The sequence below is a fragment of the Myxocyprinus asiaticus genome, chromosome 6 (assembly GCF_019703515.2).
Source record: "Myxocyprinus asiaticus isolate MX2 ecotype Aquarium Trade chromosome 6, UBuf_Myxa_2, whole genome shotgun sequence".
Classification (NCBI taxonomy): domain Eukaryota; kingdom Metazoa; phylum Chordata; class Actinopteri; order Cypriniformes; family Catostomidae; genus Myxocyprinus; species Myxocyprinus asiaticus.
This window is the reverse complement of record NC_059349.1, coordinates 1,852,501-2,064,112: the sequence shown is the minus strand read 5'-3', so window position 1 is coordinate 2,064,112 and position 211,612 is coordinate 1,852,501. Positions and strand designations below refer to the sequence as shown.

General features: G+C 40.3%; 3 protein-coding genes across 6 annotated transcripts; all 3 read right to left on the bottom strand.

Annotated features, from left to right (window-relative positions):
* Positions 1–48,973: 48,973 nt before the first annotated feature.
* Positions 48,974–112,662, bottom strand: LOC127442867 (ATP-binding cassette sub-family F member 3-like). 3 transcript variants are annotated; one of them, XM_051701148.1, is made up of 21 exons: positions 112,575–112,662; positions 111,559–111,700; positions 103,257–103,333; positions 102,189–102,244; positions 101,976–102,073; positions 101,760–101,882; positions 90,815–91,081; positions 89,657–89,737; positions 89,490–89,549; positions 79,633–79,689; positions 78,184–78,206; positions 78,030–78,085; positions 77,689–77,889; positions 58,890–58,966; positions 58,714–58,758; positions 58,489–58,621; positions 57,371–57,459; positions 57,202–57,293; positions 53,820–53,952; positions 49,928–50,015; positions 48,974–49,666 (listed from the first exon to the last, which is right to left on the bottom strand). In XM_051701148.1, exons 1-21 carry the CDS (start codon positions 112,648–112,650, stop codon positions 49,508–49,510), a joined length of 2,133 nt encoding a protein of 710 aa, XP_051557108.1. In that variant the 5' UTR covers positions 112,651–112,662; the 3' UTR covers positions 48,974–49,507. The 3 variants fall into 3 exon arrangements, with proteins under 3 accessions (XP_051557108.1, XP_051557107.1, XP_051557109.1); XM_051701147.1 differs by having other exon boundaries at positions 48,975–49,666; positions 102,189–102,247; XM_051701149.1 differs by lacking the exons at positions 48,974–49,666; positions 49,928–50,015 and adding an exon at positions 55,529–55,677 and having other exon boundaries at positions 102,189–102,247.
* A 16,569-nt stretch (positions 112,663–129,231) lies between these two features.
* Positions 129,232–160,274, bottom strand: LOC127442983 (DNA-directed RNA polymerase II subunit RPB4). Of its 2 annotated transcripts, XM_051701456.1 has the most exons (5): positions 160,055–160,274; positions 140,085–140,265; positions 139,433–139,528; positions 131,854–131,991; positions 129,232–130,365 (listed from the first exon to the last, which is right to left on the bottom strand). In XM_051701456.1, the coding sequence occupies exons 1-5, from the start codon at positions 160,122–160,124 to the stop codon at positions 130,287–130,289; spliced, it is 564 nt and encodes a 187-aa protein (XP_051557416.1). In that variant the 5' UTR covers positions 160,125–160,274; the 3' UTR covers positions 129,232–130,286. The 2 variants fall into 2 exon arrangements, with proteins under 2 accessions (XP_051557416.1, XP_051557417.1); XM_051701457.1 differs by lacking the exon at positions 131,854–131,991 and having other exon boundaries at positions 129,243–130,365.
* Positions 160,275–161,076: 802 nt separating this feature from the next.
* Positions 161,077–203,680, bottom strand: LOC127442861 (uncharacterized). The gene is made up of 4 exons (XM_051701136.1): positions 203,581–203,680; positions 202,248–202,316; positions 165,539–165,651; positions 161,077–164,318 (listed from the first exon to the last, which is right to left on the bottom strand). The coding sequence occupies exon 4, from the start codon at positions 164,311–164,313 to the stop codon at positions 161,782–161,784; it is 2,532 nt and encodes an 843-aa protein (XP_051557096.1). The 5' UTR covers positions 164,314–164,318; positions 165,539–165,651; positions 202,248–202,316; positions 203,581–203,680; the 3' UTR covers positions 161,077–161,781.
* Between the last annotated feature and the right edge of the window lie 7,932 nt (positions 203,681–211,612).

The following is a 211,612-nucleotide window of genomic DNA, read 5'->3' as shown; positions in this document are numbered from 1 at the left end:
GCTCTTTTATGAAGTTTGCACAGTTCTGTGTTGTATTTTAGATACTTTCATTAAAATGACGCTTTAGCTCTTATAATGCATGCAAACATGCAGCACTGATGCATTTTGACTTTCTTTTGCAATGAATGGCTGCCTTCTAGTGACATTGGGGAAATGTCATGTTTCAGTGAAAAAGAAGTGTATTGTGATGAAAGAAGACTTCAGAAAGCTTTCTTGACTTAAAAAGTTGTTCTTGGGCCTTTGAGAGCTGTGTGATGATGTTTGCGCTGACATTCAGATTCCTGCATGAAAATGACTTTTTCGTCTTCATGATGCACGCAAACATGCATTTTGACTTTCTTTTGCAATGAATAGCTGCCGTCTAGTGACATTTGTGAAATGTCATGTTTCAGTGAAAAGGAAGTGAATTCTGATGAATAATAACTCCAAACCGCTTTCTGAGCTTAAAAATTTGGTTTTCCTTCTTAGAGAGCTGTTTTATGATGTTTGCACAGTTCTGTGTTGTAATTCAGATTCTTCCATTAAAATGACGCTTTAGCGCTTCCATTAAAATTTCTTTTGTACTGTTCATTGAAAAAGAAGTGTATTTTGATGAAAAATGACTATAAACAGCTTTCTGGACATAAAAAGTTGTTTCTGGACCGTCATTTGTTTCATGAAGTTTGCACAGTTTTGTGCTGACATTCAGATTCCTCCATGAAAATGACTGTTTAGCCCACATAATGCTAAACATGCTGCAATGATGCATTTTGACATTCTTTTGCAACGCATAGCTGCATTCTAGTGACATTGGTGAAATGTCATGTTTCAGTGAAAAGGAAGTGAATTCTGATTAATAATAAATCCAAACCGCTTTCTGAGCTTAAAAATTTGGTTTTCGTTCATAGAAAGCTCTTTTATGAAGTTTGCACAGTTCTGTGTTGTATTTTAGATTCTTCCATTAAAATGACGCTTTAGCTCTTATAATGCATGCAGACATGTTGTATTTGGACTGTTAATAATTTCTTATGTAATGTTCATTGAAAAAGAAGTGTATTCTGATGAAAAATGACTATAAACAGCTTTCTGGACTTAAAAAGTTGTTTCTGGACCTTCATTTGTTTCATGAAATTTGCACAGTTTTGTGCTGACATTCAGATTCCTCAATGAAAATGACTCATAATGCTAAACATCCTGCAATGATGCATTTTGAATTTCTTTTGCAATGAATAGCTGCCTTCTAGTGACATTGGTGAAAAGTCATGTTTCATTGAAAAACGACTTCAGAAAGGTTTCTTGACTTAAAAAGTTGTTCTTGGGCCTTTGAGAGCTGTGTGATTATGTTTGCACTGACATTCAGATTCCTGCATGAAAATGACTGTTTTGTCTTCATGATGCACGCAAACATGCATTTTGACATTCTTTTGCAATGCATAATTGCAAAAGAATGTCAGAGCTGTTTTATGAAGTTTGCACAGTTTTGTGTTGTATTTCAGATTCTTCCATTTTCTTCCAACTCTTTAGCTCTTATAATGCATGCACACATGTTGTAATGTTGTATTTGGACTTTTAATGATTTCTTATGTAATGTTCATTGAAAAATAGTGTATACTGATGAAAAACGACTTTAAACAGCTTTCTGGACTTAAAAAGTTGTTTTTGGGCCTTCATTTTTTTCATGAAGTTTGCAGAGTTTTGTGCTGACATTCAGATTCCTCCATGAAAATGACTGTTTAGCCCTCATAATGCATACAGACATGCTGCAATGATGCATTTTGACATTCTTTTGCAACACATAGCTGCATTCTAGTGACATTGGTGAAATGTCATGTTTCATTGAAAAGGAATAAATTCTGAGGAATAATAACTCCAAACCGCTTTCTGAGCTTAAAAATTTGGTTTTCGTTCTTAGACAGCTGTTTTATGAAGTTTGCACAGTTCTGAATTGACATTCAGATTACTCCATGAAAATGTCTGTTTAGCCCTCATAATACATGCCAGACATGCTGCAATGAAGCTTTTTGACTTTCTTTTGCAATGAATATCTGCCTTCTAGTGACATTGGGGAAATGGCATGTTTCATTGAAAAATAAGTGTATTGTGATGAAAAAAGACTTCAGAAAGCTTTCTTGACTTAAAAAGTTGTTCTTGGGCCTTTGAGAGCTGTGTGATGATGTTTGTGCTGACATTCAGATTCCTGCATGAAAATGACTGTTTCGTCTTCATGATGCACGCAAACATGTATTTTGACTTTCTTTTGCAATGAATAGCTGCCATCTAGTGACATTTGTGAAATGTCATATTTCAGTGAAAAGGAAGTGAATTCTGATTAATAATAAATCCAAACCGCTTTCTGAGCTTACAAATTTGGTTTTCGTTCATAGAGAGCTCTTTTATGAAGTTTGCACAGTTCTGTGTTGTATTTTAGATACTTCCATTAAAATGACGCTTTAGCTCTTATAATGCATGCAAACATGTTGTAATGTTGTATTTGGACTGTTAATAATTTCTTATGTAATGTTCATTGAAAAAGAAGTGTATTCTGATGAAAAACTACTTTAATAAACAGCTTTCTGGACTTAAAAAGTTGTTTTTGGGCCTTCATTTGTTTCATGAACTTTGCACAGTTTTGTGCTGACATTCAGATTCCTCCATGAAAATGACTGTTTAGCCCTCATAATGCATACAAACATGCTGCAATGATGCATTTTGACTTTCTAGTGATCAACATTTTTATTAATTTTCAAAACAAAGAAAAACAAAAATATGTATGTGTATGTATGTACATGTTTACATATATATATATATATATATACACACATATATACATACACATACATACATATATATACACACACACACACACACACACACACACATACATATATACTGTATATACATACATACACATACACCTATAATAAACATACAACTCTAAACTATACCTCTCTCTCCACGGACCCACTGCGAGAGCCCCCCAAAAACGTCAAATATATACCCCATTTCCCAATAAAAGAATCCCATATCCCCAGCCTTCTACATGTTACCTCCTCGAAGGCTGCCATCTCCTCGCACCACTCCCGAATTGAGGGTGCTCCACCGACTTCCAACCCCTTAAAGCAATCTGCTTGCCTGTCATCGCACTGGTGAGGACCCAATTTTTTATGTATTTATCACCTACGTCGTTGACCGCCCCATCACCCAAAACACAGAGTCTGGGGCAAAATGAAATCCGAATGCCCAACACGTCACACAGAACACTCTGTACCTTCAACCAAAATTCCTGAATCTCAGTGCACCACCAAAAAACATGGGCCATGTCTCCTTCCTCTGATTGGCATCACCAGCAGGTGGGTGTGTCTTTAAGACCAAGCGTATACAATTTAGAGGGTGTCCAATAGAACCGATGTAAAATCTTGAATTGTATAAGGCGCACCCTTGCATATCTCGATGCAGTTTTTATGTTTTTTAAAATCCTAGCCCATTCGCTCTCCTCCAATTCCAGGTTTAAATCTTTCTCCCATAATCTCTTGAGAGTGGTTGAGACTCCGTCCCCCAGACTCTGAATTAATAAGGAGTAATACACTGATGCCTCATGGCCCTTTCCAAAAGCAGAAATCACCTATCCTAGAGTATCTGCTGCTTTAGGGGGGTGTATGCTACTCCCAAAAATAGTACAGAGCAAATGGCTTAACTGAAGATACCTAAAAAACTGAGATCTGGGGATCCCAAAATATTGAACCAGACTTTCAAAGGATCTCATCACACCGCTCTCATAAAGATCACCGAGTGTATTAACCCCCCTCACAATCCACTCAGACCAACAAAAAGGGGACTTATTAATGCATAGTTTGGGGTTTAGCCATAGGCTCGAGGCAACATTTAGATAAATATCTGAATTAAACACTCTGGACACTTTTGTCCATACGGAGTGTAAATGTGAAATAATGGGGAGTGATTTAACTTCTCTATTCAGTTTGATGGAAAGGCTGTGCAATGGCAAAATAGTGGCAAGAAGTTCCTGTTCAATGCAGAACCAGGGAGGGGCTCTTTCAGGTGGAAGTGACCAATGAGCCTAATGTCTGAGACCGAATGCATAATAATAAAACAGAATCTTGGGTAGGCCTAGCCCACCTTTGTCAATCGGCCTGTGAAATTTATTGAAATGTAGTCTGAGGCGCTTACCACTCCAAATGAAAGACTTCGCTATGCTATCAAATTGCTTGAAATAAGAGAGGGGGACATCTTCCAGGAGAGACTGTAGCAAGTAGTTAAATTTTGGAATACAGTTCATTTGAATAACATTAACCTTCCCAATCATCGATAAATGTAATGAAGCCCACCTGACTACATCGCTCGAAAACCGTTTTATTAAAGGGTCAAAATTAACTCTGACTAAATCAGACAAATTTGTTGGAAATAAAATGCCCAAATACTTAGTGCCCTGTTTGGGCCACTGGAAGGCGCCTAGCTGGAAGGCCGTTACTGGACAGTACGCTGTCAAAGCCAAAGCTTCGGATTTAGAAAGGGAAAGGGAACTTGCCAATACACAATCTTGGGTTCTGCCATATGCTCGAGGCAACATTTAAATAAGTGTCAATTTAAACAATCTGGACACTTTAGTCCATACCGAGTGTAAATGTGAAATAACGGGGTGTAACAACTTTTCCAATTAGTTTGATAGAGATGCTATGTAACGGCGAAATAGGGGCAAGAACTGCCTGTTCAATAACAAACCAGGGAGGGGCTCTCTCAGGTGGAAGTGACCAATGAGCCAAATGTCTGAGACTGAATGCATAGTAATAAAACAAAATCTTGGGTATTCCTAGCCCACCTTTGTCAATCGGCCTATGTAACTTATTAAAATGCAATCTGGGACGTTCACCATTCCAAATGAAGGACTTCACTATGCTATCGAATTGCTTGAAATAAGAGAGGGGGACATCTACAGGTAGGGACTGTAGCAGGTAATTAAATTTTGGAATACAATTCATTTTAATAACATTAACCTTCCCAATCATCGATAAATGTAATGAAGCCCACCTGCCCACATCGCTCAAAAAACTTTTTATTAAAGGGTCAAAATTAACACTAACTAAATTAGACATATTTGCTGGAAATAAAATCCCCAAATACTTAATGCCCTGTTTGGGCCACTGGAAGGCACCCGGCTGGAAAGCCGGTACTGGACAGTACGCTGTCAGAGCCAAAGCTTCGGATTTAGACCAATTAACTTTGTATCCTGAGAACTTAGAAAAGGAATTAATAATACTGTGGAGGCAAGGCATAGATCTAGTAGGCTCAGAGACAAATAATAAAATATCATCTGCATAAAGCAGAAGTTTATGCGCCACACCTCCCGCCACCACCCCTGGAAAATCATCCTCCTTTCTTATCGTGGCTGCTAATGGTTCCAGGGCAAGACAGAACAATAATGGGGAAAGAGGGCAGCCCTGCCAAGTTCCCCTATCCAAAGCAAAATAATCTGAAATTAATCCATTTGTTTGTACCGCTGCTACAGGGTGTCTATAAAGTAACTTAATCCATCCAATAAAAGTATTTCTGAACCCATACATTTCCAAAACCTTAAAAAGATAATCCCATTCTACCATATCAAACGCCTTTTCGGCGTCAAGTGAGATGGCAGCGACCGGAGACTGATCATTCGCCACTGACCACATAATATTGATGAGACGCCTGATGTTATCAGAAGAGCTACGGCCCTGAATAAACCCCACCTGATCTAAATGTATAAGAGATGTCATAACTTAATCGATTAGCCAGAATTTTTGACAATATTTTTACATCTAGTTGGATCAGGGAGATTGGACGGTAACTTTTACACTCACTTGGATCTTTGTCCTTTTTAAGAATCAGACTGATCCGGGCTTGTGTCATGGTTGGTGGAAGCTTTCCATTCTTTAATGATTCAGTATAAACTTCTAACAAAAGTGGAGCCAGTTCTGTAGCATAAGATCTGAAAAATTCAGCGGCAAAACCATCTGGTCCCGGAGCCTTGCCAGTAGGTAGGGACTTAATTACCTCGTCAAGCTCCTCCAAGGTTATCTCAGAGTCAAGAGAGTTTTTTTGTTCAATTGTCAGTTTAGGGAGTTCTAATGGTTCCACAAAGTTTCTAATATCTTCATCAGTAGACGAAGACGTGGAACTATAACAATCAATATAGAACTCTTTAAAGGCATTATTAATATCAATGGCTGAAATAAAAATTTCACAACCAGCAGATTTCACTGAGGGAATGATAGAAAGAGACTCTCTCTTCTTTATATATCTAGCCAAAAGCTTCCCTGCTTTGTCACCCGACTCAAAGTATAACTGTCTTGCCCTGAAGAACCAAAACTCCACTTTCCGTGACAAAATAGTATTATATCTATATTTCAATTGGGTCAATTCTCTGAGGCCATCAGCTGACATACGGCGCTTCAGCTCTGCCTCAGCACTTTTAATATTCTCTTCCAACTCCACAAATTCTCGTGCATTGGATTTTTTGATGAATGAGGCATACTGTATGATACGACCCCTAAGAACCGCCTTAAGTGCCTCCCAAGCCACGCCCACAGAGGATACCGAGGACCAGTTGGTCTCCATATAAACATTGATTTCAGTCTTTAACATTTGTTGGAAATCAGGATTTTGCAAAAGGGATACATTAAGGCGCCAACTATATGATTTCTTTTTCTCTATATGTGGCATCACCTCTAAACTCACCAGGGCGTGATCTGAGACTAAAATGTTTCCAATTGAGCAATCCACAACAGATGAAATGAGGGATCTGGATATAAAAAAAATATATATATCCTAGAATAAATCTTATGGACTGATGAAAAAATGTATAGTCTCTACCAGATAGGTTCAAAAGTCTCCAAATATCCGTAAGACCAAGATTTTTACACATCCTGTGAAGCGTCATTGTTGCTTTAGGGGGTTTACACACTTTTGCTTCACTATGATCAAGGACTGAGTCCATCAAAAGATTAAAGTCTCCTCCCAATATTATATCATGAGGGGTGCCAGCAGCTTGCAACATCCCTTCAAGATCTATAAAAAAGCCTTGATCATCAGCGTTAGGTGCGTAAATATTAGCCAAAATCAGATTTTACCCTTGAATTTCAGCTAAAACAATAATGACTCTCCCTAATTTATCTTTAGTCTGTTTGAGACATTTGAATTGTAGATGTTTATTTACCAATATAATGACTCCCTTGCTTGAGCCAGCACTAAAAAAAACATTGTGAGATTGAGAGATGTGTTTCTTGAAGAAACACTATATCATATTTCTTACGTTTAAGAAAAGTAATAACTTTCCTTCTTTTTATGGGGTGCCCCAACCCATTTACATTCCATGTGGAGAGAGATAGTACACTCATATTAACATTTGACATATTGATATAATAAAAAAAAAAATTGTGTGTGAAAAACAAAATTATACAGACCACATTCCCCATTAGGAAACAATCAACCCCCGAACAAAACAAACAGAAAAAAGAAAAAAGTGCACATTAACCCCACGCACGAAAGCGCCAACAGTCAGACAGTCCCTTTAAACTCAAAAGGTCCATGAACGCTCACGAGCCTCCACGACAACTTTGCCATCGGATTGCTCAATTTTGCCTCACAAATTACATAACAGAAAATACTTTGTAAAATAAACCCAGCAAATAAGAAGAATGAACACAAAGAATGTGTAGATTCATTCTCAATGGTGTGATCATCCACAAAACAAATTCCAGCTGATATAAAACTGTTCATATTCCTCGGACAGACAAACGAATGTTCAGTGAGCCAGCTGTTATGAGTTCAGCGGATGACGTAATCATTCCAATGTTTCGTAAAAAAAAACTCAACAAAACAAACTAAAGCCAGCAGGAGGAATAAGCACGAAGAACGAACAGATTAATCCACAGCTGTTCCAAAGGAGTGTTATTCAATAGAACAAGCTCCAGCAGCTAGGCGGAGCCAATACAAAAAGAAACAAAACCGGCATCCCGGTTCCCCGGATGGTCAAGTCAATTCACTCGGAGGCTGCATAAACGTATATACCATGACTTACACAATCCATCAACTTTATAAAAGACATCCTTTGTGTGAGCATGTAGATCATTCGTAATGTCCACTCTCAAACTGTCCGGGAACTTCAATGCAAAATTAATCTTTCATCAATGCAAAAGTTTCAAGGAAAAGTGTTAATCACAAAACAAGCTCCAGCCGCTAGGCGGAGCCAACGCAGAAAATGTCGCCCAGCTTCCTCAAGAGTAAGTACAGCAAGTCATGAGAAACATCCAATAGTTTACTCAAACATTGATTCTATAAAAGATATTGCCTGTTTTGGACATGTAAATACTTTGCGACCGACCTTTGTTTCTATTCTCAGTTTGGCAGGAAACATCAGAGCAAACGAGATCTTTTTCTGATGTAAGAGTTTCTTACATTCCTTGAACCGATCGCGTTTCTCTCGTCAAACTCGCAAAGTCCGGGAACAAGAAAATATTATGGTTCTTCCAAGAAAGCTTTCCTTTGCTCCTCGCCTGGCGCAACACAAAATCTTTATTGGATGATCTCAGAAATCTGGCCAGAATCGATCGGGGCCTGTCTCCCTCAGCAGACACGAGCTCTGCGAACTTTGCTAGTTTTTTAATTATTTTCATGTTGTGATCCGGTGAGATTCGATACACCCAGTTACATACTTGCTCTTTGAGGTAAATATGGCAAAGAAGTCAAAATTCTCAGACTCTGGAGACATTAAAAGACACTTATGTGTTCAGGATGAAAGCCCCGACAGGCCTACAGACCGGGGACTCAATTTGGATGGCACGTCAGGAGAAGATATTCAGCATCAGTTGTCCAACATATCGGTGATGTTGACGAAGGTTCTTGCTGACTTGGAGGATCTCGCTGTAATACGTCGATCGATTACGGCGATGGAAACAAAATTCTCTGAGTTGTTTACAAGAGTGACAGGAGTTGAAAAAAGAAGCGATTATCTTGAGTCATCGGAAAGGGAATTATCCGCTAATCCGCCCGCGTCCAAAACAGATTTGGAATTAATTTAGGAAAAACTGGAATATTTCGAAAATATGAGCCGAAGGAATAACATACGAATTGTTGGAATTCCTGAGCATGAGGAGGGCAGAGATATGGTGAAATTTCTAGACGAGTTTTTCCCGAGTCTGCTCGACATAACAGGCCACAAGCTGGAAATCGAGCGAGCTCACAGAGTCTCAGCTCACAGATCTGCTGAGGGAGAAAGGCCCCGACCAATTCTGGCCAGATTTCTGAGATCATCCGATAAAGATCTTGTGTTGCACCAGGCGAGGAGCAAAGGGAAGCTTTCTTGGAAGAACCATAACGTTTTCTTGTTCACGGACTTTGCGAGTTCGACAAGAGAGAAACGCGATCGGTTCAAGGAATGAAAGAAACCCTTACATCAGAAAAAGATCTCATTCGCTCTGATGTCTCCGGCCAAACTGAGAATAGAAACGAAGGTCGGTCGCAAAGTATTTACATGTCCAAATCTGGCAATGTCTTTTATAGAATCAATGACTGAGTAAACTGTTGGATGTTTCTCATGTGAGTGGGTCTGACTCGCTGTATTTACTCTTGAGGAAGCTGGGCGACATTTTAGGTTTTTTGCGTTGGCTCCACTGAGCGGCTGGAGCTTGTTTTGTGAATAACACTGTTCCTTAAAGAAACTTTTGCATTGAAGTTCCCAGACAGATTGAGAGTGGACACTACGGATGTCCGCAAAATATCTACATGCTCACACAAAGGATGTCTTTTATGAAGTTGACGGATTGTGTAAGTCATGGTATATACTTTTATGCAGCCTCCTAGTGAATTGACTCGATCATCCGGGGAACCGGGATGCCATTTTGTTTCTTTTTGTATTGGTTCCACCTAGCGGCTGGAGCTTGTTCTGTTGAATAACACTCCTTTGGAACAGGTGTGGATTAATCTGTTCCTTCTTCGTGCTTATTCCTCCTGCTGGCTGTAGTTTGTTTTGTCGAGTTTTTTTTACGGGACATTGGAATGATTACGTCATCCGCTGAACTCATAACAGCCGCCTCATTGAACATTCGTTTGTCTGTCTGAAGAATCTGAACTGTTTTATATTGGCTGGAATTTGTTTTGTGGAAAATCACATCCTTGAGACAGTTCTGTGAATGAATCTACACATTCTTTGTGTTCATTCTTCCTATTGACTGGGTTTATTTCACAAAGTATTTTCTGTTATGTAATTTTGCCTCATAAATTTGTGAGGCAAAATTGAGCATTCCGATGGCAAAGTTGTCGTGAGGGCTCGTGGGCGTTCATGGACCTTTTGAGTTTAGAGGGATTGACGCCAGTTGGCACTTTCGTGCATGGGTTAATGCGCACGTTTTTCTTTTTTCTGTTTGTTTTGTTCCGGGGGATGTTTGGGGGTTGATTGTTTCACTAATGGGGAATGTGGTCTGTATAATTTTGTTTTTCACACACAATTTATTTTTTTTATTATATCAATATGTCAGTTGTTAATATGAGTGTACTATCTATCTCCACATGGAATGTGAATGGGTTGGGGCACCCCATAAAAAGAAGGAAGGTTATTTCTTTTCTTAAATGTAAGAAATATGATATAGTGTTTCTTCAAGAAACGCATCTCTCCCCGCAGGAAGCTGAAAAATTTGGGAAGATATGGGGTGGACATGTTTTCTTTAGTGCTGGCTCAAGTAAGAGCAAGGGAGTCATTATATTGGTAAATAAACTTCTACAATTCAAATGTCTCAAACAGACTAAAGATAAATTAGGGAGAGTCATTATTGTTTTAGCTGAAATTCAAGGGTAAAATCTGATTTTGGCTAATATTTACGCACCTAACGCTGATGATCAGGGCTTTTTTATCGATCTTGAAGGGATGTTGCAAGTCGCTGGCACCCCTCATGATATAATATTGGGAGAAGACTTTAATATTTTGATGGATTGTCCTTGATCATAGTGAAGCAAAAGTGTGTAAACCCCCTAGAGCAACACTGACACTTCACAGGATGTGTAAAAATCTTGGTCTTACAGATATTTGGAGACTTTTGAACCCATCTGGTAGAGACTATACACACTTCACTATGACATCACTTATACATATAGATCAGGTGGGGTTTATTCGAGGCCATAGCTCTTCTGATAATATTATGTGTCTCATCAATATCATGTGGTCAGTAGCGAATGATCAGTCTCCGGTTGCTGCCATCTCTCTTGACGCCGAAAAGGCGTTTGATATGGTAGAATGGGATTATCTTTTTAAGATTTTGGAAAGGTATGGGTTCGGGAGTACATTTATTGGTTGGATTATGTTACTTTATAGACACCCTGTAGCAGCGGTACAAACAAATGGGTTAATTTCAGATTATTTTACTCTGGATAGGGGCACCCGGCAGGGTTCCCCTCTTTCCCCTTTATTGTTCTGTCTTGCCCTGCAACCATTAGCAGCCGCGATAAGGAAGGAGGATGATTTTCAAGGGGTGACGGCGGGAGGTGTGGCGCATAAGCTTCTGCTTTATGCAGATTATATTTTATTATTCGTCTCCGACCCTACTAGATCTATGCCTTGCCTCCACAGAATTATTAACTCCTTTTCCAAAATCTCAGGATACAAAGTCAATTTGTCTAAATCCGAAGCTTTGGCTTTGACAGCATACTGTCCAGTAACGGCCTTCCAGCCGGGTGCCTTCCAGTGGCCCAAACAGGGCATTAAGTATTTGGGGATTTTATTCCCAGCAAATTTGTCTGATTTAGTCAGAGTTAATTTTGATCCCTTAATAAAAAGGTTTTCAAATGATGTGGACAGGTGGGCTTCATTACACTTATCGATGATTGGAAAGGTTAATGTTATTAAAATGAATTGTATTCCAAAATTACTCCCTGTAGATGTCCCCCTCTCTTATTTCAAGCAATTTGATAGCAGAGCAAAGTCCTTCATTTGGAATGGTAAACGTCCCAGATTGCATTTTAATAAGTTACATAGGCCGATTGACAAAGGTGGGCTAGGCCTACCCAAGATTTTGTTTTATTACTATGCATTCAGTCTCAGACATTTGGCTCATTGGTTACTTCCACCCGAGAGAGCCCCACCCTGGTTTGTTATTGAACAGGCAGTTCTTGCCCCTATTTCACCATTACAAAGCCTCTCTATCAAACTAATCAGAAAAGTTAAGTTACACCCCATTATTTCGCATTTACACTCGGTATGGACTAAAGTGTCCAGATTGTTTAAATCGGACACTTATTTAAATGTTGCCTCGAGCATATGGCAGAACCCAAGATTGTGTATTGGCAAGTCCCCTTTCTGAGGGAAGTCCCCTTTCTGAGGGGTGGTTGCTACGCTCGGTGACTTATATGAAACTGGAGTGTTGAGATCGTTTGAAAACTTGGTCCAACATTTTGGGATCCCCAGACCTCAGATTTATAGGTATTTACAACTGCGCCACCTGCTTTGTACTATTTTTGGGAGAAGCACACCCCCCCCCAAGGAGGCAGATGCTTTGGGAGAGGTGATTGTGGCTTTTGGAAAAGGTCATGAGGCATCAGTGTACTACTCCCTGTTAATTCAGGGTCTGGGGGACAGAGCCTTAACTCCTCTCAAGAGAGTATGGGAGAAAGATTTCAACTTGGCATTGGAGGAAGAAGTGTGGGCTAAGATTCTTAAAAACGTTAAGTCTGCATCTAGAGATGCAGAGATGCAGTCTTATACAATTAAACATTTTGCATGGATTTTATTGGACCCCTCTAGACTGTACAAACTTGGTCTTAAAGACACACCCACCTGCTGGAGATGCCAATCGGAGGATAGACACATGGCCCGTATTTTTGGTGGTGTGTCGATATCCAGAAAGTCTGGTCAAAGGTTCAGAATTTTGTGTTTGACGTGGTGGGCACTCGGGTTTCGTTTTGCCCCAGACTTTGTGTTCTGGGTGATGGGGCGGTCATCGATGCGGGGGATGGCCATATAGAGAACCGGGTTCTGACCTGTGTGATGATCTCCAGGCAGGTTATTTTGAGGGGTTGGAGGTCAGCTGGTGCACCCCCATATCCGGAGTGGTGCACGGAGGTGGGGAGGGTGGCAGCTTATGAGGAGGTGTCATCGGGAAGACGGGGTGGCTTGGATATGTTTATATGGAAATGGGGCAGGTATTTGGAGTTTTTGGAGGGCTCTCGGGTGGGGTGTGGAGAGAGTAGTGTAATATAGTTAGAATGATTATTATGTGTGTGTATGTATGTATGTATATATGTATATGTATGTTTATGTGTGTGTGTTGGGCCTCATGTATTCAGATAGAAGACAAAGGCAGGCTTAACACAGTCGTAAAAACCTATCTCAAGCCCCCACATTCCAAGTCATAAATTATACTGATAAAAATCGCGCCAAAATCAAACAATGGGAGTCCAAAAAAGACTACAAATCCCATGAAGCCTTGCTCACTAAAGGATCTAACTCTCAACTCCTATTGGATGAGGCACACAACAGAACGCACCTCAAACCATGACATCATCGGGAGTTGAAATACCTCTGAAATGCTTTTGGGATTTGCTTCCAGCAACTTTGTTCACAGAGTATAGACGTAGTTTATCGCTGCTCTCAGGTGCAACCTCGTGGCACAAGGAAGTAACGTCCGACTTGAAACTGTGGCCATACAATCTCCATCTCGCTGGACGAGTTGAGATTACTCTGTGCTCAACTGAACACTCTAACGGATCCGAAGGAGATCGCCGAGCAATTCGCATCTTCATCCATTTGCCTACAGAAGTGAAGAGATTAAAGATTTCTCTTCCATCTTCAATCAAGTCGACATTTCTGAGTTCTCCGCCAGCCCGCCGAGAATCAACAGCCATACCGCCCGCCGACAGAGCGAGGAAACGTCCTCCCGTCATCACCCGAGCCTCAAGGAACCGGGTCAGAGTTAAAGGACGAAGGAAAACACATTCTACCTGTGTCCTCCTGCGATTCAAGTAAGAGGTTTATGTCTGGGCAGAGATAGAATATTATAGTGTGTAATTCTTGTGTTTCAAGGTTTTTGCTTGTACAGTTTATGGACCGCCATGTCCGCTCATTATTAATACTCAGGGTATTAATTATCACGAATTTGTTTTGCTGTATTGTGGTCCAACCAAATTGGATTGTTGTGCAATTTCGCCATCGCGGGTGAGACAGCAACTGAGTTCATCCATTAAAGAGTCAAATAACACCAGACTTTTATGAGCCGTCCACTGCGTCTCTGAGTGATAAACTAACAGCTGCTTTCTCTCCCACTATCGCGAAGTCGGCTTTAGGGCTGTCCTTTAATTCTCTCTCTCTCTCTCTCGTACTAACCACACACACACACCTTATGTGTTATAGGATTATTTTTATTTCCATATCTAATCATATCACTGTTTAGTTTGTAGTTGTAAGTCGGAAGTTTATTGACTGCATTGTATTAATTATTAATTGATATTACTGCATAAATAAACTTTGTTTATATTACAAAGAGAAGTGTTTTGGTTTGTTTTGCATAAGCCTGTGTCATGCTGACGGGATGTCAGTGCTCGGATTCAAACCTTCATTCATTGTTTTTTTTCCCGAAAATCGATATTCTTCGGATGTCGATTTTCCTAAGAAAACAATCTAATATTGAGACTGTTTTACTATTTGGTTATTAGTCCCTGATTTCAGGGTGGTGCCCCGTCAATGTTAATCCTTATTAATATTCTATTGATTTTTGAAAATTGATAATTATCTTTGATGATTGTTGAATTTGAATGATCAATAAGCTAGTGTTAATTTTAATTAATGTTTCATCGATGTTAACAATTAATGATTATCTTTGATAATTGTTGATTTAAAGGATTAAAAAAAAGCTAACATTGATTCTCATCAATGTTCTATTGATTTTAATAATTAATAATGATCAATTATTGCTACTAACCAAACTTGCTCCTAAACGTAGCACACTACATTTATTGGTGCCCCATATGAGGTTATAATGAGTTAGATTCAATTGATTAATTTAAATATTAATTAATAACTACAGAAATAATTATTAATTATTTCTGATAGTAACACTGATCTAAACAACCAGTAAAGCCCTACATGTGTATATGGGGGAGGGGGGGGGGTTGTGGGGTTTAAATGTTGATTTATATATATATATATGTTTTGCATTTCATTGTTATTGTATGATTTAATAAAAAATGTTAATTACAAAAAAAAAAAAAAAAGAGGTGGGGGATCACGTGACGCCATGCGAGAAGCAGACGTGTGAATCACGAGCTCAGTGCACTTTGCTGTTTTTTTTATTATTTCCATGTTATAATCTGGTGAGATTCAATACACCCAGTTACATATTTGTTCTTTGAGGTAAACATGGCAAAGAAGTCAATATCCTTGGGCTCTGGAGACATTAAAAGACTTACGTGTTCAAGATGAAAACTCTGGCGGCCCTGCAGACCGGGGACTCGATTTGGAAGGCACGATGGGAGAAGAGGTTCAGCGTCAACTGTCCAACATCTCGGTGATGCTGACGAAGGTTGTTGCTGACTTGGAGGATCTCGCTGTAATACATTGATCGATTGTGGTGATGGAAGCAAAGTTCTCTGAGTTGGTTACAAGAGTGTCGGATGTTGAGAAACGGATCGATTATCTGGAGTCATCGGAAAGGGAATTATCCGTTAATCTGCCTGCGACCAAAATAGTCGTGGAAAAAATCTTGGAAAAACTGGAAGATTTGGAAAATAGGAGCCGAAGGAATAACATACGGATTGTTGGAATTCCTGAGCATGAAGAAGGCAGAGATATGGTGAAATTCCTAGATGAGCTATTCCCGAGTCTGCTCGACATAACAGGCCATAAACTGGAAATTGAGCGAACTCACAGAGTCCCGGCTCGCAGATCTGCTGAGGGAGACAGGCCGATCAATTCTGGCCAAATTTCTGAGATCATCCGATAGAGATCTGGTGTTGCACGAGGCAAGGAGCAAAGGAAAGCTTTCTTGGAAGAATCACAATATTTTCTTGTTCCCGGACTTTGCGAATTCGACAAGAGGGAAACGCGATCAATTCAAGGAATGTAAGAAACACTTACATCAACGGAAGATCGCTTTTGCACTGATGTTTCCGGCCAGACTGAGAATAGAAACGAAGGATGGTCACAGGGTATATCCCAAGCAAGCACTGTCTTTTATAAAAACAAAGGGTGAGTAAGCCATTTGGGGTTTTTCATGTAGCTCCAGAGTGGATTAACTTGCTGTAGTTACTCTGGCTGTCCGAGGAAGCTGTGCGCCATTTTTGTTTCTTTTTGCATTGGTTCTGCCTAGCAGCTGGAGTTTGTTTGTGCATGACACCTTCAAGAAACTTTTGCATGGACGGATGATCGCTTTTACACTGAAGTTCCCAGCCAGATTGAGAATGGATACTAAGAATGACTGCAAAATATCTTCATGCCTACACAAAGGATGTCTTTTATAAAGTTGATGGACTAAGTCATGGTGTATTTTTTTTATGCAGCCTCCGAGTGAATAATATACACTTGACCATTCGAGAAACCAGGACACCTGTTTTTTTGTTTTGTTTTTGTGGAATAACACTGCTTTGGGACAGTTATGGATGAATCTGTTCATTCTTTGTGCTTATGCCTTCTGTTGGCTGGAGTTTTGTGGAGTATTTTTAAGGGACAGTAGAATGATTACAGCCAGCACACTGAACAATTTTTTTGTCTGTCCGAGGAAACTGAATGGCTTTATATCGGCTGGAATTTGTTTTGTGGAGGAACACACCTTCAAGACAGTTCTGTGAATGAATCTACATGGTCTTTGTGTTTATTCTGCCTATTGGCTGGGGTTTGTTTTACAAAGTATTTTCTGTTATGTAATTTTGCCTCACAAAATTTGCGCAGACGCACCGGACTTGAATAATCAGATGGCAATAATGCGATTGTCGCAGGGGCTCTCGTAGGCTTACATGGACTCTTTGAGTTTAAAGGGATGGACGCCGGTTGGCGCAGTCGTGCGTGGGGTTAATGCGCACATTTTTCTTTTTTCTGTTTGTTTTGTTTGGGGGGAATTTGGGGTTTGATTGTTGCAATAATGTTGGAATGTGGTCTGTATAATCTTGTTTTTGACACACGATTTATTTTTTCTATTATATCAAATGTCAAATGTTAATATGAGTGAGTTATCTCTCTCCACATGGAATGTGAATGGGTTGGGGCACCCCATAAAAAGAAGGAAAGTTATTTCTTTTCTTAAGCATAAAAAATATGATATAGTGTTTCTTCAAGAAACGCATCTTTCCCCGCAGGAAGCTGAAAAATTGGGAAGATATGGGGTGGACATATTTTCTTTAGTGCTGGCTCAAGTAAGAGCAGGGGAGTCATTACATTAATAAGTAAACATCTACAATTCAAATTTCTCAAACAGATTAAAGATAAATTAGGAAGAGTCATTATTGTCTTAGCAGAAATTCATTGGCAAAGGTTGATTTTGGACTGGACACAGCAACGACAAGGCCGGGTCTTCCTCCTCTGAAGGGAGCGCTTGCAGTTTCACCACCTAGTCTCGAAAAGGAGTGGTGGGACCTTTGGGCATGTAACCGGGCCGGGGTCTCAAGATCATGTGAGAGTGTGCCGGCCTGAACTCCAGGCATTCGCTGGTAACAGAGAGCGCCTGCAGGTCCCCCACCCTCTTGATGGAAGTGAGCGCCAGCAGGAAGGTCGTCTTCAGGGACAGAGTGCTGAGTTCGGCCTGCTCCAGGGGCTCAAAAGGGACTCTCTGTAGGGCAGATAGGACCACAGAGAGATCCCAAGAGGGGATCAGGCGCGGTCAAGAGGATTCAACCTCCTCGCACTTTTGAGGAACCTGTTGATCAGGTCGTGCTGTCGTGAGGGTCTCCCGTTCAGTGTATCATGGTGAGCTGCTATGGCAGCCATGTACACTTTCAGGGTAGAGGGAGACAGCCATCTCTCCAGCCCTTCCTGAAGGAAAGACAGCCCAGACCCAACAGCGCATCTCTGTGGGTCTTCCCCATGGGAAGAACACCAGTTAGCGAAAAGACGCCACTTCAAGGCATACAGCCGCCTCATAGAGGGGGCTCTGGCCTGAGTGATCATGTCTACCACCGCTAGTGGATGACCTGCTAGGTCTTCCGCACCCCGTCCAGGAGCCAAACGTGGAGATTCCAGAGGTCCGGCCCCGGGTGCTGGAGCGTACCTTGCCCCTGAGTGAGAAGGTCCTGCCTCAGGGGAATGCGCCAGGGAGGTGCTACTGTCAGGAGCATCAGATCTGAGAACCAAGTCCGGTTGGGCCAGTATGGTGCAACGAACAGGATTTGCTGCTCGTCCTCCCTGACTTTGCACAGTGTCTGTGCAATGAGGCTCACAGGAGGAAATGCATACTTGCGTAGCCCCCAAGGCCAGCTGTGCGCCAACGCATCCATGCCAAGGGGGGCCTCGGACAGGGAGTACCACAGGGGGCAGTGAGAGGAGTCTTGGGAGTCGAATCTCTCCCAAATCAGCTGTACTACGTGGGGGTGGAGTCTCCACTCCCTGTGGAGTGTTACCTGCCGTGAGAGCGCATCTGCTGCATGGTCGAGGATGCCCAGAAGGTGAGTGGCTCGCAGAGACTTTAAGGTCTGCTGACTCCAAAGGAGGAGGTGGCGGGAAAGTTGTGACATGCGACGTGAGCGTACCCCTCCTTGGTGGTTTATGTATGCTATGGTCGCTCTGTTGTCAGTTCGGACCAAAACATGCTTGCCCTGAATCAACGGCCGGAGCCTCCTCAGGGCCAGCAATACCGACAGCATCTCTAAGCAGTTGATGTGCCACTGGAGTCGGGGCCCCGTCCAGGGCCCCTGAGCATCTGTCGTGACCACAACACACCTTGAGACCTGCTCTAGGGGAACACCTGCCAGTAGAAACGCCAGGTCCGACCAAGGGCTGAAAGTCTGATGGCACTGTGGTAACTGATGGTCACACGCTGGGTGCCATGGCACCATGCCCACCTTGGGACTCGAGTCTGTAGCCAGTGCTGAAGCGGTCTCATATGCATCAACCCGAGGGGGAGAATTGCTGCCGAGGATGCCATATGCCCCAGGAACCTATGAAATTGTTTCACTGGTGCCACTACCTTCTGCCTGAAGGTCTTCAGGCAGGTCGGCACTGACCGAGCACGTTCAGTTGTAAGACATGCTTTGAGAGTGACCGAGTCCAACTCCATACCGAGAAAAGAGATGCTCTGCACAGGGGAGAGCTTGCTCTTCTCCCAGTTGACCTGAAGCCTGAGTCGATCGAGGTGCTGAAGCACAAGGTCCCTGTGCACACACAATAGATCTTGCGAGTGAGCTAGGATTAGTCAGTCGTCAAGATAATTGAGAATGCGTATGCCCTGCTCCCTCAGCGGGCCAAGGCAGCCTCTCTGACCTTGGTAAAGATGCGAGGAGACAGGGACAGACCGAAGGGGAGGACCTTGTACTGGTATGCTCGTCCCTCGAAAGCAAACCGAAGAAAGGGTCTGTGTCGAGAAAGGATCGATACGTGAAAGTACGCATCTTTCAGGTCTTTTAGAGAAAATATACTCTTTTGAATATACTCTTTTTGCACCCGCAGACTCAGGCTGCCGAAGTGCCCAGGGGAAAAACCACACTCGACCGTGCGAGGGTGACCGCTGATATGCGGCATAAAAAATCCAGCAGCGTAGCAATAGGTGAGAGGACGAACACACAAGCATTCGGCTCCGAAGAACAAATCTGAATGAGTGAAGCACGCCATCTCCATTTATACCCGTATGTTCAGGGTGGAGAGTGGCATGCAAATTCCACTCGCCAATTTTCATTGGCCTTTTCTATTTTAAGCAAAGGTGATTGGGGCTCTCAAGATCGAACCCCTAGTGTCACTACATTGACACAACGTTGAGTGATTGACAGACAGGAAAAGGAAGTGGACACTACGGTTGACCGCAAAATATCTACGTTCACACAAAGGATGTCTTTTATAAAGTTGACGGATTGTGTAAGTCATGGTATATACTTTTATGCGGCCTCCGAGTGAATTGACTCGACCATCAGGGGAACCAGGATGCCGGTTTTGTTTCTTTTTGTATTGGTTCCGCCTAGCAGCTGGAGCTTGTTCTATTGAATAACACTCCTTTGGAATAGCTGTGGATTAATCTGTTCATTCTTCGTGCTTATTCCTCCTGCTGGCTGGAGTTTGTTTTGTTGAGTATTTTTACGGGACATTGGAATGATTACGTCATCCGCTGAACTCATAACAGCTGGCTCACTGAACATTTGTCTGTCTGTCCGAAGAATCTGAACGATTTTATATCGGCTGGAATTTGTTTTGTGGAAGATCACGTCTTTGAGACAGTTCTGTGAATGAATCTACACGTTCTTTGTGTTCATTCTTCCTATTGGGGTTTATTTTACAAAGTATTTTCTTTTATGTAATTAAATTTACATATCTGATGGCAAAGTTGTTGTGAGGGCTCGTGGGCGTTCATGAACCTTTTGAATTTAGTGGGATTGAGGCGGGTTGGTGCTGTTGTGCGCGGGGTTAATGTGCACATTTATCTTAACGTTTGTTTTGTTCGGGGGGAAGTTCGGGGTTTGATTGCTTCACTAATGGGGAATGTGGTCTGTATAATTTTGTTTTTGACATACAATTTATTTTTTCTACTATATCAAAATGTCAAATGTTAATATGAGTGTACTATCTCTCTCCACATGGAATGTGAATGGGTTAGGGCACCCCATAAAAAGAAGGAAGGTTATTTATTTTCTTAAACGTAAGAAACATAATATAGTGTTTCTTCAAGAAACACATCTCTCCCCGCAGGAAGCTGAAAAATTTGGGAAGATATAGGGTGGACATGTTTTTTTTAGTGCTGGCTCGAGTAAGAGCAAGGGAGTCATTATATTGGTAAATAAACATTTACAATTCAAATGTCTCAAACAGACTAAAGATAAATTAGGGAGAGTCATTATTGTTTTAGCTGAAATTCAAGGGCAAAGGTTGATTTTGGTTAATATTTACGCACCTAACGCTGATGATCAGGGCTTTTTTATAGATCTTGAAGGGATGCTGCAAACCGCTGGCACCCCTCATGATATAATATTGGGAGGAGACTTTAATCTTTTGATGGACTCAGTTCTTGATCACAGTGAAGCAAAAGTGTGTAAACCCCCTAGAGCAATATTGACGCTTCACAGGATGTATAAAAATCTTGGTCTTATGGATATTTGGAGACTTTTGAACCCATCTGGTAGGGACTATACATTTTTTTCATCAGTCTATAAGATTTATTCTAGAATAGATTTTTATTTTTATATCCAAATCCCTCATTTCATCTGTTGTTGATTGCTCAATTGGAAATATTTTAGTCTCAGATTATGCCCTGGTGAGTTTAGAGGTGTTGCCATATACAGAGAAAAAGAAATCATATAGTTGGCCCTTTTGCAAAATCCTGATTTCCAACAAATGTTAAAGACTGAAATCAATGTTTATATGGAGACCAATTGGTCCTCAGTATCCTCTGTGGGCGTGGCTTGGGAGGCAATTAAGGCGGTTCTTAGGGGTCAGATCATACAGTATGCCTCATTCACCAAAAAATCCAAAGCACAAGAACTTGTGGAGTTGGAAGGAAATATTAAAAGTGCCGAGGCAGAGCTGAAGCACTGTATGTCATCTGATGGCCTCAGAGAATTGACCCGATTGAAATATAGATATAATACTATTTTGTCATGGAAAGTGGAGTTTTGGTTATTCAGGGCAAGACGGGTGACAAAGCAGGAAAACTTTTGGCTAGATATATAAAGTAGAGAGAGTCTTTTTCTACCATTCCCTCAGTGAAATCTGCTGGTGGTGAAATATTTACCTCGACCATTGATATTAATAATGCTTTTAAAGAATCCTACTTTGATCTCTATAGTTCCACGTCTTCGTCTACTGATGAAGATATTAGGAACTTTGTGGAACCATTAGATCTCCCTAAACTGACGATTGAGCAAAAAAATTATCTTGATTCTGAGATAACCTTGGAGGAGCTTGATGAGGTAATTAAGACCTTGCCTACAGGCAAGGCTCTGGGGCCTGACGGCTTTTCCTCTGAGTTTTTAAAATCTTATGCTACAGAACTGGCTCCACTTTTGTTAGAAATGTATACGGAATCATTAAAGAATGGAAAGCTTCCTCCAACCATGATGCAAGCCCGGATCAGTCTGATTCTTAAAAAGGACAAAGATCCAAGCGAGTGTAAAAGTTACCACCCAATTTCCCTGATCCAAGTTAGATGTAAAAAGTTTGTCCAAAATTCTGGCTAATCGATTAAGTAAAGTTATGACATCACTTATACATATAGATCAGGTGGGGTTTATTCGAGGCTGTAGCTCTTCTGATAATATTAGGCATCTCATCAATATCATGTGGTCAGTAGCGAATGATCAATCTCCGGTCGCTGCCATCTCACTTGATGCCGAAAAGGTGTTTGATATGGTAGAATGGGATTATCTTTTTAAGATTTTGGAAATGTATGGGTTTGGGAGTACATTTATTGGTTGGATTAAGTTACTTTATAGACACCCTGTAGCAGCAGTACAAGCAAACGGGTTAATTTCAGATTATTTTACTCTGGATATGGGCACCCGGCAGGGTTGCCCTCTTTCCCCATTATTGTTCTGTCTTGCCCTGGAAACAAGGATGACTTTCCAGGGCTGATTGCGGGAGGTGTGCCGCATAAGCTCCTGCTTTACGCAGATGATATTTTATTATTCGTCTCTGACCCTACTAGATCTATGCCTTGCCTCCACTGAATTATTCTTTTCCAAATTCTCAGGATACAAAGTCAACTGGTCTAAATCCGAAGCTTTGGTTTTGACAGCGTACTGTCCAGTAATGGCTTTCCAGCCAGGTACCTTCCAGTGGCCCAAACAGGGCATTAAGTATTTGGGGATTTTATTCCCAGCAAATTTGTCTGATTTATTTAGTTAATTTTGACCCTTTAATAAAAAGTTTTTCGAGCGATGTGGACAGGTGGGCTTCATTACATTTATCGATGATTGGGAAGGTTAATGTTATTAAAATGAATTGTATTCCAAAATTCAACTACCTGCTACAGTCTCTCCCTGTAGATGTCCCCTTCTCTTATTTCAAGCAATTTAATAGCATAGCGAAGTCCTTAATTTGGAATGGTAAGCGTCCCAGGTTAAATTTCAATAAATTACATAGGCCGAATGACAAAGGTGGGTTAGGCCTACCCAAGATTTTGTTTTATTATTATGCATTCGGTCTTAGACATTTGGCTCATTGGTCGCTTCCACCTGAGACAGCCCCCTCCCTGGTTTTGTATTGAAAAGGAAGTTCTTGCCCCTATCTCGCCACTGCAAAGCCTTTCGATTCAAATCAAATCAAATCAAATCACTTTACTGTCACACAGCCATATACACAAGTGCAATGGTGTGTGAAATTCTTGGGTGCAGTTCCGATCAACATAGCAGTCGTGACAGTGATGAGACATATACCAATTTACAATAACATCAAATTAACACAACACAATTTAAACATCTGTTATACACATAATTACACTCAACAATATACAAATAATAACATACACTGTACAGTATACAATACGCTGTTTTTTTTTTTTTTACTATATAGATACACATTATTCAATAAAAATTAAAAATAAAAATATATATAAAAAAGTATATATATAATATATTTAATATATATATATATATATATATATATATATATATATATATAGAATGTACAGTATTGTACTGTATTGACATTCAGGCTGTCAGTTGATAGTCAGTTGTTAAGAGAGAACATAATATAATAATAATAATATAATTTATTATTATATTATAAAGTCCAGTGTGAGATATAAGAGTAAGGGTAATAAAGTGCAGTGCTGATGTATTTTGATCGTGGGAGATCAAGAGTTCAGAAGTCTGATTGCTTGGGGGAAGAAGCTATCATGGAGTCGGCTGGTGCGGGTCCTGATGCTGCGATACCGCCTACCTGATGGTAGCAGTGAGAACAGCCCATGGCTCGGGTGGCTGGAGTCTCTGATGATCCTCCGAGCTTTTTTCACACACCGCCTTGTGTATATTTCCTGGAGGGAGGGAAGCTCACCTCCGATGATGTGTTTGGCAGTTCGCACCACCCTTTGCAGTGCTTTGCGGTTGTGGGCGGTGCTATTGCCGTACCAGGCGGAGATACAGCCAGTCAGGATGCTCTCCACAGTGCAGGTGTAGAACCGTGTGAGGATGTGGCGGTTCATTCCAAACTTCCTCAGCCGTCTCAGGAAGAAGAGGCGCTGATGAGCCTTCTTCACAACGACTTCAGTGTGGACGGACCATGTGAGTTCCTCAGTGATGTGGACACCCAGGAACTTGAAGCTGCTGACTCTCTCCACTGGTGCTCCATTGATGGTGATGGGACTGTGTTCTCTGTCTTTTCTTCTGAAGTCCACCACAAGCTCCTTTGTCTTACTGACGTTGAGGGAGAGGTTGTGCTCCTGACACCAGTGTGTCAGAGTGTGCACCTCCTCTCTGTAGGCTGTTTCATCATTGTCAGTGATCAGACCTACCACCATCGTGTCATCAGCAAACTTAATGATGGCATTGGAGCTATGTGTTGCCACACAGTCATGTGTGTACAAGGAATACAGTAGTGGGAACACAGCCCTGCGGGGCTCCAGTGTTGAGGGTTAGTGATGAGGAGATGTTGCTGCCTATTCTAACCACCTGGCGTCTGCTTGACAGGAAGTCCAGGATCCAGCTGCACAGCGAGCTGTTTAAGCCCAGAGCCCGGAGTTTCTCATCTATATATTAAACTTATCTACAGATTAAACTAGCCGGAGAGGTTAAGTCGCACCCCGTTATTTTGCATTTGCACTCGATATGGACAAAAGTGTCCAGAAAATTTAATTCTGATATTTATTTAAACGTAGCATCGAGCATATGGCTGTACACAGTTCTGTGTCAATGAGGGACATTAGTGAAAAGTCATATTTCAGTGAAAAGGAATTTAATTCTGATGAATAATGACTCCAAACAGCTTTCTGAGTTTAAAAAGTTGCTTTTAGGCCTTTGAATGCTGTTTCTTGATGTTTGTACAGTTCTGAATTAACATTCAGATTCCTCCATGAAAATGACTATTTATAGTACATGCAAACATGCTGCAATGATGCATTTTGACTTTCTTTTGCAATGCATAGTTGCCTTCTATTGACATTGGTGAAATGTCATGTTTCAGTGAAAAGTGATGCTGATTAAAAAAATAACTCCAAACAGCTTTCTTGAGCCTAAAAAGTTGCTTCTGAGCCTTTGAGAGCTGTTTCATTAATTTTGCACAGTTCTGAGTTGACATTAAGATTCTTTCATTAAAATGATGGTTTAGCTCTCATAATGGCTGCAATGTTGTATTTTGACTTCTTTTGCAAAGCATGTAAAAAAAAAGCTGCCTTCTAGTGACTGTGAAATGTCATATTTCATTGAAAAAGAAGTAAGTTTTGATGAAAAAGCACTCCAAACACCTTTCTGAGCTTAAAAGGTTGCTTTTGCAGGGTGACTCCAGCCAGGTCTCCTAAGCATCCAAACTGGCCCAGTTGCTAGGGAGAGTAGAGTCACATGGGGTTACCTCCTCGTGGTCACTATAATGTGTGGTTCTCGCTCTTGGTAGGGCACGTAGTGAGTTGTGCGCGGATGCTGCGGAGAATAGAAGCATCCACACGTGCTACGTCTCTGCGGTATCGCGCTCACCAAGCCACATGATAAGATGCGCAGATTGACAGTCTCAGATGCTGAGGCAACTGAGATTTGTCCTCTGCCACCCGGACTGAAGCGAGTCACTATGTCACCAAGAGGACTTAGAGAGCATTGGGAATTGGGCATTCTAAATTGTGGAGAAAAGGGGAGAAAAAAAAGTTGCTTTTCGGCCTCTGAGAGCTGTTTCATAACATTTGCACTGTTCTGTGCTGACATTCAGATTCCTCCATGAAAATGACTGTTAGGGCTGGTGGTGGGGGGCAGAGGTATTAAAGCCTTCAGAAAGTTGCATTTTTAAACTTTGAAGGGTTGGTATAAATGTAACTCTTCATGTGCTCCCTAGACATTTACGTTTAGAGAGCACATTGACGTATTGTGTTCCCTTCAGTTGATTCCTTGCATTTTCTTTAGTTGGTCTTAAAAAAAGTTTTTGAAACGTGAAACCTAACGGAAAATGATGTTTCACTTTCTGGCTGCATTCTTAGTGACCCAAGTTCTTCTGCTATTTTTTTATTCACTTTATTTTTAGAACAATATCTTTAATATTAACTGGACTCAAGTCTGGTCTCCACAACAAAAAAATTCCTCACAAACATGGTAAAATAAATTTCATGAAATGATAATAATAACTGATTGAGTTTATAAAAAAATGTATTCTAGTGAAATGCATTCATTAACACGTGTCTTTACAGTTGTCTTAATGCAAACATTAAAGGCTTGCATGCGATTTTTCCACCACTTAAAAGCAACATTCAAATGACTGTTTTTCTACATTTAAATCTACAAGTGCTACATTTGTATTCCTCTCTTTTTCTGTTCATATCTCCTCGTCAAACGAAAGCAGACAGAATTCTGAATTTAGAATGTGAATGCGTGTATGTGAGTGTGTGTAAATGTGTGTGTGTGTGTGTGTGTGTGTGCGCGCGTGTGAGTGTGTGAATGCGTGTATGTGAGTGTGTGTGTAAGTGTGGGTGTGTAACTGTGTGTAAGTTTGTGAGTGTGTGTGTGTGAGTAAATGTGTTTGTGTGAGTGTAAGTGTGTGAGTGTGAGTGTGTGTAAGTGCGTGTGAGTATGAGTGTACATGTGTGTGTAAGTGCGATTGTGTAAGTGTGTGAGTTTGAGTGTGTGTGTAAATGTGTGTGAGTGTGTGTGTGAGTGTGTGTAATTCTGTGGGTATGAGTGCGTGTGTGTGTGTGTGTGTGTGTAAGTGTGAGTGTGTGTAATTGTGTGAGTATGTGTGTACAGGTTTTGCTATACTTGTGAGGACCAAGTATTGAGAATCAGCCTGTTCTGTAAGGACATTTCTGGTTGTGAGGACCTTTTGGGTGGTCCTCACAAGGGAAATGGCATATTAAATGTTTTTTTGAAAATGTAAAAAGTTTTCTGTGAGGATTAGGTTTAGGGGTAGGTTTAGGGTTAGGGGATAGAATCTATAGTTTGTACAGTATAAAATTATTATGTCTATGGAAGGTCCTCACAAGTATAGCAAAACCAACATGTGTGTGAGTGTTTGTAAGTGTGTGAGTGTGTGTGTACGCATGTGTGTCTACGTGTGTATGTGTGTGAGTGTGATTGTGTAAGTGTTTGTGTGTACGTGTGTGTTTATGAGTGTAAGTGTTTGAGTGTGAGTATGTGATCAGAGATTACATCTGCTCTGTCTTGCCACTCAATCTTGACCCGCTGCAGTTTGCTTACTGCAACAACCGCTCCACTGATGATGCCATTGCATCTACAATACACACTGCTCTCTCCCACCTGGAAAAAAAGAACACTTATGTGAGAATGTTGTTTGTAGACTACAGCTCAGCATTCAACACCATAGTGCCCTCCAAGCTAGATGAGAAACTCCGGGCTCTGGGCTTAAACAGCTCGCTGTGCAGCTGGATCCTGGACTTCCTGTCAAGCAGACGCCAGGTGGTTAGAATAGGCAGCAACATCTCCTCATCACTGATCCTCAACACTGGAGCCCCAGAGGGCTGTGTTCTCTCTGTGTTACTGTATTCCTTGTACACACATGACTGTGTGGCAACACATAGCTCCAATGCCATCATTAAGTTTGCTGATGACACGACGGTGGTAGGTCTGATCACTGACAATGATGAAACAGCCTACAGAGAGGAGGTGCACACTCTGACACACTGGTGTCAGGAGCACAACCTCTCCCTCAACGTCAGTAAGACAAAGGAGCTTGTGGTGGACTTCAGAAGAAAAGACAGAGAACACAGTCCCATCACCATCAATGGAGCACCAGTGGAGAGAGTCAGCAGCTTCAAGTTCCTGGGTGTCCACATCACTGAGGAACTCGCATGGTCCGTCCACACTGAAGTCGTTGTGAAGAAGGCTCATCAGCGCCTCTTCTTCCTGAGACGGCTGAGGAAGTTTGGAATGAACCGCCACATCCTCACACGGTTCTACACCTGCACTGTGGAGAGCATCCTGACTGGCTGTATCTCCGCCTGGTACGGCAATAGCACCGCCCACAACCGCAAAGCACTGCAAAGGGTGGTGCGAACTGCCAAACACATCATCGGAGGTGAGCTTCCCTCCCTCCAGGAAATATACACAAGGCGGTGTGTGAAAAAAGCTCGGAGGATCATCAGAGACTCCAGCCACCCGAGCCATGGGCTGTTCTCACTGCTACCATCAGGTAGGCGGTATCGCAGCATCAGGACCCGCACCAGCCGACTCCATGATAGCTTCTTCCCCCAAGCAATCAGACTTCTGAACTCTTGATCTCTCATGATCAAAACATCAGCACTGCACTTTATTACCCTTACTCTTATATCTCACACCGGACTGTCATAAATTATATTATTATTATTATATTATGTCTCTCTTAACAACTGACTATCAACCGACAGCCTGAATGTCAATACAGTACAATACTGTACATTCTATATATATATATATATATATATATATATACACACTTTTTATTTATTTTTTATATATTTTAATTTTTAATGAATAATGTGTATCTATATAGTAAAAAACAAAAAAACAAAAACAAAAACAGCGTATTGTATACTGTACAGTGTATGTTATTATTTGTATATTGTTGAGTGTAATTATGTGTATAACAGATGTTTAAATTGTGTTGTGTTAATTTGATGTTATTGTAAATTGGTATATGTCTCATCACTGTCACGACTGCTATGTTGATTGGAACTGCACCCAAGAATTTCACACACCATTGCACTTGTGTATATGGCTGTGTGACAATAAAGTGATTTGATTTGATTTGATTTGATTTGTGTAAGTGTGAGTCTGGTGTGTGTGTAACTGTGTGTGTGTGTGTAAGTGTGAGTGTGTGTAAGCGTTTGAGTGTTTTTTTGTAAATGTGTTTGTGTGAGTGTGAGTTAGTGTGTGTGGGTGTGTGTAAGTGTGTGAGTATGAGTGTGAGTGTGTACTGTAGGGCTTTACTGGTTGTTTAGATCAGTGTTACTATCAGAAATAATTATTTCTTTAGTTATTAATTAATATTTAAATTAATTGAATCTAACTCATTAAAACCTCATATGGGGCTCCAGTAAATGTAGTGTGCTACGTTTAGGAGCAAGTTTGGTTATTAGCAATAATTAATAATTATCAAAGATAATTATTAATGAATAAAATAAATAGAACATTGATGAGAATCAATATTGGCTTTTTTAATCCTTTAAAATCAACAATTATCAAAGATAATCGTTAATTGTTAACATCGATGAAACATTAATTAAAATTAACACTAGCTTATTGATCATTCAAATTCAACAACCATCAAAGATAATTATCAATTATCAAAAATCAATAGAATATTAATAAGGATTAACATTGACGGGGCACCACCCTGGAATCAGGGACTAATAACCAAATAGTAAAACAGTCTCAATATTAGATTGTTTTCTTAGGAAAATCGACATCTGAAGAATATCGATTTTTGGGGAAAAAAAACAATGAATGAAGGTTTGAATCCGAGCACTGACATCCTGTCAGCATGACACAGGCGTATGCAAAACAAACCAAAACACTTCTCTTTGTAATATAAACAAAGTTTATTTATGCAGTAATATCAATTAATAATTAATATAATGCAGTCAATAAACTTCCGACTTACAACTACAAACTAAACAGTGATATGATTAGATATGGAAATAAATATAATCCTATAACACATAAGGTGTGTGTGTGTGGGTGTGTGGTTAGTACGAGAGAGAGAGAGAGAGAGAGAGAGATGATTAAATGACAGCCCTAAAGCCGATTTTGCAATAGTGGGAGAGAAAACATCTGTCAGTTTATCACTCAGAGACGCGGTGGACGGCTCGTAAAAGTCCCGCGTTATTTGACTCTTTAATGGATGAACTCAGTTGCTGTCTCACCCGCGATGGCGAAATTGCACAACAATCCAATTTGGTTGGACCACAATATAGCAAAACAAATTTGTGATAATACCCTGAGTATTAATAATGAGCGGACATGGCGGTCCGTAAACTGTACAAGCAAAAACCTTGAAACACAAGAATAACACACTATAATATTCTATCTCTGCCCAGACGTAAACCTCTTACTTGAATCGCATGAGGACACAGGTAGAATGTGTTTTCCTCCGTCCTTTAACTCTGACCCGGTTCCTTGAGGCTCGGGTGATGACGGGAGGCCGTTTCCTCGCTCTGTCGGTGGGCGGTACGGCTGTTGATTCTCGGCGGGCTGGCGGAGAACTCAGAAATGTCGACTTGATTGAAGATGGAAGAGAAATCTTTAATCACTTCTGTAGGCAAACGGATGAAGATGCGAATTGCTCGGCGGTCTCCTTCGGATCCATTAGAGTGTTCGGTTGAACACAGAGTAATCTCAACTCGTCCAGCGAGATGGAGATTGTATGGCCACAGTTTCAAGTCGGATGTTACTTCCTTGTGCCACGAGGTTGCAAAAGAGAGCAGCGAAGAGCTGCGTCCACACGCTGCAAACAAAGTCGCTGGAAGCAACTCACGAAAGCATTTCAGAGGTATTTCAACTCCTGATGATGTCATGGTTTGAGGTGATGTTCTGTTGTGTGCCTCATCCATTAGGAGTTGAGAGTTCGATCCTTTAGTGAGCAAGGCTTCATGGATTTGTAGTCTGTTTTGGACTCCCTTTGTTTGATTTTGGCGTGATTTTTGGAATGTGGGGGCTTGAGTTAGGTTTTTACGACTGTGTTAGGCCTGCCTTTGTCTTCTATCTGAATGCATGAGGCCCAACAGTACATGTGTAAGTGTGTGTGTGTGTGCGGGTATTTATCACTTTGTGGGGACCAAATGTCCCCATAAGGATAGTAAAACCTGAAATTTTTGACGTTGTGGGGACATTTTGTCAGTCCCCATGAGGAAAACAGAAAGTTTTCTGTGAGGGTTAGGTTTAGGGGTAGGGTTAGGGGATAGAATCTATAGTTTGTACAGTATAAAAACCATTATGTCTATGGAAAGTCCCCATAAAACATGGAAACCAGTGTGTGTAAGTGTGTGAGTGTGAGTGTAAGTGTGTGATTGTGAGTGAGTGTAAGTGTGTGATTGTGAGCGTGTGTAAGTGTGTGAGTGTGTGTATGCAGGTATTATCACTTTGTGGGGACCAAATGTCCCCATAAGGATAGTAAAATGTCCTGGTTACTTTTGTAACCTCCGTTCCCTGATGGAGGGAATGAGACATCGTGTCGATGTAGTGACACTAGGGGTCGCCCTTGGGAGCCCCAAACACCTCTGACCTTTGAGAAAAGGCCAATGGGAATTGGTGAGTGGAATTTACATGCCACTCCCCTGGACATACGGGTATAAAAGGAGCTGGCTCCCAACAACTCATTAAGGTTTTGTGCTGTGGAGCCGAGACAAGGTCCCGGCAATTTCAGCGGGTAGGTCAGTGTTGTGGCAGGAGGGACACAACGTCTTGTTCCCTCCATCAGGGAACAGAGGTTACAAAAGTAACCAGGACGTTCCCTATCTGTCACTCACTCGACATTGTGTCGATGTAGTGACACTAGGGGTATCTATACAAAATGCCACAACTAGCTGAACTGTGTTACGTGAACTGGCGGTGTGAGACGGGCAGACCATTGTGTGCCTCGTAGCCAGCGCACCCGACCGTCACGTAACCTCCCTCAATGCTCTTACGAGCATCGTATGGTCCCCTGCACCTCGGGGACAAGTCGACTGCCCAAAAAATGGGGACCGGCTGCCCCAGCCGCGGCCTCTTCTCTTTCTTCTCCCTAAAAGGAAAAATCGCTCAGCTGGGGGCCATATAGCGTCTGCGTCGGGGGGGCGGGTGTCACTCCCAAGGGGAAGACACCGCGGAGACCAATTGTGTGGGGAGGAAATTGTGTGGAAATATGTCACATGGTCTTACCGAATCTTGTCGGCAGTGTCTCATGTGGAGAAGTCCCCGTGGTAGGTCCTACCCGGGGCGGGGGAGCTCTACAAACACGGCGACCGGGTGCAGATGGGCCTCTGCCCAAGGAAGATGCAGGTTCACCAATGGGGGAAACGTCTCATGGAAGATAAATCACACAGGGCTACATAAGGGCAACCAGCACATGTGGAGCACCTACCCCAGTACAGGGCTAAATTAGCACACGTACTGGGCCGGCAATGAGTTTCTCCACAAACTCGCCTGCCACAGGACTAAGGAGGAAGGACATCCACAACTTCGTGAACATGACTGGGGGTAAAAAGCACACGTCTTCACCTCCGGGAGGGGAAAGGTTCTATACGCAAGCGGTACACCTGGCCAGCTGTCCTGCAACTTACCTGCTCGTACCTGACAACACACGGGATGAGACCGGCTCAACCCGGAGATTGTAGAACCTCGAGAAGGTATTGGGTGTTGCCCAGCCCGCTGCTCTGCAGATGTCTGCTAAAAAGGCACCACTGGTCAGAGCCCAGGAGGCCACCACACTCCTAGTAGAGTGTGCTCGTAGCCCCAAGGGGGGCGGCACGTCCTGGGTGTGATATGCCAAAGCTATGGCATCAATGACCCAGTGCTGATCCTCTGTTTGGAGGCAGCGCTCCCTTTTCGCTGTCCTCCAAAGCGGACAAAGAGCTGCTCAGAACGTCTAAAGCTTCCTCGCCTGCAGGAAGGAAAGCACTGACCCGACTGCGCATCTCTGTGGGATTTTGCGTAAGAGAAACTAGGTGGTTCGTGGAAATGTTCCCATTCGATTAAGCTGCCATTGATCGAATAGTAGGTGCGATGGATTGTAGGTTGAATTTGGATCCCCCATACATGCTATATAAGTTATGAATTGGCATCTTCCCCCTTACACTTGGAAGGCAGGGCCAAGAGGTCAAAGACACCACTAGAGGTGCTCTGGGGTTAGAATGGGCATATGGGGGGATGTCCACCAGTCTCCTAGTGTCCACTCCCCATAAGCTCCATTATAAGTGTCCACAGAGTGTCATTTTGTCCCCTTTCCCAATGGTCTTCATCACATCCATGAAGTGTCTATGGTGCCACCTAAACTTCACCATATTCTTCCTCATGTCCACATAATGCATATTTGTCCCCTTACCTACTAAATAACACTTTTGCATGCCAGAGCCCCTGGGATGCCCACCAATGCCCATTGTCACCACAGTTCATGACGGGCGGTGCCTGGGCATCCCCCAGAGCCGTTATAAGTGCGTTTTTGGTCATTTATGGCACTTACATTTTTTGGCTGATTTTCACTCGATTTTTCCCCAGACCACACGGTGGGTGCCCGCTGTACCTGCCCAGTGCCTTTTTAACCCATTTAATTGACTTTAGATATTTTTTTATGCTCAATACTCTAACCCTAGCCCTGTCTGACAAAGGCTCTGTCTGGCTATGTGAGCAAGAGGGCTGTGGGGGATAAAATGCTAAGAAAAATTTCTCTTTGTTATAGAGACCTGTCCTCTAATATGATATTTGGGGGCTTCCAGACAACCAGCATGTGAAGTCTGGGGTCCGTTGGACCACAGGGTGCGAGACGGGAAGGAGTTACACGTGCAACTTCTTCCATTCATTTCCATAGGCTTTTCGTATACAGCACATAGCAAGGTCCGATCGTCCCAAAATTGACATATATGTCTGTGTCAGTGTCCGAAGTTCTACAGCCCTACAACCTTTTTTAATACTTAACTGGCCCAAAAAGGGACAGCGTCCACGGTCTGCTTATGGATTTTGCATTGTTTAAGTTGCAAGTGGGATGTCTAGAAAAGGGGATTCCAAAGGTCACAGGACCTTGACATTTGAGATCCTTGACTGTCAGGGGCCCCCGAATTTGGCCCCAAAATATGGGGTCTCTAGAACCTTCCTGAGTGTAAATCCCAACCCTAACTTAAGCTGTGAGTGCAAGAGGCCTGTGTGAGGAATCTTGCATAAACTCTAAAAAAGACTTTTCCTCTTTTCTAGAGCCTCATGCTCTCGATATGTCAAGAAGGGGCACTTGATGTGTCAGCATGTGAAATTTGGGGTCCGTGGGACCTCTGGGCACTCTGCCAGGGCGCATCCCACGAGCAAGTTATTCCATTCATTTCCATAGGCTTTTCGTGTACACCCCTCAGAAAGCTCCAAATAACTCCAATTTGAAATCTATAGCTTCTCAGGGGCCCCTTAGACAGTGCAAATTTTGAAGTCTGAATGAGTTCGTTAAGTGCTTAATTGGCTGACTTGTGCACCTAAAAATTTTATTTTTCCAGAATATTTTCCTTGATTTTTTTTTAGTACTTCCCAATTGGTGAGAGACACGCATTTGTAATACTTTGTTTATGAGGGCCCAGAGATGAAGTATTCGAAGCCCCTAGGTCTTAGCATCAAATTTAAGGTTATTTTCACCAGTTCATACAGGAAGTGCCCACATGCAACCTATTTCAAGGCTGCCAAATAGGTGGTCCATGGACAGTCATTTTTCATGCAAAATCAAAATTTTCAAGACTTGTGGGTTATGTAAACGAGTTCAATGGGAAGCCCTGAGAGCCTTGCATGCATCCCAAAATGCATCCTAATAACTATAAATTATCTGATGAATGTACTGGTGCATTTATGCCTCTCAGGCAGTCTGTCTCATTTGCTTCTATGACAGGCAGAGAGATCTATTGAAAACAATGAAAAATACTTTTTTTTGGGCACATCCCACGAGCAAATTATTCCATTCATTTCCATAGGCTTTTCGTGTACACCCCTCAGAAAGCTCCAAATGACTCCAGTTTGAAGTCTATAGCTTCTCACTGGCCCCTTAGATAGTGTGCAAAGTTTGAAGTCTGAATGAGTTCGTTAAGTGCTTAATTGGCTGACTTGTGCACCTAAAATGCTAAAATATATTTCTTGATTTTTTTTTAAGTACTTCCCAATAGGTGAGAGACACGCATTTTTAATACTTTGTTTATTAATACTTGTTAATGCATTGTCCACGTAATACCTAACTGGGGCCCACTGAATAAGTTACATGTGGGCACTTCCTGTGTTATTGCTTAGTCAAACAGGTTCTCAGCTCAGCTTCTGGATAACATAGGAGGCTGAAACTTGAAACTATGATTGTCTCAGTGTCCACTATTCATGGTGAAAATATGAAGAAGATTAGAGAAAGTCAAAAATTTCAACCAAAAAAACTCAAAGGGGAGATCTGGACATCCCATGTACAACCTATCACATTCAAAAATGTAGGCTTTTCATGGACAGAGGAATTTTAAAGTTTTCATGGATGAACATGCAGCAGGATGAAGTGCAGAGCCACCTAAATAGGTTTTTTATTAGATTAAATGATTATAGAGCTTAAAAAACATCTGTCCAAGGGCAGCCTACGTGGAGCCTGTCAAATAAGTTGCAGGTTGGATGCTGTTTTGGACAGAGTTTTTTAGCTATGGTCTCCCAAGTACAACTTATTTGATGGGCCTCGGATAGGTGGTCTCTAAACAATCCATTTTCAAGACATGTTTATTATTTAGGTGCATATTTTTAAATAAAGCCATTTGTATAACACTCTGGACACACCATAGAACATTTTGCAATAACTTTAATGTCAAAAACACCTACAACTTGCATAAAAACATCTGTCCACAGACAACCTATGTAGAGCCTGTCAAATAAGTTGCAGGTGGGATGCTAATTGGACAGAGTTTTTTTTAGCTATGGTCTCCCAAGTACAACTTATTTGATGGGCCTCAGATAGGTGATCTCTGGACAATCCATTTTCAAGACATGTTTATTATTTAGGTGCATATTTTTTTAAATAAAACCATTTGTATAACACTCTAGCATTAAAAAATTATTGTCCAGACACCACCTATTCAGAGCTTATGAAATGAGTTACAGGTGGGATCATCCCAATTCCAACCGATTTAATGTATCTAATTTAGGTAGTTTATGGACATCAGTTTACTACAGTCAATGATCAAGTTATGTATAAAATAACATATTTACATGACTCTACGAGTCCCACTGAACTATATGCAACCTTCAGAACTTCAAAATTCCTCTGTCCAAACAGCCTAAATTTTTGAATGTGATAGGTTGTACATGGGATGTCCAAATCTCAGCTTCTGGATAACATAGGAGGCTGAAACTTGTATTTCTATGCGTGTCTCAGCGTCCACTATTCATGGCACAAATATGAAGAAGGTTAGAGAAAGTCAAAAATTGACCAAAATTTGGGTGAGTTTTTTTTAGCTGAATTTTCAAGTTTCTCCAATCTTTTTTGAAATTCACACCATAGAATGGGGACACCAAGACAAGCAGAGGACTGTGAGTTTCAGCTTCCAATGTCATCCAGAAACATAGATCTGGACATCCCATGTACTATCCTATCACATTCAAAAATTTAGGCTGTTCATGGACAGAGGAATTTTGAGGTTACAAAGGTTGCATATTGTTCAGGGGGACTCGTAGAGTCATATAGATGTGTTATTTTATTAAAAATATGTTATTATAAAAATAGGCTGTAAGGGGGCATCTTAGGGTGTCAGTGGATGCGGGGGGGGGGGTCGGGGGTGGTCCTCCGACCTCGGGGGGCATTGGTCTCACTTAGGTGGTAAGGGGGTAGAATAGGCTGTTCATGGACAGCCCCGCCCCCTCCCGGACACTCCCCCGAGGTCATCCAATCGAAATCCCGGATTGGGTGGCCAATCCCAAAAATAGGCAGTAAGGGGGCATCGTAGGCTATCCATGGATGCGGGGGGGTTGGTGGTGGTCCTCTGACCTCGGGGGGCATTGGTGTCACTTAGGTGGTAAGGGGGCAGAATAGGCTGTTCATGGACCGAAATGCAAGGTCTGTCCAAGGGCTGAACAGGCGGCGGCAGATCGGCGTGATGACCACGCGATGTGCCCTGCGGTGCCACACCCATCTCGGGACACGAGTCTGAAGCAGTGCTGAAGCGGTCTCATATGCATCAACCCGCCACTGAGGATGCCATATGCCCCAGGAGCCTCTGAAGTTGTTTCAGTAGGACCGCCGTTCTCCACCTGAACGCCTTCAGACAGTTCAGCACCGACTGTGCGTGCTCGCTAGTGAGGCGTGCCATCATAGAGACCGAGTCTAACTCCATGCTGAGAAAAGAGATGCTCTGAACCGGGGAGAGCTTGCTCTTTTCCCAGCTGACCCGAAACCCCAGCCGGCTGAGGTGGCTGAGCACTCACAGTCCCTGTGCGCACACAACAAATCCCGAGAGTGAGCTAGAATCAGCCAGTCGTTGAGATAGCTGAGGATGCGGATGACCACTTTCTTTAGCGGGGCAAGGGCTGCCTCTGTGACTTTCGTGAAGGCGCGAGGTGACAGGGACAGACCGAAGGGGAGGACCTTGTACTGGTATGCCCAGCCCTTGAAAGCAAACCGCAGGAAGGGCCTGTGTCGAGGTAAAACTGAGACGTGGAAGTACGTGCCCTTCAGGTCTACAAACGCGAACCAATCTTGATGCCGGACACTCGCTAAAATGCATTTTTGCATCAGCATCTTGAACGGGAGTCTGTGCAAGGCCCGGTTCAGTACTCGCAGGTCCAAGATTGGCCACAACCCACCGCATTTCTTCGGGACGATGAAGTAGGGGCTGTAAAACCCCTTCTTCATCTCGGCCAGAGGGACAGGGTCTAACGCGTGCTTCCGTAGAAGGGACGTGATCTCCGCATGCAAGGCAGCGGCGTTCTTGCCCATCACCGAGGTGAAACGAACACTGTTGAACCTGGGTGGATGCCTGGCGAACTGAATCGTGTAGCCGAGTCGGACGGTCCTGGTCAGGCACCACGACGGGTTGGGGTGCGCAAGCCACGCCCCCAAGCTCCAAGCGAGGGGGACCAAGGGAACAATCATGTCGGACATACCGGCAGGTGGGGCCTCGCAGTGGGGCGGAGCCTGAGGCGCCACATTGGGGGGCTCAAGCCCCGAACTCGTGGCCGTGCTGAGTCTGGGGACATCAAAGCACTTACCTGGCTCCATATACCCACCGTAGGACTGGTCCGGGATGGGAGAGAAGGAAAATCTTCCTCGCGTCCTGTCACAACCGTCCTGGCGTGGGTGCAATTGTGCCACAGCTGGGCGTGCGGGGGCAGGGGGCATGCTTCCGGAGTGCCATGCCTGCCATAAAGGTGCGGTGCCCAGCAGTTGTGATAATGATGGCCGTGAACACCGAATGTGTGACCCAGGAAGTGAGGAAACCGCTCTTTTCTTGAAAATGAGGGTACCGCAGCCCTTTGGGCATGTGGTGAAATCATAAGAAAAGAAAAACAAGGAATCTCCTCCCAGCCCTCCACCGGGGGATGGAGTGGTCTGCTTACCAGCTACAGGTCTGTAGCGGGTCTCCGTCTCCCTGGGTCGCCCATCTCAGGGGTGCTTCGAAGCCTTCCTCGGGTTCTTAGCAGCAGGCCGTGAGACGGGTGGCATCTATTTCCTGCAGGTGGCTCCACACCGGGGCCGGCCTCCTGGGGCGGGCTGCGGCAGAGCTGGTGTTGCTGCCACAGGGGGATTCCCTTGGCGACGAGCAGACGGGGTGCGGGATCTTGATGCGTGCCATGGCAGGATGTGCTGGATAGCCTCCGTCTGCTTCTTAACCGTCGAGAACTGCTGAGCAAAGTCCTCGATGGTGTCGCCGAATAGGCCAACCTGGGAGAAGGGGGCATCGAGGAATTGTACCTTGTCAGCCTCCATCTTGACCAGATTGAGCCAAAGGTGGTGCTCCTGGACCACCAGGGTGGACATCGCCTGCCTGAGAGACCGCGCCGTGACCTTCGTAGCCTGGAGGGGTGTGTAACTGTGTGTAAGTGTGTGAGTGTGTATATGTGTAAGTGTGTGATTATGAGTGTGTGAGTGTAAGTGTGTTTATGAGAGTGTTTGTGAGTATGTCTAAGTGTGTGAGTGTGAGCGTAATTGTGTTAGTGTGTGTTTAAGTGTGTGTGTGTTTGAGTGTGTGTAAGTGTGTGAAAGTTTGTGTGTGAGTGTGAGAAAGTGTTTGTGTGTGTACAGGGGTGTGTAACTGTGTGTAAGTGTGTGAGTGTGTATATGTGTAAGTGTGTGATTATGAGTGTGTGAGTGTAAGTGTGTTTATGAGTGTGTTTGTATGTCTAAGTGTGTGAGTGTAAGCGTAATTGTGTTAGTGTGTGTTTAAGTGTGTGTGTTTGAGTGTGTGTAAGTGTGTGAGTGTGTGTGAAAGTTTGTGTGTGAGTGTGAGAAAGTGTTTGTGTGTGTACAAGTGTGTGTGTGTGTGTATATGTGTAAGAGTGTGACTGTGAGTGTGTGAGTGTGTGTAATTTTGTGTGTGAAAGTGTTTGAGTGTTTGTGTATAAATGTGTGTTGAGTATGTGTGAGAGAGTGTGAGTGTGTGTACTTTTGTGTGTGTGTTTGTGTGTGTAAGTTTTTGTGTGTAAATGTGTAAGTGTGTGAGGTTGAGTGTTTAAGTGTGTGTGTGTGTGTCAGTGTGAGTATGTGTAAGTGTGTCAGTGTATGTGTGTGTGAGTGTCAGTGTAATTGTGTAAGTGTGAGTATGTGTAAGTGTGTGAGTGTGTCAGTGTATGTGTAAGTGTGTGAGTGTCAGTGTAATTGTGTAAGTGTGAGTGTGTGTAAGTGTGTGTGTGTGTAAGTGTGCAGGTTTAAGTGGTTTACGAGAACTTTTATTTAGGTTACAAACTGATAATTACAAGGGTATTACGCTATAAATGTGGTTTATGAGGCCATTTCTAGTGACCCCATAATTTAAATAGATTAAAAAAACATACTAAACTATGTTTTATTAAAAATGTAAAAATACAGAAAGTTTTTTGTGAGGTTTAGCTTTAGGGGTAGGGTTCTATAGTTTGTACAGTATAAAAATCATTATCATGATGGCGCCGCGGATGGCCGCCATGGTGTGGAGTGCTCCTATTGTTTTGTTGTTTTTGTTTGTTTGTACAGTGTTTAGTAATCTTTTTCCAGTCAGTTTTACCAGAGACGAACTGGCACGCTGGTCAAGCTCCGTTGGCGTGGCTTTCGAACAGCGCTGCCGAGCATTCATCTTGCAAATCTCCTCTCTCTCCCTAATAAAATGGACGAACTACATATCACCCACACAAACAAGGACTTTTCAACCTCTGCTGCCTTGTGCTTCACAGAAACCTGGCTGAGTGAAGCCATTCCGGACAAGGCGTTACATCTGCCGGGCTTTCAGCTGTTCAGAGCAGATCGCATCGTGGAGTTAACGGGGAAAATGATAGGCGGTGGAACATGCTTTTACATCAATGAAAGTTGGTGTACAGATGTAACAACTTTAAAGAAGGTGTGCTGTCCTAATTTGGAAGCGCTCTTTTATTAACTGTAAGCCTTTCTACTGGCCGTGGGAGTTTTCCTCGTTTATTCTGGTGTGTGTGTACATCGCGCCAAACGCGTGTTTGAATGCCGCACTGCAACAGCTGGCTGATCAAATCACAGACATGGAACAACAATACCTGGACTCAGTTATAATTATTCCTGGGGATTTTAACAAAGCAAACCTCACACGTGAACTGCCCAAATACAAACAGCACATTACATGCCCAACCAGAGACAGAAATATACTGGATCATTGCTACACAACAATAAAGGATGCATATCGCTCTGTTCCTAGAGCAGCTTTGGGACTATCTGATCACTGTCTGGTTCATCTTCTTCCAACCTACAGACATAAATTAAAATCTGCTAAGCATGTAGTAAGGACTGTAAAGGATGGACCAACGAAGCAGAGCTGGAACTACTAGCCTGTTTTGACTGCACTGATTGGAGTGTTTTTGAAGCTGCAGATACCAATCTGGATGAGCTCACAGATACTGTAACATCATATCAGTTTCTGTGAGGTTATGTGCATTCCTACTAGGACTTATTTAACATTTAACAATGACAAACCATGGTTTACAGCAGAACACAGGCAGCTTCATCAGGCCAAAGAGGATGCTTACAGAGTTGGGGATAAAGTCTTGTACAATCAGGCCAGGAACACACTGAATAAGGGAATCAGAGTGGCTAAAAGAAGATACTCTGAGAAGCTGGTAAACAAGTTTTCATCTAATGACCCTGCGTCACTGTGGAGTGGCATGAAACAACTTACTAATTGCAGGACTCCTACCCCCAACCCTGTGGTAGACCAACAACTGGCTGACGACCTGAATGTGTTCTACTGTAGATTTGAAAGGCCCAATCTCACACCCCACTCCCACTCTGACCTTCACTTCACACAAACACCAACACCTCCTGCAACCCCCCTCCTTCCCCCTCCTGCTACTCAACCTGCACTTAAGATCTGTGAAGATGATGTGTGCCGTGTCTTTTGAAAACAAAGGATAAGGAAAGCACAGGGCCCAGATGGCGTTTTACCTGCATGTCTTAGATCCTGTGCTAACCAGCTGGCCCCCATCTTCACACAGATCTTCAATAGATCACTGGAGCAGTATGAAGTCCCATGCTGCTTCAAACATTCCACTATCATCCCCATCCCAAAGAAACCAAAAATCACAGGACTTAATGACTACAGACCTGTCGCCCTGATGTCTGTGGTCATTAAGTCATTTGAGAGACTGGTGTTGGCCCAGCTGAAGGACATCACTGGACCCTTTCTAGATCCCCTTCAATTTGCTTATCGAACAAACAGGTCTGTACAATCAGCACTGGTGCCCCCCAGGGATGTGTGCTCTCCCCACTACTTTTCTCCCTCTACACCAATGACTGCATCGCCAAGGACCCCTCTGTCAAGCTCCTGAAGTTTGCAGACGACAAGCGGATATGTGTCTGTATTGTTTCCACGCATGGTGAGGAGGATGGTTTGAGTGGCCAAAAATTGTCCAAGGATCACAGCTGGAGAATTGCAGGAATTAGTTGGGTCTTGGGGTCAGAAAGTCTCCAAAACTACAATCAGACATCTCATACTTCACAACAATGTGTTTGGGAGGGCTCTCATCCAACTTCCTTAAGACACTACTGGAACTTCAAATGGGACCGGGTTCTATGGTAAGACGAATCAAAAATATAGCTTTTTGGCAGTAAACACCAGAGATGAGTTTGGCGCACACAGAGAGGTAGCCATATGGAAAAGTACCTCATGCCCACGGTTAAATATGGTGGTGGATCTTTAATGCTGTGGGGCTGTTTTTATGCCAGAGGTCTTGGACATCTTGTTCATATACATGGCATCATGGACTCTATCAAACAACAACAGATAAAAAAAAATAAAAACCTGATTGCCTCTGCCAGAAAGCTTAAATGGCCTGTGGTTGGACATTCCAGCAGGACAATGATCCAAGACACACATAAAAATCAACACAAAAATAGTTCACGGACCACAAAATCAAGGTTCTGCCATGGCCATCCCAGTCCCCTGACCTGAACCTGAAGAGGAGAGTCCACCAGCATGGACCTCTGAATTTGAAGGATCTGGAGAGATTCTGTATAGAGGAATGGTCTCAGATCACTTGCCATGTGTTCTTCAACCTCATTAAGCATTATAGGAGAAGACTCAGAGCAGTTATCTTGGCAAAGGGAGGTTGCACAAAGTATTGAATAAAAGGGTGCCAATAATTGTGCCACACATATATTTGACAAAAATATTTGTTTTGTGATAAAACTTGTGTTGTGTTTGGAATTGTTTGCTATCTATTTGAGGATAGATTTTTATGAATATTTTGAATGAAAGGACAAAAGGATAAACTATAAGGATATATTTTTCACAGCCTTCTTTTCTCAAATTTACCAAGGGTGCCAATATTTTTGGCCACCACTGTACAGTCCAGCGGCATGATTAACTGCATTATTATTTGTAATGCATTTTTTCCCCCATATAATTAAATCGCACTGAATTAACGTGTTAAATCGACATATATTAGGGCTTTCAATCACTTATCAGTTGATTATTTTAATCAAATTTATTCCATGATGTCATCACTTTGGTTGCATTGTGTATCAAGAGTTTTCAGCATCTCTAATAATAAGCCCTGTGTTTTTAGCATGCTCTGTCAAGATAAACATCTGTCAAGCACAGGGATGAAAACGAGGCTGTGAGAAAAAGATCTACCATCTTTTCAATAGGGTTGTACTATTGTTTAAACTGTTTTTGATCATTCATCAAACAAAACATTGAAAAAAAGGCATCTTTCCCAAAAAGTTGCAAAAACAAAGACAAAAAACTCAAAAAGTTATCAAAATTATACATGATCTAGGAGCTTTACACAAATATCCCTCACATTTTATTTCCATCAAAAATCAATTATGGCACTACTGTGACTCTTAAAATGGAATACATACTGTAGATCATAAATTAATTACCAACTTAAGCCTTCATCAGCCAAATATCAAAAGAAAATGCATCGGTGTTCACTTCCGCAGTTAATTCAGGATGGACTTCAAAGATATTAGTCATTAAACTTAGTTCATACATAATCTTTTTGTTTAAACATTGGCCCCTAACACTTTCTTAGTTTAATAATTTTAAACCATGACTTGCACTGCACATAAATAACTAATATTGGCATTATATTCCTGCTGTTTAACCAGAGGGGAACTGGCCCCCACAGTGAGCCTGGTTTCCCCCAAGGTTATTTTTCTCCATTAAACAACATCTTATGAAATTTTGTGTTCCTTGCCACAGTCGCCTTCAGCTTGCTCACAAGGTGTCTAAATACAAATATAATTTACTCATTTATTATTATATTATTTATTTCAAGGCAAAATTTACATTTTTTATTTTTATTAAACTGTGCTATTATAACTCAAAGACATTACTATATTACAGCTTCTTTTCTGTTAAAGCATAATTTTCTGTAAAGCTGCTTTGAAATTGTGTTTTTTTATTTTCCTCCCCTTTTCTTCCCAATTTGGAATGCCCAATTCCCAATGCACTCTAGGTCCTCGTGGTGGCGTAGTGACTCGCCTCAATCCGGGTGGTGGAGGACGAATCTCAGTTGCCTCCGCATCCGAGACCATAAATCCATGCATCTTATCACGTGGCTTGTTGAGCGCATTACCGCGGAGACCTTGCACGTGTGGAGGCTTCACGCTATTCTCCGCAGCATCCATGCACAACTCACCATGCGCCCCACCGAGAGCGAGAACCACATTATTGCGACCACAAGGAGGTTAACCCAACGTAACTCTACCCACCCTAGCAACCAGGCCAATTGGTTGCTAAGGAAGCCTGACTCAGCACGCCCTGGATTCGAACTTGAGACTCTAGGTGTGGTAGTTAGCGTCTTTACTTGCTGAGCTACCCAGGCCCTGAAATGATGTGTGTTGTGAAAAGCGCTATACAAAAAAATTTCTTGACTTGTGAATAAGACCCTGGGCCAACAGAATCATTTTTAGTGTTAACAATCAAGTAAAAACTGTAGTACACATAAAATGTCAATAAACTCACTAATGCAGAAGATTACAATAATAAATTAAATCCCAAAATCACTACCTGAGTGAGAGCATGTGTTTGCCGTGTCTTCATCTTCTCTTCCAGAAATCATCTCAAGACTCTTAATTGAGGTCAGTCTCAGACTGGTTCCTGATGGACACTTTTGACAAAGAACATTCATTGCCTATAAATTTGCCACTTCTTGATCTTCCACAGAAACCTCATCATATTCAGATGGAATTTTCAGATGGTTTTCAGTAAACTAATTTCCTTGAGACATATCCACATCAATATTATTCTACTTGGTGGAAGATGGCTCCAAAACACTGAAAGACACGTTGATAATTTCATCATCATCACTCTCCTGCTTAGATGTTGATGTGATGGATAAATGTGTATATTCAGTGCTCTCCACATCTGTCTTGAATGCAGACATTCCTTGTACAATGAGAGAGTCCATATGAACAGGGGATCCATAATGCTCAATCTTTGCTGAAGGTACAGCAGGCAACATCTGACTCCTCTTCAAATGTTAAACCAGAAGTTTGAGGGGTTTTTGAGAAGGTCATTTCTGTCTCAGAGATTTTCTCAAAAACAGCATTTGACACCTCATCCAAAGCATGTCTGCCTGGTCCATCTCCTGTTGTAGAAACTTTAGGAAACATATCTACATCATCAAGTGCTTCTGATGGAACATGTTCGCTGGGTCTCTCAACATCTGTGGTAGATGGTATCTTTATTAAATTTGCACCTGCAGAGGTAGAACTGCTGTTACAGTCAAAAACCGGTGTAGCTGGAAGACATTCTCCATGCTCGACAATGATATCCTCATAAAAGATACTTTTTACCACAACCAACACATCTAAATGATCAGCATCTTGTCCTGATGGCGCTCTATAGGACACTGTAGAGTTCAGAGAACAGCTGGCGGCTGTATTTTCATTTAGGTCTTTTGGGGTGCAACCTTCTATAGCAGGATGGTCAATCAAGCTTAACAGTTGTTCTGGATCAAGCTTAACAGTTGTAGAATTGCTTCTCTGGGTAACAGTCAGGGCTTCCTCCATGATATAACTCAGAAGTCAAATCTTGGAGGGCCATGGAATCAAACGAATCAACATCAGGAGGTGCTCTCAGCAGCTGTGGAAGATGATGTCTTTCCCATATTAGCACTTGAATCGAATGCAGATGTTGTAGATGGAAGGTTCTCCCTGTTCTTCAGGATATCATGGTCGAGAAAGGCATTTGGTACCCTGGCCAACACATCTAACTGATCAGTATCTTGTCATAATGGAAGTCTAGTGTCACTAATGCTGGCTGCTGTATTGTCAATCAGTCTTCTATAGCAGAATGGTCAATGTTTGGATCAAGCTCAACAGTTGTAGGATTGCTTGTCTTGGTAACATATAGGGCTCCCTCCATGAGATAAAACACAGAAGTCAAATCTCGAAGGGCCATAGGAGGAAACATATTAACATCACTAGGTACTTTAAATGGAGCATGTTGAACTGGTCTCTCTACACCTTTGGTCGCAGTTGGAAGGTTTTCCTCATTCTTTACCATGGTGCATTCAAGAGGGACACTTTGGACCCTGACTAACATAGCTTCTTCTACCTCATAAATATTTTGTCCTAATAAAGCTCTGGTGTCACTACTGCTGGCTGCTGTATTTTGAGTCAGATCCTCTAAACAGTCTTGTGTGCAGCCTTCTGTAGCAGGTTGGTTAGTGTTCAAATCAAGCTCAACAGTCACAGGTTTGGTCCTCTGGGTAATATATATAGCTGCATCCATCAAATGAGCACTTACGGAAGTCAAACCTCTGAGAGTCGTGGAGTTAAAGATCACTTGTTTTTCTGCTCCAACAGGTAACATCTGTTCACAATGTTGGAGCAACTCTGTTTGTAGTAGGAAACAGATCAGTGACAATTTGAGATTTCTTCTAGAATTACCTCGGAGATGATTACAAATTACTCAATGAAGTAGCTCAAATACAAACCAAACAATACAAAAATAAAAGCAGACCTATAAATTACACCAAAAAAAAAAAAAAAAAAAAAAAAAAAAAAAAAAAAGCCAATAGAATTTAAAATATTTTATACAATTTAAATGATTTTATATAATCTTTATTCTAAACCTTGGTCTGCCCATTAGAAATTAGCAAGTATTTATGTAGAAGACAAGAGCCGCTTTTCCACCACTGGGGCGATTTATTCTCGTTTCGGAACTGTGCTAGTCCTTATCGACCTAGGTTCATTGGCACAGTTGCGGTATCTCATACCGTATTGAACCATGCTCAAGTGGAAATGCTACTGGAACCGTTACTCACCATGCTCAGAACCGTTTGGCCCGATGGTGGAAAAGTGGCTAAATATATTGTTGATTTACCTCGATTCTTTTGAAATAGACACACCACTTTTCACACCACTTTAGTGTCCATCTGAGGGAACTCTGGTGGAAAAGTTCAAGAAACCATGTGTTAAAATTTACTGCACTCATATAGAAGTGTAAATAAAAGCCACAAATTTATTAAAGTTACTTAAGAGTTACTCACAATTTACTAAGTTAACAAGTTACTCAAAGTGTGTCATTTCAGAAACCCACCAAACGGAATTGCAAAAATAAACATTGTTTTTAAAACAGCTTTCTTTCTCTGCAAAGTATTTTAACACCGAAAAATGTACACACTTCAGCTTTAAAGGCACACTCAGTAACTTTTGTCTTTGTGTCATCTTGGACTTACACTGACACCTAGCGGGTTGGATGCAGCATAATTTAAAATCAATAGTTTTCAGTTTCAGATGCCATTGTAATAATTTAGTATTCACAGTCAGCCATGATTTTTTTATTCAATGAGTGAAAGTGTCAAATAACAGGACTGTTACTGAGATTAAGAGAGTAGTATTCAGCTGGTCATGTGATTCTAACATGGCAGCCCCCATGTGTGGACCCTCTCCATGTAGAATAAAACAGCTATTACAAGGTTATTGATATGGAGTCTTCATTTTAATGTGAGCGGTCATGATTTCCTACATACTGTATACTACAAAATTAAAATTCATGTCTTTAGAAGTTAATTTTTTTTAATGAGGAAAACAATTACTGAGTGCACCTTTAAACTTGGATTTACCAACAAAGAAATCCTTGGTCTTTTGGCACATCAGCGCCGAGTATTATTATCTGGACACTGCAATGGTTATGTAGGAAATGGAATTTCTTTAGAAGAAAGAACCAGACAGATATTCAAAAATGGTTTCTTGTGCAATCTCAAAATGCAACCGGTCATCAACTTAAGGGTATCCGTCGTTACATCTGCATCTCCTCAATCACATCAATTTGATGTTACTTATTACTATATTCTCATATGTAATATTACATTTAAAAACTTTAGTCTCATAATGCTATGACTTTATTCTCATATATTACTATTTTAATACCATAATGCTGACTTTATTCTTGTAATTTGTTATTCTCAAAATATTACAACTTTATTCTTGAAACTGACTTAACATGTATTCATATTAAAATGTACATGAACTTTGATCTGATCAACTTGAATGTGATCATTTATGCATTCTAAAATATTTGCTAATGACATCTTTCAATATTTAATCAATTTTCTTATAAATTGTGTTTAAATATTTCAGAAGGTGTCATGGATCGAACTGTCTCTGTATTTAATCAGATCACAGTAGTATTGATTATTAAAGTTAGTGGTGTGTCTGTGTGTAATCTTACTGTCTCTGTATTTGATCAGCTCGCAGCAGTATTGATCAATAAAGTGAGGTAAATGGCTTGAGTTCTCCGATTGTAGCTTGACACACAGACTCCAGCAGTGTTTTTAATCCACAGGGAATGATTACTGTCTCTGAACAACTACTGGACGACATCTAAAGCAATACATGAGAACAACAGGAAACAAAAACATTGCAACAGTGATTCTTCTGAGATTTTTTGCTCTTTGGCAACAGTTATAAAAGTTCATTTTGATTGGTCTTTTGTATTTTCTTACCTGAAATACTTGCAGTCAACAGAAAAATGTGCTGTGTTTTACATATTACTGGTGAAAAAAAAATAAATAATTAAGTCAAGTTGTCATAGATTATATGTTTAACTAGGCTATTTAGTTTCCCTCCACAAAAAAGTTAATGCAATTTAACATGCAGCAATTAACATTTTTATAACAGCGTTTGTAAAGTTTCCATCTAAGGGAGGATGTTAAAATTAATCGTAGTTCTCATGGAAATGAATGAAAAATTACTCACCTTAAAAGATCAGTTTTTATCTTCACAAATCTGACAATAAACTGGATTTATTTTTTATCTAATGGTGTGTCTGTCCATGGATATGTTGCCGTATTCAGGTGCGGCAATCTAAACAATCACACAAATCAGTACATCAACGGCCTCAAGCAGGATGGAGCGAGTTAAATGATTTAAATGAACGATTTGTTGATGAAAGGCTTATTTATATTTATGCAGACATAAAACCCTGCAGGGGCAACACACACACGGTTTAATAGCTACTGCTCACACTGTACATAAACTTTATAACAGATGAACATTTTAAAACACTGTACATGGGATAGCTTTCATTACACATACACTTACAATATGTCAGTAGTCATTTACTATTCCGTTAATTAAATATTAATAGTGAAATCAAATAAATCTTGTACAGTCAAGTCATGTTTTAGTTGTCAAACTGCAATTAAAGACAGCACAATAAAAAATCTTGGACAGTTATCCTTTTATTACTGTATTTTTAGTGATCTGTTAAAAGCATTGTGAAGTATAACATCTGTTAGTGCATATATCCGCTATGCCTTTATTTAATCTTCAAACTGTTGATTTACACAAAAGTTCAGTGAGCGTCCAGTTTGAAATTGAATGTGTTTAAGAACAGCTCATGTTAGATGGCAGTTTTGGTGTTTGTAATGCAGAGAGAGTGAGCAGCACACTCCAGGAACATCACAAGTATCCCTCCCGCCGAAACTGTTCCTGTAAAATATCCTTGTACTCATCGAAACCTCCGTCCACACGCTGGACCTGCCCGCTCTCACATACCCAGAGCTCCTTACACACCAGCCGGATCAGACGCTCATCGTGGGACACCAGAACCACACCACCCTGATACCGAGAGAGACACCGGACAAGCAGAACAGAACAGTTTTCACGCTTTTCTACAACTTTCTGTTTGCAAGAAAATTACTGTGGTTGATATTTTCATTCTCATTGCTTCTTAAGTTTTCTGTTTTGAATTAAATTACATTTAATTGTGAATTTAACTAATAACATGTTAAGCTTGGAAACCTTGACAGATCAGCAGTGAAATGTTAGAGTACATCAAGCCACTGGTAAACATGATATTTGAAAACGTATTTATCTTACTTTGAATAGGGTGAGGGCTTTTGCGAGGGCCTCAATTGTCTCCATATCCAGATGATTCGTTGGTTCATCCAGAATGTAGAAGTTTGGGCTGTAAATGAGAGTCAAACCATGTGAGGTTCAGATGGTGTAAATAAGAGCAAGAGGACATACAGTTGTTCTCAAAAGTTTGCATACCCTTGGAAAATTGGTAATATATGTACCATTTTTAAAGAAAACATGAGTGAGCAGGCAAAACACATTTCTTTTATTTCTTATGGGATTCATATTCAACTGTAGGTTATAACAGAATGGAAAAATCATAACACAAAACTGTGTGTCACCCCCTTTAGCATCAATGACAGCATGCAGTCTTCTGTAATAGTTGTCTATGAGGCCCCAAATTCTTGCAGGTGGTATAGCTGCCCATTCATCTTGGCAAAATGTCTCCAGTTCATGCAAAGTCTTTGGTCGTCTTGCATGAACCGCACGTTTGAGATCTCCCCAGAGTGGCTTGATGATATTAAGGTCAGGAGACTGTGATGGCCACTCCAGAACCTTCACCTTTTTCTGCTGTAATCACTGGAGGGTCAACTTGGCCTTGTGCTTAGGGTCATTGTCGTGCTGGAAAGTCCAAGAGCGTCCCATGCGCAGCTTTCGTGCAGAAGAATGCAAACTGTCTGCCAGTATTTTCTGATAACATGCTGCATTCATTTTGCCATCAATTTTCACAAAATTCCCCATGCCTTTAGAGCTCACACCCCCCCAAAACATCAGTGAGCCACCACCATTCTTCACAGTGGGGATGGTATTCTTTTCACTATAGGCCTTGTTGACCCCTCTCCAAACATAGCGCTTATGGTTGTGACCATAAAGCTCTATTTTGGTCTTGTCACTCCAAATTACAGTGTGCCAGAAGCTGTGAGACGTGTCAAGGTGTTGTCGGGCATATTGTAACTGGGCTTTTTTGTGTCATTAGCGCAGTAAAGGCTTCTTTCTGGCAACTCGACCATGCAGCTCATTTTTGTTCAAGTATCATTGTATTGTGCTCCTTGAAACAACCACACCGTCCTTCTCCTGAGGTTACCTGTGGGTTTTTCTTTGTATCCCGAACAATTCTTCTGGCAGTTGTGGCTGAAATCTTTCTCGGTCTACCTGACCTTGGCTTGGTATCAAGAAATCCATGAATTTTCCACTTCTTAAGTGATTGAACAGTACTGACTGGCATTTTCAAGGCTTTGGGTATCTTTTTATATCCTTTTCCATCTTTATAAAGTTCCATTACCTTGTTACGCAGGTCTTTTGACAGTTCTTTTCTGCTCCCCGTGGCTCAGTATCTAGCCTGCTCAGTGCATCCACGTGAGAGCTAACAAACTCATTGACTATTTATACACAGGCACTAATTGCAATTTAAAAAGCCACAGGTGTGGGAAATTATCCTTTAATTGCCATTTAAAACTGTGTGTGTCACCTTGTGTGTCACAACATTCAAGGCCAAACATTTAAGGGTATGTAAACTTTTTAATCAGGGCCATTTGGGCGATTTCTGTTATCATTATGATTTAAAAAGGAGCCAAACAACTATGTGATGATAAATGGCTTCATATGATCACTATCCTTAAATAAAAGACATAATATAATTATAAAAGATCAGTCATATTTTCAAAATCAATGCCAAAATTTCACAATTTCTGCCAGGGTATGCAAACTTTTGAGCACAACTGTACATGAGAATCAGACAGTGTAAATGAGGGCTAGAAGGCTGAAAGGAATGTCAGAGAGGATCAGACAACATAAATTAGAGGCATAGGGCATACATGATGTTCAGACGAAATAAATGAGGATCAGCTGGTATGAATGAGTAAGTTGGTATACACCGATGAGCCAAAACATTATGACCACATGCCTAATAAGCTGTTGGTCTGGCACCAAGACATTAGCAGCAGATCTTTCAAGTCCTGTAAGTTGCGAGGTAGAGAAGCCATGGATCGGACTGGTTGGTCCAACACGGATTGAGATCCAGGGAATTCATCATGTTCCTCAAACTATTCCTGAACAATGTGTGCAGTGTGGCAGGGTGCATTATCCTGCTGAAAGAGGCCACTACCATCAGGGAATACCACTGCCATGAAGGGGTGTACCTGGTCTACAACGATGTTTATGTAGGTGGCACGTGTCAAATTTACGTCCACATGAATGGCCGGACCCAAGGTTTCCAAGCAGAACATTGCACAGAGCATCACACTCCCTCCACCTGCTTGTCGTATTCCCACAATGCATCCTGGTGCCATCACTTCCCCAGCTAAATGGTGCACACGTACACGGCCGTCCACGTGATGTAAAAGAAAACGCGACTCATCGGACCAGGCAATCTTATTCCACTGCTCCAAGGTCCAGTTCGATGCTCACGTGCCCATTGTATGCACTTTTGATGGTGGACAAGAATCATCATGGGCACTCTGACCAGTCTGCTGCTACACAGCCCCATTTGCAGCAGTGTTATGACACATTCCTCCCGTAACATCATTAAAATTTTCTGTGACTTGTGCCACAGTAGACCTTCTGTCGGTTCAGATCAGATGAGATAGTCTATGTTGCCCTCGCGCATTGATGAGCCTTTGGCACCCAACACCCTGTCATCGGTTTGTCCCTCCTCGGACCACTGTCGGTAGGCAATCACCACTGCTGACCAGTAGCACCCAACATACCTTGCCGATTCAGAGATGCTCTGACACAGTCGTCTGGCCATAGCAATTTGGCCCTAGTCAAAGTCGCTTGGTCTTTACTCCTGCCCATTTCTTCTGGATTCCACACGTTGTCTACGAGAACAGATTACCATCTAATCTACCCAGACATTGACATGTGGCCTTGTTGTGAGATGATCAACGTTATTCACTTCACCTGTGAGTGATCATAATGTTTTGGCTCATGAATGAATGAATGAACATTACATTTATATAGCGCTTTTCTGACACTACACTCAAAGTGCTTTACACAGTGAACAGGGGAATCTCCTCAACCACCACCAGTGTGCACCATCCACCTGGATGATGCGACGGCAGACGTAGTGCGCCAGTAAACTCATCTCACACCAGCTATTGGTGCAGAGGAAAGAGTGGAGTGATAGAGCCAATTAATGGATGGGGATTATTAGGAAGCCAATGATTGATAAGTGCCAATGGGGGGAATTTGGCCAGGACAACAGGGTTACACCCCTGCTCTTTTCGAGAAGTGTCCTGGGATTTTTAATGACCACAGAGAGTCAGGACCTCGGTTTAACGTCTCATCCGAAGGACGGAATCAGTGTAAATGAGATTCACATGGCATAAATAAGGGTCAGTTGGATCAAATTAGGGTCAGATGGATGAAAATTAGATTTAGGGAGTCTAAATGGGGTTCACAGGACGTATATGAGGGTCAGTTGGTGTAAAAGAGGTTTAAAGGGCTTGAAGTCGGTCAGTTGGTGTACTTGAGCAGGGTTTTTTTTTTTTAACCTTTCAGGACATGCTCCCCCCTGCCTTTACCTAATTTACCTTAATGCGATCATTTAAGTCTACTGTAGCTATAGCCAAAGAGAATACACAAAGGTTGCTTGATTAGCTAGCAATGCCTGAAGAGAAAGGTTCACAGCAGTTTTAAGGCCCTAGTTTAAGTCCCCCATGTCCTCAGTGCAGTGCAATACGAAACACTGTATGTGCAAAGTCAGTGGAGATGGCTATGAAGTGTTTGTATTTTTGTTTTTTTATGCACGCCAAGTCTAGGCTTAATGCTTTGGCGAAATCGTAAGCGCAAAGTGGTGCAAAAAATATAAATTACGACGTATGCCTAAACACTGTAATTTGCGGCCACCTTGACAGGTGCAGGTGCTCGAGGGTCAAATGGTGTTAGATCAAGCAGTGAGAGTCGAGTGTGTTACCTGGGCATGGTCATCTGAGCGAAAGCCACGCGGCTCTTCTGTCCCCCTGAAAGACTTGCCACCGGTCGTGTGGAGAGCTCGCCCGTGATGCCGTATCGCCCCAGCTGATGACGATACTCTTCCTCTGTGTGACCTGATGACAAAATACATAAACACAGTAAATGTGCATAAGCTTCAGCTAAATTTACTTTCAATTAGATTGCTAGTTAAAACAAAAAGACGTATAAATAAAATCATTTTAATGTCTAGATAATGTTAATTTACTCCTGTAACATGATGTATATGAGAGAACCAGTATATTCAGCATGAAAATAATGTAGATCAGGACTTGATTTTATCAATCAGGATTTACTTAAATGGATGATTTAGGTTTAATACAAGCTCAGCTAAAAATAAAATAAAATAAAAATAATAATTTTGACGCCCCTCATTTATTTAAAAAATACACAGTTACAGTAATTAGGACTGTCAACAGGGCTGAGAAACTAAATGTGACTTTTTTACTGAAATATTACCAAAAGTTTAATTATATTCAAATTATACTCAAATTTAAAGACATTATTTCAGGTATGGGGACAAATCTACAAGATATCTGTAATCTCCAACGTCCACAAGAGGGAACAACAAATCAATATAAACCAATCAGCACCGTTTTGTAGCGATTGTTTATTGCAAAGAACATATCTGGCTGTTAACAAATGTGCGTTAAATGATAAAAAGTCAAAAGATTTTGCCAGCTAGTATTCTTAAATCTTAAAAAAGTAAAATGTCACAGTAGTGTTGCACAGTAGCCTATACAGGTGCCATAGTATTACCACCGACTCCAGCTTCATAACACCGGCAGAACAACAGTTTTTTTGTTTTTTGTTTTTTTGTTGTATGTATGTTCCTAATGCTTACTGTATGCAGTGAAGCCAAGGCATAGTCAAGACACAACCACCAAAGACCTCCACCCATTGGGGCCGTTTACTCAGAACGCGTATGTCTTTTTCTATTCAAGCATGCGCTAGACGGACGTCTTTGGCTGTTTCAACGTGTTTCACTGTTTTTCTCACTGTTTAACAGGAATGATGCATTTTTTAAGATGCCGTTTCAGTTTAAAAGGAAATTCAGTCTTTAAAACACTTTTAGGCCTTTTCCACTGAAACGGTGCAATGGTTATCGTGCTGAGCCTGTGCTCCACTGGTTCACGGCCGGGGCAATCTGGAGCCTATCGTAAACCGGCCACGCTTTTCTACTGACATGAAAGCCGAACAATGACGTAACGGGTTACTGTCTATGTGGTAGTTTCACGTGACTACCTCAAACATGAACATGGCACATCACAATGTGTTTGTAGACAGCATTTACTCTTGTTTTTGAGGACATTTTTAAACACACAGATTAATGCAATCTATGGTTATTATATTGCTCAACAAGATCTACGATAAAGACGATAAGTAATGCAATTGCATTATATTGTATGAACTATGGCTTAACTTGCTAAGTTCTGTAAACCGTTACAGTGGAATAATTATTAACATTGGTGTAGCAGATGTTTGTATTAGAATTTTTGCCATAGCATATAATATTATTGATTGATTGAGCCGCGCTCTTCCAAACTTAGTGAGTAGCTGGTCAAAAATCCTCTTACAGAACAAAACAATGCACAAAATAAGATGACAACAGTGTAAGAAAAGCTAACAAAGTTGGCAAATATAACAACTTACTGAGATCAGCTGCAGAGGACACCGGCGATTCACTGTTTATCACAAGCGTTACCGGTGCGGAACCAGGTTTTCGGCCCCGGAACCTTCTCGGCCTTTTCTGCAGTGGAAATGCGCGGAACAGTTCCGAGAATTCGCACTGGCCCAGGAACCTGCACCCGAACCATGTCGGTGGAAAAGGGCTAATTAAGACACTTGTGCTCAGTTTTATTCGTTGCGCTGCGTCTGTTTTAGCTCAAGAATGCAATCAGGTCTGAACGCCATTGTCAGTGTTTGTCACATTTTCAAAATTTGAATGCTCATTTTAGCATTTTGAATATGCATTTTTACGAATATTTTAATTTAATATTTGTATTTGACAGCCTAAACAGTAAGGCACTTACAAATAAAGTGAATGAGGCCAGTCTAAAAACAAACTATCACACTATAACCACTATTACACTGAAATCATGTTAACACGCATTTGGTTAAGTCTCGTGGCTATACATTTGAAACTGAGTATTTTAATGTTTATGGACTTCCATTAAAAGTGCCTCACTGTCATTGAAATAACTGTAACTTTTTTTAAATAAACGAGGGATGAGTCTAAATAATATTTTTCTGGGAATCAACATTATGCCACAAATTCTGTTTAATTTAGCCTAACTTGTTTAAAACCCAGGACATTTCTATGAAGTGGTAAAATGTTAGACTATGATATAATTGGCAGAAAAAAAATCCAAAAGGAATTTCCATTGGAAGATAATAAAGACCAACATTGTTTTCTTCTTTGGAATAACATAATGTGCACAATAAGGCCAAAGACATTTATGAAAAGTATATGTGGTCAATTTTGTTTTCATATTGATTTTAAATGTGTTGGCCGCATTGACGCTGTTACATGATCCCGCACACACAGAATCTGGGAATACAGAACTCCACAGAAAGAAAATCATGCATTAACAAAAAATGAAAAAAGTCTTAGAGTGATCAAAGTCATAGAGTGGCTTAATTCTTTTGATTCCATTTACCAAAAATATTTGTTCAGATTCGTTCATTGATTCGTTCACTGCCCATATCTTGAAGTTACGCCTTTGCTCACCCTGTCTCTCCTTGTTGAACGCGAATGACTTGCATGCCGAACTTAACAAACAACACGCCTCCTCTCATTCAGTCGTTCAGCAGATCTTCGACAAGTTAACCTGTATATTCAGTTCATTCACAAATCACATGCTGAACTTAACATCTCGTTCAGACTCAAATGGCCGACTAGTTCAGTGAAGGGGTGTTTTCATTTAGCGGGTCAAACCAATGATATGCTCCTTCACAGTGTGCACTCAAATGCTATTGGCTCATGTTATAGTCAGTCTTTACAGGCATAAAAAGCAGCAGAGCTCATAGGCTCCAAAAGGGAGAGACTTCAGTAAACAGTCAGTGTATGGAGGTGAACGAGAACGATTCGTTTACTTAAAAGATTCGTTCAAAACACAGATTCGTTCATGAATGAAACATCACTACTGTGTGGGACTGATCATGAGTAAAAAGAACTGGAACAACTGTTCAACACTTTAAAATTACAAATGCATCATGAAGTGATTTAATATAATGAGCACAAGTTTAACTGAACTAACATAAGGGTCAGTAATGTAACAGTGATGTTTTGTGATGAGAATGTAAGTGGTCATTTGAGTCAGTACCAGGAAATCTCTTCAGCAGCAGCTCTATTGAACACACATTTAGGTCCAGTTGATCCACATGATGTTGACTGAAATAACCGATCTTCAAGTTTCTGTTTGAAAAGACAAAAATATCAAAGACAAACACAGCAGGGAGACAGACAGACAGAAAGGTTGGGTATTTTGTCACCTGTGAGCATGTCTGGTACCATTGATGGGTGTCAGTTCTCCCATTAGCAGCTTCAGTACAGTAGATTTACCAGCTCCATTCTCACCAACCTAAATAATATTTTGAAAACAAACTGGATTTTTATATTTTCTAAAGAACGATGCAGCTGTTAGGGTTTTCTGTGTGGTTGCCTTATAGAAAAGTAATAGCACAGCTCTCCTCAACAAGCTGCGTGATTTGAAGTATCGTTTATATCTGTAGAAAACATTTAACAGGGCAAGTTACGTGCCGAAGTGTACTTTGGTTAGAGTTAGGGTTAAATACTCAAATCAAATTTACATGTACATTTACATGTATGCAATAACAGTCATAGTAATTTTTCACACCCAAATTTAAAACCTCACCATACACACATACAGTTGACATTTATAAAAATAAAATAAAAAATTGGTTTCATTTTACAGAATAAATAAATTAATATTGTATGTTTACAATCTTATGATGAACATAAATTTTCTTTATAACTATTTATTTATTTTTTTTATTCCTGCCATGAAAGCCTGTGATTCAGGTTCTGTTTGCTCTGCAGGGACAGAAAGTGTTAGTTCATTCCACTAACACTAGATGGCAGCAAGAAATTTTCCTCTATTACCTTCCTTAATTTTATTTATTTTTGCTTCATATTTCATACATCATATTATATTAATATTGTATATAGTATTATTATATTTATAAACGTTCCCCATTGTAACCCGTGTTATTACGATGATGACTGTCCCGGCAGAAACTGATAAGCAGCTGCGGCAGACAATAATAAAGACCATTTCTCAGCACACACTTCGCTGTTTCACATGTGAAACGCCATATACACAAGATTTTCATATCCGCCAAACTTCTCACACTGCATCGTTTTTAACTGCTAAATCATTTCAGAGATGCTGCAGTCTTAAAGGAGTGACACATCTTTTGTGAAATGGGTGATCGGTTTATGCGCTCGGCCAAATTATGAAACCACCGATCGAGTAATAGGATGTGACTACCGGCCAATACTGATGGTGGCCGATCAATCGGAGCAAGCAAATAGTATGAATAGTATGCGCAGCTGAGCTAACAGCAGATGTTGTACTGCAGACACATACAATGCAGATGCGAGACTCCAGATCAGCAGAAACACAAAGTCCAGTGAAGAGCCGTTGGTCAGGTATGTAGCCAAACTCCACCTCATCCAACTGCAGGATGGGAGGAGACAACTTCTCAAAGTTATCTGGAAAACTGCGGATAGAAAAACCAAAACACACAATAACTTTAACAATTCTGTTTTTAGATTAGATAAAAATCACAGAAATAAAGTGTTCTAAACTGACCGTAAGATGACCTCAGACTCCTTCTCTATGGGCTTCAGTTCAGGCCTGTCACACACACAAACACATACACACATTGAGTATGCAATGCATGTTTATCATTGTGACACATAGAGTGCAAGTATGAAGTATGGGGATGTGTAGTCATTGAATAAATGTATGATGGTGGTCACACTTACAGTTTCTCCAGTAGTTTTAGTTTGCTCTGCACCTGTGCAGCTCTGTTGGCGTTATATCTGAACCGGTCAATAAACACCTGCAACAAACAACCACTTTAACAACTTGATTTTTTGCAAGAACCTATAAAATGTCAAAATATCATTTATATATGCCTACAAATATGGCCCTGTTTACAGCTGGAATTAATACGTCTCAGGTAAGGATGTGTCGATATTATCATATTTTGATCCATTACACATAAGATGATCCATTCTTTTCATACAATATTTCGATGCTACCTCAGATCCATATGTTGTCATATTTCAACCTGGTGCATAGCAATCGATCAAGAGACACATGACAACCAACAACATTTGACTGTTTGACTGATGTCGAATCTGCTATGTTGTGCGGTGCCAAGTTTGAATATGCACGTCCAAATGAGACAACTATGATGGAGGGGAGGATATTCATAAGTGTATTTAATAGCTGTAAATTATATATCTGTATGTGTTCTCTGTACTGTAACCGATATATCTGTATGTGTTCTCTGTGCAGTTACCGATATATCTGTATGTGTTCTCTGTACTGTAACTGATATATCTGTATGTGTTCTCTGTACTGTAACGGATATCTGTACGTGTTCTCTGTGCTGTAACCGATATATCTGTATGTGTTCTCTGTACTGTAACCAATATATCTGTGTTCTCTCTATACTGTAACAGATATATCAGTATGTATTCTCTGTACTGTAACCGATATATCTGTATGCAGTGTTGGGGGTAATGTGATAAAAGTAATGCGCGTTACGTAATCAGATAATTTTTTTTTGAGTAAAAAGTAACAATATTTTTATTTTAGACAATAATATCTGAGTTACTTTTTAAATAAAGTAACACATTGCTTTTGTACACTTCTACTGTCCCTGTATTGTGAGAAATCAGGAGTAAAAGAGTGCAAACTTCAGGGAGGAGACAATAGTGCATGATGGGCATTGTAGTTCTATAGAGTGTGAGGCCAGAGACTATTTGGCAGAGACAAGTCACTTCTATTTAAATGAATGGGAGAAACTGGAACGCCCAAACAAGAAGCTCTAGAACCCAACAGTCAATAGATGTAGTAAGGATGTTCCGCCTTGCAGGTAAAAGAGTCAATCACCTTTTAGATACAGACATCGCCTGTCAATCAACTCGCTAACGCGCATGCACATTTTGTGTTTTAGTGTAAAATCAGGTCAACATTCGGTTGAGTGAAATGCAATTGATTCATGTGTTAATACACACTGCATTAAAAAAAAAAAAAAAATCAGTAAACGCGTTTAGGCAGAGGGATTATAAGACTAGTCTTCCACTGGCCATGATATGATACACAGGGTGAAATACTCGCTCAATTCACTGACTTATGCAGCCGAACTGCTCCATGTTACAGCTCCCCTGTAACTGGGAGAATGGGATGAGAAAAGACTCTGGATCAGTGACTCCAAGCAACATTCTACATCGATTGTGTATGCAGAGAAAATGTCTTAGTTTCTAAAAATATTCTACATTTTAGTTTTATAATAAACAAGTAGTTTGATTCATGAAACAAACTGTTTTTATGGCATTTTGGTAGCAATAAAAATAATTCCATTTACGTTGTATCAACATGCACCTTTGATGTTGTGGTGTCTGTACGCACCGTGGATCAACTCAAAACAAGCGTGCACTGAGATGACTTAAGTGAAAAATATTCATTTATTCCTTGAACATGTTAGGCTGGCATTCACTACTGAATTTTATCCTGGAAAGTTAATATAAAATGACCCCGTCATTTTCCCTTTTCAATATAACGTTAACCTTGTCCCTGACAACCATGTCACTCATGTCTGTTTGCTGTTAGCCAGCTATAGTTTGCCAGTGCAGTAAGTAATGTAGCAGATTGAAAGGTAAACATCAGAACATCTTTTTGCAGCTCAGCAGACAACAGTGCAGTGGTGGATTGTATCTGAGTGTTGATTTCACACTTCGCTGTTACCTAGTTGGTGAGACACAATGCTGGAAAGTAAATAAAGTCCATCTTTTGCTCTCCGTGGCAACGAGCTTATAGCTAACTGCCTAATCATGTAGCTACTTTCATACCTTATCAGCTTGTAAACATGTACTAACCAAACTGTTTTGTTCAGGATTCACAGTTTGGTACCCCCTTCAACCGAACAATTCCAGTCATTGCATTTATAAAATGTAATATTTAAAAGTCTGGTTTTCCAGACATTAAAATAGGATACGTAATAAAAGTAGATTTAATAAATAGTATATTTGCCCTGTGTAAATAATAATATATAGAAACTGTATCTAAAATAAATGAGGGGTGATAAATACTAATACAACAGGTTGAAAAAATAGACATTTATTCATTTTAATATCCTATATATTTTGAATGTGTTGAAACTTGACACCGGGTGACGCACCCTAAAAACGGCACCATCTTTCATACTGAAGAGCCACGTACATTTTTTTCTCTCTCTCTTGTAAATGTAAATAAGTGTAAATGCCAACACCATCATATATGTCAAAAGGACTGATGCCTGTCAACCAAGGCATGAGCTCATTGATGTCATAAAATATCAGTCTGCTTTTTTATTCCATCCGTTACTCCTGGTCGGAGGCTTCCGTAAAAATATTTAGTTTATACGTAGAGTTACATAAATTTAATGGTGCAATGCTCAAATATTTAGTAGAGCTTAAATTGTGATTTAGTGCCCATTTACTAGGCTAAGTTGTAACGTACGTATAGCTGGTGCAACCGGCCCCTGATGTTTATTTAGCTATTTATTTATTCTTTATTTAAATGGTCAGCCACTGACTGATACTAAACAGTACTGATGTTTATTTAGCTATTTATTTTATTTGAATTTATTCTTTATTTTAATGGTCAGCATTTGACTGATACTAAACAGTACTACTGATGTTTATTTAGCTATTTATTGTATTTTTATTTATTCTTTATTTTTTCAGTGTTCATTTCTAGAAATTGTTGATAATGTACAATAATAATAATGTCAAATGTTCTTTGATAAAAATATTTGTTTAAGAAAGCAGCCTTCGGAGTACCTTTGCATAGTCATGTCGGTGCAAAATCGGTGCACAATCCACATAGAAAAGGTCCATTTTCATTCCAGCTCAAAAATTAACTATATCGGTCACCATATCGGTAATCGGTGAATTTCCCCCCTCTAAAATCGGTATCAGTCTCAAAAATCCCATATCGGTCGGGCTCTAATTTGTATGGAATGTATAGAATAGCAGAAGAGAAAGTGGCTGTGAGGAAAAAGTAATGCAAAATTAACGTAACTCTTTATTAAAAATTTTCATTTTAAGTTACTTTTTTAAGGAGTAACGCAATATTCTAGCAAGTTACTTAGTAATGTTACCTGACACTGTCTGTATGTATACTCTATACTGTAACCGATATATCTGTGTGTGTTCTCTGTGCAGTAACGGATATCTGTATGTGTACTGTAACTGATATATCTGTATGTATACTCTGTACTGTAACCGATATATCTGTATGTGTTCTCTGTGCTGTAACCAATATATATATATATATATATATATATATATATCACACAAACACACACACACAGTACTGTGCAAAAGTCTTAGACACATAAGATGTTCCACAAAAGCATTTGTCTTAAGATGGTTATTTATAGAAGACACCCTGGACGCCATGCAAGGAGCAGACGTGTGAGCGACGAGCTCTGCGCACTTTGCTGAATTTTCGATTATTTTCATATTATAATCTGGTGAAATTTGTTACACCCAGTTACACATTTGCCCTTTGTTGCAAAACATGGCAAAGAAGTCAAAATCCTCGGGCTCGGGAGACATTAAAAGACACTTACGTGTTCAGGATGAAAGCCCCGACAGGCCTACAGAACGGGGACTCGATTTGGATGGCGCAGCGAGAGAGGAGATCCAGCGTCAGTTGTCCAACATGTCGGTGATGTTGACGAAGATTCTTGCTGACTTGGAGGATCTCGCTGTAATACGTCGATCGATCACGGCGATGGAAATAAAATTCTCTGTTAGTTAGGTACAAGAGTGACTGATGTTGAAAAACGAATCGATTTTCTGGAATCTTCAGAGAGGGAATTAACCGCTAATCCACCCGCGACCAAAGTTGATCTGGAACATCTCCTTGAAAAGCTTGAAGATCTTGAAAATAGAAGCTGCAGGAATAACGTTCGAATTGTTGGAATTCCTGAGCTTGAGGAGGGCAGAGATATGGTGAAATTCCTAGACGAGTTTTTCCCGAGTCTGCTCGACATAACAGGCCACAAGCTGAAAATTGAGCGAGCTCACAGAGTCCCGTCTCACAGATCTGCTGAGGGAGACAGGCCTAGATCGATTCTGGCCAGATTTCTGAGATCATCCGATAAAGATCTTGTGTTGCGCCAGGCGAGGAGCAAAGGGAAGCTTTCTTGGAAGAACCATAATATTTTCTTGTTCCTGGACTTTGCGAGTTCGACAAGAAAGAAATGCGATCGGTTCAAGGAATGTAAGAAACTCTTACATCAGAAAAAGATCTCGTTTGCTCTGATGTTTCCTGCCAAACTGAGAATAGAAACGAAGGTCGGTCGCAAAGTATTCACATGTCCAAATCTGGCAATGTCTTTTATAGAATCAATGACTGAGTAAACCATTGGATGTTTCTCATGTGAGTGGGCCTGACTCGCTGTACTAACTCTTGAGGATGCTGGGCGACATTTTGGATTTTTTGCATTGGCTCCGCCGAGTGGCTGGAGCTTGTTTTGTGAATAACACTTTTCCTTAAAGAAACTTTTGCATTGATAAAAGATTACTTTTGCATTGAAGTTCCCGGACAGATTGAGAGTGGACACTACGGATGACCTCAAAATATCTACATGCTGCTCACACAAAGGATGTTTTTTATGAAGCCGACGGATTATGTAAGTCATGGTATATACTTTTATGCAGCCTCCGAGTGAATTGACTCAACCATCCGGGGAACCGGGATGCCGGTGTTGTTTCTTTTTGTATTGGTTCCGCCTAGCGGCTGGAGCTTGTTCTATTGAATAACACTCCTTGGAACAGCTGTGGTTTAATCTGTTCGTTCTTCGTGCTTATTCCTCCTGCTGGCTGTAGTTTGTTTTGTTGAGTTTTTTTTAATTTTTTTTTATGGGACATTGGAATGATTACGTCATCCGCTGAACTCATAACAGCTGGCTCAATGAACATTCGTTTGTCTGTCCGAGGAATATGAAAGGTTTTATATCAGCTGGAATTTGTCTTGTGGAAGATCACACCTTTAAAACAGTTCTGTGAATGAATCTACACGTTCTTAGTGTTCATTCTTCCTATTGACTGGGTTTATTTTACAAAATATTTTCTGTTATGTAATTTTGCCTCACAGATTTGTGAGGCAAAATTGAGCAATCCGATGGCAAAGTTGTCGTGGGGACTCGTGGGAGTTCATGGACCTTTTGAGTTTAGAGGGATTGTCGCCGGTTGGCGCTGTCGTGCGCGGGGTTAATGCGCACGTTTTTCTTTTTTCTGTTTGTTTTGTTCGGGGGTTGATTGTTTCACTATTGGGGAAGGTGGTCTATATAATTTTGTTTTTGACACACAATTTATTTTTTCTTCTATATCAATATGTCAAATGTTAATAAGAGTGTACTATCTCTCTCCACATGGAATGTGAATGGGTTGGGGCACCCCATAAAAAGAAGGAAGGTTATTACTTTTCTTAAACGTAAGAAATATGATATAGTGTTTCTTCAAGAAACACATCTCTCCCGCAGGAAGCGGAAAAATTTGGGAAGATATGGGGTGGACATGTTTTCTTTAGTGTTGTCTCAAGTAAGAGCAAGGGAGTCATTATATTGGTAAATAAACATCTACAATTCAAATGTCTCAAACAGAGCAAAGATAAATTAGGAAGAGTAATTATTGTTTTAGCTGAAATTCAAGGGCAAAGGTTGATTTTGGCTAATATTTACGCACCTAATGCTGATGATCATGGCTTTTTTATAGATCTTGAAGGGATGTTGCAAACCGTTGGCACCCCTCATTATATAATATTGGGAGGAGACTTTAATCTTTTGATGGACTCAGTGCTTGATCATAGTGAAGCAAAAGTGTGCAAATCCCCTTGAGCAACATTGATGCTTCACAGGATGTGTAAAAATCTTGGTCTTACAGACATTTGGAGACTTCTGAACCCATCTGGTAGGGACTATACATTTTTTTTCCATCGGTCCACAAGATTTATTCTAGAATAGATTTTTTTTTAATATCCAAATCCCTTATTTCATCTGTTGTTGATTGCTCAATTGGAAATATCTTAGTCTCAGATCACGTCCTGGTAAGTTTAGAGGTGATGCCACATATAGAGAAAAATAAATCTTATAGTTGGCGCCTTAATGTGTCCCTTTTGCAAAATCCTGATTTCCAACAAATGTTAAAGACTGAAATCAGTGTTTATATGGAGACCAACTGGTCCTCGGTATCCTCTGTGGGCGTGGCTTGGGAGGCACTTAAGGCGGTTCTTAGGGGTCGGATCATACAGTATGCCTCATTCATCAAAAAATCCAAAGCACAAGAACTCGTGGAGTTGGAAGGAAATATTAAAAGTGCAGAGGCAGAGCTGAAGCGCCGTATGTCATCTGATGGCCTCAGAGAATTGACTCGTTTGAAATACAGATATAATACTATTCTGTCACAGAAAGTGGAGTTTTGGTTATTCAGGGACAAGACAGTCATACTTTGAGTCAGGTGATAAAGTAGGAAAACTTTTGGCTAGATATATAAAGCAGAGAGAGTCTTTTTCTATCATTCCCTCAGTGAAATCTGCTTGTGGTGAAATATTTACCTCGGCTGTTGATATTAATAATGCTTTTAAAGAGTTCTATCTTGATCTCTATAGGTCCATGTCTTCGTCTACTGATGAAGATATTAGGAACTTTGTGGAACCATTAGAGCTCCCTAAACTGACGAATGAGCAAAAAAACTCTCTTGATTCTGAGATCACCTTGGAGGAGTTCGATGAGGTAATTAAGTCCCTGCCTACAGGCAAGGCTCCAGGGCCTGACGGCTTTGCCGCTGAGTTTTTCAAATCTTATGCTACAGAACTGGCGCCACTTTTGTTAGAAGTTTATACTGATTCATTAAAGAATGGAAAGCTTCCGCCAACCATGACACAAGCCCGGATCAGTCTGATTCTAAAAAAGGATAAAGATCCAAGCGAGTGTAAAAGTTACCGCCCAATTTCGCTGATCCAGTTAGATGTAAAAATTTTGTTCAAAATTCTGGCTAATCGATTAAGTTATGACATCTCTTATACATATAGATCAGATGGGGTTTATTCGAGGCCGTAGTTCTTCTGATAATATTAGGTGTTTCATCAATATCATGTGGTCAGTAGCAAATGAACAATCTCCGGTTGCTGCCATCTCTCTTGACGCCGAAAAGGTGTTTGATATGGTAGAATGGGATTATCTTTTCAAGATTTTGGAAAGGTATGGGTTCGGGAATACATTTATTGGTTGGATTAAGTTACTTTATAGACACCCTGTAGCAGCGGTACAAACAAATGGGTTAATTTCAGATTATTTTACTCTGGATAGGGGCACCCGGCAGGGTTGCCCTCTTTCCCCATTATTGTTCTGTCTTGCCCTGGAACCATTAGCAGCTGCGATAAGAAAGGAGGATGATTTTCCAGGGGTGACGGCGGGAGGTGTAGCGCATAAGCTTCTGCTTTACGCAGATGATATTTTATTATACGTCTCCGACCCCACTAGATCCATGCCTTGCCTCCACAAAATTATTAACTCCTTTTCCAAATTCTCAGGATACAGAGTCAATTGGTCTAAATCTGAAGCTTTGGCTTTGACAGCGTACTGTCCAGTAACGGCTTTCCAGCCGGGCGCCTTCATGTGGCCCAAACAGGGAATTAAGTATTTGGGAATTTTATTCCCAGCAAATTTGTCTGATTTAGTCAGAGTTAATTTTGATCCCTTAATAAAAAGGTTTTCGAATGATGTGGACAGGTGGGCTTCATTACACTTATCGATGATTGGGAAGGTTAATGTTAATTATAATAAATTGCATTCCAAAATTTAACTATCTGCTACAATCTCTCCCTGTAGATGTCCCTCTCTCTTATTTTAAGCAATTTGATAGCATAGTGAAGTCCTTCATTTGGAATGGTAAGCATCCCAGGTTAAATTTCAGTAAATTGCATAGGCCGATTGACAAAGGTGGGTTAGGCCTACCCAAGATTTTATTTTATTATTATGCATTCAGTCTCAGACATTTGGTTCATTGGTCGCTTCCACCTGAGAGAGCTCCTCCCTGGTTTTGTATTGAAAAGGAAGTTCTTGCCCCTATCTCGCCACTGCAAAGCCTTTCGATTAAACTAGCTGGAGAGGTTAAGTCGCACCCCGTTATTTTGCATTTACACTCGATATGGACAAAAGTGTCCAGAGTGTTTAATTCTGATATTTATTTAAATGTTGCCTCGAGCATATGGCAGAACCCTAAACTATGCATTAATAAGTCCCCTTTTTGTTGGTCAGATTGGATTGTGAGGGGGGTTAATGCACTTGGTGACCTATATGAGGGTGGAGTATTGAGATCTTTTGAAAATTTGGTTCAACATTTTGGGATTCCCAGATTTCAGTTTTATAAGTATTTACAGCTGCGCCACCTGCTCTGCTCTGTTTTGGAAGTACCATACACCCCCCTAGAGCGGCAGATACTCTGGAAGTGGTGATTGCTGCTTTTGGGAAGGGTCATGAGGCATCAGTGTATTACTCCTTGTTAATTCAGAGTCTGGGGGACCGAGCTTTAAATTCTCTTAAAAGATTATGGGAGAAAGATTTAAACTTGGTATTGGAGGAGGGAGTGTGGGCAAGGATTCTAAAAAACATAAAGTCTGCATCTAGAGATGCAAGGGTTCACCTTATGCAATTTAAGATTTCACATAGATTTTATTGGACCCCCTCTAGATTGTATAGGCTTGGTCTTAAGGACACACACATCTGCTGGCAATGCCATACTGAAGATGGAGACACTATCCATGTTTTTTGGGGGTGCCTTAAGATCCAAGAATTTTGGCTGAAGGTGCAAAGTTTTGTGTGTGATGTGTTGGGCACTCAGGTCTTGTTCTGCCCCAGACTCTGTATTTTGGGTGATAGGGAGGTCATGGATTTGGTAGATAAGCACATGAAGGACTGGGTTTTGACCGGTGTGATGATTGGTAGACAGGTTATTTTGAGGAGTTGGAAGTCGGATGGAGCACCCTCGTTCCCGGAGTGGTGCGCGGAGATGGGGAGGGTGGCTGCCTTCGAGGAGGGGTCGAGTATTAGGATGAAACATTGGGTTAGGGAAACTTACAATAAGAAATGGGGCAATTATTTAGCATTTTTGAGGGAATCTTGAGGTGGGGCGGTGGAGGGAGTAATTTAAAGTTTTTATTTTTTTTATTTTTTATTATTATTATACTTGATTATTGTATGTTATTTTATGTTGTTGTTTTAGTTTTATGTGTGTGTGTGTCTATATTCTATTGACCACAGGGGTGTTCGTGGGGGGGTCAGGGTGGTTTGAGAGTTTGGTAGGGGGAGGGGATATAGTGGGGGTTTAATGTTAAAAGTTTTTGATTCATTATATAGATGTTGTTGTATTTCTTGTGTTAATTTATGATTCAATAAAAATTTTAATAACAAAAAAAAAAAAAAGAAAAAAAAAGATGGTTATTTATATTACAGCTTTAGTGTGTCAATATGAAATATAAATGTTAAACTCCCAAACATTACTTCTGCAAATAGAAATGATTAGAATAGAAGAACAGGGAGCCCTGCAACAGATGTCATGGCCCCCACTGAACATTGTGTCAGTCTGAGATTACATAAAGAGACAGAAGCAATTGAGACAGCCTAAACAGATAGAAGAACTGCGGCAAATTCTCCAAGAAGCTTGGAACATCCTATCTGCCAACAACCAAGAAAAACTGTGTCCAGGTGTACCTAGGAGAATTGGTGCTGTATTAAAGGCAAAGGTTGTCACACCGAATATTGATTTAGCTTTTTTTTTTTTGTTTACTGAACTTTGTATGACATTAAGTGATAAATGAAAACTATTTGTCATTATTTTTGAAGACATCCTCACTATGCAACATTTTTCACAAGTGCCTAAAACTTTTGCACAGTACTGTATATATATATATCTATCTATCTACCTGTCTATATATGTGTGTGTGTGTGTGTGTGTGTGTGTATGTTCTCTGTGCAGTAACGGATATCTATATGTGTTCTCTGAACCCATATATATATATATATATATATATATATATATATACACACACTGATCAGCCACAACATTAAAACCACTGAGAGGTGAAGTGAATAACATTTATTATCTTGTTACAATGGCACCTGTCAAGGGGTGGGATATACAGGTGCATCTCAATAAATTAGAATGTCGTGGAAAAGTTCATTTATTTCAGTAATTCAACTCAAATTGTGAAACTCGTGTATTAAATAAATTCAATGCACACAGACTGAAGTAGTTTAAGTCTTTGGTTCTTTTAATTGTGATGATTTTGGCTCACATTTAACAAAAACCCACCAATTCACTATCTCAAAAAATTAGAATACATCATAAGACCAATAAAAAAACAAAACATTTTTAGTGAATTGTTGGCCTTCTGGAAAGTATGTTCATTTACTGTATATGTACTCAATACTTGGTAGGGGCTCCTTTTGCTTTAATTACTGCCTCAATTCGGCGTGGCATGGAGGTGATCAGTTTGTGGCACTGCTGAGGTGGTATGGAAGCCCAGGTTTCTTTGACAGTGGTCTTCAGCTCATCTGCATTTTTTGGTCTCTTGTTTCTCATTTTCCTCTTGACAATACCCCATAGATTCTCTATGGGGTTCAGGTCTGGTGAGTTTGCTGGCCAGTCAAGCACACCAACACCATGGTCATTTAACCAACTTTTGGTGCTTTTGGCAGTGTGGGCAAGTGCCAAATCCTGCTGGAAAATGAAATCAGCATCTTTAAAAAGCTGGTCAGCAGAAGGAAGCATGAAGTGCTCCAAAATTTCTTGGTAAACGGGTGCAGTGACTTTAGGTTTCAAAAAACACAATGGACCAACACCAGCAGATGACATTGCACCCTAAATCATCACAGACTGTGGAAACTTAACACTGGACTTCAAGCAACTTGGGCTATGAGCTTCTCCACCCTTCCTCCAGACTCTAGGACCTTGGTTTCCAAATGGAATACAAAACTTGCTCTCATCTGAAAAGAGGACTTTGGACCACTGGGCAACAGTCCAGTTCTTCTCCTTAGCCCAGGTAAGACGCCTCTGACGTTGTCTGTGGTTCAGGAGTGGCTTAACAAGAGGAATACGACAACTGTAGCCAAATTCTTTGACACGTCTGTGTGTGGTGGCTCTTGATGCCTTGACCCCAGCCTCAGTCCATTCCTTGTGAAGTTCACCCAAATTCTTGAATCGATTTTGCTTGACAATCCTCATAAGGCTGCGGTTCTCTCGGTTGGTTGTGCATCTTTTTCTTCCACACTTTTTCCTTCCACTCAACTTTCTGTTAACATGCTTGGATACAGCACTCTGTGAACAGCCAGCTTCTTTGGCAATGAATGTTTGTGGCTTACCCTCCTTGTGAAGGGTGTCAATGATTGTCTTCTGGACAACTGTCAGATCAGCAGTCTTCCCCATGATAGTGTAGCCTAGTGAACCAAACTGAGAGACCATTTTGAAGGCTCAGGAAACCTTTTGCAGGTGTTTTGAGTTGATTAGCTGATTGGCATGTCACCATATTCTAATTTGTTGAGATAGTGAATTGGTGGGTTTTTGTTAAATGTGAGCCAAAATCATCACAATTAAAAGAACCAAAGACTTAAACTACTTCAGTCTGTGTGCATTGAATTTATTTAATACACGAGTTTCACAATTTGAGTTGAATTACTGAAATGAACTTTTCCATGACATTCTAATTTATTGAGATGCACCTGTATACACCGATCAGCCACAACATTAAAACCAAAACAGCTCTGACCCATCGAGGCATGGACTCAGCAAGACCTCTGAAGGTGTCCTGTGGTATCTGGCACCAAGACATTAGCAGCAGATCTTTCAAGTCCTGTAAGTTGCGAGGTGGGGCCTCCATGGATCGGACTTGCTGGTCCAGCACATCCCATAGATGCTCAATCGGATTGAGATCTGGGGAATTTGGAGGCCAAGTCAACACCTTGAACTGTTTGTCAATCCGTTCCTGAACAATTTTTGCAATGTGGCAGGGCACATTATCCCACTGAAAGAGGCCACTAAAATCAGGGAATACCGTTGCCATGAAGGGGTGTACGTGGTTTGCAGCAATCTTTGGGTAGGTGGTACGTTTCAAAGTAACATTCACATGAATGCCAGGACCCAAGATTTCCTAGCAGAACATTGCCCAGAGCGTCACACTGCCTCCACCGGCCTGCCTCCTTCCCATAGTGCATCCTGCTGCCATCTCTTCCCCAGGTAAATGACGCACACGCACCCACCATCCACATGATCTAAAAGAAAACGTGATTCACCAGACCAGGCCACCTTCGTCCATGGTCCAGTTCTGATGCTTACGTACCCATTGTAGGCGCTTTCTGAGGTGGACAGGGGTCAGCATGGGTACTCTGACCGGACTGCGGCTATGCAGCCCCATACGCAGCAAGCTGTGATGTACTGTGTGTTCTGACACCTTTCTATCATGGCCAGCTTTAAGTTTTTCAGCGATTTGTGCTACAGTAGCTGTTCTGTGGGATTGGACCAGATGGGCTAGCCTTCGCTACCCACACGCATCAATGAGCCTTGGGTGCCCATGACCCTGTGGCCGGTTCACCGGTTGTCCTACCTTGGACCACTTTTGGTAAGTACTAACCAGTGATGGGCAGTAGCTTCGCTACAAATAGCGAAGCTATTAGCTTAACTACATTTCTGAGTAGCGAGACTGTAACTTTGCTAGTTTTTAAATCAAGTAGCTTTTCAGAAGTGAAGCTATATTTTTGACAAGGTAGCGGTGTAGCATTGACAACCTACACCGCTACATCATGCCTTGTACCCAGTGTTTACTAATGCCAGTTTTGAATCTGAACTAAAGATGTCCGATCACAAATAAATCGCTCATTTGAGTCGACTCTTTACGATGAATTGGTCACACGTGTTCGAAAAGCAGTCTGAATCGGTTTGCGATTCAATCTGAATGACTCGATGTTTGTGCTCGCTCTGCTGAATCATTTGGCATGCACTCTCACTTGTCAACAAGCTCATTGAATATTTTATAACATGGCAAATAAAGATAACGCTGGTTGCAGTGGATCTACAATCATTCAATGGAAACCAAACCTGCAAATACATCCTATCGTTTGCCAGTGATGAAGAAAGTCTTTATTAAGTTCATTACATGTGCAGCTTGTGAATGACTTCTGCAGGTAAAGAAATTTTCCAACCAAAAGTTTATCAAAACACTTATTAGCCTACATGAAAAAAAAAAAAAAAAAAAAAAAAGTACCATGACATTACCATGTTTTTTGGACATGTACCATTACTTGGGAGCACCATGTTAATACAATGGTATATGAATGTGGTAATATAGCGAAGTACCATGGTATTTTTTTTTTATGACCTCGAAGCACCATGTAAATACAATAGTATATGAATATGGTAATCATATCAAATTACCATGGTAGTAACATGGTATACTGTGAAGTACTTTGAAGCATCATGCAACTACAGAATGGTGCATTAATAGTTGTATATCAAAGTACTATGGTATAACCATCTGATACCATCAGAAATCACATTGTTGTGCTCTCTCTCACTCACACTCTCTCTCTCACACACACACACACACACACACACACACACACACGGAATTTGACCTCTTATCAAAAGCTTCCAGTACATACAGTAATACAACAGCTAGACACAGAATTACAGTATAAGATGAATAGTATACTGTATGTACACATAGGTTTTATACAGAAATGTGCAATTAAATTGGCATGGGTTTGTAGAGGCAGTAGTATAAATATAAAAAATAAAACGTAAAAATAGTGATTTTTCATATTGAACACATGGGTTTGTATAGGTAGCATGCCTAAATACGAATTAATGTGTTTGTTTTATTTATGTGCACATACATATTGCACCTACTGCATACTGTATTGCACTAACCTGTAATATACTGTACCATGGCTTTGATAAACGTCTTTGTCTATGACAGTATGCTCTGTGCATCTGCAGTTGAAAAAAGTGAAGTAGCTTAAATGTAGCAAGCTACTTTTGGCGTGTAGCTTGTAGTTAACTTAATACTTTTTCTGAAGTTTAGCTTTTAGCTAAGCTTAACTAATTTTTCTGTTGAGTAGTTGGTAGCTTAGCTAGCTACATTTTTTGAGTAGTTTGCCCAACACTGGCACTAACCACTGCATACTGGGAACACCCCACAAGACCTGCCGTATTGGAGATGCTCTGACCCAGTCATCTATCCATCACAATTTGGCCCTTGTCAAAGTCATTCAGATCCTTACGCTTGCCCATTTTTCCTGCTTCCAACACATGAAATTTAAGAACTGACTGTTCACTTGCTGCCTAATATATATACAGGTGCATCTCAATAAATTAGAATGTCGTGGGAAAGTTCATTTATTTCAGTAATTCAACTCAAATTGTGAAACTCGTGTATTAAATAAATTCAGTGCACACAGACAAGTAGTTTAAGTCTTTGGTTCTTTCAATTGTGATGATTTTGGCTCACATTTAACAAAAACCCACCAATTCACTATCTCAACAAATTAGAATATGGTGACATGCCAATCAGCTAATCAACTCAAAACACCTGCAAAGGTTTCCTGAGCCTTCAAAATGGTCTCTCAATTTGGTTCACTAGGCTACACAATCATGGGGAAGACTGCTGATCTGACAGTTGTCCAGAAGACAATCATTGACACCCTTCACAAGGAGGGTAAGCCACAAACATTCATTGCCAAAGAAGCTGGCTGTTCACAGAGTGCTGTATCCAAGCATGTTAACAGAAAGTTGAGTGGAAGGAAAAAGTGTGGAAGAAAAAGATGCACAACCAACCAAGAGAACCGCACCCTTATGAGGATTGTCCAGCAAAATTGATTCAAGAATTTGGGTGAACTTCAAAGGAATGGACTGAGGCTGGGGTCAAGGCATCAAGAGCCACCACACACAGACGTGTCAAGGAATTTGGCTACAGTTGTTGTATTCCTCTTGTTAAGCCACTCCTGAACCACAGACAACGTCAGAGGCGTCTTACCTGGGCTAAGGAGAAGAAGAACTGGACTGTTGCCCAGTGTTCCAAAGTCCTCTTTTCAGATGGGAGCAAGTTTTGTATTTCATTTGGAAACCAAGGAGGAAGGGTGGAGAAGCTCATAGCCCAAGTTGCTTGAAGTCCAGTGTTAAGTTTCCACAGTCTGTGATTTAGGGTGCAATGTCATCTGCTGGTGTTGGTCCATTGTGTTTTTTGAAAACTAAAGTCACTGCACCCGTTTACCAAGAAATTTTGGAGCACTTCATGCTTCCTTCTGCTGACCAGCTTTTTAAAGATGCTGATTTCATTTTCCAGCAGGATTTGGCACTTGCCCACACTGCCAAAAGCACCAAAAGTTGGTTAAATGACCATGGTGTTGGTGTGCTTGACTGGCCAGCAAACTCACCAGACCTGAACCCCATAGAGAATCTATGGGGTATTGTCAAGAGGAAAATGAGAAACAAGAGACCAAAAAATGCAGATGAGCTGAAGACCACTGTCAAAGAAACCTGGGCTTCCATACCACCTCAGCAGTGCCACAAACTGATCACCTCCATGCCACGCCGAATTGAGGCAGTAATTAAAGCAAAAGGAGCCCCTACCAAGTATTGAGTACATATACAGTAAATGAACATACTTTCCAGAAGGCCAACAATTCACTAAAAATGTTTTGTTTTTTTATTGGTCTTATGATGTATTCTAATTTTTTGAGATAGTGAATTGGTGGGTTTTTGTTAAATGTGAGCCAAAATCATCACAATTAAAAGAACCAAAGACTTAAACTACTTCAGTCTGTGTGCATTGAATTTATTTAATACACGAGTTTCACAATTTGAGTTGAATTACTGAAATAAATGAACTTTTCCACGACATTCTAATTTATTGAGATGCACCTGTATGTATGTGTTCTCTGTGCTGTAACCAATATGTATATTCCCTGTGCTGCGATCAATATACCTGTATGTGTTCTATGTACTGTGACCAATATATCTGTATGTGTGCTTTATGCTGTAACTGATATATACAGTTAAAGTCAGAAGTTTACATTCACCTTAGCCAAATACATTTAAGTTTTTCACAATTCCTGACATTTAATCGTAGAAAATTTTCCCTGTCTTAGGTCAGTTAGGATCACTATTTTAAGAATGTGAAATGTCAGAATAATAGTAGAGAGAATGATTTATTTCAGCTTTTATTTCTTTCATCACATTCCCAGTGGGTCAGAAGTTTACATACACTTTATTAGTATTTGGTAGCATTGCCTTTAAATTGTTTAACTTGGGTCAAACGTTTTGGTTAGACTTCCACAAGCTTCTCTCAATAAGTTGCTGGAATTTTGGCTCATTCCTCCAGACAGAACTGGTGTAACTGAGTCAGGTTTGTAGGCCTCCTTGCTCGCACATGCTTTTTCAGTTGTGCCCACACATTTTCTATCGGACTGGGCTTTGTGATGGCCACACCAATACCTTGACTTTGTTGTCCTTAAGCCATTTTGCCACAACTTTGGAGGTATGCTTGGGGTCATTGTCCATTTGGAAGACCCATTTGTGACAGATCTTTAACTTCCTGGCTGATGTCTTGAGATGTTTATCAATTTATCCACATAAATTTCCTTCCTCATGATGCCATCTATTTTGTGAAGTGCACCAGTCACTCCTGCAGCAAAGCACCCCCACAACATGATGCTGCCATCCCCATACTTCACAGTTGGGATAGTATTCTTCAGCTTGTAAGCCTCACCCTTTTTCCTCCAAACATGACTGTTTGGTCATTATGGCCAAACAGTTCAAATTTTGTTGTTTCATCAAACCAGAGAACATTTCTCCAAAAAGTAAGATCTTTGTCCCCATGTGCACTTGCAAACTGTAGTCTGTCTTTTTTATGGCAGTTTTGGAGCAGTGGCTTCTTCCTTGCTGAGCAGTCTTTCAGGTTATGTAGATATAGGACTAGTTTTACTGTGGATATAGATACTTGTCTACCTGTTTCCTCCAGCATCTTCACACTACTTTACTGTTGTTCTGGGATTGATTTGCACTTTTTGCACCAAACTAGGTTCATCTCTAGGAGACAGAATGCTTCTCCTTCCTGAACGATACGATGGCTACGTGGTCCCATGGTGTCTATACTTGCATACTATTGTTTGTACAGATGAACATGGTACCTTCAGGCATTTGAAATTGCTCCCAAGAATGAACCAGACTTGTAGAGATCCACAATTTTTTTTTTCAGAGGTCTTGGCTGATTTCTTTTGATTTTCCCATGATGTCAGGCAAAGAGACACCGAGTTTGAAGGTAGACCTTAAAATACATCCACAGGCAGACCTCCAATTGACTCCAATTATTCAATTAGCCTATTAGAAGCTAATTGGCAAGTTGCCTAAAGGCTTGACATAATTTTCTGGAATTTTTCAAGCTGCTTAAAGGCACAGTTAACTTAGTGTATGTAAACATCTGACCCACTGGAATTGTGATATAGTCAATTAAAAATGAAACAATCTGTCTGTAAACAAAGTACACGTCCTAAACAACTTGCCAAAACTATAGTTTGCTAATATAAAATCTGTCGGCCATGATCCCCAGATCATCAATGATCCTTCACCTGTCGTCTAATGGTTAGACAGAGACCTGGAGATGCCTTCAAGCCACAGTGTCTCGCACCCACTGTGAAATTTGGTGGAGGATCGGTGATGATCTGGGGGTGCTTCAAAAAGGCTGGAATCAGGCAGATTCATCTTTGTATAGGACGCATGACTCAAGCCACGTACAAGGTTATCCTGAAAGAAAACGTGCTTCCTTCTGCTCTGACAATGTTCCCCAACTCTAAGGATTGTCTTTTCCAGCAGGACAATGCTCCATGCCGCACAGCCAGGTCAATCAAGGTGTGGATGGAGGAGCACCGGATCAAGACCCTGTCATGGCCAGCCCAACCCCATTGAAAACCTCTGGAATGTGATCAAGAGAAAGATGGATGGTCACAAGCCATCAAACAAAGCCGAGCTGCTTGAATCTTTGCACCAGGAGTTGCATAATGTCGCCCAACAGCAATGTGAAAGACTGGTAGAGAGCATGCCAAGACGCATGAAAGCTGTGATTGAAAATCAGAGTTATTCCACCAAATATTGATTTTTGAACTCTTCCCAAGTTAAAACATTAGTATTGTTTTGTTTAAAAATTAATATGAATGTTTTCTTTGCATTATTCGAGGTCTGAAAACACTGCATCTTTTTTGTTATTTTGACCAGTTGTCATTTTCAGCAAATAAATGCTCTAAATGACAATATTGTTATTTGGAATTTGGGAGAAATGTTGTCAGTACTTTATAGAATAAAACAAAAATGTTCGTTTTACTCAAACACATACCTATAAATAGTAAATTCAGAGAAACTGATAATTTTGCAGAGGCCTCTTAAATTTTTCCAGAGTTATATGTTCTCTGTGGTGTAACCGATATATGTGTTTTCTGTGCTATTACAGATATACCTGTATGTGTTCTCTGTACTGTAACTGAGCTTCATATTCTCTTTGCTGGTTCTTCAGACGGTCTTCTTTAGTTTTGATGAAGTTCTCATAATCACCGCGGTAACTCTCCAGACGCTGTGAGTGCAGGTGTATGATGTCCGTTACAACAGCGTTCAGAAAGTTACGATCGTGAGACACCACGAGGATGGTGGACTGCCATGTCTAAAGCAAAGAAAGGTAAAAAAAAAAAAAGATCATAAAGTGGTGCTGTAACCACAAACTCATGAAATTTACAGTAAAGTTAACATTTACATGTCAATCTTAGACACACTTTTAATATGTAATACATGGCATGGACTCACTTGTAAATAGTTCTCCAGCCACAGAATGGCTCTGACGTCCAACATGTTTGTGGGCTCTGAATAAATGAATAATCAACAATTAATTCACACTGTATTAACCTATTGTGTTTTAATAATATAAAAACATCTGTATGAATGTAAACGTTTTACTTACCATCTAGTAACAACAGATCAGGCCTGTAATATATCATCAGAAAAATAACATCAGTTAAACAGAACTCAAACTAAGAGTTACTTTTCCATTTTAAATAATCTATTAATAAATTACAAATTTTTACAAATTCTGATGAATTAATTAACTTACAATGGCAAGAAAAAATATGTGAACCCTTTGGAATTAACTTGTTTTCTGCATTAATTGGTCATAAAATGTGATCTCATCTTCATCAAAGTCTGTGTTGTGGAAAAAGTATGTCAACCCTTGGATTTAGTAACTGGTCGATCCTTCTTTGGCAGCAATAACTTCAATCGATCGTTTACGGTAGCTGCGGATTAGACACCCAACTTCTACTGAGCTTCAGCTGGTGCACAGCCACCCTGACATTATCCTGTAGGATATCTTTTTCCCTTGATGATGGCAAACAGTCCAGGAGCAGCAAAGCAGCCCCAAATCATGATGCTCCATCCACCGTGCTTCACCGATGGGATGATGTTTTCATGTTGGTATGTCACCCTTTTTATGCCATATGTAGTGCTGCGTGTTCTTCCCAAACAATTCAACCTTAGTTTTATCAGTACACAAAACTTTTTCCCAGTAGCGTTTTATAGTGTCAAGGTGGTCTTTGGCAAACTTCTGGCATGCAGCAATGTTCTTGTTGGAAAGCAGCAGCTTCCTTCTTGGTGTACTGCCATGGACATCATGCCTGTTTAGTGTTTTCGTATAGGACTCATGAACAGAAATGTTAACCAGTTCCAATGATTCTTTCAAGTCTTTAGCTGTCACTCTAGGGTTCTTTTTTTTACCTCATTAAGCATTCTGCGGTGTGTCCTTTGAGTCATCTTGGCTGGATGGCCACTTCTAAGGAGAGTAACCACAGTACTAAATCGTCTCCATTTATAGACAATTTGTCTCCTTTCCAGCTTTATGCAAAGCAACAATTCTTGATCGTAGGTCTTCTGAGATCTCTTTTTTGCAAGGCATGGTCCATGTCAGCAGATGCTTCTTGTTAATAGCAAACTCAAAATGTTGGAGTGCTTTTTATAAGTCAAGGTAGCTCTAACCCACGCCTCCAATCTCATTTCATTAATTGGATGCCAGGTTTGCCAACTCCTGACTAAACAGGTTTTGTTGACATCATTAGCCTGTGGGGTTCACATACTTTTTCCAACCTACACTGTGAATGTTTGATTGATGTATTCAGTATGTACAAGAACAATACAATAATTTGTGTGTTTAGTTAAAACAGATTGTTTGTTCATTATTGTAACTTAGATGAAGATTAAACCAAATTTTCAAACCAAATTTACACATAAATGCAGGTCATTCCAAAGGGTTCACATACTTTTTCTTGCCACTGTATCTTTTAAACTATAAACATTTATAAGTTTAGTTAAAAAGACTACAACAATTCTAAAAGTTTTGTTTATGAATATAATAACTTACCGTGCAAACAGGGCTCGTGCTAAAGCTAACCTCATCCTCCAACCTCCAGAAAACTCCCTAACACAGAGTATACATCAATAACTACTACAGCAATCATAATGTATCAGAATACTACTTCATATTAAGATATATTCATGACATATAAAAGATGCCCATATTTGTTTTAGCACTGAATGTATCACACCAAAGTAATGTCTAAATTTATCATTGAGACACTGTGGTGTAATCATTATACAGTTGTGCTCAAAAGTTTGCATACCCTTGGAGAATTGGTAATATATGTACCATTTTTAAAGAAAACATGAGTGAGCAGGCAAAACACGTTTCTTTTATTTCTTATGGGATTTATACTCAACTGTAGGTTATAACAGAATGGCACAATCATAAAACAAAACATGGCAACAAAGAAAAAAATTAAATGACCCCTGTTCAAAAGTCTGCATACCCTTAGTTCTTAATACTGTGTATTGCCCCCTTTAGCATCAATGACAGCGTGCAGTCTTTTGTAATAGTTGTCTATGAGGCCCCAAATTCTTGCAGGTGGTATAACTGCCCATTCGTCTTGACAAAATGCTTCCAGGTCATGCAAAGTCTTTGGTTGTCTTGCATGAACTGCACGTTTGAGATCTCCCCAGAGTGGCTGGATGATATTAAGGTCAGGAGACTGTGATGACCACTCCAGAACCTTCATCTTTTTCTGCTGTAACCACTGGAGGGTCAACTTGGCCTTGTGCTTAGGGTCATTGTCATGCTGGAAAGTCCAAGAGCGTCCCAAGCGCAGCTTTCATGCAGAAGAATGCAAATTGTCTGCCAGTATTTTCTGATAACATGCTGCATTCATCTTGCCATCAATTTTCACAAGATTCCCCGTGCCTTTAGAGCTCACACACCCCCAAAACATCAGTGAGCCACCACCATTCTTCACAGTGGGGATGGTATTCTTCTCACTATAGGCCTTGCTGACCCCTCTCCAAACATAGCGCTTATGGTTGTGACCATAAAGCTCTATTTTGGTCTCGTCACTCCAAATTACAGTGTGCCAGAAGCTGAGGCGTGTCAAGGTGTTGTCGGGCATATTGTAACCGGGCTTTTTTGAGTCATTGGCACGGTAAAGGCTTCTTTCTGGCAACTCGACAATGCAGCTCATTTTTGTTCAAGTATTGTCGTATTGTGCTCCTTGAAACAACCACACCGTCTTTTTCCAGAGCAGCCTGTATTTCTCCTGAGGTTACCTGTGGGTTTTTCTTTGTATCCCGAACAATTCTTCTGGCAGTTGTGGCTGAAATCTTTCTTGGTCTACCTGACCTGACCTGGGCTTGGTATCAAGAGATCCCTGAATTTTCCACTTCTTAATAAGTGATTGAACAGTACTGACTGGCATTTTCAAGGCACTGGATATCTTTTTATATCCTTTTCCATCTTTATAAAGTTCCATTACCTTGTTACGCAGGTCTTCTGTGTGTGTCACCTTGTGTGTCTGTAACAAGGCCAAACATTCAAGGGTATGTAAACTTTTGATCAGGGCCATTTGGGTGATTTCTGTTATCATTATGATTTAAAAAGGAGCCAAACAACTATGTGATAATAAATGGCTTCATATGATCACTACCCTTAAATAAAAGACAGTTTTTTTGTATGATCAGTCATATTTTCAAAATCAATGCCAAAATTTCACAATTTCTGCCAGGGAATGCAAACTTTTGAGCACAACTGTATAGACATTGCACTCACAGGGAGCAATTTTTAGCTGATGAGCATAACTAGAAACAATTTTTATCAAAATAGTTTTTATTATCATAAAATTCCATGACTTAACATTAACATTTCAGGAACAGAAAAATCAAAATTTTCAAATTCCCTAATCTTGCCAGGTTTTCCATGAACAAGGGAACTCTGACTCTACATATCTTCCAGGAAGTCTCTTGACTGTGCTGTTAATGTGGTCTGCCTACTAAAAAAAAATCTAAAAAAAAGGTTCACATGCTGTACTGACTAAAAATAGCGTGTGCATCATGACTGAAAAAGAAACTGCCCATTTTTACTAGTTCTTGGTGAACGTCTATACTTATCTTAGTGTCTAGTACACAATCAACACACTGCAATACTGAGCTATACTGCATGCTGACTAAATTGTTTTATATAACAAAAGTACTGATTTAGCCACATTCATTTTCAACTATTTTCTGAATTGATGTGTACTATCATCAGAGGTGGGTAGTAATGTGCTACATTTACTTTTTGGGGAAAAAATAGTTTTAGAGTAGGTTTAAAAGTGGGTACTTGTTACTCTCAAGTACATTTCTAATGAAATTTCTTTACTTTTACTTCTTTACAATGGGCGGTGTTCCTGTCGTTACATTACTGGGTTTAATTTTAATTAATGCGTAATTTATTGAGAGATTATTGAATGGGACTTTTACCAGAGCTGAAGTTCACACAGAGGCGTGCACTGCTGTCATAGACTGTCACTCAATCACTGCTGCAGCATCAAACTCTTCAAAGTGAAACACGTTCTTCGCTCCGCACAGTGAAAAAAAGAATAGTTTCGTCATGCAGTGCCTTCATTTAACACCAAGACAAGTGGATATTTCAAGATTAAAATCACAGCTTCAATTTAAGACAGCACGCTGAGGTAAATTTTGGCTCTAATCCTAACGCGGGCTTTTCTGTGTAATGTGATGGTCATTTTCAGGGTGATTCTGTAACTGGGCTCTTATGACGTCAGTTTTTAAGTGTACATATTTAAATAAGTGCAGCAATATATCAGTGCGCTTTGTCCCTTGTCCCGCATGTCATGAGCAGTATTTACGCATTTACCATGCACTCTCACGGGGTACTGGAAACTATCACAGCTACTTCAGGCAGATTAACTGTATAAATCCATTTAAACATCCAAATTAAGTGTAAATAAATGCTTTGGCTCTGCCGTTCACATGATTGACAACTGGAGCGCGAACAGACAGCATTTCTGCGTGTGCACAGCAAGGTGCGCGGGGCGCGCGAGAGGTGTGTGGGCGTGAGGATTGTATGGCAAAGAGAGTGGCTGTATCAGAAATCGTTCACTCGTTCAGTATTTCCTATATAGTGAATGGCAGTTAGTGCACTATACAGTTGTGCTCAAAAGTTTGCATACCCTGGCAGAAATTGTGAAATTTTGGCATTGATTTTGAAAATATGACTGATCATGCAAAAAAACTGTCTTTTATTTAAGGGTAGTGATCATATGAAGCCATTTATTATCACATAGTTGTTTGGCTCCTTTTTAAATCATAATGATAACAGAAATCACCCAAAAGGCCCTGATCAAAAGTTTACATACCATTGAATGTTTGGCCTTGTTACAGACACACAAGGTGACACACACAGGTTTAAATGGCAATTAAAGTTAATTTCCCACACCTGTGGCTTTTTAAATTGCAATTAGTGTCTGTGTATAAATAGTCAATGAGTTTGTTAGCTCTCACGTGGATGCGCTGAGCATGCTAGATACTGAGCCATGGGGAGCAGAAAAGAACTGTCAAAAGACCTGTGTAACAAGGTAATGGAACTTTATAAAGATGGAAAAGGATATAAAAAGACATCCAAAGCCTTGAAAATGCCAGTCAGTACTGTTCAATCACTTATTAAGAAGTGGAAAATTCAGGGATCTCTTGATACCATGCCAAGGTCAGGTAGACCAAGAAAGATTTCAGCCACAACTGCCAGAAGAATTGTTCGGGATACAAAGAAAAACCCACAGGTAACCTCAGGAGAAATACAGGCTGCTCTGGAAAAAGACAGTGTGGTTGTTTCAAGGAGCACAATACGACGATACTTGAACAGAAATTAGCTGCATGGTTGAGTTGCCAGAAAGAAGCCTTTACTGCACCAATGCCACAAAAAAGCCCGGTTACAATATGCCCGACAACACCTTGACATGCCTCACAGCTTCTGGCACACTGTAATTTGGAGTGACGAGACCAAAATAGAGCTTTATGGTCACAATCATAAGCGCTATGTTTGGAGAGGGGTCAGCAAGGCCTATAGTGAGAAGAATACCATCCCCACTGTGAAGCATGGTGGTAGCTCACTGATGTTTTGGGGGTGTGTGAGCTCTAAAGGCACGGGGAATCTTGTGAAAATTGATGGCAAGATGAATGCAGCATGTTATCAGAAAATACTGGCAGACAATTTGCATTCTTCTGCACGAAAGCTGCGCATGGGACATTCTTGGACTTTCCAGCATGACAATGACCCTAAGTACAAGGCCAAGTTGACCCTCCAGTGGTTACAGCAGAAAAAGGTGAAGGTTCTGGAGTGGCCATCACAGTCTCCTGACCTTAATATCATCCAGCCACTCTGGGGAGATCTCAAACGTGCAGTTCATGCAAGACAACCAAAGACTTTGCATGACCTGGAGGCATTTTGCCAAGACGAATGGGCAGCTATACCACCTGCAAGAATTTGGGGCCTCATAGACAACTATTACAAAAGACTGCACGCTGTCATTGATGCTAAAGGGGGCAATACACAGTATTAAGAACTAAGGGTATGCAGACTTTTGAACAGGGGTAATTAAATTTTTTCTTTGTAGCCATGTTTTGTTTTATGATTGTGCCATTCTGTTATAACCTACAGTTGAATATGAATCCCATAAGAAATAAAAGAAATGTGTTTTGCCTGCTCACTCATGTTTTCTTTAAAAATGGTACATATATTACCAATTCTCCAAGGGTATGCAAACTTTTGAGCACAACTGTATCTCAGCAGTGAGTGAATGAAATGAGTGAATTCAGACGCTGACGTATACAAAAAGCATCGGATCTCGGGGGCTGTCACAGAAACAACATCACATATGAGCTTTTAAAATACTTGGGCCTCTGGACTCTCTTTGGACTCTGCTGCCTTGTGCTTCACAGAAACCTGGCTGAGTGAAGCCATTCCAGACAGTGCGTTACATCTGCCGGGCTTTCAGCTGTTCAGAGCAGATCGCATCGTGGAGTTAACGGGGAAAACGATAGGTGGTGGAACATGCTTTTACATCAATTAATGTTGGTGTACAGATGTAACAGCGGTAAAGAGGATGTGCTGTCCTAATTTGGAAGCGCTCTTTATTAACTGTCAGCCGTTCTACTTGCCGCGGGAGTTTTCCTCATTCATTCTGGTGAGTGTGTATTTCACGCCAAACACGTGTGTAAACACAGCGCTGCAACAGCTGACTGATCACATCACAGACACAGAACAACAATACCCGGACTCAGTTATTATTATTCTTGGGGATTTTAACAAAGCAAATCTCACACATGAACTGCCCAAATACAAACAGCACATTACATGCCCCAACAGAGACAGGAACATACTGGATCATTGCTACACAACAATAAAGGATGCATATCGCTCTGTCCCTAGAGCAGTTTTGAGACTCTCTGATCAATGTCTTGTTCATCTTCTTCCAACCTACAGGCAGAAATTAAAATCAACCAAGCCAGTAATAAGGACTGTAAAGAGATGGACCAATGAAGCAGAGCGGGAACTACAAGCCTGCTTCGATTGCACGGACTGGAATGTTTTTGAGGCTGCAGACACCAATCCGGACGAGCTCACAGATACTGTTACATCATATATCAGTTTCTGTGAGGATATGTGCATTCCTACTAGGACTTATTTAAAGTTCAACAATTACAAACCGTGGTTTACAGCAGAGCCCAGGCAGCTTCGTCAGGCCAAAGAGGATGTTTACAGGGGTGGGGATAAAATCTTGTACAATCAGGCCAGGAACGCACTGAACAAGGAAATCAGAGTGGCTAAAAGAAGATACTCTGAGAAGCTGAAAAACAAGTTTTCAGCTAACGACCCAGCATCAGTGTGGAGTGGCATGAAACAACTCACAAATTACAGGACTCCTACCCCCAACTCTGTGGTGGACCAACAACTGGCTGACGACCTAAATGTGTTCTACTGCAGATTTGAAAGGCCCAATCTCATGCCCCACACCCACTCTGACCTTCACTTCACACAAACACCAACACCTCCTGCAACCCCCCTCCTGCTACTCAACCTGCACTTAAGATCTGTGAAGATGATGTGAGCCGGGTCTTTCGGAAACAAATGACAAGGAAAGCTTCAGGCCCAGATGGGGTCTCACCAGCGTGTCTTTGATCCTGTGCTAACCAGCTGGCCCCCATCTTCACACAGATCTTCAATAGATCACTGGAGCAGTGTGAAGTCCCATGCTGCTTCAAACGCTCAAGCATTATTCCTGTCCCAAAGAAACCAAAAATCACAGGACTTAATGACTACAGACCTGTCGCCCTGACGTCTGTGGTCATGAAATCATTTGAGAGACTGGTGTTAGCCCACCTGAAGAACATCACTGGACCCTTTCTAGATCCCCTTCAATTTGCTTATCGAGCAAACAGGTCTGTGGATGCTGCAGTCAACATAGGATTGCATCATATCCTGCAACATCTGGACAGACCAGGGACATATGCAAGGTTCCTTTTTGTGGACTTCAGTTCGGCTTTCAACACCATCATCCCAGCTATACTCCAGAATAAATTACACCAACTCTCTGTTCCCATGTCTATCTGTCAGTGGATTACCAGCTATCTGACAGGCAGCAGCTTGTGAGACAGGGGAAACTCACTTCCAGCACCTGTACAATCAGCACTGGTGCCCCCCAGGGATGTGTACTCTCCCCACTACTCTTCTCCCTCAACACCAATGACTGCATCGCCAAGGACCCCTCTGTCAAGCTCCTGAAGTTTGCAGACGACACCACTGTCATCGGCCTCATCCGAGATGACAATGAGTCTGCATACAAAAGTGAGGTTGAACAGCTGGCTGTCTGGTGCAGTCAAAACAACCTTGAGCTGAACACGCTCAAAACGGTGGAGATGATTGTGGACTTTAGGAGGAACACCCCAACACTGACCCCCCTCACCATTCTAAACAGCACTGTGGCAGCAGTGGAGTCATTCAGGATCCTGGGCTCTACCATCTCACAGGACCTGAAGTGGGAGACCCACATTGACTCAATTGTGAAAAAGGCCCAGCAGAGGTTGTACTTCCTTCACCAGCTGAGGAAGTTCAACCTGCCACAGGTGCTGCTGATACAGTTCTACTCAGCAGTCAATGAGTCTGTCCTCTGCACTTCAATAACTGTCTGGTTTGGTTCAGCTACGAAATCAGACATCAGAAGAGTACAAAAGACAGTTCGGACTGCTGAGAGGTTGGTTGACCCCTGCCCCCCCTTCAAGAACTATACACTTCCAGAATGAGGAAAAAGGCTGGAAAAATCACTCTGGACCCCAATCACCCTGCCAATTCCTTTCTGAACTGTTGCCTTCTGGCCGACGCTTCAGAGCTATGAGCACCAGAACTGTCAGGCACAGGAACAGTTTTTTCCCTCAGGCTATCCATCTTATGAACAGATAAATTGACCCATTGAACAATAACTATGTGCATCACACAGTTTAGTCTTTTTTTATATTTATCCAACACATCCAACCTCTTCTGCCATTTCATTCCTCTGAGATAAAAAAAAAGAAAAAAAGAAAAAGAAAACATTTGCAAATGTACAGAACAGATTGTATTTGCACTGTACGTAACATAACAGATTTGTATTAGATTTGCACTACGTATGTGTGTGTCTGTGTGTGTATGTACGTATGTGTATAATTATTTTTCATTTTTTATTATTATACATGTCTTGCTTGCTGTTTTTGTATTGTTGTACACTGGAAGCTCCTGTCACCAAGACAAATTCCTTGTATGTGTAAGAATACTTGGCAATAAAGCCGATTCTGATTCTGTATGTTATTATGTTATTTTAATCAAGTAATGATTTGTCAAAAAGTAATTTAATACATTCAGCATGAAAGAAAACATTGCAGGAGTGGAGGAAGCAGTAAACTCCCAGCTCGTACGTCTTCCACGTGGTGGATTGTGGGCAATTAACTGTCGTTGAGTGTACATCAAATGTGTGGGGAGTGGGGTCCAGAAACGGGCAGACGCCATTAACCGGCTTCTCTCCGCCCAAATTCTCGGCCATATTCTCTGGCCGGAAATCTCACATGAAATACTCTCCACAAGAGTCACATCCGCCATTTTGTGCGCGTCACTCCTTACACACACATTCCTTCCTCTCATGTGTTATAGGCTTATTTTGGTTACCATATCTAATCATGTCACTGTTTAGATTGTAGTTGTAAGTCGGAAGTTTACTGACTGCATTGTATTGATTATTAATTGATATTACTGCATCAATAAACTTTGTTATTTCAAAGAGAAGTGTTTTGGTTTGTTTTGCATACACCTGTGTCAAAGGCTGGCAGGGGATGTCAGTGCTCGGATTCAAGCCTTCATTGTTTCCTCTTGAATGTTAATGTTCTCCGGACGTCGATTTTCCTAAGAGAACAATCTAATATTGAGACTGTTATACTGTCTGGTTATTAGTCCCTGATTCCAGGGTGGTGCCTCGGCGATATTAATCCTTATTAATATTCTATTGATTTTGATAATTATCTTTGATGATTATTGAATTTGAAGGATCAATAAGCTAGTGTTAATTCTAATCAATGTTCTGTTGATTTTAATAATTTATAATTATCTTTGATGCCTCCTGAACGTAGCGCACAACACTCACCCTCATGCCACCCCAGATGTGTGTGACTTTCTTTCATCTGCTGAACTCAAATGAAGATTTTTAGAAGAATGTCTCAGTTCTGTAGGTCCATACAATGCAAGTGAATGGATGGCAACATTTTAAAGCTAAACAAAATCATAAAAGTAATCCATAAGACTCCAGTGGTTAAATCAACATCTTCAGAAGCAATGTGACAGGTGTGAATGAAAAACAGAAAACAGATCACCTTCACATTCTTCTTCTTGTGTTTTGGGTGATTCACATTCTCTGCATATCGCCCCTGCTGTCTAGCAATAAATGACAAATATTGATCTGTTTCTCAACCACACCTATCATATCACTTCAGAAGATATGGATTTAACCCCTGGAGTCTTATGGATTACTTTTATGCTGCCTTTATGTGCTTTTTGGAGCATCAAAATTTTGGCCTACAGAGCTAAAATATTGTTCTAAAAATCTTAATTTGTGTTCTGCAGAAGAAAGGAAGTCATACACATCTGGGATGGCATGAGGGTGAGTAAACGATGAAAGAATTCTCATTTTTGGGTAAACTACCCCTTTAAAGTGATAGATCAGCCATAATTTAATATTCTGTCATCATTTCCCTACCCTCATGTTGTTCCAAACCAGTGTAACGCTTTGCATTATGTGGAACACAAAATATGTTAGACAGAATATTAGGGACTGACAGTCTCGCTCACCATTCACTTTCAACATATAGAGGGAAAAAAAAATTGAAGGTAAATAGTGACTCAGGCAAACATTCTGTCTAATATTTACTTCGTGTTGCATGGAAGAAAGAAAGTCATATGGGTTTGGAACAACATGATTGTGAATGATGACAGAATTGCCATTAATAATAATAATAATTCTGTAATACATGTTAAATGTGTATTATGTAATGGAATATAGAGGAGTTAATGTTTATTATATCATTTGTGAAAGTAACAAGTTACTCACTACTTGAGTACTCTTAATTGGATACTTTCTTACTCAAGTAATTATTTATGTTAGTACTTTTACTTCTACTTGAGTCAAAGTAATTATACTTTTACTTGAGTACAGTTTTTGGCTACTCTACCCACCTCTGACTATCATAAATATCATGTAGCACTTTTTTTCCACTTTGACAAGTTTTTCATTTAAGTAACACCATTATAAAAGAGATGATTTATCACAGTGAAACAGAAGTTTACCAGGTAATTCAACTCGGAAACTCTTTCATACTCACTTGGTTGCTTGCTGTTGCATTTTGGGTGAAAAACCTAAACCAGCCAGAATGATTGATGCTCTGAAAGAATGAACAGACAATTTATCAGACTGCACTTAAAATGTCTGAACTTCAAATCCTAAATAACAAAATAACAATACAGATTCAATATGTGTTGTAAAACTCACCGCGCTGGTGCTTTATCTGCTTCGATTTCTTCCAGTTTTGCATAGATTTCTGAAAGCCGAACACTTTCTAACCCTTCTGCACTGAATGAGAGATGCACACAAAGAGAAGATTTCACAACTTCAAGTGATTTAGCACAATCTAGAAATAAACCAAACAAATGTAAAACAAAATAAAAGTTATTTGCATTTACATGATCAGTTTCATTTGTCCAAAAAACAAATACCTGAAAAAGTTTAATGTCAAGCCGTGTTGTTGATTCTTGGAATTCTTGATTCTTATTGGTTGACAAAATTTCCAAGGTATAGATTTATTTTCTATAATTAAAAGGAATGTGCAGGGATGGTCAACTAATCCAACAACTGACTAGTTGATTAGTTAGGTTGACTATTGATCATTTTATAGCAGTGGCTGTCAATCACTGTCAAATATCAGGTTTCCTGAGAATACCCACATGGGCTAATCGCTGTAAATGTAGAATAACTGACTCTGAATCAGAAGGCAGAATTAGCAGCAGATACCTGAAAGGATATTACGTTTCTTAGTTCCATTTTTTAAATCCTGAAACTTTGCCATTTTCCAGGTTTAATTTAGATTTTGAATCAGACTCAGACTTTTGAACCCCACTTTATGTGTGTGTTTCTTAATTATGTAGTTTGGAGAGTCACCATCATTGTGATTTAAGGAGCATGTATCCTGGCATTAAAATCTCAAAAACTGATAGTGGTTTCTTCTTTCTTTATTTTCTTATAACGCAACCACTTAGCACGATTGATGCAAGGCGGATGCATTTACTTGTGTGATTCAACGACTGTGAAGCTCTGTCTGAACTGATCTGCACCTCTGGCTCGTGATGCGCAAATGGTTTGTACGTGCTGCACTCATCTGTTGACTCTCGCAGTTTCGTCACACTTATTTAGTGTTTAGCCTTCAATTAAACTTAACTACACAAAACATGCTGCGTGATTATGAAGAAGGATTACATCAAGAGGCAAATTGGCATGCAGTTGCAAGGGACTTCATATATCTAAAATACATACTCCTCTCTCTCGCTGTTGTTTGCATGCTAATGATTACCCCTCACTGCCAGTGATTACCCCTATTGGCACACGTGCCATAGGTTGCTGACCACTGGTGTATAATGTCAGATGGTGACATACGTTCCATTGGCGATGTGTGCGTTGAGTAAGCACTCTTCCTTCATCAGCTCTTCTCTAACGTTGTCACTCTCTAGAACACTCTGTAATGCCATAGTATCATCTCCGGCCACTTCCTGTTCCACATGCAGGATAGAAATGTGTGAGGGGACACGCAGACTCCGACTCGCCAGCATCTTCAGCAGAGTAGTCTTCCCGAGTCCGTTACGCCCGATGAGTCCATAACGCCTGCCGCTCGCCAGACTCAGCTCAGCACCCTGCAGCAGACACCTGTGTACATGAACAACATCATCTGAATTAAACACAGGTCACATCTGCATCTTGTGAACGCCCACATGAACTCAGACCATCTCACTGAGCTGCACCGCTGACCACACTCAGAGCAGCTCCTGAAGAGCATGAGAAAATAAAGTGCTTTGATGCAAACGCCATCTGCAGATTTATATAAGCAAGGAATTTGATAGTGAACACAAAGCGCTCTGGTTTCACTTCAATTTAATGTTCAAGTTATGGCAAATGTTCTGAGTCACTGCGGGTTAATACACACAATGACACAGAAGAGGATGTACCTGCTAAATAATATAATATAATACAATATATTCAGTTGAAGTCAGAAGTTTACATACTTAGACAAATACATTTAAACTCAGTTTATCACAATTCCTGACATTTAATCGTAGAAAACATTCCCTGTCTTAGGTCAGTTAGGATCACTACTTTAAGAATGTGAAATGTCAGAATAATAGTAGAGAGAATTATTTATTTCAGCTTTATTTTTTCATCACATTCCCAGTGGTTCAGAAGTTTACATACACTTTGTTAGTATTTGGTAGCATTGCCTTTAAATTGTTTAACTTGGGTCAAACGTTTTGGATAGCCTTCCACAAGCTTCTCACAATAAGTTGCTGGAATTTTGGCCCATTCCTCCAGACAGAACTGGTGTAACTGAGTCAGGTTTGTAGGCCTCCTTGCTCGCACATACTTTTTCAGTTCTGCCCATACATTTTCTATCGGACTGAGGTCAGGGCTTTGTGATGGCCACTCCAATACCTTGACTTTGTTGTCCTTAAAAGAATAGGTCACCCAAAAATGAAAATTTGCTGATAATTTACTCATCCTCAGGCCATCCAAGATGTATCTGAGTTTCTTTCTTCATCAAAACAGAATTTAAGACTTTTAGGATTTCATTTCAGGCCTCCTCCTCTAAACAATTCAAGTGAATGTCCTCCATTTTTTGACGGTCCAAAATGCATATTTAGGGTGCATCAAAATAATCCACACGACTCCAGTCGACAAATAAAGGTCTTCTGAACCCAAACGATTGATTACTTTTAGAAACAAAACAATACTTATATACTTTTTAACTACAAATGTTCGCTTCTGTACATCTCTGTGACGTGCGCTCATGAGAGGGATGACATAAGCTCGTTGGTAAGGTCACATGGAGGGAAGCGCGTCATTGTTTACATTGTTTTTGTTATTATTTGGAAATGATTTTTTATTTTATATTGTTTTGAAATTACCAACAAGCTTACGTCATCCCTCTCATGAGCGCACGTCACAGAGATGTACGGAAGCGAACATTTGTAGTTTAAAAGTATATAAATAGTGATTTTTGTTTCTAAAAATAATCAATCGTTTGCATTCAGAAGAACTTTATTTGTCGACTGGAGTCATGTGGATTATTTTGATGCACCCTAAATATGCATTTTGGACCGTCAAAAAATGGAGGACATTCACTTGCATTGTTTAGAGGAGGAGGCCTGAAATGAAATCCTAAAAGTCTTAAATTCTGTTTTGATGAAGAAAGAAACTCAACAGCAAATTTTCATTTTTGGGTGAACTATTCCTTTAAGCCATTTTGCCACAACTTTTGAGGTATGCTTGGGGTCATTGTCCATTTGGAAGACCCATTTGCGACCAAGCTTTAACTTCATGGCTGATGTCTTGAGATGTTGCTTCAATATATCCATATAACTTCCTCATGATGCCATCTATTTTGTGAAGTGCTCCAGTCCCTCCAGCAGCAAAGCATCCCCACAACATGATGCCATCACCCCCATGCTTCACGGTTGGGATGGTGTTCTTCGGCTTGCAAGCCTCACCCTTTTTCCTACAAACATAATGATGGTCATTATGGCCAAACAGTTTAATTTTTGTTTCATCAGACCAATGGACATTTCTCCAAAAAGTTATATATTTGTCCCCATGTGGGCTTGCAAACTGTAGTCTGGCTTTTTTATGGTGGTTTTGGAGCAGTGGCTTCTTCCTTGCAGCACAGCCTTTCAGGTTATGTCGATATAGGACTTGTTTTACTGTGGATATAGATACTTGTCTACCTGTTTTCTCCAGCATCTTCAAAAGGTCCTTTGCTGTTGATCTGGGATTGATTTCCACTTTTCGCACCAAATTACGTTCATCTCTAGGAGACAGAATGAGTCTCCTTCCTGAGCAGTATGATGGCTGCGTGGTCCCATGGTGTTTATACTTGCGTACTATTGTTTGTACAGAAGAACGTGGTACCTTCAGGCATTTTGAAATTGCTCCCAAGGATGAACCAGACTTGTTGAGGTCCACAATGTTTTTTCTGAGGTCTTGGCTGATTTCTTTTGATTTTCCCACGATGTCAAGCAAAGAGGCACTGAGTTTGAAGGTAGGCTATCAGAAGCTAATTGGCTAATTTCTTAAAGGCTTGACATAATTTTCTGGAATTTTCCAAGCTGCTTAAAGGCACAGTTAACTTGTAAACTTCTGACCCACTGGAATTGTGATATAGTCAATTAAAAGTGAAACAACCTGTCTGTAAACAATTGTTGGAAAAATTACTGGTGTCATGCACAAAGTAGATGTCCTAAACGACTTGCCAAAACTATAGTTTGCTAATATTAAATCTGTGGAGTGGTTAATTTTTTTTTAATTACCTACGTGTACGTAAACTTCTGACTTCTGTTATATATCTGTATTTTACTGATCAATTATTTCAAAACACAAAAGAGATTTGTTTGAATTTCCATTGTGCCTCTTTACTACTTTATTCTGTTTAAACTTTTACTTTTCTGTTAGTTTAAAAAGGTGTTAAAAGGTGATTTATGTTGTTTCATTAGATAGAATGGAAGTTCTTTCTCCTGAGAAAGAGTAAGGAAAGGGAGAAAGTAATCATAAGAGTGTTATTTGACTTTGAAGGTTCTACAGTTTTTGATGTATGTTGTCTGAATGGACAAAAGAAAGTAGGGGATAGAAGTAGGTTGAAAGTTATGGAAGAGGTTTTCTTGAAGATGGTTTAAGATGGGAAAGTTTGAAAACAAAACAAAAAACCTTTGGAGATGCTTTGTGAGAAAAGCAGTTAATATAATGAATTATTATAATTATAATTATCACTATTTTCACTGTTGAAGAATAACTTAAATATATTATTGTGAGATTCTAAAATGAAAAAGAATGAATAACCGTAACAGGATTAGAAACAGCTTGAGGGAGTGGAATGTCCACCTCTGCATTCCTCCTCCGCCCTACTCTCTCTCACTCTCTGTATCTAAGTTTGAAACACAAGAGCAGTGAAGGTCAAGGAAAAATTTGAAGTGTGCTAAAGGTACATCTCTAAATTGTTTTATTTTCTTTTGATTTGATTTTCTTTATGGAAAATGATGTGACTTGACAATAATGTTAGATACAGTGATATGAAGGAGAGATTCAAACAGCTTTCCTCATCATGATTAAAGATTTTATATATTCAGAGGGCAATTTGAAGTATTTATGCTAAAGATAAGAGATTCAGTTGAATGTTCATCTGAAAGAATAAATGTAGGTTCAAAAACAATCTAGAGACTATTATTGAATTAAGGTGATGTTAAGAAATTAAGCTTCCTAGAAGTTTGACAGAGGCTACCCTTTATTTTGTTTTGTTCTGAAGTTAGTCCCCACCATGATACATGGTCTTTTGTGACATTTGGCATAAAGTAGCAAAAATAGAACCTGAATGGAAATTAATGATCTATAAATGAGTTTTAGCATTCTTACTTTGACTTTTAATTTGGACAATTTTAATAGATTGCTGAATTTTGAATAATGCTTTGTGAATTTAACCATGTTTTGAACTGTCTCCATATTTAAGCAGTTGTAGATGGTTCTATTGGCTGTGACGGTTCTCAGATGATACTCCCTGAAACAAAAGAAAATATCTGTTTGCTGATACCAAATTATTAGGACTGGCTAATAGGACCGAGCGGTATCAAGACCAGTGTCAAGAGGTGATGACCCAATGACGGGTAAGACTCTCCAATGGCAAAAAGGGTGGGGGCATCCTAAGGCAGGGCATCAGTGCCCTGGAAATTTGCCTCAGAAGGAAGGTGTGATATGGGTTTAAGGAAGTGGATGGATGCTCTTAGGCCGGAAGCATCAAAAGGGAGGTCTAGAAGAAACCTGCCCGAAAACTGAGTGAGTGAATTCCACTCAACCCGATTGTATTTTAATAACCGCTTTACTAAAACAACTTATCACAGTGTTAGAAGACCAAACATTATTTATAGATTGGTTTTGGAGGTTGGCTATTGAGAACCGTTGCAGACAAAGGAGTGCCTGACTTATTAAAGAAGCATTAAACAAACCTGGGGATGCTTGTATGATGAATAATTAAGATTGAAAGATGATTTTTTACTTTTACTTATGCTTTTATTGAACTTATGTACATTTTAATAGTAATGAAGAAAAAAGATTAAGATTGCTTGTCTTGTTTGTTCATAACAATTTAAATATAATTGTTTAAGAAATGGGGTGCATGGTTGGCTAAATTTGGTATAATGATTGGAATAACAATCCTTGTGGGAGAAATAATATTCTGTTGTGTGTTACCACTGATCAAATCATTCTTGATCTGAGAAGCAGCAAAGCAAATGACATTGATCTATGTGAATAGTCCAATGCAATACAATGACAACTACCCTGGATGGACAGAAAGACCAAACTGGGAGGAAATTGATTCTTCCAATGAAAATATGTATGAGGAGATGAATAGTGGGCCATGCCCTGGGAAATAAGTGCTAGCCTAACCTCTCCTCAGTGGTGGCCCTCTACGTTACGCAAAGTAACTGGGTCGAAGATCTTTTGTCAACAGGATCTTTGAAAGAAAATAACTTTTAGTGTTGGGTTACTTCTACTATTTTTGATGTCTTTGATATATTTACTAATTTTGATCTTTATGCTGTTATAACCAATGTGCTGTTATGCTACTCTAATCAAAATGTTATGATTTTGAATGGTGTTTTCTGTTATATTTTATATAACCGTGAAACCACGGGCAAGTGGTTTACATGCTCAAGCTTATAACACAATATTGTCTCTCTCTTGAGTGTAGGGTTGAGGGAGGCAGGATCTTTTACTCCTCTCTTGTTAAGCGTGGGGGGAGACGTTTGGTCCAGATGCTCCACAGGAGTGCTATTCCATGATCTGGTCCTTGATAAGAGAGACTGTGTGACTTCAAATTGGTCAATAGAAAGTGATGGGTGAAGGGACTGGATTGTGAAGTAGCACTCTTGAACTAGGCTAAATTAGTAGGACTTTGTAGGAAGTCCCAATGGAGGGATTATATGGAATATTTTTATTTAATCATTCAGTTAATCCATTTTTGATAATTGAATATGTATGCAATATGCAATGATCTAAAAATGCCAATGTGTAATCAATGTACTATGAATAACTGCATTATGAATGTTATTCAATGTGTTATTTAATCATTCATTTATTGATTTAAATATCATTTACAATTAATTGTGCAAATCAATGGAAAAATGCAGCTTGACTTCTCTATGGAGAATTACAGCCTCTCTCTGTATCTTTCTGTGAATGACCCAGAAAAAATGTTTGTGTTGATATTAAAGGGATGATCTAATGTTTTAATTAGAACAGAGCCAGGCACTGTCTGGTACCTGCCTGAAAGAGGCAGAGGATACATATGCGTTAATTAGAGCTAGAAATGAGATGAAACGAATGTATGTGGGTGTGTACACATTTCCCATTTTAAATGTGTACAAAACATGGCAAAAGTCAAAATCTTCGGGCTCTGGAGACATTAAAAGACACTTACGTGTTCAGGATGAAAGCCCCGACAGGCCTACAGACCAGGGACTCGATTTGGATGGCACGGCAGGAGAAGGAATCCAGTGTCAGTTGTCCAATATGTCGGTGATGTTGACGAAGATTCTTGCTGACCTGGAGGATCTCGCTGTAATACGTCGATCGATTACGGAAATAAAATTCTCTGAGTTAGGTACAAGAGTGACTGATGTTGAGAAACAAATCGATTTTCTGGAATCTTCGGAGAGGGAATTAACCGCTAATCCGCCCGCGATCAAAGTTGATTTGGAACATCTCCTTGAAAAGCTTGAAGATCTTGAGAATAGAAGCCGCAGGAATAATGTCAGAATTGTTGGAATTCCTGAGCATGAGGAGGGCAGAGATATGGTGAAATTCCTAGACAAATTTTTCCCCGAGTCTGCTCGACATAACAGGCCACAAGCTGGAAATCGAGCGAGCTCACGGAGTCCCGGCTCACAGATCTGCTGAGGGAGACAGGCCCCGATCAATCCTGGCCAAATTTCTGAGATCATCCGATAAAGATCTTGTGTTGCGCCAGACGAGGAGCAAAGGGAAGCTTTCTTGGAAGAACCATAATATTTTCTTGTTCCCGGACTTTGCGAACTCAACAAGAGAGAAACGTGATCGGTTCAAGGAATGTAAGAAACTCTTACATCAGAAAAAGATCTCGTTTGCTCTGATGTTTCCGGCCAAACTGAGAATAGAAATGAAGGTCGGTCGCAAAGTATTTATTTGTTCTAATCAAGCAATGTCTTTTATAGAATCAATGTCTGAGTAAACCATTGGATGTTTCTCATGTGAGTGGGTCAACTCGCTGTACTTACTCTTGAGAAATGCTGGGCGACATTTTGTTTTTTTTTGCGTTGGCTCCGCCGAGCGGCTGGAGCTTGTTTTGTGAATAACACTTTTCCTTAAAGAAATTTTGCATTGAAGTTCCCTGCCAGTTTGAGAGTGGACACTACGGATGACTGCAAAATATCTACATGCTCACACAAAGGATGTCTTTTATAAAGCTGACGGATTGTGTAAGTCATGGTATATATATGTTTATACGGTCTCCGAGTGAATTGACTCGATCATCCGGGGAACCGGGATGCCGGTTTTGTTTCTTTTTGTATTGATTCCACCTAGTGGCTGGAGCTTGTTCTATTGAATAACACTCCTTTGGAACAGCTGTGGATTAATCTGTTCGATCTTCGTGCTTCATGCAAAATCCTGATTTCCAACAAATGTTAAAGACTGAAATCAATGTTTATATGGAGACCAACTGGTCCTCAGTATCCTCTGTGTGCGCGGCTTGGGAGGCACTTAAGGCGTTTCATAGGGGCCAGATCATACAGTATGCCTCATTCATCAAAAAATCCAAAGCATGAGAACTTGTGGAGTTAGAAGGAAATATTAAAAGTGCTGAGGCAGAGCTGAAGCGCCGTATGTCAGCTGATGGCCTCAGAGAATTGACCCGATTGAAATAGATATAATACTATTTTGTTGCAGAAAGTGGAGTTTTGGTTATTCAGGGCAAGACAGTTATACTTTGAGTCGGGTGACAAAGCAGGGAAGCTTTTGGCTAGATATATAAAGCAGAGAGAGTCTTTTTCTATCATTCCCTCAGTGAAATCTGCTGGTGGTGAAATATTTACCTCAGCCACTGATATTAATAATGCTTTTAAAGAATTCTATATTGATCTTTATAGTTCCACGCCTTCGTCTACTGATGAAGATATTAGAAACTTTGTGGAACCATTAGAACTCCCTAAACTGACAAATGAGCAAAAAAACTCTTGATTCTGAGATAACCTTGGAGGAGCTTGACGAGGTAATTAAGTCCCTACCTACTGGCAAGGCTCCGGGGCCAGATGGTTTTGCCGCAGAATTTTTCAGATCCTATGCTACAGGACTGGCTCCACTTTTGTTAGAATTTATACTGAATCATTAAAGAATGGAAAGCTTCCACCAACCATGACACAAGCCCGGATCAGTCTGTTCTTAAAAAAGGACAAAGATCCAAGCGAGTGTAAAAGTTACCGTCCAATCTCCCTGATCCAACTAGATGTAAAAATATTGTCAAAAATTTTGGCTAACCGATTAAGTAAAGTTATGACACCTCTTATACATATAGATCAGGTGGGATTTATTCGGGGCCGCAGCTCTTCTGATAACATCAGGCGTCTCATCAATATCATGTGGTCAGTGGCGAATGAACAATCTCCGGTCGCTGCCATCTCACTTGACGGCGAAAAGGCGTTTGATATGGTAGAATGGGATTATCTTTTCAAGATTTTGGAAATGTATGGGTTCGGGAGTACATTTATTGGTTGGATTAAGTTACTTTATAAACACCCTGTAGCAGCGTTACAAACAAATGGATTAATTTCAGATTATTTTACTCTGGATAGGGGCACTCGGCAGGGTTGCCCTCTTTCCCCATTATTGTTCTGTCTTGCCCTGGAACCATTAGCAGCCGCGAAAAGAAAGGAGGATGATTTTCCAGGGGTGACAGCGGGAGGTGTGGCGCATAAGCTTCTGCTTTACGCAGATGATATTTTATTATTTGTCTCTGAACCTACTAGATATATGCCTTGCCTCCACAGAATTATTAATACCTTTCCAAGTTTTCAGGATATAAAGTCAATTGGTCTAAATCCAAAGCTTTGGCGCTGACAGCGTACTGCCCAGAAATGGCTTTCCAGCCGGGCGCCTTCAAGTGGCTCAAACAGGGCATTAAGTATTTGGGGATTTTATTCCCAGCAAATTTGTCTGATTTATTTAGTTAATTTTGACCCTTTAATAAAACGGTTTTTGAACGATGTGGGCAGGTGGGCTTCATTACATTTATCGATGATTGGGAAGGTTAATGTTGTTAAAATTAATTGTATTCCAAAATTCAACTACCTGCTTCAGTCTCTCCCTGTAGATGTCCCCCTCTCTTATTTCAAGCAATTTGATAGCATAGTGAAGTCCTTTATTTGGAATGGTAAGCGCCCCAGGTTAAATTTCAATAAGTTATATAGGCCAATTGATAATGGTGGGTTAAGCCTACCCAAGATTTTGTTTTATTATCATGCGTTCGGTCTTAGACATTTGGCTCATTGGTCGCTTCCACCTGAGAGAGCCCCTCCCTGGTTTTGTATAGAAAAGGAAGTTCTTGCCCCTATCTCGCCACTGCAAAGCCTTTCGATCAAACTAGCCGGAGAGGTTAAGTCGCACCCCGTTATTTTGCATTTGCACTCGATATGGACAAAAGTGTCCAGAGTGTTTAATTCGGATATTTATTTAAACGCAGCCTCGAGCATATGGCAGAACCCTAAACTATGTATTAATAAGTCCCCTTTTTGTTGGTCAGATTGGATTGTGAGGGGGGTTAATGCACTTGGTGACTTATGAGGGTGGAGTATTGAGACCTTTTGAAAATTTTGTTAAACATTTTGGCATTCCCAGATCTCAGTTTTATAAGTATTTACAGCTTTGCCACCTACTCTGCACTATTTTTGGGAGTGGCACGCACCCCCCTAAAGCGGCAGGTGCTTTGGGAGAGGTGATTGCTGCTTTTGGAAAAGGCCATGAAGCATCAGTGTATTACTCCCTACTAATTCAGAGTCTGGGGATGGAGCCTTGACATCTCTCAAGAAAGTATGGGAAAAAGATTTGAATTTGGTATTGGAGGATGGAGTGTGGACTAAGATTCTTAAAAATGTCAAGTCTGTATCTAGAGATGCAAGGGTTCGCCTTATGCAATTTAAGATTTTATATAGATTTTATTGGACCACCTCTAGATTATATAGGCTTGGTCTTAAAGACACACCCACTTGCTGGCAATGCCAATCAGAAGTTGGAGACACTACCCATGCCTTTTGGGGGTGTGTTAAGATCCAGGAGTTTTGGTCGAGGGTTCAGAGGTATTTGTGTGATGTTTTGAACACTCAGGTTTTGCTTTGTCCCAGACTCTGTATTTCGGGTGATGGGGCGGTCATGCATTTAGGGGATAATCACATAAAAAACTGGGTTCTGACCAGTCTCATGATCGGCAGGCAAGTCATTTTAAGGGGTTGGAAGTCAAATGGAGCACCCTTTTTTTCGGAGTGGTGCGTGGAAATGGGGAGGGTAGCTGCATTTGAAGAGGCGGTAAGTAGAAGGCTGGGGTTTAGGGACTTATTTGCTAAAAAATGGGGCAAATATTTAGTTTTTTTGGGGGACTCATGGGGAGGGGATGTGGAGAGTGTAGTTTAGTTTAATCATGTATGTTTATAATTATTTTATTTATTTGTATAATATATATATATATATATATTTTTTTTTTTTTTTTTGGGATTGTGTGTGTGTTATGTGGGACCACAGGGGTGTTCGTTAGGGGTCAGTGTGTGATTGTATTAGTAGGGTTTAAATGTAAAATGTTGATTCTATATATATGTGTTGAGTTTTTTCCACTGTCATGTCCATATGAATCAATAAAAATGTTAATTACAAAAGACTGCTCTGCGAGTAAACGCACCTGCTCTGTGCTCGCTCTGCTCTGTCCATTCATATTTTGGTGCGGTTAGTGCAGTTTAGGAGCATTTGTTTCTCAAACACAAAACTAAAAGGGCAGCACATAATCAGAGAGAGAGAGAGAGAGAGAGAGTTGGCCAACTTTATAGTCACACCGGTGACTACTTTGTCACAGATTGGAGCCCTGCTTTGTGCAATTTAGATGCATCTCAGTTGGTGTAAACAGGCCTTTTAATACATTATTAGGTCTCACAGTACAGCATGAAGTATTTTTAAATTAAAGGTAGCAAACTTTGAATATAGAGCTTAACACTATCTAAAGCTATTCCTTATATCCAGTGATGTCTCCTGATGATTGTAATCATTTACTCACCTCTCCCCGAAAGACACATCAAAATTCTCTATGCGAATGTCATAACTTCGATTTTTCCCAGACGAGTCGACGCGACTGTCTTTCTTACTGCTCGCCTGACTGGCAGAAGCTTCTTCCAAAACCCTTCAAATACATCAACCAACACAAAAACATCAGACCAGATGATATCACCCAAAGGTGACGTTTAGGAGCATACAGTTCTAATATGGCACTCACAGTGGAGAAGATGTTTTCTGAGAGTCTTTCTCATTTCTGCGCTCATGTTTGGCTTTCAGTTTGGCTTCAGCTTTCTCCAGTTTCTTGGCATTCACAGTCTAACATGAAAATAAATGATATTATAGGCCATAAACAGTACTAAAGGAGATCATTCAACACGTCCAGGCACTAAGTTGCAGTAGACAGAGCTGGTGAAATGAGAGCTGATCTTACTGAATTCTGGTTCCTCTTTATCATCCAGATACCATGAACATCATTAGCAGATGACGCTGCTGAAACGGAACAAACATCTGAGACATGGAAATTTCTGTTTTAAAATGTAAATATTAAAGGAATGTTCCAGGTTCAATACAAGTTAAGCTCAGTCGACAGCATTTGTGGCATAATATTGATTACCACAAAAATTAATTTTGACTCGTTCCTCCTTTTCTTTAAAAAAAAGCAAAAATCAAGGTTCCAGTGAGGCACTTCCAATGGAAGTGAATGGGGCCAATTTATTTAACGTTAAAATTCTCCCTTTTTCAAAAGTATAACCACAACACATAAAGGATATGCAGGTTAACATGATTTTAGTGTATTAAAATCACTTACAAACCTTTTCCGTGTATAGTTATAGCTAATTTTACAACTTCCTTACCATGATGATGTCAACAAACCCTAAAATGACTATAAAATTACAATTTAAACAACTTTACAGCTCAAATAATACACAAGAAAAATACAAAACAGAAGAATTAATGTAAGTGCTTTTATAAAATTATAAGCTTCACATTTCTGCCTTTAAACCCTCCAAAAATTGGCCCCATTCACTTCCATTGTAAGTCCCTCAGATTTTTCCCTTAGAAACCCAGATTTTTCCTTTTTTTAAAGGAAAGGAGGAACGGGTTGAAATAAATTTTTGTGGTAATCAACATTACACCACAAATGCTGTCGATTGAGCTTAACTTGTATTGAACCTGGAACTTTCCTTTAAATCCTAGAAGTGCTTTTTTGGTATAATACTCTTAATATTATATTTGGTATAAGCTTTTTCATGCTTATGAGGCACCTTTTATAATGAGGCTTTTCAGAATATCTTGATATGGAAGTAGCAATGTTTCAAACACATTCACTCTGAAACTGAATCATGAATCTGTTTCAAAAGTCCAGCAAAATCTTACTAGCATATATTACATTAATAATGAAATGAGAAGAGTGAACACATACTGAGAAACTCTAAAAAACATGACAATATGTTTTTATGAGTTAAAGCAGATCCAACTGATAAATGATTGAGCTCACCTGCATCAGCAGACACTTGTGATAACTGCACTGGAGTGTCCAACAACAACTGCTGCTGACCAGAGTTACATTTAGTCCTGTGAGGAACAAATATAATCATCAACCATACACATATTACTGGGCCTGAGTGTTATGGCTGTTTTAACTGGGTTTTTACTGACTGAACTAATTCTGCATGGAATTTTCATTTTGATGAAGTCTAAATCTGGACAGACATCAATTCATTCATCAGTCCCATTTTTGCAAAGTCAGACTAACAGACCTACATAATGTGAATGTAGCTCTGCTTCGTCCAGCATGCAGCAATGTTCATTTTTACAAAGATTTTTGTTTTAGTCTTTGTTTCTGTTTTAGATCCTTTCAATTTAGTCAATATTTCATCATATTGATTAATTTTAGTCAGTTTTACTCCGACTAAAATTTAATATCATTTTCGTCAACGAAATTTACATATTTTAGTTGATGTGCAAAATGACAAAAAAACCAAAAAGGGTGTCAAATTGTAGACAAAACAAAAATCAAATATTTTCAAAAATGTATAAATATTTTTTCATTTAACCTCGTGCAACCCCATGTCCACATGCGTGGACGTTGTGTTTTGACTTCGCTATACACAACTCATAATTTAAATGAATACAAATTAAAGGGTTAACTTTTGCCGCATCGAGTCACATGACACACCAACATGACGTTGATTTCCTTGAAGCGCTCCTACGGATGCAGCACCAACAAAAGAACCTCTGGTAAAAAAAAATCTCTAAGTTTTTTCATTGAAACCTGTTTGGTTGTAAAGAGGAGTCTCTAGTTTCATTTGATATGCCGCTTTAAAAAACCTGTTCATTTTTCGCGCGTCAGCGCCCTGATAAACATGATGTCCACATATGTGGAAACTTGTACTGCATTTCCTCAAAAGTAGAAAAAACATGTTAGTTATTTTGAATAACTTTCAACATTAAAACATCTGTGGGTCATACTTTACACTATGTATTATCACACTGAGAATAAATGGGTTCATCCAAAAGCTGAACATTTTTTCAGAGGCTTTATATGGAGTTAAGATGAAATTCAGGTGTGTTTCAAAGTGTTCTGAGACCAGTACAGACAGACAGCACACTGGAGGTTAAGTCATTCACTAAATAGGGAGCAAGGGAGCATCCTCTGTCTTTCTATGCAGCTAAGTGCATTCACTCCTAAAATCCGATCAAAAGTTCAGTTTCAGGTTGCAGATGATGTTTGGACCACTCAACATGTTTGGCAGACATGGGACAATGATAATCAGTACATTGATTCAGAATTTTATAAGGCAACATTTTATTTTAACACGGTTGGCAGTGACTGGATGATGCTTGACATTACATTATTTTGAATAAGAATTATATATTCAGCTTTAGAGAAAATAAGCTGTAATGTCTGTAACATCTCAAAAACATAACCAACACTCCTGGAAAAAAACAATTTGATGAAAAACTATTTTTTTTTTACTTTATATAGCTTAGTGCTATTTAAAATTGCACAACGTAGTACCTCTGTCCACATACACCAATCAGCCACAACATTAAAACCACCTGCCTAATATTGTGTAGGTCCCCCTCGTGCCGCCAAAACAATGCCATCACATTTGTAAAGAGCGGGTATCTCAGTTACCATAGACTTTGTCAGTTCGAACCAGTATGGTCATTCTCTGTTGACCTCTCTCATCAACAAGGCATTTCCGTCCACAGAACTGCCGCTCACTGGATGTTTTCTGTTTTTGTCACCATTCGGAGTAAATTCTAGAGACTGTTTTGCGTGAAAATCCCAGGAGATCAGCAGTTACAGAAATACTCAAACCAGCCCATCTGGCACCAACAAACATACCATGGTCCAAATCACTGATTTGTTCACTTTGTTCACTGATGTTCACTTTCCCCATTCTGATGGTTGATGTGAACATTAACTGAAGCTCCTGACCAGTATCTGCATGATTTTATGCACTGCAGCCACACGATTGGCTGACTAGATAATCACATGGATGATTGTTGGTGCCAGATGGGCTGGTTTGAGTATTTCTGTAACTGCTGCCTTGATGATGAGAGTGATCAGAGAATGGCCAGACTGGTTCAAACTGACAAAGTCTACAGTAACTCAGATAACCACTCTGTACAATTGTGGTGAGAACAAATTTCATCTCACAATGCTATTTGGAGGTGTGGATCAGAACAGATTTGGCAGCACAAGGGGGACCTACACAATATTAGGCAGGTGGTTTTAATGTTGTGGCTGATGTATGTGGACATACATTTTTAGGAAAACTATTTGCTCTAGAATTTATTTATTTATTTGCTTGTTTATTATTAGGTGCTACTAGTTACAAATCAAAAATGGAAACAGAAAATGCACACAGCAGTCACGCGGGGGTCTAAGGAGGTTAAAAATGTATCGAACATTTAAAGATATAACTAACTACGTGTGTCTTTGTTGAGCAAACCTGAGCTCCTGAAATAACAGCATATAATGAATTTACTTACAGTGCATCCGGAAAGTATTCACAGCGCTTCACTTTTTCCACATTTTGTTATGTTACAGCCTTATTCCAAAATGGATTAAATTCATTATTTTCCTCAAAATTCTACAAACAATATCCCATAATGACAACCTAAAAAGAAGTTTGTTTGAAATCTTTGCAAATTTATTAAAATTAAAAAACGAAAAGAAAAAAAAAAAAAAAAAAAAAATCACCTGTACATAAGTATTCACAGCCTTTGCTCAATACTTTGTTGAAGCACCTTTGGCACCAATTACAGCCTCAAGTCTTTTTGAGTATGATGCTACAAGCTTGGCACACCTATTTTTGGGCAGTTTCTCCCATTCTTCTTTGCAGGACCTCTCAAGCTCCATCAGGTTGGATGGGGAGCGTCGGTGCACAGCCATTTTCAGATCTCTCCAGAGATGTTCAATCGGGTTCAAGTTTGGGCTCTGGCTGGGCCACTCAAGGACATTCACAGAGTTGTCCCAGAGCCACTCTTTTGTTATCTTGGCTGTGTGCTTAGGGTCGTTGTCCTGTTGGAAGATGAACCTTCACCCCAGTCTGAGGTCCAGAGCGCTCTGGAGCAGGTTTTCATCAAGGATGTCTCTGTACATTGCTGCATTCATCTTTCCCTCGATCCTGACTAGTCTCCCAGTTCCTGCCGCTGAAAAACATCCCCACAGCATGATGCTGCCACCACCATGCTTCACTGTAGGGATGGTATTGGCCAGGTGATGAGCAGTGCCTGGTTTCCTCCAGACATGACGCTTGCCATTCAGGCCAAAGAGTTCAATCTTTGTTTCTCATGGTCTGAGAGTCCTTCAGGTGCCTTTTGGCAAAATCCAGGTGGGCTGTCATGTGCCTTTTACTGAGGAGTGGCTTCCGTCTGGTCACTCTACCATACAGGCCTGATTGGTGGAGTGCTGCAGAGATGGTTGTTCTTCTGGAAGGTTCTCCTCTTTCCACAGAGAAATGCTGGAGCTCTGTCAGAGTGACCATCGGGTTCTTGGTCACCTCCCTGACTAAGGCCCTTCTCCCCCGATCGCTCAGTTTGGCCAGGCGGCCAGCTCTAGGAAGAGTCCTGGTGGTTCCAAACTTTTTCCATTTACGGATGATGGAGGCCACTGTGCTCATTGGGACCTTCAATGATGCAGACATTTTTCTGTACCCTTCCCCAGATCTGTGCCTCGATACAATCCTGTCTCGGAGGTCTACAGACAATTCCTTGGACTTCATAACTTGGTTTGTGCTCTGACATGCACTGTTAACTGTGGGACCTTATATAGACAGGTGTGTGCCTTTCCAAATCATGTCCAATCAACTGAATTTACCACAAGTGGACTCCAATCAAGTTGTAGAAACATCTCAAGGATGATCAGTGGAAACAGGATGCACCTGAGCTCAATTTTGAGTGTCATGGCAAAGGCTGTGAATACTTATGTACATGTGATTTTTTTTCGTTTTTTATTTTTAATAAATTTGCAAAGATTTCAAACAAACTTCTTTCACATTGTCATTATGAGGTATTGTTTGCAGAATTTTGAGGAAAATAATGAATTTAATCAATTTTGGAATAAGGCTGTAACATAACAAAATGTGGAAAAAGTGAAGCGCTGTGAATACTTTCCGGATGCACTGCATATACACTGATCAGCCACAATTTTAAAACCACCTGTCTAATATTGTGTAGGTCCCCCTCGTGCCGCCAAAACAGCACCAACCGCATTTCAGAATAGCATTCTGAGATGATATTCTTCTCACCACAATTGTACAGAGCGGTTATCTGAGTTACCATAGACTTTGTCAGTTTGAGCCAGTCTGGCCAATCTCTGTTGACCTCTCTCATCAACAAGGCATTTCCATCCGCAGAACTGCCCCTCACTTGATGTTTTTTTGTTTTTGGCACCATTCTGAGTAAATTCAAGAGACTGCTGTGTGTGAAAATCCCAGGATATCAGCAGTTACAGAAATACTCAAACCAGCCCATCTAGACATGGTTGACAAAGATACCGCAATCTGATCTAAAAATGAATTAAACAACTAATGAAGATGCAAATACATATCTGAGTATACATGATGTGAGTGGAGCGAGAGACAAGTTTGAACGATTATGCACACTCGGTTTCGTATACTTCCGTTGTCCGCGTTGCTGATCGGAACGCGTACAGTATGCATGACTCAAATTTCGTCATAAGCGCAGTCTGCACTCATCGTCGCCACATACGCCTGTTGTTGACTGTACTAAGAGTTTCACAAAGCAGTCGTTGTGTCGAACGCATTCATATCCGCTCTTGGTCAAGGGTATACTTTGATAGGCCACGCGGTTGACCGGGTGTGATCCAATATGGTACACAGAAAAACAAAGTATATCTGGGCCTTAAGCCCAAAGTATACTTCGGATGGGAACACAAGGCATCTACGTACAGGACACATGACGCAAATGTATTTATCAACAGCATGTGGCCCAATTTTTTTTCTAACCGCGTGTACTCTGAACGCACAGTATGCGCATGCACCTGGAATTATTTGCACTAATTAGTGGGTCCAAAAGGTGGCAACACTCACAGTTGAAAAGTTGCTGTCTCAGAGAAGAGCTAAAAGATGTAATTGCCGCTAAACAACAGGAGACGAATGTGGAAACAACAACAGTGTGTGTGCACGTTAAGAACGCGTGTGTGAGGAGGTCAGCAGATACCTGCAATGTGTATTTCTTGAGTCTGAAAGAATATAAAGACATATTTATGTGTATAAACCACTGATATATCGATATATATAGAACTGGATTGATGACGCAATGGTAAACTGCCAGCAGGAGGTGAAACCACCGGAAAGGTTTGAGCGGCCATCTTTGTGACCCAATTGCCATATATCTTCACTGGCTAACAGCTGATAACGCCATCTTTTACCATCTCCAATCTCCGGATACAACAGTCGCATCTAGTGACAATCATGATTAATGTTTAATTTGCTGTTTATGGATTATATTTGTTATGATGGAGACGATATAAGCTAACGTGATGTCAGAGCATTCATCTGTCCCGGTGTGCAGCTAATCAGTGCAACAAAACGATCATCAAGGGACTTGGCAAAACTCTCCACAAGTTGTACAGTAAGTAGGAAAAGCTGTAATATCAGCTTGTTTTGGGGAAACAACATGTCCTTTCCCCCAGAGGGTTCTTAAAAAAGTCAGACCGGGATTTCTAAATCTACAAAAATGCATGTTTTCCTATTGAAGTGCTCCCTGTAGTAAATACATAGATACATGTCATACATTATGTGTGCGTTTGCCATTACAACCTAGCGTATCAGTATAGTAATCTTTGCTTTGCTTGTCTCCCTCATTCTCTGCATGCCCGCTGTGTATGATTGATAGAAAGAGAGAGAAAATGCACGCTCTCAGGCAAGTGACCGCAAGAAAGATTCACTTTTTAATGAAAACATTTACTGTATGCAAAACAAGTAACTCCGAACGAACACTTTGATGTTTGCAATACAATTTCTGCTTGCCTCTTACCTCGGTTTCAGTGAACTTGTTTACATTCAGCTGATCTGTCTGCCTGTTTGATATAGATATACTACACATAACTAGCTCGGGCTTTCATGAAACAGGAAAAGTTCCCAACTTTAAATAAATAATTACATGTGTAATATGTTTGTGTTGTAGAGGTGTACAGCCAGATTTTAGAAATAAAATCAACGATTGAATGTTTAATGTTTAGTCACTGAAATGAGATGATTTTCTATTAAGTCAATTAGGCACATTGAAATGTTTGGGCATAGCAATATGGTGGCGCAGTGGCTTCACTGTTATAAAGTCATCAGTAATCCAGTTCTATATACTGTAAATATAAGTGGTCTAAACTCTTGAAGATAAATAGTCCACTCTCTCATATCAGTCGAAGAGTGTATGCGTCTAAAGGCTTATGTTCAACTGTAAACTGATGCTAACACCCTGTCTACACCAGCAGCAACAGTAAATGGCAATTTTGCGCTGCACGTGGTGATGCTACTCCTGCCAACAAGACAAATAAATGGTTTAGAACGTTAATTTCATCGTGTCCAATGTAGATAACAGACGCCTCAAGCCATTGTGGCGCAACGTCGCTCGTGTCCAGTGTGGACAGGATGTAAGCGTTCCCGTCAAAACCAAAGTATACTTTGGGCTTCACATGCGAGCTCTCAATCTCTCATCGTTCACTCATCTCAATGCGATTTTTTGAGAACCCTGATTTAAATCAGAGAGATATGCTTTTCACAATACAACTAAGAACAGTTTAAACTTTTCAAGGTGCATTCAGTAGTTTGGAGCCAATTTAAAAAAGTTTTTACACATTAATGAATGAATTGTGTTTTTGTAAAGTTTGATCCGAAAGGTCACATGTACTCACATAAGATGAAGACTGTAATCATAATAGTTTTCTATAAAAAGTGTTTTTATTATGCATGGTGTGGGTCACCCCCTTCAATGTGTTTCGCCATGTTGAAATCACATGACCCGCTGTGTTTCACTAAATTTCAAAAAAAAAAAAAAAAAAAAAAAAAAAAGCCGGCCTGCCACCTATGTAGATACACTTGGCTATGCTTATGTAGCACACAGTTTTGTTGGTTGGTGATGTGAAGAGCGAAAAGAACACATTGGAACATACTTATTTATCGTGCTTTAGCAGCGGAGACAATGGGAGATTCAGTAGCTGTACTGCCAAAGAAGCAAAAAAAGGTCTGAAGCAAGAAGACAGAAAGACTGGCAAAGACAAAAAACTAGAGTAAACATCGGTGTAAGGGGGTTTAGAGGAAAGGAGGAGGCGAGAACCGGCTTGACAACTTAAATAATAATATATTAACCAAAAACACACAACTAAAAACACACAACTAAAAACACAGCACAGCTGTCTGTAATTCTCTCTCTCTCGAACTGTCGTCCCCGGCCGCCTTTATCCCTCGCACGCCCCATCAGGCTGATTGGGGACCGGGTGTGTCTCATTCCAGCCCGGCCCCGCCCTCCTCGGCTCTACAATCGGTAATGGTAAGGCATCTACATCTTCATTAGTTTAGTGCAAAGTAGCTTGGCACAGCGATTGTTGTGGATTTTGTGTAAACCATAACTTTGTTTGCTTGGAAACAAAACTAATTCATCAAAAATAAGGTTCATTTTACACTAAGCAGTTCTCTAATAAAGGTAATAACTGTCTTTAGAAATAACATGAATGTAGACGGTCTCCAAAGATTATTGATATGAGGGACAATTATAATTTGTCCTTAACTGTAGAAGCATGTTCACTTGATTTCTGATGTTTGTTTTTAGGCAAAGCAATTATATTATAGTAATAATAAATAACTTTAGAAATTACCTCAAACTCCGACATTTTCCCGATGCAAATGATATTCCAGAGCTGGAGGGGGCATCAGAGACGATCATGCATATCCACGTCAATAGATGGCAGTACAGCATCTAACACCACTGTCGTATCGGTACTTAAAGTACACGAAGAACAGCAATGCATGTGTAAGCTAGAGAACTACTGAATGCCCCTTTAATAACAGCACCACGTTTTCAAGCAGTCGCTTAATAATCGGTATTGATCAGTATCGGCCTCAAATTTCCTGATCGGTGCACCACTAACTGCTACTGAAATTAAACATAAGGCATAAACTTACTAACAGTTACCAAAAGAAAGAACAACAACTACACAAAACCACTATACTATCGGATTTAGTGACATGAACCTTTGTACTGTCAACTTTAAAAGGAAATGTATTTGTGCAGAACATGTAACACAAGACAGTTTCATCACTTACAGCTGGAGAGAGTTGAACATCTGAAAGCAGATCTCTCGAATGTCATCTTCATTCTTATCACCAACCTCTTGAAGAACTCCACCGATGGCATCAAACACTTCCTCTGCATCCTCAAAATCTGAGCTGCCGCTGCCCAACACACCTGCACAATAATACACGTCACAGTCACACATAATTTTAACTAGAAAAGTCTTTATTACAGGTATAATACATATATTAAATGATATCAATCTCATTTCATAACAACACTATTCATTAATTCTGATGAATGACTTAATGAAACAATGACCAATTTATTTTACCAGAGGAAGTTACTTATAACCTGTGCATCTCTTAGAACCAGTGTGATTCTCTAAAAATCACAGTAAAGAACAAACTGTTTCTTTAAAACCCAAGAATATTCCATCGTAATATATTCCTTTCATTCTGTTCATTTTTATAAATAAAATTATTACTTATCTAATATTGTGGTGTATTTGGTGAATTGTCAGCACTCATGGTTGATTTTAGCTCATGACAGCATGAAGTGAATATTTCAGTAGTTCTGATGTTTTCATTATGTCACATAATTATTCATCATTATATCTTACAATACTCCAGTACACACTCCTCAGCAATCACATGATATACTGTATATTACATTGTAATGTATCACAATGATTACTATAATAATATAATATATAGCATAATATAATATTGAGGACACAATACATGACATGTCTATCTGTTTGCTTGAAAATGAGACCAATGTCGCTGTCAAATTTCACTGCTGTTTACTTCTCATAGATTAACATATATTGCATTCATGAGTTGATTTTATACTGTGATATAATTGATCAGCCACGTGTATATTTAATCATTTAAATAATAATGTCGTAACTGATGCGTTTCAGTCAGAGCATTGTCAACACATCATCAGCACTACTGTATCTAGTAAAGGAACTTCTGTCATGCCCGCCGGACTGCGCAATAACACTGACCATAAGCTGTATAAAAGTATATAAATGTGACAGTACCGGTGATATAATCGAAGAGTTCAGAGTCGATCTGTGGAAACTCGTTCTTCAGTATGACCACATACGCCGCCATCATACACACACCGGGCCGGACACAGTGCTCATGCGCAACGGCGCACCATAAACACGTGCAAGAATGCAGCTGCAGCTCATATTGGTCTCTTCCTGCAGGTGGCGCTCTAATTCGAAGTCTAATTCACCATTGGGTTCCCTCTGGATTTTCCTGTGTTTTTATAATAGGGGTTTTGAACTCATCAGTAAAACAAAGTCTGTGGTAAACATTACTTGACGATATGTGGACGTGTTGTTCAACACATAAATTGCACACAGTCAAACCTCAAACGTGAATTTTGAAGCTGCCGTGTGTGTGTGTTTTAAAGTATGTAATTCAATACTGCTTCAAAATTAACGTTTGATGTTTGACTGTGTGTAATTTATGTTGTAGAACAAACGTCCACGTATCGTTAAGTAATGTTTACCACAGTCCACAGACCTTATTTTACACACATGTTCAAAACCCCTATTATAAAAACCCATAGGAAAATCCAGAGGGAACCCACTAATTCTCTTCCAGGTTTTTGGACTAGCAGCATTCAAATGTCAAGGCGATTTTTGTCTTTTTGGAGACACGTGTATTAGTAAGTGTAAATGTTTGAATCTATCATTTCAAAAGATTTGTATCTTGCATCCGAATTATAAAATACTCAAGAAGTGTCAATAAAATGATTAAATAAAATACCTATTCCAGTAAAGATAATCGTCTGTGATTGGTTCATCCTGACCAGCGTTGAGAAAAGTAACAAATTATCACACTGCATTGCTGTTATATTAATTAATCATTAATTAATTTAAATCAATAACAGGAAACGGAGTCTTTGCAAGGTGGAATACCAGATATAGACACTGCAGGACAGATCTCCAAGATTTCCATCCTAAACTCTTTAACCCAACACCCACATTTCCATCCGAAACTATTTCTCCCACTTAACTTGTATTCCCAGCAGTCCTCCAAGACTTTACGGGTACAATACTTGTTTACTGCTCGTTAAAGAGACCCACCCATAAGTTGCTGCCAGTTTCCTTCCTCTCATCTCCAAAATCATCTCCCGCATTTCTACACCTACTGCATCAGGTGATGACCTGTCACAGCATAATCTCAGAGCTCTGGACTGAATAACATCAAATCTTTTCAGGACTGATTTGGCTGCTGCTCCAAAAACAATACAACCATAGTCCAAATATGATCTTATTAACGCTTGAAACATATTTAATAATGCACAATGACTGGCACCCCAATACGAGCCAGCCACTAATCGCATACAATTAAGGACTGCTTTACATTTCGCTTTTATTTTTATAATATGCTTCTGCCATGTTAACCTTTCATCAAAACACATACCGAGGTACTTAAATACTGACACTCTTTCTAAAGGTTGATCATATAAATTCAAAGCAATTTGTTCTTTAATCCGTCTCCTTGTGAATATCATATAGTTTGTCTTTGTTACTGAAAACTTTAACCCCCAGTCCAAAGACCAATTTTCAACCTCCCTGGTTGCCTCCTGCACATTCTTGACAACAATATCCAGATTTCTGCCTCTTTTCCATAAGGCTCCATCATCTGCATATAAAGCCTTTCCTATATCCGATTTAACCTTATCATATATGTCACTAGTCATCAAGTTAAAGAGGACTGGGCTTATTACACTACCCTGGGGAGTACCATTCAAAATATCATAAGATCCTGATAATTCTTCACCCATTCTTACTTTAAAAGTATGCCCAAATAAAAAGTCTAATACCCAATTATACAACTTACCTCCAATACCAATTTTGTTTAGTTTAATTAACAAGCCCTCCCTCCACAACGTGTCGTAAGCCTATATCAAAGAACACTGCAACTAAAAACTCTTTCATTAGTAATGATTTTTTAATTTAATTCTCAAACAATATCAGAGTATCCATTGTCAATCTAACTCCTTTTTCTCAAGATAATAATTGAGCCATTTAACTATCATGTTTTCCATTACCTTACATAAATTAGAGGTAAGAGCAATACACTGCCGGTCAAAAGTTTTGAAACACTCATTCTTTATTATAATTTTTTTTCTTCACATTTTAGAATAATAATAAAGTCATCAAAACTATGGAATAACATAAATGGAACTATGGGAATTATGTTGTGACTAAACAAAATCCAAAATAAATCAAAACTGTGTTATATTTTAGCATCTTCAAAGTAGTCACCCTTTGCCAAGAATTTGCAGACATGTACTCTTGACATTTTCTCAACCAACTTCTTGAGGTATCACACTGGGTTGCTTTTTAAACAGTATTGATGGAGTTCCCATCTATGTTGGGCACTTATTGGCTGCTATTATTTGGTCCAATTCATCAATTTCAAAAACTTTTTTTAATTTTCTTTATAAAATTTTTGTTTTATAATGAAAGAAATTAATATGGTGGCACAATTATATTTTTGTCTACAAAACTAATTTCAAATATTTAAGCATACGCCTTCAGATCAAAAGATTTTTAAGATCGTGAGAAACATTTCAGTTAAGTGTTTCAAAACTTTTGACCGGTAGTGTAGGTCTGTAGCTGCTAGCTTTTATAGCATCTTTACCTGGTTTAACTACTGGAATCACTATTGCATATTTCCAATCTTTAGGCAGTATACATTCATTCCAAATTTGATTATATACTACCAATAATAATCTCAAAGCTGATACTGATAACTCCTTTAATATTTTATAACTAATCATAGCTTGACCTGGAGATGTATTTTTTGAATTGTTAATAGCAACTGATCATTCAAACAAATTAAATTCATCATCCATTCTATTATCAAACTCGACTTTTGTAGCATACATTATTATGCAAGTTCAGGACTTGCTGTCTTCTTATTAGAAAAGTATCATTTAGATTTCCAAGACTATGAGCTTTAACAAAAGAACTGGCCATAATTTCCACCTTCTCTTTATTTGAAACGGCCACCTCTCCATTTTCTTCGATTACTGGAGTCTTTTTAATACCTCCCACATCATTCATCTTCCTAATCATACGCCATACTACATCCATCCCAGTGTCCCCCCCAATTGAGTTACAAAATTTCTGCCAAGCTTCTCTTTTTGCACCCTTAATTACCTTTTCATTTGATAATCTACAACTGTCTCTTGTGAAAGTGTTTTCTTTAAAATTTTAAAAGCCTTGTTCCTTTCTTTTATTGCCTTTGAACACTCCTCTGTCCACCAAGGAACATTTCTACCTTTAACTTTAACTTTTAACATGGGAATTGACTGATTTGCATCCAAATATATTCCATTTACTACTTTATTAAAATTTTCTTCAATATTACTATCCAAATTCATGTTACAAAATATTTCTTCACAAAGCATATTAAATTTCCCCCAGTTCACTTTCTTATAGTTCCATCTTATACCGTAATTATTAGTATGCTGTTGTACTTGCATCTGTAAATCACATGACACTGGGAAGTGATCACTACCCATATTATTATCTACAACTGACCATGTACATTTGCCAGCTAATGATACTGATACTATTGTTAGGTCCAAGTAGGATGATCCTCCTTTGACTATATCCATTCTAGTTGATTGTCCATCATTCAGACAAACCATTTCACTCATTTTCATAAATTACTTTACTGTCTTCCCATTTTTATCAGTATCCTTACTAAACCATACACTATTATGAGCATTAAAATTACCACATACTATAACTTTATTTGACATATCTCCAATTGCTGCTTTTCTTTTTTTTTTTTTGTCATTAACAATTTTTATTGATTCCACACTCAAGTCAACACAAACAGCACATGAAAACATGGAATCAACTTTCTACAAATATTCCCCCCTCCCTCCCTCCCTCCCTCCCTCCCCTCCCCTCCACCCCACCCAATACACATCCCAGTGGTCAGACACATATACAAGCAGACAGTCCAGAGAAAATACTCAGACATAACAAAAAAAAACAAAACAACAAAAAAAAAATTGCCCAACAAAAGAGAAAAAGGGTTCCACACGTCAGTTAATTACATACACACCATTTATGCTGTGCCTCTCCATTGTTCCTCCAAGAAGGCCAAATAAGTGCCCCACTTCTTCTCAAAGGCACCCAAGCTACCCAGCCGTCTATGCAACATCTTTTCAATGGCTGCCACTCTGCCCAATTCGGTGCCACTCATGAAATGAGGGCACACCAGCCGACTTCCATCCCCCAAGGATCACTTTCCTGCCGATCATCACACTGGTAAGGACCCAGTTTTTAATGTGTGTATTCCCTAAGTTAACCCCCGCCCCATCACCCAAAATACAAAGTCTGGCCAGAATGAAATCTGAGTGCTCAGGATCTCACAGACATAACTCTGAACCCTCGACCAAAACTCTTGAATCTTAATACAATACCAAAAAACATGGGCTATGTCTTTAAGACCAAGCCTATGCAATCCAGAGGGAGTTCAATAAAAACGATGCAGAATCTTAAATTGAATGAGGCACATCCTTGCATCCCTAGACATAGACTTGATATTTTAAAAAATCCTACCCCATTCTTCATCCTCCAGTACTAAATTCAAGTCTTTCTCCCATAATTTCTTGAGAGATGTCAAAACCCCATCCCCTAGACTCTGAATTAGCCGGGAATAGTACGCTGAAGCCTCGTGACCCTTTCCAAAAGCCTCTAGTACCATCTCAAGAGTGTCTGCAGCTTTAGGGGGCTGCATACTACACCCAAAGATGGAACAAAGTAGATGGCGCAGCTGTAAGTACCTGAAGAATTGAGATCTGGGAATCCCAAACCACTGTGTAATATTTTCAAAGGATCTCAATGCTCCATTTTCATACAGGTCACCCAGCGTAGCAGCTCCCTTCTCAATCCATTCTGTCCAGCAAAAAGGGGACTTGTTAATACACAATTTAGGGTTTAACCAGATACTTGCAGCAACATTCATGTAAATGTCCGAATTGAGCACGTGGGAAACTTTTGTCCTCACTAACTGCATGTGTGAGATAACGGGATGTGTCTTTACTTCTCCGGGCAGCTTGGTAGAAAGACATTGCAATGGCAAGATAGGGGCAAGGACCTCCTGTTCAATAAAAAGCCAGGGAGGAGCTCTTTCAGGCGGAAGTAACCAATGCGCCAAATGTCTGAGACCAAAAGCATAATAGTAAAACAATATTTTGGGGAGACCTAACCCACGTTTGTCAATTGGCCTGTGTAACTTGTTAGAATGTATTCGAGGACGTTTACCATTCCAGATAAAAGATTTAGCAATACTATCAAATTGTTTAAAATAAAAGAGGGGTACTTCAATGAGGAGAGACTGTAATACACTATATTGCCAAAAGTATTCACTCATCTGCCTTTAGACGCATATGAACTTAAGTGACATCCCATTCTTAATCCATAGGGTTTAATATGACGTCGGCCCACCCTTTGCAGCTATAACAGCTTCAACTCTTCTGGGAAGGCTTTCCACAAGGTTTAGGAGTGTGTTTATGGGAATTTTTGACCATTCTTCCAGAAGCGCATTTGTGAGGTCAGACAATGATGTTGGACGAGAAAGCCTGGCTCACAGTCTTCGCTCTAATTCATCCCAAAGGTGCTCTATCGGGTTGAGGTCAGGACTCTGTGCAGGCCAGTCAAGTTCTTCCACACCAAACTCACTCATCCATGTCTTTATGGACCTTGCTTTGTGCACTGGTGCACAGTCATGTTGGAACAGGAAGGGGCCATCCCCAAACTGTTCCCACAAAGTTGGGAGCATGGAATTGTCCAAAATCTCTTGTTATGCTGAAGCATTCAGAGTTCCTTTCACTGGAACTAAGGGGCCAAGCCCAACTCCTGAAAAACAACCCCACACCATAATCCCCCCTCCACCAAACTTCACAGTTGGCACAATGCAGTCAGACAAGTGCCGTTCTCCTGGCAACCGCCAAACCCAGACTCGTCCATCAGATTGCCAGATGGAGAAGTGTGATTTGTCACTCCAGAGAACGCGTCTCCACTGCTCTAGAGTCCAGTGGCGGCGTGCTTTACACCACTGCATCCGACGCTTTGCATTGCACTTGGTGATGTATGGCTTGGATGCAGCTGCTCGGCCATGGAAACCCATTCCATGAAGCTCTCTACGCACTGTTCTTGAGCTAATCTGAAGGCCACATGAACTTTGGAGGTCTGTAGCGATTGACTCTGCAGAAAGTTGGCGACCTGTGCACACTATGCGCTTCAGCATCTGCTGACCCCGCTCTGTCATTTTATGTGGCCTACCACTTCGTGGCCGAGTTGCTGTCATTCCCAATCGCTTCCACTTTGTTATAATACCATTGACAGTTGACTGTGGAATATTTAGTAGCGAGGAAATTTCATGACTGGACTTGTTGCACAGGTGGCATCCTATCACAGTACCATGCTGGAATTCACTGAGCTCCTGAGAGCGGCCCATTCTTTCAAAAATGTTTGTAGAAGCAGGCTGCATGCCTAGGTGCTTCATTTTATATACCCGTGGCCATGGAAGTGATTGGAACACCTGAATTCAATTATTTGGATGGGTGAGCGAATACTTTTGGCAATATAGTGTAGGTAGTTAAATTTTGGAATACAATTCATTTTTATAACATTAACCTTTCCAATCATAGATAATTGTAATGAAGCCCACCTTTCCACATCACTTAAACTTTTTTATTAAAGGGTCAAAATTAACTCTGACTAAGTCACATATATTTGCTGGGAATAAAATACCCAAATACTTAATGCCCTGTTTGGGCCACAGAAAGGCGCCCGGCTGAAAAGCTGTTACCAGGCAGTACGCTGTCAGAGCCAAAGCTTCGGATTTAGACCAATTAACTCTGTATCCCGAAAATTTAGAGAAGGAATTAATAATTCTGTGGAGACAAGGCATAGATATCATCTGCGTAAAGCAAAAGCTTATGCGCCACACCTCCCACCACCACCTCTGGAAAATCATCCTCCTTTCTTATCGCGGCTGCTAATGGTTCCAGAGCAAGACAAAACAATAATGGGGAAAGAGGGCAGCCCTGCCGGGTGCCCCTATTCAGTAAAATAATCTGAAATTAATCCATTTGTTTGTACTGCCGTTACAGGGTGTCTATAAAGTAACTTAATCCAACCAATAAATGTACTCCCGAACCCATACATTTCCAAAATCTTAAAAAGATAATCCCATTCTACCATATCAAACGCCTTTTCGGCGTCAAGTGAGATGGCAGCGACCGGAGACTGATCATTCGATACTGACCACATGATATTAATGAAACGCCTAATGCCTAATGTTAACGGCCCCGAATAAACCCTACTTGATCCATTACATCTAGCTGGATCAGGGAAATTGGACAGTAACTTTTACACTCACTTGGATCTTTGTCCTTGTTAAGAATCAGACTGATCCGGGCTTGTGTCATGGTTGGGGGAAGCTTTCCATTCTTTAATGATTCTGTTTATACTTCTAACAAAAGTGGAGCCAATTCTGTAGCATAAGATCTAAAAATTCAGCGGCAAAGCCGTCTGGCCTGGGAGTCTTGCCTGTAGGTAAGGATTTAATTACCTCGTTAAGTTCCTCCAAGGTTATCTCAGAATCAAGAGAATTTTTTTGCTCAGTCGTCAGTTTAGGGAGTTCTAATGGTTCCACAAAATTTTTAATATCTTCATCAGTACACGAAGACGTGGAGCTATAAAGATCAATATAGAATTCTTTAAAAGCATTATTAATATCAATGGCCGAGGTAAAAATTTCACCACCAGCAGATTTCACTGAGGGAATGGTAGAAAAAGACTCTCTCTGCTTTATATATCTAGCCAAAAACGTCCCTGCTTTGTCCCCCGACTCAAAGTATGACTGTCTTGCCCCAAATAACCAAAACTCCACCTTCCGCGACAAAATAGTATTATATTTGTATTTCAATCCGGTCAATTCTCTGAGGCTGTCAGATGACATTTGGCGCTTCAGCTCTGCCTCAGCATTTTTAATATTCCTTTGCAACTCCACGAGTTCTCGAGCTTTGGATTTTTTGGTGAATGAGGCATACTGTATGATCCGACCCCTAAGAACCACCTTAAGTGCCTCCCAAGCCACGCCCACAGAGGATACTGAGGACCAGTTGGTCTCCATATAAACACTGATTTCAGTCTTTAACATTTGTTGGAAATCAGGATTTTGCAAAAGGTATACATTAAAGCACCAACTATATGATTTCTTTTTCTCTGTGTGTGGCAACATCTCTAAACACACCAGGGCATGATCTAAGACTAAGATGTTTCCAATTGAGCAGTCAACAACAGATGAAATGAGAGACTTAGATATTATGGAATAAATCTTATGGACTGATGAAAAAAATTTATAGTCCCTACCAGATGGGTTCAAAAGTCGCCAAATATCTACAAGACCAAGATTTTAACACATCCTGTGAAGCGTCAGTGTTGCTCTAGGGGGCTTACACACTTTTGCTTCACTATGTTCAAGGACTGAGTCCATCAAAAGATTAAAGTCTCCTCCCAATATTATATCATGAGGGGTGCCAGCGGCTTGCAACATCCCTTCAAGATCTATAAAAAAGCCCTGATCATCAGCATTAGGTGCGTAAATATTAGCCAAAATCAACCTTTGCCCCTGAATGTCTGCTAAAACAATAATGACTCTTCCTAATTTATCTTTAATCTGTTTGAGACATTTGAATTGTAGATGTTTATTTATCAGTATAATGACTCCCCTACTCTTACTTGAACCAGCACTAAAGAAAACATGTCCACCCCATATCTTCCCAAATTTTTCAGCTTCCTGCGGGGAAAATGCATTTCTTGAAGAAAGACTATTTCATATTTTTTATGCTTAAGAAAATAAATAACCTTCCTTCTTTTTATGGGGTGCCCCAACCCATTCACATTCCACGTGGAGAGTGATAATCCACTCATATTAACATTTGACATATTGATATAATGAAAAAATAAATTGTGTGTCAAAAATAAGATTATACAGACCACATTCTCCATTAATGCAACAATCAAACCCCGAACAGAACAAACAGAAAGAAAAACATGCGCATTAACCATGCGCACGACAGCGCCAACCGGCGTCAATCCCTCTAAACTCAAAGAGTCCATGTACGCATACGAGAACCCCCGCAACAACTTTGCCATCGGATTGCTCAAGTCCGGTGCTTCTATACAGATTTTGTGAGGCAAAATTACATAACAGAAAATACTTTGTAAAACATATCCCAGCCAACAGGCAAAATAAACACAAAGAACATGTAGATTCATTCACAGAACTGTCTCGAAGGTGTGTTCCTCCACAAAATAAACTCCAGCTGATGTAAAGCCATTCAGTTTCCTCAGGCAGACAAACAAGTGTTTCAAGTCTTCAGTGTCGCCTGTTATGAGTGCAGCAGATGACGTAATCATTCCAATGTCCCGCAAAAATACTCCACATAACAAATTCCAGCCAACAGGAGGCATAAGCACAAAGAGCGAACAGATTCATCCACAAGTGACCCGAAGGAGTGTTATCCAACAAAACAAGCTCCAGCCGATAGGCGGAACCAGCAAAAAAAAAAAAAAAAAAAAACTTACTCAGTCCGTCTACTTTATAAAAGACGTCCTTTATGTGAGCATGTAGAAATTTTGCGGTCATCCATAGTGTCCATTCTCAATCTGGCCTAGAACTTCAGTGTAAAAGCGATCTTCTGTCAATGCAAAAGTTTCTTGGAGTCACTCCACAAAACAAACTCCAGCCGCTAGGCGGAGACAACGCAAAAAGAAACCCCAAAGTAAGTCCACTCACATAAAAAATGCCCAATGGTTTACTCACCCATAGTTTGTATGAAGGCCAGTGCCTTTTTGGGGCATAAAAATACTTTGCTGCCGTCCTTGGTGTCTATTCTCAGTTTGGCCGGAATCATCAGTGCAAAAGCGGTCTTCAGTTGATGTAAGAGTTTCTTACATTCCTTGAACCGATCGCGTTTCTCTCGTCGAATTCGCAAAATCCGGGAACAAGAAAATATTGTGATTCTTCCAAGAAAGCTTTCCTTTCCTCCTCGTCTGGTGCAACATGAGATCTTTATCGGATGATCTCAGAAATTTGGCCAGAAATGATCGGGGCCTGTCTCCCTCAGCAGATCCGCGAGCCAGGACTCTGTGAGCTTGCTCGATTTCCAGTTTATGGCCTGTTATATCGAGCAGACTCGGGAAGAGCTCGTCAAGGAATTTCACCATATCTCTGCCCTCTTCATGCTCAGGAATTCCAACAATCCGTATATGTTATTCCTTCGGCTCATATTTTCAAAATATTCAAGTTTTTCCAAAATAGATTCCAAGTCTGTTTTGGACACGGGTGGATTAGCGGATAATTCCCTTTCCGATGATTCAAAATAATCGATCCGTTTCTCAACATACGACACTCTTGTGACCAACTCAGAGAATTTTGTTTCCATCACCGTAATCGATCGACATATTACAGCGAGATCTTCCAAGTCAGCAACAACCTTTGTCAGCATCACCGAGATGTTGGACAGTTGATGCTGAATTTCATCTCCCAACATGCTTCCCAAATCGAGTCCCCGGCTTGCAGTCCTGTCAGAGGCCTCAGCTTGAACACATAGGTGTATTTTAATGTCTCCAGAGTATGAGGATTTTGACTTCTTTGCCATGTTTACCTCAAAGAGCAAATATGTAACTGGGTGTATCGAATCTCACCAGATTATGATAAGAAAATAATAAAAAAAACTAGCAAAGTGCGCAGAGCTAGTCGCTTACACGTCTGCTCCTCACATGGCGTCACGTGACTCCTCCAATTGCTGCTTTTAACAGATCCATATTCAGATCTTTACAAGGGTTATATAAATTAACAAACTTTAACCTATTTTGTAATTCTATTATTTCTACACTTACACTCTCAAGACTTTTTTCACTAGATACATTTCTATATACCAAATTTTCTTTAATAAATATAGCACATCCACTTCCTCTCCCATTTTGTCAATCTTTCCTTACCTCTTCATATCCAGAGATTTTAAAACTTAAGGACTTGCATAGCCAAGTTTCTTGTACACATATTATATCTGGGGGATTATCCAAATCTTGTATATACTTCTTAAATTCTTGTCCGTTTGCGATTAGACTCCTAGCATTCCACTGAAGTATTGAAAATGACATCATATAATTCTACTCTGAGAGGCTTGAAGATATGAAGACTTACTTCCCTCTACTGCCACCTCTTTAGATGTTAGCATTGCATGAATCTGTTCAGCCGAAATTCCATTTAAATTGAGATATTTAGCTGCACATCCTGCCACTACTTTCAGCTTATCAGATTTCCTTTCCACTTGTGTTGTTCCATTTATTACTGCACAAATGAATGCCACAAAGTCCAATTTCTTCACAATAAGGGAGTCTTCTGAGTTTGTTTCAGATGATTCTACTTCACTCAGTGGTTTGTCTTTATAAGCCAATTTAGGATTATCTTCATATCTATTCTGCCTCTTCACTTCTTCCATTTCAGTACTTCGTTTTGACTCTGCGAGCAGCTTCTGCATATTTTAAGTTTTGTGAGGTCTTTACTTTTTGAATTTCCCAAGCCTGCTGTTGTACTGGACACCCTACATATGCAGCGCTATGTCCACCCCCACAGTTGCAGCACCTAACTTCAGCTCCCTCCTCACATTTTCCATACTCATGTTCATCCCCACACTTTGCACACCTCATTTTCCCTTTGCATACAGTCGCAGAATGACCCATGTGCTGACATTTATAACAACAAAAAGGCGGAGGAATATATTTCCACACCAGAAAGCTAATGAACCCTAATCACTCGTGACATTCACTTTCATCATCACCACCGAAAGTCTCTTACATTTTTATTATCCACCCATCTCATTAATCTTTTGGCTGAAGTAACTTTGCCCCAACTAAATTTTCTCTGATATCATCCATTGTAACACTGTGAGGCACCCCAGAAATGACCCCACTCTTTTTCCCTCCCACTTCCTTGCAAATTACTTTACCACCAGCTAGTGTTTTCATTTTCATCTTAGCTTTCTGCTTGCCATCATTGCATTTAATTAATACCCTTCCATTTGTGAGACATGCTGCTGATTTCACCACACCTATTTCTTTCTCAATCGCCTTTGACAGTCTAACCAGGTGCATGAATTTTTCTGCTTGTTTAATGAATGTTATCATAACTTTAATATCCCTCATCTCAACCTCATTCACTGCACCCATCTTATGCCTAGGCCCACAATGAGGACTTTGTTCTAAATCATATTCATCTCCCATGTTACTTGCTTTTTTCCGCTTGTGGTAGTGTACTTCCTGGAACATAATTTCTGTCTCACTTTCCGATTCCACCATCTCTTCAGGCTAGATTGGCGAACCTCATGGAAAAAGTCTTGCGTCTGATTCGACTGACACTCCCACCTCAACACCTTCTGTCTCTTTAAGGGCATATACAGTACAACCACCTCTTGGGGGTCCCGACCTCGGACATGACACACGCGGGGGTTTAAATAAGAGAAACAAACACGGGGCAGGTGTCGCTCGCAGCTGAAGGTTGTAATGATCAGCGTTCCCATGGAAACAATCAGGGTTCCCATGGAAACGCTGATTCAGCATGTCAGCGACACCTGAAACAAATAAGGACAAAGCGTTAACACACTTTGACAAAGCAGACTAGGGACGATGATGAAAAGTTCCTCCACAGGCAGGTGCTATGACCGTAACATCACCGGAGGACACACAGCGGCAAATCGCGCACAGCGATAACCCACCACCAGACCCGTGCGCCCACACAAAATACGAACAAGAAACACAAGACAGACAGGGGACGATGATGTCATGGTCCTCGTCTGACAAAACCCAACCTGACCGGTTGACAGAACCATGACATCACCGGAGAGCATACGGCGGTGACGGGTGCACAGTGGTCTAAAAACCGGACCACACAACACAAAGGCAGACCGGTATCTATCTAAATTAATTTATAATATTTTTAAGCAAATCGCATTTATGTTCACATTCCAGACTTTTATTATAAATGTTTAAATGTTACTTTCTCCACTTGGTATATTTCTGAAATCTTTTCTCTCTATTTTTGAAATTGTGGGGGTTCAGATTTTTGGTAATTAGTTTCAAAGCTGCTATTCTGATTACCCTAAATATATTTTGTTCAGTTTTATTTATTAAGGACAATGGCATTTTACCCAAAATAAGGTTTTCTGAATGTATTTCTATTAAATATTAAATTAACCTGTCTAATCACTTCATTCCAATAAGTTGTCAATTTAGAGCACTCATATAGAATTTGACTGTAATGAGCTTTTATCTCTCCACAATTTCTCTAGCAATCCCCTTTTACCATACTATTGTATTTACTTTGAATAACAGGTGTTATAGATCTTATTTATATCTTCCAAGCATATTCCCTCCAAACTCTGGCTTGAGTAGTATGGAATGTATTATATGATATTTCTTCCCAGTCTTGCTGACTCATTTTTATTTTTAATTCATCCTTCCATCTACATATAATTTTATTCAGAGTGTCCTGTATATCTTTCAAGTGCACTCTTTAAAATTGTATTCGATTAGTTGTATTGTATGTATCAATTATATAATTTATTAATGAATGCATTTCCTTTTTTTATTTATTTTACTTTAACTACTTAATAAATATCTTTTTGGCTGTAAATAATAATAAAAAAATAAAACAAACATTGAATTTGGAAGCTCATATTTTTTTCATATTGCTAGGTTTGAAAAGGTATCCATTCCTTTATCAGTGAACAGTTGGTGATATCTTTTCAGACCTCTATCTGCCCAAAACCTAAATGTATTATCTAATCTATATGGCATGAAATCAGGATCTTTAGCAGTTTTTTGTAAATGAACTATATCTTTCTTAAATTTACTATTTTCTTTTTCTGACCAAATTTTAAAAGTACTATTAATACAAATATTATCTGTTGATTTAAATGTGTTGCTTTGTTTGGGTAGGAACAGGGATATACTAATAGATTCCCCCATTTGATAAATTTCCATCTTCCTCCATTTCACTTTAGATTCTTCGTTCGTCCAAATCAATATAGGTTGAATTTGGGCAGCTTTATAATAATTTATTACATTTGGGAATTCTAGTCCTCCAAGCATTTTTGAAAACTTTGTAAATATATATGGGATAAGAGGAAACCTAGAATTAGTCTTAAAATTCAAAGTAGTTTATTCCATTGTCTAAAAACACTTATTTTGAAACAGGAAAATTAACTTAGGGAGAATATTTATCTTTATAGTCTATTCGTTTTGTAATCAATAGTAGCCTATATTTATACACTATATACAAGCTTTTATATTTTAAATTAATTTAAGCTTTTAAAATGATTAAGACTGTGTGTTGTTGTTGTGGGCCTATATGAATTCACTTACGATATATCAGCTGTTTTATATATATATATATATATATCACATTAAGAATTTGTTTGCAGCAGTCCTCTTGAGCTCTGGTAGCAGCCGCTGTTTCTTCTTATTGTGTAAACGTCTTTAATTGCTTCATAATTTTACAGTTATCCCTTGTACTGTGTAAATCATGTGTTTTAAGTTTTCATGATTTCATGCTGAAGTCTTGTGCACAGTTTAAATGAATTTAAATTCTTATTTTCATAATCATCAGCTTTCTCTCGCGAGAAATGAATCGCGTTCTCTCACACGATTGGTTGTGCGCTGCAAACGTCACTCATTCATGCACGAGTGCGTAATCTAATTTTACGCTGTGTCCGAAATCGTTCACTCATTCACTATTTCCTATATAGTGAATGGCAGTGAGTGCACTATATCACAGCAGTGAGTGAACGAAATGAGTGAGTGAATTCGGACGTTGACGTATACACTGAGCGTCGGAGCTCTGGGGCTGTCACAGAAACAACGTCACACATGAACTTTTAAAATACGTGGGCCTTATTTGTAATTCATATTAAATAATATATTAATACAATAAATCTTAATTCTGTTTGTCATTTTAATATACATGTTAATATAAAGAGTAAATACATTTTATCAAATGTACATTATTGTATTGTACTCTTTAAAATTGTATTCGATTAGTTGTATTGTATGTATCAATTATATAATTTATTAATGGATGCATTTCCTTTTTTTATTTATTAAATAATATATTAATACAATAAATCTTAATTCTGTTTGTTATTTTAATATACATGTTAATATAAAGAGTAAATACATTTTATCAAATGTACATTATTGTATTTATTTGTTATACTTTAGTATCTTTAAACTCCAATACAAGATGGGTAGCATTTCTGGCCGCATCGTGCCCTCATCCGACCATAAACAGCACCAACGTTATCATAATCTACATGTTTTAACCGAATATTTAAATCATCCAAAGAATTATCATGTCCACTGTGTGCAGTCTCCTGAGTTAAAATATCACCTCAGTGAATTATTTAGTAAATAATGAATTCTTCAGCTTAATGGAAAATTTATTTAAATATAAAGAGTACATTTTAAAATGTATCTGTATGTTTTGCCTCTCTATATGTTATGTTAATCAAGTAATGATTTGTCAAAAAGTAATTTAATACATTCAGCATGAAATAAAACATTGCAGGAGTGAAGATAGCAGTGAACTCCCAGCTCGTAAGTCTTCCCCGCGGTGGATTATGGGCAATTAACCATCGCGTGTATGGACCTGTCCCGCATGGCGCAATTCATGTGGACTTGCGGTCTCGTGGCCTTCAGTTGCGTGTGCTTGTGAAGTCTACGAGTCCGTAGTCTCATGTGTGTCCCATTTGTGATTTTAGCGCTTGCAAGGGTTCTCGTGAGCGCCCCCTTTGCTCCCTCGATGCCCGTAGTGGGCTCACGGCAATCCGCTACCCAACAGTCCTTGCGACAGACCAATCACAGAAGGACTCCAGTTTCTTCTGAGCTGGAGCATATAACATGGCGGACAAGGCGGTGTTCAATTGCGGATTAAAAATGTATTTTAATAATCGCTTTTTCCTGATTGTCAACGGCGCATCACTTGCTTATCATGGGTATATAGAATCACTTTAAGTCTGATGTGTAGAACTTGTTCAAAACTTTGTTTTATTTAATTTTCCAGAGATATGGAATTACTCCTATTCAGTTTATTGTTATTGTTGTTTCAAAGAGGATTTTAGAATTATTGTGAGTCTCTAAAATATCAAGACAGGAAAGAATAATTTAATGCACATAGCTGTAGCTTGTGAGATTGCTTATATTTATTAATATAGCAACATTCGGTCTAACAGTGCTATTTATACCTGCAGAAGTGTGGCTGTGTGTATTTTATAACTATTTTTGCGAATATATGGTGGCATGTTCTTTCTATACATTTTAATGTGTTCTAAGCTGTAACCATCCAGGTGTCTGAATAATGTTTATTTGTTCTCTAAAGATATAAAACAATAGGGTTTTGTTGCTGTAGTCATTCGTGCACTTTGTTTTTCAGAGGTTCTTTATTGTCAGTGTGTTGCTTGAAATGTAATAAAAACAAACATTCAATAGTTAGTTTAAAGTGTGTTCCTTTACCCTATCTATCAATGGCATGACTTTTTAAAATAATAATTTGTAAAACTGCATGTAAATAAGAACAAATGCGTCATCTGATTGAAGTCTGTCCCAAATGCACACTTTTACCAATCATGCCCCCTCATGAACTTGCTGACTAGTGCCCCATGGTCTGCACTCTTACGTCATCAAAGTCTGCACTCAGAGGAAGACCACAAGGGTGGAGGGTGCCATTTGGGACAGGGCCAATGTCAAATGTACACTCGAATTTAGAGTGCATTGTGGGTAAGAATGAGTGAACAAAAGTAGGGAACGAGTGGCTCACTCAGAATTCAGACACAAAATGACGGACACCCAAAATAGTGCACTAAATAGTGGATGGGGGCAGTTTCAAACAGCGTTAAAGTCAGGATCTAAGCTTGAGTTGACCGAGAAAGTTGCTGAGCTGCATCATGGTACCAGTTAAGCCTGCTTGGATTGGTTTGAATTTGTCAACCTGAAACCCTGAGTTCTTTCAGCGACCTTCATGGTACAGGCCTCAGCTACAGGAGCAAGAGGAAGAATGTGTTTCCATGATTGACAACGGCTGTTTTACTAGAAAATGACAACAAAGAACAACTTGTTCTAGAAAACACAAAATACGTGTCCGGGTTTGGCTAATATATCTGTTAGTAAAATACGATTTGGATGCTTTATTCTGCCTTCCTTGCAGTCACTCTTCGATCAGGAGATGAATTCACTGGTGGGAAGAAATACACGGACACAGAATGTCACAAGCAGTTCTTCGATTTCTTAAAGGAAACAATACATTATCTAAAATATAGATACATATACAAATATAATAGTTTACTTTCAGATTCAAAATTCTTATTCTATTCAGTTCATTTTGATCATGTAAATCTATCATACAGTGTTGCAGCTGCAGGTAATTTATGAGACACATCATAAAGATTATTATCCAAAGCACTTTATTTTAAAACACTAGCACATTATAAACAAAAAGTACAACTACCGAAGAACAAAGTTGTCAACATATAAAGAGTTATGAAAATAAGAAAAGTGGAGGCCCTAAACAGCCATCAGAGAAAGCAAAAAGAAAGAAAAGAGAGATTTCAGTACTGAATGAGAGATATCGACGACTCAGTACTGGAAGCTGCGTTTGGTCTGTATGTCATCCAGGATTTGCTGTAACTCCTCATCCTCAAATCGACCTTCCAAACTACACAACAGAAAAATAAAATATTAAATGAATGAATCCAAAAACAGGCTGGCTGCATGTCAGATTGTGGCATCAAGTGACAGCGGAGGTCTCATAAAACATCAGTCGCAGTATGCAGGACTAAACTGATACTCAGGCTGCATTTTATACTCTAAGAAGTAAAACTCAACAACATTAGGATATGTTAGGCCTCATTTCGACCTGGTATTAAGATGCGTTTCTGGTGATTCGATCACATGGTCAGGTAAGACACATGGCTGTTTATACCTGGTCATTTAAATGCTACTTCTGTAAGCACTTGTGTTTGGATATGAAGATGTATGACGACATACATCAATCACTATGTCATTGTGTTACTGCATGATATTAAAGTCATAAAAGCCAAAAAAAATTGAGAGCTTTTTCTCCCAGATGCGGTTGAAATTTAATCGAAGCACAAACTCAACATGTCAAGCAGAATTATCCGTTACTTTAGTGTATTACCTGTATAAGAGGAGCTTCAGGTGTTTGTGCTTGTCATCTGTGAGAATCCGTGAAGCTCTCGTGATTGTGTATGTATCCGCTTTTAAAAATTTTCAGATCGGATGGTTTTTTGAAAAGCTGCTCGTAAATGGCAAAGTTTAAACTCTTGTTTTAGCGCAGCAGTTGATTGACGGGTGAAGGGTGGTGCTTCACTGCTGCCAGGACGCATTCAGGATGGATTAGCATTTACACTTCAAATGCGATGTGGACACATGCGTTTTTGACCACATTCGTACGTGGTTTCTGTGATCCTATCACAAAACGGTTTAGACCCCGTTTAGACCTGTATTTAGGGCTGACCACATGTGATCGGATCACCCGAAACACATCTTAATACCAGGTGGAAACAGGGCCTAGCATAGGGTGCTATTTTTTAGGGATAGTCACGAGTACTCAGAAGGACAGCAATATCATGAAAACAGTGATCGATAATTACCATGCGTGACATGATGACTTTTCACTAAATACTATACACAAATGTGAGATTACGTTGTGATTTTCAGTGGTACCTTGATTGTCAACAGAGACGTCTCATAGCAACCAAACTGATAAACGATGTGCAATGCGAGAGTATAATTCCCCATGTTTTGAACATCTGTCTCTGCAAATGTTTGCTAAATAATTATCATGTGATGTAGGAACTTTGACTCATTAATGGATATTATTTAATAAAAGTGAATGTTTACCATTGACTCTGTAAATCTGCCTGGGTGCTAACATGTTTGCATGGCGTCACACATACATCTCGGCAAAATCTGGGTTTAAGATTTCCGCATGGGAGAAAGGACGCCATGCAAGGAGCGGACGTGTGAGCGACGAGCTCTGCACACTTTGCTTAATTTTCAATTATTCTCATGTTATAATCTGGTGAAATTTGATACACCCAGTTACACATTTGCCCTTTGTTGCAAAACATGGCAAAGAAGTCAAAATCCTCGGGCTCTGGAGACATTAAAAGATACTTACGTGTTCAGGATGAAAGCCCCGACAGGCCTACAGACCGGGGACTCGATTTGGATGGCGCAGCGGGAGAGGAGATCCAGCGTCAGTTGTCCAACATGTCGGTGATGTTGATGAAGATTCTTGCTGACTTGGAGGATCTCACTGTAATACGTTGATCGATTACGGTGATGGAAACAAAATTCTCTGAGTTAGCTACAAGAGTGACTGATGTTGAAAAACGAATCGATTTTCTGGAATCTTCGGAGAGGGAATTAACCGCTAATCTGCCCACGACCAAAGTTGATTTGGAACATCTCCTTGAAAAGCTTGAAGATCTTGAAAATAGAAGCCGCAGGAACAACATTCGAATTGTTGGAATTCCTGAGCATGAGGAGGGCAGAGATATGGTGAAATTCCTAGAGGAGTTTTTCCCGAGTCTGCTCGACATAACAGGCCACAAGGTGGAAATCGAGTGAGCTCACAGAGTGCCGGCTCGGAGATCTGCTGAGGGAGACAGGCCCAGATCGATTCTTGCCAGACTTCTAAGATCATCCGATAAAGATCTTGTGTTGCGCCAGGCGAGGAGCAAAGGGAAGCTTTCTTGGAAGAACAATAATATTTTCTTGTTCCTGGACTTTGCGAGTTCGACGAGAGAAACGCGATCGGTTCAAGGAATGCAAGAAACTCTTACATCAGAAAAAGATCTCGTTTGCTCTGATGTTTCCGGCCAAACTGAGAATAGAAACGAAGGTCGGTCGCAAAGTATTCACATGTCCAAATCTGGCAATGTCTTTTATAGAAACAATGTCTGAGTAAACCATTGGATGTTTCTCATGTGAGTGGGCCTGACTCGCTGTACTAACTCTTGAGGAAGCTGGGCGACATTTTGGATTTTTTGCATTGGCTCCGCCTACCGGCTGGAGCTTGTTTTGTGAATAACACTTTCCTTAAAGAAACTTTTGCATTGAAGTTCCCGGACAAATTGAGAGTGGACACTATGGATGACTGCAAAATATCTACATGCTCACACAAAGGATGTCTTTTATAAAGCTGATGGCTTGTGTAATTCATGGTATATACTTTTATGCAGCCTCCGAGTGAATTGACTCGATCATCCGGAGAACCGGGATGCCGGTTTTGTTTCTTTTTGTATTGGTTCCGCCTAGCGGCTGGAGCTTGTTCTGTTGAATAACACTCCTTTGGAACAGGTGTTGATTCATCTGTTCGTTCTTCGTGCTTATTCCTCCTGCTGGCTGTAGTTTGTTTTGAGTTTTTTTTTATTTTTTATTTTATTTTACGAGACATTGGAATGATTACGTCATCCGTTGAACTCATAACAGCCGGCTCACTCAACATTTGTTTGTCTGTCCGAGGAATCTGAACGGTTTTATATCAGCTGGAATTTGTTTTGTGGAAGAGCACACCTTTGAGACAGTTCTGTAAATGAATCTACACATTCTTTGTGTTCATTCTTCCTATTGACTGGGTTTATTTTACAAAGTATTTTCAGTTATGTAATTAAATTGAGCAATCCGATGGCAAAGTTGTCACGGGGGCTCTCGTGGGCGTTCATGGACCTTTTGAGTTTAGAGGGATTGTCGCCGGTTGGCGCTGTCATGCGCAGGGCTAATGCGCACGTTTTTCTTTCTTCTGTTTGTTTTGTTTGGGGGGGGTGTTCGGGGTTTGATTGCTTCACTAATGGGGAATGTGGTCTTCATAATTTTGTTTTTGGCACACAATTTATTTTTTCTATTATATCAATATGTCAGTTGTTAATATGAGTGTACTCTCTCTCTCCACATGGAATGTGAATGGGTTAGGGCACCCCATAAAAAGAAGGAAGGTTATTTCTTTTCTTAAATGTAAGAAATATGATATAGTGTTTCTTCAAGAAACACATCTCTCCCCGCAGGAAGCTGAAAAATTGGGGACGATATGGGGTGGACATGCTTTCTTTAGTGCTGGCACAAGTAAGAGCAAGGGAGTCATTATATTGATTAATAAACATTTACAATTCAAATGTCTCAAACAGAATAAAGATAAATTAGGAAGAGTAATTATTGTTTTAGCTGAAATTCAAGGGCAAGGGTTGATTTTGGCTAATATTTACGCACCTAACGCTGATGATCAGGGCTTTTTTATAGATCTTGAAGGGATGTTGCAAGCCGCTGGCACCCCTCATGATATAATATTGGGAGGAGACTTCAATCTTTTGATAGATTCAGTCCTTGATCATAGTGAAGCAAAAGTGTGTAAGCCCTCTAGAGCAACACTGACGCTTCACAGGATATGTAAAAATCTTGGTCTTTCGGATATTTGGAGACTTTTGAACCCATCTGGTAGGGACTATACATTTTTGTCATCAGTCCATAAGATTTATTCTAGAATAGATTTTTTTTTTATATCCAAATCCCTCATTTCATCTGTTGTTGATTGCTCAATTGGAAATATCTTAGTCTCAGATCATGCCCTGGTGAGTTTAGAGGTGATGCCACATATAGAGAAAAAGAAATCATATAGCTGGCGCCTTAATGTGTCCCTTTTGAAAAATCCTGATTTCCAACAAATGTTAAAGACAGAAATCAATGTTTATATGGAGACCAACTGGTCCTCAGTATCCTCTGTGGGTGTGGCTTGGGAGGCACTTAAGGTGGTTCTTAGGGGCCGGATCACACAGTATGCCTCATTCATCAAAAAATCCAAAGCACAAGAACTCTTGGAGTTGGAAGGAAATATTAAAAGTGCAGAGGCAGAGCTGAAGTGCCATATGTCAGCTGATGGCCTCAGAGAATTGACCCGATTGAAATATAGATATAATACTATTTTGTCGCGGAAAGTGGAGTTTTGGTTATTCAGGGCAAGACAGTCATACTTTGAGTCAGGTGTTAAAGCAGGAAAACTTTTGGCTAGATATATAAAGCAGATAGAGTCTTTTTCTATCATTCCCTCAGTGAAATCTGCTGGTGGTGAAATATTTACCTCAGCCATTGATATTAATAATGCTTTTAAAGAATTCTATATTGATCTTTATAGTTCCACATCTTCGTCTACTGATGAAGATATTAGAAACTTTGTGGAACCATTAGATCTTCCTAAACTGATGATTGAGCAAAAAAACTCTCTTGATTCTGAGATAACCTTGAAGGAGCTTGACGAGGTAATTAAGTCCCTACCTATTAGCAAGGCTCCGGGGCCAGATGGTTTTGCCGCAGAAGTTTTTTGATCCTATGCTACAGAACTGGCTCCACTTTTGTTAGAAGTTTATACTGAATCATTAAAGAATGGAAGGCTTCCTCCAACCATGACACAAGCCCGGATCAGTCTGATTCTTAAAAAGGACAAAGATCCAAGCGAGTGTAAAAGTTACCGTCCAATTTCCCTGATCCAACTAGATGTAAAAATATTGTCAAAAGTTTTGGCTAATCGATTAAGTAAAGTTATGACATCTCTTATACATATAGATCAGGTGGGGTTTATTCGGGGCCGCAGCTCTTCTGATAACATCAGGCGTCTCATCAATATCATGTGGTCAGTGGCGAATGATCAATCTCCAATCGCTGCCATCTCACTTGATGCCGAAAAGGCATTTGATATGGTAGAATGGGATTATCTTTTTAAGATTTTGGAAATGTATGGGATCGGGAGTACATTTATTGGTTGGATTAAGTTACTTTATAGACACCCTGTAGCAGCGGTACAAACAAATGGATTAATCTCAGATTATTTTACTTTGAATAGGGGCACTCGGCAGGGTTGCCCTCTTTCCCCATTATTGTTCTGTCTTGCCCTGGAACCATTAGCAGCTGCGATAAGAAAGGAGGATGATTTTCCAGGGGTGGCGGCGGGAGGTGTGCCGCATAAGCTTCTGCTTTACGCAGATGATATTTTATTATTTGTCTCTGAACCTACTAGATCTTTGCCTTGCCTCCACCGAAATTATTAATTCCTTTTCCAAGTTCTCAGGATACAAAGTCAATTGGGCTAAATCCGAAGCTTTGGCTTTGACAGCGTACTGCCCAGTTACAGCTTTTCAGCCGGGCGCCTTCCAGTGGCCCAAACAGGGCATTAAATATTTGGGGATTTAATTCCCAGCAAATTTGTCTGATTTAGTTAGTGTTAATTTTGACCCTTTAATAAAAATGTTTTCGAGCGATGTCAGCAGATGGGCTTCATTACATTTATCGATGATTGGGAAGGTTAATTTTATTAAAATGAATTGTATTCCAAAATTTAACTACCTGCTACAATCTCTCCCTATAGATGTCCCCCTCTCTTATTTCAAGGAATTTGATAGCATAGCGAAGTCCTTCATTTGGAATGGTAACCGTCCCAGATTGCCTTTTAATAAGTTACATAGGCCGATAGACAAAGGAGGGCTAGGCCTACCCAAGATTTTGTTTTATTACTATGCGTTCAGTCTTAGACATTAGGCTCATTGGTCACTTCCACCTGAGAGAGCCCCTCCATGGTTTGTTATTGAACAGGCAGTTCTTGCCCCTATTTCGCCGTTACATAGCATCTCTATCAAACTAATTGGAAAAGTTGTTACACCCCGTTATTTCACATTTACACTTGGTATGGACTAAAGTGTCCAGATTGTTTAAATTGGACACTTATTTAAATGTTGCCTCGAGTATATGGCAGAACCCAAGATTACGTATTGGCAAGTCCCCTTTCTGCTGGCCAGAGTGGATTGTGAGGGGGGTTGCTACACTCGGTGACCTATATGAAAGTGGAGTGTTGAGATCATTTGAAAACTTGGTCCAACATTTTGGGATCCCCAGACCTGTTTTATAGATATTTACAATTGAGCCATCTACTTTGTACTATTTTTGGGAGTAGCACACACCCTATGGAGGCAGACGCTTTGCATGAGGTGATTGCGGCTTTTGGAAAAGGTCATGAGGCATCAGTGTACTACTCCCTGTTAATTCAGAGTATGGGGGACAGAGCCTTAACGTCTATTAAGAGATTATGGGAGAAAGATTTGGATTTGGTATTGGAGGATGGAGTGTGGTCTAAGATTCTGAAAAATGTCAAGTCTGTATCTAGAGATGCAAGAGTTCGCCTTATTCAGTTCAAGATTTTACATAGATTCTATTGGACCCCCTTTAGACTGTATAGGCTTGGTCTTAAAGACACACCTACCTGCTGGCGATGCCAATCAGAGGATGGAGATATAACCCATGTTTTTTGGAGGTGCGTTGAGATCCAGGGGTTTTGGTTGAGAGTTCAGAATTTTGTATGTGAGGTCTTGGGCACTCGGGTTTCATTTTTCATCTTAGAGGAGGGGTCTTATAGAAGACTGGGGAATCCGGATCTGTTTGTGGGAAAATGGGGTGGATATTTAGCATTCTTGGAGGGTTCTCGGGTGGAATAGTGGAGAGGGGTAACTGTCAGTGTGTGTGTTTTTTATATTTGTATATATATGTATTTTTATTATTATTATTATCTTTTTTCCTCTTTTAGTTGTTTGGTTTTTGTTTTTGTATTTTTCTATATATGTTCATCTAAGACCACAGAGATGTTTGTTGAGGTTTGGGGTTGGGCTTGGGGAGGAGGAGGGGTGGTAGTGGGTGTTGATATTGTGTATTTATAATTATGTTTTGTTTTCCTGTTTAATAAATAAAAATGTTAATCATAAAAAAAGATTTCCGCACAAGTTTCTAAATTGGAAGTCCGATATAAAGTAGTGACCCACTGCACTTTTTCCAGTATGAAATTCCAATTCTGGGTTAAATGGAACGCAGCATGAATCATCACAGCAACTAGCTCCCAACAGAGCGCACAGTGACTTTCTGTCTGGGGCAGAGACAGCCAAGTAGGTATTGCTGTAGCCTGGAGATCTCCACTCAGGGGCAGAAACTCCAAAAGAGGGCATGGTATCTCCAGAAGGGGGTTGTGCTAACTTTGTATGCGGTTCAGCTAGCCTTCAGTGTGCATTTTTCTATTTTAATAATTTATTTTTCATTACAAATGATATTATCAGCATAACAGTTTGAGTGAAAATTTTGTGCAAAATCTGCATGTGAAAAATCTTGCATGTGAAATTTCAGAGCATCTTGTGAAAGTGCTTTAATGAAAGAAAACCTATCCTTTTGTACAAAATGAGTTAACCCAGTTAATGTCACAAATTTGCTTATTTGATTACTGATCACAAAATTGTGTGGAATCTTAAATATTTCTTATATTGTGTCATTGTAATCATGTAATCACTAGCACACAATCAACAGCAAGAGAGGAGCAGTCTATTTTATTTATATGAAGTTTTTTGCACCTGCATTCCAATCTACATCTTGATGTAATCCTTCCTCGTGATCACGCAGCGTGTTTGCATCAGCTGAATGGGAGGGTGACAAGACTCGCGCTGCGCATGCAAGCCATTCGCACATCACAAGCCGATCAACTATTTAGCCCTTTTCGGTGAATCGCACCTGCAAAATCCTAAAACCTTATTTCCAGGTTTAATTTATATGTGCGAATGGCTTGCACGTGCTGCACGAGTCTGTTGGGCATACTGCAGTCTCGTCACATTTTAACTTTTTGTTTAGCCTCCCACTCAACTCATGAAAACACGCTGCGTGATCAAGAGGAAGGATTACATCAAGATGTAGATTGGAATGCTGGTGTGGAATTTCATATGAATATAATAGTCTACTCCTCTCTCACCGTTGCTGGCGTGCCAGTGATTACTCCTCCATAGGTGCCATAGGTTGCCGACCCCATCACCACTGGGACTGTAACACTTATGGGACTTTCACCTTGCAGCCAACAGAGGTCACTAGTAGGTTTAGAACTATTTAGTTTTCACATGGACTTTTATTTTGAAGTCATGTTTTAGTTTCTTGTCATGTCTCAGTTCCTTGTTCCCCAGCTGTGTCTTGTTAACCTTGTTTTCTCCAGTTCATATACAGTATTGCCCTCATATGCTCTCTGTCTTTGTCGGTTCTTGTCCTTCATGGATGTAGTGTTTGGTTTTCTCGAACTTCCATTGTTTGTTTTGCATTTCTTTATTTAAAAGCTGCATTTAGAGCCTGTATTTTCGAATCATCTCTTCACTGCATTACAGGGACACTGTTTGTATCACTTTGCTTGTGTTCATGGCATTCCAAACAATGTGTGAATTTTCATTCATCCCTGTGACATTAAAGATTTAAGCCTGCAGGTGGCGACAAAAAACATCTTGTGTGTGCTATTAGGCTGAGCTGACGTTGACAAACTGTTGTCAGTCAGTGTGCAAATTTCTTTGAAGTCATCTGGAATCTATCAGTCTATCACTCCATGATCACTCGGATTACTACTATGCTATAGCTGAGAAATAGAGTTAAACTAACAGCTTCAGAATTACTGCCTATCACAGCTGAGAGTTGTGACAGGCCGAGTATTTATACATGCTCAGGGTGCGACCAGATACAAGTTTCAGAGCTGGGAGAAGATATAAACTTTCAACATGGCTTTCTGTGTGTGTTAAAATAAGAGTTCCTTAAGAAATATAAAAGAAGCATCAATACTCGCTGAACTACCCACGCCCCGATCTTCACACACTTGAAACAAGTTCACTAATGATTTGAGCAAATGTGATGGATGATGTTTGAAAACTGACCTGGGGGTGAGGGCTTTAGCCTCCTCTGCAGCTTCAGGACATAGGTTGGCTAAACTTGCCAACTCAAACTTGTGAAGTTTCTTCTGCAGAAGTAAGCTGTCAAACACAGTCGTAGTTATGAACAAGGTCAAGATAATTCTCAGTATTATATTTTGAGTCTAAATTATTCAAAATCTCAGGGGTCAACCACTAATTTTTACATTAACATTTAGAGAATACAGAAAATATTCAACGCATGCCCCATTTTTTCTTACAGACAGAATTAGCTCAGAATGCAGTTGTTCTGATCCAGTATGATTTATAACAACATGCTGAAGTGTATAGTTCAGTGCCTTTAAGAAACTTATTTTTTGTGTAGCTCACTGGTTAAAGATCTGGGCTGGAATTTAGAAGTTGTAGGTTTAAACCCAGCAAGATGAACCACCAATGTGTGCTTGATGATAAAGCTCAGAATACACACAATCAGGTTATCCCAGGTTAGATTAGTTATTTTGGTTGATACATTACTACTCTCTGAAAACGAATCACCTTCGCACCAGCAAATTTATTGCTGAATGGATAACACAAGTGCTGCTGTATGCTGTCCGTGCCTGAAGTTGGTTTACTGTAAATGAATTTGGATGACATGTGAACAGGTTAAGGTGCTAGTTACCTGCGCACGCTGGCGATGGTCTCTCTGTTCTTGAAGCGGCTGAATCTGGCAGTGTAGTTGAGGGTCTTCATGAAGACCTCGGACAGCTCCTGCTCGTCCTCTGCACTCTCATTTTGCTGCTTACGATGCTCCAGCAACATGTGAACCTCCGAGTTCAACAGCGTCTCTGCATTCTCAAACTCTGAGTAAAAAAAGACACAAAATCCATAAAATTTAAACTCTGACCAATAAATACATTCTCAAACTCTAGCAAATAAAAACAATGAAACTGAGAAATAAGCAGATAAAAAAAATAAACTATTAAAAAAAATTCTCAGACTGACATGACTACAGTCTTTGTCATGTGAGTGTACATCATTTTAAACACATTTTTCAAAAATACTAATAATTTATTTTAAAAATATATAACATTTTGACACATGTATGATAAAGTTATGACAAAATATCACACTTTTTTAGGGTGTTGTATATAATACAGTTGTGCCCAAAAGTTTGCATACCCTGGCAGAAATTGTGAAATTTTGGCATTGATTTTGAAAATATGACTGATCATGCAAAAAAACTGTCTTTTATTTAAGGATAGTAATCATATGAAGCCATTTATTATCACATAGTTGTTTGGCTCCTTTTTAAATCATAATGATAACAAAAATCACCCAAATGGCCCTGATCAAAAGTTTACATACCCTTGAATGTTTGGCCTTGTTACAGACACACAAGGTGACACACACAAGTTTAAATGGCAATTAAAGTTAATTTCCCACACCTGTGGCTTTTTAAATTGCAATTAGTGTCAGTGTATAAATAGTCAATGAGTTTGTTAGCTCTCACATGGATGCACTGAGCAGGCTAGATACTGAGCCATGAGGAGCAGAAAAGAACTGTCAAAAGACCTGTGTAACAAGGTAATGGAACTTTATAAAGATGGAAAAGGATATAAAAAGATATCCAAAGCCTTGAAAATGCCAGTCAGTACTGTTCAATCACTTATTAAGAAGTGGAAAATTTGGGGATCTCTTGATACTGTACCAAGCCAAGGTCAGGTAGACCAAGAAAGATTTCAGCCACAACTGCCAGAAGAATTGTTCGGGATACAAAGAAAAACCCACAGGCTGCTCTGGAAAAAGACGGTGTGGTTGTTTCAAGGAGCACAATACAACAATACTTGAACAAAAATGAGCTGCATGGTCGAGTTGCCAGAAATAAGCCAATGCCACAAAAAAAGCCCGGTTACAATACGCCCGGCAACACCTTGACACGCCTCACAGCTTCTGGCAAGCTGTAATTTGGAGTGACGAGACCATAATAGAGCTTTATGGTCACAACCATAAGCGCTATGTTTGGAGAGGGGTCAACAAGTATCATCAAATCTGAGGCAGTGATGGAGGGCCACAAAACTTCAGAAAATAAAGGTAAAAAAAAAAAAAAAAAAAAAAAATTCTAAAATCATGACATTAAAAGTATTGTTTAAGGAGCCTTTTACACGACAAAGTTTTCAACTAAAAATGGAAAACTGTTCATGCGTTTTGGCTGTTCGTTTACACGACAATAGTGTTTTGGCCTGAAAACGCAAACTTTTGAAAACGGGTTTCAAAGTGCACGTTTATGGCAAGCCAAAAGGCTCACAATACGCTATAGACTAATCGCGTTTTCATCCAAAACGCCGTATTTAACGGCTTTTTAAACGACCTTGGCGCCGTAAAATACGCCGTAGTGATTGCAAAGTAAATAGTAAACGCTGTTTGAATTGTCAAACGACGCCGTTTAAAACGCCGTTTGGTTGCACAAATATGCACGTTATTTGCTGCGTTTTCCTTATAGTATAATGAGTCCCGCCCTCTGATTTCCACAGCCAGTAAGTTTGAACTGTTCTCACCCAATCAACAATGAACTGAGTCAGACCAAACAAGTTCATCGCTGCCAAACAAATGTGCCTGTGTGAAGTAACATTGATATAGCCTAATCACTTCTACTAACATGAAAAATATTGTTAGTCTGCTTTCCAAATGAAATGCTTGCACCTCTTATTGAATATTAAAAGTATCTCACTTTTAACATTTAATGTAATATAAACACACAGTTCACCATTTTCAAATAGCAAAACATATATGTATATTTATTCATTGGAGAATTAAGGGCAGAATAATTAACTTAGATTTGAGGAAAAAAAATATCATTATATATATATATATATATATATGAGTTAGAGTTGTACACTTGGGGTAAGATGGCCCCCTCAAAATGGGGCAAAAGGCACCCGGGGGTATCTTGACCCAAAATATTAGGTAAAAATACTATGGGGAGGGAGTAAAAGTGTGTGTGTCTGTGTGTGTATAATTTTGTGGTTGAATTATAATATAACCACCCCCAAATAAAACTAGCAATTATAACCTATTACAACACCCCCCCCCCCCAATATTTCTACTATGATCAATTGAACAAATACAATCCCCCCAAACCGAACCACAAATAAGAACTGGATCACTGACATATGAAATGTAAAATAATTTGTTCTTTCATAATTATTAACTAAATTATAAATTATAAGTGTTAACTGGACGTTCAAAATAAATAAAGCATGTTCAAGAAGCACTTTAAAAATTCAAGCACAATGATTAAAATCAAGCATTTCTCAAACTTTCAAGACTCTGTACATACCCTGTTAAATAAATAAATTAGTTGAATGTATTTATTCATATCACATGAAAAACATGTGAAATGCCACGAGATACAGCTTAAAATGAAATACCTCATGAAATACGACATGAAATACATCTTGAAATAAATGTAGAGGACTAAATAAAACAAACATATGAAATAACTAAATAAATGATAAAATGTTGCAATCAAAAAATATACGCAGGATGAAAAGTGAATAAAAATGTTTTGTCTACCGAAAACAGGTAATACTTTAATAATGAACACTCTATAGTGTCGGCGTGCATGGCATAGGCTACGTGAGAGATAATGATTGCAAATGTATTTCTTTGTTGCAAGATGTTGCTTTTAGGCGACAAATGCATTTAAAGTAAATGAATAAAAAAAACAATTCCTCATGTTTCTCTCTCTCTCTCTGTATGTATGTATGTATGTATGTATGTATGTATGTATATATAGTCTGAGTAGTTTTAAGCAAAAAGAGCAGGATCCACCGAGATATTTTAAAATCAAGAAAATGTCAGGTTCTTACAAGATGCATAGGCTAATTGTCGATATTATCTACAATCGTGGACAAAAGTATTGCCACACACTTGCACTTTTTTTCCATATAATACACAGTTTCTTCCAGAAAACTGTTGAAAATAAACATATTTTGGTATGTGTGTCTTCTGTGTATAGTTGAACAAACCACAACGTCTACATTTACTAAATTGGCACCTTTTAGAAGTAGTTAAAAATAATTGGATTTTAAGCAAGTGATTCTCATTTACTTTGGAAATGAACTCACCTGTGGTGAGTTGACAGTGCCTGCAGTATAATAATGATGTTTTCAGTCAGTTTGAATTGATAAAGTGACTCATTCTCCTGTTTTGTGTCACATGTGTGTACCGCAGTGAGCATAAACAAAAGAAAACCATTTCAGATTATTTTCTGAAGGTTTTTACATTTCTATTTCTTCCTATGGCCTACTCATGTTAAATTAAGAAAAGTTTGTGATAGTTGAGAAAAATGAGTGCCCATTATGCATTTGGTCTAAATACGAAAAAAAGGTAGACAATTATCGACAATTGTTATATTCAATACATTTCTGTAATATGAATTACAATGAAAGTTTGAAAACAATAAGTAGCCTATCTGTAATAATAAATGTTATACAGTGAAAATGTTAAATTACAATAACGAGCATTTTGGCGCCCTCTATTGGCATGTATATCTAATTTCAATAGGGTATCATAGCGCTCATAGGCGTAGCTATACCCTTTTTTTATTGCCGCCCTGTTTTTCATTTTAGCAACCCTAAAAATCTGTGATGGACTCTTCAGTAAGCTCCCTTAAAGATCTGTGATTATATGATCTCTCTCTTCACGTTTGTTGAAAACAGACACTACAGTAAATTAGGCCCTGTATTATATATATATATATAACTTACAGTTCAAAAAACATGTTACAAATTCGTTAGCCTAGATTATTATACTTCACTCTGAGTAAAAGTTCAGAACAGAAACAGTTTGCTTCATTTCTTTATCACTCATTCTAACGCTCTCCTTTATAGTAAAATCACAAAATAAAATGCAACCAAATATGGAATGCTTATCGATATACATCAACTGACAAACACTGTAATTTATTAATAATAATAATTTAAAAAAAAGTCAAGCAAGATTCAAACATGCACTCTCTCACACTGAAGGCATAGGACTTAACCTCTGAGCCACAGTCGTTCTACTCTTAGACTGCATGTCTATAAAGTGAAATCATAAAATCACATCTGCTCACAAATGATTACCCATCTATGCATTTTAGTGGAATACTGCAATGGATATTAAATATTTTCATCATATACCCTCATTGGGGGCTGAACTTTCTACGACTGAAATCCAAGAATCGTCCCTGACAAAGAGGTGCAAGCATTTCATTTGGAAAGCAGACTAACAATATTTTTCATGTTAGTTGAAGTGAATAGGCTATATCAAAAGTTACTTCACACAGGCACGTTTGTTTGGCAGCGATAAACTTGTCTGGTCTGACTCAGTTCATTGTAGATTGGATGAGAACAGTTCAAACTTATGGCAGTGGAAATCAGTGGGCGGGACTCAATATACTATAACGAAAACGCTGCAAATAACGGCCATATTTGTGCAACCAAAACGTCATTTTAAACGGCGTCGTGTGGCAATCCAAACGCCGTTTAAAGCGGCGCTTTTCACACACAGGAAACGCCGTGAAATACGGTGTTTTTAACGCTGTTTGCAATCACTACTGCGTATTTTACGGTGCCAAGGTAGTTTAAAACGCCATTAAATATGGCGTTTTGGATGAAAATGTGATTAGTCTATAGCGTATTGTGAGCCTTTTGGCTTGCCATACACATTTTTGAAAACAATGCCGTTATCGTCTCCGTGTAAACATACAAAAACGTGAATTTGTGATGCGCACGCGTATTACGTGTTCAGTCTATAGGCATGCGCGCGAGTACTTCAAAACATCGCATGAGACAAAAAAAGTAAGTTTACTGACACTTCTCCAGCAAAGTGTAGATTTACTGCATCACTACTACGACCAGCAATCGCCATCTTCATTGTTAGTTTTTTTTTTTATTGCTTAATGCAACAGTGACATAATAAACAAAACAATAGTTATAACCAGACATACACAGGGGATATAGTACAATACATACAACTATACATATTCTTACAAAAAAGAATTATATATATTTTCCTTCTTTTTTTTATACAAATTAGCTTAAATTATATTATATTTTTTATTAGAAGAGATGTTTTTATAGCTTTCTTGCTTGTTAAAGTAGTCATAGACTCATATAACACTTTAAGGTCTATACAGAATAATTTGAAGCATGGTTTTATCTCTGTTACTTTTGCTTTATGTAAATGAAATTTCCCAAGTAGAGTTAATAGTTTTATGGTATGGTCAACTATGGAAGAACCAGTGTTACAGTCCAAGAACAAAATCATGTAATCTATCACAATTATTTTATGAAGTACATCAAATATTAATAAAGAAATCTGTGTCCAAAGATCCTTAGAATATTTACATGCACAAAATAAGTGTAGAGTTTCAGGCTCAATTTTACAAAAAGAACATAGTGGTGAAATATCTTCCTTAAATTTATTAAGAAAAACATTGCAGGGGTTTCCGGGGACGCCATGCGAGAAGCAGACGTGTGAGACACTAGCTCTGCGAACTTTGATAGTTTTTTAATTATTTTCATGTTATAATCTGGTGAGATTCGATACACCCAATTACATACTTGCTCTTTGAGGTAAACATGGCAAAGAAGTCAAAATCCTCAGACTCTGGAGACATTAAAAGACACTTACGTGTTCAAGCTGAGGCCTCTGATGGGACTGCGAGACGGGGACTCGATTTGGACGGCACGTTGGTAGATGAAATTCAGCATCAACTGTCTGAGTTGTTTACAAGAGTGACAGAAGTTGAAAAACGAATCGATTATCTTGAGTCATCGGAAAGGGAATTATCCGCTAATCCGCCCGCGTCCAAAACAGATTTGGAATTAATTTCGGAAAAACTGGAATATTTTGAAAATATGAGCCGAAGGAATAACATATGAATTGTTGGAATTCCTGAGCATGAAGAGGGCAGAGATATGGTGAAATTTCTGGACCAGCTCTTCCCGAGTCTGCTCGACATAACAGGCCACAAGCTGGAAATCGAGCAAGCTCACAGAGTCCCTGCTCGCAGATCTGCTGAGGGAGACAGGCCCCGATCAATTTTGGCCAAATTTCTGAGATCATCTGATAAAGATCTGGCGTTGTGCCAGGCAAGGAGCAAAGGAAAGCTTTCTTGGAAAAACCATAATATTTTCTTGTTCCCGGACTTTGCGAATTCGACAAGAGAGAAACACGATCGGTTCAAGGAATGTAAGAAACTCTTACACCAGCAGAAGATCACTTTTGCAATGATGTTCCCGGCCAAACTGAGAATAGAACGAAGAATGGTCGCAAAGTATTTACATGTCCAAAACAGGCACTCTCTTTCATAAATACACTGAAGTAAGCAAGCCATTTGATGTTTCTTATATTAGTGGACTGACTCACGGATAAGGTACTCTATTATCTGAGGAAGCTGGGTGCCATTTTTGTTTATTTTTGCGCTGGCTCCGCCTAGTGGCTGGAGTTTGTTTTGTGGCATGACTCCAAGAAACTTTTGCATTGACGGAAGATCTTTTTTACACTGAAGTTTCCAGCCAGATCGAGAATGGACACTTTGGATGACCACAAAATATCTACATGCTCACATAAAGGATGTCTTTTATAAAGTTGACGGGCTGAGTAAGTTATGGTGGGTGTATATATATATATATATATATATATATATATATATATATATATATATATATATATAGTTAGTTAGTTTGGATCTTGATCATCCGAGGAACCGGGATGCCAGTTTTGTTTTTCGTGCTGGCTCCGCCTAGCGGCTGGAGCTTTTTCTGTTGAATATCCTTTGTGCTTATTCCTCTTGCTGGCTGGAGTCTGTTTTGTTGAGTATTTTTACGGGACATTGGAATGATTATGTCATCCGCTGTACAGCTGGCTCACTGAACAGTTGCTTGTCTGTCTGAGGAAACTGAACGGCTTTATATCAGTTGGAGTTTATTTTGTGGAGGAACACACCTTCGAGACGGTTCTGTGAATGAGTCTACATGTTTTTTCTGTTATTCTGCCTGTTGGCTGGGGTCTGTTTTACAAAGTATTTTCTGTTATGTAATTTTGCCTAACAAAATTTGTATAGAAGCACCGGACTTGAGCAATCCGATGGCAAAGTTGTCGTGGGGGCTCTCGTAGGCGTACATGGACACTTTGAGTTGAAAGGGATTGACGCCGGTTGCCGCTGTCGTGTGCGGGGTTAATGCGCACGTTTTTCTTTTTTCTGTTTGTTTTGATCGGGGGGAAGTTCAGGGTTTGATTGTTGCATTAATGGGGAATGTGGTCTGTGTAATCTTGTTTTTGACACACAATTTATTTATTTTTATTATATCAATATGTCAAATGTTAATATGAATAAGTTGTCTCTCTCCACATGGAATGTGAACGGGTTGGGGCACCCCATAAAAAGAAGGAAGGTTATTTATTTTCTTAAACGTAAGAAATATGATATTGTGTTTCTTCAAGAAACACATCTTTCCCCGCAGGAAGCTGAAAAATTTGGGAAGATATGGGGTGGACATGTTTTCTTTAGTGCTGGTTCAAGTAAGAGTAGGGGAGTCATTACACTGATTAATAAACATCTACAATTCAAATTTCTCAAACAGATTAAAGATAAATTAGGAAGAGTCATTATTGTTTTAGCTGAAATTCAGGGGCAAAGGTTGATTTTGGCTAATATTTATGCGCCTATCGCTGATGATCAGGGCTTTTTTATATATCTTGAAGGGAAGTTGCAAGCCACTGGCCCCCCTCATGATATAATATTGGGAGGAGACTTTAATCTTTTGATGGACTCAGTCCTTGATCATAGTGAAGCAAAAGTGTGTAAACCCCCTAGCACAACAGTGACACTTCACAAGATGTGTAAAAATCTTGGTCTTGCAGATATTTGGCGACTTTTGAACCCATCTGGTAGGGACTATACATTTTCATCAGTCCATAAGATTTATTCTAGAATAGATTTATTTTTGATATCTAAGTCCCTCATTTCATCTGTTGTTGATTGCTCAATTGGAAACATCTTAGTCTCAGATCACGCCCTTGTGAGTTTGGAGATGTTGCCATATACGGAGAAAAAGAAATCATATAGTTGGTGATTTAATGTATCCCTTTTGCAAAATCCTGATTTCCAACAAATGTTAAAGACCGAAATCAATGTTTATATGGAGACCAACTGATCCTCAGTATCCTCTGTGGGCGTGGCTTGGGAGGCACTTAAGGCAGTTCTTAGGGGTCGGATCATACAGTATGCCTCATTCATCAAAAAATCCAAAGCACGAGAGCTTGTGGATTTGGAAGAGAATATTAAAAGTGCAGAGGTAGAGCTGAAGCGCAGAATGTCGTCTGATGGCCTCAGAGAACTGACTAGATTGAAATACAGATATAAAGCTATTTTGTCACGGAAAGTGGAGTTTTGGTTATTCAGGGCAAGACAGTCATACTTTGAGACAGGGGACAAAGCAGGGAAGCTTTTGGCTAGATATATAAACAGAGAGAGTCTTTTTCTACTATTCCCTCAGTGAAATCTGCTGGTGGTGAAATATTTACCTCAGCCATTGATATTAATAATGCTTTTAAAGAATTCTATATTGATCTTTATAGTTCTATGTCTTCGTCTACTGATGAAGATATTAGAAACTTTGTGGAACCATTAAAACTTCCTAAACTGACAAATGAGCAAAGAAATTGTCTTGATTCTGAGATAACCTTGGAGGAACTTGATGAGGTAATTAAGGCCTTACCAACAGGCAAAGCTCCGGGGCCAGATGGTTTTGCCGCTGAATTTTTTAGATCTTATGCTACAGAACTGGCGCCACAAAAATTTTGGCTAATCGATTAAGTTATGACATCACTTACACATACAGATCAGGTGGGGTTTATTCGGGGCCGTAGCTCTTCTGATAACATTAGGCGTCTCATCAATATCATGTGGTCAGTAACGAATGAACAATCTCCGGTCGCTGCCATCTCACTTGACGCCGAAAAGGCGTTTGATATGGTAGAATGGGATTATCTTTTTAAGGTTTTGGAAATATACGGGTTCGGGAGTACATTTATTGGGTGGATTAAGTTACTTTATAGACACCCAGTAGCGGCGGTACAAACAAATGGACTAATTTCAGATTATTTTACTTTGGATAGGGGCACCCGGCTGGGTTGCCCTCTTTCCCCATTATTGTTCTGTCTTGCCCTGGAACCATTAGCAACCGCGATAAGGAGGATGATTTTCCAGGGGTGGTGGCGGGAGGTATGGCGCATAAACTCTTGCTTTACGCAGATGATATTCTATTATTTGTCTCTGACACCAGTAGATCTATGCCTTGCCTCCACATTTCAGGATATAGAGTCAATTGGTCTAAATCCAAAGCTTTGGCTCTGACAGCGTACTGCCCAGAAATGGCTTTCCAGCCAGGTGCTTTCCAGTGGCCCAAACAGGGCATTAAATATTTGGGTATTTTATTTCCAGCAAATTTGTGTGATTTAGTTAGAGTTAATTTTGACCCTTTAATAAAACGGTTTTCGAGTGATGTGGGCAGGTGGGCTTCATTCCATTTATCTATGATTGGTTATTAAAATGAATTGTATTCCAAAATTCAATTACTTACTGGAATCTCTCCCTGTAGATGTCCCCCTCTCTTATTTCAAGCAATTTGACAGCATAGCAAAGATTTTCATTTGGAAAGGTAAGCGTCCCAAATTACATTTCAATAAGTTACATAGGCCGATTGACATAGGTGGGCTAGGCCTACCCAAGATTTTATTTTATTATTATGCATTCGGTCTCAGACATTTGGCTCATTGGTCGCTTCCACCTGAGAGAGCCCCTCCCTGGTTCTGTATAGAACAGGAAGTTCTTGCCCCTATTTTGCTGGTCAGAGTGGATTGGGAGGGGGGTTACTACACTCGGTGACCTGTATGAGAATGGAGTGTTGAGATCCTTTCAAAATTTGGTTCAACTTTTTGGGATTCCTAGATCTGAGTTCTATAAGTATTTACAGCTGCGCCACCTGCTCTGTACTGTTTTTGGGAGTGGTTTACACCCCCCTAAAGCGGCAGACACTCTGGGAGAGGTGATTACTGCTTTTGGAAAAGGTCATGAGGCATCGGTGTATTACTCCCTACTAATTCAGAGTCTGGAAGACAGAACTTCAACTTCTCTTAAGAGATTATGGGAGAAAGATCTAAATTTGGTATTGGAGGAGGGACAGTGGGCTGGGATTCTAAAAAAAATGTCAAATCTGCATCTAGAGACGCAAGGGTTCGCCTCATGCAATTTAAGATTTTACATAGAGTCTATTGGACCCCCTCTAGATTGCATAGGCTTGGTCTTAAAGACACACCCACCTGCTGGCGATGTCAATTAGAAGATGGAGACACAACCCATGTCTTTTGGGGATGTGTTAAGATGCAGGAATTTTGGATGAGGATTCAGAGTTTTATGTGCGAGGTTTTGGCCTCTCAAATTTTATTTTGCCCCAGACTCTGGGGCAGACATTAATTTGGAGAATAAGCATGTGAAAAACTGGGTCCTATCTAGTGGTATGATCGCCAGACAGATTACTTTGAGGAGTTGGAAGTCGGCTGGAGCACCCCCTTTTCAGGAGTGGTGTTCAGAGATGGCCAGAGTGGCAGCTCTTGAGGAGGGGGTCTCCAGAAGACTGGGGAGTCTGGACTGTTTGCGAAGAAGTGGGGCAGATATCTGTCTTTTTTGGAGGGCTCTCGGGGAGGGACAGTGGAGAGAGAGGTGAAGGGGTTTTATGTGTGTGATTGTTTTATTTATTTTATTTTTTTATTAATTTATTTATTTTTGTTGTGTGTCTATGGTTGTGTGACCACTGGGGTGATGTTGGGGGTCGGGTGGGGGATTGGGGGGGGGGGTTAGTATATTTAATGACTGAATCAATAAAAGAATGTTAATCTGAAAAAAAAGAAAAACATTGCAAGGGTAGTATCTATGCAAATCTTTAAAATGTATTTCCTTAACTTTATTTGGTAATAAAAATGTATTAACTTCAGACCAAATCTTATCAAACGAAATCATGGGAAAATACATCCCTTATGAGACATTTTCTAATGTAAAGATTATTACACCTACTATTCTGCATGTTCACGCCACCAATACACAAATTTGGAATAGGGATTGTACATTAAATTAGTTTTTACATGATGAAGCAATTTAGTAGAAATGGCTTTCACAATAGATTTGAAATCTTTAACTGAACAAGAGAGCCCCGAAACAGAAATAAATTGCTCATAAGAATAAAGTTCACCATTACCAGACAGCAAGTCTGAGACAAATATGACGCCCTTCTCAAGCCAATCTTTCTTAAAAATAGATTTGTTCCTGGACAATATGTGCTGATTGTTCCATAGTATACAAGTGTGTGGGGAGAAATTGTGTTTGAAGGCTATTTTCCAAGCATCCAATGCTTGCTTATGAAAAATGGCTAGCTTAATAGGGAGCTTATTACAATTAAAATCACAAGAAAGCAGAAATTTTAGTCTACCACATTTTTCAAAAAACAAATTGGGGATATAAACCATAAGGAATTACTCTGAGCCAAACAATGCTTTATCCAATTAATTTTAAATATGTTCTTAATAGTACTAAAATCAAGAACATTAAACCCACCCTCAGAATAAATCCTAATTATTGTTTTTCTTTTTGCATACTCTGTTTTGTTCTTCCAGATAAACTTATACAAAACTCTGTCAACTGCTGAACACATCCCAGGACTGACGTAAAGAGAAAGTGCAGGATACACTAGTCTCGAAATGCCCTCTGCCTTTGACAGCAGTACACGTCCATGGAGAGTCAGATTCCTTTGTGACCAACAACTAAAGATATTTTTTGCTTTCTGCAATTTCCTAGTGAAATTAGATTCAATTCTGTCATTTGGAGATTTACTAATTAAAATGCCAAGATATCTAACTGTTTGTTTCACCTTAATTTCACATATATTATCAACATCCAAATTACTAACTGTTATAATCTCACTTTTGTTCTGATTAATGAAGAGACCAGGTGCATCAGAGAACAATTTTAAACTAATATAATTGGGACCTGCCATTTATCTTTTAAAAAACAAGCAGGTATCATCTGCAAGCTTACTAATTAAAATAGAGTTATCTGCTATTTGGATGCCATTAACTTTGGAGCAGTGTACTATATAAAGGTTAAGAAGCTCAGCAACCAGTAAAAATAAAAAAGGAGAAATCGGACATCCCTGTCTGATGCCTCTCCCAATGACAAAACGTGGGGAAGTCCCTTTAGACAAGGAGACACTACTAGTGATATTATTGTATAACATTTGTACAGTGTTTTCAAACCTAGGCCCAAAACCAAACCATCTCAAAGTTTCAAATATAAAAGCATGCTCCACTGTATCAAATGCCTTATAGAAATCTAAGAACAAAATAATTGCATAATTATTAATTAACTCAGAGTAATCTAAAATATCTAAAACAAGATGAATATTATTTGAAATATGTCTACCTTACATGAAGCCAGATTGTGTGATCGAGATAAAACCTGTTTGGAAGAAGTTTAGTCTTTTAGTGTATAAAGCAGCTAATAGTTTGTAATCTGAATTTAACTAAGATATAGAGCGCCAATTGTCTAAAAAAAGTATATCTTTATTAGGTTTTGGTATTAAAGTAATTAGCCCTTGTTTCATAGAATCAGCTAATTCCCCCTTATCTAAACATTCATTAAATACATCCAAAATTAACTCTTTAATGTCATTCCAAAACAGGCGATAAAATTCAAAAGGCAAACCGTCAGGACCTGGACTCTTATTGAGAGGTGTTTTTTTAATTAAAACGTCCAATTCCTCCAGAGTTATCTCATCCTCACAAACCGCACAATTTTCTTCACTAATTTTTGGGATGAATGGTTCTGCTTTACAAAAAAAATTGTTAAAAGACTCTAGATGAAAGGAAGTAGTATACAAACGCTAATAGAATTCAGATACAAACTTTGAAATTTTGTTTTCATCAGAAGTCAAGTTATCATTAAATGTAAAGAGAAGAGATCTTCTTTAAATTGCCTCTTCTCTTTTCTAAGTTAAAGAAATATGCTGAGTTTTTTTTCTCCAAATTCTAGCCACTTAGCCCTTGATCTAATAAATGCACTTTTGGCCTCCTCTTTAAACGAGTACAGCTTCTCTTTTTCCTGATCACTAGGAGAGGCCAGACACAAAATATAGTTAATCTCCCTTATAATTTTAGAGTATCTTGATTCCCTTGCTTTCGCAAGTCGTTTACCAAACTGTATAGAAAATTTCCGACATTCATATTTAAGCAATTCCCATTTTGTGATTGCTGAATCTATTTTTGTTTTATGACTTCTAATACTATTTCTAATACCTGAACAATACATGGAATTTAGTAAGAAAGAGATTAAATAAGAAGAGACAAAAATAAGATATTAACTTCCAATATCCTGGTTGTCTGGGAGCTCTACTTTTTTCCTGAGATATTTCAAGGTCAATGCAAGCATGGTCAGTAAGGGGTGCAGAAGAAATAGAGCAGGAACTAATAAATGAAACTAACATATCAGATACAAATCAGAGATCTATCTGGGATTTTTGTGACATGTCTGATTTAAACCATGTAAATGATGAACTATTTCCATGTACATGTCTATAAGCATCATTCAAAGAGAGGCTGCTACAAAAATCACCTATAACTACGTTAAGGCTGTTAACATTGAGTCTGGGTGGAAATCTGTCTAAATGTAAGTCAGGGGCTTCATTAAAATCCCCTCCTATTATAAAAGCAGCTGAAGGAAATTTTTGTTTTAAAGCTGATAGCTTTGCAGACAAGGTTTGCAGAAGAACACTGTTCATATTAGAGTTATTAAAACCATAAATGTTACACAAAATAACAATAGAGTCCCCTGAATTAACAACTGCTATTATCTATCTATCCTCTGTAGAAAAGTGTGATTCGAGAATAATACCTTTTAAGTTATGATTAAATAAAATCATAACGGCTGCTGCGTTGCGAGCTCCGACACAACATAGCAATGTTTTGTTTGTTTTGTTTACAATTCTTATGTTTTTTGTCTTGGATGTTGTCTGCCTTATTGTCTACGACAGACAAACACTTTTGGACATTGGTTCAGCGATCTCACACCGAAAACCGGACTTCATATTCCTCAATGCCGACCCGCTGTTTACAAACACGCCATCGGAGCCCTTTGTCTGGGCAGCACAGCCGCGGAAACGCAAGAGAAAAAGGGGAAACAGAGCCGGCGTTCTCATCAGAGTAAGACGCCGCGCAAATCGACCCCCGCTACCCACTATTCTACTGGCAAATGTTCAGTCTCTGGATAACAAGCTCTGCGAGCTGAAAGCACGGATCTCTTTCCAACGAAAGACGAGGGACTGCTTCATTAACTGCCTAACAGAAACTTGGATGTATGCGGAGATTCCAGACTCAGCCATTGAACCCGCGGGGTTCTCCATGCACCGAGCGGACAGAGCGAAAGACCTCTCAGGTAAAACTAGAGGAGGTGGTGTATGTTTTATGATCAACAAATCCTGGTGTGATCAGAGGAACGTACATTCCATCAAGTCTTTCTGTTCTCCTGATCTGGAATTTCTTATGCTTCTGTGTCGACCATTCTGGCTACCGAGGGAATTCACAGCGGTCATTATCACAGCTGTGTACATCCCGCCACAAGCCGACACAGACCGGGCACTCAAGGAACTGTACGGGATTATAAGTGAGCAGGAAACCGCGCACCCTGAGGCCACGTTCATTGTGACCAGGGACTTTAATAAAGCCAGTTTAAAATCAGTCGCACCAAAATATCACCAGCACATTCGTTTCAACACACGAGGGGACCGGGTTTTGGATCATTGCTACTCTCCGTTCCGGGATGGCTACAAATCCCTCCCCCGCCCACCAATTGGCAAATCGGACCACTCTTCCAGTCTGCTTCTGCCCGCTTACAGGCAGAAATTGAAACAGGAAGCACCCACCCTCAGAACGATCCAGTGCTGGTCGGACCAATCAGACTCTACGCTACAGGACTGTTTTGATCACACGGACTGGGAGATGTTCCGGTCCGCCTCTGATGACGACATCGAGCTTTACGCTGATAGTGTAATGTGTTTCATCAGAACGTGCGTAGAGGAAGTGATTCCGACCAGAACTGTGCGAATCTATCCGAATCAGAAGCTGTGGATCAATAGCGATGTTCGCGCGGCACTTAATGTGCGGACCTCTGCTTTTAATTCCGGGAACGCGGAGGAGCATAAACAAGCCAGTTATGCCCTCCGAAAAACTATCAAAACAGCAAAACGCCAGTACAAGAGCAAGATTGAAGGACAGTTTAACACCACCAACTCTAGAAGCATGTGGCAGGGAATTAACATCATCACGGACTTTAAAGGGAATAAAAACTCCACCATGAACACCGCTGCCTCTCTACCGGATGAGCTAAATACTTTTTATGCTTGTTTCGAGGGAAATAACACCGCCCTCGTGGAGAGAGCTCTCGCGGCTGAAGCTACAGAGGTTAGTTCACTCTCCGTCTCTGTAGCGGATGTAACCCGATCCTTCCGACAGGTGAATATCCGCAAAGCCGCGGGTCCAGACGGCATTCCGGGCCGCGTCATCAGAGCGTGTGCGAACCAGCTGGCTGGTGTTTTTACGGACATTTTCAACCGTTCCCTCTCTTTGTCTGTGGTCCCCACATGCTTTAAAACATCCACCACTGTGCCTGTTCCAAAACAATAAAAAATAACTTGTTTAAATGACTGGCGTCCTGTTGCTCTGACCCCCATCATCAGCAAATGTTTTGAGAGACTAATCAGAGATTACATCTGCTCTGTCTTGCCACTCAATCTTGACCTGCTGCAGTTTGCTTACCGCAACAACCGCTCCACTGATGATGCCATTGCATCTACAATACACACTGCTCTCTCCCACCTGGAAAAAAAGAACACTTATGTGAGAATGCTGTTTGTAGACTACAGCTCAGCATTCAACACCATAGTGCCCTCCAAACTAGATGAGAAACTCCGGGCTCTGGGCTTAAACAGCTCACTGTGTAGCTGGATCCTGGACTTCCTGTCAAGCAGACGCCAGGTGGTTAGAATAGGTAGCAACATCTCCTCATCATTGATCCTCAACACTGGAGCCCCACAGGGCTGTGTTCTCAGCCCACTACTATATTCCTTGTACACACATGACTGTGTGGCAACACATAGCTCCAATGCCATCATTAAGTTTGCTGATGACACGACGGTGGTAGGTCTGATCACTGACAATGTTGAAACAGCCTACAGAGAGGAGGTGCACACTCTGACACACTGGTGTCAGGAGCACAACCTCTCCCTCAACGTCAGTAAGACAAAGGAGCTTGTGGTGGACTTCAGAAGAAAAGACAGAGAACACAGTCCCATCACCATCAATGGAGCACCAGTGGAGAGAGTCAGCAGCTTCAAGTTCCTGGGTGTCCACATCACTGAGGAACTCACATGGTCCGTCCACACTGAAGTCGTTGTGAAGAAGGCTCATCAGCGCCTCTTCTTCCTGAGACGGCTGAGGAAATTTGGAATGAACCGCCACATCCTCACACGGTTCTACACCTGCACTGTAGAGAGCATCCTGACTGGCTGTATCTCCGCCTGGTACGGCAATAGCACCGCCCACAACCGCAAAGCACTGCAAAGGGTGGTGCGAACTGCCAAACGCATCATCGGAGGTGAGCTTCCCTCCCTCCAGGAAATATATACAAGGCGGTGTGTGAAAAAAGCTCGGAGGATCATCAGAGACTCCAGCCACCCGAGCCATGGGCTGTTCTCACTGCTACCATCAGGTAGGCGGTATCGCAGCATCAGGACCCGCACCAGCCGACTCCATGATAGCTTCTTCCCCCAAGCAATCAGACTTCTGAACTCTTGATCTCTCATGATCAATATACATCAGCACTGCACTTTATTACTCTTACTCTTATATCTCACACCGGACTGTCATAAATTATATTATTATTATATTATGTCTCTCTTAACAACTGACTATCAACCGACAGCCTGAATGTCAATACAGTACAATACTGTACATTCTATATATATATATATATATATACACACACACACTTTTTTATTATATATATATATTTTAATTTTTATTGAATAATGTGTATCTATATAGTAAAAAACAAAAAAACAAAAACAGCGTATTGTATACTGTACAGTGTATGTTATTATTTGTATATTGAGTGTAATTATGTGTATAACAGATGTTTAAATTGTGTTGTGTTAATTTGATGTTATTGTAAATTGGTATATGTCTCATCACTGTCACGACTGCTATGTTGATTGGAACTGCACCCAAGAATTTCACACACCATTGCACTTGTGTATATGGCTGTGTGACAATAAAGTGATTTGATTTGATTTGATTTGAATAAGTAGAGCCATGTGAAAATAAGATTTTACCTCCCCATTGTGAGGACCAGAATGATTCCTCCTTGACACTATAATGAGTCCCTTGTAAAAAACAAACATCTCTTTTTTTAGAACTACAAAATAGATATAGAGCTTTACGCTTAGTCAGATCACGAATCCCACGAACATTAAGAGAATAACATGAAAAATTAAATGACATAAAAGAACAAAAAAGAACAATATCCAACCTACCTAAAAGGCAGGAAAATAAACTGTATCAAATAGAAAATGAAGAGCAAAACTTAACCATTTACCTTCCATTTTTAACAAACATCACAGGGCAATTTAAGGTATAGAAACCCTTGCTTCATCTATGAAGAAAGTCAGACAGCACTGTAACATGTCCTTTCAAACAACAAAGTAAACAAATTAGGCCATCTTGGAGAAAAAAAGGTTAGCAAACTCATTTTAACTAAGTTAACAGTCAGTTAAATGACCAATCTTTCAGTCCAAGATTTGAAAGAGAGCAGATATTGGAATGAATGGATGATCACACGTTGTCCACAGTAAGCTTCTTTCCATCAATAAAGGCAGATGAGCCCTTAAACCCAGCCCGTTTCCCTTTTCTCCTGGCTTGACTTACCAGCGGCCACAGTTTGTTCCATGCATCCCTTGGGCGTTGCGTCAAATCTTCAGATATTTTAATCACTTTCTGTTTAAGGACTTCAGAGGTTTTCGCATCAACCCAGATGTGATCGTGATGAGTGCGTGACAAAAATTGCACAATAATCTGCTGTGGATAAATGCCTCCTCCCCTCGGACCGAGTCGGTGTGCAACATCAATGGACATTTGAAGAAAGTCTCTCAATCCAGGCGATACCCCAGACAAAATGTCAGTGACAACCATTTTTACATTTTCTCCGTCCTCCTCTGGAATGCCTGAGATTTTCAAGTTCCATCTTCTTTTGTAAGTGTCCAGTTCATCCAGCTGTTTATTCTCAGTGGTGATCACTTCGAGCTGAGCGCCCAATTTGTCCGTTTCAAAGACAGCATGCACCGTTTTATCCTCGACAGATTTAACTCTCCCATCAAGTTCAGAAATTTTAAATGAGTTGGATGCCACAGAGCTTTCAATTGCCAGTAACTTTTCCATGACAATGTCCTGTTTTTACACCAGCCTCTCTATCGCCTCCATCAGCATCACGTTTGAAGGCTCAGAGGTATGGCGTGGCATTTTTGGACGAGGGCTCTTAGAAGCAGTATCAGGTAATGGTAAAAGATCATTGACGATGTCCCTTTCAGGAGGTTTAGCATAGTTGTGTACATGTTTCACACTTTCCACCATGCATACATCGTTACATTGATCCATGAAACTGTTGAGAAATGTAGTCAAGTCAACACTTGAAGATGATTACCATTCAGTGCACTAAGCTAAACACTCCATTTTAGTAAGGACAGCAAAAGAGTCGCAGTTTAGACTTTAACTCTTCACAGAAACATACAAAAAGTTAACAAGCTAAAGCCCAAAACAAATAGTGCAACGGAAGGTTAAACAAGATAAAGCTTTGGTTTCCGAGAGCTATAAAAAGCTGAACTACATAGACGCCATCTTGGCCCCTCCTCATCTTCATTGTTTGTATTCACCGCTCTGTGGAAGAATGCTGTGCGCAGGCGCGTAGTGTTTCTTTACAAAGTGACATCGCCAACTACTGGCCTGGCATGCATAATACAGCGTTTTTAGTCGTTTTCGCGGATCCGTGTGAACGGGAATCGCTTTGACAACGTTGTCGTCTGTACGCGAAACTTTTCAAAAACACAAAGAAAAAGCTTGTCCATTTTTAATACATCATTGTCGTGTAAACGTACCCAGACAGCCATCGTTTTTAACAGTAAGAAATAAACCAAATCTAACGAAATTGTTGTCTTAATATAAATTACAAATTTTCACACACATTATAAACGGGTTTATACATGAATGCCTTTATATTTCAGAAAGAATGTCTCTCGCAAGGGGATCATCATATTTGTAGCCCTGGCAAAGAAGTCTGAAACCTCCATATGTGTTAAATATGACACAGAGGTGATGTGATGTATTATTTGGGATGTATAATATAATAGTGACATTGATCATTGTTCCTTAAGACAACACAAGTTGAGATGCGGTAGTTATGATCCAAAGGTGTTGTGATGTACAGATTTTACTATATAATCGCACCTTTCGGAAACATGAGTTGAGACGCGTCCTCCTCCACATCTCCCACCTGCGTTGCTCCTCCTGCCGCCATCACACACACTTAACTGATTACATTTACAGAGAATATGAATCAACTTTCTCTCAAATACAACAGTCACATCACTGCACTACATAACAACGCTGTTTGAATGAAACACACTCAACATCCGGTCAGTCACAGCGAAGTGTGCAAGAACAGACTCTTCTTCATCTTCTTTATTGGCGGCTCGAATTCTAAAATAGAGCATTACCGCCATCTACTGTGAGTTACGGATCAGAGACTATTTTCCTTCTCTCCCCAGACTTTTCAGGACTCGTGCTTCCGATAGCGCTGCTTGTTCAGCTCCTCCATTTTCAACCCTAAGTCCCTCACTGCCCAGAGAGAGGAGGAAGAAGAAAAAAAAAAAAATAATAATAATAAAAATGTCCTTTTATGGCCTAGCTTTATTCTTTCAATTAACCGAGTTCAATTCAGAAATTGTATTAATAGACTATCCCCTCTTACTGGATTTAAAAGCTTCTCTAAGGTTAATTGCCGTTCTCCTTTCTTCTGTAACCCAGAGGAAAAGAAAATTAGAAAAGAGCTCACAAAAATGTCTCATGTATTTCTCCTAGACAACAATGAGGTCTGTGTGAAACCAAAACGAGATTATGGCTTATTTCTCCTGTTTCTCGTTTTTTTCTCCTGAAGAAAAAGCTACACAAAATCTCAAATTAGCCTCCTTTTTAGTTTCAAAATAGATCTCCTCAAGCTCTAATATAATTCTCAGATTTTCTCAAGTTTGGTGCCTCTTTTTGATCTCAGGCAGAGAAACCAGAGAGCTCTCTCTATGAACTCAATCTATTCTCATCCCAGTCTAATTCATGCATCTCATGCTGAGCTCAGATAGAGCAAATAAAGAGCTCTCCACAAGCACTCTCTGAATTGTCATTGTTTTTTTTGTTTTTTTTAAATAAACTCAAATACATGGCCCTCATTGTAATGGTTTTATATGCTTGTCCATGACAAAAACAAAGCTCCAAGACATTTTAGACAGATGTTTTGATATTTACATGGTGAGAATTGGGGTTACATAATGCAGACAAAAACAAATATAACAATATTTTCACAGGATATTTCAACATCAATAATCTAACTTTAATAATTTAAGTAATAATCTATTACTTGCTCTTAAATAGGACATACACATGGAAAACTGCTTATTAGTAACGAGGATAACCAGTTAGAGTATATCATTAATATCACTCAGCTCCAAGTGTCTTTCAAGTTTATAAAATGATCACTTTAATGTAATGCAGCCATTTAGACAAGGACAAGACAGCATTTTAGCTGTATCAAAGCAAAACTGCCAAAATCACAGAACAGACTCATAACTGGTGTAGGTAAGTGTAGTATATTCAGATGTTTTTATCTTAAGCAGGGCCCAAAAGTGACCTTTTAGTGTGACAATAGATATGCCCATATGAAAAGACCACTGTGAGATCACTAGTATTTGTTTCGGTATGGCATCACAATACAAACTATGTAATATCTGTCCATCAACTTAGACTTCTAATTTTCCATAAGAAATGTTAACTAGTTGTAAAAATCATGGGCTCTTCTGTTCAGAATATGACCTCTTCTTTGACTTATGTTCAGTCCCTTTCAAGTCTGTTGGGGAAACGTGCAACAAACACAATACCAGGCATTGAGGACAAATCAATAAACATCAACTTTCCCAAAATATTTGAAGTGCAACTACTGTCCTTTTTACTGGAACTTCTAGTAAGCTCACAATGTGAAAACATGTCCCATCTGTCAGAGAATCCTGTAGAAGATTTATGCCTGCAACTGAGAATTCATTCACAAATGCAAATTTGGTCTCATTTTGACATTCACTGGTTTCTTTGTAAGGGCACAGTAACTCAATCTGGCCATATTTGATCTGCATCCCATCACAAAATAACACTGTATAATTGTTCCTTCGTTTAGCTTTGACATACTGCTTTGAAGTGTAAACAGTTTTCCCTATTTGAGCTCTGTTATATGCCTTCACAACATTATTATGTAATCTCTGACCAAGAAACTGTTCCACAAGAGACTTATCATCAGCTTCAAGACATAGACTCAATGATGACCCAATCATTGCCACAGTGCTGACAACATTACTTGCTTGATAACTACTGTCACTTGTCATTCTGGCCAAGAACTCGGAGGCTGCAGTGTTCAGCTTTATGTTTTGTGTGATGCTAGGGAGACACTGTATAATCTTTACAGCATTCACCATTTGGACAGGTATATTTTGGGTCCCATGTATAAGACGAAGTAAGTGCCCATTTTTGTCTTCAAAGTGAAAGCAAGAGTGTGTCCACAGAGGTCCAAGACTTCTTACACTATCTGCTAGATGAACAAGCAAGTGCATATTGACTGTCATGTATCGTTCACCATAAAGGCCACTCATTTGAGAACAGAAATTCCAGAGAAGTTTTTCAGCATGATCTATTTGTGCAGGCGTTATTGACTCCATCAGAAGAATGAAAATAGCCTCACTAAGGAGCAGGAAGTGGTTATAGTATAGGCCTGCAAGGATGCCCCGGAATACAACTGGCCCAAAAAACAATAAAATGGACCGATACTCAGACGCTTTAAAGAACATTCTGTGAGAAGCCACAGAGCGAGGGAATCTAATAAAAAATGGTGGCTGTATTTCTTTCATCCGTTTGTCTACTTCACTGATTGACCTGACCATACTAAAAGCGCATCGGGAAAACTCTGTGGAAAACCACAAAAACATCAACAGACGCATGACCCCCAGTAGTACAGAGTGCATGTAGTCTATGCCGGTACCCAAGACCAAATCATAGTTTTTTAGTCTGCTGAGACAGGTAGGGCCTTTCACCCCATGTACAATGCTTTTGGAATCATAGGCCAACTTAGCATTATCTACAAACCCCTTGTGGCTACGAGGGGGGCCTTTTGAATCTGCCTCCTGAAAAAGAAAGGCATGGACATGACCTCTCTCTCCTGTCTTTACTGTTTGACCAGGCTGTTCACACTTCAGACACCCAAACTGTCCATTGAACTGAACAGAATTAAGGACTAATGCTTTTGCTGGTAAATCACATGTTCCAGCAATGGTAAAAACTCTGCATATAAAAGGTTCTTGAGCTCCTGCAAACTGAACAGAAATTCCATCTCTTTCAATTTTGTTCAAAGTGTCACACAGTGGTTCAAGGAATGTCAACATTGATGGCTTTGAGTCCCCAAACCAAAGACCTGCAAATATCATGTTTTCACGTTTTGTGCGTTGAACAAAACTTAACTCATTTATGACACAATAAAAAGGCCAAACAGAAAACTTTGAAGACTTGAAAATGGGTATGCCATCTGTGTTCCAAGTTAAAGAAATGTTTCTCGGATCACTGAGAGGCCCATTGCAAGTTGTTAATTTCTGATAAACTTCTCCATCGTATATTTCCTCGATACTGTCATGACACGTTTTCTGTCTATTAAACCTGAACTTTAGTTTTTCCTCAAAACCTTCCTTAGCAAACAATGACTTCAACTGTGCTTCAATAGGAACCTCAATGAAATAGGAAGTTGAGCCCTCGATCAACACATTTGCTTCACAGGATTTACAGTGGGTGTCTGTACGCTCAACAGACATAAGGCATGCACTGCAATATTTGTGCAAAAGTAGAGAAGAGGAAGAGGAGTTATCAAAAAATTGTTTGAATTTCTGTAAATTCTGAAGACATTCGGTCTGGATGTCAGAGGGGCAGTGCAGAGTGATTAGTGTGAGCAAGTCACTTAGCGCTTTTCCTGTTATTTTGTGTCTGTTTGCAAATGTCATTATGAGTAGAAGGCTCTCTGCAACAGAAATTGGTGCATTTTTGTAAAGTAAACTATCTCCAGTGTTTGTTGAGTTTTTGAGTCCTGTTCCCTCCTCTATGTTTAGCTCTACACTGTCCTCAAATGATAGGTCATCATCAAATGTCAAGTTATCATCTGAAGTCCCCTCCTCAACAAATTGATCAATCAATGTATCTATGTAAAAAGACAGTTCACTCTCTGATTCTGCATTAAGGCCAGTGTGATGCATCACTGTTGTGTGTTCATAATACTGGGACAATGTATGATTGGAGTTACAGATGTCACAGGAATTCATGATTGATGGGTTTTCCAGATTAACAAAATCCTCAGCTTCCAGAGTAGCAGAATAAGGTACTTCTCCAGTGCAGCAGTCAACTGGCCTCCACATTGATTCTAGAAACAAAAAAGTTGTAATACATTTTACAGATTTGTTGTCTTGTTGTAATCAGTCACGTACACAAAATGTTGAAAAGCAGCATTGGTGAGTTTGAGCTCACTAGTCTACTTGTGTTTATTTTCCATAGTAATTCTGTCAGTCTAAACACATTACCAGTTACTAGACATCAAAGTGTCAGAGTAACCTGCGCTGCCATTTAAAGCTTGGCAAACCAATTAACGTATGCAAGTCTCACATCAGTAACAGTGTTTTATTGGATACATTCACTTTTCTTTGAAATTAACACTACTACTGATCACAATTTAAAGCTCTATAACATGGGATTTCTTACATTGCCACTATATGAATAGACCAGATGCTATCTTTGAAACATCTGAATATTTATTATACAGTTATATGAATACAGTGCAAATGACATTATGGTAGCCCAGTAAGCATGCCAGCCAACTGTGCAGACACACCTGGATGGATACAGGGACATAGCACCTTCCTACACATTTCAGCTTTCAGATAAGTGTGCTGCTGTCCGAGTGGCAGTTCACTTCACATGCTTTGGAGGAGGTATGTGGTTTCCCTTGCCCTCTCCAGCCAATTCTTTGTTTTTACAGTCAACCAAAATATTCAGTGCTGACATTGGAAGTAGTTTGAGGGAATATGGCAATATACCATATTCATTTTCCTAATTAGTATGGAACCAAAATCCTTTGTGTGGAAAACTTATTATGCTTCATTACTCTATGGAGTTAGATGTTTTACATTTTTGAACAGTTGTTACCTGTGTTCTCCACTCCTTGTGTGTCCAGCTGAAAATAGAGAGAAATAATAGCTACCATACTTAAACCATAATGCATATTAATGGGATGTGCAAAATATTAGGAAAACCTTTCAGTATAACGCAGTACAGTTCAACAGCATCACAAATTACAGACTACAAAATGAACATTAAATCAATAAAACTGAATATTATAATCCCCATGAAGGAGGCTTTATTGAAGGGCTGTTGGATTATACCGCATTATTTTTATACAAGTGTACTTTATAAATTGGCAAGTAAATTAATATTATTAGTAAACAGTCATTTCAAACAAAACCAATTTCTTAGGTATATAAAAGTATTCAGCAATGCTGTCAGAAGCAAAGGAGCTGCTGAAATGTGGCTGGGAGAAGAACATAACAGCTGTGCATATAACAACAAAAACATCTGAAATTTTCTCACCTTTCTTCTGTATCTTTTGCAAGTACTTTGCTGGCTCTTGACTTTTCTCCTCCAGCGTGAGTCGTACCTCTGAGCCACTGTCAAATTTAGTAAGCGTCAGCTTTTGCGTTTGCCTGAAAAAATGTAAACAGATACAAAATAACCTCTCTGAGTACAAATAAGCATTTGAAAACTGAATAAATATCAATCATATAATCAAAATCAAAATACTTCTCTCTCTTCCAGTTACATTACATTTCCAACTGCAACTAATTCATGGACCATACTATAGTAAGGCTACAAAGGAAAAAACAGCATAAGGTGTGGGGCCACCACATGCTGCTAGAACAGCTTCACCTTGACATTGATTCTCCAAGTCTCTGAACTGTACTGGAGGGATGAACACCATTCTGCCAAAAGATATTCATTCATTTGGTGTTTTGATGGTGATGATGTAGGCGGAGAGCACTGTCTAACCTGTCAGTCCAAAATCTCCCATAGGTGTTCAACTGGGTTGAGATCTGGTGACTGTGAACTCATCAAACCATTCAGTGACCCCTTGTGCCCTATGGATAGGGGTCTTGTCATCCTGGAAGAGACCACTCCCATCAGGATAGAAATGTTTCATCGTAGGATAAATGTGATCACTCAGAGCAACTTTGTATTGATTTGCAGTAACCTCTTCCTCTAAGGGGACAAGAGGACCCAAAACATGCCAGCTCCCCAGAGCCAGCTGACCCCTGTTGTAGGGGTGTAGCATTCATGCCTCTCCTGTTCTCTTGGTGAACGCCACAGATTACCTCAGCCACTTGTCGTGAATATGTAGAGGGATGGCTCATCTGACCATATTACTTTTTTCCACATCTTTGTAGACCAGTGTCATTCTATCACTCTCTACACAGATCTTTTGGTTTTCATCCCTTCACTTCGAGAACTGGAGAATAGTATGTCAAGGCCCACTGAAGCTGTTCTGGTGGCCTGTGGTGCCCTTGCTAAGACACTAAATGTTGGTTTTTCCTTAAAAAAAATTATCTATCTGTATGTGTGTGTAACACATAGAGCTAGGTTGTGTAATAAAGACCCCACTACCATCAAACACACACATGTAACTTCTATGGAAGAGCAATATTCATGCTTGACTGGTGTCAGAAATGGAGCTGAAACAACGGTGACACTAGTGATGACAGAAAAGGCACACTCTTACACAGTTAATACATACCAGTTGGTTTTACAACTTTTTGCGTACACTGGTGCACATGATTATGATATAAATGTATCTCCTGACTGAAGAGTGTTACAGTAATAGGACAATTGTACATTTGTCCAACTTTTCCTATTAAAAAAACAATTAAGATGAAGATGAAGCATATAATCATAATAAAAAAAATCACAGTTGTAACATATGATAGCACACTTCGGAACTGTGCACTGATTTCACAAAAAAAAAAAAAGCATTAGAACTGTTACTGGCATAGCATAATCACTAATTTCTTTCAAAAGCCAGCAAAGTCCATATGGCCAAAGTCCAGTTTATTATAGACAGTGGCATTTTGAGGATGAAGAAGAATTCCTGGCTTAACACTTCTGATAGTGTGAATAAACAATTTTGATAAACCTATTATAAAGAGTATAGAATAAAAAATGTCATTATTAGTTAACTATATTAACCTTTTATTTTTATAAGTTTTAGCCGATATGCCTGTTCACATATAATCTTTTCACTGATTCAAACTTCCCAACAACAGATTTTTCCTACTTCTGAGTACAATCAAATGCAGAATAACTACACTTGATTAGTATTATTGAATCATTTACTCTTTGGTAAAAGTAATAACAAGCTTTATCCACTTACCGGTTTCGGAGGTTGAACAAATTTAGCGCAAAAAGATGTGAACTGTTAACCAGCATTAGGACATTTCATTGGACAAGAGCTCTGCCTGCATCGTGATTGGTTAATCTAAAGGTTGGGCTGATTAATGTACGGGGAACACAGGGAGCGCAAAAGCGGCCGAGAGCAACGGAGAACCACGGGGCCTCACAAAAGAAGGTAAGTTTAATCTTTGTTAAATTTAATTTTGTAACATTTAGATGGTATATATTTGGGTTCTGAAACTTTTTGAAGAATCTGGTCCACATATACTGCTTATAATAAGGTTAGCTAGCCTTAAACCTTGACCATATGTGGCTATGAACTTGTAAATGTTAGCTAACTATTACTGCAGCATGATAGGGTTAAAACGTTATAGATCAGTGGTTAAAATCCACGGGAAAGCCCGCGACCTCGGCCGAATTACTCTCTTTCAGAGGGTGTAGGGGGCTCAGCTTTTAAGCTACAGGTCCAAGGTAACCTCTAAAACCTCACTGAGGATGCCGGTGAAGATACCTATCAAATGAAAGTAGATGACACAGGTTGTCGGGGGCTAAATAGTGCACCAAAGTTAGGCTACTTTGGCGATGGAAAAACTGGCATTGTCATTTTCAAATGGGTGAAAATGTGTTTTATGATGACTCTTTATGTTAAAATGCAGTATGGGCAAAAACTGCTTTTTTCATTTACATGTGCTGTACATTTATGTATTTTACAGAATGGAATGCCAAGCGGGAAATTTTGAAAAAGAGATGCCAAAAAGAGATGCCCAAAAGAGCACGTATCCCAACGAAGAAGATGAGATTTTATGAACCAGACCCTGGCTCACCCAAAGATGACCAGGATGGTAACTGAATCATTGTCATTTTACTGCACATCTTTTTAATTTGATGTTATTCTTTAAATAAATGTTTCTTAATTTTAACTATTGTTTTGGATGATATTATAATAACAAAAATCTACACAAAATGATATTTAGTTTCTAGGGTTAGGGTCGCAGTGGACTGAGTGCACTCTACCTGGTAGCCTAAATGAATTATAAAAAAAAAACGTAAAAAGCTACTTCATTTGCAGCATATTAAACCATTTTAAACTAATTATTAAATACTGAAATAATAACAACAGGCCTAGAACCAACCACTGTGCACTTGCCCATACTCATGAGTTTTGGCCCATAATAAAACACAACTCCATAGTCATTGTGTTGTTTGATGACAGAAAAGGACAGAACTATATCTCAGAGAAGGACATTAAAAAAAGAGATGCAGCTGCTCAGAAATTCTATAACCTCCAATCACTGCCTCAAGCTGTTCAGTCCACCTCTGCACAGCAATACCCAAAAACTGTAGAGCGCAGTGTCCCTCTACCTACCCAGTCATCTCCACTTCCCAGGCCACAGTACCAGCCTCCACCTACCCGGTCATCTCCACCTCCCGGGCTACAGTGCCAGCCACCACCTAACCAGTCTTCGTCACCTACCAAGCCACAGTATCACCCTCTATCCACCCAGCCTCTCCACCAGAATCCACCCACTCCGCCGCCAATCCCACTTTGCTACAGCCATCCTCAGTATCCACAGCATCACCAGCCCCGCACTATACAGCTCATGCCTCCAGACCAATTGCAACAGCTGCCTGTTTTGGTGGATTTGGATCAGCAACGGAAATCAACAACCCCAAATAACATAACAGCCAAAGAAAGCTTTCTTAGTATGTTGTACAGTCGCACTATACCTAAAAGATCATCTCCTGTTCGGAGTCATGCTAGTATGTCTGAAAATGAGAGTTGTTCATCAAGCTAAGGCTCATCTGCATATTGTATCATTGAGCGTGATCCACTACCAGAATATGGAGAACCACGTGTGCGAGCTGAATCAAGAGAAGGCAGAGCATGGAAGCCATGCAAGGCATGTCAGGCAGAGGTGGCAAAATTAATGGAGGAGAAGGGGAAACTGGAGGATGTGCTGTGTAGTATCAGTAAGTAAATTTTTTTCTGTTGTGTATTTATGTTGCTTTAGGTCGCTTTGTTCCTTCAGCACCTTTTTTCTTTGCACAATTCACTTAAGGAACCTGAAGTGCTACTCAATACACAAGCACTGTAAAATAAGAAATAATTAATAATTGTGGAACATTAGATTGTAATTATGTTTTCTATCTATATTATATCTAGGGGTGTCAGTGTTAACCCTACGTTCACACTGCCAGTGATTTTGTAGCTCATTGTAGCCAAGTCGCTCTGTAGCTGTCGCTGAAGGGCTCCCTTGTGCGCTCACTGCTCGCTCAAACTCCAGCGACAATCATGAAGTAAAATGACAGCAAACCTAAACGCACTTGGGGTGCATTCCCACAAAATATAAACATTTAGGAGGGAATGTTTGTATATTAGTAGTAGGATCTTTTCAAACTCGGGTTGCCTATTCCTCCATGGATCATATAGAGGGGCTATATATTCGCTTAAAAGCTAAAAAGCACTATGCCAAGTCAATGATGTGTCAATGTCAAGAAGCATTTTACATTGTTATGCATGTTATAAATCCTTGATCTCAACAATCTCGCAAATCTATGCATTCATTTTAAGAATTATGTCTATGATGCCAGGGAGACTGATATCTAGCAGGTTAAATATCTTGACCAGTCAGTGACTCCAAATCGTGTAGTGTGAGGTGTTGAGACTGACAATGACAGCAGTGACGGCCTACAGCCAATGAGAACATTAGTTTCTAACAGAATAAATTGTCATATAGTTTCTTTTATAATAAACTGTCATAGACTACACACAAGCTTTTCAGTTGTTTCTAACAAAAACAAAGTAATAACAATAACGAGCAGGCAGCTACCTACTTTATTGCAAATTTATTTATTTACATCTAACACCCTCTGCAGAACAGACAATCCGGTGCGCGTCTTCCTAGCCATGCTCGCCAACATATTTTTTGTTTTTGTTGTTTTTTCGCTGCAAATCAGCGCATAAACACCATAGGCCTCTAACTTCTTGCTGGCATCCATTTTTGGAAACGTAACTTCTCACGTGTGTTTGCGTGACTAAACGTAGTTTGGGGAATCGTCTGCAAGTCCTCGTGAAAAATCTTGTAATGTGTGACCCCCTGTCATGTAGTGTGAAACAACTTCAAGATATCCGATCGCAAGAGAAACAGTCGTGCAGTACAGCGATCTGATGACTTTGAAAGTCGTATAGTGTGAACTCAGCATTAGCGATCAGGAAGCACAGTGTCAGCATTGTCGAAGTCCTTAAGACTGAAGCCCCGCCTTGATGAGAGTTCTGACATATTGCATTGCCATTTGAATTTTTACACAAAAGAGCGTCTAAAAATTCAAATGGCAATTCGTTAGACTGGGGGCCCTGTTTCACTGGCAAAATGCATTTCCATTTGAATAAAGAGGCCAAAAAACTCTGCAAAGTCTGCAATTCATTATGCCAATGCCAAATTAATATAGATTATAATATAGATTCTCATTGAGAAATCATAAAAATTTAGCTGAGATGTTATAATTTCCTCTAATCATTTTGTCATGCATTTCTTCATTCCAACAACACACTGTTTTAACTCCCCCCAAAAATACAAGTAAATAAAGTATTTTACACTTGTGATTAATCACAGCCTATTATTGTGATTAACTGTATTAAAAAATTTTTTTATCAATTATATCATATTCTTTTTTTAAGCTTTACTAAATTTTGTGCCATAAATTAATTGTACACATTTGGGAGTTACTGAATGCTTAAGCTAAAAGTTAAAAGCCATAAACAAATTAACTACTTAGTAAATATATTTTATGCCATGAAATCTTTGGATATTTTAGAAGTTGTTCCTTCCTTTTCTTGATTTCTTAAACATTGCTATATTCCTGTAAAGTAATAATTCATCTTCTGTGTTACAGGTGGTGAACAACTTGAGACATTAAGGTGCTTTCTGGATAAAGTTGAACAGATACAACCTCAGGCTGGTGTTATGGCTACAAAAAGCAGATCTGGGAAACAAGTGCTGTATCCAGATAGTGGCCTCTTCCTGTCCTCAACCCGCTTGGCTACAATCCATGCAGAGGCAAGGAAGGACTGCCTTCGCTTATTCCATCTTCTTTTTGACGAATTCTTCAGTGCAGAGGAGTGCCAAAATGCGGTGGCATTTGGGAAACACGGAAAGGTGCCTGAAGGGAAAGCAGTCCTGGACAAGTCCAAAGTAGATGGGATTCTAAGTAAGTACATTGCATATTTTGTAGATCAGTGTTGTTTTGTAGATCCGTGTTTTGTGTGTGCGTGTGTTTATTCACCCAGTTGGACTTTTTCATGTTTTGTTTTACAACATTTTATTATTAATTATTTCCCCATGCATCAGAATAGTTGGTGATTAATTCAATAGTTGACAACTTATTAATAGTTGTAGCTCTTACTATAAACATGAGTTTTTTTTTTGTTTTTGTTTTTTTCATTACTTTTTTAATATAACTTTTTCAAACTAAAGAAGCACAAATTTCCTTCAGTTTTTGTTTTTCTCCTAAATGTCATAGTGCTATCTACCCAAATTTGGTCATAGTTTCTGAGGTGTTTGGACACTGTATAATGGGATTTGTAGCTATATCTAATGTTATGATCGTTTTTGTGTCTTTACATTTCTTTATGTGTAACTTTACTGCCACTGTAAAATACATGCATAGTACATACATACACTATAAAACACATAAATATGCCTGTAGTAATAAGGCCAACCCATGGTTGAAAGGTGATATAGCAGTTGTTTAATTTTTGTTTTGTAGTGGTACCTTGCATTTGTTTGCGAGGGGGATGAATTAAATCAGACAAAACCCAAATATCACTCAATATATAGGCATCCACATTGTCTGCAGCTGTCAACTTCATTGAAAACTTTCCTGAAACTGCACATTCTGCTAATAAACATCAGTCACACAAATGCAATAAACAAACTGCTCCAAATAGACAAACAAAAGCCTCAAAGTTATCAATGTGGCAGAATGTTTGATTCACCAGTATATGGAAAGGAGAAATGGAGGGGCTTTGTGTGTTTACAGATGTTTGTGGTTCCGGCATCAATTGATGTTGATGACTATTTCCCTGGTAACAATTTAGTAATTATTTTCTACACCACTGTTTCTGTATGTAAGGGGAATTCATCTATAATTTGTGCATTCTTTTATTCTTGCAGCCTACATCATGTGCTGTGGCACACTGGATGGATGGACACCAGTTGAGAAAACTAAGGTCAAAAAAGCCTTGATAAACAAATGCTGCACGAGGGCCGCAAAGACTATAAATTCTTGAATGTGGCACACCGGAGGGATGGACATTTGTTGAGATGACCATGGTCAAAAAAGACTGTAAGTTGCAGAATACTGTGTGTTGTGCAGCTGTGCTGAATACTGTTACACTGTTCTAAATACATAGTCATAGTGAGAAGATGCACATTTATAGTTCAGATTTTCTAAATGATGAATAGGACAAGTTCTTGCTGTCTTACAAGTTTTAACCTGTTATTACACAGCTAACTAAAATACTAGATTGTGATTTGGGTTTTTATTTTTGTTTTTTTATATATATATATACAATTGAACAAGCTTGGGCCTCATATTCCACACTCAAAACCAATAGGGTGTAGCATACTGCAAAAACGTATATTTGTATATTTTCTATATCTCAGTTTTTCAGATCTCAATTTACCAGTCTATTTATGTTCCATCACTCATCTATTGTCACAAGATGAGATAGATGGGGACTAGCTTGTTCAGGACAGCCAGCACCAGTTATTGTACCTTAAATGCAATCTGAAGTCACTTATTTCTGAATGTCATTATTCTGCTTGTTCTGTTCAAAACAAATCACTAATACGCAGAGCAATGCTGTATCTTGTGTAGGGTAAACTTGGCCATTTTAATAAAGGGTTCATTTGTTTCAGAATTTGTGAAAGTGTCCTTGATTTATTTACACATATATATATATATAAAATGCATGACTCACATATTGCTCCATAGTAGCTCTAGTACTGCTCATTTTCTTCTCCTAAGGAGAAAAAAATGAGCCATTAATGAGACTGGGCAAGATATCTCCCTCAAGTCTCAACTATGACTGCTGCTGCTAAATGCTCTGTCTCACCTATTTCTCCTAGTGAATTTTAGGAGCAACGTATTAGAAACATGTCAGACAACACTGAAACTAAAACGAGGCTGAAATGAGAATCACAATTTTGTCTCCTGAGCTTTAGAAGATCAACCACTGAGCAATACAATTTTCCTCTGAGAATTCATCTGTTAGTTTATTTCTTTCCTCTGTATATCTGTTACACTGTATTAATACATGTTCCACTGTTTCTCTAACTCCACACCAATTACATAATCCTGTAAGATGTTTTCCTATTATATACATTGTTGAGTTAAGTCCTGTATGTCCCAGTCTGAGTCTAGATAAAATACAGTCTTTTTTCTCCTCCCACCTGAATTCCTTCCTCTTCCTACTAATGGTTGTATTAAATGTAGATGCCTACCCTTTTGTTCATTATCCCAATAAAATTGCCATTTATGATTTAACTGCTTTTTTATTATTGATTTGAGTTCTGATTTACTATACATTACATACATGTCTATATTTTCCTTGCCATAACTTGTTTTGCTAATTTATCTGCTTCCTCGTTCCCTGATACTCCAATATGTGCAGGAACCCATAAAAACTGAACTGTCTTATTTGTCTGCTGCATTATATAACATCTGAAGAATCTCCATCAATATATCTTGTCTAGTTTCAGACTGTTGAGCTTCCAGACTTAACAGGGCAGAGCCTGAATCTGAACATATGAGAGTTTCGTTTAATCCCATATATTTTATTTGTTCATTGCTAGCAAAAATGCTAGTAATTCTCCTGTAAACACTGAAACTTGATCTGATATCCTTTTTACTTCTGCCTCTTTCAATCTTGGGATAATGTATGATACACCCACCTGACCTTTCCCTGGATCTTTAGATGCATCTGTAAAAACCTGTATATAACTTTCATACTTAGTCCATATATACTTCTTTGTTAATTCTGCCTCTAATGCATTTATACCCTTATCTTGTCTTGCTTCCAATAGGAATAAATCAGCGTTTGGCTGTGGCAAGATCCATAGAGTTATTGATGGTAATATTACCTCTGGGGTAACATTATACTCGTTTAATTTCATATCCTGCAATAAATCCTTAATAATTCTCCAGCCAAAACTATAAATTTTCCCTTTCCCATATTCCCAACATGCCTCTAGTACCTTTTTTGCAGGGTGATTATCCTTCTGACCTTTTAAGTTTGCCAGTATGTTAATATCAGTTGCTTCCTCCTTAAGTGGAATGGCATCTCTCCCATCTCCACCTTTAATGCTGGTACCGGAGAAGAAGGATAAGCTCCACAACAAAGAGCTCCATCATCTGCAAACAACGATTTTCCTATATTAATATCTATTGTTGCAAATACGTCATTAATCATAATAGTAAATAACAATGGACTTATGACACTACCCTGTGGGGTCCCATTCTCAATCAGACCTTTTTCTGATATATATTCTCCAATCTTCACTTTTATATTTCTTTCTATTATATAATCCAATTATATAACCTACCACCTATTCCAATCTGATCTAATTTTATCAGCAAACTTCCTTCCATAACATATCATAAGCCTTTTCAATATCAAAGAAAATTGCTACTACTGTTTCTTTATTTATCAGGGCTTTCCTTATATCCGATTCCAAACTCACTACTGAATCCATTGTTCCCCTTCCGCATCTAAATCCACTTTGATATGGAGAAAAGAACTTAATTTTCTCCAAATGATACATTAGCCGGTCAGTAATAATTTTTTCCATTAATTTACATAAATGTGTAGTTAAAGCTATTGGTCTGTAATTTAGAGGTACATTTGGATCTTTACCTGGTTTCTTTATATGAATAATTCAAGCTTCCTTCCAACTCTGAGGTAAAATCCCTTCTTCCCATATTCTGTTAAAAAACATTAATATTACTCCAAGTGATTCTTCACTTAACTTTTTTAACATAATATAACTTATTTCATCTTGTCCTGGAGTTGTTACCTTCATTTTTTTTAATGCTCGTTTTAATTCAGGGAATGAAAACAGAACATCCAATAAACCATCCATTGCCCTCCTCCTTTCCAATATATATGGATGTTTTCCTAGCAGCTTCTCCCTCATTTCCTTACTCTCCTTTGTCAAGTTATCTGAACTATTTATTTTAAAAACTCTTTTCAGAACATTTCTGCTTTTTCTTTGTCACTTATTGCATTTTCCTTTTCCATACTTAAAACTGGATATTCATATTCTCTCCTAATTCCACTCATCTTTTTAATCATGCTCCACAACTGGAATACTTTTACCAATTTCTTCACAAAATGATCTCCAATACTCTCTCTTTACTTCCCTTATAATATTCCTTGTTTCTGCCTGAGTTTTCTTATATATTTTCATATGTTCCCAATTATGTGTTTTCTTCAGTATTTTAAATGCTTTCCTTTTCTTTCTGACTGCTTATTCTACACTTCTCATTCCACCATGGAACTATTTTCTCCACTCTATTTCCTTTACTTTTTGGGATACATTCTTTTGCAGCATTCTGTATCACTGAAACTAATTCTATATTTATCCTTTCAATATCTTTTCCTTCATGAATCTTGATCATTTTCATTCCTTCCTCACTCATTATTTTATATTTTTCCCAGTTAGCTTTCTCAAACTTCCATTTTCCTGTATTTCCTCATTTTTCCCTCCTTAAGTCATTATTTACAATTGTACTTATTATAGGAAAATTATCACTACCAACTGTACATTTCTTTAATACTTCCCAATTTATTACTCCTAATGTATTTGAAACAATTGTTAAATCTATTGCTGATTCACTTCCTGAATTAACATCCATTTGTGTGGAGTTTCCATCATTTAAGCAAACAAAGATTTCCCTTTCCACCAGCTCTTCAATAACCTGACCGTTTGTGTCTGTCGTTATTCCTCCCCATAAATTATTATGGGCATTAAAATCCCCACACCATATCACCCTTTCACCACTTAGGCATTTTATTTCTTCCATACTCTCCTGTATTAACCTGTTACATGGATTATAAAAGTTTATTATGACATAATTCTTCTTTTCAATCCATATTTCCACTACTATATATTCTCCAAAATTCTATAAGGCATTCCCCTTTTTTTAAAATGTTACACACCACCTTTACCTTCCTCCTTATCTCTTCCCACACTTATATATCCTTTTAAAACAAAATCTAATCTAGGATTCAGCCATGACTCTTGAATGCATATTATGTCTGGCTTTTCTTTCATTTGGTTTATGTACCCTTTAAATTCTTGACCACTAGCGCAAAGGCTTCTGGCATTCCATTGTAAGAAAATTAACATAAACAATACTAACCAACACATGTCTCCTGATTTGACTGAGATTCTGTATTAAGACTTTTCCTTATATCTTCCCATTTCAATCCTTTTATCTCTAGAAATCTCTCTGCCGCTTTAACAATTATTTGGATCTGTTCCGTTCTTCTTTCCATTTGTGCAGTACAGTTAATCACTTCTACCATGAAGAGCACAAAGTTTTTTTTGTTTACTATCATTGTGTCTTCTGATAATCTACCCTCACCAATTACTCTTCCTGTTCCTTCAATCCCTTTACCATGCTCCATTCTTTCTTTTCCACTCTGCTTATTCCTAGTATTTACTACTTTCACTACTTCAGCATACGTTAGGTTATTTTAGATTTTTTTTCTGTTGTACTTCCATTGCCCTTTTCCTCGCCTCACAACCTCTGTATGCCGCATTATGACTACCTCTGAAATTGCAACATTTCAATCCTACTCCTTCCTCACACTTCCCAAACTCATGCTCCCCTCCACATTGTACACATCTTATTTTATTATTAACAGTTTTATTGATCCCATATAACATATATAAAAATAATAAAAATAAAAAAATATTTAGAATCACATTATATTATTTACAACCCTTCCTCCTGAACATTAACCCCCCCACCCAACACAAACAGATACCCCAGTGGTCAAACATAATTGACAAAGCCACACAAAAAGACAATAAAACAGTAGAAAATATTTAGAAATATATAATGGAAAGTATACGTTCAAAAACAAAAAGGCTACAACACACACATTTAAAACAACACGTCTCCCTCCACTGCCCCACCCCGAGAGCCCTCCAAAAAGGCCAAATAGCCGCCCCACCTCCTGATGAACATATCCATGTTGCCTAGCCTTCTATATGATAACTCTTCCACTACCCTGCCCATCTCCTTGTACCACTCACAAAACGAGGGGGCTCCAGCTGACTTCCATCCTCTAAGGATAACCTGTCTGCCTATCATAACACCAGCCAGGATCTAATTCTTCATGTACTTATCCCCTACATCAATGACCGCCCCATCTCTGCCCTAAAATTCTGGAATTTTAACACATCCCCAAAAGACATGGGTTGTGTCTCCGACTTCTGATTGACATCGCCAGCAGGTGGGTGTGTCTTTAAGATCAAGCCTTTGCACTCTAGAGGGGGTCCAGTAGACTCTATGTAAAATCTTTAATTGCATAAGGTGAACCCTTGCATCTCTAGATGCAGATTTTACGTTTTTTAGAATCCTAGCCCACACTCCCTCCTCCAATGCCAAGTTTAGATCTTTCTCCCAAAATCTCTTAAGAGAAGTTGAAGTTCCGTCCCCCACACTCTGAATTAGCAGGGAGTAATACATTGATGCCTCATGACCTTTTCCAAAAGCAGTAATCACCACTCCCAGAGTATCTGCCGCTTTAGGGGGGTGTAAACCACTCCCAAAAACAGTACAGAGTAGGTGGCACAGCTGTAAATACTTATAGAACTGAGATCTAGGAATCCCAAAAAGTTGAACCAAATTTTGAAAGGATCTCAACACTCCATTCTCATATAGGTCACCGAGTATAGTAACCCCCCTCCCAATCCACTCTGACCAGCAAAAAGGGGACTTGTTGATGCATAATTTGGGGTTCAGCCATATGCTCGAGGCAACATTTAAAAAAGTGTCCGAATTAAACAGTCTGGACACTTTTGTCCATACCGAGTTCAAGTGCGAGATAACGGGATGTAACTTAGCTTCTCTGATTAATTTGATAGAGAGTCTCTGCAATGGTGAAATAGAGGCAAGAACTTCCTGTTCTATACAGAACCAGGGAGGGGCTCTCTCAGGTGGAAGCGACCAATGAGCCAAATGCCTAAGACCAAAAGCATAATAATAAAATAAAATCTTGGGTAGGCCTAGCCCACCTTTGTCGATTGGCCTATGTAACTTATTGAAATGTAATTTGGGATGCTTACCAATCCAAAGGAAGGACTTCGCTATGCTATCAAATTGCTTGAAAAAAGAGAGGGGGACATCTACAGGGAGAGACCGCAGCAAGTAAATGAATTTTGGAATACAATTAATTTTAATAACATTAACTTTCCTAATCATAGATAAATGTAATGAAGCCCACCTGTCCACCTCTCTCAAAAACCGTTTTATTAAGGGGTCAAAATTAACTCCTTAAATTAATTGAAATTAATGCCTTGTTTGGGCCACTGGAAAGTGCCTGGCTGGAAAGCCATTACTGGGCAGTACGTGGTCAGAGCCAAAGCTTTGGATTTAGACCAATTGACTCTTATCCTGAAAACTTAGAAAAGGAATTAATAATTCTGTGGTGGCAAGGCACAGATCTAGTGGGGTCAGAGATGAATAATAAAATATAATCTGCATAGAGCAAAAGCTAATGCGCCATTCCTCCCGCCACCACCCCTGGAAAATTATTCCTTTCTTATCGCGGCTGCTAATGGTTCCAGGGCAAGACAGAACAATAATGGGGGAAGAGGGCAACCCTGCTGAGTGCCCCAATTTAGAGTAAAATAATCTGAAATTAGTCCATTTGTTTGTACCGCCGCTACTGGGTGTCTATAAAGTAACTTAATCCATCCAATAAAAGTATTCCCAAACAATAATCCCATTCTACCATATCAAACGCCTCTTCGGCATCAAGTGAGATGGCAGCGACCGGAGTCTGATCATTCGCTACTGACCACATGATATTGATGAAATTCCTAATGTTATCAGAAGAGCTATGGCACCGAATAATCCCCACCTGATCTATATGTATAAGCGATGTCATAACTTTACTTAATCGGTTAGCCAAAATTTTTGACAAACTTTTTACATCTAGTTGAATCAGGGAAATTGGACAGTAACTTTTACACTCGCTTGGATCTTTGTCCTTTTTAAGAATCAGACTGATCCAGGCTTGCGTCATGGTTGGAGGATGCTTTCCATTCTTTAATGATTCCGTATCAACATCTAACAAAAGTGGAACGAGTTCTGTAGCATAAGATAAAAAAAATTCAGCGGCAAAACCATCTGGCCCCGGAGCTTTGCCTGTAGGAAAGGCCTTAATTACCTCGTCAAGCTCCTCCAAGGTTATCTTAAAATCAAGAGAATTTTTTTGCTCTGTGGTCAGTTTAGGGAGTTTTAATGGTTCCACAAAGTCTCTAATATCCACACCAGTAGACGAAGACGTGGAACTATAGAGATCAAGATAGAATTCTTTAAAAGCATTATTAATATCTATGGCTGAGATAAATATTTCACCACCAGCAGATTTCATTGAGGGAATGGTAGAAAAAGACTCTCTCTGCTTTATATACAGTGGATCCGGAAAGTATTCACAGCACTTCACTTTTTCCACATTTTGTTATGTTACTGCCTTATTCCAAAATGGATTAAATTCATTATTTTCCTCTAAATTCTACAAACAATACCCCATAATGACAACGTGAAAGAAGTTTGTTTGAAATCTTTGTAAATTTATTAAAAATAAAAAACGAAAAAAATCACATGTACATAAGTATTCACAGCCTTTGCCATGACACTCAAAATTGAGCTCAAGTGCATCCTGTTTCCACTGATCATCCTTGAGATGTTTCTACAACTTGATTGGAGTCCACCTGTGGTAAATTCAGTTGATTGGACATGATTTGGAAAGGCACACACCTGTCTATATAAGGTCCCACAGTGCATGTCAGAGCACAAACCAAGTTATGAAGTCCAAGGAATTGTCTGTAGACCTCCGAGACAGGATTGTATCAAGGCACAGATCTGGGGAAGGGTACAGAAAAATGTCTGCAGCATTGAAGGTCCCAGTGAGCACATTGGCCTTCATCATCCATCACATATACATAAGTATTCACAGCCTTTGCTCAATACTTTGTTGAAGCACCTTTGGCACCAATTACAGCCTCAAGTCTTTTTGAGTATGATGCTAAAAGCTTGGCACACCTATTTTTGGGCAGTTTCTCCCATTCTTCTTTGCAGGACCTCTCAAGCTCAATCAGGTTGGATGGGGAGTGGCGGTGCACAGCCATTTTCAGATCTCTCCAGAGATGTTCAATCGCGTTCAAGTCTGGGCTCTGGCTGGGCCACTCAAGGACATTCACAGAGTTGTCCCAGAGCCACTCTTTTGTTATCTTGGCTGTGAAGATGAACCTTCGCCCCAGTCTGAGGTCCAGAGCGCTCTGGAGCAGGTTTTCATCAAGGATGTCTCTGTACATTGCTGCATTCATCTTTCCCTCGATCCTGACTAGTCTCCCAGTTCCTGCCGCTGAAAAACATCCCCACAGCATGATGCTGCCACCACCATGCTTCACTGTAGGGATGGTATTGGCCAGGTGAGCGGTGCCTGGTTTCCTCCAGACATGACGCTTGCCATTCAGGCCAAAGAGTTCAATCTTTGTTTCTCATGGCCTGAGAGTCTTTCAGGTGCCTTTTGGCAAACTCCAGGTGGGCTGTCATGTGCCTTTTACTGAAGAGTGGCTTCCATCTGGCCACTCTACCATACAGGCCTGATTGGTGGAGTGCTGCAGAGATGGTTGTTCTTCTGGAAGATTCTCCTCTTTCCACAGAGAAATGCTGAAGCTCTGTCAGAGTGACCATCGGGTTCTTGGTCACCTCCCTGACTAAGGCCCTTCTCCCCCGATTGCTCAGTTTGGCCAGGCGGCCAGCTCTATGAAGAGTCCTGGTGGTTCCAAACTTCCATTTACGGATGATGGAGGCCACTGTGCTCATTGGGACCTTCAATGCTGCAGACATTTTTCTGTACCCTTCCCCAGATCTGTGCTCGATACAATCCTGTCTTGGAGATCTACAGACAATTCCTTGGACTTCATAACTTGGTTTGTGCTCTGACATGCACTGTTAACTGTGGGACCTTATATAGACCGGTGTGTGCCTTGCCAATTCATGTCCAATCAACTGAATTTACCACAGGTGGACTCCAATCAAGTTGTAGAAACATCTCAAGGATGATCACTGGAAACGGGATGCACCTGAGCTCAATTTTGAGTGTCATGGCAAAGGCTGTGAATACTTATGTACATGTGTTTTTTTTTTTTTTTCGTTTTTTATTTTTAATAAATTTGCAAAGATTTCAAACGAACTTCTTTCACGTTGTCATTATGAGGTATTGTTTGTAGAATTGAGGAAAATAATGAATTTAATCAATTTTGGAATAAGGCTGTAACATAACAAAATGTGGAAAAAGTGAAGCACTGTGAATACTTTCCAGATGCACTGTATCTAGCCAAAAGCTTCCCTGCTTTGTCCCCCAACTCAAAATATGACTTGCCCTGAATAACCAAAACTCCACTTTCCGTGACAAAATAGCATTATATCTGTATTTCAATCGTGTCAATTCTCTGAGGCCATTAGACGACATTCGGCGCTTTAGCTCTGCCTCGGCACTTTTAATATTTCCTTCCAACTCCACGAGTTCTCGTGCTTTGGATTTTTTGGTGAATGAGGAATACTGTATGATCCGACCCCTAAGAATCACCTTAAGTGCCTCCCAGGCCACGCCCACAGAGGATACTGAGGACCAGTTGGTCGCCATATAAACATTGATTTCAGTCTTTAATATTTGTTGGAAATCAGCATTTTGCAAAAGGGATACATTAAAGCGCCAGCTGTATGATTTCTTTTTCTCTGTATGTGGCAACATCTTTAAACTCACCAGGGCATGATCTGAGACTGATGAACAACAGATGAAATGAGGGACTTATATATATATATATACATCTATTCTAGAATAAATCTTATGAAATGATGAAAAAAAATGTATAGTTCCTACCAGATGGGTTCAAAAGTCGCCAGATATCAGCAAGACCAAGATTTTTACACATCCTGTGAAGTGTCACTGTTGCTCTAGGGGGCTTACACACTTTTGCTTCACTATGATCAAGAACTGAGTCCATCAAAAGATTAAAGTCATTAAAGGTGTGTTCCTCCACAATACAAATTCCAGCTGATATAAAGCCGTTCAGTTTCCTCGGACAGATAAACAAGTATTCAGTGAACCAGCTGTTATGAGTGCAGCAAATGAAGTAATCATTCCAATGTCGTGCAGAAATACTCCACAAAAACAAACTCCAGCCAACAGGAGGCATAAGCACAAAGAATGAACAGATTCATCCACAACTGTCCCGAAGAGTGTTATTCCACAAAACAATCTCCAGCCGCTAGGCGGAACCAGCCAAAAAAAACACAAAAAAAAACAGGCGTCCCGGTTTCTCGAATGGTCAATTGTGTATTAATCACACGGAGGCTGCATAAACAAAATACATCATGAGGAATATTTAATTGATAATATCCATCCTAAATGATGACCTGCCAGATCTTATGCTTGCAAGTGCTGAGTAGCTATCAGATGCAATGACGGTGTAATTTATTTCCTTCTCCTCTATCCACTGCAGGGCCAATAATATTGCCAATAGCTCTGTGGCATATACTGACAAATGGTCAGTTACCCTTTCTTAATATAAGACTCACTCATTGGGATGTATACTGCTGCACCTGCACACCCTGTATCAGCATCTTTGGAGCCATCTGTGAATAAAAACACTGATTCTGAAAAATGCTTCTCAAAATAATTCTGGACAATATACCACACTGGAAGTTGTTTAGATTTGTCCTTCAATTCCTGCTGTATATTGAGATCAACAATTGGCAAGGGGAATAACCAGGGAGGAATGGAAGAAATTGAGACTGTGTGGCTGTACTTTAATTGGTGTAACCCTAGGTTTCCTGCCTTCGCATCACCTATCCACCCAAACTTGTAAAATGTGTTTCATTATATTCCCAGCAGTCTTTCAAAACACTTTTGACAGGATGTGTATCACATTGTCCCTGGAGATTAACCCAGTATGCCAGCATTAACTTCACTCTTCTGATCCTTAAAGGCATTTCTCCCATTTCCACCTGCATCGCTGATACTGGAGATGTTTTGAATGATCCACTACAGATTCTCAGGGCCTTGGCTTGTAACACATCTAATTTCTTGAGGTTTGACTCTGCTGCTGACACATAAGCTACACATCCATAATCAAAGACAGATTTCATGAGTGCCCAGTATATATTTTGCAGAGATGCTTTACTTGCTCCCCATTCCTGTCCTGACAAACCTTTTTATATTTATTCTCAACTTTATCCAGATTAATTTTCCATGTAAGCTTTTCATCAAACCAAACCCCAAGAAACCTAACAGCTTTTACTTGCTCAAGAGGTTGCTCATACAATTTTAAGGAGATGGGTGCGATTTTATGTCGCCTTGAGAAACAAATTACCTGAGTTTTTGCTACATATAATTTGAATCCCCATTTATTAGTCCATTTTTCCACTTCAAATATTGCAGCTTGTATTTTCTTATTGACATAAGATACACTATATTGCCAAAAGTATTCGCTCACCCATCCAAATAATTGAATTCAGGTGTTCCAATCACTTCCATGGCCACAGGTGTATAAAATGAAGCACCTAGGCATGCAGCCTGCTTCTACAAACATTTGTGAAAGAATGGGCCGCTCTCAGGAGCTCAGTGAATTCCAGCATGGTACTGTGATAGGATGCCACCTGTGCAACAAGTCCAGTCGTGAAATTTCCTCGCTACTAAATATTCCACAGTCAACTGTCAGTGGTATTATAACAAAGTAGAAGCGATTGGGAATGACAGCAACTCAGCCACGAAGTGGTAGGCCACGTAAAATGACAGAGCGGGGTCAGCGGATGCTGAGGCGCATAGTGCGCAGAGGTCACCAACTTTCTGCAGAGTCAATCGCTACAGACCTCCAAAGTTCATGTGGCCTTCAGATTAGCTCAAGAACAGTGCATAGAGAGCTTCATGGAATGGGTTTCCATGGCTGAGCGGCTGCATCCAAGCCATACATCACCAAGTGCAATGCAAAGCGTCAGATGCAGTGGTGTAAAGCATGCTGCCACTGGACTCTAGAGCAGTGGAGACGCGTTCTCTGGACTGACGAATCACTCTTCTCCATCTGGCAATCTGATGGACGAGTTTGGATTTGGCGGTTGCCAGGAGAACGGTACTTGTCTGACTGCATTGTGCCAACTGTGAAGTTTGGTGGAGGGGGGATTATGGTATGGGGTTGTTTTTCAGGAGCTGGGCTTGGCCCCTTAGTTCCAGTGAAAGGAACTCTGAATGCTTCAGCATACCAAGAGATTTTGGACAATTCCATGCTCCCAACTTTGTGGGAACAGTTTGGGGATGGCCCCTTCCTGTTCCAACATGACTGAGCACCAGTGCACAAAGCAAGGTCCATAAAGACATGAATGAGCGAGTTTGGTGTGGAAGAACTTGACTGGCCTGCACAGAGTCCTGACCTCAACCCGATAGAGCACCTTTGGGATGAATTAGAGCGAAGACTGCGAGCCAGGCCTTCTCGTCCAACATCAGTGTCTGACCTCACAAATGCGCTTCTGGAAGAATGGTCAAAATTTCCCATAAACACACTCCTAAACCTTGTGGAAAGCCTTCCCAGAAGAGTTGAAGCTGTTATAGCTGCAAAGGGTGGGCCGACGTCATATTAAACCCTATGGATTAAGAATGGGATGTCACTTAAATTCATATGCGTCTAAAGGCAGATGAGAGAATACTTTTGGCAATATACTGTATATTGCAGCCTCTAAACCACAAAGCCCTGCCATCTGCATACAAAGATTTTCCAATGTTTTGTTCAACCTGAGAGAAAATGTCATTAATCATTATGTTGAATAATAACAGACTACATACACTACCTTGTGGAGTTCCATTCTCCACCGTATATACTCTGGAATATGCTTCACCTACTCTCCCTTGTATTTTCCTGTCAAACAAAAAGTCCAGAACCCAATTATATGTTCTACTGCCAATTCCTAATGACTTTAACTTAATAAGTAACCCTTCTTTCCAGAGCATATCATATGCTTTTTCCACATCAAAGAAGACAGCTATCACTACTTCTTTTGTTAGTCTGTGCTTTCCTGATGTCTGATTCTAAGCACAATACAGAGTACATTGTATTCCAATCCTTACGGAGACAAAAGAGCTTTACTTTCTAGGAAGTATGTTAATCTCTCTGTGACCATTTGTTCCATGATTTTACATAAATGGGATGTTAATGCAATAGATCTGTAGCTAGAAGGGTCTGATGGGTCTTTCCCTGGTTTAAGAATGGGTACTATTCTTGCTTGTTTCCACACTGAAGGAAGTTCAGGGGAACACGTGATGCCATGCGAGAAGCAGACGTGTGAATCAAGAGCTCTGCACACTTTGCTATTTTTTAAAATTATTTTCATGTTATAATCCAGTGAGATTCGATACACCCAATTACATATTTGCTCTTTGAGGTAAACATGGCAAATAAATCAAAATCCATAGACTCTGGAGACATTAAAAGACACTTACCTGCTCAAGCTGACACCCCCGAACAGGCCGCGAGCCAAGGACTCGATTTGGAAGGCACGTCGGGAGAAGAAATTCAGTGTCAACTGTCCAACATCTCAGTGATGCTGACAAAGGTTGTTGCTGACTTGGAGAATCTCGCTGTAATACGTTGATCGATTACGCCGATGGAAACAAAATTCTCTGAGTTGGTCACAAGAGTGTCAGATATTGAGAAACGGATAGATTATCTGGAGTCATCGGAAAGGGAATTATCCACTAATCCGCCTGCGTCCGAAAAACTGGAATATCTTGAAAATATGAGCCGAAGCAACAATATACGGATTGTTGGAATTCCTGAGCATGAAGAGGGCAGTGATATGGTGAAATTCCTGGAAGAGCTCTTCCCGAGTCTGCTCAACATAACAGGCCATAAACTGGAAATCGAGCGAGCTCACAGAGTCCTGGCTTGCAGATCTGCTGAGGGAGACAGGCCCCGATCAATCCTGGCCAAATTTCTGAGATCATCCAATAAAGATCTCGTGATGCGCCAGGCGAGGAGCAAAGGAAAGCTCTCTGGGAAGAATGACAATATTTTCTTGTTCCCAGACTTTGCGAATTCAACAAGAGAGAAACATGATCAGTTCAAGGAATGTAAGAAACATTTACATCAATGGAAGATCGCTTTTGCATTGATGTTTCCGGCCAAACTGAGAATAGAAACGAAGGATGGTCGCAAAGTATTTACATGTCCAAAAGAGGCACTCTCCTTCATAAATACATTGGAGTGAGGAAGCCATTTGATGTTTCTTATATTAGTTGTTTGACTCGCCGAACATACACTCGATTGGCTGAGGAAGCTGGGCGCCATTTTTTGTTTCTTTTTGCGTTGGCTCCGTCTAGTGGCTGGAGTTTGTTTTGTAGAATGACACTTCTTCAAGAAACTTTTGCATTAACGGAAGATCGTTTTTACACTGAAATTCCCAGCCAGATTGAGAATGGACATTATGGATGACCGCAAAATATCTACATGCTCACATAAAGGACATCTTTTATAAAGTTGACGGACTGAGTAAGTCATGGTGTATTTTTTTTTACGTGGCCTCTGAGTGAATTTGACTCCCTCAATACACACTTAATCAACAGAGGAACCGGGATGCCTGTTTTGTTTCTTTTTGTGCTGGTTCCGCCTAGCGGCTGGAGCTTGTTTTGTTGAATAATACTGCTTCAGTACAGTTGTGGATGAATCTGTTCATTCCTTGTGCTTGTACCTCCTGTTGGCTGGAGTTTGTTTTTGTGGAATATTCTTAAGGGACATTAGAATGATTACGTCATCTGCTGAACTCATAAGCAGCCAGCTTACTGAACATTTGTTTGTCTGTCCGAGGAAACTGAACGGCTTTATATCAGCTGGAATTTGTTTTGTGGAGGAACACATCTTCGAGACAGTTCTCTGAATGAATCTACATGTTCTTTGTGTTTATTCTGCCTGTTGGCTGGGGTCTGTTTTACAAAGTATTTTCTGTTATGTAATTTTGCCTCACAAAATTTGTGCAGAAGCACTGGACTTAAACAATCCGATGGCAAAGTTGTCACGGGGGTTCTCGTATGCGTACATGGACCTTTTGAGTTTAGAGGGATTGACACCAGTTGGCGCTGTCATGCACGGGGTTAATGTGCATGTTTTTCTTTTTTTCTGTTTGTTTTGTTCTGGGGAAGGTTTGGGGTTTGATTGTTGCCCTAATGGGAAATGTGGTCTGTATAATCTTGTTTTTGACACACAATATTTTTTTTTATTATATCAATATGTCAAATGTTAATATGAGTAGGTTATCTCTCTCCACATGGAATGTGAATGGGTTGGGGTACCCCATAAAAAGAAGGAAGGTTATTTATTCTTAAGCGTAAGAAATATGATATAGTGTTTCTTCAAGAAACACACCTTTCTCTGCAGGAAGCTGAAAAATTTGATACAGGGTGGACATGTTTTCTTTAGTGCTGGCTCAAGTAAGAGCAAGGGAGTCATTATACTGATAAATAAATATGTACAATTAAAATGTCTCAAACAGATTAAAGATAAATTTGGGAGAGTCATTATTGTTTTAGCTGAAATTCACACCTAACGCTGATGATCAGGGCTTTTTTATAGATCTTGAAGGGATGTTGCAAGCTGCTGGCACCCCTCATGATATAATATTGGGAGGAGACTTTAATCTTTTGATGGACTCAGTCCTTGATCATTGTGAAGCAAAAGTGTGCAAGCCCCCTAGAGCAACATTGACCCTTCAAAGGATGTGTAAATATCTTGGTCTTACAGGAGACCTTTGAACCCATCTGGTAGGGATTATAAATGTTTTTCATCAGTCCATAAGATTTATTCTAGAATATTTTTTTTTATATATCTAAATCCCTCATTTCATCTGTTGTTGATTGCTCAGTTGGAAACATTTTAGTCTCAGATCACGCCCTGGTGAGTTTAGAGGGGATGCCACATATAGAGAAAAAGAAATCATATAGTTGGCGCTTTAATGTATCCCTTTTGCAAAATCCTGATTTCCAACTAATGTTAAAGGCTGAAATCAATGTTTATATTGAGACCAACTGGTCCTCAGTATCTTCTGTGGGCGTGGCGTGGGAGGCACTTAAGGTGGTTCTTAGGGGTCGGATCATACAGTATGCCTCATTCATCAAAAAATCCAAAGCATGAGAACTCGTGGAGTTGGAAGGGAATATTAAAAGTGCCGAGGCAGAGCTGAAGTGCCGAATATCCTCTGATGGCCTCAGAGAATTGACACGATTGAAATACAGATATAATACTATTTTGTCACGGAAAGTGGAGTTTTGGTTATTCAGGGCAAGACAGTCATATTTTGAGTCTGGGGACAAAGCAGGGAAGCTTTTGGCTAGATATATAAAACAGAGAGAGCCTTTTTCTACCATTTCCTCAGTGAAATCTGCTGGGGGTGAACTTTTTACCTCAGCCATAATGCCTTTAAAGAATTCTATCTTGATCTTTATAGTTCCAAGTCTTCGTCTACGGATGAGGATATTAGAAACTTTGTGGAACCATTAGAACTTCCTAAATTGACGACTGAGAAAAAAAAAACTCTCTTGATTCTGAGATAACCTTGGACGAGATTGAGGAGGTAATTAAGGCCTTACCTACAGGCAAGGCTCCGGGCCAGATGGTTTTGCCGCTGAATTTTTCAGATCTTATGCTACAGAATTGGCTCCACTTTTGTTAGAAGTTGATACAGAATCATTAAAGAATGGAAAGCTTCCGCCAACCATGACACAAGCCTAGATCAGTCTGATTCTTAAAAAGGACAAAGATCCAAGCGAGTGTAAAAGTTACCGTCCAATTTCCCTGATCCAGCTAGATGTAAAGATTTTGTCAAAACTTTACTTAATCGGTTAGCCAAAATGTATGACATCTCTTATACATATAGATCAAGTGGAGTTTATTCGGGGTTGTAGCTCTTCAGATAACATTACGCGTTTCATCAATATCATGTGGTCAGTAGCGAATGATCAGTCTCCGGTCGCTGCCATCTCACTTGACGCCGAAAAGGCGTTTGATATGGAAGATTTTGGAAATTAATGGATTCAGGAGTACTTTTATTGGATGGATTAAGTTACTTCATAGACACCCTGTAGCAGCGGTACAAACAAATGGATTAATTTCAGACTATTTTACTCTGAATAGGTGCACTCAGCAGGGTTGCCCTCTTTCCCCATTATTGTTCTGTCTTGCCCTAGAACCATTAGCAGCCACGATACGATGATTTTCTATGGGTGGTGGCGTGAGTATGGCACATAAGCTTTTGCTTTACACATATGATATTTTATTATTTGTCTCTGACCCTACTAGATCTATGCCATGCCTCACATAACTATTAATTCCTTTTACAAACTCTCAGGATATAAAGTAAATTGGTCTAAATCCGAAGCTTTGGCTCTGACAGCGTACTGCTTCCAGTGGCCCAAACAGGGCATTAAGTATTTGGGTATTTTATTCCCAGCAAATTTGTCTGATTTAGTTAGAATTAATTTTGACCCTTTAAAAATTTTTCAAGCGATGTGGACAGATGGGCTTCATTACATTTATCCATGATTGGGAAGGTTAATGTTATTAAAATGAACTGTTTTCCAAAATTCAACTACCTGCTACGGTCACTCGTTATACATGTTACCCTCTTTTATTTCAAGCAATTTGATAACATAGCGAAGTCCTTCATTTGGAATGGTAAATGTCCCAGACTACTTTCCAACAAATTACATAGGCCGATTGACAAAGGCGGGCTTGGCCTACCCAAGATTTTGTTTTATTATTATGTGTTCGGTCTCAGGGATCTGGCTCATTGGTCGCTTCCACATGAAAGAGACCATCCCTGATTTTCTATTGAACAGGAAGTCCTTGCCCCTATTTTGCCAGTGCAAAGCATTTCTATCAAACTAACCGGAGAAGTTAAGTCACACCCCGTTATCTCACATTTGCACATGATTTGGACAAGAGTGGCCAGAGTATTCAATCCGGACATTTATTTAAATGTTGCCTCGAGCATATGGCTTAACCCAAAATTATGTATCAACAAGTCCCCTTTCTGTTGGTCAGAGTGGGTTGTGAGGGGGGCTGCTACACTCTGCGACCTGTATGAGAGTTGAGTGGAGATCTTTTGAGAATTTTCGTCATCATTTTGGGATTCCCAGATCTCAGTTTTATAGGTATTTACAGCTGCGCCACATGCTCTGTACTATTTTTGGGAGTAGCACACACCCCCCTAAAACGGCAGATAATTTGGAAGAGGTGATTACTGCTTTTAGGAAAGGTCATGAGGCATCAGTGTATTACTCCCTGCTGATTCAGAGTCTGGGGGATGGAGCTTTAACTTCTATTAAGAGATTATGGGAGAAAGACTTGAACTTGGAGTTGGAGGATAGAGTGTGGACTAAGATTCTGAAAAATGTCAAGTCTACATCTAGAGATGCAAGGGTTTGCCTTATGCAATTTAAGATTTTACAAAGATTTTATTGGACCCCTCTAGATTATATAGGCTTGGTCTTAAAGACACACCCACCTGCTGGCGATGCCAATCAGAACTTGGAGACACAACCCATGTTTTTTGCGGATGTGATAAGATCCAAGATTTTTGGTTAAAGGTTCAGAATTATTTGTGTGACATTCTGGGCACTCAAATTTTACTTTGCCCCAGACTTTGTATTTTGGGCGATGGGGAAGTTATAAATTCGGGGGACAAATTTATAAAAAATTGGGTTCTGACTGGCGTGATGACTGGGAGACAAATTATTTTAAGGAGTTGGAAGTCAGACGGAGCACCACCATTTCCGGAGTGGTGTGCGGAAATGGGGAGGGTTGCGGCTTTTGAGAAGATGGTAGATGGAAGGCTGGGGCTGGAGGACTTGTTTTTCAGGAAATGGGGTAGGTATTTGGCAGTTTTGGGGGACTCTAGGGGAAGGGATGAGGAGAGAGACGTTTAGTTTAATTATGCATTTTTATTATATATTGTATTTTTTATTTATTTATTTTTTATTTTATTATTTGTTTGTGTGTGTGTATTATTTATGTGACCACAGGGGTGTTCTTTGGGGTAGGGTGGGGTTGGTGTTTGGGGAGGTAATGAGGGTTAAAAGTTAAATGTTGATTCGGTGTGTATATGTTGTGTTTTTCTCTGTTGTGTAATTTTCTTTGAATCAATAAAAAATGTTAATTAAAAAAAATAAAAAATAAATAAAAATAATAATAAAAAAAAAAAACACTATGTCCAGTGTGTTATCTCTCATGTGTGCCAACATTTTATAACATACACTGTTCATCACTGGTATCTCATAATTTCTTCTGATCCCCCCCATTCTTCTGATCATGCCCCATATATCTGACAGCTGTACTTCTCTTCAAATCAAATCAAATCAAATCACTTTTATTGTCACACAGCCATATACACAAGTGCAATGGTGTGTGAAATTCTTGGGTGCAGTTCCGATCAACATAGCAGTCATGACAGTGATGAGACATATACCAATTTATAATATCATCAAATTAACACAGCACAATTTAAAGTCTAATATACACATAATTACACACAACAATATACACATAATAACATACACTGTACAGTATACAATACACACAATATAGATACGCATTTGTCAATAAAAAAAATATAGTAGTATATATATATATATATATATATATATATATATAGTAGTATATATAGAATGTACAGTAGGTTGTATTGTACTGTATTGACATTCAGGCTGTCGGTTGATAGTAAGTTGTTAAGAGAGAATATAATATAATAATAATATAATTTATGACAGTCCGGTGTGAGATATAAGAGTAAGAGTAATAAAGTGCAGTGCTGATGTATTTTGATCGTGGGTGATCAAGAGTTCAAAAGTCTGATTGCTTGGGGGAGGAAGCTATCATGGAGTCGGCTGGTGCGGGTCCTGATGCTGCGATACCGCCTGCCTGATGGTAGCAGTGAGAACAGCCCATGGCTCGGGTGGCTGGAGTCTCTGATGATCCTCCAAGCTTTTTTCACACACCGCCTGGTATATGTGTCCTGGAGGGAGGGAAGCTCACCTCCAATGATGTGTCTGGCAGTTCGCACCACTCTTTGCAGTGCTTTGCGGTTGTGGGCTGTGCTATTGCCGTAACAGGCGGAGATGCAGCCAGTCAGGATGCTCTCTACAGTGCAGGTGTAGAACCGTGTGAGGATGTGGCGGTTCATTCCAAACTTCCTCAGCCGTCTCAGGAAGAAGAGGCGCTGATGAGCCTTCTTCACAACGACTTCAGTGTGGATGGACCATGTGAGTTCCTCAGTGAAGTGGACACCCAGGAACTTGAAGCTGTTGACTCTCTCCACTGGTGCTCCATTGATGGTGATGGGACTGTGTTCTCTGTCTTTTCTTCTGAAGTCCACCACAAGCTCCTTTGTCTTACTGACGTTGAGGGAGAGGTTGTGCTCCTGACACCAGTGTGTCAGAGTGTGCACCTCCTCTCTGTAGGCTGTTTCATCATTGTCAGTGATCAGACCTACCACCGTCGTGTCATCAGCAAATTTAATGATGGCATTGGAGCTATGTGTTGCCACACAGTCATATGTGTACAAGGAATACAAGAGTGGGCTGAGAACACAGCCCTGTGGGGTTCCAGTGTTGAGGGTCAGTGATGAGGAGATGTTGCTGCCTATTCTAACCACCTGGCGTCTGCTTGACAGGAAGTCCAGGATCCAGCTGCACAGCGAGCTGTTTAAGCCCAGAGCCCGGAGTTTCTCATCTAGCTTGGAGGGCACTATGGTGTTGAATGCTGAGCTGTAGTCTACAAACAGCATTCTCACATAAGTGTTCTTTTTTCCCAGGTGGGAGAGAGCAGTGTGTACTGTAGATGCAATGGCATCATCAGTGGAGCGGTTGTTGCGGTAAGCAAACTGCAATGGGTCTAGAGAGAGAGGCAGCACAGAGCAGATGTAATCTCTGATTAGTCTCTCAAAGCATTTGCTGATGATGGGGGTCAGAGCAACAGGACGGCAGTCATTTAAGCAAGTTATTTTTGATTGCTTTGGAACAGGCACAATGGTGGATGTTTTAAAGCATGTGGGGACTACAGACAAAGAGAGGGAAAGGTTGAAAATGTCTTTAAAAACACCAGCCAGCTGGTTCGTGCACGCTTTGATGACAGCATTCCGGGCCGCGTCTGGGCCCACGGCTTTGTGGATATTCACCCGTCGGAAGGATCGGGTTACATCCGCTACAGAGACGGAGAGTGAACTAACCTCTGTAGCTTCGGCCACGAGAGCTCTCTCCGCGAGGGCGGTGTTATTTCCCTCAAAACGAGCATAAAAAGTATTTAGCTCATCCGGGAGAGAGGCAGCAGTGTTCATGGTGGAGTTATTATTCCTTTTAAAGTCCGTGATGATGTTAATTCCCTGCCACATGCTTCTAGAGTTGGTGGTGTTAAAGCTCGATGTCGTCATCAGAGGCGTACCGGAACATCTCCCAGTCCGTGTGATCAAAACAGTCCTGTAGCGTAGATTCTGATTGGTCCGACCAGCACTGGATCGTTCTGAGGGTGGGTGCTTCCTGTTTCAGTTTCTGCCTGTAAGCAGGCAGAAGCAGAATGGAAGAGTGGTCCGATTTGCCAAATGGTGGGGGGGGGGGGGGGGGGATTTGTAGTCATCCCGGAAGGGAGAGTAGCAATGGTCCAAAACCCGGTCCCCTCGTGTGTTGAAAATAATGTGCTGGTGGTATTTTGGTGCGACTGATTTGAAACTGGCTTTATTAAAGTCCCAGGTCACAATGAACGTGGCCTCAGGGTGCGTGGTTTCCTGTTCACTTATATTCCCATACAGTTCCTTGATTGCCCGGTCTGTGTCGGCTTGTGGGGGGATGTACACAGCTGTGATAATGACCGCTGTGAATTCCCTCGGTAGCCAGAATGGTCGACACAGAAGCATGAGAAATTCCAGATCAGGAGAGCAGAATGACTTGATAGAATGTATGTTCCTCTGATCACACCAGGATTTGTTGATCATAAAACATACACCACCACCTCTGCTTTTACCTGAGAGGTCTTTCGCTCTGTCCACTCGGTGCACGGAGAACCCCGCGGGTTCAATGGCTGAGTCTGGAATCTCTGCAGACATCCAAGTTTCTGTTAGGCAGATAATGCAGCAGTCCCTCATCTCTCGTTGGAAAGAGATCCGTGCTTTCAGCTCACAGAGCTTGTTATCCAGAGACCAAACATTTGCCAGTAGAATACTGGGTAGCGGGGGTCGATTTGCGCGGCATCTTACTCTGATGAGAACGCCGGCTCTGTTTTCCCCTTTTTCTCCTGCATTTCCGCATCCGGACTGCCCAGACAAAGGGCTCCGCTTGCGTGTTTGTAAACAGCGGGTCGGCATTGAGGAATTTGAAGTCTGGTTTACGGTGTGAAATTGCTGAACCAATGTCCAAGTGTTTGTCTGTCGTAGACAATAAGGCAGACAACATCCAAGACAAAAAAACATAAGAATTATGAACAAAACAAACAAAACACTACCATGTTGTGTCGGAGCTCGCAACGCAGCAGCCATACTCGGCACCATCTTGAGTCTCCTGTCTTCCAATACTACTACAATATTTCCTCCAAAATATAAGTTTTTGTGTTCTTATTTTTCTCCCTACTATTGCCTGAGCCCTTTTACTGGATTATAGCATCCTGAGAATGAAGTTTTTAATAGTAGTTAAAAGTAGTCTAAATGCTTTCTTTCTGGATTTTATATCTTTATTACAGTTGCTATTCCACCAGGGTACATTTCTAGTACATCTAACTCCTGTACTCTAAGGTATTGTTTATTCAGCAGACAGAATTATTTCATTAACTAGTACATTATTTAATATATTTACATCTATCTGGTTCTCCTCTTGGAGTGTCATGCATCTTTTCCACAAATTCCTTAGAAAGCTTCCCAGTTTGCATTCTCCAGTTTCCATCTAGGAATTCTCTTTCCCTTATCATAGCAAATCTATGTGCCAACTTTAATCACTAACGGGTAGCGGTCGCTACCTACTGCAGTATGTTTTATCACACTCAATGTGCTAACACCTGCTATTGCACTAGATACAGATGTCAAACTGAGTGCTGTTTCTGTGTTGTTTATGCTATTATAACGTGTTCCTTCCCCATTATTAATACACACCAAACATTGATCATCAATAAATTCTTCAATAACTAAACCATTTGCATCTGTGCTATTGGTCCCCCATAATGAATTATGTGAACTGAAATCCCCACACCATATTACACTGTTTCCCACATGGATTATAATAGTTAATTATATCTATATGACCTCTGTCAGTCCATACCTTACTCACAATTGATTCATGATCTGTGCTTACATGTATAACCTTATAGCTCATCCCATTTTGTATAAATGTTACCACTCCTCCTCCTTTGCCAGATTCCCTGTCCCTTCTAACTGCAGTATATCCCTTTATAATAAAATCCAACTGTGTGTTTCAACCATGTCTCCTATATACAAATTACATTTCATTATACTTCATTAAGAATTAGAGCCCGACCGATATGGGATTTTTGAGACCGATACAGATTTTAGAGAGGGAAAATTCACCGATTACCGATATGGTGGCCGATATAATTAATTTTTGAGCTGGAATGAAAACAGACCTTTTCTATGTGGATTTTTCATCGATTTTGCACCAACATAACTATGCAAAGGTACTCTGAAGGCTGCTTTCTTAAATATTTTTATCAAAGAATATTTTACATTTTTATTATACATTGTCAACAAATTCTAGAAATGAACACTGAGAAAATAAAGAAAAAATTAAATAAAATAAATAGCTAAATAAACATCAGTACTGTATGTGTAACGTCAGAGGTTGTTACCCCTCCTACCAACCACCAGAGGGAGCCCTTTCCCGAATACTAACTCCGTACTGTTTCTACTTTGGTGACTTCCTGTTGGAACTATATAAATACCATGCTGTTCCATTCTGACTTTGTGAAGTATTGCCAGTTTACCCTGCCTTATCAAGCGGTTTTCCATTGCTGATTGTTCTCTTGTTATGACCATTGCCTGTTTTCCTTGATTTACTGCCTTTTGGATACCCCTTTGTTTTGTATGCCTTGTTGGACTGTCTTTTTGGTTTATTGGATTATACCGCCTGCTTAACAACTACCTCTATTTGCCTGCCGATTTGGATTGTTTGTTTGTGTACTTTAATAAACTTCCTGCACATGGATCCTAACACCGTTTCCATGGCCAGTTCATTACAGAATACTTCGCCTAACATGGATCCAGTGGAAGTTTCACAGCTCCAGGCCGCATTTGCGCACCAGTGCGAGGTATTAAGGGGTTACCAAGTCCAGCTGAACAACCTACGAGCTGCCAACGATGTTTGACACAATACATTCACTCACTGCCAGCTCCGCATGCTAAACCGGTAAGCTTTGCTTTACCTAATAAGTTTGATGGTTCTGCTGAAAAATGCCGGGGTTTTTTACGACAATGCAAAGTATATTTCTCAAATCAACCTGCATCATTTTATCAAGACGCCAGAAAATGTGCTTTTATGATGTCACTGCTTACTGGCAAAGCTCTCGATTGGGCTGCCGCTGTTTGGGATAAAGATCCTAAAATCCACGAAGTCTTCGAATATCCAGCGGGCAGCCAAGATATCTTTGTACAGCTGCTTCATCTACGCCAGGGTCATCGATCAGCAGCGGATTATGCAGTTCTGTTCAGGACACTAGCGGCTCAGAGTGGATGGAATGATGTTGTTCTGAAGTCTGTTTTCCATGAGGGGCTTAACCTAAAACTCAGGACAGAGCTGACCTGTAAGGGTGAAGGTACTACTCTTTCTGAATATATAACCATGGCCATCAAGATGGATAACCTGCTTCACGGCCTCAGTTTCACTTTGCCTCAAATTCTACAGTCTCAGTACAGGCCCAGGCATCCACTGTATCACCCGAACCCATGCAAGTTGCTTACGCTCGCGTTTCCATGGAGGAATGCCGATGTTGACGCAACAAAAACCTTTGCTTTTATTGTGGCTCACCAGGTCATCTCAACGTTGCATGCCCATACAAGAAATCAAGTTCTCCTGAATCAAGGAAAAATGTGAGTACAATGAACACTGTATCACACGTTTCACATAATTTTCTGTTACCTGTAGAGGTCTCCATTGGTGACCATGTAAAGTGTTTTACAGCTTTAGTGGATTCTGGTGCTGCTGTTAATCTCATTAATCAGGAGATTGTACAAGAACTCAATGATTAACATCACCACTGTTGACAACACTCCTATTGGTACTGGCATAACCCAACAGACTGTTCTGATAACCATCAAGGTTGGACTTTCATGTAGAAACAATCTCACTATATGTCATCAACTCACCCAAGCATGCTCTTATCCTGGGTCATCCCTGGCAGGCCATCCATGACCCATCGATATCTTGGAACCAAGGTGAGCTCACGCAATGGTCAAGTTTTTGTCACAAACATTGTCTCCATGTTGCTGTTTCCATGCCTTGTCTTCTCACCAGTATTGAGAGCCCTGAATCACAGAAGGAGCCCATGATTCCCAAGGAGTATGCAGAGTTCAGTGAGGTGTTTACCAAAATCAAAGCTACACAACTTCCTCCTCATCGTCCATGGGACTGCGCCATTGAACGTCTGTCCAATATAGCCCCACCGAGAAGCAAGGCATATGCATTGTCACACCCCGAGACCCTCGCCATGGAGAATTACATTGAGGAAGCCCTTGCCTCCGGTTACATCTGTCCCACTACCTCCCCAGCTGCTGAAGGGTTCTTTTTCATAGAGAAGGATGAAGGTCTACATCCCTGTATCGACAATCAAAGCCTGAACTCTGTCACCATTAAGTACCGTTACCCATTACCGCTTATCCCTTCAGCCCTTGAACAACTCCGTGAGGCAAAGATCTATACCAAACTTGATCTGAGAAGTGCTTACAACCTTGTCAGGATTCGAGAAGGGGATGAGTGGGAAAACTCCATCACCACCAGGGAGCACTATGAATATTTGGTCATGCCATATGGACTTGCTAACGCCCCCTCAGTTTTCCAGTCTTTTATCAACGAGATATTCAGAGACTTACTGAAACATTGTGTGGTGGCTTACATTGACGACATCCTCATCTACTCACAAGACATGGAACAACATATCCAGCAGGTCAAGACAGTTCTATCACGTCTCCAGGAACAACAACTATCTGTCAAGGCAGAAAAATGTGAGTTCCATACCTCCCATACCACTTTCCTAGGCTACAATATCAGCCACCAAGGTGTAGAAATGGATGTCTCTACGATAACAGCAGTCACCGAATGGCCTTGACCTTCAAAAATCAAGGTTTCTGGGCTTCGCCAACTTCTATCGCCGTTTCATCAGGAATTGCAGCATCATTGCAGCCCCACTCACGTCGTTGCTCAAGGGAAAGCCCAACAAATTGCCTTGGAATGATGCCGCATACCAGGCCTTCATCTCCCTCAAGTCAAGCTTCACGATCGCTCTGATACTGAAACATCCTGACCCCAATCTTCCCTTCATCGTTGAGGTAGACACTTCAGATTGCGGGATTGGAGCGGTCCTGTCACAATGTCACGGAACACCAGGCAAGCTTTACCCTTGTGCCTTTTTCCCCAGAAAATTGAACTCAGCAGAACGTAACTATGATGTGGGAAATAAGGAAGTACTTTCCAAGAAAGCAGCTTTCGGAGAATGGCGTCACTGGTTAGAGGGGGCAGGCCACCCTTTCCAGGTTATCACGATCGCAAAAATCTTGAATATATCAAGGCAGCCAAGAGTTTGAACCCACGTCAAGCCCGATGGTCATCGTTTTTCCACCAGATTCAATTTTACAGTCACTTACCGCCCTGGCAGCAAGAACAGCAAGGCAGATGCACTTTCACGCAGACATGATTCACCCTACCTCCAACCTCATCCTGGGTCCATTCTGCCACCATCTGTCATCATAGCACCGATTAGTTGGGACATCATGGAGGAGATACAACGAGCACAACAGCATGAACTGTCACCTCCTAACTGCCCCACGACCAAGCACTACGTACCCCAAGCTCTACGTCAGAGGACTATCCAATGGGTCCAAACTTCCTTGAGCACTGGACATCCTGGCATCCAAAGAACTGTTACCCTAGTGTGTAATTCCTTCTGGTGGCCAACTTTGATTCATGATGTAACTATGTAAAATCTTGTCAGGTGTGTGTCCAATCCAAGACCCCCAGAGAACTGCCCACGGGGTTGCTTCAACCACTGCCAATACCACAAAGACCATGGTCCCACTTGTCCATCGACTTCGTCACAGACCTGCCAAACTCCCATGGTAACACTACAATTCTGGTAATAATAGACTGATTTTCTAAATCATGTAGACTTGTCCCTCTCAAGGGTTTACCCACCATCATGGAAACCACTAATGCTTTGTTCCACCAAGTCTTTAGGGTCTATGGAATACCAGAGGACATCGTGTCTGACAGAGGTCCACAATTCACGTCCCGAGTTTGGCAGGCTTTCTGCAAACAACTGGATATCAATGCGAGTCTCACTTCTGGTTACCACTCTCAGGCCAACGGACAGGTGGAAAGTCTAAACCAAGAGATAGGCAGATATCTTCAGAGTAATTGTAGCCGTGAACAGGAGAAGTGAACCGATTTCCTGCCCTGGGCCGAATATGCACAGAATTCCCTCACTCATACCTCTACGGGTCTAACCCCCTTCCAATGTGTGCTGGGCTACCAACCCCCAATGTTTCCTTGGTCAGGAGAACCTTCTACGGTGCCAGCGGTGGACGATTGGATTAGGTGAAGCGAGAGGGTGTGGGGCAGCACACATATCTGGCTACAGCGAGCGGTCGGAGCACAACGCTTCCAGGCTGACCGACGGAGGCGCCCCCATCCCAACTATCAGCCAGGACAGAGGGTCTGGTTGTCCACAAAGGATCTCAAGTTGCGGCTACCCTGCAGGAAGCTCAGTCCAAGGTATGTGGGTCCTTTCAGAATTATCCATCAAATAAACCAAGTTACCTACCATTTAGAGCTTCCCGCTAATTACCGCATCTCTCTTTCATTTCCATGTGTCCTTGCTGAAACCCGTCCACCTGGCGTCTGGCTCTGGAACCACGGATTCTGAGCCTCCACCTCCATTGGAGGTAGATGGAGCCCCAGCGTATATGGTCAGAGAGATCATGGACTCAAGATGACAAGATGACAACTTTCAATGGTGGCATGACAAGATGCAATACTTGGTGGACTGGGAGGGCTACGGACCAGAGGAGAGATCATGGGTAGGTGCCAAGGACATATTGGACTCGTCCCTGATCCAAGAATTTCATCATGCCCATCCTAATCGTCCAGCACCACGACCAAGGGGATGTCCCAGCATAAATAAAGAATAAAGAAAAAATAAAGAAAAAATTAAATAAAATAGCTAAATAAACATCAGTACTGTATGTGTAACATCCGAGGTTGTTACCCCTCCTACCAACCACCAGAGGGAGCCCTCTCCTGAATACTAACTCTGTACCGTTTCTTCTTTGGTGACTTCCTGTTGGAACTATATAAATACCATGCTGTTCCATTTTGACTTTGTGAAGTATTGCCAGTTTACCTTGCCTTACCTTTTCCTGGATTTACTGCCTTTTGGATACCCCTTTGTTTTGTTTGCCTTGTTGGACAGTTTTTTTGGTTTATTGGATTATACCGCCTGCTTAACAACTACCTCTATTTGCCTGCCGATTTGGATTGTTTGTTTGTGTACTTTAATAAACTTCCTGCATATGGATCCTAACACCGTCTCCATGGCCAGTTTGTTACAGTATGTTTAGTATCAGTCAAATGCTGACCATTAAAATAAATAATAAATAAAATAAATAGCTAAATAAACATCAGTACTGTTTAGTATCAGTCAAATGCTGACAATATTAATACTGCCAAGTCAAGATAAACAGCAGCAGCAGTGTTGCACCATATTCTGCTATACAAGTTCAGGGGAAACTTTCAATGGTGGAAAACCAGACTTTTAAATATTACATTTTATAAATGATACGACTGGAATTGTTCGGTTGAAGGGGGTACCAAACTGTGAATCCTGATCAAAACAGTTTGGTGAATACATGTTTACATGTTAGCTTTCACTCAGCTGACAACAATGAAAGTAACTACGTGATTAGCTAGTTAGCTATAAGCTCATTGTCACAGAGTAAAAGACAGACGTTGTTTTTTACTTTCCAGCATTGTGTCTCACCAACTAGGTAATAACATAGTGTGAAATCAACACTCATCAGAGAAAATCCACCACCGCACTGTTGTCTGGTGAGCTGCAAAAAGATGCTGTGATGTTTACCATTCAATCTGCTACATTACTGGCTGCACTGGCAAACTATAGCTGGCTAACAGCAAATAGACATGAGTGACATGGTTGTCAGGGACATGGTTAACGTTATATTGAAAAGGGAAAATGATGGGGTCATTGTTTAAGTTTCCAGTATGTATTTAACAGACTAGTTAACAACTTACCGTGATGACACCGCTGAACTCTGCACTGCTTAACTCCGCCCTGTCTGCAGAGCCACCGTCAGTTCAGCTCTGTAAACAATAGAGTCAGATCACGCCCTGCTGGACAAACCACGCTATGACACCAATTCTAAAGCATTGTTCTCTACATTATATGTTCTGAAAAAAGTTTTCATATCAGCGCATATCGGTAAAATATATGCCGATAGAGATATATGCTATTATCGTCCGACCGATATATCGGTCGGGCACTATTACGAATGTCTGTAACTGTTTCCCAGAGCAGCCCTTTCACATCTAGGTACTTCTCAGCTGATTTTACAATTATTTTGATCCTTTCAATTCAGGCTCTTTGTGCTGAACAGTTAATAATCTCCACCATAAACAGAACAAAATCATTCTTACTATCAGAGTTTCCTCTTTCAGCTTATCTCATACTTCACATTTACCTGTATCTTTGTTCCTAATGTCAGTTTGTCTAGCCACTAGCACACCTCTTGAAACCTTCTTTGCTGCCTCTGCATAACTGATTCCCTGAACAACCTTGACTCGTTGCACCTCAGCCTGTCTCTTATTAACCTTACATCCACCGTAAGCTGAGCTATGTTCCCCTCCACAATTACAAAACTTCAGCTTTGCATCCTCTTCACATTTGCCATACTCGTGTTCTCCACTACATTTACCACATCTTTGCTTTCCCTTGCACACTGCCGCCACATGTCCAGATCTCTGACACTTGAAACATCTAAGTGGTGGGGGAATATATAGCCTCACGTCATAACACATATATCCAATGAAGATCTTTTTCGGGAGTATTTCCTCATCAAATGTGATCAGAACCGAGAGACTATCACATGTAATTCCATTCCTGTTTATTTTTAGATGTTTGACCTCATTTATGTTTGCATTTCATATATTTTCCTTCACAACATCTACTGATACGTTTACCGGAATCCCTGTGATAACTCCCCTTACAAATGTTTTACCATTAGCCAGAGAACACTCCACTTTCCTGCAATTTATTTGATTCATTTTGCTTTCTCTCTCTTGCTGTCCTCCATCCTTACATATAATCAGCAGTGATCCATTTCTCAAAATTTTAGAACTCCTTACCTCCCCAATTTCCTTATTTAGAGTTTGTGTTAGCTGTATTTGATTCCAATCGCCGAATGAGGCCCCTCCTTGCGCAATTTTTGGAAATACCTTGCAATCCTCTCTCCTCGTTTCCACTATAGTTTATCGCGTCGCAATCACTATCATCTGATTTGTTCTATCGTTTCTTTTTGTGTTTATTATTCCTAACCATATCCCACTATTCATAACTCCCGCCACCTACTTCCATCTATCCTGATTCAGTCCCTGATGCATCACTTCCCTCTGCAGTTTCCTGACCATTCACAGTCCAGTTGTTGCCAACCAGCCCTAGGTGTAGTTACAATGACTCTTCTTCTGTTTATAGGCAGATCACACTTATTAGTGCATTACCGCCACCTGCTGACAGCTTGGTCTTCTCAACATTTCCCCTCTTCCCTCCCTGACTATATCAGATCCGAAAGTTCAGCCAGGGCTGCATGTTCATATATATATCTATATCTATATCTATATATATATATATATATATCTATATCTATATCTATCTATCTATATATATATATATATATATATATATATATATATATATATATATATATATATATATGTATGCACAACCGGTCAAAAGTTTTTTGAAACACTTGACTGAAACTTTTGATCTGAAGGCGTATGCTTAAATGTTTGAAATTAGTTTTGTAGACAAAAATATAATTGTGCTACCATATAAATTGATTTCATTATAAAACTAAAATTTTATAAAAATTAAAAAAAAAAAAAAACGTTTTTGAAATTGATGACTTGGACCAAATAATAAAGAAAAGCAGCCAATAAGTGCCCAACATAGATGGGAACTCCTTCAATACTGTTTAAAAAGCCTCCCAGGGTGATACCTCAAGAAGTTGGTTGAGAAAATGTCAAGAGTGCATGTCTGCAAATTCTAGGCAAAGGGCGACTACTTTGAAGATGCTAAAATATAACATAGTTTTGATTTATTTTGTTTAGTCACAACATAAATCCCATAGTTCCATTTGTTATTCCATAGTTTTGATGACTTTACTATTATTCTAAAATGTGAAGAAAAAAAAATATAATAAAGAATAAGTGTTTCAAAACTTTTGACCGGTAGTGTATTTATATATATATATATATATATATATATATATATATATATATATATATATATATATATATATATATCCTACGTTCATCTATATCTTATATTCTACTTATTAGACCTGTATTTCCAGTATTATTTCCTATACTTGTCCTCCTTTTGGATTTTTTGAAGCATCTGTGAATATATGAATATTATTTCCATATTTTATCCAGATATACTCCTTTACTCTTGTTACTTCCTGTTCATCTTTGCCCTCTTTTTGTCTGGCCTCCAATAATGTTAGATCCACTGCTGGTTGCGGAAGAATCCACAAAGGAATTGGTGGCAGTATCACTCTTGGTGCATACTTGTACGTATTTAGACCCATTTCATTTATCATCCCTTCAGTTATCCACCCAAAACTATTATACTTATTCATCCCCTTTTCCGACAGTGTCTCTGATATCTTCAGCATTGGATGCGATGCATCCTGACTTTTAAGGTTTGTCCAGTACACTGCCATCAGTTGCTGTCTTCTAATATAAAGAGACATTTCACCTACTTCAGCCTGTTGTGATGAAAGTGGTGTTGATGCATATTCGACTGTATGCATTGTACAGGGGGTACAGTGTATTTTTATTGTATACAGTCTTCTTATTTTGTGTATACTGTATATTGTATATTTTTTTGTATACAGTCTTCTTATTTTGTGTATACTGTATATTGTATATTTTTTTGTATACAGTCTTCTTATTTTGTGTATACTCTATATTGTATATTATTAGGTGTGTATTGTATACTGTGTTGTGTAACAAGATGTGTAAACTGTGTTATGTGTAATCAGATGTTTATTGTAATTGTCATACTGCAGTGTTGCTTGGAACCGCACCCAAGACTTTCACCCACTGTTTCACTTGTGTATATGGTTGAGTGACAATAAAGGGATTTGATTTGATTCTGATTTTGACTGATTCTCCACAGCAAGTTCTTAATGTCTGTGCTTGAATCCTGTCCAGTTAAACTAAATGTGGTTTTGCTGCTGTCCCATATGCCAAGCTTCCATAATCTAATATAGATCTTATCATTGTCATATATATATAATTTTTAAAGCAATTCTGTCTGCTCCCCACCCCTGTCCTGACATACATCTCATTACATTCAATACTTTCTTACATTTTCTTACCATCATTTCTATATGTCCTCTCCATGTCAATCTGCTATCCAACCATACTCCTAGGAATCTAATTAAAGAAACCTGTACTAATTCTTTATTATATAATCTCAACTTCAACTCCTTGTCTACTTTTTTATTAGAGAATATGATTGTCTGATTTTTCCACTGAGAATTTAAATCCCCACTTGTACGACCATTCTACAACTTCATTTAATGCCTTTTATTATTTCTTCCTCTGTACCACAGTGCTCCATCATCTGCAAACAACGATCTTCCAATGCTCGTCTACTTTTCTGAGGACATCATTAATCATTATTATAAATAGCACTGGACTTATTACACTTCCTTGAGGGGTGCCATTTTCTACAACGCCACTAGATGGTATGGAATCGTCCTGGTTACTTGCATAACCTCCATTCCCTGATGGAGAGAACGAGAAGTTGTGTCGATATAGTGACACTAGGGGTCACTCTTGGGAGCCCGAAACACCTCTGGTCTTTGATAAAAGGCCAATGAAAATTGGCGAGTGGTATTTGCATGCCACTCCCCTGGACATACGGGTATAAAAGGAGCTGGTATGCAACCACTCATTCAGGTTTTATGCTGAGGAGCCGAGACAAGGTCCGGCCATTTCAGCGGGTAGTTCAGCGTTGTGGCAGGAGGGACACAACGTCTCGTTCCCTCCATCAGGGAACGGAGGTTACGCAAGTAACCAGGACGTTCCCTATCTGTCACTCACTCGAAGTTGTGTCGATGTAGCGACCCTAGGGATCCCTATACGAAATGCCACAAATGGCTGAACTGTGTTACGTGAACTGGCAGTGTGTGATGGGCAGACCACTGTGTGCCTCGTAGCCAGCGCACCAGGCTGACACGTAACCTCCCCCAACATAGTTATGAGAGTCGAACGGCCCTTTGGGGACAAGTCGACTACCCAAAAGATAGAGACAGGCTAACCCAGTCGTGGCCTCTTTTTCCCTTCTTTTTTTCCACTCCCTAAAAAAGAAGGGGATTATCCGACTGGGCCACCAGGTCTAGTCGGGGGGTGTCCCTCCCAAGGTGAGGACACCGCGGAGACCACACCTCGCCCAAAGGGGGGGGGGGGATATTTCAGTGGAAAAAATACGTCACATGGTCTTGCCAACCATGTGGAGAGTATCATGGTAGATCCTACCCAACGGGGGAGGAGTTACCACAAACATGGAGACTGTGGCAGAGGGGGCTCTGCCCAAGGAAGATGCAGTTTGCCAACAGGGAAACGAATTAGCGGAAGATATACATCACATGGGGTTACCTTACAGGGAACTGCCACATGCAGAGCACCTACCCCAGAACAGGGCTCTTAGTTAGCACGTGTACTGGGCCGGCAGTGAGTCTCTCCGAAAACTCAACTGCCACAGGGCTCGGAGGAAGTCAACCAGGGAACATAGTTTGTGAACACTACTAGGAATTAATGGCGCATGTCTGCAGCTCAGAGGAGGTGAAAGGTGCTATGTGCAAGCGATACACCCAGCCGGCTATCCCGGGCTTATCCGCTTGTATTGCGTGTCACTATCTGGGACGAAACCGGTTCCACCCGGAGGTTGTAGAACCTTGCAAAGGTGTTGGGTGTTGCCCAGCCTGCTGCTTTGCAAATGTCTGTTAGAGAGGCACCCCTGGCCAGGGCCCAGGAGGCCGCTACACCCCTGGTAGAATGGGCTCATAGCCCTACCGGGGGCGGCACATCCTGGGTGTCATATGCCATAGCTATGGCGTCGATGAGCCAGTGGGCAATCCTCTGCTTGGAGACAGCGCTTCCTTTCCGCTGTGCACCAAAGCAGACATGGAACTGCTCAGAGATCCTAAAGCTCTGCATGCGATCCAAATAGATGCGTAAAGCATGCACCACACACAGCAACGACAGGGCTGGGTCTGCCTCCTCCTGGGGCAGTGCTTGCAGGTTCACCACCTGGTCCCTAAAAGGGGTCGTGGGAACCTTGGGCACATAGCCCGGTCGGGGTCTCAGGATCACTTGAGAGTAGCCCAGACTGAACTCCAGGCACGTTTCACTGACAGAAAACGCTTGAAGGTCTCCTACCCTCTTGATGGAAGTGAGCGCAGTCAGTAGTGCAGTCTTCAAAGAGAGTGCCTTAAGCTCAGCTGATTGCAAAGGCTCAAAGGGGGCTCTCTATAGACCCTGAAGAACTACAGAAAGGTCCCATGAGGGAACGAGGCGCGGTCTGGAGGGATTCAGCCTCCTGGCGCCTCTCAGGAACCTGATTATCAGGTTGTGCTTCCCTAAGAACTTACCGTCGACTGCTATAGCAGCAACGTACACCTTCAAGGTGGAAGGGGACAGCCACCCTTCCAACCTCTCCTGCAGGAAGGAAAGCACTGATCTGACCGCGCATCTCTGGGGGTCTTCCCGTCGGGAAGAACACCACTTAGCAAACAGACGCCACTTAAAGGCATATAGGTGCCTCGTAGAGGGGGCCCTAGACTGAGTGATCGTGTCTACCACCGCGGGTGGTAGACCGCTTAGGTCTGCCACGTCCCATCCAGGGGCCAGACATTGAGATTCCAGAGGTCTGGTCACGGGTGCCAGATGGTGCCCCGTCCCCGAGAAAGAAGGTCCTTCCTCAGGGGAATTCGCCGGGGGTGGGGCTGTCGCAAGGAGCGTGAGGTCCGAGAACCACGTCTGAGTGGGCCAGTAGGGTGCTACCAGGACGACCTGCAATTAGGCTCACTGGGGGAAATGCATATTTGCGTAGGCCAGGAGGCCAGCTGTGTGCCAGTGCGTCTATGCTGAGGGGTGCCTCGGTCAGGGCATACCAGAGTGGGCAGTGGGAGGATTCTTGGGAGGCAAACAGTCTCCATTCTCCCCCGAGGGTAACCTGCCGTGACAGCGTGTCCGCTGTAGTGTTGAGGTCGCCGGGGATGTGAGTGGCTCGCAGTGACTTGAAGTGCTGCTGACTCCAGAGGAGGAGACGGCGGGCAAGTTCTGACATACAACGAGAGCGCAGACTGCCTTGGCGGTTGACATATGCTACCGTTGCCGTGTTGTCTGTCCGAACTAACACGTGCTTGACCTGGATCAATGGCCGAAACCTCCACAGGGAGAGCAGAATTGCCAACAACTCGAGGCAGCTGATGTGCCAATGCAGTCGCTGGCCCGTCCACAAGCCGGTGGCTGCGTGTCCATTGCAAACAGTGCCCCAGCCCATTTTAGAGGCATCTGTCATGACCACGGTGTGCCTGGAGACCTGCTCTAGGGGAACACCTGCCCATAAAAATGAGAGGTCGGTCCATGGGCTGAAAAGACAGTGACAGACCGGCGTGATGACCACGTGATGTGTCCACATGTGAGTAGCCAGTGCTGAAGCGGTCTCATATGCATCAACCCGAGCGGGGTGGCCACCGCTGAGGATGCCATATGTGCCAGGAGCCTCTGAAAGAGTTTCAGTGGAACTGCTGTTTTCTGTTTGAATGCCTTCAAACAGGCCAGCACCGACTGCTCGTTCGTGAGGCGCGCTGTCAAAGAGACTGGGGACAGGAACGGGGATGGTTGCCCAGTCACAGGCTGATGCGGAAATGATGGACATGCTTTCCCGGGTGGCCGCGAGCGTCGGGCTAGTATGGAACCTCTCCTCTGAACCCTCGCGACTCGACTATTGGTTCCTGGGCTCGCAGCACCGCTCAAAGCAGCCATGCCCCACTCCAGTCCCTTTCTTCCCGGAAGTGCACGAGGAGCTGACAAAATCATGGGAGGCACCTTTTACTGCCCGGTCCCGATATTTCAGCTCCCCCGCCCTCACTACCCTCGATGGCGGGGCGGCCACGGGCTATTCGGCGATTCCCCCGGTGGATAAGGTGCTCGCAGTGCACCTATGCCCGCAGAGCACCGCCACCTGGCGCGGACGCCCAAAGCTCCGTCCAAGGCCTGTAGGCTCACGTCGTCCCTGATGGCCAAAGCCTACAGTGCCGCTGGACAAGCCGCCTCCGCCCTGCACGCCATGGCTCTCCTGCAGATCCACCAAGCCAAGGTGCTAAAAGAACTGCATGAGGGTAGTTCCGCCCCAGATTTGATGCAGAAGCTGCACTCGGCGACCGACCTCACTCTCCGGGCGACGAAGGTCACGGCGATGTCCACCTTAATGGTCCAGGAGCACCACCTTTTGCTCAACCTGGTCGAGATGGGTGAGGCTGACAAGGCACGGTTCCTTGGTGCCCTATCTCCCAGGTTGGCCAGGAGGACTTTGCCCAGCAGTTCTCGACGGTGAAGTGGCAGACGGAGGCTATGGCACATCCTACCCCGGCGTGGCTCAAGATCCCACACCCCGCCTGCATGTCGCCAAGGCTCCAAGGTGGGTTTCATCTTCCCTGGGTCGCCCGTCTCAGGGGCGCTTGATGGACATGCTTTCCCCCTGCGGTGACTGCACCGGCTCTGCCGCAGCCCGCCCCTTTGGCCCGGCCCCAGCGTGGAGCCCACTGCAGGAAGCAGATGCCACCCATCTCATGGCCGGCCACCAAGAACTCACGGAAGGCTTCGAAGCGTCCCTGAGACGGGCGACCCAGGGAAGATGAAACCCACATTGGAGCTGGTAAGCAGACCACTCCATCCCCCGGTGGAGGGCTGGGAGGAGAATCTTTTGTTGCTTTTTCATTTAATTTTGCCACATGCCCAAGTGGCTGCGGTACCCAACAGTTCAGCAAAAGAGCCTCGTTTCCTCGTTCCCTGGGTCACATAACCAGTGTGCATGGCCGTCATCACGACCACGGTCCACCTTTTCATCCTTGCTGGGTTGGCACTCCAGCGGCGGTCTCCCTGCCCCTGCGTGCCCAGCTGTGGCACAAATCCACTCCCGATGTGACAGTCTTCACGGGTCGCGAGGACAGGCCTCTTCCTCCCCCGTCCCAGGCTGTTCTGGGGGTGGTCACAAGGAGCCAGGTAAGTGCTTCGATGTCCCTGGAGTCAGTACGGCCACAACATGGCGTGGCACCTCAAGCTCTGCCCCACCACGAGGCCCCACCTGCCGGTACGTCTGACGAGATTGTCCCTTTGGTCCCCCTCGCTTGGAGCTTGGATGCGTGGCTTGCGCTTTCCAATCTGTCGCGATGGCTGATCCGGACCATCCGACTCTCTACGCGATTCAGTTCGCCAGGCATCCGCCCAGGTTCAGGGGTATCCACTTCACCTTGGTTAAGGACGAAAACCTTGCTACCTTGCGCACGGAGATCGCTACCCTCCTACGGAAGGATGTGATAGAACCTATCCCTCCAGCCGAGATGAAGGGGTTTTACAGCCCCTACTTCACTGTACCGAAAAAAGGCGGTGGGTTGCGGCCAATCTTGGACCTGCGAGTACTGAACCGGGCTTTACACGGACTCCCGATCAAGATGCTGACGCAGAAAAATGCATTCTGGCGAGCGTCCGGCATCAAGAATGGTTCGCGGCAGTAGACCTGAAGGATGCATACTTCCACGTCTTGATTCTACCTCAACACAGACCCTTCCTGCAGTTTGCATTTGAGGGTCGGGCGTATCAATACACACACTCACACACACACACAAACACCCACACACTTACACATATACTCACCCTCACACACTCACACACTTACACACACTCACACACTCACAAACTTATACACACTCACACTCACATACACTGACACCCACAAACACTCACACACTTACATATACTCACACCCACAAACACTCACACAATTACACACACTCACACACTTACATACACTCAGACTCACACTCACACACTTATGCACACTCACACTCACACACTTAAACACACACACACACATTCACACACTCACATACACACACTTACACACACACTCTCACAATCACATATTACACACTCAAACACTTACACACTCACACTCACACAGTCACACAGAATTACACTCACACTTGCACACACATACACACTCACACACACACACACTCACACACACTTAAACACACACACACTCACACTCTTATTCACACCCTCACACACTTACACTCACA

Excerpts from the sequence above, each read along its gene's own strand:
- LOC127442867 (XM_051701147.1), bottom strand. The coding sequence starts at position 112,650 with ATGATGGCGGCGTATGTGGTCATACTGAAGAACGAGTTTCCACAGATC. Across the intron at positions 89,738-90,814 it reads GCACACATCGCCAATGGAAC|TGCAGAAGGGTTAGAAAGTG; the intron begins GTATGTCACCAT and ends TCTCTCATTCAG. Across the intron at positions 79,690-89,489 it reads ATGCAACAGCAAGCAACCAA|GGAGTTTTCTGGAGGTTGGA; the intron begins GTGAGTATGAAA and ends ACTCTGTGTTAG.
- LOC127442983 (XM_051701456.1), bottom strand. The coding sequence starts at position 160,124 with ATGGCGGCAGGAGGAGCAACGCAGGTGGGAGATGTGGAGGAGGACGCG. Across the intron at positions 139,529-140,084 it reads ACCATCGCCAGCGTGCGCAG|CTTACTTCTGCAGAAGAAAC; the intron begins GTAACTAGCACC and ends TGTGTTTGACAG. Across the intron at positions 131,992-139,432 it reads GCTAAAGCCCTCACCCCCAG|TGAGATCCTCCAAGTCAGCA; the intron begins GTCAGTTTTCAA and ends AACGTATTACAG.
- LOC127442861 (XM_051701136.1), bottom strand. The coding sequence starts at position 164,313 with ATGTGGAGGCCAGTTGACTGCTGCACTGGAGAAGTACCTTATTCTGCT.